At 39.5% G+C, this 241,181-nt stretch overlaps 1 protein-coding gene across 2 annotated transcripts; it reads right to left on the bottom strand.

Moving 5' to 3' along the window:
- Positions 1–35,794: 35,794 nt before the first annotated feature.
- On the bottom strand, positions 35,795–240,898 carry B4GALNT4 (beta-1,4-N-acetyl-galactosaminyltransferase 4). Of its 2 annotated transcripts, XM_014070639.2 has the most exons (20): positions 240,417–240,895; positions 130,710–130,825; positions 108,484–108,594; positions 95,815–95,910; positions 94,764–94,854; positions 94,216–94,316; positions 89,086–89,153; positions 72,245–72,323; positions 69,766–69,832; positions 56,984–57,127; positions 56,308–56,417; positions 55,663–55,763; positions 52,319–52,401; positions 49,346–50,624; positions 48,847–49,160; positions 47,310–47,463; positions 45,317–45,389; positions 45,055–45,208; positions 41,413–41,539; positions 35,795–37,904 (listed from the first exon to the last, which is right to left on the bottom strand). In XM_014070639.2, exons 1-20 carry the CDS (start codon positions 240,565–240,567, stop codon positions 37,790–37,792), a joined length of 3,534 nt encoding a protein of 1,177 aa, XP_013926114.2. In that variant the 5' UTR covers positions 240,568–240,895; the 3' UTR covers positions 35,795–37,789. The 2 variants fall into 2 exon arrangements, with proteins under 2 accessions (XP_013926114.2, XP_013926115.2); XM_014070640.2 differs by lacking the exon at positions 41,413–41,539 and having other exon boundaries at positions 240,417–240,898.
- Between the last annotated feature and the right edge of the window lie 283 nt (positions 240,899–241,181).

The raw sequence follows: 241,181 nt of genomic DNA, 5'->3' as shown, positions 1-241,181 counted from the left end.
AAGTCACTTTCAGAAGAATGGGGTGTCTAAAAAAGCACTGGGTTAAAAATGAGGTTGAATGGTCATATGATTTGAACCATTTCCTTTGTCAATTTGAAACACGGTGGAGTGTCTCTCTGATCACGGTTCCTTCCCTTGCTTTATGCCAGCTTTTCTCAACATCCTCCAGCTATTGTGGACTACAATGTCTATCAGTCTGGGTCAGCTCAGTCAATGACTCTGGCTGTCATGAGGAAAAATGCCCTTAAATGCCCTTAAGACAGGAAAGAATGCTTTCATTTCTGTCCTTTCTCTCTTATCTTAATTTCCCAGATATTTCTTCTCTTTTGTTTCCTTATTTACTTCATTCAGTGACACCATGTCAGGTCTCAGGGGCTGAAAACAATGTGGAAAATGGCAAACTGCAATTGCAAAAAAAAAAAAAGAGAGAGAGAGAGAGCCAGTTTAGCGTGGTGGTTATAGCAACAGACTAGTTCTGCCTTAGGCACAAAGCCAACTGGATGGCCTTGGACCAGCCACTCTCTTGGCCCAAGGAAAAAGAAGGCAAGGGCAAACCACTTCTAAACTCTTACCAAGAAAATTGCTGCCACGAGTCAAGACTCACTTGAAGGCACCAAGCAAAGAGCAGCTGTTTTTAAGAGCATTCTTTATTTTAATTTGTTTTGGTTTTACTTCACTTAATTAGTTTATATATGTTCCTGGTGTATCATAATAATACTTAGAACACCAGAGTACAGAAATGTGAGAAATTAGACCTTAAAAGAAAGCCTACAGTGCTACAGTTCTGCTGGCTCTTTTTGCAGGCTGAGTGAGTGAATTGTAAAAAAAAACATTTTGGGAACAGTAGCTGTGGATTCTTCCTTTGCAAGAGGCAGTCTTCTATCCAAAGGGCTACTAGAGGTTCATTCAATATCTGAAGTTGTCTCGCTTTGAAGAGCTGCCTTATTAATGGTTGCTTCCGGATAGACTTGCCAAAACACAGCCAGCAATGCCTCTTTAGGATTTAATAGAACAGAAGCTGTTGACAACCCTTATTCATTAGTGTGTGTGTGTGTGTGTGTGTGTGTGTGTGTGTGTATGTATGTATGTATGTGTATATATATATAGGCTGAGGTGGCGGATTCCTCACACCTGTGCCTACACTATTTTAATTTTAACTTTTTATAGAAGAATGTTAGGCTTTGAGAATATCAAGGGATTATTTGAAATTAATGTCAAGCCTCTCCTCTGCGTGGTTGTTTTTCACCTTTCATATTCACAGCAGAAAAATTATTTCCCCCTGCACATCCTCAAGGGGAAGATAACTACAAATAAACACACATTATTTTTTAAAAAAATGTTCCTGTAAGTCTGTATGTGCACACAGAGGAACAAGTATGTAGGTATATTTATAAGCATGCATATGATTATGAGGACTGGGAAAAAAGAAATCTTTTGATCTAACCCCTACAGTTTCCAGGGACGTGCAGTCAGGGGAGGCGGGGCCGCACCAGTTTCATGAGGAAAAGAAAAGAATTTTTAAAATAATTAAAAAGGCTAAGGTAGTTGCTGCCAGACTCCAGAGTCACAGTGACTCTGAGTCTGCTTAGTGCTAACTGTAGGGGGAGGTGAGAGAACTATGGGCCTCCTTTGCATAAGGAATTTTTCGCCTTTTAACCCTTGCTCAGAGTTAAGCAAGGGTTAAAAGGCGAAAAATTCCTTATGCAAAGGAGGCACGTGATTCTCCTGCCTCCTGATCTGGGAGCAGCAAATCATGCCTTGCCTAAGTAAATTGCTTTTTTATTTAATTTTTTACATTTTCATCATGGCGGGCGAACAAGAGGAGAGTTGAAATCCACAGCTGGAAAAGGTATGTGGATCGGACGGAGGGAGGGGGGATTCAAAATGATTGTAATTTAATTTGTAATTTTTTATTGTGAGGAATTTGTGTGTGTGTGTGTGTGTGTGTGCGTGCATGTGTTTCTTTTGGGGTGGGCGAGGCGGTGGAGCGCGGCAGTGGCAGGGACGTTCTCGCCGCTGTGTCCAACAAGCCAGGCGTCTCGCGTTTATGTCCACCATAAACGCGAGATGCCTGGCCTGTTGGACATAGCGGTGGTGGGGGGAGGAATGGGCTGGCTGGGCTGGCTGGCTGGGGAGGGAGGAAGCATGGCCGCTCAGGCCCCGGCGGCAGGGCTTTAAAGTGGAGGCAGGGCCCCGGCGGCAGGACTTTAAAGTCCTGGCGCCATGTCCGCCATAGAGAGGGACCGGGTCCCGCTCTATGGCAAATGGCACTGGGACTTTAAAGCCCTGCCTCCGGGGCCCTGCCTCCACTTTAAAGCCCTGCCGCCAGGACCCTGCCGCCATTTTAAAGCCCTGCCGTTGCATCCCGGGCGGCAGGGCTTTAAAGTGGCGGCAGGGCCCTGGTGGCAGGACTTTAAAGTCCCAGTGCCACATCCGCTATAGAGCGGGTCCCGGTCCCGTTCTATAGTGGATGCGGCGCCGGGGCTTCGGCGGGGCTTTCACGCTTGCCTCTCCGGCCATGAAGCTCACCGCACATCACTGACAGTTTCAACCTTCAGCTGTCTACTGTGGACCTCACTCTATTCCTAAGAGGTCTATAAAGGGGGCGTGCATGAGCACACCAGTGTGCCTACCGTCCCTGTCCTACTGTCCCCATTTACTTGTATTCATTTCCTTTGTTCATGTCCATGTTCATACTTATACCTGCTATCCTGTACATATTTCACAAACAAACAAATAAATATAGACTGAACCACAACATTTGAAGAGCAATATTTTACACAGGGAAAAATTGTTTGGGTACCCAGAAAACACAAACACTTATTTGGTTTGTAGATCAACAGGATAAGGAGTAAGGTAAGTCTCATTGCTCTTCCTGTTTTTGTATGTCTGCATTGGTCTGTATTTATTTAAATTATTATTATCACTAGTGGGATGCCGTAAGAGCATCTTGTGATTCTAGAGTACCTGTGTGTGAATGTTTTTAAAATGATTGAGTGCTTGGGGAGAAGGCCAGGTGGATGAATAAAACAAATACTGTAGAAATCCAAATATACCTCACTAAATATCCCAATATAAAGAGCTGGTTTGGTGTAATGGTTGAGGTGCTGGTATAGTAATCAGGAGTTTTAGGCTTCCCGCAGATATGAACACTGGCTGGGTTACTTTAGACCAGACCTCCCCTCTATCTCAGCCCAACCCACATCACAGTGTTATTGTGGGAAAAGAGGAGGCAGGATATTAGGTATGATTGTCACCTTGAGTTATACATAAAAGTGGCAGGAAAAATATGATTATTGTTTATTTGAACAAGATACTGAAGTCTTCTTTATAATATAATGCATTATACAAAGTTGTAATGTGAACTGTAGATACATAATTGGAAAAACAGATATAATGTGAAAGAAGGATGGAGACAGTTCAAGAATGGTGGTGTAAAGAGCAAGAACTGTTAAAAATAAAAGCCTTACCTGACAAAAGGTAGCACTTGGACAGCAGATCAAGTTACAGTTTCCCTCACATTTACATTTCTACTGCAATTATGGTAATTGTTTCTAAATTGGCATCTACACATGTAACTAATAAATACAAAATTTTGCACAATGCCATGTTCTTCTGTTTTTATTCATTTTACTGATTTATTAAACTTTTACATGCTGCATCTCTCCCCTATAAAAGTGACTTGGATAGTTGTTTTTTTCTTCTTCTTCTTCTTCTTCTTCTTCTTCTTCTTCTTCTTCTTCTTCTTCTTCTTCTTCTTCTTCTTCTTCTTCTTCTTCTTCCTCCTCCTCCTCCTCCTCCTCCTCTTCCTCTTCCTCCTCCTCCTCCACCACCACCACCTCCTCCTCCTCCTCCTCCTCCTCCTCCTCCTCCTCCTCCTCCTCCTCCTCCTCCTCCTCTTCTTCTTCTTGTGATGCTTGAAGGCCAGGAGGCAAATTGCTAGGCTGAATCAGTTTGCGGTCCAAGAGGCTGTGGGTGGTGGGAGAGAAGAAGACCGGTACTGTCCAAAATGAACTGTCTCCTGATATAATCTAGCAAATGACCTTGGAGAGCACAACTGATAAAATTAAACTGATTTGGGGGCAGAAGATTGAAAGTCATTGTTGAAATGAATTTCCAATCTATGATGGATCAAGTTCAGGAGTGGGCTACTGGGAGTTCGGAGGGGTTTCAGAGAACCTCTAGCTAAGATTCTGTGCAGCTCGGAGAACCCTCAAATCCCACTCCTGGCTGGCCCCTCCCCTCCCAGGAGTCCCCACATGGCCCATTTTGGATGCAGGTAAGTGTAGGGCATGCATGGAGGCTCAGGGAAGATTAAAAACGGGCCTACCGGCAGTTCAGGAAGGTCAGAGATGGGTTTGTTTCTGGCCTCCAGAGCCTGGGGAGGCCGTTTGCGTCCTCCCAGAGGCTCAAGGAAAGCCTCTGGAGCCCGAGGAGAGCAAAAACATCCCCTCTCCACTGTGGTACAGGAGCCTGACTAGGCCCCGCCCACTGCAGCAACCGGGCAGAGAAACTCTTGCTAAAAGTTTTGAAGCCTACCCCTGATCGAGCTACAATCCTATCTAGTCTAGTTCAGCGCTCCATTACACACAGGGGCTAATTGGGATGCTCACAGATCTGGACAGGATCTTCCATCTCCCTCAGTATTTTAGGGATACTGCCTGTGATGCAGAGGGCAGGAAATCACCATCAGGATTTGTGGCCACTGATAGCTCAACCCTCCATGAACCTGTCCAATTCTCTTTAAAACCACTCAGATTAACTGTGGCCCCAATTTAAATATGTGATGTGAAAAGTTATTACCTCCTCGTGTTCTACCATTGCTTTTGAAGCAGAAACAATTCTTTCTGTCCATACTATTTTATGCCATCCATCTCATGTCTTCCTCTATTTCACTCCAAGTTATTAAGCCCCAATTGCTTGGGCCTTTCATTATAGGAGAGTTTCTCCAGCATCCACATTATTTAGTTATTCTGTAAATGGGGCACTTTTCTTAGTACTAAAAATAATAATGGTAACCAATACTCTGTAATTAGTAAAGGACATTATTATACTAGCAGTTCTATTTTCTGTTCACATTCTACTTTCCAACCTGATTCCCCCCCCCCCAGTAGCTTCATATTTGAATATTTTCCCTGAGCTGTCCACCATGACCCCAGGATCCTTTTTGCAGCACCTCAGATCTCATTAATGAAGCATATAAACATCTGGTTAGATTATCTGGATGGGAAGGTGCAAGCTGACAATCTTGGCATCCTTGTGGTTCTCACTGAGGCATACAATTATCACTTAATTGCACTCAACAAGTCATTTTCTTTCACACAGTAGCTACTGAAGCAGCTGCTGTACTTACTTCACTGTTCTTGTGTAACCTTCCAGTGAACCGGGATGGACTGAACAGGAGTAGTTCTTCTGCACACAGAGCAACTGTTTTAGCAGACAATTCCCATGCTCAATTACTATTCATATTAGCTGTTCCTCTGGTTTGTAGCACTCAGAGATGCAAACCAACATAGCCATCAAGAGGCCCAGCTGTAGAAGGGAGAAAGACACAAAACGAGGATTGGCTAGCTGTTCAGCCAGGGCTATAGAAGTGCTTATTTCAGAAAGGCATTAAACTTAGCATCTTTTGTTTGCAAGAAATATAGCAGATGATGCCCTTGGTTTTGGACTTCCTTTTCATGTTCTTTAGCTTCTCGATAGCTCCTGGTTAATCTTTTCAAGGTGAAGTGTTGTCATTTGGCATCTGGAACTCTTTGTTCTGTGTCTGCAGATTTCTATCTGCCTCCTTCTCATCTAATGTGATACCAGAAATAATGCCCACCAACCCCAAGCTATTCATGACGAAGAAGCTTTCTTCATAAATCATTTGGTCGCTGCATCTTCCCATAAGGCACCACTATCAGAACTTTGCTCGGATTTCAGGATAGTGAGACAGGGTAGAAGAGTTTAAGTATTCGTGATACAGGAAGGGATATTGTAAATAATTGTGTGACGCAGGGAGGGTACAAGTAGCCCTTGATTTAGGACCACAATTGAGCCCAAAATTTATGTTGCTAAATAAGACATTTGTTCAATGAGTTTTGTCCCATTTTACAACCTTTCTTGCCATGGTTGTTAGGTGATCACTGCAATTGTTAAGTTAGCATGGTTGTTAAGGGAATCTGGCTTCCCCACTGACTTTGCTTGTCAGAAGATCACAAAAGGTGATCACATGCCTCCTGGACCCTGGAACGGTCATAAATATGAACCAGTTGCCAAACATATCAGATTTTGATCACATGACCATGGAGATGTTGCAACAGTCGTGTGTGAAAAATAGTCATAAGTCATTTTTTTCAGTACTGTTCTAACTTTGACCGGCCACTAAATAAATGGTTGTAAGTCAAGGATGACTTGTATTGGACTTTCATAGTGAAACAATGTTGGGTTCTGGAAAACCCCAAAGCTAAAGCAATTTAAGTTTCTGGGTTGAGTCCTTGGAGCCACTTCCATTAGACCCTCATGCTGATCAGTTCTTTGGGGCTGAGTGGAGTCAACCAAGAGACAATGATCACTAGGTTGGGTTGCTTAGGAGTGCCAGATGCTGATGCAAGCCAAGTAGAATAAGTAGGTAGAGGTTAGACTACCATATTTTTCGGAGTATAACATGCACCTTTTTCCCTCAAAGAAGAGGCTGAAAATCTGGCTGCGTCTTATACACTAAATACAGCATTTTTTGCCACCTGAAACTCTGCCCCTTCACCAAAATGGTCATGCATAGCTTTTAGAAGGCTTTCAGAGAGGACCCGGGGAAGGGCAGAAATGAGCAAAAAATGGCCCATTTTTTGTCCCCCCCCAACCCCCAGCAACACTCTATAAGCTTCCTAAAGGCTATCCGTGGCCTTTTTTTTTGGCAAAAATGGAAAATGGTCCAGTTTTTGCTTCTTTTTGCCCCCACCCTGGAGCACTCTACAAGCCTCCTAAGGACTATTGATGCCCCTTTTTTTTGAAAAAAATGGGCCCGTTTTTGCAAAAAACGGACTATTTTTGGGAGGTTTGTAGAGTGCAAAAACTTTTTTTTATTTTCCTCTTCAAAACCTTGCTGCGTCTTATACTCCGGTGTGTCTTATACTCCGAAAAATACATTACTTTTTTGTCACCTCTCTTCATTAGAAGACTAGGTTAGTCTCTTTAAAGTGTGAGAACTTGGACTTCCCCACCTCCTCTTTTTCCAAACACTTTTTCTAGCACTGGAGCATATATTGACTAAAAGTTAGCCTGTGCTTTCATGGCTTGGATCTCTGTATGTTAATCTGAAGCTTTCCTGTCACACAGCACTCAGAAGCAGAAAAGATGACACAGCTTTTTGAATACAGAAATCTATCTGCGAATGAAACTATGCTATGCTATGCTATGCCATGCAAGGTCTTTTCAAAATGTCTTGACAAGGAGGAGCCAAGGAGTCACTATTTCTCTTTGCATGGAAACAGCTTGTAAGTAATAGGATTATGAACAATTGCATCAAGCCTGTGAAGCAAGATTTTCCCCTCAGGGAAAGGGGCGGCCTACAAATTCTAATAAAACTATATAAAAAACTATATAAACTATATAAACTAAACAGCTGTAGGGCAATTGCTTCACCTTCAAAAGTAACTCTTGCAGAATTCTTTGTTATTATAAAATACTATAAAAAATCATGAATCTGCTGGTATCCCAGTTTGATTGACGGCCACGTCACATATTGTGACTTGTTCTTATATCTACCTCCCACTCTGTGGACTGTATTCCAATGCTTTTGATTAGAGTTTTTGTAGAATCATAGCATATAGACTCTACCATACTCATTGTTATACACTGTTACTTGTTATAAATTGTTATTTGGATGGCATTTGAGCCTAGTAAAATAAACATTGACTGACTGACTGACTGATTGATTGATTTGGGCTTAACTCTTAATGACCATATAGGCCAAAAGGCCCTCAATTTGACCTTCAGGGCTTCCAATGATTCACCCATCCCTACTGTGATTCCATATACTTTGCTGCTTATCATCCTCTTTTCTTTCCTTCTATACTTCCCAGCATCCCGTAGAGTACCCCAGGCAAAATGGTTGCCTACATGATTCTGATCTTTGTAGATATAGACCCATAATGGCACCTGAATATATTTCCCAAGGCCTTTATTTCTCCCCTATCAAGTGCTAGTCTGTGGTGGATTTCTTGATTGCTAGTTCTTTTACTGTTGATAGCTGATCCAAAAAAGCAGGAACTGTCCATTGCTTCAATGTCTTCATAGTCAAATCTAAGGCAGGTTACTGATGTTTTTCTTCCATTTTTAAAACCATACTTTTCTTCCAATCCAGCCTTCTTTAAAATATATTAAGCATATAAACCTGAACAAATAAGGATACAATGTACAGCCTTGTCTCATTGCTCTGCTGACCTGGAGCCAATTTGTTTTACCATATTCTATCTGTTCTATTTTGAATGATGATACAATATGTTGGGATTCCCATTTTTGTAAGAACATTCCAAGCTTAATCTAGTTGACACAATCAAAGACCTTTTTATTTAGGCTTCTTTTTGTATTTCTTTGATGTATTCAATTATCCAGCATGCATCAGCAATAGCTATTGTTGAGAAAACAGCAGTCTCTTTTCTAAAACCATCTTGAACATCTGGCATTTTCCTTTCTATGTACAGCTCTAATTGTATGCGTCAAAGGATTATTTTGCTAGCATGTGAGATTAAGGATAAGGTGTGATACTATGTACACACTATTGAGCTTCCTTTCTGTCCTCTGTTTGTTCCACAGTTTGTTTTACTTTTGGAAGGAACACTTGTCTTGAAAGAGAAGTTTTCTGAGCCAAGAAACAGAGGAATACTTTGACATTTCGAAGAATTGCAAGCCCCTGGTTAGAGCGCAATTTTATCCTCATCTCATGCCAAATAAAAATTACTTCTTTACTTAGCAATTCCCAAGTACAGAACCCAACCAGACTGTGGGAACCAAACTTCAACACACCGATGGAATAGCCTCCATCAAGCATCTAAGAGCAACAGATTATTCATGAGAAACATTGAGTTTCCACTTCTTGTCTTCTCTGCATCTGCCACTTGTGATGACCTCCTCACTCTGGATTATAAGAGGGACAATCATAGGTATGATATATCATTATGATGATGATGATCATCATCATCATCATCTTTGAGTCAGTCTTGACTCTTGCCAACTGCCTAAAAACTTTCTGCAGTTTTCTTGGCAAGACTTTTCAGAAGTAGTTTGCCATTACCTGCCTCTCAATCAGGAGTGAAATCCAGCACGTTCTAGAAAATTTTGAGTACTTTGGAGAACCAGCAAATACCACCTCTGGCTGACCCCGGAGTGTGGTGGGAATGTGGATTTTACAGTATCCTTCCCCTGCCATGCCCAGCAAGCGATGCCCACAGAACCGGTAGTAAAAAAAAATTGAATTTCACCACTACTCTCAATGCTAGGAAAGAATGACTGGTTAGCTTTGTGCATAACATGGGACTAAAACTCATGGTCTTTCAATTTGAGTCTGGTGCCTGCAAATCTGAGTAAGTCTTCTTTAGCTATCCCAACGTGATTCCTTTCAGAAGTGTTGGATTCCAGTGCCCAGATGTTCATGAATTATGGAAGATGAACTCCAATGTATCTAGAGGGCATCAAGCTAAGTAAAGGCAGCCTGTTGTTAGAAGATGCTCTAATCAAGAAGCGCTGACTCCCCAGAGGATAGATATGTGTCCTTAAATACAGAGGTTGTTTAGTAGGATATTGCAAAGCATAAAGCTCCTCTGTCCATGGATCCCAGGAGTTCTAAACTTGTACACATTTCCTTGCTGATTCCTCCATGTCTGCAAACAAGGGATTAATAAAGAGTATTTTAGAGACCATTAAGTTCTACGATGTTTAAACGAGCCAGAGTCTTTTGGATGCTAAACTAAATAGCCACCTGAATTGCTTGTATTTGGTCAGCATCTTTGCTCAGCAGGCTTCTGAGGTTAACTTTAATGTTAGAAGGGCATGAAATAAACTGAAACATAAAAATAAACTATAAGAGTTATGAATAGCAGTTTAACTTTGTGGGGCCTAGCCTAGAATAGTTTGGGATAATGTGTAATGAAATGAAAAAAAGCAGCCTTAAACAACAGAGCTTACTTAGTCAAGTAAGCGGAAGTATCTGGAGAATCCTACTGCAAGAGAAAGTTCTACAGAAGCCTCCAGCCAAGGACTCTAAAAAGAAAACTCAATGCATGTGCAAATATTTTGTACCTGGTGTAGCCTTTCCTCAGGAAGCATTAGCTAAGCTAGTCCTCCCTCCAGCCCATGTTAGATTTGCAATCAAAAAGTCCAACTTAAACATTCTAGGAGGTCCTAAAGCAGATGTATTTTTTTCACTTCCTGGCATCTCTTCTAAGGCTGAAGATGCTCTTTGACAAGATATAGAACAGTGAACAATTGTTTCCAAGCCTGGCGTGGGAGGGTATAGGGCTGGGCAAAGAATTGTAGCGAAACTGATGAGAAAGGACTGCTCCTAATCAGAATAAGATCTCTTTTCCACAAGGAGTCAGTTATATATGAATGACTGGAGTGAAAACCATTACCTAAATTTGTCCTTTATTTCCTCCACCACCTCTGCTCCCAGTACCATCTCCAGATTTTTTTTTTGTACTCCAGCAGATGTGCAAAATTCTTTATTTTCTCTTCGAAGGAATAGCCGCTAAAGTTCTATTCTACGAAATATTCTTTTTTAAAAGGTAGATCCGGGGAAAGAAAAATAAATTAAGTCACACGTATAACTGGAGCCATTTGTCATTCCCCGGCAGGTATAAATGCTAAATGCTGGAGCAGAGAGCTGTTCTCTGGGAAGCTAATCAAATGCTAATGTGGCAAGCCACTGAGATCTGCTCCATATCTGAAGAATTGCTTATGGCCTCAGGAACAGGGTGAGCGCCAATTTAGGAGCTGCTCTTCAGGAGTAGAAATTCTCTAACCTATATGTTGAATATGCAAATAGGGATTGAAGCCGAGGGAAGGCTTCACTCAGGTCCGGGGTTAAATAGGACATTAGCATAACCGCTGCTCATTGGCCCATTTGAATGGCGGGAGAAAATAAACCAATGTCAGTGGCCAGGCTGCCTGTCAGTGCCCTTTAAAAAGAGAGTGCTGTCAGCAGCTGGCTGAGCTGCTGGCAAAATAAAAAGCTGAAGTCATTTTGAAGTCCTGCCCCTTCATTCACCCCCAATTTAACACTATATACACCATGATTCAAGGGTGGGAGAAATTCTGCAAGGATTCTTTCTCCAGTAAGAAACAACCAGGCAAGAAGCTGCTTATTTGTTGTGCGTCGCTGATCCTGCCGCTCTTTTTATGGCGACCATTTGCACGACAGAAGGGGCGCGGTGGCTAGGGTTGCGGGAGTGACCGTTAGGTAAGAGCATGTGGGGTGCATGGGGCATGTTTTCCCCTCCCTTTCCCCCCTCCGGCCTCACCTTCTCACCTCGTGTTGTTTGTGCGGCAAGCAATCAGAGAAATGGCGGGGGCTGGCTGCCATGCATTTAAATATTTTCAGGGAGGTCTTATTTTCAGGGAAACATGGTATTACTGTTATTTATATATTATTAACTTATTTATAGAGAGTTGCATAATCATATTTTGGATGGCTCAAAAATTGCCATTATAAAATGAATAATTTTTTTAAAGAAAAAAGCTAGTCAGAGTAAATATACTTATTACTAATAGGTTATCTTTTATTTTAATGAACTAAAGGAATTCAAAACAACCATTCTTTTCTGTGGTCAAGAAATTGGTGTATTTCAGGAGTTAGATACCACTAGGAAAAAGTTATCTCCATAGTAACAACTAGGTTCATGTGGTTTGATAGATTATTATTATTTTATTTTACAAGCTTATAATTGCTCTGATTGAAGCCAGCTCTGAGCAGTAGGCAATTTCTATTTATTGTAAATTCAAACAAAAAGATAATTCCATTCACATATTTGATAAAACAATATAAACACATTCATCTAAAAAGATGTGGATACAAGAATCCTGTTAAATTAAAATAACTTAGGAGGACATTTGAAATATTTAAGAAAGGTACATAATCCATGAAATAATCTCATCTCAAGACGTTCTGAACTGTAATGGTTTAACTTCAATCTGAGCCTATAATAGACCAGTGCAGCCAGAAAAGGGGAAAGTATAATGCGGTCAGAAAAATTGATCTTCCCTTCGTACTTCAGATCAAGTTAGTTTAAAGGCAGCTGACATACAACAAGATTCCCATGCTTACAATTGCAGGTGTGCTTTAAACGCTACAAAGCACTCAGTGGTGAATCCCCTTGATGGCAATTTTGCTTCAGAGCAAATGCACGATGGGCCTAACTTCCATCAGAGGCAGTGTTTCCCATTCTTCAGTTATTGGTGTCATATCATGTTTTATGATAATTTTGTAGCTGTTGAGATTTTTTGGCTGTGCCTCGTATCAGTGAAGTGCTCTTTCAGTCCAAATGCAAAAAAAAAAGAAAAAGTGAAATGAATTCCCGGGATTGTAAAACAGAAAGAATGCCTCAGCGGAGAGCTGAAATGGCATCTTGCTTTGTGCAGCGAAGATGCAAGCACATAATTAGTCTCCCTGGCCTGGAGCTGGCCATCTTGAGTGGAAATGGAGAACTCTCTTATTGAAATGAAGAGGGAGAGGGAGGCCTACGCCATCTCAGAAGGTGGAAATATAAGCCCTCACTCAGCTGCTGCTAAATATGGAGAACAGAAGAATCTAATAGAACAAAAGCAAAAGGGTCTTTACTTTCCTGAATAGATGGGAGAATCAGCTTAGATTCATGGTGAATCTAAGCAGCTCCTTGCTTTCTCTTTTGTCTCCTCAGGGAACCATGTTTTAAATTCAAGTTCCTCTTGCTTTGGGGTGAGTGCAATATTTTTTGCAAAGAGATCTGCAAGGAGCATATTTGCAAGACTTTTCATGATATCGTGGTTTATTGGTTGTTTTCTTTTGCTTTATGGTGCTGCAGAAACTTCTAATCAAATGTATTTAATAAAAAAAGTTCTAATCATGTATTTAATAAAAAGCTTGTGGTTTAGACAAGAATATTTCTTTACATAATTGGCTTAAGGCTGATCTTTCTTTTTGCTTTCCTATTTGTAACATTTTCAGCTCATGCATTAAAAAAAGAGCCCGAAGAAACAATCACCCACCCAACCCCTTCTCTTCTGGGTAGTCATTTTGTGGTTTTGTGCTCAGCAGCCTTTTGTGAGTTGAATGGCATGTTGAAGGCTCACAAAAGGAATAGAGGAACATAAGGACTTCGGGAGTGGGATTGGTGAGAGGGATAAATTCAAAGACTAACCCAGGAGTTAGCTCCAACATTCTTGAACAACCAAAAAGAGACACAAGGCTTTATGCTATGGGTGCCTAAAGCTGGATTTTCAGGGGAAGACTATTCTGTAGGACAGGAGTTATCACAAAAAGTCCTTCCCATGCTTCATTGGATGGTGGAGCTTCTGCAAAGAACACCAAGCTTTCCAGTGATTGACAAGATCTGTAACAGTGAAGGTATCTATTAAGGATCCTGGTCCCAATTATAAGATCGTGAGCCCCCAGCTAAATAGTCAGCAGACTACTCAGCGTGGTAGTCAGCAGAGTGACTTGGTCACTCCATTTTTGACGTCTTTAAGCCACATCTTGATGTAAAACCTTTCTATTCTGAAATTTTCCAGCCACAATATCTTTCATGCACTAAAATATGGATTCCTGGAAGGTTTCTTAATTCTACGGCTATCATTGAACATTTTCTAAAACTTACAGATTGGAAACCTTTTTTAACAAAAGCTCTATTAATGTTTTTATTTTATTTTTTATTAACTCTTTAGCTGGAATGATGGAATAGACTAACATCTATACTTATACCTTGAAATAAAGACTTTCTAGTAAACAAAACGTGTTAAACCTCCTCAATTTGCAACTTTGGAAATTCAGTCATATTTCTATAAATGTTTAATATCTTAGCTAATTTGTATATCAACATATTTCTATCACTGGTAATGAAGACATTAGGTAGTTTTGTCACTTGAGAGCCGTTTCAAATGGTTAATTAGAGTTCACATAATATAATTTGATCCAGGAACTAACTAGACTCAAAGCAGTTGAAGCAGGGAGCCTAATGGTAAAGGCTTAGCCAAATTGTTCTCACATTTTCATGTTTTAATTTGAATTATGGGGCTATCAATGAAGATGTCATTATCATTTATTTTAGTTATACAAAAGCTACACCTATTAGAAAGAATGTAATAGATCTTGTTGCCTAGTTTGTACATATTTGTTAACTGATTACTAACAATTTTGTACATGTTTATTATTAATTCAGTCCATCTCAGAGTTCATTAATTCTTATTCTTAGGTGCATAAAACTGCACACTGAATATGCCTGCATAGAATTAATGACATACCTTACTTGTTTTTAATTCTTTTAACTTAATTTACAGCAACATTCTATACATTTTAACAAAAACAGTTCCACTGAATGACATCTCGAAATAATCAGTTTTGATCCCATCTTATTTTTGATGGGTTGGTCCATAAATATTGATACAATTTAATTATAAATTCACCGGATTGTGGGATGAAGCACATCTGGTAAATGGCTACCAGTGTGTTAAGCACATGACTGAATTCCAGCATTTTTGAAATGGTGTCTACTTCAAAAGGAATGGGCTACCTCTGTCAGGTGCTGTCAGGATATCCTTTGAAGATTTCGTGAAGGAAGGACAAGGAAACTACTATATTCACATTGTTTAGGCTCTCCATTGCTGATTGCTAGCAAGAACGCAGGCTTGGTGTCAGTTTGCCTACACATCAAGCAGCTCCTATGCCTCTGCCTTCATTCATTCCACTAATAATAGTGTTGGGTTCCCACTTAACTACCACCCAACAGCCCTGGCAGGCTTAGCTTCAATCAGCAACCACTGAATCCATCAGTGAACAAAAGAATATTCATTTTGCCTTGTAACCAACCTGCACTGAACCCTCTCCACCCCCTGGAACTTAACAATAAAAGATAACATACACTTCATCATAAGGGTCTTTATGCTAAGTTTCTTCTTCAAAGTTTTCAGTCCTCTATCTGGAAACCAGCGCCAAGGTCAAATCTCTGATCTTCCGAAGATTTCTGTTCTTCTAACCCCCAGCACCTTTGCCAAAACGTACAAGCTTTCTCATGCAATAATTGATGGCTTCTCTAGAAGGCACATTTCTTTGCAAATATCTAACAATAAAGGTTGCGGTGCAGCATAAATCTGAACGTAAAAAGACAGACCCCCCACTCTTTCTTTTCCTTCAAGGAAAAAAAAAAACAAATTAAAAATGTAAGAGCCAAGCCGTATGGCATAGTTATCCTCTTAGTAAAGCTAAATGTCTTTTACTGCCTTGATGAATAAATTAAACATGGTTCACAACTCTCTAAGTCAATATTGTGCTATTTGAGACATGCATGAAATTTATACAGCAATTCTACGCATATTTACTTAGAAATATAAAGCTCATTCTTGGTAAGCTTATTCATAGGTAAGTAGAGCTTCCAAATATAAAACAGATATTAAAAGTAAGATAATGTAACGAGAGAGTAATAAAAACACAGCCAGAAAGACTATTAAATTAAAAGGAGCTATCAAAATGCTAAAGCAACCTGAAACCAAAGAAGACTTCAGCAATGCAGTTTTTAAGAAAACCCAGGTAGTCCTCGACTTAAACAGTTCATTTAGTGACCATTCAAAGTTACAACAGCACTAAGAAAAGTGACTTATGACTGTTTTTCACACTTATGACCGCCATAGCATCCCCATGGTCATGTGATCAAAATTCAGACTCTTGACAACTGAGTCATGACAGTCACAGAGTTGTGTGTGACTCATGACAGTCACACACCGCTGAGTGCTGCGATAACTAAGTGGAAAAAATCACAAATTCCACCACTAAGCATCTGCTTTACAAATGATACACATATCTCCTTTTCTAGATGACTTCCTAAACCCTCCCCACTTTTAGAATATAAAAAAATGAATGCACTTTCAGCATGTTTTTGTTTAGATCCCTATTTAAACATGATCAGGAATCAGATTTTGAAAATAAAAACTTGATTATGTACCAGAAAATTCCTAATTTGCATCAATATTAGGAATTGGGATTTACTTATTTATATATTTGTTTGTTTGTTTATCCCACCTTTATTATTTTTATAAATATCTCAAGGCAGTGAACATAACTAATACTCCTTTCTCTTCCTATTTTTCCTCCACAACGACAATCCTGTGAGTTGATATGGGCTGAAAGAGAGTGACCGGCCCAAAATCACCCAGCTGGGAGTGAACTCTCTATTATTTTCTCTCATCCCCTTGAAGTGATTTCCTTCCATGTTTTTTTAATCCTTCTGTGATGTCAATACAGTATAGTCTGGAATCTCCTGGGTACCACTTTTCTTTAACTGTTACCAAACTACTGAGTTAGCATCTCTCCTGAGGGTTTATTGCAGTGTTTCCCAAAGTGTGGTACGCGTACCCCCAGGGGTACGGGAACAGTTTGGTGGAGGTACGCGTTGCACCGGAGTTTGGTGGGGATCACGTGGGAATATCCACTGCACCGTGCTTAGCTGCGCCCACAGAACAAGGAAAGAAATAGGTGTGTATCGCAGTTTTTACATGGGAACTGGGGCCATCGTACATCGTATCACAACTCATTATGGCGTGAACTTCTGCGCATCCTTCGCGCAGCTCGGGTTCGGCCATTTTTAAACTGCGGGAACATTAACAGTTGACGTTGAGCTGCGGAGCTGTTTAAACGCCGGAGAATTGCAGTATTATCTAATGGTTAGACAGTCTTATGAGGCGTGACACGGCGTGAATATACTGCACTTCGTTACAGAGACAACTTACTTCTTTAATAGTTAGTTCCTGTTATCGTGCTTTAGTAAGTTCCACTGATTTTGATTATTTTAATAAAATACAATTTTTATCCCTATTTTATTTTTATGAGGGGTACTCAGCGTTACAAAAATCATAGAAGGGGTACACATATGTCAAAAGTTTGGGAAACACTGGTTTATTGGAAAGGACCAAGCCAAAGCCATTGCAGGACTCTTGCCTCCCATTCTACTTCTCTTCCTTCGAAGGAACCTTTCTTTCCATAGGGAAATTAAACTGGGAAATTAAAAAATAACCACACTAGACAGAGGTAGTGATAAACTGCTTCCATACTATTGCTAAGAAAACTGTACGGATAGATCCATCTAGAGACCAGCAGTGGAGATCTCTTAGTAAAGGAGAATATTTGTAGCTCAGGGTTGAAATGAAGGGTCCTTACTATTCTCTGAGCTTGGTTATTTTCTTGCAGATGTTTCACTACCCAAACTAGGTAACAAAATCAGTGTTGGCAGTGCTGGCACTAGCACTGATGATGTTGGGGAATGAAACATCTGAAAGAAAACAATCAAATTCAGAGAGCACCAAGGACCCCTCATCAAAGCGATTCCATGTACAAAGTTCAGATAACGAAGATCCCTTTCTCCTGTCCTCTCCTTCTGTTCTCGCATGATCCTGTCTATTTCTGGCTCCGAGGCATCAGAAGATACCGGTTCAGACTTTGGAGGACTCGAAGGAATTTCAGTTCCTGCATATTGATGCAAATTAGGAATTTTCTGATACACAGCTGAGTTTTTATTTTCAAAATCTGATTCCTGATAGTGTTTAAATTAGGAATCCAAACAGAAACATGCAGAAAGTGCATTCATTTTTTATTTATTTAAGAAGGGGAAAGGATTTAGGAAGTCATCTATAAAAGGAAATATGTGTCTCTTTTGTAAAACAGATGCTTATTGGTGGCATTTGTGATTAAGAAACCTATTGCTATTGTCAAGCACAAGTACAGAATATTAAGTAGCCTTAATTTCCTTCCAAGGGTTGATGAGCCCTTGGCCAAATGCATATTATTAGAACAAATTTCAAATTTCTTATTACAGCCTAATTTTCTATTGAACATGAATGATAGCTTTAGTAAAGTATAAACTGTTATGTCTCATTATTTAAGGGTATTTCTTGGACTGAGTTTAGGAAAAGATGACTTTCCCAATAGCAAATGTTTCAGTTACGTTTGCTATTGTCTGGCTTGGTGGGAGTTTTTTCTATTTTTGGAAGAGGGTGTGCGAATAGAAACTAGTGTAAATGAATAATAAATAATAAAAAGTACAAATTAATAAAAACAAATAATAAAAACAAGCAAATGGCAATGCATGTACATTTTGATGCATATACATTTTGATGCATATATTGAACAAACAAGATTCCTACTTCGATTTCGGAGGTGGATTGCATTTCTTGAACATAGTAAGTGAGAAATATTGTCCTTGCTTCTCATTCAGAGTTTCTCAGAGATTTCAATAAAAGCAAATAAGTCATAACTTGCATGGAGTACAAAGACATGATTCTGACAAATGAATCATGTATGGTTACTCATCAGGGAGATTATTAGTATCTGGACTTGGGAGCCTCCTAATATGGATTTTGTGCCATTCTTTACCTTGCATCTTTAGATTGATAGAAGGGGATATATGAACTCTTGAACCAAGAAATATAGAATAGAATAGAATAGAATAGAATAGAATAGAATAGAGTAACAGAATTGGAAGGGACCTTGGAGGTATTCTAGTCCAACTCCCTGCCTTGGCAGGAAACCCTACACCATTTCAGACAAATGGTTATCCAACATCTTCTTAAAGACTTCCAGTGTTGGAGCATTCACAACCTCTGGAAGCACGTTGTCCCACTGATTAATTGTTCAAACTGTCAGGAAATTTCTTCCTAATTCTAAGTTGCTTCACTCCTTGATTAGTTTCCACCCATTGCTTCTTGTTCTACTCTCAGGTGCTTTGGAGAATAGTATGATTCCCTCTTCTTTGTGGCAGCCCCTGAGATATTGGAACACTGCTATCATGTCTCCCCTAGTCCTTCTTTTCATTAAACTAGACATACCCAGTTCCTGGAACCGTTCTTCATATGTTTTAGTCTCCAGTCCCCTAATCATCTTTGTTGCTCTTCTCTGCACTCTTTCTAGGGTCTCCACATCTTTTTTACATCTGAATGAGTTTCATCTTAAGTCCGACTATTTTGTCTATCCCTACTGGTGCATCTTCACCCAGCTTCTACTGTCCTTATGAAGTTCCTGCTGAAATAATGACAGTACTGAGCATTGTGCCATTGTTTGTGCATCATGCTTCAAGCGTGCTGTTTGCTTAATGAAAGACCTCTGATCTCTCCCACCATGAATCATGCTGCTTCCCTGAAGATGTTTTGCTCTGTGGATGACTTAGCTTTGATAGTCGTCTTGTCTCCAAACCTGTACTTACGCATTTATTTTATTTATTATCAAATTTATGTAGTTGCCCATCTCTCCCAAGGTGACTCTGGGCAGCACACAATAGTAGATAATAACAGCGGCAATATCTAAATTCACATTGATATTCACTTTATATTTGTAAGCTCTATTTACTGTATCTATGGTTAAGCTTTATGGAAAGCGAGTCTTACTTCTCAGTAAGATTGTATAAGATTGGTCTATAAACTGTAAATGAATCTTATATTATAACAACAGAGATAAAGCAAATTTGTCTCCCCTATCATTATTCTTACTGGCATTAGAGCTACTGACAGGGAAGGTATAATAAAATAATATAGTAGAATATACAACAAAAAAAATTCCAAGGCACTCAGAATCTTAACGAAATTTGAAAGCTTCACAAAGACTCGAATCCCTAGCACCCTGTAACAGAGTTAGCTCCCGTTACTTGTCTCAGCTTCTGCCAACCTAGCAGTTCGAAAGCATGTAAAAATGCAAGTAGAAAAAATAGGATCCACCTTTGGTGGGAAGGTAACAGTGTTCCGTGTGACCACGGGGATGCATTTGGGCAGCCCTGGATCTTTGGCTTTGAAACGGAGATGAGCACCGCCCCCTAGAGTTGGGAATGACTAGCAGATATGTGCGAGAGGAACCTTTACCTTTATGATTCAGAGACTGAGGAATGTGTGCGTTCTAATGAGGATATCACTGAGGAGGCCAAGCCAGAGGACTTTGAAGATGGTATTCCCACAGTGACATGGCCTTCAGCAAACCCTCTTTTTCAGATCTTACTGGGATATTCCACTTGGATGGCAATCTCCAGGCCTTTACCTGGGGTATACAGAGCTTTAAAGGTGACAACTAGGACTGTGAATTGTACCTGGGCTAGCAACCAATGCAACCAAATCAATGGTAGTGGTGTTACATGAGCAAACCTCTCACCTGTAGCATCAGGGTGAAGCATCAGGAGGCCTTCAAATCAGCTCGCTGCAGAATGCCTGGCAATAATCCAGCCACAAAATGATCAGGGCACAAGTGACTGTTAACAAAGCTTCCTGATCTACAACTGAATGACACAACTGATCCACAAAATGGTACAGGTAGTCCTCAACTTACAACAGTTTATTTAATGACCATTCAAAGTTACAACGGCACAGCAAAAAATTGAACTTATGACCGTTTTTCAGTTACGACCTTTGCAGCCTCCCCAAGGTCAAAAATTCAGCTGTTTGGCAACTGGCTCATATTTATGACCGTTGCTATGTCCAGAGTTCATGTGATCATCTTTTGCCACCTTCTGACAAGCAAAGTCAATGGGGAAGCCAGATTGACTTAACAGCTGGGGAACTAACTTAACTGTTGGGAGTATACTCCTAGTGTTGGGTAGGCAATCTATATCTATCTACAATAACAAATGGTCGTTGTTGCTTTAAATGAGTGGATGTACTTAACAGCTGTAATTAACTTTACAATAAGAAGGAGTCAAGAGAGCTCACTCTCTCTCTCTGCTTGTCTTATGCTTGATGACTTGATGACTGGAATTTGAACTGTTTAATAAATTGTTAATGTTTAATAAATTTATATGCGGCCCAATCCCAAAGGACTCCGGGCGGCTTACATAATTTGCCCCCCCTCCATCTACAACCATTTTACATAATACGGACCTTGGACTTTGGCCTTGGATTTCTCTGGAACTGGAGGAAGGGAGGCTGGCTCTTCTGGAACTCATAATTTAAACTCTGTGCTTGCGCAATTTTAATCGGGTATGTTGAGTGTATGGGACTGAATGTGTTAGTATGAAAGACCCACTTTTAGTATTATTACTGCTGTATTCTTTTTGTGTTTTAATTATACTGTGGGCACTGTTTGTGTGAGTGTCTGAGTATGTCTGATTCGGAGGACCTGGCGGGGCATGCGGGGGTCATTGGGGTGGTTGGGGGAATTATACCCACGGGAGAGAGTCGGAGCATTGCGGTCATAACAGGGAGAGGCAGATACGGCGGGGACTTTAGGGCTGGCCATTACCGGGGAAGGAGGGTTCCCTATATCGCAGAGATCCCTCCTTCCGGCCCTATGAGTCCCACTCCAAGGTCAGATGGCGTGAGCAATCAGGACCCTGGTCTCAGGCTGCTGTCGCTAAATGCCAGGTCTGTTATTCATAAGGCTCCCCTCGTCCGGGACTTGATTGTAGACGAGGGGGCAGACCTGGCATGTGTTACTGAGACATGGCTGGGCACGGAGGGAGGAGTCCCCCTCGTAGAGATGTGCCCAGACGGGTTTCAGGTGCTTCATCAGCCGAGAGCCCAGGGAAGGGGTGGCGGTGTGGCTATTGTAGTCCGGGAGTCTTTAGCTCCTCGTAGGATCCCTGCTCCGGAGCTTGCCGGGTGTGAGTCCCTACTAGTGAAGTTGGACCTCAAGGGTCAAGTGGGTTTGCTGCTAACGTACCTGCCTCCCAACTGCGTTGCAGCAGCCCTCCCCTCGCTCCTCGAGTCAGTAGCCGAGCTAGCAATTGAGTTCCCTAGGCTAATGGTTCTGGGGGACTTCAATCTGCCTTCGCTCGGTGAACACTCTGATGGAGCACAGGAGTTCATGGCTTCCATGACAGCCATGGGCTTGACCCAGGTAATCCGAGGCCCTACCCACTCAGCGGGGCACACACTCGACCTCGTATTCCTCTCGGAGCAGTGGAGTTATGATCTTGGTCTGAGGAGAAATGAGATCATTCCCCTGTCGTGGTCAGACCACTACCTACTGAGGCTAGACTTCCGGAGGCCAAACCCCCACCATGGGGAGGAGGAACCGACCAGGTGGTTCCGCCCCAGGCGACTGATGGACCCTGTTAGGTTCCAGACGGAGCTTGGGGTTATTCCAGATGCTCTCGCCCACCGTTCAGGGGAGACTCTTGCTGCGGCCTGGCACTCGGCAGCATCAGGGTCTCTGGACCGGATTGCGCCACTACGGCCCCTCCGGGTCAGCGGCTCGCGGAGGCCTCCTTGGTTCACCGAGGAGCTCCGCGAGATAAAGCGCCGGAGGAGACGCCTAGAGCACCTGTGGAGGTCCGATAGGTCCGTGTCGAACCGAGCACTGTTGACAGCTTGCACCAAGGAGTATATTTGGGCATTGAGAACTGCCAAAAGATCACACATTGCCTCCTTGGTAGCGTCCGCCGAGTCCCACCCAGCCACCCTGTTTAGGATAACCCGCTCCCTCCTAAATAGGAGGGAGACGGGGAATCCCCTGCAGGGTAAGGCTGAGGAGTATGCTCAGTTCTTGGCGGACAAAGTTGCTCGGTTTCGATCGGAACTGGACTCCACTCTTGCAGATCCAGCTGAGACACAAGGGAATGACTTGGCAGACCATCTCTGGGTTGAGTTTCAGGATGTTGCCTCCGGGGATGTGGACAAGGCTATGCGAGCTGTGAGCGCCTCCACCTGTATACTGGACCCGTGTCCCTCTTGGCTGGTTGCCAACAGCAGAGAGGTGACACGAGGCTGGATCCAGGCGGTTGTTACCGCCTCTCTTCGGGAGGGGCACCTCCCCACCGCGCTTAAGGCGGTGGTGGTGAGGCCCCTCCTGAAGAAACCGTCCTTGGATCCAGCAGTTCTTAATAACTATCGTCCAGTCTCCAATCTCCCCTTTGTGGGGAAAGTTGTCGAGAAGGTGGTGGCCTTGCAGCTTCAGCGTACCTTGGAGGAAGCTAACTATCTTGACCCCTTCCAGTCTGGCTTCAGGCCCGGTTGCAGCACAGAAACCGCTTTGGTCGCATTGACCGATGATCTCTGGAGAGCCAGAGATGGAGGCCATGCGTCCATCCTGGTTCTCCTTGACCTCTCAGCGGCTTTCGATACCATCGACCATGGTATCCTTCTGCGACGACTGCGGGAGGTGGGGGTGGGCGGCACTGTTCTACAGTGGTTCTCCTCCTACCTCTCGGACAGGTCGCAGTCGGTGTTGGTGGGGAGGGAGAGATCGTCCCCGAGGCCCCTAACCTATGGGGTGCCGCAGGGCTCGGTCTTATCCCCCCTGCTATTCAACATATACATGAAACCGCTGGGCGAGATCATTCGGAGGCACGGGATTAAGTACCACCAATATGCGGACGATACACAGCTGTATCTGTCCGCCCCGTGCCAACTCAATGAAGCGGTGGACGTGATGAACCGGGGCCTTGAAGCTGTTAAAGACTGGATGAGAGCTAACAAACTGGTGCTCAACCCGGAAAAGACCGAGTGGCTGTTGTGTTTTCCTCCCAAAAATTCGGCTAACGTTCCATCAATCAGGCTGGGGGGGCAAAATTTATACCCCTCAGACAGGGTCCGCAACTTGGGAGTCCTCCTGGACCCACAGTTGAGTTTTGACCATCATTTGTCAGCTGTGACCAGGGGGGCATTTGCCCAGGTTCGCCTGGTGCGCCAGTTGCGGCCCTACCTGAACCGGGAGGCCCTCACAACAGTCACTCGAGCCCTTGTGATCTCTAGGCTGGAATACTGCAATGTGCTCTACATGGGGCTGCCCTTGAAGAGCATCCGGCGACTTCAGCTAGTCCAGAACGCGGCCGCGCGAGTGATCATGGGCGCACCACGGTTCGCCCACATAACACCGATCCTCCGTGAGCTGCGCTGGCTACCTGTTGATCATCGGGTGCACTTCAAGGTCCTACTTACCACCTATAAAGCGCTCCATGGTAGTGGATCTGGCTATCTGAGAGACCGCCTTCTGCCAATTACCTCCCTGCGTCCCATCAGATTGCACAGGGTAGGCCTCCTCCGAATTCCATCTGCCAGTCAGTGCCGGCTGGCGACTATGCGGAGGAGAGCCTTCTCAGTTGCAGCTCCGACGCTATGGAACAACCTCCCCGTGGAGATCCGTACCCTCACCACAGTCCAGGCCTTCCGCACAGCCCTCAAGATCTGGCTATCCCGTCAGGCCTGGGGATAGGATTTACTCTCACCCCGCCCGAATGTTGAGTGAATGTTGTGTTTTATGGTCAATTTTTTTTTACTCACGTTTTTCTTTTACGTCTTGTCTTGCACTCCCTTCCCCCATTGTTGTAAGCCGCCCTGAGTCCCCCCAGGGAAAAGGGCGGCCTATAAATGTTCAATAAATGTACAAATCTACAAATCTACAATTTAAAAGAATACTAAAAGATTTAAAAAATAAAAAATAAAGAGACAAGGCAGTTAAAAAGACACAACATGCACTCAACCTTAGTGGGGCTGGACCTCATTCAGGCCCCAGGCCTGCCGGAACTGCAACTGTAAGCTATTGTTTGTTCTTTGAATTGTGTTTGGACTAATATCTACTATCTACTATCAGTGCTTGTGAAGCAATTATCAGTAGTAAAGCTACTTGTTTTTACTAGCAGTGTCTGAAACTCTATTCGTGTTTTTCTACTAGCATCATTCTTTCTCTCTAGCTGTACATTCCGCTGCACTACTTTCTGTCTCCCAACATTAACAATTGCAATGATTCACTTAAAAACAGTGGTAAGAAAAGTTGTAAAATGGAGCAAAACTCACTTAACAAATGTTTCACTTAACAACAGAAATTTTGGGCTCAATTGTGGTCGTAAGTTGAGTATTGTGCAAAGTTTCTACTGGCCATAGCCTCTATCTGCTGTTCAAGTAGGAGATGAAAATTCAGGAGGATCTCCAAATTACAGGCCAGACCCATTTGGGAGAGCACATCCCTTCCTGATGGACTCTCTCTAGATTGAGGTAGCCCCTGACTCTATAGCCCCTCTGTTTTGGTAGGATTCAGTTTAAGCACGATTCTTCTTCTTCAGATCCTAGCAGCCTCTAAGCCCTGCAGACCCTCTGTCCCCGGAGAGGGACAGAGATCCAGAGATCGCGATAGATCAGCTGCTGGGTAGATTTGCATTTTTTATATTCTACTACAGAAATATTTGATTTTTAGACCTGAACTCAGAACATATTTAAAAACTATTGTGACTGTATAGGTCAGTGAGGGCTAACTTTTTTTGATCGCGTCCCAAAAGCGAGGGAAGCCGCAGGGGGGTTGTGCGCAGGCATGCCACACCCATAATGCTATGCATGCAACCTCAGCATGCATGTGAACATTCCCCCCCTGCGCATATGCACGCACCCCCTGCTTTTGGCACACTTTTTTTGCCCTCTCCAGGCTCCAGAAGCTTTCTAGGAGCCTGGAGAGGGTGAAAACAGCCTCCCCTGCCCCCCCCCAGAGGCCCTCCGGAGGCTTCAGGAGCATCCCTGAAGCCTCTGGAGGGTGAAAAACAGTCATACGAGCAAACTGGAAGTCCGTTCCTGAATGTCTGGTTTGCCCGTAGGGCCAGTTTTTTGCCCTTCCGAGGCTTCAAGGAAGCCTCCGGAGGGTGAAAAACAGCCTCAAAAGAAGACCAAAGTCAGTTGGAGCTAACAGGGCAACATCTCGCATGCCCTAACAAATGGCTCCGTGTGTCACCTGCTAATCATTCAGATTGGAAATGGTGCTGATTGATGGGAGGTTACTTATGACCAATCCTCAGAGTTCTGGCCATCACCGAGACCATGGTCATGTGATCATGATTTCCGGCATTGTTTACTAACTTCCCAACTATCAGAAAATCAGAAGTTGCGGTCAGCTGAGGTCCTTGCTTAATGATGGAAATTGGGATTCTCTTGATAAGTAACATGCAATATCACAGTTTATGACCACATTGCTTAGTGATGGCAATTCTGGTCCCAATGGCTGTCACAACCCAAGGACTAACTATTTATGTAATGAAGAAAAGTATTCATAACATAGGCACACAACTACAGCTATTTAAAACTGCTTCACCTATTCCAGATTGAACCTAGCATCAAAATCAGGTGATCCATGACACGCTGGCTGGAATGAAGTCCATCTAACACTTACGGGAGGTTTCCATGATTTACATGCAAATAATTTACATTATTTACATTTACATCAACTGCACCCCCTTGTGGACAATAGGAACATTGCCTCCATCTTCCTTTGAGCCTGGAATTCCTTTAAAAAATTGCCTGGAAACCTTGGGTGTGCAGAATGCAGTAGTTTTTCTGCATGGTGAATGTTGGATTGGCACAGTGTCAAACCAAATATTTTCTGGCTGCCTGTATTTTTGTTCCCAGAGTGTTTTGGGGAGTGAGTCAACAAGGTGTTTTCCTTTAAAGTCCTAATTACTGAATGAATCTATCCTAAGCTTGGAACACACAGGGGGAGCTTCCCTTACCTCTCTTTTGAGGTAGTCTGATGTAGTATTGGTTCCTATTTCCTGACATCAGGGGTGTCAAACTGGCGGCTGGCGGGCCAGATTAGTCATATGTAGGCCACACCCACTCCAGCTCCATAAATGAGGAAAATGTTGCAAACATCATATGACGGCAACATAACGCAGCAAGTTTGACACCCTGCCTTACATAAAGGAAAATATATGTTATGTTCTGTAGTTATAGGATAATATATAGATTTTATTTACTTTGTGGGTGACCTCTGTTTTGATTTTAAGGCATCAGTGAGGAGTAATATTAAAATATATATTAAAAACCACATGGTTCAATACTAAAATGAATATACATACTAACATAATAGCAATTAAACAGCAGCGTCTAATTGGGTTAGGTTTGTTGCTAGCCAATAGTGGCCTACTATTTAACTTTGTGTTTGCTTACAACTGTGAGATCTTTATGTTTCACTGTCACTGCTCTAATGGAGGCTTCCCCAAACTTTGTACCTCTTAAACACATTGAAGTACTACTCTCAACATTCCCAGTCAGCTTGCCTTAAAAATAGGGATCTTAGGTTCTCCTTAGGTTCCTGAGGCTGAGGAAGCTTCTCCATTGCTCAAGGCCAGCTGCCTATCCACATTCCTGCTGAAGATTGTCCATGTGTTGGTGGTGGCGAGGGTGGCAACAGGGAGGTCTCACTGCCTTGGGAAGGCGTGCTTGAGGGTGTAAGGAAGAGCAAGGAAAGTGCGAGGAAGAGGCAGGGTGTGGCTGATGCTGGGTGGTGCTCATTGCCTCAGGAGGGTGTTGTGAATGCTCTTATCAAGTCAAGACTTGTGTCTGTGTAGCAACAGGTGAACGGAAAGTTATTCCCTCCAAATGCCCCAAGCAGGCAGAGAAGTGTAACTCTTTCCTTGAACACCAAGACAGTCCCCCCCTCCTTTTGTGTTAAAATAAAGAAACTAGATAGTTCTCCCCTGGTTTCTTATCCACTGCATCCTTCATACTTCTCAGTCTAACCTGGTTCTATTTTAGCAATTTCTTTTCTCCCTTGGCACCTGGCATTCTGAATGGGTGGCTCATGCTGTCTTCCTATGCAACTGCCACACCTCATGCAAATGGGAGAACATTTTGTTAAAAACTTTCAGGTAAAGTAGGAGAGAGCAACTGTTAATGAGAAGATGCACGCTTGACCTGAACCATTACAGGAAGCAGAGTAATGGGATTGACACTTTTATGAATGAAACTTTTTAAAAAGTCATCTTACTTGAATATTGACAATGTGAGCAGCAAATGAATATTTTTATTTTTTACTATGAAACAGCTGAATAGAAGGAGCATTGGTTTAGGTTTTTTTGCTTACTTGAATAAAAGTTAAGATCTATCTCCTCCAGATCTCAAGATGTCATTTTTCTAGTGGAATTCTCCAATGCTTCGGATACTGTTTCTCAAATCACTTTACCTGGATTAACATTATAGTACCTATCAGGAGCGAGAAAAGCTTCTAAGCAGATGCCTTTTATACTCTCTGTTTTCAGAGAAAAGGACATATGAAAAACCCAATTTTCTGAGGCCAATGCAATTAAGTTCTACTGAGAATCAAGTTCTCTGTTCAGATTTTAGCGAGACCTGATTGGTTTTAGCAAGACTTGATTGTTGCTCCTATTCATCCTTCATTACCGGTTTCACACTTCAGTTTTAGGTGCCAGATATTTCCACATGTGCTTTATTTCACACAACTCTGCCTAGTACATAGGTTTTAGATGTTTTATAAATTACACTGCTCTGCATCAAAAAGGGCGAGAATGACTTGTAAAATTCTTGCAACACCTTCACCAGGTTCTCATTTTAAAAGGATAGATTTGTAGTATAGAAGACAAAAATTAATTGATGGAAGAAGGGAAAGAGTTGAATAAGTCTGTCTTTTGAGATTTTGCAAGCCAGCAGTGCTTAACACCTTGGAAACATTCTTCACTCTCTAAATTTAATTTTTGTTTTCTTGAAGACTAGGCACAATTAATTGAGAAGCTGGGTATCTTTAAAAATAAAGTCCTCCAAGCTATTGATACTTCTACTTGGCAGACACAAATAGGTATCTACATATAGCACTTAGACTTATATACCGCTTCACAGTGCTTTACAGCCCCCTCTAAGCAGTATATTAAAGAGTCAGCATCTTACCCCCAACAATCTGGGCCCTCACTTTACCAACCTTGGAAAGATGGAACTTTGAGTCTACCTTGAGCTGGTGAGAATTGAACTGCTGGCAGTTGGCAAAATTAGCTTGCAATACTGCATTCTAACCACGGTGCCATCATGGTACATTCAACAGATATCACTTGTTTGGCTAGTCCCTAGGTTTTTTTTCTTTTGATTCATTTCTCAATTTTTCACAAGTTCCTCTAAGCCTTGTAAGCTACAGTTCACAATATGTATGTTAAACATCTTGATTTCAGTGCTATAATTTTACTACAGTACAATGGGCATTGCTAACTAAAGCAGTAGTTGATGCAGTTGATGTGGCCAGATAGCTTTTTCTGTGTAGCAAACCTGCACTTGAAATGGTGTTTGACCATTTGCTTTGTCCTCTTCTGTTTCAGCTCCTTTTTGTACTTTAATAAATAAGTTGCAGGCATGGTGAGCAACCTTCCTCCTGCAGTGGAGAAATCCAGGCTGTTAACTGCTATTGCTTAGTGTTTATATCCTAAGAGATAGCTAGGCACTCCCATCACCAATGGCATACTTTTTGGGAATGATGCAATTTGCAAATCAACATATCTGGCAACACTACTGGGGAAGGCTAATTAAGCTGCAACTGCATCTCAGGCTAGTTTACAAATAATTAAAACACAATTAAAATCAGTCAATCGAAACTATTATAAATATTCAACAAAGTGGCGCAGGAGAAAAGGAAGCAACTCAATGAATAACAAGCCATTCATCACAGGCAGCTTGGGTGAAGAATGAGCTCTTTGATGGGTGCCTAAAACTAAATTTCAGGGGAGAGGTTATTCTATAGGAATATTTCAGGGGACAGATATTCTATAGGACTGGTGTTATCACAAAACGTCCTTCCCACATATCATTGGATGGTGGAGCTTCTGCAAAGATCTCCAAGCTTTCCAGTGATCAACAACATCTGCAACAGTGAAGGTATCTATTAAGGATCTGGTTCCAATATGATTTTGGCTTTTTAAGACCTTGAGCCAGCTAAAAAATCAGCAGACTACCCATTCTGGTATTCAGCAGAGTGACTTGGTCACTCCATTTTTGATGTCTCCTTCTTAGTCTCCCATCTTCAGTGGGTGGGACAGTCAGAGCAGGATGCCTCATGATTGCCTTAAATAAGAAGGGGTTCAGGCTGACTCCATTCCACTGAAATGCAAGTAGGAGAATATATGTATGTTCTTTGCCATTTAACAAACTAAGGTTTGATAGTCCTCAATTGTAGACTTATCTGTGGCTTGCTCATTGAATACTTATCTGAACCACAAGACAATATCAGTTCCCGATTCCTGGGTATTCGGTGGATCCTCAGGACTTTTGATTTGATCATTTAAACAACCGCCATTCTATGGGCTCTAATTGTAATACCTGCAATGGTCCAAATCATGATCCTTTTAAGATACATAATATGTCTAGGTTGACCTTGCTCAGAGAGACTTGAGCAAGTCAACCAGATTTGCAAAAAACATCTGATGAAATAGTGAATGAAGTTCATTTTAGTCAGATGAGTGTGAAAATTTTAGGCAAGGGAGAACTAAACTGTTTTATGCCTTAACTGTAGGCTGGGGTGGGGGGCGATGTCTTTGTTAGACAGGTAGGATTGAAATTTCAGTCTCATTCTTTTCATTTTAGGAATTAGAGAGAGGTAAAAATCAAGCATCATTCCCTAATTCTTGCAGACTCTTAAACAGTTGTTTTTCTTATGACATTAAACCCTATGCCGAAATAGAAAAACCCCTCCCCATACTCTGGGAGGAGTTATGGATCTATAGATGGAGCATTGAGGGACTATAAATGGCCTACAGGCTGATCATCCCTGTTGTAGTAATTCAGATGGAAAGTAGAAAGTGTGTAGTCTATACATTACTATATTAGATCAGCTTTACCGGAGAACTCTAAGGAGACTTAATTTTGACATAAAGCTAAAGGTTCAAAACAGCAACTTAATGGAATTAATGTACATTTTCGCAATCTGCTTAGAGCGGCATTAGATCAAGTCTCCACATGCATGAGATACCACTCATGACTTCTGAAAACGGAGCAACAAACAGGAATGAACAGCTGTGGATACCTGAAGGTGAATTGGAGGAGAAAAGCAGCTTCACTCCCTAGAAACAAAAACCAGACCCCAACCAGCTTTTTGACCTTTTGTGAAACAGAGATGCAGCCAAATGCCTCTGGGCACTGATGAGATTTATTCATTAATATCGTTTCATGTAGCCATTGGGAAGAGGACTCTCTTCTTTGTGATGGAACTTCACTGTGGGACTGTTCAATGCCCGTATTTTGTCTTCAGTGTGGTAGCTTTTCTCTAACAAAATGTAAAATAACCACTAATTAGGGCCAGGATCATGCCTAGGAGAGCTACTCCATCTGTAGTTGTTTAACATCATGCATTTGCCTAAGGCAGTGGTAGTCAACCTGGTCCCTACCGCCCACTAATGGGCGTTCCAGCTTTCATGGTGGGCGGAAGGGGTTTGCTGTAACTATGCTTTATAAATTTTATAAAGTAAAGTTACTTCCCTACTTTATAAATCACTATTACTGTGGAACCGGTGGGCGGTTAGAAAATTTTACTACTAACAGAGATACAAAAGTGAGCGGTAGGTATAAAAAGGTTGACTACCCCTGGCCTAAGGGAACACCAGAACTTTGGGCTGTAGTCATTTGCATCAGATCCACATCTCTGTGTGTGCTTGACACGGGGCTAAGCTTCTGCCTGAAAGCTGCAGCTTTTAGCACAGAAAGAAATACTATGGTCCCTAAATAGATTGTTGTAGTAGTTATTTCAAAGAAAAGAAAATGTTTACTTTCCTAACCCCAGTAAAGAGAGAGACTGTGGGTCTTTCCTTTTCTTAGGAGTGGTTCCCGTCGGTTCCACCACAAAACCGCGTTCGACTAAAGCGCGCTCGACGAAACTGCGTAGCTGACATCATCACAGCACGACAACAGCGCGGAGAAAAAGCACGCTGTAAACGCTAAAGCTAAAATTAACCCCTAAACCTAACCCCCCCTAAACCTAATCCTAAACCTAACCCTAACCCTTAACCTAACGCTAAACCTAATCCTAACCCTTAACCTAACCCTAAACCTAACCCTAACCTTTAACCTAACCCTAAACCTAACCCTTACCTTAACTTGAATTGGCTTGCTTTCAAAGCGCTATTTAAAGCGCCCTTTTTTCTCCGCGGTCGCTGTTGTCGTCCTGCTGATGACATCAGCAACGTGCTTTAATCGGGCGCGCTTTAGTGGAGCGCGGTTTTGTCGTGCCATGGTTCCCGTCCACATTTCCCCACCTCTTTGGTTCTAAACATAGCCCCCCCAAGAGTTATTCAGAATGCCACCGTGTTCTTACCCTGCCCAACCGCACCCCACCCCACCCCACCCCATGAAAACCTGTAGGACGGGGTTGACGTTAATAAAACAGATCCTGAGCACTGCTTAGGAGACATTTTGCTGATGCATCATCATGCTCAACCAGCTGTAAAGAAGAACAGTAAAGTAGTGCTGGGTTTTCCCCAGTTTAATATAGTAGAGAGCAAGTATAAATTCTTTCTTTTGTAGGACACCAACCGGGGTGGTGTCTACATGCTTTAATGTATATATTTCTTTCTCATTTCTTTTATCACTTTGACGACTGATTTGACCTACTTCAAGCTTAGTTGGCAGCAATTTGGTTACTGTGACCAAATTTGATCCTACTTGCCTAGCAGGTATAGTTTGGCTTTATTGTACTTGTGTCCATTTTTTTTAATTGCCTTAGAAAAGAAAGGCAGATTAAAGGACAAAAACACAAGGGATCTGTCTGTCAATCCATCATTGTCTATCTATCCACAGGATAATGTTGATTACTGTTTCGGGTTTGTTGATAAAGAGCCAGTTTATAAGCAAAAAAACAGACACATCTTATCATTTCAAAACTGTAAATCAAGGATGGCACATTGTTTTTCCACTGTAAAATAAAAATCTTCTTTTGCTACATATCACGCTTTGTAAATGTATAATTATTCATATAGTACTACCTTTTTGCACATAATTGAAAATCACATTCAGATGTTTAAACTAAGTTACTCTTCAAAAAGCATATTAATGGATAGAGGTATAAATATAAACCAGAACAGCCTGAGAGCGGAGCAAGCTCATTTCCTCTGCATAAGTGACCTGCAACATTTTATATTTCCAGCATAAAGTGGTTGTCAGCCAACTGGAGAGGTGACAGATTCAAATGCAAAACAGACAAAGGTGCTTCAGATCCAATGCAAGCACCCTGTCTGAACCTGTTGGATATTCCTTAAAGCAGCAGTGAATATTCCAGGATTCTCAAAGTAGCTGCATGAACGTAAAGAGAGTTAAAAATGCAGCAACTGCCTTCTTAACTGTAATAAGCATTTGCCTTAGCCTGCATGGGCCCAAGACCCAAAAAAAGATACTACTTCTTTATGGGAAAGACAATAGGTCTAAAGCGAGTGCCCACATTAGATAGGAAGCATTCTTGCCCACTATGGATCCAAATGCATCTTTAAGGCTAACCTTTTTACACATTCTCAGAGGTAAATCTGAACATTTGCACATGGTGTTGAATTAAACTCATCCTAAGATTTAAAAACCATGCGAAATATTCTCCAAGAGCCTTCACATTGATTAGTAAATGTGAGGCATTCCAATTCTTTATTCCAAAGTTCTTGCAAATAATGCATCTCCACCCACAGGCCTTTGTGTAGGGCAAAGCAAGAGTTCCATTCCCCCCTACATTCATCCACATATTTAGAAAACACACACATACATAGCCCCACCCTGGCTGAAAATAGCTAGGGAGGGAGGGACTTGGCTGATCTGGTTTTCTGCATGTGAGGTACCATATGGGACAGCAGCATTATTGATGCTCTTCTTTTGTTTGCTCAGACTGAGCAACCAGCCACATGAGGCAAATATAATTCTGATAAGCCTCGGTGCCTCTCTACATCCCTGCCTGCTTATTACTGCTAAAACATGCCTCATGTGCATTCAACACCCTTGCCAAAATCTGTAACACAGAAAACCATACTGAAAAACTGAATCAATATCACTGATCAAAGTTGTCTATAAAATAAGGTACTATGCTCATATAAAATGAATTCCCCCCCAACTACACTTACACACTGCGCTCTCTCTCCCCCTCCCTCCCTCTCTCTCTCTCACACACACAGAGCCTTTACATTCATTTTAAAAAAACCAAAAACCAAGAATATACATACCGACCCAGACAATTCTCTCATTCCCAGCCAAAAGGAAGAAGGGGGGGGGGGGAGAACAGAAATTGAGAAGAGGAGAAGGGCAGCAAAGAAAAGAGAAAGGGATTTTTTTGTTAGGTGTTACAAAAATAATTACAGTAACCAAACAGCTCCTTGAAGCAACAAGCTATTTTCATGGTGAGTTTTTAAAAGCTTTTTCGGAAAGATTTGCAGAGAGTTAGCATCTCCTGCTCTTTTCTTGAACAGACTCTCTTTTTAACAGCATTTATTCTTATCAACCAATGGAAAAAAACTCTCATAAATTTAACAGATTGTTCAATAAATCTACCTTCTCCTGATTAAGATTCATCAACTTGGCTTTAGCCCGAATAGTCTACCCGATATATACCAAAGAGCATTGTATCACACTTTTGTGTGCGATGCTATTCTCTGTTTATAGCTTCAGGTGAAAACATATTTCAGGTATATTTGCTTGGGTGTAAACTGCTCTAATAAGTGGCTATATATGCCAAAGATTTCTGAGTCAGTTCCCTCAAGGAAACTCCACTCCTGCCATTGACAGCACATCATTCCAGATGTTCCAGTCATGTGAAGAGCAGTCAGCTCATCTTCTCCTTTCGTGTGTTTATTTCTACCAATGCTTTCCACACAACGTGCCTACAGGATAGGAACAAAATGGAGATATATTTGGAAATCATTCCAGGGTTTTCATCTCTGTTTTAGCAGGAGGAAGAAGGGGGTTAGCCTTAGATCAGCTCTCTTGAGTTTGTTTGAAGGATAATCCCAAAGATGATTTTGATTTAGAAAAAGAAAATTAGTGAAACCTCATTCACTCTCTATATTTGATGCGCTGTATATAAAGAGAGATTGCTCCAAAAACAGTCCTTGAGTGGTGGTGGTGGGAATGGTCAGCCCCTTCCTACCAAGTCAAAGGTGATTTTTCAAAAGGCAACTGGATGTTTTGTTTGTCTTTGGAAATGTTTTGCTTCTCATCCAAGAAGCTTCTTCAGTTCAGTTCTGAGTGGATGAGAAGCAAAACATCTTCAAGGAAAAACAAAGGAAGACCAGTTGCCTTTTGAAAAAGCACCTTTGGGACAGCCATGACCTGGATGACTCAGAATCACCATAGATGTTTGCATGATAGGCTGACTTGGAGGAGGGGTTGGAGCAGTGGTGAAATTCTTTTTTTTTTTACTACCGGTTCTATGGGCGTGGCTTGGTGGGCATGGCAGGGGAAGGATACTGCAAAATCCCCATTCCCACCCCACTTTGGGGCCAGTCAGAGGTGGTATTCACCAGTTCTCCGAACTACTCAAAATTTCTGCTACCGGTTCTCCAGAACCTGCTGAATTTCACCCCTGGATTGTAGCCCCAACCAATTGTGCCTTTATGGGGCAACAATTAATCCCAGGGCTGATTGGGTTTAGCTGAAGGCATGATATGCTCACCTGAGCCAGTTAAGTATGTTATGAAAGAACTAACGAGACTAATTCCCTATTCTGTGAAAACAGAACTGCACCTGGTTGAGTACAAAAGCACCTGGCAGAGAGGATGGGAAATCCTTTTGGTGATCTGGAGGAAGCAACAACTGAGCCTGCAAAGTGTCTTCTATCAATACTGCAGGCCTTGTTTGGGCCTCTGCAGGAAGGAAACTTGGTACCATGACTTCAAACGAATTTACAAAACAGAAACTCGAGAAAAAAAGTCAGAACCAGGACATTTACTTTATTTTTTTTAATAACAATATCCATTAAAAAAAATCAGACATAACTTTCTGAAAACAGCTTTCTACCTCATAATTTCACAGAAATTAGCTTGGAAATATTGTTTTGCCCTTCTCTCTACTCCTGTTTTGATACTCTCACCATAGCAACCCAAAGATGAAGCCAGAAAGTAGGGAAACCTCATTCACTCTCTATTTTTGATACGCTGTATATAAAGAGAGAAGGTTGCTCCAAAAACAGTAATTGAGGGGTGGGGGGGGACATGGTCAGCCCCTTCGTACCAAGTCAATCTTTTCAGTCCCTAGTCTACATTCTTAGGTTCTGTCTCTCCCAAATAAAAAGGATGTTGGTTGTGTTTTTTTTTTAAATGTTGGGTTTTCCGTTAACATGGCACAGAGTAGGGAAGTATGGGCAGTGACTCCTACTGCAAGCCCATCACAACCCAAAAATTCCTTTGTTCCCATAATTTCTATTTAACCTTTGCTTCTCTGCCGACAATTACACCAAACATATTTTGTCTCTTGTATTAGTCCAGTCTTGGTCCGTACCAAGCAACAGATGAAGAAAAATGAGGAGGATATTCAGAAGCAACTATGTTGTGGAAGGAAAGGGAGTTAGTTGCACTTTCTGCTTCCTGTTCCTTTGCCAATTCTACAGTCTCTCTACCTTTCTACTGGAAAGTTATCCTGTTGTTGGGAGCCTATGTGTCTCCCAGGGGAGAAAAGTGGAGGTTTGATTTTAGAGGACCCAAAGAGGTAGGAGAACAGAAAACCTAAAATACTTCCCATTCCTTTGATGAGGAAATCACACCACAAAAATGCTGGAGCCCCAAAGTTCCAATAAACTCTTTCCTGGCTATTCCTTCCTCCTTATAAAGCTAATTTTTCAGGGGAGTGCATTTGTTCCACCATCTCATGTTGGAGATGGTTATTTATAATTCTGTTGAATGCGGAGTTCTGGAGCAATTCCTACCTCAGCAGTGGTGGGTTGCAGGTGGTAAGCCCTGGTACGGACATACCGGAGCCTGCCCGGAGCACAGGGTTCCATTCTGGTACGGTGCTCCGGAGGACCCACCCGCCTGCCTGAGCTCTACCTGTCCTTTAAGTCTTTAGCACTTCCACGCATACGCCTGCCATGTACAGCGCCTGTGCGATGCTCCACTGAGCAGCTGGAGCATTGCAGAGGCTTACGAAGGCATCACAGGCAGGTACGATGCATGCGCGCGCCACACACATCCATGTGGGTGATGCCAGGCCCGTTCCAACCGTACCAGTTGGAACGGGATCCAGAACCCACCACTGTACCTGAGGCACAATATAACTGAGGGACTGGAGCAGCAAAAGCAGCAGAGCTAGCAGGGAACAAAAATCCAAAATTGTATGGAAGGAACTGGAGCACCTCTCACCCAATACAAGTCTTTTTATGCCCCTTTGAGATTTTTTTTTACAGTTCTATTCAGCGTCTCCCACTGGCATGAAAGTGTGCAGTGGCCTAGACACATCAAGAAGGAACCATTTGTGGTTCCATATTGAAGAGTCTCCCCCCTTCCCTGCTCACTTCAGGAGTTAAAGTAGGGCAAATACAGTCATAAACTTTTCCTGACAGTTACATGAGCTTTGAGAAGCTGCACCAGCTCATTCCTGGTTGGCAGTAATACTGGTGGGCTTACCTCACTCTCCTATTAGCAGTACTCCTTGCCTTTCAGCACTACCGAGTTAATAAATGTAATTGCTGACTAAGAAATTAGACCCTTTAAGAAAAAGTCACCAAAAAACCCCAAAATAAACATGGTTTGCTTTAAATAGTAGTTCTGTAGAAAACCTCCACTCCGAGTGCTCTTGGCCTGGCCTCTTGACAGACGCTGCATCCAGAAGGCTACCTGTAGCAGTAGAAAAACTGTGCTGGGTCATGCTGTGGAGTCCAGTGGCTGCTGCTTCCTTGTTCCTGCTTAAAGAAGACCAGGAGGAGGAGGAGTCCAGCTGATGGCCGAGCTGGTGCTTAGTCTTTGGGTGTCTTCTTGCCGTGTGAATTCCACATGCCACGCTTGGAATGGTAGTAATGGTAAAAGTTCCTGAGTCGCAAACGTTCTACCTCTAACCCACTTTGAAGCACCCTAGAAACAATGGGAGCAAATCAGGCGATGGAAGGGAAAAGAGAAAGACAGGAGACAGAAAGATCACGAGTTAGCTTTTCCAAGGAAACATCAGCTACAGAACCCTTTCACGCATAACAGGAATATATCTTCACACGTATGGATTATCTGGTATGATTTGGAGCTAGTTCACAAGCTGCATCTGGTGCAGGGACATCCAGTGCTACCAGACCTGGCCTGAAAAAAATCTGGATGATCCAGCTAGTTGCCATCTAATGATCATCAAATCATTTATACTGATACTAGTATCCCCAGATATTAGGGATACTAACTTGGACTGTGGAGCATCAGGCCTTAAACTATTTCTGTCCATGTCTGACTGGGCCTCATTTATTAAACTTGGTTCCATTTATTTGCTGCTTATCCTGCCATGGGGCTTGAAATGAAGACATTTGTCTCTTAAGACCTAATTGGTTTCGAATCTGAATATTTGAAATAGTGCCTCTTCCAATATAAATGGGCTCATATGCATGAAGATAAATGTGGCCAGCAAGATCCTGTATATGACCTTACATATACAGTAGGTATTTCCCACACAGTATGTGATTCATATCCCCTGGTCTCCTCAATTATAGCATTCTCTCTATAGAGGTAACATACACTTGGCAGCTTGTAATAGATTTAGTCACTTGTGTGGTACATACTGCCCCAGTATTTTTAAACAGTAGTGCCCCACATTTAAATGTTATTAAATAAATTATAAATGTGTTGATGTGTATTGGTATTGATACATCTAGCTGCATAGAAGTTAAAATGTTGTATCTACTGTTTTTCCAGTTCTTATTGTACATTGTCTCTTTCAACAGGAAATTTATCAAGACTATTTCATACTTTAAGAAGACCTCACTAAGGACAGGATTACATTTAGAAGTAAACACAAATGATGGGTACATCAAATCAAACAGCTAAGGCTATAATCCTCTGCCATCTTTATTAAATTCTATAGGATTAATTTCCAAGCAAACATGCATACTCAATCTGAGCAAACCTGTTGCCCTGCATAACATTTTGGGCGGTGCCCTCATTGGTTATTCTGGGATTCTGGAACTCCTTTTCTCAAGATTTGACAAAGTCTCAATTCAAACCATTTCCAGCGGGCAAAACAAGACTGTTTGATCTACCTAGGGACATGCAGGAGTCTGTGGTTAGTTGAGCATCTGACTTACACATTGTTTACATTGTGAATATGCACTGCCTTTACTTCAAAGGGACTAGATTCCTCCCCCCTCTGACCCAATAATTTATTTTCAGAATGGGAGATTGCCTTTGATTTATCGAGAATAGACGAAAGGAAACAGTAACCTTACTGTGGGAAAGAATGTATGTGGTTGGAGAAATACTGTATGTATGAATTGCTTTGGGCACAGACAACAAAAATAAGCCATGCTGTGGAATATTGGGAGTTGAAGTCCATGTGTCTTAAAGTTGCCAAGAATGGGAACCCCTGCTCTAGAGCTTGTATAGTTGAAGGAGAAACCAAGAGAAGTTGAGAAGACAATGCAACCAAGAGGGTATATAGGGTGCCTTTTGTACCTGATTGAAAAGCTGGGTAAAAATAAAACAATGTGCTAGTTTTCTGGGGGGAAAATTGTGCTAGCTGGTGTATTCGATCTTGGAGAAGGATCCCAGAATATGCCAACATTCAAACTAGTTATTGTGGCATAATAATTTTCTCTTCTCTGAAAGGATTCTCTTCTTCTTTTCAGTCTATATACAGGTAGTCCTCGGCTTATGACCACAAGTGAGACCAGAATTTATGTGCCTGTGAGAAATTTGTTAAGTGAGTTTTGTCCCATATTTCAAAATTTTCTTGTCACATTTGTTAACGGAATCACTGCAGTCATTCAATTAGTAATACGGTTCTTAAGTGAATCTGTCTTCCCCATTGATTTTGCTTGTTGGAAGGGTGCAAAATGGGATCATATCACCCCAGGACACTGCAACGGTCGTAAATGTGAGTCAATTCCCAAGTGTCTGAATTTTGGTCACATGACCTCAGGGACGCTGTAATTGTCATGTGAAAGATGGTCATAAGTCACTTTTTTCAGTGCCATTATAACTTCAAAGAGTCACTAAATGAACTGTTGTAAGTCAGGGACTACCTGTATACCACTTTCCTGGGTCAGTTCTACAGGGTAGAAATTCCAGCTCAGAATATAGCAGCTAAAGTAGTCATAAAGTCGAAGAATTTAGAAAAAAATAAATACAAATTCAGAATCTGAATATATTTGCTTGCAAGTCTAATTTAAACTGTTAAAGCCTAAAAATCATGATGAGATGGGCGGCAATAAAAATGACTGACTGACTGACAAAATTGCAATCTTATGACTGCAGGATGCTACAAATGACTGTAAAGGTACCCATGTTGCTGAGCTCCTGAAGTTTGGCCACATGACTATCCCCAGGGTACATCTGTTTTAACTTTGAACAGTTGGTGAGTTGGTCATAAGTTGAGGACTACCTGTATTGTCCTGGATTGCTTTGCTGACCAGCAGCAAGTAAATAAAATGAAAAAGATAAAAGACAAATACTTGGTTCTTTGGCTGAATCAATCAAAGGGAAATGTACCCTATCCCAAGCCCAAGGGAAAACAGAGATAGCCCCCAACTGTTCATTTAATTATGGTTCAAAGTTACAATGGCCTTGCCAAAATGGCTTGTGACCCCTGCTCTTATGACCTTATACACACAGTTACATGATTACAATTTTGTCAGTTTCCAGCAAAACAAACAAGCTGGATTTGCTTCATGATCACAGCAATTCATTTAATGACAGTCATAAAAATTATTGTAAAATTGGGTCCAATTTCTTATGACCATGGTGACGTGACCAAAGCTGCAGTCCCAATTATGGCTGTAGGTTGATGACCATCTGAAAGTAAAGTATAAATTAAAAAGCATTCTTGGAAAAACCTGGGAAGACTGGATTTCCCTCTTTGAAGCAAGGGTTAAAAATAATCAAAGGAGGGTGTAGCACTCTAGTTCTGGTGGGGGGGGGATGGTATCTATGTCACTTGAAAAGGAAATCTTCAATAGGCTAATAGCCTGAAGGCATTTTTGCACAGGCTTCAAACACATTTTAGATTTTGCTTGCAAGCCCAGGTCTTTTTAAAGTTAGGTTTCACAACTTCCAGTCCACATATAATAAAAGCAGACAGCACAGACTTGCTGGGAGAGAGAAGGGTGGTGATAGGGAGGGAGAAGAATGTACTTCAGTTTGCCCTTGCCTATTGGAAATTGTAGCTCATTGTGTCTTAGGACAGTAGAAGTGGAAAGCATTGCTTGCAAATAATTTAATGATCCTGCAGATGTAAAAGCAAATATATAGATAGTCACCAATAGAAACCTCTCTGCCTAATATTCCTAGCTATTTATTCAGGTAAAAAAAAATAGTCTGGTTTTTCTTGTGATCAACAGAATTCCAAAATGGGCCAGAAGAGATCTGGGGAGTTTATAGAGAGTAGCCTCACCTGTCCAACAGCTCCCAGTCTTCCCCGCCCCAGCGGTCCCGAAACTCTTCTGTGTTCATCCCCCCAATACGATCAAAGTCAGACTTATAGATCCCAAAGAGGCCAAAGCCATTTACTTCCCAGTAGCCTGAGAAAAGACAAGCCAAGAATTCTTTGTTCAGGTTTGTTATGGAAAGCATCAAAAGCTTGAATGGTCCTGTTTGGATCATAGCACTATGTCCCGTAATGGTAGCAAATGACATTATCTCATGTACATACGAAAGACATGAGGAGGTAACATTTGCTTGAACCAATTTAGGGTAGGGGAAGGATACACCAATTTAGGGTACACCAGCTTTATATGTCCCTTGTAATTGTACCTTTGCTCAGATCAAATTGGTTTCCAATTAGTAAAGAATTGGCTCCATAATGAATGTTGTCACTCACTTATTAATGAACAAAATGCTGGAAGAGTATGCATGTACCTTCTTATTCAAAATAATTTTCTAATGGGTCTATACACAATAGGTATAATTGCCTGCTATAACGTGAGGATTTATGAAGAACAGTTATGGGAATAGAAAGAAGATAAACACATTCAGGTTGGGTACAATCATTCAATCTTCCTGATACAGTATAAAATGGCTTTCCTATTGCATTCTTCCAGAATGTTTTGTTTGTTTATACAATATTTCATGTGTTTCCCATTCCTAACAGTCCAGTTGGCTCACAATGAGATAAAAGCTATAGACAAATACGTATCATATTTTTTGGAGTATAAGATGCATCGGAGTATAAGATGCATCATGATTTGGAAGAGGTAAATTTAAAAAAAGGTCTTTGCACTCTGCAGGCCTCCCAAAGCTCTGCATTCCCCCCCTTTTTTTGCAAAAAAAGGGGGGGATGCAGAGCTTTGAGAGGCTTGTAGAGTGCTCCTGGGGGTTGGGGGACAAAAATGGTCCATTTTTCCTCATTTTTGCCCTTCTCAGCCCCCAGGAGCACTCTACAAGCCTCCCAAACCCTCTGCACATCCATTTTTGCAAAGGGAGCAGGGTTTTGGTAGGCCAAAAATGCTGTATTCAATGTATAAGACACAGTTATACATTGTACATCGAACAGTTATGGGAATAGAAAGAAGATAAACACATTCAGGTTGGGTACAATCATTCAGTCTTCCTGATACAGTATAAAATGGCTTTCCTATTGCATTCTTCCAGAATGTTTTGTTTGTTTATACAATATTTCATGTGTTTCCCATTCCTAACAGTCCAGTTGGCTCACAATGAGATAAAAGCTATAGACAAATACGTATCATATTTTTTGGAGTATAAGATGCATCGGAGTATAAGATGCATCATGATTTGGAAGAGGTAAATTTAAAAAAAAGGTCTTTGCACTCTGCAGGCCTCCCAAAGCTCTGCATTCCCCCCTTTTTTTTGCAAAAAAAGGGGGGGATACAGAGCTTTGAGAGGCTTGTAGAGTGCTCCTGGGGGTTGGGGGGCAAAAATGGTCCATTTTTCCTCATTTTTGCCCTCCTCAGCCCCCAGGAGCACTTTGCAAGCCTCCCAAACCCTCTGCAGGGTTTTGGTAGGCCAAAAATGCTGTATTCAATGTATAAGACGCACGCAGATTTTCAGCCTCTTTTTTGGGGGGGGAAAGGTGCATCTTATGTTCTGAAAAATACAGCAATAAACAACACCATAAAGTTAAATGATAAAATATTTCCTCTCTGGGTCAGCTAACTTCAACTCAACTCCATCTTCTTATCCAAAGTCTATTGGAAAAACATTGTCTTGATTCCTTTCTGAAGATAACAAGGGAGGAGTCAACTGTTCAAAAGGGAGGGGTTGCCACCAGGGAGGCCTGTTTCCTCCTCGTGAGGGAGAAGTTCTCCGCCTGTTCTCCTGCCTTGTAGAAAGTGAGAAGGTAAACTCTACCTCAGTCACATGATCCCAATGTTATTGAGGGTCTAAGTCACAAAAGATTTTAACAAAACTAACACTTTGAAATTGTATCCAAAAATCTACTAGCAACTGATGCAGCTCCCTACATTTTTTTTCTTTTGCACCTTCAAGTTACTCTTGACTCTTGGCAGTTGCCTGGACAAGTCCATGAAGTTTTCTTGGCAGAATTGTTCAGAAATGCTTGGCTATCGTCATCTTCCTAGGACTTAGAGAGAGTGACTGGCTCACTCATTCCAGAGTGCAAGGCATGGAATAATGGATTTAAGTTACCATGAGGCAGATTCTGACTAAATGCTAGAAAGAAGCCTTGCTAACAATAGGCACAGAGGTCAATTATCCAGTAGGGTGGTGATCTCCCTTCCATGATGGAAAACAGTTGACTCTGTTCAACCAGTGGCTGGACAGACATCTATCTGTGATGTTCTCATTTGGATTCCTGCACTCAGTAGGGGCTAGACTCCAAAGTGGTTTTTATAGATGTCCTTGTCTCTTTCTCCACATCCAGAAGAAGCACAACTAAAGTATGCAAAACAAGTAATTGCATTCTCTTTTTGGGATGCATTTTTATTTCATTCTGCTGGTGCACTTTTGTTTTTGTGTTTTTATGATTAGTTGTAAACAGCTTTGAGCAATTGGAAAAGCATATGTAAATATTTTAGTCAATGGATCAATCTATAAAAATAGCAGAATCTAATTTTATTTAAAATACAATGTTGACCTTCTCCAAGGATAAAATGTCATTAAGTCTAATGTATTCGTGTTATTTATATACCAAAGGTATGCCTATTTTATTTCTCATTAGAATGTACCTGAAAGAGACTTGTAAGCCATTCTTTACAATGTGAAAGGAAAACCTTCCCATTCTGTTTCCCCCACCCTCATCCTCCTGTCGATAGTATCCATATCGAAAATATTAGGAGATATGACTATATTTGTCACCAACATCTATTTTATCTATTTCACTTTTGCAGGCTAGAAATGAATTATCTCTATTCAAATGTCATACAAGACTTCTTCCCCCTGGATGCTTGTCTAAACATCAGGGAAATTCCATTTCTGATCCATTATGGAAAATAATATAGAAAGTGGGGAAAGAAATAGACTTAATGATAATTGTACTCAAACTATATCAGAGACAGGGAATTTGTAACCTTTTAGATTTGCTGAACTACAAGTTCCAGCAGTCCTAGTCAAGAGTGATCTGCCTGGCACAGATTTTGGCCTCTGGTCTAAATCTTTCCTATGTTGCCTTCTCTGCAAAGACAATGCCCCTGGAGAAGAAGTCATCTACTTCATATTTCCAAGAATAGTTACAACTATGAAACAGAATTTTATGAGATGAAAATTAGGCAGAAAGGAATGTCTACTGCACAGAACTCAGATGATCCTGAAGACTTTAGAGAATAAGCATATGGCCCCATTTATACAATAATAAGTCATTAATAGCAACAATATGGTACATATTTTAAAAAGAGTACACTTCCTCTCAGCTCTTTTCACTAAAACAGCCACACATATGCTGACGGCTTTCATTGAGCAGCCACACTTGTCAGTGTTATCATTTAGTGCTTTTTATTTCAAAACCACTTAGTGGGGGACTCTTGAAGGAACGGACTAGCCAGGATTTCCCGTTCTGTGCCTGAAAATGCTACGCCAATTCACAGGCAATAGTTTCCCAGCAGCAGCAGAAGTACCTTACCGTTGGGTTCTCGTGGAGAGCTCCCACAGCCCAGCCTCATGACAATGGGTGCATAGGCCAGCTTTCCCTCCACACAGTGTTTCCGGATGCTGTCCAGAATATTGAGGGGAAAGTGAATGTGCAGGTCACAAAGGAATACAATACTGCTGCCATCCTGAGGGATGAAAGAGCATCATAGGCAGGCCATGAGTGTGGGGACAAAGTAGACATTCAACACCTCCCACTCCTCAGGAAGACCCACTCACTTCTCCTTGGGTCTCACCTCTATGGCGTCCACCCCGGCCTGTAAACCCGCAGAGCGCTCAAAGTTCCCTGTACGTTTCAAATACTGGTACCTGTAAAGGAATGGCAAGAAGTAAAGACACAGAGATGGGGGAAGCCAGCGGGAAGCACAGTCCGTTCAGCAAAATGGCTCTAAGTAGCAGAGGTTTCCCAGGATCAAGGAAGTGGCTACAAATCAAGAAGTGATTATTCTAGGTGGAGGAGAGCACATGACAGTCAAGAAGAGGACATGCAAGAAAGTTGAGCATTTTAACGCTTAACTTTTTAACTTTTCAACCAAATGTAAATAAATTCATATCTTATCAAAAGTTCACCAGTAACTTTTTAATCAGTGAACTCTTCAGTTATTTTAAGAAGGAAAGTTCATCATCGACATTTTCTTGCTCATTGTAGAACGATAATTGAAGCCAAGAGACATAAAAACAAATGGATAATTAGGAGCTGTTCTTTAACTTGCAGGCCCACGAATTCAGAATGAGTTTTCTCAGATGAATTCAGGCGGCATGCTTAACAGGGCATAAATCCTATTTAACTCAGTGGAATTACTTCTATGTTCGTATCCACAGGCTCTTGTTGCAAAGTTTTACGTCAATCACAGGACCACTCCCTCAGCTCTTCTGGCTTTTCATTACAGTTGTTTATTATTACTTTCCTCATCCCTCCCTCCCCCCCCCTTTTGGTTTAGACTGTCAATAGGAGGGCAAGGAGCCTCTTGCTTCTCACTGCAGAGAACAGGCAAGGATGAAGTAAGGGACATTGTCACCCTCTCTGCTTCTTCTCTGCTCTTTTCTTTTTTCTTTTTAGAAAAAACCCTAAAAGTGATTGACCCTTAAGTTGCCATACTCTCAAATGGGCATAGCTGGAAGATCAAACTGGAGAGTGGCTAACTGTTTTGTGCCAGCTAGGGCTTTTGAGCAATAACAATAGCACTTAGACTTATATAGCACTTCACAATGCTTTAAAGCCCTCTCTAAGCAGTTTACGGAGCTAGCCTATTGCCCCCAACAATCTGGGCCCTCATTCTACCCTTGGAAGGATAGAAGGCTGAGTCAACCTTGTCTCTGCATGCTCAAGCTGGGTTATAAAATCACAGTCATAGCTGTCTTTCTTCTTTCCGTAACTCTATATTAATCCTGGGGACAGGCTCCATATAATAGTGGTGACTTCAAGCCGATTGTCCTTTAATTTTTTTATATCTGGTGTCTCTTTTAGGTTCTTAAGTTTCCTTCAGTTATATCTGCCTATTGGCTTTTGGAATGATTATATCAAAAACATTTAGCCAAAGTATAACTAGTTGTTTATTGATACACTGATTATCCTTTTCAATGAATGGGATTTATGGAAGTTGCTTTGGGAGTTCTTTTGGCTGAATAAAAGGTGAGACATGCTCCACTGTTTTCAGTGAGGTTCACTGTTACATTACCTAGTACATATGTTCATGGCATAGCTTTAACCTACAAATAAAACTGATTAAAGCCTGCAGCCCTAGAAATGCTATCTGCTTATTAATTTATCATTTTGATATTTAAAATAGTTAATAGAATTAAGAACTCATTCAGATTTAATAGAGTGAAGGCATTAACTAGAAACACCACATACACACACACAAACACACACACACCTTTGATCTCTGTATAGCTGTGTTGTTATTGTTATTTCTTTTTTATATACACAAGCACTGGTTCATTTGTGCTGTTATCCTTTGCTACTAAAGCCTCATTCCCCTACACACTGAAGAAAACAGGTTATTTGCAATGAAGTGGCAAGTTTAGAGAGGGAATTGAGCAGATTTTATTTAAAAAAACTTTCCATCTCCCTAGTGGTTAACTGAACTTACCATATGTCGCACAGAAAAGTACTGGGCAACGTTTGCAGTCATTAAAAGAGGTTTGGGAGTTTTAAGATTTAGCAGTTGAGGACATAGGGAGAACCGTCGGAAATGGTTCTGAAGCTTTCATCACTGCTTGGGTTACCTGGGCAGGTGAGCCTCCTGAAGTGCTTTCTCCACATTCATGTCGTCACTATCAAAATCCACCAATATGATATTGAAGTTGGCATCCTTGGTGTTCAGAAATAGGCTGGCCATATCTGAGATGAACTGCTGTACCCAGCGTGCTTGGTTTTTCACTGCAAAATATGAACAGGGATTTTTGTCATTTTAACACAAAAACTCAATAGAGTATTCATGGGGAAACATTCCTCTAATTAAAAGCTTCAATTATCTTTATGGACACACAATAGCAAGGGCACATGGACAATTCTCAGCATAGGTTTCAATCATGACTTCAAAAGACTTCAGAAGTTTCTAGCCCATAGAAATTCAGTATTTGAACATTACATTCTTCTAAGAGCAGAAGGAAAGAATTATATAGTGAAGACATGCTAATATAGGTAAGCACCCAGGGGTGGGCTGCTGGGGGTTCGCAGGTGTTCAGGAGGACCTCTAGCTGAGATTCAGTGCAGTTTGGAGAATCCCTAAATCCCACTCCTGGCTGGCTCCACCCACCCTGCCTCTTCCCTCCCAGGAGTCCCCACATGGCCCATTTTGGATGCAGGTGAGTGCAGGGCATGCATGGAGGCTTGGAGAGGGCGAAAAATGGGCCTACTGGAAGTTCGTGAAGGCCAGAAACAGGTCTGTTTCCGGCCTTCAGAGCCTGGGGAGGCTGTTTTCACCTCCCCGGAAGCGCAAGAAAAGCCTCCGGAGCCTGGGGAAGATTAAAATGCCCCCCCCCCCCCCAGTGCCGTGGTACAGGAGGCCGACTAGGCTATGCTCACCCAACAACCGGGCAGAGAACCCATCGTTAAATTTTTTAAGCCCACCTCTGTAAGCACCAATATAATTTCCTTATCACCTATTGATCAGTGCAGCTTTGCTCCTCCTGTAGCCTTGTTGTAGAATATGGGATTTATCAATCCAAGCAAAAACACATAATTTAAGATCTGGGATACAGTAATTCTTTATTTGCTACTCTTCTTTCATGGTGTACAGAGATTAGCTTGGGAGGAATAGATCTTACTCATTTTATCCTTCTCTCATTTCCTTCCCACATAGAGCATAGACAAGAGTTTCCTTTCATAATTTCTCCATTTCTTGTCAAGAGGGTCCCAAAGGAACAACAATGAGGTAGAAGTAAATTCATCTCTGGTCAAAAATCTCAAGCATGGCTCTTTCTTTTGCCTGACTTATTTTTTTAAAAAAAAATACGAAGAAAAAATGAAAAAAGATTGCTAATTATGCCCATGCAAAATATATTCATCCCAAATCTTTTCCTATTAAGCAAATTATTGATTTTTTTAAAAACCCTGAAAATTCCACTTATACAGAAGTAATAGCAGGATAAACAGAATATTTGTGTATTCCAAGACAGATTTCTTTTCCAAACTACTTTCAACCCCAACCCAACTATAGTTGGTCTCCGGTTTTGTTTTGCCCTCTGCCTCATACGTCATGCCATCTCTGCTGGGAAAAGTAGCCTTTCAGCCCTGCGATAAAGGGATTGAATTGCTTACCTGGGACGACAAAATGTACCATAACATCATGCCTCCAGCTGAGCCGCAAAGGTCGGCAGAGGATGGGTTTTCCATACAGAAGACTCCAGGCACTAGGTGGTGGTTGAGATTGAGTGGACACAGTTGCAGGCCCTTCAGGGTTGACTTCAGTGCTGTCCTCTGACTTGCCCTGGTGGAGCAGGACATAGATGTATTCTGAGAGCCGGACTGTTCTCTGGCCCCTCTCCATCAGCTCTAACTCCATCAGATAGCGGTTGCCTCGGGCTGTGTCTCGCCGCTTCTCAACATTAATGATTCGCAAGAGGGTGTAGATGCTGGGGAGTGGAAGGACAGAAAGCTCTCATATGGAATCTTACAAATACACAAATATACAAATGTAACCATTTCCCCTAGAGTAGTACACCTAATTGCTGAATGGAAGGGTGAAGGGGAACCTCACACCGCCCTTATCCATTCTGGTGATCATACCTCCCTTCACATAATTCTCTTCCATTCTTACCCGCCATTCTTCTCATTGAGTTTCTCCATATACTGAGCCACCACATCTACCACCTCGCTCTCACTCAGCTGCAAATTTCCCGAAACGTTGCACCTCAGATCATTCCAGTCTGAACGGAGCAATTCAAAGTCAACAGGGCTGACACTAAACGTCCTTTGCCAATTGATGGAATCCTCTAGCCAGCTCTGCTGTATCTCAGAGTTTTCATAGCTATAATCAGACACCTCCTCTTCCACTTCTTCCTCCTGGGTCTTCTCAGGGCCTTCAAGCCCCTTTTGTTGAGATTCTGTCTTTTCTGACATATGTAGGAAAGATGTCACTTGCACACCTTCAGACAGCACTACCTCTGAAGAATTGAAATCTAACATAGTCCTTGCTGGAGTGGTGACTTCAAAGTTTTCTTTGCTGAACAGCCCTTCTGCGGGCAAGATTGAGGCACTTGGATGCATCTGCCGCTTAATACTGTCTTTGAAAGGTTGCCTACCATAAAACTGTTCCCATTTTCGGTTGACTTGTAGGCCTTTCCTTTTAGAAATATCTGTTTCCTTGGTGGTATTATTACCAACAAGCAAAGATGTTCTATGGGCAGAGAGAGAAGGAAGTTTGGTGGAGGGAGCAGGGCGACCCTGAGGGATCCTGGAGTTCCATCGCACCTTCCTTGGAGATCTAGGATAGAGGAAGACTCCAGGGAAAACATCTTTCTGTGATGGGGTCTTCTTCTTACTGGGTTGCAACCTGGTCACATATACTTTCTCTGGAGGTTTGTTTGTCTCTTTCTTTGATTGCTTCTCCTTCTTAGGAGTCTGCTGCTTGGTCTTCCCAGCAAAGAAGGGCACAGAAAGGTGAGGCTGGAGGTTGAAAGAGCTGGCTTTTTTTGAAGATGACAATAGTCCCTGATCACCTTCCTTCCTTCCCTTCTCCACATCTTGTGCCCAGTTGAGTGACCGGCCATTGATGATGACATGTTCTCCAAAGGGTGCTGCATTCTCATAAGCCTGGAAGCTCTTAGATGGAGTCTGAGGACTCAGGCTAGGTTCACTGCTTGGTCCTACAGAGACAGGCTGCCTTGTGAAGTCTCCTTCTTCATTAAACTTATCTTGCTTCTGAAGAAAGCTATCATAGTCCACATTATTCCCGTAATCTTTTGTGGCTAAGGGCCTATCTTTTCTCTTCATTCCAGTGAACACATGGGCACCCAACTCATTGGGGCTCTTGACATCAGGAAAAGGGTCAGTAGGTTCAGGACTATCAGCACCTTCCTCTTCCTCATCAAGGAAATCTAGGAAATTATTCACAAAGTAGGTCAAACCTTGGAGCGGCATCTGTGATTAGTAGATGACTTATGGGTAGGGAGGTTGTGGCAGACAATGAGACAAAGAACACAGTTTTGAGTCAACAGAGCCTATAAGAGGAGACCGAGAAGAGACTGGGGAGGTAGAAAACAGCAAACATTTAGAATGAGCATAAGCAATTGGAAAACAGCCATAATATTCCTATTTCTTAAGCTCAGCAGCCTCCATTGCTCTGACTGTACGGTAGGGTTGACTTTTTCTTAAATTCAATTTCCATGAATCCTAGACAGTATGGCTAATGGTGAGGGATGATGAATGAGGCAGTATAACAACATCTGGGGGTGTGTAACAGACAAGTTGTCCCTCCCTGTTCTATATAAGATACTTGATGAAATAATGAAAAACAATAGCCTTATGACCTTCATTTACCTGTACTATTGTTCTTCCCTGTTTCTAGTCTATTCTGGCTAACAAACTATTTTGGGTCAAAAAATAAACGTACAAAATTACTGTGCACAAAATAAAAAAAATACATACTATGTAGATTTCCATTATTTGTTTTAAATGCAGAGTTTTTATATTTTGGGGATAGAACTAGGAATTTGAGTGATAGTTTCCTTGGTCTGTTTCCAACCAGAAACATTAAGATATTTTTTCTCCCCATATAATTAACAAAGCCTCTCTCTCTCTCTTTTTTATTTTTAGAAGAATCAAAGTTATATTTTGCAGAGGCTAAAGGTGTAATATTCTTGCTACTACAAACCAGATTTAGGTTAGGAAAAGTACTGATTCCATTTGCTTCCATCAAGCAAAATATTATTCTCAGGATTAACAGTATCTAGATTGCAAAAATTACTTCCTTGATTGGGACAGCTTTTAGAAATCCAATGTCACAAAGATACAGGGAAGAACAGAGATCAGTGAGTTGCTGAAGGTACAGGGAGTTCTTGATTTATGATAAGTAATTGGGACTATAATTTTAATGGCTAAGTGATGTGGTCATTAAGCGTTGTCCTGCTGGACAACAGGGGTTGGACTAGATGGCCTCCAGGTCCCTTCCAGCTCTGGATTGCTGTACTCTTTCAAGGTATCCTCTGAAACTGCATCTAGTGCCAGGTTTGTGGTCCTTTCTCCTTCTCCTTCCCCCCCACCCTCAAACCGGCAGAAAAAAAAATACTTTAAAAAGCAGAAAAAAGCTTCCAACAATCGCATGGCTCACAGCTGAACCCCGCAATCCTCAAAAGCTTTTTTTTTTACTACCAGTTCACAAAACCAAGGACAATCATCCCTAACGGTTTGGCCGAACCGGGCAGATTTCACCCCTGCTTCTGTGCTCAGGCAGTACTGTATGCCTTTAATAAAGCCTCTTGAGAATCTGCTCGTGTATAGCCAGTAGGATGTGCACAAAATCAATATGTTCATTTTATACGTATATATATGAAGAACTGATTTTCAAATTAGCTTTCTGCATTCAGAAATCACCCCAAAACACAACCTGCCACAGATGGAAATTTAAGCTCTGCAAGTGGATAGTTCAAAAAATATCACAAGTCCTGCAAGTGGATGGTATTATTATAATACTGCTGATAGCCCAGGATTCAATAGCTGCTTATAAAATAGGTTAAAAACTAAAAAGGGCTCTCTGATTGGCTGGAAGAAGCTGGATCCTGGGAATACTCACTATCAGGATTCAGGAAGAGGAAGGCTCTCTGGTGTAGATCTTCCTCCTCTTCATCCATTTTCATGTACTTAGAAAAGCCAAATCTGCAGGTAAAAAGAAAAAATGTTTCAGACAGTGTATGTATACATACACAAACCCTCACACAATCTGTCTTGCTCAAATATAGCTAAGGGTCTTGGCCTCCCTTATCCTATTTTTCACAGATTCTAGAAGGGCATTTTAAAGACTTATAAATATTGCAAGGGTAGGTTTTTGTGAGTCACAGTCTGTTTCATCAGATGTCTGGGGTAGTCTGCTACATACATTTACTCACCTGGATGCACCATGGTATTGAAGGACAGAGAGAGTTGTTGAAACTGTGTTTCTGAACACTTAGGTAGAAAAGAACACAATGCACATTGGTGAAATATATTAGTAAGGAGCAAAGCATGGGAAAGGTAAGACCCGATCTCAATGCTGATGTCAGAAAGCACTCATAATAAAATTTAAGTCACAGAAATTTGTACTTGTTGTACATGACTCAGTTGTAATTAAAACTGACTCACATATCAGGAGAGTGTCATGCCGAGGTGTGTCAAGGGACCCCAATCCTCCTCTAAGCCTTCTCCATGGGGTTCACACCTGTCCTGCAAATGGGGCCTTGTAGAAATATAACCATAAATGCAGAAATTTTTTCACAAGCTGGAACCTGAACGGATTAAAATCACAGCTCATGTGTGACTCATGTAAAGGCTCATCCCTGCAATTGTTGATAGTCAAGAAGTGGGACTCGTCAGCATATGTAACGTGTCATGAAGTTGCTTCTCATCCAAAGGTTATTTTAATCAGTTTTTAAAATGACAGAGTAGGGTTGGGGGCATCTTCAACAGGGCATCATGAGTAAGTGGGACAACTTGCTTCCAGAAGTTGTGAATGCTCCAACACTGAAAGTTTTAAAGAAGAGATTAGACAACACATTTGTCTGAAATGGTATAGATTTTCCTGCCTAAGCAAGGGTTTGGACTTGAAGACCTCCAAGGTCCCTTCCAACTCTTCTCTCCCCTCTCTCCTTCTATTCCTATTCCTACCACATTTCTATTTCTATACTACGGATGGCAATGCAAATATGGCTAAGATAAATTGGGATATCTGGGAAGGGAAAGAGAGGCAAATCATAAAAGAATGGGTCAACAGTATTTGACCTCTAGCCTTTCTATCATTATGTGTACCAGAAGCCCAAAGGTCAAATATCTCTTGCATTCTTATTTTTTATTTCAAATATTTCCACAGAGATGTTTTTGCTGTGCTCTCCTCCTGCCCCAGAGCTGGGAGGAAATCATGTCAGCATAAATTGTGCTGCTCCTAAAGACCATCCAACGTGAGGCCATGCTGTGCTGCTTTTTGTGCAACTTCTCCAGTGGCAATATGAGAGCAGGGACTGGCACTGTTCCTTGGTTAAATTCAAATGTCACTAACGATAGGAAAGGCCATTACCAAATGCTGTGAAAAATGTGCACCTGGGTAGTGATATATGGTCTGGATGATCTGTTCAATCGTTTCTTAAATTCTTTTCCAAAAGAGAAGTTGATCTAACAATAACTAGATGGCAATTAAGAGTTTCTTGTTCTAACTGCAATGTGGTGGTTATGTGGATTTGCGCCACTCAGGTGAAGCCACTGAATAAGTGTTCTTGGAGAGTTAAACTGTTTTTAGTATGTCTCAGAGAAGTGTTCAGCTATGAGATGCTCTGCTCAGGCACATCCATATAATTTCTCCAGTTTTATTTCAGATCTATTTTTTAACTACTAGATGGTGGCAACCCCCCTTCCTCAAAAAGAGCCTCTCTTCCTTAGCCACCTAGCGAGCATCCAGATTCTGTAACTGAGATATAGCTACAGTAGTGCATTGTTAAAGAGCTGGATATTCTTTAGCAATTCATTTTTTTATAATTTTATTAAGGATTTTTTTAAAAGTTAAAAGCTAATACAAACTAATGAAAAGTGAAGAAATAAATCAAGGGGAACCCTAAAAATTCAAGAAAGAAAAAGAAGTAAAAAAATAATACAAAGAAGTAGTTTCCAATCTTCTTTAGAGCAGCTATATGTACAATTATAATTTACCCCTTATTCTACAGTTATAACGCAACTCCCTTCTTCCTACAATTTATTCAGTCTACTCATCAAAGCCGTAAATCACAAATTCATTTTTTCCTTGTTTCATGCAAAACGTCTATAAGGCATTGCCATGCAGCAATAAACATAGTCATTGCCTTTTCTTTGATCAAACAATTCAATTTAGCCATCTCAGCAAGTTCCACCACCTTCAACACTTCACTGATTCATGTATCACATCACAGCACACATACACAGTTTTGAACATCCAAAATGATAGAAGAGGAAAAATTTATAACTGTATGTTGAAGTCCTGTCTGTACCAGATTGCAATTTGCAAGTAACCTTTTTTTTTAAAAAAAGAAATTATAATTCTGGGAACAGAGTGACTGAGGGGCATTCCCAGAGAGCACTGGGCACTGGGAAGGGTTTACCTCATCATATGGGTCACAGAAGCATCGTTTTCTGATTCTATTACACTTGTTGAGGCAGAGAAGGCTAGTCATGAAGAAGCTTCATGAACTCTAGGTCTACCAGTCACCAAAACCTAAAGTGAGGATGAGGAGGGAGGATGTCCCTGTGAAAGTGTGACAATTTTAGTCTCCCACAGAGTCAACATAGTACCACAGAAAAAAGTATCAGGCTCAGGGACTGAACAAAAGGGGGTGGTCCCATCACAGGCCTGTTAGACCAATTGCAGCTGAGCAGATTTGCACCTCTGATCATCTCCCCTCAAGCTTCTTCCCCCATATGCCAAGGAGCCACGGTGGTGCAGTGGTTAGAATACAGTACTGTAGGCTAACTCTGCCCACAGCCAGGAGTTCAATCCTGACCGGCTCAATGTTGGCTCAGTCTTTCATCCTTCTGAGGTCAGTAAAATGAGGACCCAGATTATTGGGGGCAATATGATGACTATAAACTGCCCTGAGACTGCTGAAAAGCAATATGTGGCAGTAAATAAGTGCAATTGCTATTGTCCAAAAGAGAGATCTTCTATGAAAAATATTTATTTCATGCCAAAATACCTTGGACCCACAGGCAACATGCCTCAGTAGTAGGCTACCTACTAGATGAGGCTCCATTGCTAAGTCCACAACAAACAGATAATGGGACATATTGTCATTGCTGTGAGCAGGTCATATGAATGAACCTTCAATCTGTTAAAAGATAACATACTTTCTTTCGCCAATAGACTTTCCACACTTCAATCACTTCTTTCAGAGGTGCTTTGTAATGACTCTTCTTCATACTTACTTCTCTAGGTACATTGGAGATTCTCTGTAGAAGCATTTGTTTTCTGATTCCATGTGTGTAAGCCGGGTGAAATCATTAGGATAAACAAAAGAGAGGTAGACCTGTAGAACGGGAAAATTGGTAAGAAAAGTCACAATAAGGTGTCTATCATTCCAGTTTCAACAGAGATGAAGGAAAAAGAAGGTGTGTAGTCTATATCAACAGGAACAAGGAAATCCTAAAACATGATTATTATATAGGACCATAAACCTTTATAACTGGGGTGAGAGAAACTGTTAAGATCTGCATGTCAATATCTGCGTTGTGTTATATTTTAAATCTAGCTTTTATTTTCTTTCATAGAGAAACAAACTTCCACTCCAGAATATTGTGGCTAAAGAAACATAGGGATTTATTCAAAAGACATAAATATGGTTTCGGCATTCAGGCAGCAATTACCTTCCCTGTCTCTGCTCTATCCCTTCGCAATTCTTTCTTCCTAGATTCACCTTCCTATCTTTTCTGGTTTACTAATGTTAATGCAGTTCCCATTAAAACGTTCTGATCACTGTTGATGCTGTTATTTTGCATATTAATAAGAAATAACAAAAAGACTAGAGATGTGCGCAGGGGGAAAAATGGTAACAAAGCCCATCAGACACTTACAAATTGCAGGCCCTGATAGCGGGCAATAGGAAAATCCTTCACCACATATGTGGGGCTGTAGGCACAGGGGACCAGCACATTCTCCACATGGGACGGCTCAATCTGGGGAGCTGATATAAAGGCAATTAAGAAAGAAGAAATAAGATCTTTCTAGACCACATGATGTTCCAGGGTCCACACGAACTCAACATAACTGACTATTCACTCCAAATTGTGATCTTCTTGTCTTGATTCGTCCTCATCTGTGACATTCACACTTAATTTCTTCAGATAAGTGCCAGATATTTATCTTTTTGGCACTTTATGAGGAGGAATTTTGCTTTCTGTGGCGCATTCTTCCTTCCAGCATAAAGTGATCTCCCTACCCTACCATATTATAAACAATACCAGACCAGTTTTCATTATTCCCATGCTGAGGTATCCTAATATTCCTGGTGAACATCAGGTTAGAAACATCTATCTTACCCTTTCCAAAGTTTTCAAGATAGTAAAGGTGGTCAATTTCCCACACATAAACACTTTTTATGAAGGCCTGTTTAACACTTTGCTGCTCACATGGATATTTACTTAGCCTAATCCCCAAGCTTCAGCTTTTATCGTACTTCAGAGCACAATACAGTTTCCTAGTCTCCAACTGTGTTTCTCTTAGTCAAATTGTTTCTTCTCTCCCACTTACTGAGGAAGAAAATATCCCGAGGGTCAGGCTTCAGCATATCAGCTCCATGTTCATCTCTTTGTGCAGCCCAGAGGTAGCTGTCAGCATGGCTAGCAAGAGACTGAGGCACATGGTCCACCTCATTCATTTTCAGGCTGGATTCATCTGAGGGCAGAGGAAGAGAGGGGCAAGAAAAAAGGAGGTATGACTGGTGCAGTTAAAACATACATATCCTTGGATATTCACACAGCAAAGATAGTCCACATCTTACATTTGTTAGAAATAAACATCGAGCAAGAGGCTTCTTGGAACAGATTCCTAGCATTTTCACACAGCCTATTAGCCGCAATCAGCCTACCCCCAACTAGCAATAATTAGTGGTTTTTCTTCCTTATGTAGTTTTCTTGTTCTTATTAATGCCATTTTCAGAGGGGGGGCATTGTAATTCTGAGAAGCTGTGAATTTTCTAGAGCTCAAATAGTTTGCGTGCATGTGCGCTTGCATAAACGCACACACAACATGTTTAACATATCATTAGAAATTCTTAGACCAAAGGCTTGATTTACACTGCAGCATCTTTTTGATGAATGTGTCACTACTTTCTTTGTAAATCTATGCTACTAAATCTGGTGATCTTGTTGCAGAACTTGCTTGGTATTATGGTTCCCATTTTCACCAAAAGGCCCTGCCATTTTTGTTACTGCCTGCATGCCTCCTTTATACCTTATCAGTTCTTGGTTCTCTGTTTTTTGTTATTCATGGTTGGGTCTCTGTCTGTCTGTCAGTCTGTCTGCCTGCCTGCCTGCCTGCCTGCCCCCCCCCCCATCTATTTTTACTCTCCTTGAAGTTTTTTTAATTTAGATTTAGACATATGTCACATTTTTATTTTCTGTTGCTCCTGGGGTTTGGATAGGGCTTGTGACCAAAAGGAAGTTGATGGAAGGAACAGACGAGGGGTTGCAGTTTTTACAAGATATGCAGTGAAAAACAAGTTGCCAAGAGAAGTCCATATAAGATCTATCAAGGAAACAATGAGCACACAAACACTACAAATGGCAAGAGATATAAGATTGCACTACTATTGGAAAGATACAGGATGATGTAATGAAATGCTATAATAAAAACTAATTTAAATTTAGTTAAACTTAGAATATTACGCATAAAATGAAGTAATAATAGTTATAAATAATAGTAATAAATGATTAATGATAATTATATATATATGATTGATAACATGAAATTTTATATAAATTGTAAATGAGGACTATGGAGAGGATGCGCAAAAGTTTTGTAACCAAAGATAAATAATTTTATATAGAATGCAATATGAAGATGTAATATTACTGTATGGTTTTAGGATGATGTAATGAAATGCCATAATATATATTTATTCTAAATTTAGGAAATCTCACATAAAAGGAAGTAATAATACTTATAATCAAATAAATGTTTAATAATGATAATTTTATACATATATATTAGATAGATAATATGAGATTCTATATAAATTGTAAGTGAAGACTATGGTGAGGAGGCACAGGAGTTTTGTGACCAATCGACATACTGTATGTAATTGGAGGATGGTTTTTATGGTTAATATTTACGTTTGATTGTTTAAAAATAAAAAAAAATATTATAAAAAAATATTCCCACAAATGTCCGGTTTATTTGTCTATTTTAATTCCAAATTATTCCAAAGCATATTCACTAAAACAATGGATAAATAATAAAAATAAAAAATGAATTTCAAAATAACTATTCACTTTATCTTTTTTCAACATCCATTTCTTGTTAAGTTATTTGCCAAAAGTCTTTTAAAATATAAAACCTTGCCCCCCTTTTAATCCAGAAAGAATGTTGACTCACCAAGTGGAAGTCTTGCCACTCAGAAAATCTGCCCTTAGTTTTAGTTACATCTAAGAGTGTTTAAGAAATTGATTCATGTGTCCATATATACTGCATTAAGGTTAATGTATGCTTCACTGAAAGAACAAATAATTGTTGATAGATCTAACAAAATCTAACAAAAACCTAATAGAGATACTAAAAAGAAATACAGAAATTCCTTGTTTATTTTGGTTCTTGAAATAGTGAGAAAAGATATAATATTAAATGAGAGAATGAAATCATTGAATAAGGGAATACATGAAATCATTTTGCAGATGACGGGGTTGATTTTTGAAAGCTCCCTTAAAGAGAATTGAAACATTAATGGAAAAACTAAGATAAATTAGTGCATTAGCAGGATTTAAGATCAAAACCAAAGATGAAAATATTAACAAAAACATGAAAAGAGAAATCAAACAGAATTGATGAATAAAATTGTTTTTAACATTGAGAAGAAAATAAAATATTTGCATATCACTATGTCAAATACAAACTGCATTTGATTTCAAAATAATTACGTTGCTAAGATGGGAGAAACTATTGTACAATTGTTATTGCTGGGGAGAGTTTTGGTAATAAAAATGAAAGTCCTGCCTAGAATGATATTTTTATTTTACATAATATCTATTTTGACAACTGATGCATAATTTAAACAGTGGGGAATGTGTGTGGCAGGGGAAAAATCTTTATATTAAACATGAGTTAAATATAAGGTATTACAAGATGCAAAGGAAAGAGAAGGATTGGGTTGATCTGATTTGAAGATGCATTTTGTAGCTTACTGTTTCATTTGGATGAAAGAGTAGATGTTGCTGAGAAACAGAAGGTTTTTGGAGTTAGAAGAATATAGCCAGAGGCTTGGATGGCATGGGTATCTATGGCACAACAAAGTCAAGGTTAATGTGGATTTTAAAAGTCATTATGTTATATGTGACATATTGAGCATATGCAATAGATACAAACCCAGATTGTGCCCAAAACACATTTGTAGCTCTCCACAAGAAGCATTTTATAGATGAAAAATCATTGGCAGAGAAAAATGACTAACTTATCAAGAGATATTATAATTTTGTCAAGGGAAATAAAAATAAAACCAAGAAAAGAACTGGTGGCATAGTTGCCAATGGTTTTATTATTTTGCAGGCATTAGGAAGATTTAAAGTAGACAAAATAATTTGTTTCTGAACATTGGAGAACTCCGTTTGAAATAGAATTGTGTACAAATAAACATGCAATTTCTAAAATGTATAAGTTATTGATATTTGAAACATAAGAACAAATAAAACAATTTATAGGTAGTCCTTGACTTATGAGTGTTCATTTAATGACAGTTTGAAGTTATGATGGCCTGAAACCAGAGTTTAAAAAACACTAATCTAGCAGATCTTGCATTCACCATAATCTCATTCAGGGTTTGCTCAAAATAATGCTCATCAAGTGAGTGCTTCATGTGAATCCTATTTCCACCAACGTCATAAAAAGCAACATTATTTATCATTATTTTCTCTCAAGAGAGCTCAAGGTAATGTCCATAGTGTCATCTTCTCCCATTTTTCACTACCATCATGACAACTCTGAGAAGTAAGATAGGCTGAGATAGTAAGAGGTGCCCAAAGTCACCCAGTGAGCTTTTATAACTGAGGGTGGGTTTGAATTTGAGTCTTAATTTTACATCATGCAATCAGCACAGCTGTCCATCAGGAGAAAAGCTAAAGACATATTTCCATTTGAAGATTTTCACATGAACCAGGATCATATAATACAGCTGAACACATGATATTGATCACATGTGAGAGATATCAGTGCAGGGGAGACTGGATCCTCATGTACACCTGGAGTAACACACAGGAAGGATTGTGTTATATATTATGATTTGTGTTCTGTCATATTCAAAAGGGCTAGCAACTGCTCTGTGCTCCCTGATTGGTTGGGACACAGAGGAGGCCGTTGCTAGCGTACTCGGATTGGCTATTGCTGCCTATAAATACTCTGGTGACCGTTGGAACCGTTGGAATTGCTGTCATCTCTCTTCTGTAACTAATAAAGTACACCTACTGGCTTATCCATGGCTCCTGTGTTCCCTCCCACATCAGTATGCAACAACTGGCGACGAGGGTGGGATAAGCAATTCCCACAGGACCTGGATCAAGAAAAAAGCCAGTCGCAGCCACCTCTGTTACGCAGAGGTCCAGAGGCTACCCGAGGCTACTGTCCAGCAGCAGCAGCTGTGGCCACCGCGGTGTCCATGCCAACTTGCACTGGTGCCAAGGACGAGCAGTGGACAGCGGAAACCGAGGCCAGCATGCGCCCAGCCAAACCAGTTCCTAGCCAACTGTCTGGGCCCGAGGTCATTGGGTGATCTGGCCACTCCGCCTGCTTGCAAAGCCAGTCCGCCTCCCTACACATGAGATCAGCCTGCCAATCTCCAGGAGAGCTGCCTCTACTAGCCATCGCCGAAGCCGAGAGCCGAACTCTGCCTCACCACCGGCCTCCGTTCTTCAAAACCGCACTGCCGGCTCGCCCTCTACGCCCTCGCCCGCTCCTACTGCCTCCGCTCCGTTTCGTGGCTTCAAGAGTGACACACCGGTCGAATTGAAGTCATTTAAGCCTCTGCCGGCTTGCAGAACTGCCTTTACAAGTTGTCAAAGCCTTCCGAGCCAAGCCGCAGCTCAATACACATTCGGCTACATTGTAACAGCCTTCTACCTTCCTGAAACCGTCTTGCTACTTTGTTTCTTACTGCCGGTCTACATCGATACAGTGTTACGAAACATGCTGAAAATGAATGAAAACAAAAGAATGTGAGGGGAAATTATTAAAACAAAAATAAATAAATTAACGAAATAAAATGGTGAATATGCACTGGGGGGTAAGGAGAGTGGGGAAACTAAATTAATTGAAAAAGGCGTTGAAAAAACTACTATGCTTCTGGGCGTGTTCTTTTACTGTATTCATTATTTTTGAATTGCTAAAGTTGATAAAAAACTCCCCCCCCCTTCAACTGAGCTGGGGGGAAGGAGTGTTATATATTATGATTTGTGTTCTGTCATATTCAAAAGGGCTAGCAACTGCTCTGTGCTCCCTGATTGCTTGGGACACAGAGGAGGCCGTTGCTAGCGTACTCGGATTGGCTATTGCTGCCTATAAATACTCTGGTGACCGTTGGAACCGTTGGAATTGCTGTCATCTCTCTTCTGTAACTAATAAAGTACACCTACTGGCTTATCCATGGCTCCTGTGTTCCCTCCCACATCAGTATGCAACAGATTGTGGTGCTACATCAGTGTCTTTCCTCCACAAGAATCCAAGCAGCTCACAGATCTCCAGAAGGGACTCTATCACCTATTTCTTACTTGGCTTCTCATCTGCCCCAAGACAATTTTTTGCTCTTTATATTGGAATTTGCTAACTTCATCTATAGATGGGATATCGACTGTTTATTGTCTGTACTCTTTGCTAGTTTTTAGACTTACAATGTACTATTTACTCTGTCCCTATTTTGTGAATCCCAGAATAGTTATGGGCTGGAGAAGACAGAATGGAAACTTTCTTTTTCTGAACTTCCTTCAAATAGCATATGTTAGAATTTACATTTTGGGAGGGGGGAGGGGAACAATTATTTCTCTCCTACACAATCTCCTAGAAAAGAGCAGTATTTTTTCAGTACTACAAACCTAAACCTTCAATTTTCTGGATTCTGGTCTATTTCAGCCAATAAATAAGCCAAGCATCTTTTAACATAGAAGGGCGGAGTAGTAGGGAGGGAAGAGTGATATAGAATACACTGAGGATGTTAATTGCACCATGCATCACACTGCTGAAAGAGCAATGGCTGCCTCAGTGGAGGGAGAGAAATGTCAATATTAGTTTTCTTTCCTTGGATCAGCATGAGATCCTGGCAAGTCTGCTGGAGGTAAGGCAGATTCACCCATCAAAGAAGAATAGATGGTTCCATTCTTATCTGCTTCTGATTCTCTGGTGCCAAGATAATTAATGCTTAGAATACAGGCTTGGCTAAACTCTCTAAGGAAAGGGCAACTGTGATTGCAGTAAAGAGCTTAACAGAGATCTTGGAGAAACAATTTCTGTAAAATGGTGGTTTATAAAAGCTGCTCTTATTATACTTTATGAAAGAAGAACTAATTAAAGTAATTAAGGGGAGGCAAAAAATATAGATTATTTCAACAAGACTATTATTGTTGTTTTTAATTATTTATATTCACCAGAAGTGGGTTCCTACCAGTTCGGACCAGTTTGGCTGAATAGGTAGTAACTTGGCCTGCCATATCCCCAAATCTTATTTTCTGTTTGGTACTGTGCATGTGCGCATAGCGCGCATCAAGAACGCACACGTAGGGAGCGTGTCCCTGAGCAGGCCGGCAGTAGCAGCAGCCAGAACCTACCCCTGATATTCACCATACAAATCCAGTCTTCTATTACTCATTTATTATTTTTGTAATAAGCAACTCTGTTATTCAAGCCAGTTAACCTGAGAGATACAATCCAGGATTCTTCATAACAACAGATTTTTTTCTCCCCTGCACATTTCTACATGAGAGCAATCAATACCTACCATTGCTATGCAGAGCCTCTTGCTTTAAAGTAGTTTAACCCAAACACAAAATATCAGGTCAAACAAGTTTTGTCGGAAATTGAGGCTTTAAATTATTCAGCATGTCTGCATGTCCATTATTCTCCTGAGACACCTTTTAACAATTTGTCTTTAAAACCATACTAGCTCCATCTGTTAAAACAAACAGAAGATTGATGTTCCTAGAAATATTCTGTCAGAACTGCAAAACATTTGCGGTTGGAGGTCATCTCCTTTCCCCCATCTTGTATTGTGCTTCTGTATAAGGAGAGTTTGTTACTTGTAGAAATTCCATAAAATTAGACACTAAGGAGGCTTTTGCTGTCAAAGTGGCTTATGAAATTGACCTGAGTCTTTAAAATGATGGGCTTTTACGGGTCTATGACAGCTCGCCATGACCAATTCACCACAGCCAACTTGCTATGGCCAACTCATCATAGCCAACTTGCCACAGGACAAGAGTTACACTAATATCGAAGAAATAGTTGAATAGGATAATTAAAGAAAGGATGACAAAGGAGGGGCAAAATAAATTCTGAATGACAAAAATTAATTTAAAAAAATATTTTAAATAATTAAACTGAATTGTTGAATTGTTCCACAGTGAGTTGTCCCATGGTGAATTGGCCCATGGTGAGTTAACCGGGGAGAGTAAGCCATGGTGAGTTGGCTGTTTCAGTTTCAGTTTTTGGTATTTGTATGCCGCCCACTCCCAGAGGACTCTGGGTGGCTTACAGAAACAAGGGAATTAAACATTAAAAATAGAAGTAAATCATTTTAAAATTACGCAACATACATACACTTAAAATGGGCTGGATGCTGATCAACAGCCCCAGGCTTGCCGGAACAGCCAGGTCTTAGTGGCTTTACGGAAGGCCAGAAGAGAAGTGAGGGTCCGGATCTCTACGGGGGGATCGTTCCATAGGGCCGGGGCAGCAACAGAGAAGGCCCTCCCCCAGGGGGTCGCCAGCCGACATTGGCCCGCCGATGGTACCCGGAGGAGGCCCAATCTGTGTGATCTAAGCGGTCTTTGGGAGGTAAATGGCAGGAGGCTGCAGTGAATTGTCCTATTCCGGGCTGGCACTTGGGGTCGAGGGCGAAGAATTAATGTTGGGCATTTTGTTGTGAACAGTCCTGGCCTGTACCTCTTCAGATCCCTTAAATGAGCCAGCACAATATTCAGTTCAAAAGGTGCATCAGAAAATACTTCAAAAATATCGGAGATCATTACTCCAAAGTAATGAATTGGAGAGAAATCAGTTTAAAATACGTATTCTAAGCAAGCCTCAGAATATTTTCAAACTCATAAGAAAGCAGGATAGGATGGGCATTTGTGTTATCATATCCAGGCTGAAAAGAGTCTGATTCATTCATCACTGTTTCAAATACACAAAGAGAAGGTGAGAGGCCTGAGAATTGGTTGCCTGGTTACTGATATATATGAAAGAGTAAAATCCAGTGGATGGCCAGCTCCAAGAGCCAGAGAGTAGAGCCTTCAAGTAATTCTAACCAGGACCACAATTATTTGGCTAATTCAGTTTATTTCTGAAAATATTTTCTCTTTTTTGCTAATTACTGCCAAGGCACTAACTTTGACAGCACAAAGCCATATTAAACAAAACAAAACCAAAAAAATATGCATCATGATACTATGGAAAACAATTCTGAAAGCTTTCAGCACTCACCTTGATTAAAGGTTTCCTAGCTACAGTGAGAAACTACACTTTCAAAACATGAAAATAATCCAATCTAATTTTCTGAATCGGATGTGAAGCTAATGCGAATGCCTAATGTATCTCTCTAGTTTCCATTCCTTCCATCAGGCAACATGGATTAAACAGTGCAGAAATATAAATTTAATTTGCCCCATGGGACAGTGACCTAAATTGCTATACAGTATTCACAAGTTGATAATGACACAAAATAAAGGTCACATTGGGAATTTCAGAGCTATCACCAAAGAGCAAAGTCCATGTATTTTGAAGCCCTGAAAAATAGAGGTCACTTCTCTCTTCCTTATAAAAAGATGCTTCATGAATGTTATGGTCATATCGGTTTAGCAAAGGTTTTCATCCAGATCAACACTAAGAAGCTGCTACAGCTTCAGAAAAATAGGAAACCATCTTCTGGCTAGATTCCTATGTCAACTGAGTTCCATGTGGCGACACCATCTTCAAACAGCAGGATCGGAAGGAACATTGAGAATTCAGAACCAAAGCAATCATCTGCATGTTTGGATCACACTAAAAGCAAGCAGTGGTAATAATATTTCACTTGTTTCCAAGTTTACCTCTAAGACAATACAGCTTGCATTAGCTGACAGCAATCTTTATTATTAGATTTCAGAATAGCCAAAAAAAATGGCCAGAAATGTCAATCATGATGTAAAGATATGAGATATTTGGAATGGGTGTGAGGGTGGGTGCAAAAGAAATATAAAAGTGAGTAGACGTTATCAAAAGATAGAAGTTGAGTTTACTGGTACCTTATTTCATAAATCACAATATAGCCAAGCTGGCATGAATTTTTACAAGTATTTCAAATAACGTAAAGAGATTCTGCCTTAATAAACAGACCACAGATTGAGGCAGGAATTGTCCAACTTTCTGTAGTTACGCTGGACTAGCATTAAAGATACTTTACTGAAATCTGCACAGTTTCTGTTTCCTTGATCTTGCCTAGTTGTGTTGGGTTTGACAAAAGGACACTTTGCTCTGTTTTTGTGCCATGGCAATTAATTTGTCTTAAGAGGATTATATACTTGTTTAGCTGTGTAAAATAGAAATATGAGGATAATACTTTAATGTATTCTAAATAGTATCATTATTACCCATAGATTTTAGGTTTGATATATATAAAAGAGAGCAGTTATTTGGAGACCTTTCTTCCAGTTACACTAAAAATGTAATGACATGTTAGAGGAAGCACGATACCAGAAGGACAAGAGTGCATGTCACTCAGTCTGCACTTCAATTGCTTCACCAACTTTCCCAAGGAAATCCCTCTTGAATAGCTGGTACATATTAACTACAACATAGTTTTGTTGTGTTGTCTTGCATTTTTCAGACATGCTTGCTGGCTGTTTTCTTTCCAAAGTGTTTAGACTCTTTTTGATCAAAGCTTTGCAAATAATAATGGGTGCTACAATTTTTTAAAAAATATTTTAGCAAGCATTATTTTTTTTAAAAAAAATGATCGGGAAAGCAAATATATAGGCTAAGAAGAATAAACAGGTAATGCTGCAAAAGGAAAAGCAGATAGGGATAAATAGCTAGACAGGAGTAGCTTGAGGAGATGGGCAGAGTAAAAGGAAACAACTGCAATCAAAGAGGGTAATTCCAGATGCTAAATAGCAGCAAAATCTGTAATAACATCCACAATATTCATCCACTCATCTATATCTGGCAACCAAATTACATAATTAAATCTAGCTATTGTTATTAAATGCTTCGGGGTTTTCCAAAACAAAGCTTTGCCTTCCTAGAAAGTTACTCTTACCTGTTTTTCAACTAAGATAACCTAAAGGCAGGAAATGATACGGGTCTATCAAGAATTGTATTGTTACTAATCTGGTTTTTAGGTAGCAAGAGTCTTGCCCTTCTTCATACTGTGAGGTAGGCTGGAAAAGTTCATTAGATAGGCACTTCTCTAATAATATAGAGTAATGAGGTACAACCTTCCTTATTATAGTCTGCTTTGGGAAATATAACCTCCCATTTATTCCAACTGCCTTTGAAGTTAGTGACTGATGAGCTGCTTCTTGATTTTAATGTGAGTTGTTGATTCTGTTTTTGCAATTGGGCTTAATTTCTGCATTATTGCTGTTGTTATCCCTAAACTGCTTCATAAAATTTGAAAAACACAATACAAATACAATAAAAACTGCAGTGAGAATTGCATGAATTCCCTGTACGGAATACATCTACAGAAAAGCTTATTTTAGTCATCCCTGGACACAGCTGAATAATGATCAAATGCAAAAATTATGCCGGTGATAATTTGTGTAATGGTTAAAAATATATTAAATATTAAATGGTAGCATTTTACCCTTTTCCTTCCCATCTCTTATAGGTCCATATGCAATTATTCCTGTTCTATTATCCTTTCTTTTCTTTTCTTTTTTTTGGCAAAGGAAGGAATTTCAGGCAAAGAATGAGATACTAAGGAAATCACTTTTCATGGAGTGGTAGATGTAGACCAGAGGACAGAGGTGAAAATTCACAGTGACTGATGTCTCCAGAAGGAAATGTTCCCTCACAGTCCATCTATCTTACAGGCACTTCTGTCAATACCCCAATTGCCCTGATCCCTTGTGCGCCAGTCATGCCCCCGAACTTCTTACACACGCCCTCTGCTTTATCTATACCTTCTGCTGGATACTTAATTACAGGCACCTTGTGTATTGAGTGGCAGGCAGAAATCTATTCATCAAGCGCCTCCTGCTGCCAGACCAAGTTATGAGCAGGAAGTGGAAGATCTATGGATTTAATTAAATCTGGCACTATCTATCCTTGCTTACAAGACAGCTGTTCATAATTCAGTTTAGGAAGCATCATCTGATGGACATTTGCTGGGATGGGGGGGAGGGGCTTTCATGCTAGCCTCTTCTCCTTTTGCCCAGAGACCAAAGAAGCGCCTAGAAGCTTCTGATGCACCTAGAAAGTATTTTATTTATATATACTGCTGCCCAAGAAATATTGCACATATGCACTTTTGCTTTTATGCGAAGCATCAACATTTCATGTTGTTTTACAGTGCCTTTTTTATTTGTGAAATGCCTTTTATAGCTCAAATGCTTGATCCATCTGGTATTATTTTATGGAGCGTACTCACAGCTTCATAAGCATTCGGCCAGATTCATAGACTAAAGACCAGCAGCGATTCTAGACATGAGTTGCACCGCTTAATTTGAATTAAACTCAGCTAAAGAGTCTTAGACACATGACATGACATGGCATGGTTATATATTACTTCCCACTGCATATCAGAAAGACATTATTAAAATAGTTGATTGCTTCAATCAACATGAAGGTGTGGTTCCTTATCATACCCACTGTGGTTAAATTCCAGCCCTTTTCTCCTACTCTTCCTGCAGTTTGTGCATATGTGAATATGTGCATTGAGCTTCTTAGCGTCTGACCTCAGAAATCCTCCATTTAATCCCCACACAGGGAGCTATTTTGTATTAGATTCAGAAGATACTATCAGAGGTATCCAAAGAAATTTAAGACTGATTGAATGCAAAGTTAATTAAATAACTTTAGATAATGTGCATTCTTCAAATTAATATTTCACCTTTGCCTTACAAAAGGAAAAGTGAAATATCTTTCCAACCCATTTTGGTTTATCCAGTTGTAAATGCTCACAAAAAAGTTAGTTCCACCATCTAAAGTTTGTACGAAAAACAACCAACCACTTTTCCCCTTTCTAGAATGAAAGGCTTTCAAAGATGTAGTTTTAGAAGACTGGAAAAAAGGCTAGAGTGCAAGATGATAACTCAGCACAGAAGGGAAGCCAATATTCTACAGTATTAATAAAAGAGCTGGTAAAGTTTTGAGAAAAATGAATATGAAGGAAAAAGTTCAGGGAAAAATTTATTCAATTAATTTATCCAGAAGATTTCTATTTCACCTTGAGGCCTCTCTTGCTATTTACATATTCTATAAACAGCAGCATTATGAAATAGTAATAAAAACACAGCAGTTACACTTTTAAAATGATAAAAGATCGGAGAAAAATAAACTAACAAAATCAAGCAATAATACAAACAGCCAACAACAAAATTAATCAAACTGACTAGCAGTTTCAGAAAGTAACAAAATATAATGTAATTGGGGGGGAACCCCACAATATTTAATCAACAAAGCTTGAGCACATAAACAGGCTTTACGTGATGCATAAAAATAATAAATCCAATAAAGTTGAAATATGATCCTTAGACTGTAAACCAAGTTCAGAATTTTATGCCTTTTTCTCTGATTGTCTGATGGAAGATCGAGAGGCAAAGCTGCCCCTCTGCCTAAGAAAAGGGATCCTTATTCGTATTTCTCTGGGATTTCTTCTATCCTGTGCTGATCAACATTTCTTAACACTAATTATACTGAAAAGATGATCCTCTCACCTATCACAATGATGCTATATGCCACAAAATTGGCATACAAGGGCTCAATACAAGAAAAATATCGGAATAAATGGTCTTTTAGACAGTACATACAGATGGCCCTTTACTTTTTTTGCATACTCTCCTCATTAACCATAAACACTGCAATCCTATTTATTAGTATGCAGGGGGAAATGGTTTTCTAGGGTTTCAGAGAATCTTTACCTGTATAGAGTGAGATATAAGGGGAATCAATGACTTCAAACTTGAAGCTGGGAAGGAAAATTCGCCACTGAAAGAAACAAGAGAAGTCCTTTAATTTGCATGCGTTTATATTCATAAGTAATAAAGTCTACCAGTGAAACTACAGATTATATCACATAAGTATAATACATAAAATATAACGCAAACATGATCAGATGTGAATAAAATTGATTGAATACAATTGTAGCAAATGTAGATATCTATCCTAACTTACAACATTAATGTCATTAAGAGTCACCAATTCTAAAACTGCAGCTTTCCCAGGGATCTTAGACTAATTTATATTTCTTTCAAGCCAACAACAAAATAAGATCGACTACTTAGTAACTAATATAAAGGAACACAGACACACAAATCTATACATTCCACTTCAGAAGCCATTTCAATCATCTGATCCAATGTTTGTCTCCGTGGTACCATATTATAAACGGGACAGCAGATAATATAATGGCTGCAATTCTTCACTAAAAACAGGTGCAAATCCTATTTCACAGGAGCTTTATGGAATTTTCCTTCAAGATGCATTGAGGATATAATTTGAAAACAAAACTTCTTCCTTAATAAAATACTGATAATTTTGAGTAAATACAGTGACTACAATCTATTTTGTTTGCATCGAGAAGACCAAACTTGAGCATTGGCATAAATCTACATCTGCAGAGCCAAACATGGATCTTCTTCCTATCCCCAAATTTAAGGGTGTGGTTTTTTTTAGAGAGAAATGATCCAGGCATTGTAGGAAAAGGTAATACCATTCTCTTGGGTGATGTCTCAGTGCTTTTTGACTTGCAGACAAATCCTTTATCCTTCTGTTGAATGTATTATTATTATTTCCTTTCAAAGAATGTAAGCTAAGTGTTTCTATAAATGTACTAAAAAAGTAATTGCTTCCCATCCTCTGCCTGTCATATGAACTCATCTTTTGTATTTCAAAATGCAAATATTGCATACAGTATTCTAAATAGCAATGCAAATACTAAAATCGAAAAGCAATTGTAGCCCCACCTACAATTTTACGGTTTCAATATTATTCGTTCACTTTTTTAAACAAAGCAAATGATAAACAATCGCAAAACTGCTCTGGATGTGGAAAATGGTTTCAGAATAACACTGTAAAGGCAGTGTCATTTTAACAAAATTTTATCTCCCTCTAGTGAATACCTTAAAATAATATGTGTCAGAAAATCCTCTAAATAAAGATCATATGTGAGAAATAGAACCTGGATTATTCAGAGCACTGATTTTGAAGGTCACTGATAATATCCCTACAGCTGGCCTGAGAGTTATTGTCCTGTTTGTGATGCTTCCATTTGAAATATCTGAACACAAAGCAGTTCCAGTAACTTTGATTTTCCCCTTAAAAAATCTATTTCCCTTTCCTGCTCTTATAGGTTCAATATTTTGTGTTGCTATGTTTAATCCTGGGAGGGCACCTTGAGAATAATTGATAAGCATTTGGACACTGTGGAAAAGTATCAAAAGCATTCATGTGTCTGAGTTTATCTGCTTGTTTTATAGACTTGCATATGCTGTTCATTCGTCAAATTTAACATTGACCCAGGCACATCATCTCACAATAGTTTTACAGGCCCAGGTGCTTTTCAGCAGCCAAAGGATGGTATACATCATGTTAAACCCAAGATAATCCCATGGAGCATCTTGCTCATTGCCTGTTCTCTGGGTGTTACACCTCCCAAGATGATCCAAAATCCTTTGAGAAAGACTTCACAGTAGGTACAGGCAATCCCTGGGAGGGAAGAACATTTACACTGAGTGGCTATTCTTCCTTTTAATTTAGAAACGGGGCCTCTTTTTTAAAAGACTAATATTCCACCTTCAGCAGCCTGCAGTGCAGGGAAGCCTTATACAAAAGGAATACAGCTCGACTAAGAGGCAAGAAAATGAGCCTGGTTTTTTGAGACATTTTATCTTGAGAATAAAAGTGTTTAAGAAATTAGCAGCTAGGAACTCTTTCTCACTCTCTCCATTTTCCCTAAAGAAGACTGCAATTAATTTGAAGCGGGGGGACGGGACCCTCCCCAATCTCCATTACAGGCATGAGAAGATGGGACTTATCTCTTTCTCCCTTATTCTTTGTTTTACTATAGACCCAATTAAGGCACTTCAGGGGGAAAAAATATGCTCGTCTTATCTGATAAACATTGATCTGATAGACATGGGCAGCTTGTTTTTCAACTCATACCCCAGATAGCCTGCGTTAATGAAAGTCCAGTTAATATTCTGCCAGAAATGCTTTTGGGGCTAGGGCACTTTTGTATGATATAAATATGTATTCAATGACAATATTTTGAGTCAATAACCCAAAAGCTGGAAGTCAGCGTTATTGCTTTTTTTTTTTTTTTTTTTTTAAAAAGCTATTTGATTTTCTTAATGGATTGTTGTACCTGATGGGGAAAGTAATCTGTAGGGATTTACTTACACCCACTTCCACATGGTCTGATCCACGGTCATCCTGTTTATGGAGGAGCTCAAAGTAGTAGCGCCTGGAGGAAAGGACACTAGGTGGAAAGAGAGAAAAAAGAGAAAGAGGTTATAGCCGCAGTTTTATAGGACCTGAAGGAATTCTCTTTGGTAGCACAAACTAGAGACTGAAGAGGTGGGGGAAGGAAGTTATGGAGCTGATGAAATAAGTTGCCATTGACCCTGTTTCATATGGACTGTCCAACAAGAGGCCTCGTGTGTTCCCAGGAATAGAGAAAGACTGCAGAATAGGAGTCCTATTGGCTATACATTTCGGTCTCTCTTTACACAGAGGTATTGAACAGACAGTATCATCACAGGAATAATGAATAATACCATAGTTCCCTACAGGCTAATAGGAAAGAGCTCAAAGGGCCATTCCCATTTTCTGCTTTCTATTTTCAGAGAAAAATGCTGCAATTCATCAACTTTCATAAGCTTATCATAACTATTTGTATTTTCATGGGTTTAGGAATAGTGGATGTAACAAAAGATAAAGATAAGAGGTAGGAGTGCAAGGATTAAGTGTATCAGCTGAGATCTAAATGACAATGGTTTTATCTCAGCCCTAAACTTAGCAAACGTCATTTTGAAAAGCCCCGATTTCCAGTCTCAGGTTTTTTTAACCCTATTATTTAAGTTATAAGGCCTGCCTTGAAGGGTTATTGTAGAAATATTGGGATTGCTTGAAATGGGCTGAATAAATGCTAAAGATTGAATAGCAATATTTGCTCACGTGCCTGCTCTCTTTGTGCAGAAACATATTACATGTAAAGATTGCTGAGGCATCCAATACTGGGGATTGAGCAAGCTAAAACAAAACTTTACCTCCCTACCACATATTCCAGCAATGTATTATCATGGAACCTAACATAATCCTTACTAACACTATTATCATCTTTCCTCGAAAATAAGACCGGGCCTTATAATTTGTTTTGACCAAAAGACCCATTAGGTCTTATTTTGGGGGGATATCTTATTTTGTGGCTGGCTGGCCGGCCGCTCCCACCCACCATCAGCTTGCCTGCAGCTGCAACAGCTTACAAGGCTTCCCAGGACAGAGACACTTTTTGCCCAGATAGTAGGGAAGAAGGAGGGTCACGAGAAAGAATGGGACCTTGACATAAATACTTTGCTTAGTCATTGATCATATATATTCAACACTTTGCCTATTTGTGGTTCAATTATTTGTAGGTTGTTAGCTGCCCAGTGCCAACATGCAATGAGATGGGTAGCAAATCAACAAACAAACAAATAATAAAATGCAATCATGACAACTTTGAATGTGTCTTCTGATTTTGCTTGTGCAAATAAAATTGGACTTCAATCATTCATTCAAAAGTGACCCAAACCTTGTATGTATTTACAAATCACATATGCATAACTTTGGACCATAGCTTTTAAATGTCAAATACAATGCAGTACTGAAGCATCTATGGGAAAACTTCAAGCATTCAGAAAGCTATCTTTGCTATGAAGGAGATGAAGCATTGAAGGAATAAAAAGATGAATTAGAACAAAAGCAAAGAGGATGCTGTCAGTAATTCCAGCTATAATAGATGACCGCCTCCAGCTGACACAGGGGAGATAGATGAGCTGCAGCTACAGCAGAGATCCTGCCATGGTATCAGTGCTGCCTGTCAGTTCTGATTGGTGAGAGCAGAAGTCTCCTAAAATCCTCCTTGCTGGCTTGGTGCACTGCATGTTGCTGCTGCTGCCATGGAAACCATATCCATCTTCCATCCAGGGAGCCAAAAGACTGCTTTGAACTAGCTAAGAAACTCAATCAATGCTGTGTGTTATTCATTTTAATAACAATACAAACTCTCCAGAGTTCAATGAAGTTTGATAATTTTGTAAATTAGGGATTTTTAAGCCCTGGGAAGAAAACAAGAAGACTCTCCATGGAAAAACAAGGCCCAGCCTCCCAAAATATAAGCTGGAGAGTTACTAACTTTAGCTGAGGCTTGCTAACTGAGCTGTGGCACTATCTTTGCGGAAATGATGGACGTTTTTCTAATAGCAACAATACTGGGCTACCCAGAACTTGCTAAGGACAGGGGCATTATAGGTAGTTTACTTCAAAGATCACAGGAAGCCACGATATAAATGACTTCAAAGAGCTGCCCAAATGTGCCACAATCAACTTAGAGAAGCCATATTTAATCCCTGGCATCTTCATTCCAAATAACAGAGTTCAGATGCTCAGAAAGTACTTGGTTGATAGCTCTTTACATTCTTAGTTTACACTTCTTCAGAAACATTCCACCCCTGCCAAAAAAAAAAAAAAAAACCCAGAAAAAACAAAATGGCCATTTTGCACCAAAAGTGGTATTCTACCAGTTCAGACCAGTTCGCCCGAACCAGTAGCAGAAATCATGGGTGGCCCTGCCCACCGACTCTATGGCATCCCATTTAGGCCCCTTTTAAGCAAAAAACTCATGTGTGGAAGGCTTAGCATATGTGTGGAGGTGGCGCATATGAACAAAGTGCACGCAATCACGCATGCGCACCCTCCAGTGGTGGGTTCCTAACTGGTTTACTACCAGTTTGCTGAGAGGGCATTTTGCATGCACACTACTTGCTTCACTCGTGCTCCCGTCCACTGCACATTGCTGCACATGTGCAGTTGACTGAAAACTGTTCTGTGCATGCACAGAAAGATGCCGGCAATGGGAGAAGAAACTGGGGAACTGGTTTGAGGGTGTGGCAGGAACCGGTTCCAGAGACCCAGGCTGCCATAGTACTACCGGGTCAGTCGAACCAGTCTGAACCCACCACTGGCGCACTCACATTTGCGAACCGGTAGGGAAGGTAAGTAAATACCACCCCTGCTTTGCACCATTTCTTTACTTCAACAAGTGTTTGTCTGAATTATATCATTTGAAAGACAAGTACTTCTGGAAATCTAGTTCAAATTAGCACTTCTGAAACTTTAGTTGCCTAAGGAAAGTAAATAAGAGTACCAAAAAAACTCTGGTCTTGAAAAGATAAATGAGAAAGAATTGATTAACCACTAGTTTATACAGATGCTTAAATAAATTTAAAGTTCCTTTTCCTTATGGGATCAATTCTACAAAAGGGCCTAATGAATCTTCTTTGAAAAACAGGTTTCCAGTTGAGACTTGAACTCTCTTCTGATATTTTTGTTTTCTAGTCCCTTTATTTCACTTCTCATAGTGATTCATTAGTTTTTAAATTAATTCTCTACCACTCCAAAAGGAATATGAATCCCCTTTCCAAATAATTATCTATGAAGTAGGGGGATCAACTTAGGTGCACTGAATGGAGGCAGATGCCTTTTGACAAGGAGATTCACTGAGAGTGAGAACTGTAGAAAAACACTTAGGGTCCATGGATGAATTGTCTTCTCTATGGATGTGCTCCAATTGTCCATAATTCTTCCTCATTGTTAAATCATACATTCAAGGCCATCTTTCTTTTTATAAATACAGTGCATTATACTGCTTTTTGACTGAAATGCTCTATAGAAAACCTTTTTTTAGTTTGGTTAAGCTCTGATTTTTTTCCCTCTCTTTTAAATGCCCTAAATAGCCTGTCTCTGTTGCCAGGTTATCCTTGGATTTTCTGTTTACATCAAGCTTAGATTCTTTGTTCTTATCCTTTTTCCTTTACATGATCACAGGGCTATTCAAGGAAGAAGTAGGTACAAAGACTTTCCTTTTCAAAGAGCCCCATGCTGTGGTAAGCATGTTGGGCATTAAACGTTAAGAAAAAAGAAGAACAGAGAGACTTCTGGATCTTTTCATAAAGTTTAGAAAGTAAATCTCCATCTGCCCTTGGTCTGAGGTGAAGAATTTTCATACATATTTTTTATTAAAAATTGGAATGACCTGCATCGAATTGTATAACTACATTTACCTCTCCTGGTTCATTAATACCCAGCTGAGATTTTTAGATAGAAGCTCAGACGGGCCATAAAACGTAAAAGAATTAACAGATATAGCATATGTTATCATCTAAGAAGGAGATGGGTCCGAACATAGAATTCAGGATCTAAATATTGGAGATTGTACGATCTCTTCACACCTATGAACCTTATGATCACATAAACATAAAAGGAGTGATAGATAAAAGATACAAAGTTACCTCTTTGCTGGCCCTTAAGTCAAATAAATGTATTTAAGAGACTAGGAAACTTTATGATGCAGTTTAAATTCCAATGAGAATTTCCTTCCCTATGTATATCTTAATACATTTAACTCTTATTTGAAATATTTGTGTCTGTTAGCATTCACTGATAGCTCCATTAGGCCTAATCTCAGCATCCAAGAAAAGTACCGTATGTTATGAACTCTTTTCCTTTTGAATAGGATTCAATGACTTACCGGTATATAGTACTCTTACATATGTTCAGTAGCACATCCTCTAACAAGGATGTTCCTGAAAAATTCAAATCCCTAACATAAACTGCATACCTGCTTGAGTTCAAGAACACAAATGTTGTTTAGAACCTGTATATTTCTGTTCCTTTCTTTCTTCTCTTAGTGAGGGATGAAGGTCTTACAAAGTTTGAAAGCATGTCTATGCATTTTAACCAATAAACAATCTCTTATATTTTACATGATGTATGACGCTAATTAAGATCACAAAAAACAAACAAACCCCCAAACAAACATGGAATTACAAAATAGAATGACTGAAAGGGATCTTAGATATGATCAAATCCAGCTCCCTATTCAGTACAGGAATCCACTAGTGAAGCATCCCTGACAGGTGACCATCCAGTACTCACTTAAACATCTCCAATAGAGACGAGTTCACTCTTTGAGACTCTCTTATTTGAAAAGCTCTTATAACAACATTTACCTTCCTATAATTTAAAACCAACATTGTTTATCCTATCTTCTGGATCAAAAATTGTTCAAACTAAAAGAGAACTTTCTTTATGAAGATATAGTATTTTGGGAAGGAAGGGAATGGAAAGAAAGAAAGAAAGAAAGAAAGAAAGAAAAGAAAAGAGGTGATCCTGGAGTTTTCTCCAAGCCAGAAGTTACTGTTTCTAAGATTACAGATCATAGAATAAGCTGCTAGTAAAAGGCAGTTATCCATTTGGTTTTTTTAAAAAAATAAATAGGAGTAGTGCAATACTTTAGAACAGTTGCATGTTGCAATCTAAGAGGCAAAATTAAGTATATTTCTGGCTAAGACATGAATGAAGGAAGTTTATATGATCCAGCAGATGCACTCAGTGATAGAGCTCAATAAGGCCTGGGAACAAAGCAACAAAAAAGGTGTAGATTAGGAAACTCATGTGATTGTGTTTGTTTCATTTTATTTAATGGGTTTTTAAAAATATTAATCCACACACTGAACCAGTGTGATTTATAACACAATTAAACACACACATACGCAAACACTAAAATATGTCCCAAATCAGACACATAGACACTTTTTATAGCATATATGTGTTGTATGTGCGTATGCTCATACATACAAGCAGGGCATGTAAACTAGCAATGTCAAGTCCTGCTCATCACAGCTGTACTTCAATTGAACAAGGATAAAAAGCTCCTCTAATTTCCCCTGAGAACTCCTGGAGGTAAAAAGACTTCTTGCTATCAAAGCTGGCTAGTCTCCAATCAGCTGTTTCATTGAACAGGGTATGGCAAATAAGTCCCAACAATTGTCACCCCTACTAATGATGCCCACCCTTCCCTTGCTCTTTTTTCCCATTGGCTTTTAATTAGATTACCACAGTACTTTGTCCCAAGCTAATCAACTGCAAGGCAATCTGCAGCAACGTAACAACTCTCTCCCCATCAGTTTGAAAACACTAGCCACAGGAGAAATGTTATACAACTAGTGTATATCCCTTGGCCAAACAATGCCAAATGTTCAAATGTTAGACCCTAAGTTCACTAAGCACTTATTGTATATACAAAGAGAAAAATAAAAATAAATAAAAAGTTAGGCCCTTTCATTTAAAATCAGAGTTTTCAGAAAAATGAAAAAACACTGAACCAAAATATAACGAGCTCTCAATTATGGATTGTATCAAATCATTTCCAGGAACATAAATAAGGAATCATAAATCATTAAGAGTGATGGTGGTTCAGTGGTTAGAATGCAGTATTGCAGGGTAACTTTGCCGATTGCCAAGAGCTTGATCCTGATTGGCTCAAGGTTGACTCAATCTTCTAAGGCCAGTAAAATGAGGACCCAAATTGTTGGGGACAATATGCTGATCTGTAAACAACTTAGAGAGGGCTGTAAAGCACTATTAGGCGCTATATAAGTCTAAATGCTATTGCTAGCTCAGCGTCTCCAAGGAGAAGTTCCTAATGATGGGCTATGAGCATGTACTTAATGCATTTAAACAAAGTATTAAGTATCAGGACATGCCTGCTTTACCCAAGAATGTTTTCTTGAACATACAGTGAGATGGATGAGTAATGATGGTAAGGCTATAAAATACCTTTGCTAGCTTGCTCCTGACTTTGCTTTGTAGTGTTCAGAGAAAATCGAACAAAGGCATTTATTTTTTAGTTGTTTCAAGAAAATTCATGAGCAAATACTTTAGTTCATAGGTTAGGGTTAAGCTCTGTTCATTCCCTTTTTCTCATGGGATTTGAGAACACCAGAGGTTGGTTGCTCCCGATTCAGCCTGGTTCAGCCAAACCGGTAGTGGAATTCAGAACTGACAGTGACCCAGGCTGGCCATGCCCCTGAACCAGTTCCCTTGCCACTACTGGACTGCAGCCATTTTGGTTTTTAGTCACTGCGCATGCGCAGTTCACTGCAAATTGTTCTGCGCATGCGCGAAGAACAATTTGTGCTCTACTTGAGGCTGCCCCTGAAGAGTGTTCGGAGACTACAATTGGTCCAGAATGCAGCCGCGTGAGCGATATCGGGTGTACCTAGGTACACCCATGTTACACCTATCCTCCACGAGCTGCACTGGCTTCCCATCGGTCTCTGAATGCGCTTCAAGGTGCTGGTTGTTACCTTTAAAGCCCTACATGGCTTAGGACCTGGATACCTATGGGACCGCCTCCTGCCACATACCTCTCAACAACCTATAAGATCCCACAGATTGGGCCTCCTTCGGGTACCGTTGACCGGGCAATGCCAGTTGGCGACTATTCAGGGAGGTCTTTCTCTGTAGCTGCTCTGGCCCTGTGGAATGATCTTCCCGCAGAGATCCGGACCCTTCCCACTCTCTCGGCCTTCCGTAAAGCCACTAAAACCTGGCTGTTCCAGCAGGCCTGGGGCTGTTGACCCCAAAATATGGTCCAGCCCCACTTGAAATGGAGTGCATGGTGCATTTTTAAATCTATCTTTTCTTTCCTCTTTTTCTTTTGATTTGTTTGTATTGTTAGCCGCCCAGAGTCCTACGGGATTGGGTGGCATACAAATGTTATTAAACTTCTAAACTTCTAATTTACATTGAACAGTGCATATGCACCCAGGGGTTAAGAAACAGTAGTAAAACTGGCAGCAACCCACCCCTGGAGAACACCCAAGAACACATACCTGAGATGTTTTCAAGAATGGGACACATGGGAACGGAAAAACAAATTCATTTTTTAAAATTCATTTTTGGGCAAGGGGTTCAGGGAACTTTAAATCCATAGCTTTTTGGAGTTGAAATAGTGAATTACTCTCAGTCTCATTACATCTCCAACAGAGAAATTGAGGTAAAATATATATTGGCCTTTGTTTCTTGACCTGCTGAGTGCTTTGATTGTTAATTGATACAAGTACATGCTATATCTTAATATTCCCCCTGCATGAATCAGTGTTAGATCATTGAAAGAATCACATTTTTAAAATTCTGCTGAAATACCAGCATGGTGGCATTGCTGCTGGAAAATTTCCATCATGCCAGGCATCAGTTTCATCTCAGCTCCTCTATTCTTTAGGCATGTGTTTGTCCATTCATATTCTGTTCCTCCATTTAAGAGCCAAGGTGGCGCAGTGGTTAAATGCAGCACTGCAGGCTACTGCTAGATCAGCAGGTCAGCGGTTCAAATCTCACCGGCTCAGGGTTGACTCAGCCTTCCATCCTTCCGAGGTGGGTAAAATGAGGACCCAGATTGTTGGGGGCAATATGCTGACTCTCTGTAAACCGCTTAGAGAGGCCTGAAAGGCCTATGAAGCGGTATATAAGTCTACTGCTATTGCTATTGCTATACTGCTATTGCTATTTGAATGACTGTCCTCATCATTCTCCTCTAGCAACAGAGAAGCAATAAGCATTCAGCACACATCTTCATTATTACTTTGGAATGGTCAGTGTCTTGACCCTAGTGAGAAAACTCTAAAAGACCCACGCTTCACCTCCCGTCTGATGATACAGCATAGGCTGTATATAGAGAAAAAGGAGGGTATGCAAAGAAAAAAGAGAGAGAGAAAGACAAATATAAATTGGGGGTGAGGGGGAAATGAAACTAGTGCATAGGCCGTGACTTCCAGAAAAAAGCTTGTAACCTTCACAGAGATCTATTTAAATATTACTTTTACACCATTACAACTATGTGCGAAACATTTCCTTACTCACTGCATGAAAAGGACAATGGAGTTTATATGTGTTAAAAGAGCACAATGTCCATTCATGACTCACAATGTCATGAATGGACATTAGGAGGACTCTCTCTGCAAAACAAAAAACAAAACAAAACACACCCACCCATTTTATCTCCCCCCCCCAGCAACTTGTGAGATACAATGGGCTGAAAGAAAGTGACTTCCCCAAAGAGAGTAGTGAATTTCCATGGCTGAGGATCAATTTGAATCTTAGGTTCTAACCTCTGCATTACACTGCAGCCATTTTACCATATGTCAAAATAATATATTGACAGGAGGCATAGTAACTCTTCCATGAGAAGAACCAGAAAATAAGTTCTGTATTCAGAAAGAGAACTAGAACTAATGACTGAAGATTCCAAAAAGATGTCGATTTCTAACAGACAGGAAGCAGGCAAAATCACACCAGATTACAATTAGCACAGGAGCTCCCAGGACTGTGTGCTCTCTCCACTTCTCTTCTTTCTCTATACCAATGATTGCACCTCAAATGAACCATCTGTTAAACTACTGAAGTTTGCAGATGATACAACGATTGGTCTCATTCTAGACAATGATGAAACCACATACAGATGGGAGGTTGAACAACTAGCCTCATGGTGCGACTGGAACAATCTGGAACTGAACACACTCAAAACCATAGAAATAGTGGTAGACTTTAGGAGAAACCCTACCATACTATCACGTCTTACAATACTAGACAACACAGTGTCTAGTATCAACAGTAGAGACCTTCAAATTTCTAGGTTCTATCATATCTCAAGACCTAAAATGGACACCTAACATCAAAAACTTCATCAAAAAAGCACAACAAAGAATATTCTTTCTGCACCATCCCAGGAAGCTCAAACTGCCCAAGGAGCTGCTGATAAAGTTCTACAGAGGAATTATTGAGTCTATCATCTGCACCTCTATAACTCTCTGGTTTGGTTCAGCAACCCAAGAAGATAGACATAGACTTCAAAGGATAATCAGAACTACAGAAAAAACAATTACTGCCAACCTGCCTTCCATTGAGGATCTGTGTACTGCACGAGTCAAAAATAGGGCTGTGAAAATATCTACAGACCCCTCACATCCTGGACATAAATTGTTTCAACTTCTACCCTCAAAACAATTAGGGCACTGCACACCAGAACAACTAGACACAAGGACAGATTTTCCCTGAATGCCATCACTCTGCTTAACAAATAATTCCCTCACCACTGTCAAACCATTCACTAAGGCTGCATTACTATTACTATTAGTCTTCTCATCGTTCCTATCACCCATCTCCTCCCACTTATGACTGCAGGACTGTAACTATGTTGCTTGTATCCTTATGGTTTATATTGATATTGATTGTTTCCCGATAGCTTATTTGTACCCTATGACTATCATTAAGTGATAGTCTTATGGTTCTTGACAAATGTACCTTGTCTTTTATGCACACTGAGAGCAAAGACAAATTCCTTGTGTGTCCAATCATACTTGGCCAATAAAGAATTCTATTCTATTCTATTCAACTTTAGGAGAAGCTTCCTAAAAGTAACAGCTGTTGCCTTGGGCAGTTACAGAGTTCCTTCACATGATGCATTGTAGTGAAATAGAGAAAAGGCTCCAGTACTGAAAATTCTGTACGAATTGGAACAGATATCTTCTAAAGATACCCACTTACTCAAATGGCCTGTTTTTCTGTTGACAGGGTACAAAACAAGAGAAGATAATTTTGTACATAAGGGAAATACCTCTTCAGCAAAATGCCAAGAGAGGTCCAGCTTGACAATGAACTAATGGACCAAGAGAAGACGCAGCCATAAGAGAGTTGCCAGCTTCACTGAAAGAAGAATAAAAACAATGGGAATGAAGCTGTCAGACTTCTAATTTGACAGAAAGTAGCTTAACTTCAAAGTGACTGGCCTTAGCGTAAAACAGGGAGAGAAGAGAAGACAGTAAAGGAAACAGAGAAGAGACAGAGCACATAGTAAGAAAAGGAAAAGGGCTAATAGAAAAATAAGTTTAATTGCCATTTTAAGCAGCTTTGAGAGACAAACTGGATTTGCACAGCCTAAAATGAGGATGAGCAGTTTATGGTTCAATGTTTGTTGAAGTTTAGGTATAATCTTAGCACACCATGTAAGCAAGACTATCATGTTAAGTTGTGGTGTGATTTATGTGATTGGAACTACAATGTTATGAGAACACAGCAAATTGCTTTGTGAACTTGGATTAAAACAGGTCTTGGGTCAAGAAAGTTGGGTTTAAGCTAACCATCTACAGCCAGTGAAGTCAACTGACCTAACTCAATTTTCAGAAAATTAAATAATAATAAGTCACAAAATAAAAAGACCTGAAAATAGAATGCAACATAAAGGAAAGATTGTACCAATGATGATAGGTGTCTTGGGTGCAATCCTAAAATATCTGGAGTACCACTTAAACATCATCAGCATTTAAACACCATCAAAAATGCCAAATCCAGTCTAAACATCTGGCTGACTATGTGACTAACAACAACAACAACAATAATAAAAGTCGAAAGATGAATACAAGAAAGAAGTAATTGAGTAATTGAGAAGTGAGCTGAAAATTGGAAAAGCAAAGCTATGCATGGCCAATATTTGAAAAGTATTGAAGGCAAAGCTGACCAAAAGCTAACTTGGAACTGGTTAAGATCAGGAGGACTGAAAAAAGAAACAGAAGGCTTTATTTTGGCAGCTCAAGAACAAGCCTTAGCCACAAACTGCATGAAGGCAAAAATTCAACATGTTACCACCAACAGCAAATGTCGCCTCTGTAATGAGAAAGACGAGACAGTCGACCACTTGATCAGTGGGTGCAGCAAAATTTCACAAACTGACTACCTACAATGCCATGACCGTGTTGCTAAGATCATTCACTGGAAATTGTGCCAAAAGTTTGGATTTGAGTACAGCAAAAACCACTGGGAACATCAGGTTCAGAAGGTTTTAGAGAATGAGAAAGTCAAGATCTTGTGGGACTTCAGAATTCAGACTGACAGGCACTTGGCCCACAACACACCTGACATAAAAATAGTTAAAAGAAAAAAGTATTGCTCATGGACATTGCAATACCTGGAGATGCACGAATTGAAGATAAACAGCAAGAAAAAATCACAAAGTACCAGGACTTGCACATTGAAGTTGAACAACTGTGGAAAAAGAAATCATGTGTTGTCCCAATTGTAATTGGAGCCCTTGGAGCAATACCTAAAGGGCTACCTCGCTATTTGAAAAATTTAAATTTATCAGACTTGAACATTCTGATTCTACAAAAAACCACCCTACTTGGAACAGCTTATATCCTCCGACGTTACCTTAACAGTTCCTAGGTCCTTGGTTAGGACTCGAGCTGTTGAGCTACCAACCAGTCCCAAAGGCTGTGAATCTCACCAAAGATTAACATAATAATAATAATAATAATAATAATAATAATAATAATAACAACAACAACAACAACAACAACAACAACTCCGCCGTTGCCAGTCCCAAGCCCGGATGAGAAAGGAGGAGAGTTGGGGTCAGGTTGGCATCTGGTCCCGTAAAACAAACCCTGCCAACCCATACAATATGGTGAAAAAAACAAATAAGAATTCCATACCGCATTGGTCGTCACGCGGGTTAACAAGGGCCGCGGCGGATGTTGGGGTCCCTGGACATCCGTCGACAAGTGGGCTACAAGTGGACCAGCCAACAAAATGACAAAAATATAGTGCAGATGAAAACCGTGCCATAATGGCCTGTTACTACAACTCAGAGCCAGAAAAAAGAGGCTATTTAAAGCGAATGTATGAATTATGGAAACAACAATATCCAGATTCAAATGTTAGTGAACAACAACTAGCAGATCAAAGGTGATTTATTATACGGAATAAAGTGTTTAGAGAAGTTGAACATGAGGAAATGCAGGCAAATTGCAAAACCCAAAAAACAATATCACAAGCAGAAATAACTGATATTCAAGACACAACTAAAGACATTATAGTAGAACTCCCAAAAGAAGCTCTCGGGGAGGAAATAACATCACCACCACTAGAACCAGTTATCACTGAACCAACTGATGAACTAACTCAAAAACAAAAAGAATTGAAGGATAAGATCATGGAGCATTTTCTGCTTAATGAGGAAAGGCAACGTTTACCATCACTAAAAACTGTGCCTAAGAAAATTTTGGCCCCTATCATGAAAATGGTTAATGCAGTGTTTTCAACAATTGAACCGGGATCCATCTTGGAAACAAACCAGTTAATGTACAGCGCAGCTGTAATAGTCACTAATGAACTAGGCATTAAAATTAAAGTACCTAGTCACACAACAGAAAAAGCATCAAAGCCAAAGTGGAAAATCCGTTTAGAACAAAAAATCAAAAAATTAAGGGCAGATGCTAGTAACTTAAAGAACATGCATGAGCAACGGCTTAAAAACAACAAAATCATAGATCGGCTAATCAGAAGATATAGATTGGATACAAGAAACATCGATGAAGCTGTAGAGATTGTAAAACAGCAGATAACAGCAACAACTAGAAAAATTGAAAGATATGAGGCACGAATCATCCAATATAAACAAAATCAGCAATTTCGATCAGACCAATGGCGTTTTTATCAAAGTCTTAATGTGAATGGTGACACCAAAAGTGAAAAACCAGAAAAGCAGGCCACAGTTGAATTCTGGAAAGAATTGTGGGAAAATGCAAAGGACTACAACAAGGAAGCAAAGTGGATACATGACTTTGAGAAAAGCATTGGCAACAAACAAATGCAAGTATTAGAAATAACAACTGAGATGGTCAAAAATCGAGTTAAAAAGGTAAAGAATTGGACATCACCTGGAAAGGACCAATTACATGGTTTCTGGCTCAAATATCTGACCAGTTTACATGCAATATTGGCCAGGCAACTGAATGAAATTTTACAAAAGGGCCAAATTGATGAATGGTTGACAACGGGAAAAACATACTTGATTCAGAAAGATGCAACTAAAGGAACAACACCTGAAAACTACAGACCAATAACATGCTTGCCAACAACCTTCAAATTACTCACAGGCATTATTGCAGATAACATGATGGATTATTTGGAAACAAACAACATCTTGCCAGTAGAGCAAAAAGGCAACAAAAGAAGGAGCAGGGGCACAAAAGATCAGCTCCTAATTGATAAAATGATATTAGAAAATTGTAAGAACAGAAAAACAAACTTGAATATGGTCTGGATTGATTACAAAAAGGCATTTGACTCACTGCCACATAGTTGGATCATAAAATGCTTAGAAACAACTGGCATTAGCAAAAATATTACATCCTTTACTGAAAAGGCAATGAAACAATGGAGAACTGAGTTGGCAGTAGGGAATGAGATCTACGGAATGGTTAATATCAAGCGAGGAATTTTCCAGGGTGATTCACTTTCACCTCTTCTCTTCATCATCACAATGATCCCACTGTCAGTAATTTTAAAAAAAATGAAATTAGGCTACCAAACAGCCAAAGAAGCTGAAAAAATTTCGCATTTACTATATATGGATGATTTGAAACTCTATGGAAAGTCAGAAATAGAAATCCAATCATTGACAAACACAGTCCGAGTATTCAGCACCGATATTTCAATGCAATTTGGCATGGAAAAATGCGCCACTGTATCCATAAAAAGAGGCAAAATCACTGCATGTGAGGGAATTGAAATGCCCAATGGCCAACTAATTAAATGCAACGAAAATGAAGCCTACAAATACTTAGGCATTCTGCAGTTGGATAACATCAAGCATGGAGAAGTAAAAACTATTGTCAGGCGAGAGTACACCAACAGAGTTAGGAAAATTTTGAAATCTAAATTGAATGGTGGAAATACAATCAAGGCCATAAATACCTGGGCAATAAGATACACAGCTGGTATAGTTAACTGGACACAAGCTGATTTGGACATTTTGGACCGAAAAACCAGGAAACTAATGACAATGCACTACAGTTTACATCCACGTGGTGATACTGATAGACTATATCTGCCCCGAAAATCAGGTGGCAGAGGATTATTACAAGTGAAGCAAACAGTTGAAGAAGAAAAACATGCACTGGCTGATTATTTAAAAGAAAGTCAAGAACATCTATTAATCGAAGTAAAGAACAAAAATCTACTGAAGGCCCAACAGACGAAACAAGAATACAGAAAAGATGTGATAAAACCAAGAATGGAAAGTTGGCAGAACAAAGCACTGCATGGCCAATTTCTGGAAAAAATAAAAGATAAAGTGGACAGTGAACAAACTTGGTTATGGTTAACAACAGGTACATTAAAGAAAGAAACAGAGTCACTAATCCTGGCTGCGCAAGAACAAGCTATCCGCACAAATGCCATTAAGGCCAAAATCGAAAAATCCTCTGATGATGCCAAATGCAGACTTTGCAAAGAAGCTGATGAAACTGTTGATCACATACTCAGCTGCTGTAAAAAAATCGTGCAGACTGATTATAAATTGCGGCACAATTCAGTAGCACAAATGATCCATTGGAATTTGTGCAAAAATTATAATATTTAAACAGCAACAAACTGGTGGAAACATCAGCCTGAAAAAGTCACCGAAAATCAGATGGTCAAGATCTTGTGGGATTTCCGTATACAAACTGACAAAATGAGTCCCCCTTCGGGGGAAAAGGGCGGCATACAAATACAATAAACTGAACTAAACTGAACTGAAAATACTGGCGCATAATACACCAGACATCACACTGGTTGAGAAAAATAAGGTCACGATCATAGACATCGCAATACCAGGTGATAGCAGGGTCGCCGAGAAGGAACATGAAAAAATTGCAAGATACCAGGACTTAAAAATCGAAATTCAATGACTATGGCACAAACCAGCAGTGATAAGTCCAGTGGTAATTGGCACACTGGGTGCTATTCCAAAAGCACTGGAATTACATTTAAAACAGTTAAAAATTGACAAAATCAACATCAGTCAAATGCAAAAAGCCGCACTGCTTGGATCTGCACGCATATTACGAAAATACGTTACGACGTCCTAGGCCCCTGGGTGGGGCCCGACTAGTAACCAATGCCAAATCCGGCGAAACAACTGGCCGCTGTGATACAATTGTATAATAATAATAATACTTTAGCTGTTTGCTGTTAGCAAAACAAACAACAGAAGCCAGGTCAGTTGCAACTCTGCTTTCAGCTGGCAATTGGCAATTACCAGCAAAAAAGCACCCACTAGGCTGATTAACTGGCAAGGAAGGAGAAAGATGTGGTTTCATAGCATTAAGTTAGTCCAGTGCTATTACTGAGCAAGCCCTACTCCATAGTGGGGTCACAACACAGGTATGAAAGGAAAGGGCTTGCCATAAGTAATCCCGCTTTGCTGCAGACTCCCTGCTTGCCTCAATATATTTTCATAGCTGTTATTCTGCAGCCTGTTTCTTCTAAACAGTAAACATCCTTAATACCCAATATGTTACTTCTAAATGTGGAATCACATGGTACATGACCACTTGATAGTTGTGAATTCATAAGTTCTTTGAAAAAAGCAAGTTCACCCCCCACTTCAACCATACCTCCAATGTGGAGGTCATTATTCTACCTAGTCGGGCAAGAAGTTCAGAGCAACACCTTTTGGACAAGGGCCAGTTCTGTCCATCTCATGGATCTAATTCAATACTGAAGCTGAGATTACACTGACTCTGATATAATATACTGAAATGCACATGAAGTCTTTCTGCAATGTGCTCTTTGCATGACTTGTTGGGAAGAGGCCTTTGAACAGACTCCTTTAGAGCCTTTAAGCATCAGTTCCTAGAGGCCTGAGTGGGGGACTGTGAGAAAATTGAGAAATTCAGAAGAGTGTTTGGAGAAAGAGAACAAGACTCTCTGCTGGGTTGAATTTGTTCTGGAGATCCCAAAGCTCCCCATAGAAAATCTTCCCATCCGCAACAGGAACAGAAACACTGCTCTGTGGCTGGCCTGGGATTTACCAATTCCAAAGTTCCATTTACCTGTGTTAAATGATTTCAGATTGAGCCCCGTGGATTATGCACTCTTGAGGCTACAGTAATCTCTATTTCCACAGATTTTAGGGGAGAGAATTAAAGCAAAAACAAACCAGCCCGAAGAAAAATGAAAAGCCATTCTTCCATTTCATGACTTGGCTGCTCTCCTTTGTCAGTTTCGAAAGAAGTGAATTATTCTTCCTTTAATTCTTAGGATCAATCTATCCATCAAAATGAAAAATGGAAGGAAATGGCGGGAGCACTTACCGGATTGGCTTCGAGACTTGAGAGCTAAATTTTGTGAATTCTCCTGGAGCAGTCCACTCAGAGCCCAGCTAAGGAGGTGGGAAAAAGAAGAAGAAATGAAGATATTGTTTCATATTTTTTTTTGCAGAAATAAAATGTATGGATGTTTCCTAATAACCTCATTAGTGACAACTGACATCTGCTTAAAAAAGCAGCTACTCAGAGAAATTTGTTTCTATTGCCTTCCAGTATTTTTTTTTACTTTCTAGTCTCACTTACTGAGATCTCTTGATACTCTCCTATTTAAACACTAATCTAATTCAGCCAGGTTTGGCTTTTGCAAATAGGCAAGATTGAAAAGGACTGATCAAACAAGAGTGGTTTGCAACTGGTTATTTCAGTGATAATGCAAAAATGGTAATCTTGTCCCATGATAGGGCCTCCAATCTCTATAATAGTAAGAGTCAGTTTGGGGTAGTAGTTGAGGAGGTGGAAAGGAAATCAAGAGATTATGAGTTTCTAATCCCACTTTAGGCATGAAAAACAGCTGGATGATTTTAGGCCAGTCACTCTCTCTCAACCCAACTCACCACAGAGGGTTGCTGTTGTGGGAAAAATAGGAGGAGGCAGGAGTATTAGGTATGCTCCCTGACTTGAGATAGATAGATAGATAGATAGATAGATAGATAGATAGATAGATAGATAGATAGATAGATAGATAGATAGATAGATAGATAGATGATAGATAGATAGATAGATATGGCTCTGTGTGTGTGTGTGTGTGTGTGTGTGTGTGTGTGTGTGTGTGTGTTCCAGCATAACTCTGGAATGCCTCAAGCAATTTCAACCAAACATGGTACACAGATGACATTCTCTGGAGAAAAATACTGTGGTGGTCAGACACCCCTAACACCCCTCGGGGGGGGGGGGTGTTCTGCTAAGATGCAGCCTGTTGTGCCTTGAAATGGATTCTACTGTACTGCTGTAAAATGGCTTCTACTGTACAGTGCAGTGGAGATGCCATGGTAACAGTTTCACAGTAGTCCACAAGGGGGCTCCCTCTTGTAAGAGGGAAAATCCAACATTAGAAAGTATGTTTGGTCCAGACATTCCCTCCCCTATAAATAAATATCTGGGCAATGCCGGGTTATCAGCTAGTAAAGTAATAAAATCTGGATTAAAAAACTAAAAAATAACTAATGCTTGAGGTAAAAATACTTGTAACTTTACAACTACTTAAAAGCTACAACTTTTTTCTCTCCTAAAGGCACTGTCTCAATTTCACCCCACAAATTATTTAAAAAAAATTACTTGTGTCTTTGTTAGCATTCCCATCTCTGCTACCTACACCTGGAATCAAAGAAGATGGAATAGTATGGAAATTACAAGAAAATCAATGCTCCAGCCTTCATTTTATCCCTCCCAATCTCATTTCCACCCCCCCTTTGTAATTGCATTTATGGGAAGGGAATAAAAATGGTAGCTTTGTGAAAGTAACATCAAATCTGCTTTTCCAATTACTCTTAAAGAAAATGGGGATGGGGGATGAAAAAGGCACTACAGCATGTTGTCTTCAGGAGAGGAAAAATTCAAGAGGGTGGGAGGCAGAGCAATGGAACCCCCAAAGGAAAAGCTATGAAACTGCTTTTGAAGCATTTGTTATGAGGTTACAACTAAGCTGTAAGTTAGTAAACTCAGCTTCAGAAAATTCCACAGCATTCTTATAGAACAGGGATGTGGCATTGATCCTAGGTCTGGGTATTCCTTATATGTGAAAGGAGGCAAAATGTGCAAGTTTTGACCCTAGCCTTTGTGCATCCATTACAAATATACACATTGAGAGAACTACGGCTGTTCTGGGACTTGGCCATGCAAGTTTAAAATATGAAGATAAAGGAAGATTTAATTTTGTTTTGCTTTAATTTGTTAACAGGATGTCAAAAGCACAGTTTATAAATCTGTGTATCCTGGGGATTTCAAAACTTCCCAGTGTTTGAGAGACAGTCTTTGAAATATAAGTGAGATAAGCAATAAAAACACATGTTCAGAGGAAGGGAAAAGAGATATGAAATCTGATCAATTTCATATGAAAACTTCTCTGTCTTGAAAGAGTGTTCCTAGCAATTGCCTACTTTCTAATGTTGTTAGAACCAAGCTATTAATCATACATACAGTATTTGTATGTGTTTTTCTCCCAAGAGTTCTCTTTCTTCTTTGCTCTTTACTGGCAAGCAAATTCAGAGGCTTTAATTCAGGGCAGAAAAAAACTTTCACGTCTTTTTCTGGCACAAAAACATTTTGCTCACATTGCTATTAAAAAAAACGCAGTCCTTCCTGGCTTCTTGAAACAATTGTGAAAGTAACTAAGAGTTTTTGCAAATTCCTCTGTTCCTCTAATAATCTTGGTTGGAATAAGGAGAGTAACTCCTTATTAGAATTAGAGAAGTAACTCCAAGCACAGGAAACTTTTGCCTAGTTATTTCTTTGCTTGGATCTGCCTAGCTGGTGTTGTCCAGATGTGTCTTTGATCTTTGATCTTGCTGGCTGCAAGTTGGAGAGATGCAATCCCTGAAGGCATTAGACCAGGAGTGGCTAGACTGAAGTAGCTAGATGTAATAGTTCTGATAACTAGGGGATAAAGTAGGAACACTGTTCTCATTGTGTGGGAGAATTCTGCTCAAATAAAAGACAATGTGCATTTCCATCTTTAAACATTATATAGCAGGTATTACCAAATTCTTACTGCTCAAAATATACCCTTTAGGTTTCCGGATTTAAAAAAATAATCCTATTTGTGTGAACCCAGGCTAAGGGCACAGTTAGACAACTCTGGATTTGTTTCACTGATGCAACCTTTTTTTGAAATCTTTTGCTGATTCCATATAAGGTATAACACGCCATTAGTATTTAACGTATAAACACACCAGTAATATTGAATGAGCAGCCCTTGAGGCCTCTATCATAACTTTGCTGCTTCTGTCAAAGATACAGATTTTGCTGAACAGCAAAACAGCGCTACAATTGTAGAAATCAAAATAGCCTAAGGAGTTGCATTAATTCTCTCTCTGTCCATTACATTTGGGTCGGTAAATGCACAGGAATGCACTTTTCCCAGATTCAGAAAAATCTACACAGGAACTATTGACAGCATGGGGGCAGAAGCACTTATTTAGCTGTTTTCAAACATTTTAAAGTTGAACAGCTGAGCTAAAACTCACAAGCATTGAAGATTTCTCCGCTGAAGTTATTTTGTACATTTGCTTAGGCTTCTTATATGCTACATTTTTCCCAACACAGCAAAGTGTTCACAGTAATGACTGGATTTTAATAGAATGCCCAACTGCTTGGGTCACATGAAGAGATAGATTTGACAAAAGGTCAAATGGCTGTTATAGGAAAAAGAGGAAGCACAATTTGGTGCAGATTCCTTGAACCGGAAGGTTAGACTTCTGAGTGTCTTAGTAAATATCAAGTTTATTCATAGCAAGACCTCTTTCATTCATGAACTGGTAGCACGTGAATGGGCAGACTCAGCATGTATCACTAAAACCGATCAGGTGAAGAAGGCAATATAGTTCTGCTAGATACAGTATATGTCCTCCTAGATTTCAGGTCCTTCAACAACCACCTATGATGATACCCAGTTGTATAAAATCATCCTAGGCCAAATCAGAGGTGCTGGAGAAGTCTTTGACTCATGCTGTAAGGGACTCATAGCTCAGATTGAATCCTCCTTTATTTCTGATCCTTTAATAGATCTGAGGAGGTTACACTCCCCTTTGAAGAGAAAGATCTGTGGCTTAGGCAATTTCCTGAAAACCTTCAGATCCTACTAGAACAAGAGATAGACACTAGGACCAGAGGAGCTCTTGCCCATCTTAAATTGGTGTGCAATTTGCAGTCTTCCCTGAGTAAAGAAACTTTACCATATGATCACACCCAACAATTAAATGACTATAATCTGGGAGTTATCTCTATCTGTAAAATTCAATTGGTAAAAATGCAGTTGCCTGGTTAGTAAGAATTGTAATATGATGTTGTGGTTACTATTAGTTTTCCAGAGCCAATCCACACACACCCAATCTGTAATGTCCTTTGTGATTTGGCTTTAAATTATTTGAGGACCTGCCTCTCCTAATTGGATGCTCCCCAACCTATACATGCATGGAGGGAAAGGATGCTAAGGGCCCTGACTCCTGACAAAGTTAAGGGGTCACAGACCCAGAAACTGTCTTCCAGTGGCCATAATGCTATGGAGTAATTTAACCTTGGTCTAATTCAGATTTTCCTCCAATCTGCCAGAATTGTTTTGTTTATCACCTTTTAAAAAACAATGTGTGCTTTAGCAAACTTTTATTTATTTTTTGTGACACTGGACTCCTGCTTTCTTTTTATTTGATTGGTGTTTTGGGTTATGGTGGTTTGGTCTAGCAGTTGGACAGACTAATTGTTTGGAATTTTATAGGATGCTTTTACGATAGTTAATTTGTAAATCATCCAGAATCTGGGAGCTTGGCAGTGCATAAATAAATGTAATAACTAATTAACTAACTCAATAAACCAAAGCATTTTGCCTGAAATCAAACTGCAAATTTCCTACTTTGTATGGGAAAACATGTCTTATTTCCACCATTTCTTTACTCTCTAACATAGAGGTAAATAGACTCTCCATACATAGTATGGAAATGAGAACTCTATTTTCACTCTAAATGAACTGAGAGAAATAAGCATAAACCTTGTGCTATAGCCACAGACAAGAGACCTACAATGCAAGGCAGTGTTAGTGAAGAAACCAAATGGGCTCAAGCTGTGAACCACAGGAGCAGAAGGGGGCTTGCATATAAAATATCACTATTGCAACATGTGAGAATTTCAAACAGACCCTCAAACACACACATTTGAATTTTGTACAATACATCCAGGTTTTAATTATGCAGCCTCCAGATGTAAAACTCACAGCTGAGTTGGTTCAAGGTTTATATGTTTCCCAGTGGCAACACTACGGTTTCATTTACATTTAACTCTCTCAGCAAGGAACCAAAGAGATGGTGCCAAATGGTACTGTTTGTAAGAAGGCTGTAAGAAGCAGATCGACCCATGGAAAGCTGCTGCAACTCTTTTGTCATCATCTAATTATCAGAAGTTGCCCACCTTGCCCACAAATGCCACCAGACGTATATTGGCCGGGGTCTCATCAGAGCTGAGCCAAAATTCAGAATTATCATCCGAAGCTACAGAAAACTGAAAATCTCCTGTAAGGAAAGGAAAGAGAATTTAGCTAGTAAGAGCAGGAAAGTTGAAATTTAAATTTGTTTCCTGTCCTGGCAAGCTACCTACATTGTCATGTGATCTTAAACATTACTGTCTGATCTAAAAAACTTGGAGTGACAGTGCCTTATTGTTTGGTTTATTTTTAAGAAGGAGGTGGGGAGAGAGAAAGAAATACTTTATTCAAAAAAATATCTTAAGCTTTTTGAAGGCATGAAACTTGTGATCTGGGAAGGGCACTGAGGAGCAAAATGTGTTACAATCATTACTTAGATAATCTGACTTCTTCTGGAGCTGCACAATAATGCCCAGGGTGAGCCTGTGGGAGAAAGGCAATAATAGGGGATTTTAAAAATATTCTGGCGTGAAGCTAGGGGAGAGAAACTCCAGAAAGGAAGCTCTGCCCTTGAAGGAAAAGTTATTGTACTCACCATCTTTGAAGGGATGAATGTAGCCAAAAATACGTAGCCCGTAATTTTTCCACTTGGGTGACACAGCCAACTTTTTTACTGTTGTACGAGTCTAGAAGTTAGAAAGGGGGGAAAAAAGAGGCTCTTTGCATGTAACATTCCACTTCACAGTGGGAAACTGGAATGTTGGACAAATGCTATCCAATAGTATTCACTGTGATAGCACACTGGAAAACCGAGCTTATATATATGAGCTTCTCCTATGTATTGGGCAAATTCAAAGCATTACATAAAACATCAGCAGAGTGAGGGAATGCCAATTAAACTTTCTCTTCAGATACAGTAAATAATGTCCTATTACTTTAGTGTTACTGTCGGCTTTATTATGTGTTGCACTATTATCTTGGTGTTTTCCTCTTCTAAGCTCTTTTACATTGCTGGCCTTTGGCTATAAAATTCATTCACTCATCCAGCAAAGTGACTATTGTAAGAATTTAAAGGCACCATTATAAGAATAAATGAAGTCAAGTGGGAATTTCTATTGTACTGCTGATCTTCCCACACTGCTGTATAACTTACTCTATCAGATTCTAATTTTGTGAGAGTTCCCATATTTGGACACAATCATAGGGACAGGAAGTTGCATAGGCTACATTTTTATTCAATTTTCTGTCCTTAGGTTGTACTGAACTTCAATTCCAATAATTTCTGGACAGCACAATTTTTAATTAGGAGAACCTGTAGCTCAGCAAATCATGATGGAACCCAACAGAAAAGACTGGTTGTGATTATTTCACTTTTGTACACTTTGATTTTTCTTTCTTTGTTGTATACAAAGAGTCAGAATGATAGGAACAGTTTACAAATGTCGTAAACGAATGAATGCATGAAAAATACTATTAAATGAAAGATATTACTGGCATTCCCTATCATTCAGATAAAGTTACATTTAACCAAATGTAAATTCACTTCAGAAGTGCTTAAGAATATTTATTGTATAGAAAAAGAGAAGAAGCACTCTCTTGGAAGCTATGAAGAACTGGCATCTTTTTGGAGATTAGATTATACTCACATGAGGATATAGGGGAAAATGCAGATTCTTCCTTAGATGTCCCACAGCTCCTCCACACCAATCTTCAAATACATGCAAGTTTGCTCTCCCTTTGTACTGCAAAATAAAATGGCACCACTTAGGTTATACATAAATTCTCTGGAGGTCTTGTAGTTTATGGTGTATATACAGGCATGTAGGTGTGTATGTAAAAAATAAGAATAAAGAACCTGAGTTCTTTAAAAAATGGATTTTAGCTTGTATCACCCCAAACCAATATTAAATGGATATGGGGTGTGTGTGTGTCTTAAATACAAGTTTAGTACGTACGATATCTTTCTCCTGCCAGGTAGACACCTAAGTTATTGATAATATTCATCAGTTAGCAAAAAAAGAAAGACTATGAATGTTATTAAACAAAATGAAGCATCACTCTATATTTTACATGGTAAATATTACCGAGCACTTACTGATGAAAATAATACTGTACATTATGAGAGGTCCTTTATTTGCTGATCAACAAATTCATTTTTTTTTTAGATATACATTAATATTTATCCTTTAAGGAATCTCACACTTCTCCCGTGTATCTTTATTTAACATATTTATAACTTGCCTACAATGCAGAGGATCTTGTAGTAGATTATACTACGTAATGCATTGTACTGATAAAGGAGAATGTTTGTAGTTCAGGGTTGAAATGAGGGGTCTTTGGTGCTCTCTGAGCTTGGTTGCTTTCTTGCAGATTTTTTTTTTTTTTTTTTTTTTTTTTTTTCTTATTTGGGAAATATATTTTATTCAATTTTCACATTCCATTTGCAATCATTTATATACAGGGTATTTACTATAAGAAAAGAAAAAAGAAAAAAGAAAAAGGGAATAAAACGAACAAGTAAAAAGGAAACACAACTCATCATTCACAACCCCACCTAACCCTTGCGTCCTCCATACACCCCATCTACCCCCTCCAACTTTCCTTTCTCCCTCTAACACTCCCCTCCTACTTCCCTTTCCCCTCAAGCCTTCCTTCTCCCCTTACTCCCCAGACACCCTCCTTACATTCCCCTTACTCCTTACATTCCCCTTACTCCTTCCTTACTCCTCCCTCTTCCTTCCCTCTACCTCCCTCCTTGGTGTATGCCTTTGTTCGAGTGTTGTTTGATCTGATAAAAGTAAAGTAAACCAAGGAAAATAATAATAATAATAATAATAATAATAAAAAAAAAGGAACCACCGTATATAAATACATTCTTGTTCTTATTAAAACTATATTAACACCCCCCCACCCCACCCCCCACAATCCCCATCCCTAATCCTCCCGACTTCCCAGGGTCCACACCTGGCACTACCTTCTATCTAAGATATCTTGTATACATATGGATTAAAAAATAAAAGTAATATATCAAAAAAAAAAAAAAAAAGAAAAGAAAAGCAGAGAAAGAAAAAAAAAGGAAAAAAAGAAAAGAGAAAAGAGAAAAAAGAAAAAAAAAGAAACCACTCTTTGTGTTGATCTCAGCCCCCCATCTTTATCTATGCTTAAATAGTATAAATCATTCTATCTATATTTTATTCTCATCTCTTACTTCTTTGCTATTTACCCCGACCTTCTGTAGACTCTCCCGTTCCCTTCCTAAACCTCATGATCCCTTCCAGTAAGATTTAAGCAGCGTAGTTTATGCCATATATTCAAATATAACTTTACAGACAAATAATCAAACTTTCCCATCTAATAAAATTTAAACAACGTAAATGATCTTTCTTTACCCCTTTTTCAAACAGTAATTCAAAATAATCTAACCCGATTTCCCCTTCTTAGTAAAGTTAAGCAGCGTAGATCAGATATTACTTTGCACAGGAATCAATTTCTGTAATTCCAACCGACTTCCCCTTCTAATAGAATTTAAATAACTTAGTTCATTCCACATGTATTTTACCCTCATCCCCCACTTGTCTGATATTTACCACTATCAAATTTATACTACCATTTGTTTAAAATATAACTCAGAGCGATTTGTAGCATGAATCCTTCCACATATTCCAATAATACTTTCAGCAAAATTCAGTTAACCTTCTATTTTAAGGTAGTCGCTTCTAACAAAATTTAAACAACATAAATCATTCCACATTCTTTTTACAGTTATCTTAAGATAATCCCAAGCGGCTTCCTGTTCTAATAAGCTTTAAACAACGTAAATTTTGCCCTCATCCCTTGCTTGTCTAATATTTATCACAAATAACGTAGTACTACCATTTGTTTAAAATATAGCTCAGAGCGATTTGTAGCATGAATCATTCCACATATTCCAATAATACTTTCAGCAAGATTCAGTTAACCTTCTATTTTAAGGTAGTCGCTTCTAACAAAGTTTAAACAACATAAATCATTCCACATTCTTTTTACAGTTATCTTAAGATAATCCCAAGCGGCTTCCTGTTCTAATAAGCTTTAAACAACGTAAATTTTGCCCTCATCCCTTGCTTGTCTGATATTTACCACAAATAACGTAGTTCATTCCACATGCATTTTACCCTCATCTCTTGCTTGTCTAATATTTACCACTATCAAATTTATACTAGCGTTTATTTGAAAAATAACTCAGAACTATTACAACCAACTTTCCCTTCAAATAAAAGTTAAATAGCATGGATCATATTCAAATAATGCTTTCAGCAAGAGTCAGTTAACCTTCTATTTTAAAATAGTCCCATCTAACAAAGTTTAAACAACATAAATCATTCCGCATTCTTTTAACCACTATCAGATTTATGCTAACGTTACTTTAGAATCTAGCTCAAAGTAGTTTCACCCAGCTTTCCCTTCTGATAAAAATTAGTCCACTTTTTCTACCGGAGAGAGGTCTCAAACCCCCATTCAGTCCTCAACTTTAGGAAGTCTTTTGAAGTATCTAAATTCTCGATCTGCGTTCTTCTGCTTCTCCGAGGGAGGAGGGGCTACCCCCTCCATCTTGCAGCCGCATGGCCAGCCGTTTGCTTTCTCCTTCCGCTTGTCTCTCCTCTCTTCCAAGCGCGTCAGGAAGTCCCGCCTTCAGAATCCTACAATAAAAATCTTGAGCTTCCGAAACAGAGTTAAGACGAAATCTTTGATTCTCAAATGTAACCGTGATGCCGGCAGGGGCCTCCCATCTGTATCGAATCTGTTGACTCCTAAGCTCTTTAGTTAAAAAGGCGTAGTCCCTTCTTGCTCTCAACATTTGGAAAGGTATATCTTTGAAGACAATCACGTCCTGGTCATCAACTCGGAGACTGTTATTATGGAACTTTTGCACAATCGCGTTTCTAGATTCTTTTGTAGAGAAATGTATAATTATGTCCCTCGGGAGCTGTCGCTGTTCCGCTATCAAAGAGTTCTGGCGATAGATTTTCCGAATCTGCCAATCAAAGTTAAGTCCCGGGCTTCCCAGCGCATGGCTGAAGGCTTCAGCAAATGTCTGTTTCAAATTCTCTTGTTCCTTTTCACGGAATCCTCTGACTCTTATTGAAAATGCCCTCCTATCAAAATTTAGCGTCATAAGCTGTTCTTCGTTATTTCTAATTTTTTCTTGTAAAATTTGAATATTGGTAGTCAAATCAAAATTAGCCTTCTCCAGACTTTCCAATCTGTTCTCTATTTCAGCAGAGTAATCTGACAGGGCAGACACGGCTGCAAACGTATTCGCCTTCATTTGATTAACTTTAGATTTTAGATCCTCATAAAGTTGCAATACAAATTCCTTAAGTTCTTGCTTAAGGGCATTAAATATTTTAAAGAGATATTCCTGTGTTAAAACTTCTCCAGTAGAGGGCGTAGGAGACAAAGGCTGAGTTTCCAAAAAAGATTGTTTAAATTCTTTAGACACATTTGTAGCAAGACGTTTCTTTGATCTGGGTGCCATAATAGATAAACAAGTAAGCAGTGCTTCGCTCCCCTCTATTTCCAAAGAAAAAGAGTTTATTTTGTTAAGGAGCGGTCTGCAGGAAGATAAGCCCGGCTAAGTACATCCAGTAATCATCCACGGAGAGAAATCGCCATTTTAAAGTCTATTTAAACAAAGAAGTCTTTAAGACAAATGGTGCTGGTATTTAAGATAGTAATAAAAGCATAAATCTCACAGGGGTGGTACCCTCCCGTATCAACTCTAGCTTGAAAAAAACTTTGTTTTGTCCTGGGGGGGGCTAGCCTGTCTGGGGCTGCCAAAAAAAAAAAAAGGCAGCTGAGAAGAACTGGCCGGAGATAAAGGCTCCGCTTCGGCTGGATCTAATCTCTTCCACAGCCAAAAAAAGAAAAAGGCTGTGGCTTACGAATAGACCCTAACCTACGGAGCTATCCTCCCTGCCCCTCTCTTAGCCAAAAAGGGGTGCTATCTATGATCTTATTTAGATATACAGACCAGATCTCTGAGGAGCTCGGTGGAGCCCTCCTCGGCAACAGGCCACGCCCACCGCAACAGGCCACGCCCACCCCTTGCAGATTTTTCATTACCTAAACTAGGTAACGTCATCAATGCTAGTAAGGAGTGGGGTTTGCTCCCAGTTTATATTCTAGTGGCCTGCCCTGTCAGCATTGGTGGCAATTATTTTGGAGGTTATTTGGTTGGGTTGTTTAGTGCTAGCTTATTTGGCAGTTCCTTGACTGAGGTATTGTTACTTCTTGATTGTTGATCTTGGTGTTAATTTATGCTCATCTGGGTGTTTATTGTTGGTGATGAGGTGCTTGACTCTTTTTGTTCCCTTTTGGATTGTTCATTTTCTCTTCTGCAGCGTATGTGGATATTGTTTATATGTATTGTATCTACTGATGGCCAATTTATCAGAGTGCCAGGCTTCCAGTACTTCTTTAGTGTTGTTGGACTTGGCTTGTTCTTGTGTAAGAACTCTATTCAGATAAACCCTGAGCAGCAAAAAAGGAAACATATAATCTGTGCAACATCTTCCCACAAAATGGATAGACTAAAACCAAGATTAGCATCAGATCAATGATGTGAGCATCAGATTAACATCAGACCAACAATCAAGAACTAAACATCAAGGAACTGCCCAACAAGCAAACAGTAAACAGCTCAACCAAAGAACTGCCAAGACAATTCCCAACAACATTGAACAGGGCAAACCATTAGAATATAAATAGAGAGCCATTTCTTACTAGTACTGATGATGTTACCTAGTTTGGGTAATGAAACGTCTGCATGAAAACAACCAAGCTCAGACCCCTCATTTCAATCCTGAACTACAAATATTCTCCTTTATCAATACAATACGTTATGTAGTATAATCTACTACAAGATCCTCTGCATTATAGGTAAGTTATAAATCTGTTAAATAAAGGCACATGGGAGAAATCTGAGATTCCTTAAAGGATAAATATTAATGTATATCTTAAAAAATTAAATTTGTTTATCAGCAAAGAAACAATTAAATAACTGAAAGTTCTGGCTTTAGATAAAAAAAACCTTAACTATAATAAAAGAATGTTGAATGTGAACAGTTTCAGAATAAACCTTAGAAATCAAGAATGCCTTTTTGAAAACTTAGAAATCTCCAGATCTGAACAAACTAGGGGTGAAAACAAATGTAGGTGCTATATTTTCAGACAGCCAGTTGCAACTTGACGTATTTGATAAAGTATTGGAGAACATTATGGCCTCTCAACTCTAGCCAATAGTGATATTACCATCCTAGATTAATACTATTACCTCAACTCTGGCAACTTTAAGCTGTATCGACTTCAATTCCAATAATTCCCCCAGCCAGCACGCCATAGTCCATTCAGCTTAAAGTTGCCAAGGTTAAGAAACAATGATCTAGGCTCATGCCAGTCAGTCTTGGTTATGGGGAAAACAGATATAATATTCTCTTATTAGACAAAGAAATATAAAATGGAAACTATTGCGCCTGGATTGCCAGAACAATTTATGAAAATCTTTCCTCTTGGTATTGAATTTTTGCCAATTGTCAATTTATATTACGGTCACGGAACAGCACAAAAAATTAAATATTAAAATAAAGCAAAACCGAACAAGGCATAGTAATATATTACAATCGATGATGAAATCATCAGTGGGTGATCAAGGTCTGCCTAATTTTACAGACAATGTAACAAAACTTAGCTACATTCAGAAAAATTGGATCATACAATTGTAGTTGTACATAAAAACAATCAGAATTACCAGAATATTTAATCAGGTAAGGTGTTATGAGTCCCTGAATCCCTATAGGGCGGTTGGGGAGGGGGGCAATACACAGGATATGAGCTGTAATTTCAATGGCCACCGTCTACAGGGGCACAAACTCAGCTCATATGGAACTTTTTAATATCGGTCCTGCAGAACTGCTGTGAGCAGAACATTACGGGGCAAAGTTAATGTCCTCTGAAATTTTAAAGACAGTTATATGATATAAATATCTCACTCTATGTTCAAGAAAACATTCTTGGGTAAAGCAGGCATGTCCTGACCCTTAATACTTTGTTTAAATGCATTAAGTGCATGCTCATAGCCCATCATTAGGAACTCCTCTTTGGAGAGGCTGAGATAGCAATAGCACGTAGACTTGCATACCACTTCATAGTGCTTTACTGCCCTCTCTAAGCGGCTTACAGAGTTAGCACATTGCCCCCAACACTTCGGGTCCTCATTTTATTGACCTCGGAAGGATGGAAGGGTGAGTCAACCTTCAGCCTGGATGTTGCGAGTTTTAATAAAATGGTTCTAATCTATGTTGGTTTCTAGTTGCCCTCCATAAGGAAAGGACTCAGATCTGTAGGGAAGATCACACACCAGTTTCAACCTTGAACAGCTCTGCCTCCCTCCTTAGAACTGCATTAGAAACACTGTGGGATACCTGCATATTACCGTTTTGTAATACAAACCCACTCAGTTGGTCACAGCCACATGAGCAGTAATGGCCTCTTTCTACTGCTGACAGCTACACTTTAACATTAGCCAAGCCAATATTGCTACTAAACATAACTGATAATCAAGCCACATCATTTGTACCATCCAAATATTGTCTTGGCTAAAAAGAGGAAGTCTGTCCAGCTAGAGCAAGATATTTGGCAACTGATGCATATTTCCCAAGCTGTTTTTATCAACACAAGTCCACTGGAAAAAGCAGTTCCAAATCCAACAGATAATTGTGTTAAACGAAAACATTATTATAGTACAGTAATCTCAAAATTGTATGGAGATCACCATTTTATTAAGAAAATTGAGAATTTCTTGTTAGAGAATCTTAACTCACACTGAGCTTCTTATTCCAAAGGTTAAAGTCTATGTTGAACATATGTGCTAGTTCTGTCCTTGCGTATCTCCACCTCTTGTTTCTCTAATTATTTTGTAATTTCTTTCTAATTTCTTTCTGCCCTCTGAGGCTCATTTTGCTAGTTAAGCACTGCCACCAACTTAAGACTTTATTTATTCTTTCATTATTACTACTGGCTTCTCCTGTAGTGATTCTGGTTTATAAAATAGGATAGCATACTGAAGAGACAATAAAATGTACTTTTATTAATGACTTGTATTAGCAAGATTATGACAATTTCTCAATGGAAAAGGAACTTATTTATAATTTAATAAGTTTGGGGCCACCTTGTTAGCCCATGGAATTCCAATACCTGTCTTAATAGGGTTTTTTCTAGTGTTGTGTGCTGCACAGAGTCTATTGGATTTGGTGGCCAATAAACTTAAAATAATAACATCACCAACTACTCATGTGAATTACATAACAAGGAGAAGTTAGCATTATACTTCTTCTCTATCACATCTAGGCACTCTTGAGCATAGGAAACTTCACTTGAAGGCACTTTCAAATACATACTCTTGATGTGTCTTCTAGAGTAATATTAAGCCATGTGAAATAGGGCTCTATCATGGATGAGCATGTATGTTATGCACCTTTAAAATTAGCAGACTTACATGAACGAGAAATTTAGAGAATAGAAAAGTTCCTTTGCTACTCAGAAATACCCTCTGCTATTTTACCCCACTGATAGTAGGAAAAAAGAAGTAGCTATCACCTCTAACTAGCACCATCTAAATGTTATTTGACGTACATTTCTGGAAGTTGCAAGATAGGTACTCTATCATTTGTGCAGTTCCATATAAACTGGATATCCCATTTTTATAGAGGTCCTTTAGGCATGTTGAAAAATTATTAACCCTCATTAGCATATGTTAACACATCTTCTAAGCAGAACATATAACTTATTCCCCACAAAATCATTTAGACTTTGAAAAGATCCTTAAGAGAAATTGTCTATAATATATAAATTTATGTTAAATTTATGTTGGAAATGTGAACAAGAAGAGATATTTTATCATGTTTGATGGATGGGTTTAAAAAAAGCTAGAAAATTTGGGATTCAAATACACACTGATTCAGAGAATTTTAAAGATTAATGTACAACTGAAACCAGAAGTTCCCCCCCCCCCTTTGGGTACTGATGGGACAGTTAAAAAATAAGTCATGGAACTCTGTTTCCATTTATGATAGCTGCAGTGAGATTATTGTGCACACAAAGATGAAAAGATACGGCACCACCCACAATGAGAAATGGTTGATGAAGATGGTAGAACTTGATGAGATGGCTAAATTGATTTTTCGTTTATTCAGAGAAGAGACAGTATCAACATTTATCCCTGACTGGAAAATCCTTTAGATTTTTTAGGTAAAACAGAAAAAAATGAATGTACAACAAGTGGGCAAATTATAGAAAGGAGGGCATGTTGTAACCATAGAGTAAGAAGTAAATTTATAATTGTACATATAACTGCAGTCAGTTCTTTGTATGCCTTTTCTCTCTCTCTCTCTTGCTTGTTTTTCTTTCTTGCACTTTAAGATTTCTGTTGATTTTTTTCTTGCTTTTATCTTCCTTTTGAATTTTTTAAAATATATATAAATAGATTTTGAAAACATCTACAAACCAATATCCAGTATTTCAGATGTAACAGAAACAATGTAAAATTATGTATAAAAGTCTAGGAAAAGATTAAATCAGTTAACTCCTATTCAAAATGTCAGGTAAAATAAAATATTATTCAACAGTTTCTTAAAAATCATAGTGAGGTGATGCCAAACATACTCATAGAAAAGAAGTCCATTTCCTGAGATGATTCTGCTGAGAAAACATTTTTTTCTATTTCCTCCTGACACTAAAAAAGCTACTACACATAATATGGGTAATATTTGATTCCAAGAGTGTTGGCATCTGCAGCTGAAGGTCAAACCAGAGGTCATTGCAGTCATCCCATATCCACCATTCACAATTATCAACTACAAAACAGCAATTCCTGAATTCACAATCTTGCTGAAAATGGGCCTTTCCCTTTCATAACATCTCTGTTGCAATGATAATCCCATCCAGCAGTGATTCATTATGTCCTTCTTTCTTGCATTCAGCTGGCACACCTCAGCTGCTGCTCCCTAGTATCATTGTAATTCTTGAAATAGAGGACTGGCCACAAGCTTCATTAAAGTCAAAGGAGCTGAGGGTATTATGGAAACAAAAAAAATATGGCTGAAATGGAATAATATCAATGTAAATCCCTGATATAACCCAACAGAGTATCTTCTCATAAAAGTCAGTGTTTCAGAACCGATGCTTCAATAAATACAACACATATCATGCTATTGTTATTTTGCATGAAGTTAATGTAAGATGCTGATCAGTCTCCTGTGCACACCTAAGTAATGAATAAAGCAAGTAACTAAATTTATTATCCTTTGTGACATATCCCAGGAGAACAGGATACAAGATTCTCCCTCCCTCCCTCTCTCTATAGATGTATATGTATATGTGTATGTGTATATAATATAGATACCTCCCACCTACCAGGCACCTGGAAAGCAGGCCTAGTCAACAAATGAGCCCTACCCACCACCCAGACAAAACAACGGACACACAGCATATGCATATATGCATATATGCATATATGCATATATACATATATGCATATATGCATATATGCATATATGCATATATGCATATATACATATATACATATATACATATATACATATATACATATATACATATATACATATATACATATATACATATATACATATATACATATATATATATATATATATATATATATATATATATATGTTTGTGTGTGTGTGTGTGTGTGTGTGTGTGTGTGTGTTGTGTTTATGCTGATAAATAAATAAATAAAATATATTGTTTTCTGAGGTTTTGTGGGTTTTCTCCTGCGTAAAATTGGAAGTGTCTTCCGCCCTTATTGACAAATGAGTCCCTAACACGAGGAATGACACCAGACCCACACTCACAAGAGCCACACAGGATGTCACCACCAAACATCCACGCAGAAAGCAGACTCAAACCCACATTGATGTTGAGGCACGACCAAGGACCAGAAGCCAGACCACAACTGCACTATTAGCCACTTTAAATCCCTCCAATCCTTACATGAAGCACAAACCCCCAACCAATCAGAACACACCTCCACCCAATCAGAACACAGCCAAGCTCCCACCCAATCAGCTCAAACCCTCACTGGCAGTTAAAAGGAAGAAACAGCTGAGATCTCACATTGCTCCTGGAAGCACGAAGCCGAGCAAACAAGCCTGAAGATGACGAATGAGACTTCATCGAAACGTCGGCAAGACACTTCCAACTTTACGCAGGAGAAAACCCGAATAACCAAAGACATATATGTATGTATGTATGTATGTATGTATGTATGTACGTACGTATATGTATATAAATGCCAACTACTAAACTCTAAATATGTGGAGTGTAAGTGCAGGTCAGGAGGGTAGGGAGGACCTCACAAAGGGAGGATGGGACAAGATGGTCCAGAGGGCAGGTGCAATGACAGAGAAGGCCTTTCTCCTGGACTCCGCTAGCTGGAATAATCGGATTGATGGGGCTCACAGCATGCCTCTCTGTCGGCACGAGTGGAATGGGCCAATCCCAGTGGGATGCATTTCTAATAGCTTCTCTGCCTATTTTCCTGTCATAATGGCAGCCAAATAGCATCTAAAATGCCCAGATGGAAATATCTGTGTTGCAATGAGGAGTATTATTCCAAATCCTGTAAATAAATCTCAGCTAAAGATTCAGCAGGAGGTGAGCCGGATCAAAGAAGAGGAAACTGAATCAATTAAATCTTATTTATTTGCCTGAACTAATTGTAGAACCTCCCTGGCAGCATTTAAAAACATTGTTTAGCCTCTATGAACATAAACCTTCAGGAAAGGTTCAATTATTGTAAGATCATTTCATAAAACAATGGTCTCCTCAGCCAAGAATTAGTCTATTCACAGGCTGTTACAGCCTTTTGGCAGAGAACGTAAGCTTGACATCAAACGCTGAAATCCATTATGAAACTTCTATGAAGCATCAGAATAGAAATAGAGCAAATATTCTAATTTTTTTTACACTTCCCATTCACTTCAGTGGATTGCATCAGGCTGATACACATAAAAGATCAGATGATTAGGCTGATGTTTTATGTGATTTTGAAGCTATTGTGGCTTAGTGTCATTTACAAACCAGACTGCTCTGGCTGATTTATCAAATCATGATTTGGGTTAGCTCCAACAATTCAATGACCTCAATGTTTCATTTAATAATACTTTCTAAATGTTCCCCCTGCAAAAGCACCAACTCTAAATTACCTTCTCTCCCTCTTGATGGGAATGATAACTTGCATAGCAGGAATCAAACACAGAATGAAAAAAAGGTAGAATTTAAATTTTGGTGTATATATACAGGCTTTGTGTGTTGCATATTGAATAAACATCTATTATACTTAGCCTTATTCTTATCTATAACAAGATATCTACACTAGCCAAGTTGTGCCTGATAGTCGACCAATCAATTCCAGAATAAAGGCTGAGGGCATAGACAAGCTAGATGTACAGAATCTTTATGTATCATTGCATTTGTATGCCACTAATTCCATGTTGGCCTGTTGGTTTACACAGAATCCAATAAAAAGAAATTCCATAACATACAGTAAATCTTATAGCAACAATGACCCCCTTTGTTATCAAGCTTATCTATATGAGCTACCCAGTGGTGGGTTCTGGATCCTGTTGCAACCAGTACAGTTGCAACGGGGCCCTGTGTCCTCCACATGAACGACGCAGCATGCATGTACACACATGCAGCACGTGCATGCGTCTTACCGTCCAGCAACGTCTCAGCGAGCCTCCATGATGCTCCAGCTGCTCGGCAGAGCGTCGCGCAGACGCTGTATGTGCCGTGCACATATGTGGAATCCCCATATGTGGAGTTTAAAGACAGGTAAGAAGCACGGCAGATGGGCCATCTGGAGTACCATACCGGAACAGTACCCGGTGCTTCGGGCAGGCTCCGGTACACCTGTACCGGGGAGTACCACCTACATCCCACCACTGGAGCTACCAAATGTTCTCTAAAAAAATCCATTTTGAACTATGCTTCTAAAAGCCAGATATTCTATCTTTTTGCAATAAAGTATTCCATAAGCATGGAGAACTTGATTGAGGAACATTGTTTCCTTGCTTCCCTCCTCAAACCTTACATGGGAAGGGCTTTTAACTTCATGTTGGGAAGCCGGTGTTGGATGACTGGACTAACCATATTGGATTTTGAAAATAACAACCATCACCTTCAACTATATCAGAAGTGTAATGGAAACCAATGCATTCCCTATAGTTATTCTGGGCCAAAGTATCACTTACCTCCTCATTCCAAGGCAGAACATGGCTTGTTACATTTGGTTTTGAGGATCTTCCAGTTCTGTCGTGACTATACCTTTTAGAAAACCACCCATGAACTCCTTGATCTTCTACCTGTAATTTAAAAAAAGGGAAATGTAAACAAAAGAAATATTGAATAGGATGCATAAAGGACCAAAGAAACATACTTTTGGAATTATGCCTGATAATTCCAAAAGATACCAGTGCCAAATACAAAAGCTTTGAGAAAATTGGTTGATAATAATAGAATGCAAGTGTTGAATGAGATATTCTGGTCCAGTTCTGTCAAACTGGCGGCCCGTGGGATGCGTCACACCCAGGCCACACCCACCCCAGCTCCGCAAAGGCAAAAAATGTCACAATATGTCACATGACACAGTCCAGTTTGACACCCATGCTCTAGACCACCGTCCTGTATACAGGAATCTATCACTACAGCAGATATAGAAAGGGTGCAACAGAGGAGGTAAATCTTCTAGGCCTTTTCAGATACACAGTGCTATCACTCCTGAGACACATCCAGATTAGACACATCAGCAGGAAATGACTCAGACCTGCCCAATCAGCTTATGTCAACCATCCTTCCTTTTAAAGAGACAAATTACTTAGGCAATTAGGGTATTCAAAGAAAGGAACAAAAGTCTTAGCTTGTGATCAATGACACCTTGTCAAATTCCTCTTCTGGCAGAATTAATTCTCAGCCAGCTGCCACTTATGAAGGAAGAAAGGGAAAACATCCCAAGATTAGCTGTGTCACACCTGGCCTTCCCTCCAGTAGCAAAGGTTTTTCTTTTTATTTGAAATGCCCTATCAGCTAAAGATGGGAGGCAGATGGCTGCTTTCTGCAGGATTGGGACTTTTACACCTGGCCTCTAATTCACTAGTTTCTTCCTTATGAAGAAACTGTAGCTGTCACTGAGGCAATCAGTGCAATGGTTAGAAGGATGTAAAGGTGAGCTGTGGCTCTTGGAAGCACTTGCTCCCATCTGTGGTTCTGATCTCATTCATGAGCATCCATCATAAAAAAGGATTGGCTGTCTGAAATGACAACAGATATTCTATCTCTCTGGCAAACACACAGAAAGACGTGGGCCTCTGTTGTTCACAAGAACTGCCACAGAGAAAAGAGCTATTTGCAGAACTGAGCTACATCATAATAGAAACTAGTCTTCTCTAGGTGGTGTTTTCTCCAGCTGGGAATACTGGGAAGGTGGTATCTTCTCCAGGTGGGAATACTACGGAGTAGTCGAACATGTTGAGAAGATACTAGGGCAATGATGGTGAACCTTTTTCGTATGGTGTGCCAAAATTGTGTGTGGATGCGCTATTGTGCGCACATGCATGCCCACACCAATTCAATCTTCCCCACCCACCTGCACATGCGTGCACGACCCAACCTGCACATGAAAGCATGACCCCTTCCCAGGCTCCAGAGCTTTCCTGAAGCCTGGGGGGGGGCAAAAACAGCTTCCCCTAGGCCCCCAGAGGCCCTCTAGAAGCCTGAAATGATTCGTTTCTGAACTGAGTCCTTGGGAGAAGGGCGGCATATAAATCTAATAAACCTAAACCTAAACTTCCGGTTGACCGTTTGGGGCCGTTTTCTGCCCTCCCCAGGCTTCTGGAAAACTCGTGAAGGTTGGGGAGGGCGAAAACAGTGCCAATGAGCCAACTGGAAGTTTGGGAACAAACTTCCGTTTGGCCTGTTGGGTCTGTTTTTCACCCTCCCTAGCCTCCAGAGGCTTTCCTGAAGCCTGGGGAGGGTGAAAATGTCCTCCCCCGGCCCCACAAAGGCCCTCCGGAAGCCTGAAATGATTTATTTCCAAACTTCCAGTTGACCCGTTGGGCCTCTTTTTCGCCCTGCCCACCTCCGGAGGCTTTCCTGAAGCCTGGGGAAGGCGAAAATGGCCTCACTGAGCCCGGACCTGGAACAACAACAATAACCACAACAACAGCAACCCTCAACGGCAACTGTATTTAATGCTATTATTTTTGAGCTGACTTTCACCTAATACAGGTGACTCATGAAAAGAAGCAAGTGAGCTCCTCTTACGTGGAAGCCAAGAATATATTGCCCGAGATTTGAATTCTTATGTCTGTGTTTTAAATGGGTGAAGACTGGCATGAAGATGTTTTATTTCATTATTCTCACTTCAGCTCTGTGTCTTGGTGGAATGTAATAAGGCTTTCTATTCTTAAAAGAGCATTCTAATAGTAGTACACAATGAAACCAAGAAAATATTCTGAGGATGCATTGCAGCAACTAACTTCTTCCAAAACATTTACTTGCTTGGCAAAATTAAAAAGGGCAGACAAAATGGAGAAGCGGACAGTCTATATCGAACCTATGGCATGCATGCCACAGGTAGCACACGGAGCCATTTGTCAGGGCACGCGAGGCGCTGCTCTGTCAGCTGGCCAGTACACATACGCACGCTGGCTAGCTTTCACCCTTTTTTTAAAGCCATTTTTCACCCTCTCCAGGCTCCAGTGGCTTTATAGGAGCCTGGGGAGGGTGAAAAGAGCCTCCCCACCCCTCCCAGAGGCTTCATGAGCTTCCCCGAAGCCTCTGAAGTGCAAAATACTGGCCCTCCGGGCAAACCGGAAGTTTGGGAACAGACTTCCGGTTTGCTCGGACAGTCATTTTGACTGCTCCGAAGGCTTCAGGGAAGCCTCCTGAAGGTCCCTGAAACCTTCGGAGCACTTAAAACAGCCCTGCGAGCAAACCAGTGACTTCCGCTTTTCTCAGAGGGTCATTTTGACTGCTCCTGAGCCTTAAGGAAAGTCTCCTGAAGCCTCCAAAGGGCTTCTGGGGGGCAGGGGAGGCCTCTGGAGCCTGGGGAGTGTGAAAAAAGCATGCAAAAGGTCACGCCTGTAGTGCGTGTATGCACGTGTATGACCCCCCCTGCGCTCCCTCCACTTATGGCACACAAGCCAAAAAAGGTTTGCCATCGCTGGTCTATATAGTACAATCTACAGCCTGAAGTATTACAATCCAACCCCAATCGGCAGACCACATTCATGATCACTAACTGGCAGCCAAAAGAAAAGTTAAAAGTCACTTAAACCTGGACAGACCCAACCAGAGTTTCTGCTGGGAAACTGCTAATATTTTAGATCAAGCCAAATGAAAAAATGCTAGGGCAGGGGTGTCAAACTTGATTTCATTGAGGGCTGCATAAGGCTTGTGTTTGACTTTGGGGGGGCAGAAGTGGGTGAGGCCATGGTGGGTGTGGTCATCTTGATGTCACTCATGTCAGGGGCACCTGTGGTGGTCCAAGCGCTCTGCCAAGCTCTATTTCAACTGTGACGGCCTTCTTCAACACTCTGCCAATGAAAATAGAGTCCGAGAGAGCCATATGCAGCCCTCCTGAGCTCCGTTTTCATTGGCAGAAATACTGCGGGCTGGTCATTTGCTGTTTCCAGGGCAGCCCCGCAGGCCAGATCTAAGCATCCTACAGGCCAGATCCGGCCCCAGGGCTTGGAGTTTGACACCCCTGTGCTGGAGAATTCCTGGAAGCTTGGCTTTCAGACAAATCAGCAATTAATACATCTATAGACATAAATCCCATTTATATATCATTTAAAAAATACAATCAGAACCCTAAGAAAGAACCAAACAGCTGAGAAATATCTCTTCCAGTGGCCAACACTCAAATAAGCATGAAACAACATCAGATAAACATTTTTTGAAAAAACAGTACTGTATTCTAATAATGGGACCATCAAGGAGAAAACCAAATTTGCACTAAGACTGACTGGGCAAAGTACCATGCACACTACAAATAAGCAGCAAACTTCACTGTCCCTCACACTAATGATGCTACCTCGCCTGGTTAAAAAAAAAAAGCCAAGTATCCAAGCTCAGAGACCACAAAGAACCCAACCATGGGCTACATACATTTTCTTCTGCTGGAATCCAGATACAAGTTACTCTTATTTTTGGTTTGTTAAATCTAGATCTGACCTGATTCTAGATTCCTTTTTGTTGTGCAGATACAATTTCAGAGTTCCCGTTACCAGTTTTTGAGTGGTCTGAATTAATATCCTTATTTTTGTTTATTTATTAATATGTTAATATATATGTGCTGCCCATCTCATCATTGAGTGACTTTTATTATGGAAAAGAGGAGGTAAGGGATGTGTATTTGATTACCGTATTTTACTAAATGCTCAGCTATGTACGCAATTTTCCATTATTAATGAATTATGAATAATTATTAATAGAATATCATACTCATGAATCCTTACAAATTATCCTTAAAAAGGCAGTGGAAAATGGTTAAAAAATATATATCAACCCTTATCCCAGCTTATTTTACTGATGGACATGTTCTAGCAAAATGCAACAGTTTGTGTCACATCCCTAAAGATGCATTCATTTCTATGAAATAAATAATATGTGTCTCGTGTATATCAATCACATCTATTCATGTCTATTTTGCCTCATGCTCATGCTGCAGGAACCTAAGGCCAATTAATTTTTCACCACAGACAAACACACGTTGTACACTTCCAGACAGCTATATTAATCTACCAGCCAAATGCCTTGCCTTCGGGCGGTTTTCATGACACCATAGCCTTCCCATCTGTAATAAGATTTCTCTCCTACCACATTTCTCCTGATGAGGGAAAAAAAACATTTTAGCTTTAACCTCTTAACATTATTAGCATTACTATTACGTTCACAGCCACACTTCTGCAAGGTGTGTGTGTGTGTGTGTGTGTGTGTGTGTGTGTGTGTGTGTGTGTGGAAGTGGGGGTTGGTCTGTTTTCCATTGCAGGGAAATCTGGTCCTGCTACTTTAGGTCTTGTCCTGTGTTTAACCCCTGCGTGGACAAACTTGGGCATAGACAGCATCTTCAATCTACTCTCTGGCATTCAGGTATAGATGGTTAAAAATGGATCTTCTTTCAGCCTACTTCCCACTTGAGTAAAATGCCTCCACAATTACAGCTGTTCAGAAAGCTGTTTAAATGGAGTCATGCCCCTATTAGAAAGCCTATCCAGGCTTTTCTATCAAGGCTTTTCTATCCAGGTGTGCTGCTATAGCACCATGGCAAATGATACATTGCAGTTTTTGCAATCATTTTTCCCATTTCCCAACCACTACCACCCACAGCATCCTCTCAGAGAGCTGAATTTTAGAGGGGAGATAAAGACAAATTGCAGATCTTTTTTGTGGTGGAGGTGTGGGTGGAGAGATACACATTTTTCTTCTTATGGAGAGAGGATAAGGGGTTTTTATAAACTCGTGGTCCATTAGAGAATAGAACATGCAGCTGTTGCCCAGTTTGAAAGTAAAAAGGGAAAAACTCTTCCAACCTTTATACTTCCAAAAATAAAATCACGCCCTTGACGATAGTATCTTAGTATCAAAATAGATTTGAAAAACATAAGTACAAGTTGGAAACATTTAAATGTGTATTTTTAAGTTTTAGGAAGCTGAAAAACTGGCAGTCTGGAATAACGTATTGTATGTTTGCCACCTGTGATTCTGTACATTCCATATTCTTCTTTTGGCATTTTGTACATTATTTAAGGATTTGAAGCATGTTAATCACATTTGTTATTTCCACTTCCTACATGAAAGTATCCATGCAATAAAAACAAAGACATGAAAGGTGACAGCGAGGGGTTGTGGAGGAAACTGGCAGCCTCTTTTATTTTGTCAGTTTTAAGTACACCACTTCTTATCAAGAAAGTGCAATTCTTCATTTAAAAAAACAAAAACAAATAGCAGGGCTATAGAAATGATCCAAAAGAGGCAACAGACTTATGCAACTGCTTCAAAAGTTGTCTTTGGCAATCTGGTGTTGTGGATATAGATGCCTTGCAAAAAAAAATTCAAATAGTCATCTAAATGATGTAATTGCTTTAATGCTTTGAGAAGAGATCTTTAGCAAAGCCTTATTTCTGATCCCCCCCTCCCCCAGGATTAAAAGACGAACTGGTTTCTGTTACAGAAGTGAGTCAGAGAAAAAATTCTCCATCAGATTAAAAATACTGGACACTAATATTGATGTGGATATATCTGTTGTTGAATGCATTTATAGCACTAAATGTTTAATATCATAAACACAGATATATCCAAGTCCACAATCTTTGACAGGATCAGGAAGAATTCCTCATATTGTGCCCAATTTACACACCATATTATAAAATGAACGATCTTATTCTCAATATAAATAAATATCACATTTCCCCAAAAATTCTGTTTTTTCCCCTAGCATAGAACCAGAGAGGAGTATAGGGAGATTTCATGAAGGTTATGATTCCTTTTCCCCTGCTGCAATGATTTTGGTGGGCTCCTCACAAATTTAACTTTCATTGCCAAGATAAGAGTCACCATGAAATTACATTCCCTTTCCATTCCACTATACCCCTAAGAAGTGGAAGATTTACCAGAATCCAGGCTGATGTATAACAAATTACTGTTATAGCATTGTCAAAATGATGTCTCTGTTTTTTCCTCTGGTCTTCCCTTCTCCCATTAATTTTTATCTTTTAGTTTCTATTGAAAGTCCGGGCTTCTGGCCACCTCTACCCCAGCACCTATTCTATTCCATTTTATTATTGTAAGCTGCTTTTGGAGAATATTCTGATGAAAAGCAGAATAAATCATAGCAAATTATTTGATATCAATTTGTGTATTAATTACTTATTGTAGGCATTAGGTCTCTACCAGAGTGCATTTAATAAGCCAGCTCCAAAAATGGGGGAAACTACCTTAAACCCAAAGTTAACAGTGATTTCTGTGAAGGATGTTAAAATGAGGGCTGTGACTGCACAAAGATCCACCCTTTTTTTTTTAAAAAAAAAATTTTTTGGCATCCATAAAAAGATATCAGTTCTTTTTACTCAGTCGCAGCTGGCAACTCATTTTTTTAAAAAAAATTATCTATGGATATCACACCCTGATCCTTTTCTTGCCCCACCAAAATGGATTTACTAAATTTCTTTTCTTCTATTCTCTGCAATCTTATACAAGTTTTCCTGGAAACTCCCAGATTTAAATGAACATGGAAAGAATTTGCTGAACTACTGGTTGCTGGCATTACTTCAGCGATGAGAGAGCCAAAGGTATGGTTGTTCCTTTCTGCACTTCTACAGTAATGTCAAAAACTTGGGACCAGACAAATGGAATCCATTCTGTCATTCCTTCTCATGCCAGGATAAACCTGGCATGGGCAGTTGTTGGATCTCAAGGACCCACCAGCTTCTCACTTGGCTGGTCCTCCATGCTGAGCCCTTGGCTTGGTGATCCTTCAGTTTCATTTCCCACAATGCCTTTGGGATGATGTCATGTCTGCTCTTTTGAGGCCCATTTGAGAAAAGGCAATCTCTCAATTACCTTTAAGTTACTGCTGCTGTTGCTGCTATCCCCAAGTAAAAGTGTACCTTTGAAATTTAGAATCGATTCCTTCATAGGGCCCAGTTCTGGTTTGTTTCCTTGCTATAGGCCACAAGGGGGAGAAAGGTAGGATCTAAATCTAATAAATTAATCACCATCACCAAATAATATTAATCACCCCTTCACCAGAGTCCAAAGCTTTAACCTGTTATCTTATTTTCAGCTCTAGCAGAAACAGTGGAATAGACATCCAATGAATAAGCAAATAAATAATCAAACAATGCGGAACGAAGCTATTTCACCTGCTGCTGAGATCACACAAGCATGCAAAATATGTTGCAGCACCAAGCTGCTTTTTTTTTATATACCTGTACATCATTTGAAGATCTTCAGTAGCAAAACTGACAGCGCGACATACTTTTATTCAGCTTTGTTTTGTGTTGTGGATTTTTCTCCTTTCCTTATTATGTCCTCTTCAACTTTGGACTGAAACAGATTTACTCAGGAAGCGGCAAAGAGATGCTTATTGATCGCCTTGGTGATAATTAATAGGAAGTAAATGGCACTTGCAATCATTGCTTCCACTACCTATTCATAAAGCAGCAGCTCTAATCACATATGGGCTTTGTTAAATTCACCTGCCATTAAAAGCATCCTTAACTTGCTGGGAGAGGTGGAGTTGTCTCCAAAGATACATCAATAGCTCTTAGGTATGTCAGTCTCAGGTTTTGGAGCTTTCATTCTATGAATTTTTACCAGGCTGGATGATTTATGTAACAACTTTTGTATCATAATTTAAAAATAAAAACTAAACCACTTTCAGTATGAAATTGCCTGCAAGGTCATACTTGGAATGCTATTATTATTATGCATAATTTTTACTGTGAGACTCTGACACTAAAATGTCTTTCTGTTCTACTTAATCTCAAGATAAGCAATATGCCTGTTACTAGGAAATTTGAAGAGAACTTTTGGCTCATGTTCTGTTCGCCGCTACCGTGAACAATAAAATGTTTCTTATCCTAACCATGTTGTAGCGGAAATGGTGCAACTTAGAAAGACTGTTGGAGTTCTTTCCCTCAACTCTGTGATCAGGACTAGTGTGGCAAAGAAAATATACTATCAATAAACTATCTGCCAATGAATGGAAATAGAATGAACAAAAGTAAATCATTAAGTCTAGTTGAACATAGCAAAAACATCACCAACATCACCATCATCCTTTCTTTAAAAAAAAAAAAATAGGAGGAGGAGGATGGTGGTGGTGATTTTAAACTTGTATGCTTCCCAGCTTTCAATGATTCTGGGCAGCTCACAACAATCAAATTACAATAAAATCAATAGAAGGTAAAGATAAAAAATGGGAAGTACAATGAAGCAAGAGGTCTCACTCTTCCTCATCAAATGCCTGGGTTAAGAGACAAGTCTTTAAGGCCCGCCTAAATAACAGCCAAGTGAGGGCCATTCAGATCTCAGGAGGAACCTCATTCAAGAGGGCAGGCACTGCTACGAAGAAGGTACATTTCTGGAGCCCTCATGGATTGTTGTTGAAGGAACCCAGAGCAGGCCAACTCTGCAAACTAAAATGGCTAGGAAGATCCTATGGGAAATTAATCTGACTTTGTCTCACAATGGAAATAAATTACTCTGAACTTCTCCTTTATGTAATAAATAAGGAGAGAATAATAGGCACATTATTGAAACATGTTTCTTGCAGAGTATACTGAAATAATTTCTCAAATCTCCCCTCAGGATAGAAATACAAATGGCAATAGTATAAGCTTATTAGTAGTGGAGATTAAATTGTGTGTCTGTTGGGCAACACATTGTACTATAAACCTTCTCTAATCCAGTGGTTGTCCAGATATGCTGGATGACAGCCCCTGTCATTCAGTCAGGGTATCTACTGAATACATTTCATGGAGCCAATAGACAGCTATAAACCAAATTACACATTCACCAACATAGTGTTGGGGAAACCCTTCTGTTCTTTAGAAGACTTACACACATACACAAATGCTGTTGGAATGTGCAAATATGCCTGTGTACATGATGTACGGTGTATGTTATTACAAGATGTAGTGTGGGAAGAGAGGGAACATACTCCTGTACTCATCAACACTCCTGTGGCTTTTTGAACTACTTTTGAGGCTGGAGGGAAGCACAAGTCAAGGCATCAATTAGTACTGTGTGTACTCGACAATGTTAGGTAGAAGAACAAATACTTCTCTTTGCTTTGGGAAATAACAAAATTTATACAAAAAGCTCAACTTATGTGTGTCATATTTAGTCATACACACTTAGTCCCATGAGATAAAGCATCTTCCACATATATACTACATATATACTACGGAGGGAACTTTGATCTCCAAAGAATTTCTTTTATTGTGTGCATATTTTTTAATTCTGAAATAAGCTAGTAAATCCTAAGGGTGCAATGTAAATGTCGTTTTAAAGACTTAGCTTGCTGATAAAATAGAATTGAGAAAATAACATTTTTGTTTTTGTAAAGAAATACTTTTTTTAAAAAAAAAGTAAAAGTATAACTTTCTTATGTCTACCATGTGTGCATCACTGCCCTCTTCTGGGCAGTGATACACACAAACAATTAGTACAAACAATTGCAACTCACTGTGCCAATATTACAAGGCAGGTAAGATAGCAGAGACAACAGTCACCAGGAATTTTAGCAAAGTGACATATTAGTATTTGTAAACCATACGTGTATGTGTATGTGTAAATACACACACACACACACACACACACACACACACACACACACACACACACACACAGAGTGATACATATGTACCACCCAAAATATCTAAGCAAAAATCAAAAACATTAAGTTAATTATCTATGGAGATTCTCAATCATCCAGGTTATGGTTGTCCCAAAGGCACTTTTTCAACTGGACAACTGGACTTTCTTGTTTTCTTTGAAGATGTTTCACTTTTCATCCAAGAAGCTTCTTCAGCTGGATGGTGAGGAATAGAAAGATTTATATTCCTTGCAGACAGCAAACAGTCCTCTTTCAAATGGGGAAGAGAGATATGACATCATCTATCTCCAGTCTACAACACAATCCTTTCAGCAATTCCAAGAAGGCTCCAAACCAGTGGTGGGGTTCAATTTTTTTTAGAACCTCTTCTGTAGGTGTGGCCTGCTTTGTGGGAGTGGCTTGCAGGCCACGTGACCGGATGGGAGTGGCTTGCCAGCCATGTGACTGGGTTGGTGTGGCCAACTTGTAAAATGTGGTGAAACTCACTTAACAATGTTCTTGCTTAGCAACCAAACTGTTGGCTTAGAAACTCTGGCATTTGAAGCACGCAAATCTTAAAGCTGTCAAGTTACCTTGCACCCCTAACCCTTTAGAGGAAAAAAACCCCAGGGGTGTTCAAACTTGACAGCTTTAAGACTTGTGGACTTCAACTCCCCAGAATTCCTCCTCTCGCTCTTCATCTTGATGATGTGCGGACAGGTGGGGGGAGGGAGCTGGAACCAGTTCTAAACGGCACTGTAGATTTGTAGAACCTCTTCTATAGAAGTTAGAAGTTGCAGGAACCCAACCCTGCTCCAAACCCATTTGCACTACCCAGGTGACCCTCCCACATTGCCTCAATGACTGTAAAAGAATGCAAATGACCAGCTTGTCTGCAAGGAATATAAATCCTTACTATCCAGTCAAAGTTGAAGAAGCTTCTTGGATGAAAAGAGAAAGTCTTCAAAGAAAAACAAGAAAGTTCCCTTGTCTCTTAAAAAAGCACCCCTGGGACAACCATGACCTGGATGACTGAGAATCTTCATATACCTCTATTCAGTTACTTTTTTAACTAAGTGAGGAAAAAAGAAAGAAAGAATGAATGTGTTTTTCCTGTTTTTATAACAAAAAATATACATTAAAGCCCAGAGAAGAGTAGCTTTCTTAGTGTCCTCTTGCCCTATTTCCCAAAGAGGCACTTGACAGATTAAAAAAATCAAAGATTATTATTTATGATCTTCAGAATAATGCAGGAGGGGGTGCCATTTGTCATATGTAAAATTATGAATAGGAGCTAATAGGTGGACATGATGTTAATGGGAAAAAAATCCATTTCAGACACATTAAACTATACTGGCTAAAGCAGTGTTTCTCAACCTTGGCAACTTGAAGATGTCCGGACTTCAACTCCCAGAATTCCTCAGCCAGCTGGCTGAGGAATTCTGGGAGTGGAAGTCCGGACATCTTCAAGTTGCCATAGTTGAGAAACACTGAGCTAAAGAGAGCAAAAAGGGAAAAAATAAAACCCTTTAGACAATAAATAAAAGATTGCAGTTTCACACGATGCATAGATAAAAGCTAAGAAGCCCGTAAATCTCTAGTAAGAATGGCTAAGGTTGCAAATTATCACTTGGTATCCAGAAACTGGCACCGGTTCAGAGAAAGCTCTGCAATGGCTCAAGCATCCGAGTCAGAATCCAGGCCTTGTTTTTTCCCTTTGCCTCTGTCTCTTCCACAGATGCAATTCCCACATAGGAGTTAGTTGAATCGGAACAACTTAATTCTGAATAATTTCCTCTATACATTCCAGAAGTGGGGGGAAAAATGCTGTTTCAATAATAAACACTTTGAAACATGATCCCGGGATCCAACAGAGAAGCATTAAAGAAAGAAAAAATGGTGCCGGAGAGAAATATTGTAAATATGGAAACTTTTATTTCATTATTATTAAACTCCAAGAAGCATGTGTGGGAAGTTATCATCCAGCCCTCTCCCAGAAAAAATGAAATATCCTAGGAAATATTGAAAAGGCAGAATGTTTCTCTGGATGTGAAAAGAAGCATGTTTTAAAAGACAGAATAGTTGCCTGTAGCTTCTTGCCCACCCCCACTTTGTCAATAGGACATTGAGAAGGCCAGGCTAGCCCACTTTACACAATAAAGACTTTTCCACTGCAGCTGTAGGGGGAAGGGATATTACTCAACTGAGAACTCATACATGGATTCAAAACAGCCTAGAGAGTAGCCCCCTGCATGGCACCATGAGAGTCTGACAACCAATCAGAATACATTTCTTACACAGGAACAGGAAACAGAGAGGTGGGACTAAACAGGGTATAAAAAGCCTAGCAAGCCCCTTCCTCACCCCTTTTCTCTTCTTCTTCACCAACATTGAAGCATGTGATCACCTTTTCTGGTCAGGGCTCAAGCCATGTGGCCCTGTCCAACAATAAACCATCTTTCCAAGCAGCCTCCATGTCTCCAGTGTCTTCTTCCCCACTTGGAGCTGAACCCAGAAGGACATTTCTTTCAACACATGAACGGGGAGGGCCTTTCTCTATTAAAAAAAACCCCAAGATATAATAGCTGTGGTGTGTAGTCTGGGCTTTCTGCAAGCTTACACACTCAGTTTCTCCCAGCAGCTGCAAAGGGGGAGGTTTGGCTTTTATTACTGAGGAACACAGAGGCTTTTTGATCTGCCACTGCTGCATGCACACACAAACACACAGCTGAGAAGGAAAGGGAAGAAGAAAAAAGTCAGTGCATTCAGTTTTCACCACGCTTGTGCTACTCTTCATACACAAATATCCAAGCGCAGAGGGTGCACAAATTAGGTGAAAACAGAGTTTTTTAGAGAGGATTGGACCTTAGAGTTAAATTAAGGCTGTTCCATGAGGAAAGTTTTCAAAGAAAATGACTGTTTGGGAGAGATGCAGAGACACCTTGTCTGTCCGTCCCCATTCTTTCTCTACCCCCACCCCCCACCATTCTTCAGAAGCAGAAATGGCAGCCCACCCTTCCTTCCCCCATCATCAAAGCAGCAGACAAATCTCTTTCATAGCCACTCAGTTACAAATTTCAAGGCACCAGAAGAATTTTTTCTTTGAAAAAAAAAATCACATCACTATTATACCATCCTCTTAATAATGCCTTCAAAGGACATTGTGGCTTAAGGGGGGCTTAAATTAGCTCACTTCAACAAAGTTGGCTAATTATTTCTTTGGCACTATGCATCCTAATGGACTCCCTTTTGTTGACGGTATTTATTATCAGTCACTGCCTCTCTTCTTCCTGGCCTCAATTCTTCATGCTGTGAAACAAACTTTTTTTTTTAAAAAAAACCACTTGTTGGGATACCTGAACTCCTGAATGAAAACCTATGTGAAATGAACTCAGACAATTCAGAGAACATACCTGTGAGTCAAAGGCAAACTGTTTTCAGGGAAAGCCCTTATTCATAGTATGACACTAACTTTGGAAATAGCAGTGAAAGAAAAAATATTTCATAACAAAGGGAGCACTGGGACCTGTAAAGGTAGACACTAAGACAGCCAGTGCTATGAAAAATACCAAACTATTCAGGATGTTGGTACTTCGCAAAAATAGCGCAAGGTTTTTCTAGACAACCATTTCGCAATGGATCCAGTTTGAGGATGGAGCATCCTCAAAACTGCAGTATCCATGGAAGACTCTGGTGCACAGTCTACCACGACTGGCCAAAAAGCAGCATTCCAGTAAGAGGAGTTGGCCAGGGGTGGAGGGTGGGGAGGGATTCAAACCAATCTTGAGGGGAAAAGGAGAATAAGGAAATTGTGTGGCAGCAGATCCCGTAGTGATCAGCAGCCCAGCAATCTTTGCAATAACAAAGTCACCTCCTTCCATAGCCTGCATTGGGGAGAGTGTACATGGTTATCCAGGAACTCTCTAGCACATGGCTCTGATTCTTACATAGCTACAGGAGTTAAGAGTGTGTGGTGTACCTGAAGCATTCCATAGGTGCTGCCTTTTTTCTTCCTGTTAACAAGGATGGCTGAACACTAATGCTTGGAATCAAGAATTAGAAATTATTTAATTAGTGCAAAATTACAAAGCTGGAAAAGAGCAGTACCCAGTAAATAGAAAGAGCTCTTCAATTTTAACTTTTATGCCAAAATACATTAAATGTTTGATAGAAGTATAAATGATCTAAATGAGTGTGATTAAATATCTGTTTTTTTCTTCCTATGCTCCCAATCACCAATGAGAAGCCTGTGTCATAAGATTTATTACATTTTGATTTGCAATAATGAATTTTGGAATAATTTTGTCTAATTTTTGCAAGCTTTTCAATGAGTCCAGGCCATCTTTTGCGTGAAGTCCAGCTAGCAATATTTCTGAATAAATTAGGATAGATTGTGGAAGAAGATCCATTTTATGGTGAGGAGATTCTCTATTTCTTGAAACATTTAACAATGTTTTAATATTTAGTATTTTGTTCCTTGAATGTGTGGTCTTTGAGGGTCACTTCACACATTGCTCTTAGTTTGCATAAACCCCTCACACATATGTGCTGATCATTCTCGACTCTAGGGGGCAGTGCTCATCTCCATTTCAAACCCCAAGAGTCCGAAGATGTCTCCATGGTCATGTGGCCGGCATGACTAAACGGTGAAGGCCCACGGAACACTGTTACCTTCCCACCAAAGGTGGTTCCTATTTTTTTACCTGCATTTTTTGTACATGCTTTCAAACTGCTAGGTTGGCAGGAGCTGGGACAAGTAACAGGAGCTCACTCCATTATGCGGCGCTAGGGATTCGAACCGCCGAACTGCCAACCTTTCTGATAGACAAGCTCAGCGTCTTAGCCACTGAGCCACCACATCCCTTTTTTTGTATAAATAATAGGAGTTTATTTAAGATATTTGCATTTTGTATATAGAATAAATATCCTCCACTTTCATGCAGTTGTGAATCCTTTAAATAAAATCTTCCTTCCTTCCTTCCTTCCTTCCTTCCTTCCTTCCTTCCTTTCCTTTCCTTTCCTTTCCTTTCCTTTGACAAATAATGTTAGAATGCAATGTATTTTTATGCAAGAGTGAAACTAGTCTATTGGCATATACTATGAGAAATATTTAAAAATAATAATTCTTGTTATAAATGTAACAATAGAATGTTAATGGTAAGAAATCTGGATAAAAGGGAATAACAACAATTGCACTCAATGACAAATGAGAAGATTGACAGAAAAACCACGCATTGCTAGCATCGCTACATCCTTGGGTAATCTTTTGGCTACTTTATCTGTTTTATTTGTTTCAAAAACAATGAGACCAGCAAAGTAAAAATACGGTAAGGATAAATATGACAGTTTTCAAAGCATCACAGATGGTAGCACTTCGTAACACTCCTGAACACACAGAGAGGGAGACAAACACGCATCCATATTCCTTTCCTCCTTTTACTACTGCTTCCAATCAGTAGGAACATAAAATCACAGTTCATTCTAAATGGTTGTTAGGGGGTTAGGGGGTGGTCATACAGCAGTAGAGGTTAGAAAAGTCAGACTAGTTTATATTTTCTCTCTTCAGTTTGGGTTGTGGGTATATTTCCTCAAAGCAGAGCTAAAGAGCTTGGGGTGAGTTTCCTTTACCATTCTACTCTGGATAATTTTTTTGCTGCAGAGTCAATATCTGCTGTTTGAACTTCCATCTTGAATAGCTGCACTCCTACAGATGTTGTTCATTTCTAAGGTAAGACCAGACAAAACTTAAGATCTTTCCAAAGCTATTTTATGCCAAGGGAAAATGAATCCATGCCAAGAGATTTGGCAGATATTGGAAACCCCCAGGAGACGAGAAATTAATTTTGTAATGAAGAAAAGCATGAGGCCAGATAAACTAAAACAGAAGGCTGTTATAGTAAGAACCCCGGAAAGGACCAACATAATCAATTTTAAATTATTTCCTGGAATTTTATCCAGCATAATGGTTTTAAAATGAGTCTTAAATGACCCATTTACACCTTTTTTTTTACCAATTACTTCCCCTAGTGCAGCAATATGTAATCTAATTGGAAAATAAAAAGAAGGATGTTTTTATATACATCAAAGCAAGTCAGGAAATGTGTTCAGCGGGATCACAAAATGCAGCCTTCTTGAACATTTATCTATGCCGAATACAGGTAGGAGATTGCCTATTGGAATACTGTCCTGCACAGGAAATTAGCATTTCAGAGGGGAAACAGGCTGGGTGAGACACAGTTGTTTACTTCATGCAGGGAGCTTTAAAAAAAAAAAGTCAAGAATGAATAAAAATTCAACGACAATATAGCTGCAGCCTTCTTTAATAGGAGCTGATAGAACCAATGGCCTTTAGGGGCTGTTTTAAACACTTCTATAGAACAGTGGCTTTTAGATACTGTGACTTGAATAAAAAGTAAAACAGAGAACTTGCTGAAGGATCACAGTGTTTCTCTACTAAAGAAGTCCAGACCTTTTCTGAGACCTCTAGGGCTGCTGCTTAAGCTACCTTAAAGGAAGAAAGGCTGCTGAGATTTAAAAGTCAGTTTGTGCCTAAAACAGGAACACGGTGGCTCATTGGCTAAGACGCTGAGCTTGTCGATCAGAAGGTCGGCAGCTCACTGGTTTCGAATCCCTAGTGCCACGTAACGGAGTGAGCTCCTGTTACTTGTCCCATCTTCTGCCAATCTAGCAGTTCGAAAGCAGGTAAAAAATGCAAGTAGAAAAATAGGTACCACCTTTGTTGGGAAGGTAATAGCATTCCGTGTGCCTTCGGTGTTTAGTCATGTAAGCCACATGACCATGGAGAGGTCTTTGGACAGCGCTGGCTCTTGGGCTTTGAAATGGAGATGAGCACCGCCCCCTAGAGCCGGAAACAACAAGCATGCATGTGCAGGGGGAACCTTTACCTTGTGCCTAAATGTCTGTTTGTGCCTCCTTTTTGTCCCTGATTTCTTCAAAGATGGTTGCTAGGGTCACCAAATAGCTTTATGATTATGATCAAAGTGGAAGGAAGGCAAGCCTAAGAATCAACTTTTCACTGCTTCTTGTTAAGAATTTTGCACACAGTAAAAGTCAGATCCAAAGGGGGAAAATAGAAAAAGGAAAAGGCACAAGAAAAGGAAAAAGGGAAATAAACTAAAGTTAATAATTATACTAATTACTTCCAACCTTCCTCTCAACAGATATTAGCAAATCCTTTGTCTCCCTTCCCTCTTGACTATTATTCCAGAAATACTGTACCTTCAATCCATAATTTAATTCTCATCTTTTCAACCTTCAGATCCATAAATTATCATTTCACTTTGTTTTCTTTTAGTAAAAAGCCCATAAATGGTTTCCAACTCTTTTTAAATGCACTTGTCTTTTTCTCCTTGACAAAGAGGTTAAAATTACAGCATTTTTACAATTCATTCCTCCATTGCGGGAATTTCAGTATGGGATAGGATACTGGGGGTTCCCAGGGGTTCAGGAGAACCTCTAGCTAAGATACTGTGCAGTTTGGAGAACCCCCAAATCCCATTTCTGGCTGGCCCTGCCCACCCTACCTCTCCCCTCCCAGGAGTCCCCACTTGGCCCGTTTTGGATGCAGCTAAGTGCAGGTCACACGTGGAGCCAGGAGAGGGCAAAAACACCCCCTCTGCCATGGTGCAGGAGGTCGACTAGGCCACACCCACCATGGCCACATCCAACCAGCAACCGGGCAGAGAACCCCTTGCTAAAAAATTTGAAGTCCACCCCTGCTCTTGGCGCATATAATAATCTTGTGAGTGACCACCTTTTTACTAATATATTGGCTGCCATGATTCTGAATCCAAGCTGTGTCACAGTGCAAGATAAATCTATGAATGTTGCATTCCTGACTGGAATTGCTTCTCTACACAATATCATCTCTCTTGTTAGTTTCTGTGCTGGGCTGAAGAAAAGCTGCAGTACACAGTGAGGTGCTCCCTTAATTCTAAATAGCATTCGAAGAGGCAGCAAAAAAGATATAAAATTGCTGATTTAAAAAAAAAATGCAATCTCTGTGGAGATTTCACAGCAAGACGCTCCTTCCTCAGAAAAGGTGACAGATTCTGACCTCAGATCAAGAGGATAAACTTATGTATGATGTCTTTGGAATGCCCTTATGTGTCTGTCTTTTTGTGTGTGAATGGGGAGAAAGAGAATTTCTACCGTATATATATATATATATCCTCTTATTGATGAACTCTTACTAAGGTCCTTTTCTCATTAATCCTGAGCATAAATGCCTGCTAGTGAAATACATATATTTAGCGAAACAAAATTCTAGGTTCTTTAAAAAGCCAATGTCATATATAACTTGTCAATTTAATTCAAATATGCATAATTAATTAACAATGAAATATCTGCATATGGAATATTTATTTCAGAAAATTTACTAGTGGAGATAAACTGGCTTTCAAGAGTTCTAATTTCTGTTCACAGCTCTGTGGGCAGTCTAGCCCAATATTGTTTCCAAATGAACAAGTCACAATGCTATCAATCAAAAGATTATGAAGCTAGTCATATGTAGCAGAAAAATGATTGAAAAAGCCCTGGGAAAATGCAGGAACACCATTGGGAGACACGATCTGAACTGGAAACTCCTGCAGGCACTGTTCATATGTCTTTCTCCCATTTGATCAGATGAACCCACGATACCAGATGTAGTACTAGAAAGTCAGAATGTTTAGGAGTACCATGTGTTTAAGCCATGTGCTTCCAGATTCCCGTCCAAATTAGGGCAGTCAAAATTAAAGATTAAATTGGTAGTAAAATGACAGGAAATATACTTTTGGTTTATTTTATTTTTCATGCCAACTGCTGTGAGAGACATGCTTCTGCATAGATTTATACCTTCCCTTTAAGTCATGTTCTACCCTTATCTCTAAAGACACATAATCAACATACTGTTAAATGGGGACTTAATTGGCATTTCTATCCATGGCCAAGTAACATACAACCCTCTCCTTTAGTTTTTGTTAACTATTCTTCATTAACACATCCAACTTTGTCAATATTTTCTCTTCTACAGATAATCCTCAACTTGTGACCAAATAAATCCCAATAAATCCCAAAATTTGTGTTGTTAAGTGAGACATTTTTGAAATGAGTTTTGCCTCATTTTACGAACTTTCTTGCCACAACTGTTAAGTGAATAACTGTAGTCGACAAGCTAGTAACCCGATTGTTAAGAGAATCTGGCTTCCACATTGACTTTGCTTGTCAGAAGGTCGCAAAAGGTGATCACACGACCTTGGGACACAGCAATGGTCATAAATATGAACCCGTTTCCAAGCATCTGAATTTTGATGATATGATCATGGGGATGCTGCAAAGGTCATAACTGTGAAAGACAGTCATAAGTCCCTTTTTTCAGTGCCATTGCAAGTTTGAACAATCACTAAATGAACAGTTGTAACTCGAAGACTACCTCTATTCTGAGATGCTGATGCCTTTCAGATAATCACCACCAGTGGTGGGTTCCGGATCCCGGTGCAACTGGTACGGTGCAACAGGGCTGGGCAGCATGCGTGCACATGTGCACAGTGCACGCATGCGTACTTACCCCCTGCGAGGCCTCCGTGATGCTCCAGCTGCTCAATGAAGCATCGTGCAGGCGCCATACGCTCCATGCACATGCGTGGAATCCCCAAACAGCTCAAATACAGATAAGGAGCGCGGGCGGGCCCTCTGGAGCACCATACTGGAACGGTACCTGGTGCTCCCAGCAGGCACCGGTATGCCCGTAACAGTGTTTACTGGTTGTATCCCACCACTGATCACCACTATCACAAGGGAAGTATCACTGGTAGGCACAAAATCATTCCCCTCCCTTTCAGATCAAGCTCTTTAAGTGTCAATTTGCTTTCTATTTCCAGCCAGGGTAAAGAACAGTTCTGGTAGAGCCAAAGCTTCATCATAAAGCAACGTGCTAACAGGAGCTTTAATGGAGTCCTTGGTGCTCTTTATACTTAGCTATTTGCTTGCAGACATTCCATTAGGTGATGAATGAAACATTCTGCAAAGAAACAACCAAGATCAGAGAGTACCAGGGACTCCACCGTTCAACCCTGAACTATAGATATTCTCTTCTACAGGAGTGTTAATGTCTTCTCTTAACCAGCCTTATGAGACAATTTAATAAGGTAGCTCTGCAACTTCAGCTGACAAAAGCCCAGCTAATTTTTCCTCCAGCTCTCAAGCGCCAGCTGCCAAGTCCAGTAAATTGCTGCTTAAAGAACAATCCCTCCCAGCACCCCTCAAAAAAAAAACTTTTAAAAAAAGTCCAATATGTTATAGCTTGGGTCTCTTTAATTGACACAGATATTTCTTTAGGGACGTTGATGTCACAATTACTTTAATTCCAATTTTAAATTGTCATGGAACTTGACCTCAGCAACCAACCCTCTTCCCCCCACCCTTTGCAAGAGACACAAACCATTATTAGAGAAAATTTCCCAGGGGAAAGGGGGAAAAATAACATGGAAAATGTTAATACTGGAGGTCAGGAACAAATCTGTACAGATTATTAATCATGCTGAAATACATTATGTTAAATGCAACAGGATGAAATATCTTGCTAAACCACCCTTTACTAATAACCAGGGCGAAAATCTAGCCAACAGTCTAAGCCAGGTGTCACTGACTTTCAGACCATATATCAATACCTAAATAAAACCAAGGCATGCTTGTATTTTAGTCTTTACCGTCTGTGTAATATTGCAGGGGTCTGTAATTGCATCTGACAGTTTGACAGTAGTGCTAATAACCCCTGCCCTTCTTAACATCCTGGAAAAGAGAGTCTTCCTTCAACCATTCTGGCTTCACAGAGTACAGTCATACAATTTCTCACTGTTTTCTTGTTATTTTTAAAAACATGGCTAGGCTGTTTGTGGATGCCTTCAAGTCAGTCTTGCCTCCTGAAAACTGCCTGGGCAAGTCCAGGCGTTTTTCTTGACAACATTTTTGGAAATGCTATGCTGCTGCCTCCTTCCTAGAGCTGAGACAGAATGACTGGTCCAAAGTCACCACCAACTACCTTTGCACCAAAGGCAGGACTAGGAACCCCCGTCTCCCAGTTTCTTGGCTGGTACCTTTAGCCATTTCACCAAATTGGCTCTCTTACCGCTGTATTAAGCCATGATGTGAGAACCCAGAAACTGTGGCTTTTAAAAAAACAGTGTATTGCTTAGCATGGCAAGTGGTTTTGGCCACTATATGAACCTAATCAATCTGAGATCAGAAAGTTTCTTTGATTTTCTTTAGTTCTAGACAAAAATCAGAGTCCAAAGCATTGCACCTTCAGAAGGTGAAGAAGAGTTTTGGTCTCCAAGTTTGAGGGAAGGTGCAGATTATTTGCCTATGGAGATTCTTGGTCATCTAGGTCATGGTTGTCCCAAAGGTGCTTTTTCAAGAGGCAACTGGACTTTCTTGTTTTTGCCACAGAAAGTCCAGTTGCCCCTTGAAAAAGCACATTTGGGATGTGCAGATTCTTCTTTGCACCAATAGCTTTTGGAGCATGTAGTGACAGAGGCTGATCTTCTGGCTGTATCTAAGCTCAGAAATGGAGGAGAAATGGAGCACCATCCATCGCCTTATACAGGACTTCAGAGAAACTCTAGATAGGAGAAATGGGGGACCTGTGACCCATCCAGAATGAACTCAAGTTCCTGTTAGCAGCAACCCATCATGTTTGGGGGTGGTGGGAGCAGGAGCATACCATCCTCCTCTTTTGGGGTATTTTGCAATCACAATTGCAAATTTTCATTGACCCAAAGTAGTCTCCTGTGGATCCCAAGTAATTCATCTAGACACCATTAACATATGGTGTTTTCTGCTTAAAATTGATAAAATCTTCCTAGTCCTGGCACTTCTGGCTTTCTGGCTGATGTCTACATCATGCTCAGACTTCAAAGCACTTCTTTATAGGCACACACACACCCCATCCTCAAGCCTACTGGAATCAGGAAAAATCACTTCTTTATTTTCCTATTATTCTAGCAATCTACTCCCCACACAATCATGATTAGAGATCTTTATTTCTCAATAAGTAACAAGGAGAAAAAGCACAAAGCCAGGCACAAATGAAGTTACCATCTGCTCATCTTCCCGGCTCTCACTGGAGTCCTCAGCCTTCCTATGAGGAGAGGGCACATGGGCCCCAGCTGCTCGCTTGCCAGGGTCTGTCTCTTCTCCCAGTCGCTCACCATCTGCAAAAGAAAAAGCAGATGCATTGCAAGCCATGAGAAGACAGCGCACAGAGACAAGGGCTGCACCAACCCTCGCCCTGTCTGATGCTAGTCTTCCACCTCCAGTGAGAGTGAATACAGGAATTAATCCATTATTGAGCAAGCCGCCCATATGATTATTGTCATTTTTATGTATCGTTGTATGTTTTATGTTTTTAATATTGGAATGCTTAGCCACTTGAAGCCTTTGGAATAGCACAGAATACAAATGCCTGCAAATAAATAAATACATACGTTATCCTTTCTGAAATTGATCTGCAAAAACAATAAACTCTGCAAGGGTTCCAGTGACAACAATCACAACCTAATAGTTCTTCAAAAGGCCCCTGGGTGCTTGGGTCATTAACTCTCGGGGGGGGGGGGGCTACTCTGGATCCCTTCCAGATGTTGAGTTTATAATGCAATAAATATGCTACTGTTCATATTGTATTTGAAATCTGAATGCATTGTCCCTCAAAGTAATGCCTTTGTAATGTTGTCCAATACTCCAGCTAGAATATTTTTTCCTCACTGCATTGGGGCTTTTTTTTATGTTACATTTATTTCCCTTTTTTTCCTCCTCTGTCCAGGAACTTAAGGCAGCATATACTAGAATGTCACCTCATTTTATCAACAAAATAAATAATCCTGTGAAATAGGTTTGGATTCAGACAGAATCACTCACCCAAAATCACCCGGTGAGTTTTCGTGGTAAGCATGGTTGGATCTCTGTAGACATTTTCCAACACTTTAAGCACTATGTCAACTATCTCCCTAGTTTCTCCCAGATTGCTTTCTGGCGTTTAGCATTGTAATTTAAAAGCAAACAGAAAATAAGGTTACAGTGTACAGTGTACAGTTCTTCCCAGTAATGCATCATGTTTCTATAAAGTTGATTTTGTTTTCAAGAGTTTTAAAAGTTCTTTGAAGGGAATTTACTTTCTCTCACCCAACCACTGAATTTTGTCTCTTCCAGCTTATAAAAAGAAAAGTGAGACACGATCTCCTGCAACAAAGCTGAAGATTTATAAATTTATTGTGCGGGGGGGGGGGGATATTGGGTGATTAGTACTTGAAACAGGCTAGTGTTTGTGCAGCATTAACAGGAGAAATTTCCTGCAAAGTGATAACCTTAGGACGTGGGGAGAACAGATGGAGAAAACAGGTAGAGAAAAACTTACAGTAATAAAATGTTCATGTCCAAACAAACAAAAATTCACTTGAGCTAGTTAAGAGTGATATAGATATTTCTTTTCAATCAAAATGAGAAATATATTGAATCTACTGAAGTACCATTGGACATTTATGGAATTTGCTAGTATCCACCTCAACATGTATTAGGGAAGAGTGTTTACAAAAAATGTTACAGCAGCAACAATTTGTTTATTGTTACTTTAAATCATTCATGAACAATGATAACATGAAATAATGCTTGAATTTGTGCTCTGCAAACATAGATAGATTTAAATAGCTTCTTGGACTTCTAAGATTAAGAGAGCAGACAAATTTAGAATGAGCCATACAACCCTCCTCTGAGGGCATTGTTTCATCTTAAATTAGGCCAATTAACATTGATATTCTCGACTTCATTCTCTCATGCATTTTCATGCCCCCTTTAATACAGGATACGAAACCCCTAAAACTAGCACAGCTGGTGAGATTACAGACACTGCAATTATCCATGCCAAATCACAATGCCATCATCTGCTTCATGTAAACATCTACTACTTACTGTTCTAAATAGAGGTAGCTCAGTCTTTGGGACCAGACTTCGCCAGTGCAATAACGTATGTGCATGGCAGCATAAGTACTAAAAAAACACCCCTTCCTTTATAAACTGGTTTTACTGATTTATTTTGGCATGTAATGAAGATAGCTGTAAAATCTGATGAGTTCTTCCCTTCTGTGAAGACTTATTACAGAGGTAAGGAACTAGCGTTCCTTGAAATGCTACTGAGTCACAATTCCCAAAAATTTCGTCACAATCACAATTCCCAACAACCTTGCCCACTGTCAGTAGTGAAGAAGGTTGGGAGTTGAGAAACATGGAGTTGAGAAACAGGAACATCTGGAATATTCTAGATTCTCTGGTTTATTGAAATGCAAGTAAAAATTATGGAGTAAATGAAAAGGAAATAGGGCTTATCATTTATTGATCTTATTTATTTGATGTGCCATTTTTTGTGGAAAATGAATATTCAAGTAAGCTTAAAGGTCAGACAAAACACTCAGAGTACAAAAAAGCCAATTAAATTAAAACATGAATAATAAAATAATTGGCCATCAAATAGTCAAGGGAAATAAGAGCTCCATTAAAATCTGCCTTGGCTCTTCTGTATTTGGAGCGCTCTTCAATTCTGAGGCCCAGCCTTGAAAATTACAAGGCTGGAATTGTTTCAGAGGAGAAGTATCAAATAATAAGGGGTTTGGAATCCAAGCTTTGGGAAGGGATAAAGGTGCTGTACATATAGCTTGCAAAAGAAAAGATGAAGGGGAGTTATGATAACAGTGGCCCAACATCTAAAAGCTTGTGAGCTGCAACTCTTATTTTCTGTTCAAGCCAATACAGAATAAGCAGTAACAAGTTGAAATAATAAAAAAAGGCTGGATATTGGGTCGACTTTCCTGGTGGAAAAACTATTAAGTGGTGGAAGAAGCTGCCGAGAACAGGGGTAAACAATTCAACAGTTTGTTGAAAGTATCATGGACAGCAGTAGATTGGGGAGACATCACCATACTGATAGTGAACCAGTTTAAATCACTAAATGAACTTCCCTAATGGTTTAATGTACATGTTGAACAGCATGGAGAGAAGATGGGCTTATATGGGACAACACCATATTGTCCCATATAAGCCCATCAGTCAATAGTTTAAGTATGAAATATCAGTTCCACACATCATCATGGCCTGACAGGAAGAACATGAAAAATCAAGCTCAGGACTGAGAATCTGGAGAAGAAACTTCAGGTATGTCAGCCTCAGGAAAAATCACATGAGGCCAATTAAACACAAGCAACATCTAAGCAGTTCAAAGAGTCAGAGGAGGAGAATGTAAGTAAGACCTTCCAGCCCACACAGACAGTGAATAGAAGGGAGAGCAGAATAGAGGTCTATTAGGCTTCTCACCGAGAAGTAAATCTTTCTATTTTTGACAGCTGGCTGCAGTCTATAAAAGAATCTATTCCGCCTTTGTTCTCTTTGCTGGAGACAATATCTGACATCCAGCTTGTGCATGATATTTGTGTCTGGATTTCTGCTTCTTGGATCTCTAATCTTTGGATTGGCTGACAACTTTGACCTGGCTCTAAACTGACCTTTGCCTTCATTTGGGACCTGGACAATTCTTCAGCATGCTCCCGTTCTCAAAGCAAACCTTGCAGGCAAGAGAGAGGAGAAAGGAGAGAGAGAGAGGAGAAAGGAGAGAGAGAGAGGAGAAAGGAGAGAGAGAGAGGAGAAAGGAGAGAGGAGAAAGGAGAGAGAGAGGAGAAAGGAGAGAGAGTGAGTGCAAATACATTCTTCTCAGGCTTGGTGAGAGCAAATCCCAAAGGGCTGCCCTAGCACTCGTCTCAGTAATCCTCATCTCACAGAGAGTTGGGTTTACCCCAACAAATGGCAGTGGTTCTGCAAACATCTCCTTTCTTACGGTGATGCTGAGCTGCGTGCCTTTTCTCATCCATCCATTGTTTAATTACACATAACACAGAGTAAGAATTAGGAAAGCTTCCAGCCAATGCATTAATAAGTACCCTCTCAAGCACATGGGCAAGTGCTCAGCAACACCATTCAGCTGGTAACACCAAGGAGCTTGGCATCCTTGGGCAACCCTGCCTTCATAACTGCTGCCCGCCAAGACTGCTGCATTCATGCTCTGAATGACTCCTCTTTATGTTTAGGTGTTTCTTTATTCTCCAGAGAATTCAATTCCAGAATGGGCAAGGAGTACAAATGATTGCAAAACATGAGTACCATGGAGGATTAGCTCTTGCTTGGGAAGAAGCCATCTGCCTGCCAAAATCAAATCATTTTTGTAACATCTAAACAAGGTTCCCCTTTCTTTCTTTCCTTCCTTCCCTGTCTAGTTACTTTCTCTCTGCAATGTCCCCTCCATCAATTTTGTTTCCCCCTATTTCCCCCCCAGTTTGCAGCTATTCTTTCCTCCATTCTCTTTTTATCCTTCCTTTGGATGCTTTCTGCTAGAAGGATGGAGAGTAAAATGTGTTTGTACTTTTTCAGTGGAAAATATTTTTTTAAAGGCAAATTTGTTTTAATAAATATTTTTTAAATCTGCCCTTGCTTTTTTCTACAGAATGGCTTCTGGCAGGTGTGTGTGTGTGTGTGTGTGTGTGTGTGTGTGTGTGCTTCTCATATATAGTACAGGTAATCCTTAACTTATGACCACAATTGAGCCCAGAATTTATGTTGCTAAGTGAAAAATTTGTTAAAAGTGAGTTTTAAAAATGCGACTTTTCCTGCCACGTTTGTTAAGTGAATCACTGTAGTTGTTCACCTAATAACACAGTTGTTACATGAATCTGCTTCTCTGTTGACTTTGCTTATCAGAAGGTTGCAAAAGGTCATCACATGATCCCGGGACCCTGCAACCATCATAAATATGAACCAATGTAGAGATGTTATTAATTTCTTTATTTCTTTTTTCTCAATAGATCTTAGACTGTGTTTGTTAAAAATCTATACCGTGGGAAGTCGGGAGAGGGAGGAGGAGGGGGGGAGGGTGGAGGGTGGAGGGAGGGATGGATATACATTAGGCTAGACACGAAGTGTTAGTTCTCAATGCAATGTGACTTCACATGTATACTGTTTTTCTCTAATTTTTCTTTAAAAATAGGATAAGCCAAATACATTAACATATAGTGGAAATACACCGAGGGGAGGAGGAGTAGGAAAGAAGAAAGATGGGTAGAAAGGGATGGGAGAGAGGGTGGGGGGGAAGGCGAAAGGGAAGGGGGGAGCAGATCTGGAGAGAGGAGTGGTAGAGGGCGAGGGGAAGTAGGGTAGACGGGGATGATGGAGGGAAGATAGAAAGGTGGAGGGTGGTGGAAGAAAGAGGTGTATGGAGGATGGAAGAGGTATATTGGGCTTTTATTTTCTGGGGCATTGTCGACAAGAGGAATTGATGCAATTACTGTTTAATACTGTACGGGGTACACATGTGAGTGTATGAAAATGAAAATAAAATATACTAAAGACAAATAATAATAATAATAATAATAATAATAATAATAATAATAATAATAATAGACATGGTTGCTTGGTAAATAAATAAATAAATAAATAAATAGTTGCCAAGCATCCGAATGTAAATCACGTGACCATGGGGATGCTGCAACAGTCATAAGTGTGAAAAATGGTCATAACTCACTTTTTTCAGTATCATCGTAACTTCAAAGGGTTACTAAACGAATTGTAAGTCAAGAACTACCTGTATGTGCAGACACAGGGAGAGAGAGAAAGCAAGATTGGTTTCAGCTACTACAGACAACCTTAAGTTGACACGGTAAGGAAACTGGGTGCACAATTTATGTTCATGCTTATCTTTACCTTTCCTGTTTATGCTTCCACTTTTGGAAGGTCATCTTAGATTCATGCTTTTCCTTTTGCATAAAGATAGCCTAGAACTGAAGGATGTGATATCAATTATGTCCTATACAAGTGCTGTGTTTGAAGCAAAAGGAATTCTGCTCAAATGATTGGGATATACAGGCAATTCTCATATGCTACTGAGAAGGTGAGAATAGCTTTAAAAAAAACATTTTCCCCAGACAGGAAATATATATTTTAAATCCCAAAGTACTATTTAGAATGATAGCTAAGATTAGTATATATTCCATCTCCCCTTGTTTCTATTTAGTCTTTCCAACCTACTCAATAGCCACTCTTCTTCAGGTGATTACTAATGCTCAAATACTGAGGCAAATTTGAAAAATTGTACCAAGCAGCTTAAAGTATTTTACAGATGAGAGACAGAAAATAGCAGCAAACAAGCAATTTGTAGATGCATTCAAAGATGTGTGACTCAGCACTGATAGTAATTCTTCCATCTGTCCCTAAATTGTAGTATAAGACGGCATAAGCTTGGTTTGCTACTGAACAGATTGGCAACTTTTCTGTGTATATGTGATCTAAGATGTGCACAGCAAGTGAAAAAAACACACTTTCATTTCCCACAACAAAAGGTCAGTTCTGTCAATGAAAAGCCAACTAAGGGCAGGGTTTAAAGCTTAGTAACATTTGTGACGACAGGCCCCACCAAATGACAGGAACTTCAAGACTGGCTTTTCCAAATCTCAACAATAAAGACAGCTGGAATGTCTACGAGTTATTTCTTAATTGTTTACATATAAATAGCATGTTACCCACCTAGAAGAAAACTTTTGCAACTACAAACAGAAGGGCTATAAAGAAATATAATAGACAACCTGGCTTTTCTGGAACATAATTAAGACCACACAGTGCTTATGTATCATCCTTCCAGCTGAAGCTTGAAAGGCAGCTCTTAAGTATAAATATATAAATAAAACAAATCAAGTTATCCTTTGTTAAAAGCATACCTAATTTAGGATGGCCTTGTAAAGCTTGACAATTTTACAGATGACTGGAAATGTTTTGTGTTGACCAATAGAATCCTTTGACTAAGTAAGACTCAATGGGAGGACCCATTATTAAATGGCAGTTTTAAGTGGCCTAAGAATTTGCATACAGTAACCACAGCACTGATTGATGAAAGTAATGAAGGGTGCTGCAGGTTACTATCTACCTATTGATGAGCCTTGGTATATAGAGGATTGAGACTGGAGTGTAAAAGGAGAAATGGTAAACTACCACAAACTAATGAATAAAATGAAAGAAAGAACACAGACATGCTGTATGCCTGTCAAACCAAGAGAAAGGCCAACTAGATAATAAATCTGGATGAAGGAGGTCAGATCATGTTCAGTGGAGTTGATGAACACAGGGAAGTGAAGCTGCAGGTTAATTAGTGAGAGCTAGACTATATGCCAGAAAGTGAATTGCAATCATCTGGGTTGTCATGGAAGCATATAAAAACAAAACTTCAGTGCATGTTATTATGCTCCAGTGAAGGGTTAGAATAAAAGAACCAGGGATGTGTTTGGGAACAACTGTGCAATATTCTGAATGAATGTGATCTATTGGGGAAATTATTCTGCTTGGAGACATGAATGGATGGATGAGAAAGCAATGAGAAAGTTCAGAAAAAGATATTGGATCATTCAGAAACCCAAGTACTAATGAGAATTGTGACTTTTTAATGAAATATTTGCTTATTTCACATTACACAGTTCCGCATAAACCTTTTGTACATACACAGAACAAAGGAATTAATGTAACTCTTAAAACATAACTGATTTGATTTCTGTTTATGAAGAAAGACTGAATTTACCAAGATGGTGAAGGTGATGAGAATGCTGAATGTGCGACAGATCATTTTCTAGTACTTCCAAGACATGGAAGAAAATGAAATATATGAAATAAACTAGAGTGAAAGTGGAATTACTGTAGAAATAGAAAGTTCAAGCCCTGAATGAAACAATATTAAAGACAGATTCATCTCCTCACAAGATGAATGGGAAGTGAAGACAAGAAAAAAGAGGAGATGAGGAAACTGCTTGGAGAAGCAAAAAGAATAAAGCACCAAAGATGCCTACGGGGTTACACTAATAGGAAATAGTAAAAAGAATGCTGGGTAGAATAAGGAAGTGAAAGAGGCTGTGGATAAACTGCATAAAAGCTGCAAAATATGAAGGTGTGAGAAAGCTGGGATATCATCTGTATAGCAAGAAAAACATGAGAAAGTTGATTGAATATAACCAAAGATAACAAGGTAGCTAAGATCCAAGGATGCCAATAAAAAATAGTTTTGATTGGAAATAAAGAGCTGTTTTAAAAATATGAGATGGGAACTGTAAAAATGATTTGAGACAAAACTGAAGTGAGGTAATTTTGGAAGTCAGTCTTTGAGAGATTTGAACAGGAATAACAGAATTACATTGAAGGGGGAATCCAAATAAAAACTAAATACATTAACATCTCAGAAAAAAAATTAACTAAAAAAAGTCATAAATGATGTCAAAATAATGATGAATGGTAAGGTGTAAAAAGGCGTAACTAAGGAAAATGTTAAAACATGGGTACAACTTATTTATGAAGGGGCTCTGCAGTGAAATCTAATCCACCTTTGGTGAGATGGCTAGTTACATAAATTTAATTCATTTTTAAAAATTCTGAGTAAACATGTTGAATTAAATAATAAAAATGCACTTTTCAAATGGTTTTTTTCTGTAATCCAGGTGGCTCAATCTGAGAATCCTGCCACTTTGAGGTACCTGAAATTATTCCACCAGCTCCTTCATACTAGCCAAAGACTTGTACAGTAGACTAACATTATCACATAGCAATCTTGCCTCACATAATTAGTTCTGCAACTAGTGCTGCATAAAAACTGCACATCTTTTTTGTTGACCAAAGTTTGGTTTATTGATTCAAAGGCCTGAAAAAATAAAGAATGGCTGCTTGAACAAGACCTCCTCTCCAGACATGGTTATTCAGCAGACAAGCTGGAGCATCTTTTGTCCTTATGATACCTAAATAGTCTTTTTGCTAACGCATATTGAAGGTAGAATGCTGTCTTCTTGGTCATTTGAATTGGCTACAAATGCAGGATTCTTGTTCACCTGTGATCTTTGTCAGCCCCAAGCTTTGCTGGAAACTTCATTTATGTTGAGAACAATCATGCCAACTACTATAGGGCCATCTAAAAGAACAGGAAAAGTGCCTACTACTCCAGCCGTTAAAACTGGAATAGATACAATAGAGAGTATTCTTAGAGCACTAGATGTCAGCTAGGCTGCAACCATCAGAGATGGATCTTAATTGTATATTGGCAGGAAACTGCTCTCCTGTGTAACACAAATCCCATTGCCAAAGAGAGCTTCCATCACTCAAACTCACATTTACCACTCTTGAAGGGGAAAAGTACTCAATAAATGCTTCTGGAATGAAGACACTACAAACATAGCCCTCACTCACTTTAAATGATCTATCCAATCCATCTATTGATCTCAGCCTAAGATTTGGCACAAGCAAGGCAATTCTGGCCTTGGATGAACCAAATACAACACTACCATGCTGATCTGGATAAGTAATATATGGCATTTTCCCCAAATGTGCACACAAAGACAGCCGAGTCACATAAAGAGAAATAAACAAAACTTCAAATCCATCTGATATTAGCACAGATGTAACAATATGTACATTTTTCAATTTAATATTTGTACTTCTTCCAAACAGGACACTGGGAATTCCAGAGGGTAATGCTATATAAGAAACAATGCAAATAATATAATCATTACATCTATAAAGAGAGACATACAAACAAAGCATTCACAGTGGCAAGAGAGTAAAGCATAGCTAGAAAAATCTATCAGGCAGATATAAGACAAATATTAAGGGCAGCTCAAATAACCAGCCAGGGGAAAAAAATGAGACAAAAACAAACACAAGATTTCTCAGTTGATGTATTTTACACCCACAGTAAAGGTGACACTTTTTATTTTCAGAACTGGGGGAAGCATTCTTTGCCTCTGAATGCCGGTTGTAAAATGACACTAATGATATCTGCCACTAACAACTACATTCAATCTGTAGACTGACTCTGAAATACAGATTTCGTGCCTGAACCATCTGGCCTGAGTTTTCAACTTTTCTGTTTCTGTGCTGCTTTTTTTGTTTTTAAAACCACTATTTGGCCTGACAAAAATCTGGCACATTTTCATCCATTGTGGGTTTTCCTATTAAAGAAAACAGTAGAAGTGAAGTTGGTTGACCTTGAAAAAGCTAAGTTGTGTTGGACCTGATTAGCACGTGGATGGGAAACCAACTGGAAGAACCAGCTGCAACAGGTTCAAAATGGAGCAGAATTACTTTGTACATTCATTCACTTTGCATGCATTTAGAAAGGGACAGAGTAGTGGTGGGATTCAAAAATTTTTACTACCGGTTCTGTGGGCATGGCTTGGTGGGCAGTGGCAGAGGAAGGATATTGTAAAATCCTCATTCTCTCCTAATCAGCTGGGACTCGGGAGGCAGAGAATAGATGGGGGTGAGGGCAGTCAGAGGTGGTATTTATCGGTTTTATGAACTACTCAAAACTTTCGCTACCAGTTCTCCAGAACTGGTCAGAACCTGCTGAATACCACCTCTGGGGCAGGGCTTCAATTCACAGTTATATCAAAAACCAATGTGGAAGAAAACAATTGCAAACCATTCATGTACTTCTGCTAAGAAAAGAATACAGACCTGTCTATGAGACGTTTAGCTCAACTCAGCAGCAAGACTATTGAATGCACAAAAATGGAAGGGCACTTTGATTCCTACCATGGAAGAATGGTTGGAGAAGTTGTTGGAGTTGGCTGAAATTGCAAAACTGACTACTTTGATTAAAGAAAAGAACATAAGTACTTTTGTTTCCAAATGGAGACCGCTTCTGAACTTTGTACTTGATGTGGAAAAGAATGAAACTCTGGTTTTGGGTTTTACAGATTAGACTGATAGATCTTTACAGAAATGACTTGTTCATACTATTATGGAAAAGCAAAAAGTTGTGATTTGATGTTAATACTGTTATTTTACTGTAACAGAGGGAGTCAGAAGTCAATGCTTCTTTTTCTTTTCTTTTTCTCCCTATTTTTCCTCACTTCTCTTCCCCCTTTCCCCTCACTGCTCTTCTATTTACTTTTGTATTTTGTATTTTATAGTATTTTATAACTCAATAAAAATGTTTTTTAAAGAAATTTAGCTCAACTTAGGATAGAGGGATCTTTTTCACAAAAGCATTAATCACTTACAGATTTAGTGTCCTCCCACATAGATCACAGAATGTGGTCATTTTAATAAAACTCCTGAAAATTGAAGAATATTTATGCAACCAAGGAGATTTTATATCATTTAAGTAATCTCATTATGCCAACTGTATAAATTGATGCAAATGATGCAATTTGCATCATTAGTGTAATGACCATATCATGCAAATTGAAGTATAATTTGGCTTGCTGCAGATAAAGACCATTGAGCCAGATCTGGTAAATCAAGGTTTCACTATATGTTTAGTTTAATTTTACTAGAATTTCAGTTTTTTCAATCTTCCTTTTCTATTGCTGACAGTAGATGTTTAAGTTATTGGTACTTACATTATTCAGCTGTAAGCCATCCAATTTGTTGTTTATGTGAGTAAGATAGAACTCTCATAAATAAATTAATTAAATAAACATCCTTATTTCTTTGTAAAATAGTAAAAGTTGTTCTGGTTCTATCTTCATAAAAGTTGAATGAAAGTTAACTAGATTGCATATTATTATGGCTGCCTAACACCAATGGAATCCAATATGTGTTATTTTTACTCCCTTACTAGAAATGATGGAGGACATTGACCAGATAATGTCTGGTTTCCTTTCATTTCTGGCTCAGATGATCTTCTTCTGACTAAGATTAGTCTTAGCCATTAAAAAAAGTAACTGAAGAAAAAAGAGATCAGAAAGATGAGGTCAATTAGCAGTTATTGTAAGACTCAATACTGGTATCTGCTGATTGCTGTTCTACCAATGGAATTCTGAGAATCTTCTTCTTAGATATGCCTTAACCCAAGAATTTCTCCTACAACCAAGCATATTTGCGAAAATACAATGTGTTTATTAAATTGATGTGCCACCCATTTCACTGCCAAGAGACTCTAGGCAAGTTAAAACATGATCAAACAACTATATAAATCATAGCATTTAAAACAGAGCATTACAATTCAAAATATTAAAAATTAACCCCCAAAACCCTTTAAAAAGGGACTTAAATGTAAACTGAGTGGAGGGTGGATCTTCTCCTAATCATCTAACCAACTCCAGAGTGAGACGCCCTCAATGGGGCCCCAACCCCGTTGTCAGAACTGTTTTCAGGCCCTTTTGGAAGGCCAAGAGGGAGAGATTAGATCAGTGGTGGGATTCAATTTTTTTTACTACCGGTTATGTGGGCATGGCTTGGTGGGCGTGGCTTGGTGGGCATGGCAGGGGAAGGTTACTGCAAAATCCCCATTCCCTCCCCACTCCAGGGGAAGGTTACAGCAAAATCGCCATTCCCTCCCGATCAGCTGGGACTTGGGAGGGCAGAGAATAGATGGGGGTGGGGCCAGTCAGAAATGGTATTTACCAGTTCTCCAAACTACTCAAAGTTTCTGCTACTGGTTCTCCAGAACTGGTCAGAACCTGCTAAATACCACCTCTGGAGCAGATCTCACCTCAAAAGGCAGGTTGTTCCTGGAGCTATGGCAGAGAAGGCTCCTCTCTTGGACCCCACTAGCTGGAATTCCTTGGCTGGCAGGGTCTGCAGCATGCCCCTTCTGCTGGACCAAGTGAGGCAGTCCAATCCTAATGAGGTACGATGGTTAACCTGGACCTATGCTAGGAATACTCTGTTTCCCTCCCAAAATACAGACTTTACCATTCATTACCCGAACTTTTATACACAGTCTGTCTTCATTGTGAAGTGAACAACTAAAACTCTTTCCTCTGAACAGTGAAGCTATTCTACGTTGAACATCTCAGCACAATGTGGAAGAAACTGCAAGGAATGCAACTGCTGTTATTGACATGTTGCATTTTTCTTGATCATTGGAATGAAGGACCAAAGAGAACAAAGTTAAATTTTGCCCTGGAAGCTCAGAGTCCAACCAATCATTAACGCACATCCAAAGAGAATTACAAGTGGCAACTGTTCATCTAAAAGTGGGGCTTACAAACACACCATACAGCAAAAGCACTAGCACTTTGCACAATGTATATGTCAGCATAATAAACAAAAGTTGGAGGCTGAAAATTCATCATTATAAAGCGATGTTACTTAGGAAGAAATGTTCTCCGGTAAAACTAGGAAAACACACAAACTTAAAAACGATTGCCTTTGCTGATATGAACAGCTCTTTCCCTAACAGCCCATTTTGACTGGTTATTTATTCATGTATTTGATGTTGAAATATACATTTAGTGAGCTGCAGAAGGTATTTCAGATTCCTAAGTGCCACCATTATATGTTTAGGCACCAGACTAAGCAGGACTGCGAATGGAGCATAAGAAATCTTCCGATATCCGGAATTTCAGCTGCCCTGGCTCTCCCTTACACTCTCTAACTTTTTCTGAATAGAAATAACCATTTTTTCTTAGTTACTTTAGAAAAAAAATAGCTCTGAAATAACTTCACCAGAATTGGGCTATGGATGGCAGGACTAAAGGGAACTGTGCCATACCTATTGTGGCGCTTGTTCTATAGCAGAGGTGGGGCACTATGGTCCCTTTATGACTTGTGGACTTCAACTCCCAGAATTCCTGAGCCAGCCAGCCTTTTATAAAAGGGCCATATTCCCCATCTCTGTTCTACAATTTCAGTTGCTCTACCACTTACCTTAGCAGGAAACTACAGGTAGTCCTTGACATACAACCATTCATTTACTAACCAAAGTTACTGAGAAAGTGACTTATGGCTGATTTTCACACTTACAACCGATGCAGTATCCGCATAGTCACATGAACAAATATGGACACTTGTGAACTGGCATGTATTTATGTCAGTTCCCGGGGTTATATGATCTCCATTTGTAACTTCTCCAGTTGGCTTCCAACAAGCAAAGTCAATGGGGGAAGCCAGATTCACTTAACAACATCAGTGATTCGCTTAACAACTTTTGCAAAAAAGATCACAAAATGGGACAAAATTCACTTAACAACTACCTTGCTTAGCAATGGAACTTTTGGACTCAATTGTGTCTCTAAGTTGTATGGTCAGGTTTAGTAATCATTGTCAAAAAACAGGCTCTAAACATCACAAAAAGGAGATTGATATTGTAGATTACCTCTCTTTGCAATATGTGGAGTAAAAAAGACTTACTGCCTTGCAGAAGTTTGAAAGCTCAATTTCTTCCAATTCCAGCCAGCATGGCAGTGATAAAAGACAGAGAGCTTAACTCCAAAATCTCTAGAAGATACCAGATGGTGGCACACTGGGGAAAGGTCCAAGGCTTTGCAGCTTGAGCCCAAGACTGCAGATACCATGATGAACACATACCATTTTTCATCTAGTGCTTAGTTTCAACCAGATAACACAGAAGTGAAGGGAGAAAAATCTCCTTTGTATTTGTTAAATTAGGAATTTTAAGTCTGCTGCCACCTTAATGTCTCACTGTGCAAAACCAAGGATGAATGTTTGCCGAGTCAGGTTATGAGAAAGGAAGTAAAAGGTATTTATTTATTCAATTTCTATAGCTGCCCATCTCAAGCAAATGGCTCTGGGCAGTGAACAATCACAAAACAATTAAAAACAGTTATAATAAAGTGCAAAAATTAAATATATATGGCAGCCAAGAAAAAAACATGTAATCATAGAAACCTTTGGGCTTCCATGCCTGAGAACAAAGCCTGGCGATTAGGGCCTTGTGAAAAGTCAACAGGGTAGGAGTCATCCTCAACTTTGAGGGGAAGGAAGGGACTATGGCAAAGAAGGCACATCTAGTGTCCATCAGCTGACATTTCTTGATTGACAAGACCCAGCATATGATGGAAAGGCCCAAACAGGTTCCAATCCATGATCCCTTAATCTTGTAGAGCCTGCAGTAGTTTGCTATAAAGTATTATTTTATTTAGCACCTTTAGCATTATTCCCCATTTTAGTTTTCTGGTTGATCAGGCTAGCTGCAAGTACAAATCCACCACTGAAAGAAAATAAATTGAACAAACTGTTGAAGCACAGAGGCAGACTGCATGCCTCGTTCCTGGGATTTGCTAAGTAATTTTCACCAAATTGACTTTTTTTTTTAAAGGATACCTTCCACAACTAATATCCCAACCCCAATTCTCACAAAGCAGCAGCACCTAACCCTATACTACCATTAGTATTCCAGAACCAACATGCTCCCTTCCAATTTCCACAGCCCCAACCCATCTCCTAGGCAACAGGAGCAGAAATTTCATCCATGCAAAAGCTGCATGACAGGAACAGGAAATTAAGTCTTCAAGTTCCTGTATACTGTTTCTAGCCATCATTGAGCCTCAACAAACCAAAGTTCTTTTTTCCCCTTTGGGATAATTATGTTACTCATCACATGCCTCACCTTCAAAGCATGCTATGAATCTGTTAAATATGGCATAAATGAAGGAAATTACCAGGATTTTTAAAAGGTAAAGAAAATCAAGAATTTTAAAAGGTAAACTACACACACATACCTCCCCAACTCATCCGCTCAACAGTTAAACAGATTGATAGGATGAAGACAGAGAGCGAGATGGTATAAGAAACTGATACTCTGTATTCGTTTGATTGGTTAACAGTATTTGCAATCTATTCACTTCCAAAACACAGGCAGCTAACAACACAGTACAAAGTAAATGAAAACCATGCAAAACAAGCAATATAAATACTATAAAGAAAAACAAACAAACCTATTTGCAAAACTTACATTTAAGCCTATCACAATATATCCAAATCTATATCACTAGAAGCAGACCCGGCTCAAGATATTTTCCTGCCCCAGATTGAGTAGCGAAGTGCAAATTATTTAAATCCAGTCAAATTGTAATGGTTTCAGTGAAATTCCCATAGTACTCCCAAAAAGTAAAAATACTGTTATGATTTTCAGTCCTTTCAAGATACCAAAGATGAGTTGCCTGAAGCAGAGGCCTCACTGCCTCTTTCCCCTGCTTGGACAGGCCCCAACATAGGCTTACTCCCTGCAATGAGTGGGCTAGCCACTAATGCCCTCTGCCCATTTCTTAAAACAGAGTGAACAAACTGGAGTTGGACATCAGCTAGGCAGGTCCTTTTAAATCAGTGGCCCCCAACCTTTTGGGCACCAGGGAAAGGTTTTTCCATGGACCAGAGGGGATGTGTTTTTGTGAGCTGCCTGCATCCCACAGGTGGGATTTAGCTTGTTTGTGCAGCCTGGTTGCTGGCATGCCATGGACCAGTGGTGGTTCAAGAACCAGGAAACCACCATTTTAAGTGACCAGGGCATGTCTGAGCTTATTTTTTTTTTGTAAGAATTTAAGCTTTGGATCTGATAAAGTCCTCCTGGGAGGTGTCATGCAATTGGATCCAAGTGATGATAAACACCTCATAAGGTCAGGGATGCTGCCTGCCTTGAAGGAAGCAATGGTATGTCCCCTTTCCAAAAGATCATCCTTGGGCTTGACCATGTTAGTCTGTCTGGTCTTCTTTTCTTTCAGAGGAATGTTTTTGAGAGGGTGGTAAACACTCAGTTTTAGAGGACCATGATAAAGCGGATTATCTGGGCCCCTTTTCAGTCAGGATTCAAGCTCGGTTACAGCATTAATCATGTCAGTGGATGACCAGCGGAGGGCTTGGGATGGGTAGGGAGGTTTAGTACATTCATCCTACCTCTCCTGGATCTCTTGATGACTTTCAATACCATCAACATGGTATCCTTCTGGACCAGCTCTGAGTGTTGAGAGTAGGAGGCACTGTTTTGCGGTGGTTCTCCTATCTCTGTGACTAGTTCCAGTAGATAGTGGATTAAATCAAATAGTCCCTGCAGTTTTCTTGGCAAGATTTTTCAGGATTGGTTTCAGCCCTTGCCTCTTCCTAGGACTGAGAGAAAGTACCTGGTCTAAGGTCACCCACCCAACTTTGCGCCAAAGGCAAGATTAGAACTCATGGTCTCCCCGTTTCTAGCCTCTTAATCACTACACCAAACTGGCTCTGGTGTATAATAACTATCAAAAGAAAGAGTAGTTCTACTCCAGTCCAAACCCCAAATCCTTGCTTTTTAGTTTCAATGCCTACCGATTCTGTCTTCATTTTCTTAACAGTGATTAATAATTCCATGGGGAAAGTAATTAGGGTGAAGAAAAGTTTAGATGCTTAAAAACTTCAGTGAAAAGCAGGAAAAAATAACAAAAATTCTTACTGGCAGAGCCCAACACCAATAACTCATAATTTGGAACTACAAACCAAGAAGAAGAAGAGGTATGCAGAAGTGGGTTCCTGCCAGTTCTAACCTCTTCTATAGAAGAGGTTCCACAAATCTACCATGCCGTTTAGAACCGGTTCCAGCTCCCTCCTTCCCCCTGCCCGTCTGCACATCATCAAGATAAAGAGCGAGAGGAGGAATTCTGGGAGTTGAAGCCCACAAGTCTTAAAGCTGTCAAGTTTGAACACTCCTGGGGTTTTTTTCTTAAAGGATTAGGGGTGTAAGGGTCTTGTAACTTGACAGCTTTAAGACTTGCGTGTTTCAAATGCCAGAGTTTCTGAGCCAACATTTTGATTGCTAAGCAAGAGCATTGTTAAGTGAGTTTCACCACATTTTGGCCACACCCACCCAGTCACATGGCCAGCAAGCCACTCCCACCAGGTCACATGGCCAGCAAGCCACTCCCACAAAGCAGGCCACACCTACAGAAGAGGTTCTAAAAATTTTGAAACCCACCACTGAGTATGGTTTTAGATCTGATGAAAAATTAACTTTTGGCTCTCCCGCTCCCCTCAATTGAGGAAATTGACTGGGTGTGGGTTTTGCTGATTAGATAGGTTTGTTGTTATAGAAATGGCTAGTTATATTACAGGTAGTCCTTGACTTACAACAGTTCATTTAGTGACCATTCAAAGTTACAACGGCACTGAAAAAGTGACTTATGACCGCTTTTCACACCTACGACCATTATAGCATCCCCATGATCTCATGATCAAAATTTAAATGCTTGGCAACTGGTTCATATTGATGACCGCTGCTGTGTCTCACGGTCATGCAATCCCCTTTTTCGACCTTCTGCTCAGCAAAGTCAACGAGGAATCTAGATTCACTTAACAACTGGGTTACTAATTTAACAACTGCAATGATTCACAATATCTGTGGTAAGTAAAGTTGTAAAATGAGGCAAACTCACTTAACAATTGTTTCACTTAGCAACATAAATTTTGGAGCCAATTGTGATCGTAACTCGAGTACTACCTGTATTGTATAAAAGCAAAAAGTTGAGGCAGTGTGTTATTACCTTTCTTCTTCTTTTTATGACCCTGAAGTCCCTTAATTTGGTGTCGAGTTGTGGCAACTGGATGGAGCTAAGCTGGCCAGATGCCCTTTCTGACGTGCAGTAGATATTTTTTCTTTGCCCCTTGGGAGAAAAACATCTGCTACTATCTAGGATTGAACTGTCAATCTTCCCAGTAGGTGGTGAGCATCTTCACCACTAGGCCATCATGCCACTTCATGTTATTACTTTATTCTACTGCAGTAAAATAAAGTCAGAAGTCCATGCTTTTCTTTCTTTTTTTCCCTTTTCCCCCTACACTTTTTCCTCTTCCCTTTTTTCCTCCCTTTACTTTCATTTTTCTTTGAATTTTGTATTTTGATAAAACTAATAAAAATTTAAATACAAAATCTCAGCTGAAGAAATGTGGCAGCTCAGATATGAGGAAAACAGCATCCGTAAGAAAGTAAATGTGAAAGGAAGCTTCATATGGCACAGATGATTTTGAAATGTGCAGGTTGCATTCTAGAAACATCTTCCTGTTTTATCTGCTGCTGAAACGCTCAACAATGTGAGAAGAGCTCTGACTTGGTTTCCATCACAGCAATATCTCCCACTTGCAGTTCATTCTTTTGTAAGAGTGAATAGCACAAAGAAATTAACAGCAATTATTCATTGCAAAGTAGAAGGCAAGAGATGACACAGGGGGGCTGTGATTAATTTGATCCTTGTGGAACTAGAAAGATGCAATGATAGGAATCTCTCTGCTCCAAGAGTCACGAGCATACTATAAGGTTTATTACATCCTTGTGTGAATACATGGGAGTCCTTGACCATTATGAGAGAAAAGAAGCAGAAAGTACTTAGGAAAATAATGTGTAAGCAAGTATAGAGCAGCTAATGTCTGGAACAAGGAGGTACTCAATGGAAACAAAGCAAAAAACAATCTTCATATTCTACTGTGACTTCTCTAACAGAAAAATATAGGTTTCTAAATTGCCTCAAGGCCTTTTTTAATAGCCCAGTATTTCACAGACATCAAGGAAATCAGGTGTTTAGGGATTTCTATAGAATCAATGTAGCACAAAACAAGTTTCACCAATTCTCGGCTAAAAGAGTGGCACATGAGTTGGAAACAAGCCCAAAGCATTAATGGTGAAGCATTTATAACCTTCTCACATCCACCACTGCAATGCAAGATGTTTACATGCAATTAGATCTTAGTGTAGCCTCAGGGCCTGAGGCATTGCGGTTACTCTGTATTTCTATTATTAATTAATAATGCCATTCCACTTGTGGGAGTCAGGTTTGAGAAGTTTAACACATGATTCAACCCACTTCCTAGAAGATAAAACGTTTGAAGCAATGGCTGGCCACACCAATGCCTACTATCCACAATTCACCTCCTTATTCTTGAGCAATGGCACTTGAAAGACAGATTTATGTATAAACACCCACACTATTCTATTTGGTCCAGAAATAATGGTCTATCTTATCTAAGGTCTTTTGGACAACAGCCAGCACCAGAAACACTTGAAGACTAGCAAGACAGGAACAGTTACAACTGCAGTATTTTGCATTATATCTAAGTTGCCATATGAATTATAAATTATAAATTTTCACTCCATATCCACTTTGTCTAATCTACTAATATATTTAGTTTTAAATAGCTGTAACCTCAACTGACTTTCAATGAGCATCTATTTGCTTCAGGTTACTAGAAAACTAACCATTGTCTATGCATACCTTATTGGATTTCAAGCTTCCCAATATGTACTAAGGAATCCTTTGCACATCTGCTATGGAATTTTAACCAGCCCAATCATATCTAGGGTAGCACAATAGCTCAGTGGTTAAGATACCAGGTTTGTTAGTTGGAAAGCTGCCAGCCTGGGTTCGAGACCCAAATGTCGCACAATGGGCTGAGCTCCAGTCTTCGGCTAGATCCTGCCAACCTAGCAGTTTGAAAGCATGTAAATATGAGCAAATAAATAGGTATCATTTCACTGGCGAGAAAACAGTGCTTGGTGTTGTCATGCTGGATACATGACCACGGAAATGTCTTTGACAGCACCAACTCATAGCCTCAAATTCACGGAGATGAGCGCTGCCCCCTATAGTCAGCAACAACTAATGGAGTAAAATCTGCAGGGACTCCCTTTCCTTTCCTTTATAATTATGCCTACCTGAAAAATCCAAGGATCCAAAAAATCCAAACTCAAATTTTAATATGCCAGATATAGTAGGCTAATTTTGGCATGCTGAAAAAGACTGTTCTTGCAGGTATCAGTCTTGGCTCTAGTTATTGCTCTAGTCTCTTTGTCAATTACTGATCATATTGGAAGGTGTTGATGCTATCTTTTCAATTTCTAAATGGCTTAGAGCCTCACTATTTTTTAGATTAATTTTCTGGTTATGAAAATATACATTCTAAATGTAGAGAGTCTTGGTATTTCACTTCTGAAGATGTCCCTGCTTTTCGAGGTCCATTTATACAACTCAAGAAAAAGATTGTGTCTCTTGTGTCACCCTACGCTGTAGGACTCCTTCTCTCCACCTCACCCCGCAGGAATTTGACTGCCACTCTCTCTCTCTCTCTCTCTGCTTGCCAAACTTTTAATTTTCAGCTAATTTGAGTAATACATTTACTATGTTTTAATATTTTGATCATTCATTGGGTTTTTGTATTCTGTATTTTTAAATAGTTCCTTTAAATGGTATTTTCATCTAGCACTTTGAATGTTTTAGTAGAAAAGCAAAAACAAAGTTAACATACCTTTTTTGGAAAGCAGACAATATTCCAGAAAGGAACACTTTTCTCAAAAAAAATAAATAACTAAATAAAAAGTTATCTTTTAGGAACCATATCCATGTACTTCCTGGTTATATAAAAGCATTTTCATTTCATGCACCATTTGTCTCTGAGTCTTCAGACCTGTTACCTTTTCATATATCCTATTATGGTCTATAGCTAAAGACTTAAATATAACATGGCTCCATTTTGCCAGCAATAGCTTTAAGATTATTGTCTCTAACCATACAGTAGTTGCTACAACTGACACCAAATATAAAACTCTGGGTTAGGCACTGAGGAAATTTGAAAGAAAAGGAACATAAAGCAATCTTGAAGTGTAAGTTTTCTATTTCATGCAGCTTTTAAAAAACAGAATTCAAGTATTTCCATCTGTACTTCTAAGGCAAGCCGACAGCCAGCAAGGCTGACCGTTGCTCAGAGGCTCTCTTAAATCCTCATATCTTTTAAGAGGATTAAAGGAGAAAAATGGGACCAGTGCCACCAATATGACAGACAGAACAACTCCTTTTTCCTTCCAGCCTGGAAAAAGATGAAAAGCAATCCATAATAGATATCACTGCTCCACCCCAAGACATGGAAGACTTTGGGAGCAACCAAGTGGTGAAATGCTCTGAAGTCTGCTACTGGTTCGCTTTGCTACCAGTTCGCTTTGCAACTGGTTTGCTTTGCATGCGCAGGTGGCCAAACATGTGCTTCGTGCGGGTGCGCACCAGGTTAAGAAGCCTTTTCTGAGTAGAACAGTGAGGGAAGGGGGAACAGCTGTGCTGTACGGTTTAGATTCGCTAGAAAGCAGGATTTCCTGATTTCTGGTGAATATAAATCATGCGGCACAGCTGATTGTCACACAGCTGATCATCAGAACTTTTTTTAAACTTTTTAAAAGCATTTTTTTTGCTACCTGTTCAGGCGAACCGGTAGTATAAGATTGCTAAAAAACATTTTTTAAAATTTTTCGGTTCCGATGATCAGCTGTGCCACGCAATTTCTAGCCAATATAAATCACGCGGCATAGCTGATTGTCACACAGCTGATCGTTGGAACTGTAGGGGGGGAAAGCTAAAAAAAGTTTTTAAAAAGTTCCAACAATCAGCTATGCGACAATCAACTGTGCCGCACGATTTCTACCATTTTTTTAACTACTGGTTCGGGCAAACTGTCCCGAACTGGTAGCATTTCACTCCTGGGGGAACCACTTGGTGCAGATGAAACCAATTAAAAATTGCCCATTTGGTCATGACTGCTGATTCTGAAACAGAGACTGCTCTTTTATTGCTGAATAAATAACAGGTTGTTCTGAGTTGGCTGGTTCTGGTTTGAAATTACAGGTGATCCTCGACTTACAACAGTTTGTTTAGGAGGGACTGTTCAAAGTTACAACAGTGCAGGAAAAAGTGGCTTAATGACCATTTTTCACACTTATGACCATTGCAGTATCCCCATGGTCATGAGATCAAAATTCAGACACTTGGCAATTGACTCATATTTATGACAGTTGGAGTGTGGCGGGGTCCCCTTTGGATACCTGACAAGCAAATTCAATGGTGAAGCCAGAGTCACTAAACAGCAGTTTGATGAATTTAATAACTATGGTGATCCATTTAACAACTGTGGCAAGAAAGGTTATAAAAGGGGGCAAATTCACTTGACAAATGTTTCACTTAGCAACAGACATTTTGGGCTCAATCGTGGTCGTAAGTTGAAGACTACCTCTATAAGTGTGTGCTGATTCATTAATAAGCACATGGCTTATTTGGCTGGTGGCTCAAAAGCATTTTGAAAACAATTGTGATTTCAATATTGGTCACAAATTGAGTAAATATGATGGACCTGGATTTCGAAGATGTGTGGTAAGATTTAGTCATGAATTGGCTGGATGGCTCATGGCAAATTATTCTTAGTTTCAAGTTTAACACAGATGAGAGATAATTGAAGCCTCCTTCACAGGGATATTGTAAAAAGGATTCTCAATAATCTATGTATAGAAGTAAAACCACAAAAGTCAATGATATCATTGACACACTTCCTGGAAATGTTTAAGCTTCTGACTTAAGCTAGAATACACCAAAGCACCTCTTCAAGCAATAGCACTTAGACTGATATCCTGCTTCACAGCCCTCTCTAAGCAGTTTATACAGTCAGCATATTGCTCCCAACAATCTGGTTCCTTGTTTTACCAACCTTGGAAGGATGAGTCAACCTAGAGCTGGTCAGGATTGAACTCCTGGCTGTGGGCAGAGTCAGCCTGCAATACTGCATTCTAACCACTGTGCCATCACAGTTTATGAAAGATGCTGTTCCTTTTTCAAGCCACCACACATTGTAGGTTAACATTTGAGAATGCCCACCATTTCTTCCCTTATCTGAAGTCCGTACATGCTGTATGCAATCAAGGCTGAGAACCGTTTCTCCATTAAACTGAACCAAATTCTCTGATAAAAGCCATGACATCTGTTCCTGTGTTCAAGCAATTTAAATAAGTTTATGTACACCTTTTTACTCTGCATAATTTATTATCTTTCTAAGTTTTGCCTTTTCAAAGAGATTAGACAGCATTGCTACTGCTATGAAGCTTCCTATGATTAAGGCATGGAAGATGTCAGCATAAGGAACTGAATATGGCATCCCGTGTGAAGTGAAGTCATCCAATCCGAGCACTTGAAGTCTGATCCTTCTCCTCTCCTACAGAGATTACTCCATGCAATGCCCACAGCTGCTTTCAATCTTTTATCCATGCCTAGGCATATTCCTCTCCCTCCTTTTTTGGACAGGTACCAGCTGCTTCTTTTTTAAATCAATCTAGGGGAGACAATGTCTTCAGGATGTACCCCAGATGGCTATTGTCTTTTTTTTTCTTTGTCTTAAAAAAAAATCACAAATTTTGCAGAATGCAGAGAAACATAAAACGCTTAGTCTACCAGCTCCCCTCCAGTGTTACACTTTGCTGTTCTGACAATCAAATAAGGAGATGAATGAAATTCTTCCCAGTTAACAAGTACAATTCTATAGTCGGGAGATTGCTACTAGGGAAGTACATGACTTCTCTTCACAGCCATCCAGGTACAAAGACAAAGCTGCCCCTCTTCACCGTTCCCTCCCTCACCTCCCCAAAATGCAGAGCTGTAACAAGAAGCAAGAAATCAGGACATCTTGGAAAGCATTATTTTTGCCACACAAAATCAGAACAGTGCATATGCTGTTTAAATTAAAATCTCATTAGGAAAACGGGAAGCAATGCCTAGTCAAATGCTGATTTTTAAAAAAGAGAAAAAAGTTTACTCCTTTCTCTTTTGCTGCTCAGTGAAAATATTACTTTTTATCCAAGGCACATAAAAAGGGGACAATCAATATTTTGTTTTAAATGGTTGCATTTTAAAATATGGTAGATTTTTTTCTCTCTGGAGCAGTGGACAAAACTAGAATGTTTGATCTTTTCTTCAATTTTTTCAATCACCATATTAAGTGTTGCATGTCGGAATAAAATCTCTTAGACACGGTCGGATGTAAAGTATCAGATCAATTCCTGATTCTTTAAAGCGAGCCCCTCTCCTTCTTTGACATTGTCAGAATTGAGAGTTTGGTTTTTCAGCATGTAGAATATAAAACATAGCCTTCTTTCACTGGAGCTCCATGACTAAAGTGACTACATGGATTTTTTTTAAAGAACAATACAGAAGTCATAGCTTGCCACTGTATTCTTTGGGGATTTGGGGCTTATGTAGCCCATAAGTATTCCAATCAGCCTCAAAAGAAAGTCTCAGCCCTTTGGAGATAAGCTATGTTGGAAATAAACCATGAGGAATACTCGAACATTACTTTGTTGCTGTAGGCAGGGTATGAAAAAAAAAATCCTGAGTGCCTCTATCTATCCCCTATACCAAAGAGAATTAAGATGGGATTGTTTTGCATTTCTTTGCCACCTACACCTTGGGGGCTAAATGGATGCTTATCTAACCATTCTGGGCATTTCTTCCTCAAATTTAGCTCTGTCCTCTTCTATAAGAATAGAAACTTGCTACTGCTGAATGCACCTGACATTTTGCCTCTGCGGAGCAGAGACCGCAATTGTCTTGCATAGCAGCCTGGCTTGGATTTATGCACACACCCGTCCCATTTTCCCTGTGGGGCTCTTTTCCTTAGGATATGCTTCTCAATTAGCAATGAAGCAGACAGAGCATGCATTCTGAAGAAGCAGATTTGCTGTCAACCCCCATTCCTGCAGTATTTTCTGCTCAGCTACTGCTCAAAACGTTAGTTATAGCTCTGTGCCCCAAAGACAAGCTAACCGCTCTAGATCATGTTGCTCTCCTCAGGAATAGGAAACTATCCAGGATAAAATCATTCTGAACTTTATTGGACTTTACAATATCCAATTCCCCAGAAGCTATAATTAGAGCTGTTTGCTTGCTGTGCATTTGCATGCACGTAGTTTCACCCAGGGAACGTTTTTTTGTGCAATAGAAGTAATTTTTTTTCTTCAAGTTAATTTCCACTTCGGGTGATTTCAAGGACAAATCCATGTATTCTATTTAACAGCAATATGGAAGGAGCGAGTCATTTCCTTCTCTTACAAAGGCTTTTCCCCAATCTATTCTAGGGACCTAGTTTTTCCTGGTGCTTTTTCATCTAGACGGGAGATGGGTCCCACATAAATAAAATGATATAATAAAATAATAAAATAAATCCAAGAATTACTCAGAATTACCCAACTGATCCTATTGGCTTCTGAAAATTAGTCAAGGTTTACTAGGATATCTGGCAAATTTTATAATGGATCAACCTTCCATCCATCTACTGTATTTCATGTCATGTTTTATATCTGGGTATGGAACAAATACAGATATATACAGACCAAATCTATAGCAGTAAACATCCACTTGACCCACAGACACTCTCATCAGTATTTCTTTGTCTTTATTTATTAAAACCATACCTGGGATGGCCCGATCAGGTGTTTTCTAGGTGACTCTTGCAAGAAGAACCAGCCTTTAGCAACACCTAGAAGATACCAGCCATCCCAGATATGGTTATTAATAAGTACTCCGTATAACTGAAAATTACTCAGTTGCAATTTGCCCAGTTTAATTGACATGTATAATTCAAATCTGCTTGACTCAGAACTGGGATTCTGAAAGCATGAGACAAAATAAATCAAGAAAATATGCTTCACATATTACATCAAATCCTTTCATTTCAAATTGCTATATGACAAGTCTCTAAAGGCACAAATAAATTCAGACTTTCTCTAGATAAGAAATTACTAGCCATTAAACATAAAGGCCACACATATGCCAAATTGCTGTTAAACCGTCTTGCCATTTTTTAAAATCACAACTATTAATAAGTATAATAATTATAATAACATAACTATAAGTCCTAATAATAACATCAGTTAATTGCAAAAGGCAGCTTTACTTGCAACATCTTTCATCTTGTGGTGATCTTTTTAACACCATCAAACAACATTTTCCTATTCTAGGTCCTTAAGAAGTACCTGGTAGGTGGATAAAAATGCTAAACTAGTCTAAACATCTGGCTGGCTGTGCAACCAACCATAATAATTAATAGTAATAAGTTTATTGAATTTATTTGACACCCAACTCCTAGTGACTCTGGGTAATTTACAATTGTTAAAAGCTTTCTAATAATCTTCATGCCCACCTTCTCTTTTCAATTTTACACTCATCATACTCCTTGGCCACTTTTTTCCCTTAAAGTCTTGGTTATTCTTGTCCCGAGGATAGAATAAATAAAACATCATAGGTATGGGTGTTTCATTTCTTTCAGGACCCAGAATCTGTTGCACAGCTGGATTTCTGCATAAAAATTTGTTTTAGTCCATTCTAATCTAAGCATGCTAGCAAGCTATTTGCAATCCACATTATTTGGTAAAAGCCACATCAATAGCAATATAGCAGTAGACTTATATACCGCTTCATAGGCCTTTCAGGCCTCTCTAAGCGGTTTACAGAGAGTCAGCATATTGCCCCCAACAATCTGGGTCCTCATTTTACCCACCTCGGAAGGATGGAAGGCTGAGTCAACCCTGAGCCGGTGAGATTTGAACCGCTGAACTGCTGATCTAGCAGTAGCCTGCAGTGCTGCATTTAACCACTGCGCCACCTTGGCTCATCAGCCTTCAAGCACCTTTAATGTATCACATCAGCTTTTGGTGAACATCAAAAATTAATTCTTTATTTACATTCAGGGGTTTGCTATGGGTAGCGCTGGGCAACAAATACTCTATCAGACCAAGACTGGATTTTCCCAGAGTTTATAGCAATGAAGGTTACAGCAAGCAAGTACGCATCTTGAAGAATATTACTCTTACTGCAAAATGAAGTTCATCAAATACATGAAGCATGGTTGGTCCTTAGCTGAGAAGACAAATAATTAGTGAGAGCAAAGACTCTTGGGCTTTTACAAGAGATTTTATAGAATTCGTGACGTTTGGCAAAGGCTTTAGTTGAAGATTATAGGTGAACTGTTTATAACCAATGGTATATGAATACACTATTTCCCACATATTTGGAGAGGGCATCAAAAAAGCAGTCCATTACTCTAACTACCTGTTACAAGTCAAAGTGCCACCTTGGACTGCTTCTCTTCCCAGCATCTAATAACATCTGCAGTTAAGGATTTATGTATTGCCTTAGCATTGAACCTGATCTATAGTAAAAGTAGTCCTTGACTTACAATCATTCATTTAGCGACCATTCAAAATTACAGTGGCATTAATAAAAGGTGACTTATGACTGGTCCGTGTACTTTTGACTCCAGCTGCATCCCCACAGTCATGTGATAAAAATTCAGATGCTTGGCAGCCAGGCCTGTGGTTACAGCATCCTGGAGTCACATGACCCCCATTTGTAACCCTCCCAGATGGCTTCCAACAACAATGGGAGAAACTGGGCTTAATGACCATGTGATGCATTTAACAACTTACAACCATTGCAAAAAGGTTGTAAAATTGGTTAGGACTCACCTAACAACCGCTTTGTTTAGTAACAGAAACTCTGATTCCAATTGTGGCCATAAGTCAAAGACTACCTATATTACCCATTGACTATGTCTTCCTTCCTTCCTTCCTTCCTTCCTTCTTTTTTCCCTAGTATGTTTTTTTTGTTTCCTAGTATGATTTTTATAGCTTATTAGCAACCTATGACTATCACTAAGTGTTGTATCTTATAATTCTTGATGAATGTATTCTATTTTATTTTTCTTTATGTACACCACCGTCCAGGCCTTCCGCACAGCCTTGAAGAACTGGCTCGCCCGTCAGGCCTGGGGATAAGGACCATTACCCCGCCCGAATGTTGTATGCATGTTGCGTATTATTTTATTATGTGTTGTCGTCTTAGTACTGTATTGTATTGTATTCCCCTCTCCCTGGTTTCTGTGAGCCGCCCTGAGTCCCCTCAGGGAAAAGGGCGGCCTACAAATAAAATCAATTCCAATTCCAATTCCAATTCCACTGAGAGCATATGCACCAAAGACAAATCACACTTGGCCAATAAAGAATTCTATCCTATCCTATCTTATCCTATCCTATTCTTTCCTTTCTTTATCTCTCTCCCCCTCCCTCCCTCCATTTATGTGTGTGTGTTTGTTTGTTTGTTTGTTTGTTTATGACAAAGTATCTATCTAAGAAGTAAATTAATATGGAGTAGACATTAACAGGCAAATACATTTGGAATCTATTGGGAAAACACAATTTTCTCCCAAGACAATCTGCGTGAAACCATCATTCAGGAGACAGCATTTTTCAAAGAAGAACAGTAATTTGAGCTCTTCGGATTTAACCATCACAATTAATTCTGGTTTTCTTCACAAAGGATCAGATTAACCCAGATTTTTTTTCCTCAAAGCAGATGTACGCAATAACCATGTTAGAGCAGGGGAAAATATAGTTGATTATTGCTGCTATAATATGCAGCAAATCTAGACTGCTATAGAGAGACAGTTGTTTAGAAATGTCACAGGCTGTACCTCTTGCATATCATGGCTCTGTTCTGTAACTGTGTGAGGGTATCTGCAATATGATGGCATTTCATACATCTGATATAATTCCAAACATTTATAAGAAAGACTTTGGGGAAAGGCAAATAAAACATGTATGCATTTATCATGATAGTGGCTCCATGTACAACTTTTTCATTCCCTTTTTATGGTAGAATATAGACTGGATTCCCAGGAGGGAGGGTCTGCATTCCAGAGGACAAAGAGGCAGCAAAGCATGGAAAGTTTGGCTTGGAGAAAGAGAGTTAACAGTGTTCCTCCCTAGAGATTCCCAGAGCATCCAGTTTTGGTCTCCATGATGTAAAAAAGATGTGGAGACTCTAGAAAGATGAAAGAAGAGCAACAAAGATGATTAGGGGACTGGAGACTAAAACATATAAAGAACAGTTGCTGGGATTGGGTATGTCTAGTTTGATGAAAAGAAAGACTAGGATGACATGATAGCAGTGTTCCAATATCTCAGGGGCTGCCACAAAGAAGAGGGAGTCAATCTATTATCCAAAGCACCTCAGGGTAGGTCAAGAAGCAATGGGTGGAAACTAATCAAGGAGAGAAGCAACTTAGAACTAAGGAGAAACAACAGTTAGAACAACTAGCCAGTGGAACAGCTTGTGAATGCTCCAACACTGACATTTTTAAGAAGATGTTGGATATCAATTTGTCTGAAATGGTGTAGGGTTTCCTGCCTAAGCAGGGGGTTGGACTAGAAGATCTTCAAGGTCCCTTCCAACTCTGTTATTCTATTCTATATCTACAGTATAGTGGTGCAAATAGTTGCTTTAGTCTGGCAAGACTGCCGTTTATAGTTGAGGAACAAAAAGGGAAAGTGCTTAGAAATAACTCCACAAGTCTTTTTTGGTTCTCAAGGTCTAACACTTTTTCAGCTTAAAGAATGGTGTGCAGAATTCTACAACATCCTTCCCCCTCTCCATTGTTTCAGGGCATCCTCTGAAGTAGCAGTGCAGCAAAAGTCACATCAGAGTGTCCAGGTATCAGCCCTACCTTCTTCGTACAAGTGTCATGGCTGCATACATGCATGAAAGGGGCAGAGTTTGCCCTGCAACACTCCCTGAATCATTCTGATGAAAGCAGAAGGCTCCTATGGATACTGTTGCCTTATCTGTTATGTTATCTTTTGTTCTGACCACAGGGTCGCATGGCTTCATGGGCAGCTTGTCAGAACATTAAGGGACAGCATAGAAAAGAGAGAAATAAGAGGTATAGATAAGTAGGGGGGGGGTGAATAGGCTACCATATTCTCAAAGGGCATCTGCCAAACTGCACTAATAAAGGGCAACAGGCAAAAAACAGAGGGGGGGGGGAAAAGACCTAATCTGAAAGAAGGGGGCCAAGTCATTCTAGAGGCTGGCAGGACACTAATGACAGTCTGTCCTTTACCAGGCAGAATAGCTATTAAAGCTACTGAACTGGTGATGTTAAAGTAGGTCACAAAAGATGTTTAAACAAGGTCCTTTAGCAATATATCAGTGATGGGCAGGGATATTGAGGCCATTTCTGCTTCAAAGAGTTAATGTACCAGGAGTTTTGACAACTAAGCTTCTAAATGGGGAGAAGGGAAACTTGCTTTGCCCTGTTGTCCTACCCACTAATAGGCTGGAGAAATTCCACCAAGCAATAAGGAGGAATAAGAGTTAATTGCATAAAGTTTTGCAATTAAGACATAGTGACAGTGAGCTTTAAGTAATGCCAAGGCGGTGACACTGATCACATTAAATCAGCATGCAATATGGAATAAAAATTCTCCCAGCTTCTGATGGCAGACAAGGTCATAACCCCAAATTGCATGATTTAGTTACTTTTTCAGACAGACCTGATAGAAAAGAAAACCTATTAACAGACCATGCTTCCAATTTCCAAGGCTGCAACGTGAATATATTTCCTAGCCTATTCTTCCTATTCTTATAGTGATATTCATATTTTACACCAACAAATCTGTAAAGCAAGCCCAACATTGGGTTGGAAAATTTCTATAGGTAATTTAGTTTCTGCTCCCAGTCAATCCCTACAGGGTGTTGACATTTCCGTGAGTATCATGCTTCGTTTGAAAAGCCTATTTACAACTTATGGCTTTCTCGCTATTTGATGGTTCTGTTAAACTATTTTATTTTTGTGGAAGGGTTCCTTTTCATCCCATGCACTTCCTTCCATTTTTCTCTCTCTCAGTTAAAGAACTCTGCTCTTTCTATGAATTGGGATCAGACCCATTCCTTGCTCTAGCTATGAAGCATGTTCTAGCAGGTGGAATTCCTTTACCAGATCTTTGGGATCATCTGATTATGGGGTTGGTTCTGATTCTGAATATGGTGTTATTTCAGATTCTTGACTCATTTTCTGTAACCCCTTCTGACTGTTGAATGTCATTTTCATTACTGTATCTCTGTTATTATGTACTGCTTCTCTTTGAAAGCTTTCTGGGTAAATCCAGGTGCTATTGGTTAAAAACGGTTGGGGTATGCTATTATTTAAATATTACAACTCATCTGGAATCATCTTCCTCCTCCTCCTCCTCCTCCTCCTCCTCCTCCTCTTCTTCTTCTTCTTCTTCTTCTTCTTCTTCTTCTTCTTCTATAAAACACTTCATGAGTTTATCTATTTCAATTTTTAAGTCGCAATGCCTGTAGCCTTTGGTTTTTATTTGATAGGTCAGCACCATTCCTAATCAAGTTCTGTATTTTAATTTATTCCTTCTTCTTTAGGACTATTTAGTCTTCTGTAGAAATAAGAATAAGCATTATGTGTGTGTTGGATCCAGCTTGCTCCAATTCCATAACTCACATGTTGTCGTATCTGCACCTTTTGTTGGTAAATGATCTTGCAAAAGTTAGCTAGATAAAACTTTTCTTCCCAGAAATCATCTGATAGCCTTTCTCCTTGGCAGGCCTTGATTTCCCCCCTTCCTGGCAGCAATTCTGTTAAACCTCTTTTCCCTAATAATTTCAGATTTACAAATTTTCTGAATATTAATGTACAATTGCAATTCCTGATCATGTCTCTCTTAACGTGTCCCAGATTTCATACCCTGAAGCATAGTTTTGAATCAACTTACAGTTGATTGAGTTCAGCTCTAGAATTATTTCAGGCATTAGTAACCTATTCTTTTTTATCACAACTCTCCTCACTGGGGCTTCCTCTGCATCTCCAAGGCCATCAGAAAGGGTCAGTCTTTTCAAATAGTGCTTTCATCGTAATGTTCTAGTTGCTACCCAGTTGCTGTATTCTTTTCCTTAACCATGAGATTCTCCAATTCCGAAGTCACCACCATTTTCAGAAATATTATGCTAGCTTTGAAGGCATGAAAAAATATCCTAATTTATAACAAGACCTTGGTGAATAATCACAAATCATGGCTTCTGAATGCTGTTTCAACTGTATGCTTGGCTAAGATCCTGGAAATAAACTGGGATGTTTTGTAACTGGAATGCTTTGGGTGATCAGATTTTAATTCTGGTTTCCTGCTGGATCCATAATTTTTTTGTTGGAAAACTGTGGGTAGTTTAGTTTGCACACAGCAAAGTTTCAATCAATCCCCATATCCATGTAAAAATAAGCATGCGGGTCATTCAGTTCAAGCAACAACTTACAGCTTAATGTTATGGGACTTCAAGCAGGCAAAAGCAAAGAGAGAGATATGAATAAAAGGAAACAATTTACATTATTGGTGTATCTCTAGCATTATACCAAAAAGTACTTTCAGAACCACTGGAAACAATACTGTGGTAATTTACATACACAGTGCCAGAGTGTTAGTTATTCCAGCCTCAGTCCTTTAAAATCTTCCTTCCCTGCCCCTCTCACACGCACACACATACACACAAACCTCTTTGTTGTCATTACCATTAACTGGGTGGAATAGTGCATCATAGAGCGACAACTTTTGAACAAGATACCTCAAAGCAGCTAACATACAGAAAGCATCAAAGATCTGAGACCCATGACTTCCAAGGGAATTAAATTTGAGGAAATTGCAGCTGTTTCAGCTGCTGCTGTGGTTGAGCTGCTCCTGCAGTCACATCATGATCCTCTTAAACTTTCTGTGACAGTTTCCCAGCCAGTCTCACAATCCCTTACTCCCTCCCCACCCAGCAGCAAGAAATTCATTCATCATGTGGCTCTTAAAGAAGCAACAATTTTAAAGTGACTGAAGAAAGCTCTGGATATTTTAATTACTTTGCCTGTCCCTTCACTGGGACCCAAACATGCACATGTATCTATATCCCACCTTTGTTCAAGGCACATACTTAGTGTTTATTCAAGGCACATACTTAGTGTTCATCCTCCTATATTTCTTCACAACCTTGTCAGATAGTTTAGGCTGAAAGTCACCAACTGTGCTGCTGCGGCTACAGATGGAGTGGAAACTAAATCGTTCTGGTGTCACTCAAATACATTAATCAGTATCCCTTAGCTCTTGCCCATACTGTTTCATTTTTCAACCACTAATCTAAAACTGAGTATAGACTACCCCGCTTCTTCAGTCGCTAGGCATCATGTAGACCAGTCCCACCTTAGCCCTCAGGAGGTCATTGATCATATTTTTAAACTATCCATAACAACTTCCTACACTTCACTAAAGAAGTCGGCAGAGATTTCTGCAGTGAGAGCTGTCATGTGCAATAGTGTGGCAAAAATCAGTAAAAATATCAGCAGCATGCTTATGACACGTTTAAAGAGGGGGGGAATATCATGGTCCAGACATGTTACCAAATGTCAGTGTGTGGCCAGGAGGAGACAGATGAAAAAACAGAGGATGAAAGGCCTGCACATCTCCAGAATCACAAGGAAAAATACAGAATGAGAAGATAAAAGATGAAGGAGGAAGCGGAAGATCGACTTAGGAATATTTGGCAACTACTAATTTCTGCAAGTGTCCTCAACCCAACAATATCCACCTTCAACAACAAGTCCTCAACAGAGAAAGAGCAAATCAAAATGCAGGACTTGCACAATGTAGAATTTCTGCTGATGTTGGTGCCATGGTCAAAGTCTTCCCCCACCGTCATGCGTTCCTGTTCTCTGGAAAAACCAGCAATTTCTGCTGTATGAAGGGAAACATCAGATTAGGCAATATGCCATCTCTACCTAATGAAATCCTCAGTTCATATAGCAATGATGAATCAGTTGGAAACAAAGTCAGGAAGAACATCAGACAATACAACTGCCTTTTTCCCAATGAAATCCTTAAAAAAAAAAAAAGTCCTGCCAAAGAAGTCCTTCCAATGAGGAATGGATGAAATCCTTATGTGATTATTCAAGGACAAATCCATCATTACACCATTCATTTAATGCCAGACCCCAATCAGCAAGCCAAATTTATTCAAATTTGTCTCATGGATCCTCAAGATAGCATAGAATTGAGAATGAATATACTCCACAGTAATAGAATTCAACATGAAATGGTTGGTTGGTTGGTTGGTAGGTAGGTAGGTAAGTAGGATGGATGGATGGATGGATGGATGGATGGATGGAAGGAAGAAAGGTTTCCAGAAGGAAACTCAGTAGATAAACTGGCAAGAAGTCAGAAGTTGTCCTACTCCCACTGATTTTTTGCCCATTCGTGTTCATTCTGTTTTTCTATTTAGATAAGGAAGTATCTCTGAATAACACAATATGGCACTGTAAATAATGACAACAGGGCAGCTCTTCTCTATTCTGCACCATGAAAGATAGAAACTGGTGGGCAAAGATGATATATCTCAGAACTGGACCATCATACATTTCAAAGATACCTATAAAAATCTTTTTAATGCAAATTAAAGTGTAATGTAAATTACACTATGTAACATGCTTACATAGTGTAATTTACATTAGAGTCAGTTTGGTGTAGCAATTAAGGCAACAGTCCAGGAGATGCTGGCTGGCCTTGGACCAGATTCTCTCTCTCTCTCTCAGTGCTAGGAAATAGGCAAGAGCAGACCACTTCTGAAGAACCTTCCCAAGAAAACTATAGGGACTTATCCAGGCAGTCACCTCAAATCAAAGGCCCATACATACATACATACATACACACACACACACACACACACACTACTTTTTCATTTTAAAATCTGAGATATCCTCCTTCCTGCCCCTCTCCTGCCAACAAATGTATATAGTTCCTGAGGACTGGAAACTGGCTGTTCTTCTATCAAACATCACATTAAATATTTTTTTTATCATGCAAGCCTGTCAGAAATTGCCATAAATTCTGTTCATTTCTGGCTGGGAAGAAGAGACTGGTTCTCCAGAAAGACTTCAGACTCTCTAATTATCTTTAACTAAAGAGAGCAAATAGTAAGTCTAACTTGAAAAGTATCACAGTCGGGAAGCCACAATTAGCTGCAAAAATTTGGACCCATTTATCAGCAGGTGCCCCCCAGGTGCCCTCTCTCCTTGTAGGAAAGAGATCCCAAGGATTACTGTGACAAAGGTCTTGCATTTAAAAGGCACAATGCCCTATGAATGATTTTAAATTCATCAAGCCGGAGCAAATGAAGGGAAAAGGGGTAAAATAATAATAAAAAGACAACCCTCAGGCCTGGGTTTTAATTAGCAATGCTTTGTATAGTGGAATTGCAACCTTTGCTGGAAAAGCTTTACAGAAGAGGTGGAAAAAAAACTTAGTTAACTCCATCATTACCAACTTTGGCAAGAATTTGGGGTGCAGAAAATCCAAGAGAAGAATCTAACTCAACTTAACCTGCTGTCTTCCAGAATTGTTGTACTTTAGGCCCCATGCATTTCATTGATATATAAGCAGTGGCTATGCTGCATAAAGATTATTAATTCATTCATCTCATTTGTAGAGCTGCCCATCCTGTGAAAATCCAACACATCTGGAATGCAATGCATACAAATTCATTTTGGCTCAAATCCATTGTTCCAATTTTACATCAGATTCATTTCACTGAGACTGACACAATTTCTCTGGCATGTAGCTAGAAATGAGCCTCAGTTCCTTATATACCAACTTTGGGATGAGATACTAGCCTTCCTAAACCGTATTTTCTTATTACATTTAAAGTCAGTTTGATTCTAGCTCAAGATCCTTATTCAAAAAGATGAGCTTAAGCCATGGTTCCTTCCAATATATCACAGGCAACAGGACTGCTGCAGCAAGACTTTGATTAACTTCCAGAAACTGGCATGCAATAAGAGACGGTGAATGGAAAAGAGGACATGTGTTGGCCCAATGACTATGATCAAAATCTCTGGCATCTGGGCATAGCTGGAATAGAGAAACATAATCCAAGAGACATTTCTGTTTCTCAGACTCAACCCTAAAGATGATATTGTTTTGTTTGCACAGCACACAGAATTCAAATTTATAATTACTCATATAAATCTCATTATTCTTTATGAATGCATTCTTTGTTTGTCCCACCTGGAAAAACCTAGGCGCTGCCTTCTTGCACTGTGCTTGGGAGTTCTTACAAGAAAGCTATCAATACACCATCGAGTGTTTTCCAACCAGCTGGTTGTAGAATCTGATGCTGTTTTGGACTGAAAGAATGTGGCCCAAGGTGACCCAGCTACCTTCTGAACCCAAGGAAAGACTATTTCAGAACGTGGGTCTCCCTACTTCAGTACTGCAAAGTACACCACTACATTAAACTGATTCTCATAACTATTCCTTATTAATTTATGCATTAAAATAGGTAAAGACTTTATCTATTTGAATTCCTGATTTAAGTGCCATTATATGCTTAAGAAATAAAATACTTGATGTTAACATAATTATCAAAAGTTCATACTGGCACAACGGATAATACATATTTATGAGCCCTCCTCATCATAAGAGTTTACAAATAAAGCAGCTCTCTGAACCCCAGTGATATCTATAGGACAAGTGCTACGCTCTTAAAATACCTTACTCTCTTTAATTTGCATTGAATCATAACCAATGACTTTGACCTATAATGTCTTTTACTCCTCCCTCCTCCAAACCATCCAGCCTGTCCTCAAACAACTGTAGTTCCTTGAATGTCCTTCCTAGATCTAGAGCTGCAGAATATAAGCATCTTAACTAATAAATAATGGAACAGGAATAATACAACTGAAGCTAACATGAAAATATTAGTGTCACAATAAATGTACCTCAGAAACTGAGATATAGTGTCTGATCAGCTGTGCTTGGGATAAAACATGGATAGGAAAGCAAGGGTGGAGAAGTTGGATTTTTGTGCGGAAATGCTGCATAGTTAGTGTTAGATAGTTCTCATTTCTGCAGAAGGCAAGGAAGGGTTATGCCTGATATCTGCTTATAAAAGAGAGTTGCAAGGTATTTCTTATTCATAATTTAACATTGTAAGGGTTTTTTTTATTTTTAAGAGCTTTAAGCTATCATAAGGGGAATGTGGAAAACTGAACGTTGAAGAAAATCAGATACCTGAAAGCCAACCCATAATGTAGGCACTTACAAAAGGAGGATAATACAATAGCAGAGTTGGAAGGGACCTTGGAGATCTTCTAGTTCAACCCCCTGCCTGGGCAGGAAACCCTATACAATTTCAGACAAATGGCTATCCGACATCTTTTTAAAGACTTCCAGTGTTGGGGCATTCACAACTTCTGGAGGCAAGCTGTTCCACTGATTAATTGTTCTAACTGTCAGGAAATTTCTCCTCAGTTCTAAGTTGCTTCTCACCTTGATTAGTTTCCACCCATTGCTTCTTGTTCTACCCTCAGGTGCCTTGGAGAATAGTTTAACTCCCTCTTCTTTGTGGCAACCCCTGAGATATTGGAACATTGCTATCATGTCTCCCCGAGTCCTTCTTTTCATTAAACTAGACATACCCAGTTCCTGCAACAGTTCTTCATATGTTTTAGTCTCCAGTCCCCTAATCATCTTTGTTGCTCTTCTCGGCACTCTTTCTAGAGTCTCCACATCTTTTCTACATCGTGGCGACCAAAACTGAATGCAGTATTCCAAGTGTGGCCTTCTATCCCTCTGATTATGTAGCCTAGAACTGTGTTGGCTTTTTTGGCAGGTGCTGCACACTGCTGGCTAATAATTAAATGGTTGTCCACTAAAACTCCAAGATCCCTCTCACAGTTACTACTATTGAGCAAGGTACCATCTATACTGTACCTGTGCATTTCGTTTTTCTTGCCTAAATGTAGAACCTTACTCTTTTTACCATTGAATTTCATTTCATCAGATATTGCCCAATGTTCAAGTGTGTCAAGATCCTTCTATATCTTAAGCCTATCTTCTGGAGTGTTGGCTATTGCTGCCAGCTTGGTGTCATCTGCAAATTTGATGAGTTCCCCATTTATTCTCTCATCCAAATCATTGATGAAGATGTTGAAGAGTACTGGGCCTAAATCAGAGCCTTGAGGTACTCCACTGCGGTTCACCAACAAAAGCGCGCCTGACAAAACCGTGCCGACAAAACCGCGGAGACAAAAGCGTGAGTTCAAAATTGTGCCGTAGAATGAACACAGAAGCACGCCAACAACCGTGCGCCAACAGAAGCGCGCTCTAAACCTAACCCTAAAGGTAACCCTAAAGATAACCCTAAACCTAACGCTGAACCTAACCCTAAATCTAACCCTGAATCTAACCCTAAATCTAACCCTGAATCTAACCCTAAACCTTACCCTGAACCTAACCCTAAACCTAACCCTGAACCTAACCCTAACCCTAACCCTAACCCTTAACTTAACCGATTCACCTATCCTTACCTTAACCGTAATGGCGCTTCTGTCTGCACTCTTTTGTGGGCGTGCCTTTGTGGGCGCGCTATTGACATCGTGGTTTTATCGCCGTGGTTTTGTCGGCGCGCTGTTGTCAGGCGTGCTTTTGTCGGGTCACGCTCCACTGCATACTTCCCTCCATGTAGATGCAGTTCCATTGAGAACTACATGTTAAGTGTGGTTGGTCAGCCAGTTATGAATCCATCTGGTGGTGATGCTGTCTAACCCACATTTTTCTACTTTATCTAGTAGTAGGTTATGGTCTACTTTATCAAATGCCTTACGATGAGTGAATCTATTAGGATTCATCTACATTTTGATTCACTCAGTAAGTAAAGACTGGTTTTCTTTGCTTCTTTGCAATGAAGGAGTCTAAGAAGAAGCTTAAAGTCCTGTTCCTCAGAAGTGGTCTTTTACTATATATTTAGGCCTAGCTACTATTTGACTCCTCCTATTTCTGAACTTCTCCCCTGCACATCCTTTATGTAAGAGCTGGTATTTCAGTTCTTATTTTCTCCTTGCCCTCTTTTCTCTATTTTAAAATCAAGTCTATTAACTCATAATTAATTTGGCTTGCCAATTGCCTTTGAATATTCTGATGCTTGGCAGCATATGAGTATAGCAATCAAAGAAAAAATATATAATTCCACTCAGTGTCCAGAATTGTGAGCCCCACTGTGTAACTAGCTCAAATACAACAGAAACCGAAAGGATTACTCCTGATAAGAGTGACACTCATTGGAAATATTCAGATTTCCCATCTACTGCTTATCCTATTTTCTTTACAAAAAAACCATAAGAACTTTAATTTTCAATAAGTTGCTTGAAATCAGATGTAAGGTTATACTTAGTTGGACACTCTGTCTCTGCCAGCAGAACTGATTCTTATTTCTCTCTCTTTGGCAGAAAACCTAATCTGTTCTTGAAGATTAAGGGTTAGGGTCAGACCAATTTTGGAAGAAGGGAGAGCTACTTTGCAGATACAACTACTTAGAACAGACTCACTGAAACAGGGAGACAGACTAATCACTTCTGGCATAGTTTCACTGATTTCAAGGATTCTCATTTTAAGCATGACTGGATTTGGATCCAACCTGTAAGATTTTCAATCATTGCAACAGTCATCTTGGTAAAAAAAAATAGGGATCAAATAATAATCGGAAGTGTACTGGGTTACTAAAATAAACAATAAAAACAGAAATGGCAAAAAATGTTGCCCTTCCCCTTGAGAATGGCATAGTTCCTTCTAATGCAGCCAATAACTCTTTAAAATGTTGGGACACCCTCCAAGAGGTTTGCCTTGGGACTAAAAGAACTGTCCTTACAATCCTGAGTTCCTTCATATATTTTGTTTCCCAAGTCAATTACTAGATTAATATATAGGTGACAATAAAAGTGATCATTTTACAGTGGCTTTAACAGCAAAAACCATTATAGAAAGGTTCCAAAGAAGTAAGCAAGATGATAGTTCTTAAGGAAAACATACATACTATCTTTAAATCCAATTTTTAGATCTGTATTTAAATTAGGTGGAAACTACCACCCCACCCTGAAAATGTTTCTACCGACCTTTCTGGTTCTGTTTCCCTTTTGTTTGCTGTATACGCTAGGTTTTTATTACAACCTTTTCCTTTGATTGGATTTTTGCAGTTTTGTATCCCCGTGGAGTGTTTCTAGAAGCGTCAATTTACTTTTTTCTGAGACCCCCTGCTAGCAATGTTTTCCATTTTTATTACTTTAAATTCAATTCTGTTCAATAGATGATTACACACAGTCAAGTAACACAATGTGTCATATTCCATAATAAATATTAAAAAAAACTACCAGGCAATTTAGTATGAAATAGATGCCAATTGCCTGTTTTTCTTCTTAAGCATTCCTATATGTTGGCCTTGACATTAAGAAGCAATGGAACCTTTGAAGTTACATGGGTCCAGGATTGAAGGCAAATATATTTGTCTTATGTTGCAGGAACCAATCTGGGTCGGTCACCGGGACCATATTCTGGTGAGGGAGAAGTTCCCCGAGGATGGGCTCTAGCACAAAAGCTCCGAAGACTAAACCTCTAATCCGGGTGACCAACCCAGATTGGATCTTACATGGGTTCCTCAAATGTGATTCACCAGATATTATTAGGCTACAGTTCCTATAATCCACAGTCAGCATGGATTGGATGATAGGGGTTGTAGTTTAAAACAATGGTTCCCCCCTCCCTTTCTAGTTTGGCCGACCAACGGGAGGGACGAGGGGATGGTTCCATGCACCTGTCACTTGTACAACCTGAGCTCATGTGCCTTCACCTGCTGCTCATGCAAGTGGAATGTGTATGGCCCAGTTCTAAATGGGTCACAGACATGGTACTGGGCAGTGGCCCTGGCTTTTAATGATGGGAGAAACTGAGTTAAGGACATCTTTATTTTTTTTTTAAGAAAAAGAATTTTAATAAACCCAATAGAAAGCTAGTGACATCTACAGAATGGGGTGTAGCAAGGAGTATTGCAGCATCCAGATAGAAGGTCCACCCTTGCAGGAATTTTGCTTTGGTCCTTCTGAGGAAAGCAGGAAGCTCCTGAGAAGGCTGCAGAATGGATTTTACAGCCTTGCAGGGATTGCATATGCACAATATATTTTCCTTGTTCTATTCTCTGCCATCATATTGCCTCTAGGCCACTTTGGAGATCCCCCGCCCTTTAAACTAGGCTACTAGGAACAACCGAAACAATATTTTTATGAAAAGTTATTTTTAGAAGAAGCTGAAAAGATCTGAAAAGATAGCCAACTTCCAGTTCACCAAAAAGAGGACAAAAAAGCAGCATGTGCTATGTTATATGCATTGATATAAAATTAGGAAAGAATTGCTATAATTTAATTAGAAAAATATCTGAATCAAATTATTTTTCCCAAGGTTTTGGGGAGAGAGCCAAGATGAATACATTTATACAAGACTCACAGTGAAATTAGAATGTAGCTTTGGCCAAAGTCATATTTACTACCCCCCCCCCCAAATCTAAAAAACCACCAAGTGTCAGCAGTGAGAAGACAAGACACTTCTTGTCCTTACTCTAAATCTTGCAGAAATAGCGCAAGGAAGTAAGTCATCTTCTCTAGGGAGGCATGTTTCAATGAAATATCTGCAATGTATTAATCCTAGTTGACACTTGTTTCTTTCAGGGGAGAACCTGCCCTTAGACAGACATTTTTTAAATTATTATCTCTCGCGGCAAGACGGGCAGCAAACAAATTTAATCAATAAAATGAAAATAAATAAAAGATTATTTGCAAGTAACAAAATCAGGAAACAATTTTTTCCCTGCTGGGGGAAGAAATAGTTAATTTTTGCAAAGTTGCATTGAAAGTTCTTGCAGAACAAAAGCATTTTTCATAGGTTCATAGAGTTTCCCAGGTTCTTGCCATATTAATGATCGCATCAGACTCAATCAAATCAGAATGGAAGAAAAGGGAACAATACAGTCATCCTGAGCAGGACAACTTTATTCGTGTTGTTTGAAACAATAAATGGCCAGGAGAATCGGGCCAAAAGCCAGTTAACAACTGTAAAAAGACAAGTTGCATATTGGCTCTTATTTTGCCTTGAACAGTGTCAGTTCATGACTCTGAAGAAGGGAATGGAAAGGGCTAATCCTTCCAATATCCATAGAAGATGGATGCCAGAAAATCAGATGTTGCAGTTGTGGAATTGGCAAATGTCATCATTAAGGATCCTAAAAAAGATTTCATTGAACAGCTAGCTATCAACAAATGTAAATTTTGTTGTACATTCAGATTTTAATTCCCTGGAAAACCTACAATTACAAATACAGTCTTCTAAGCTCCTCTAAAAATGGTATGTGAAGTGAAGCAATTCTAGCATGAGATGTCCACATGACTTACAAGGCCTCAGTGTTTTTGTATGCATAATAGACCCCCACCCAAGATGTCAGCCCTAACTAAGAAGCAGTTGGATTGAATTTTATGACCTGTCTGTAGTTGTTTTTAGAGGTATACATTTTTACTCTGTTAGTGAAGCCTATATTTGTAGGGTGGGTGATGACCAGAATTGTGCAAAAAGGATAAGGCAAGGTGTGTTGTGATATTGTTCTTCTCCAAATATGCATACACCAGAGATAAACTGTAATGCAAAATTCCACTTCCCATCTAATTTTTTCAGCTATTCTTAAAATTGCTAGACACAACATAAGGTAGAATTTCCTTTCTTTTAACAACACATGATCCTCTCCATAAATAACCAAATTTATTTCTATTCTGCAACTCTTATATCAGACCTGAAAAAATCTTTGATTTCCCCAGATGTTCCAGAAATTGACTTCCAAGCATTTCTTTCCATGAACCACACTAGCCATGGCAGCTGAGACTGATAAATCAGCAGGATCTAGAGGGCCGTAGATTTCCTATTTCTGATTGATACAATTAATCTTTCTCCAAAACTGTAGTTGTAATCATCTGGAGTGCTGACTTCATTTAATGACTTATGTCTTTTTCTTTTTTTTTTTGCTCAACAAATGAAAAAACAAAACAGTGAAACTACAAGAAATCCAGATACAGCTATAGTCTGGTCTATGAATAGGTGAGAGAAAGACACACATATACACACACATCAGTGGTGGGTTTCAATTTATTTTACGACCGGTTCTCTCGTGTGTGTGCGCATGCGCAGAAGCATCCAGGCAGGTGGACGGAGCCTCCTGCCGCCACCACTACCGGTTCGCCCGATCCGGGGCAAACCGGCAGAAACTCACCTCTGACACACATAGAGAAAAAGGGAGAGGGAGAGAGAATGGAGAAAATGAACATAAATGGAACACAAAGGGAATCAAATCTGAAATGGTTGGAACCATTTGTGTTACTTACCATGAAATATTTGTGGGTTAGTTTTTTGTTTTTGTTTTAGTAGTTTCTGCACAAGGCTTCAAAAGCCCAGCAGCAAAAGTTAGTTTTCTTTACCCATCTAGTAGTCATCTGCATTTTTTTCAGACCAGGTACATTAGTTTCTTCCATTTCAGACCATATGCATTACATTCTTTAGATGATAACTGTTTTTAGAAAATGGACTTTAAACATCCCCCAATGGGCATTAAGCACTAGCAGATTTCAGGACTGAAATTAACTAAAATAGAAACAACTGAGAATAGGACTAAGAGTATGCAACCAACCTCTCCTTGCAAGATCACAAAAAAATGACTTTTTTTTTAATTTGCAGAAATTTTGTTTTAACATGTAACCTTGGTTTTCATGAAAATCTTTTCTTTTCGTCTTAAAGTTCTTATCTGCAAGCAAAGAAAAGGAATTCTAACAGATAGCATGTTAGTCTAAGGAACCCACAGTGGGAAGAACGGTCCTGGTTGTGTTTAGCGTAAAATGTAAATAAATAGTCACCACTGCCTCTCATTTCTTGAAGTCCTTGTCTAGCAATCCCCACCTGTCACCAACAAGGAAACTCCTATGGGAATGCACTAGTTCAAAGAGACTTGTATTTCTTAAACAGTCATCTTGCAATCAACACAGTCCTGATTTCATAGCCAGGAATATGGCAAGAATGAAAGCAGCAGAACAAGAAGATTTACAGAGGGACATCCATATCACCGTATGGTAGAGAGTAAAGGGGTCATAAATCTACATTTAATCAAAAAAAGGAGGTGGGGAGAGGAACAAGTAATAAACTCGATTAACAATATAATTAGAGCAATAAAACAGGGCAATCAAATAGTGAGCAACAGGCCAATAAAGGACCATAAAATTACACTCATTAGTGATCTTTCAGTGCTTTATTATGAGATTTTTCACTAAAGCAAATGATAAGCCACAACTCTAAGCCCATAGAAGGATGATTCAAGGATGGTAAATACCATAGACAAGCAATGATCTTTTCCAAGGTTCCTGCATCTAGGAAGGAGATACTAGCTTTTACCACCCTCTGAAAATTCAATGCCACTGGGTACAGTACAGTATCCCCAAATCCCTGTCCAGATTGCTAACATTAAGGAAAATGCCGAGATGATTGGATAGGCTGAAAGTTTCTTTTATAAAGAGGTAACAAATGAGCCAAAGGTGGCTATTTATTACTTATTTTTTATTTATAAGAGCTATGGTGGCGCAGTGGTTAGAATGCAGTACTGCAGGCTACTTCTGCTGACTGTTGGCTGCCAGCCAGCAGTTTGGCAGTTCAAGTCTCACCGGCTCAAGGTTGATTCAGCCTTCCATCCTTCCGAGGTAGGTTAAACGAGGACCCAGATTGTTGAGGCCATTATGCTGACTCTGTAAACCACTTAGAGAAGGCTGTAAAAGCACTATGAAGCGGTATATAAACCTAAGTGTTATTGCTATTGCTCTTATCAGTATTGTACACAGTGTTGGCATAACAGTAGTTTAGTAGGGAACTTACAAAATACTATCAATGTATTTAATAACTTTAAAAAAATGCAACCCCACTTACTTGAAAAGTTAACTTGCTTTGGTGGGCTACTTAACTTTTACTAGCAAAAACATATGTGAATGTGTTTGCTAATGTGAACTATATTGCACAGGGAAGATAAAAACAGAAATGTTGGGCAACAGGACCAACTTTTGGATTTACGTTTCAAACCTCTTGAAACGTGGACATTTTGGGGTCAGGCATCCTGTGGGCCACCTCACTTTGCACAATCTCCTTTTCTCAGAAGTCATCATTCTAGAATGACTGATGAAATTATAGCAATAAAAATACAGCTGCAAAGTCACCAGGGGGCCTTAGGAACCAGTGGCATTTTGCTTGAAAGTTGTTTCCTATGCCCTCATGCTGGATAAACACTGTGAAGTAAGCAGAGGAGATTCTGACTCAGAGCTTCAAAAAAGCGAAACGCAAACACTGCAAGGAACCAGCCACAAAAAAACCCAACCCAACATGTAGTCTGCTTAATTAGCAAGTTCCAAACCATAACATCAGGGGAGACTTCAACGTCTGCTTAATATGGTATGGGAATATATATTTCAGTTTCACAACAAAACCTGCCATACATCACAGTGTTTATGATAGCCTGGACCAACTGCTGCTCTGAATGCCATGTTTGATTATTAATAACTCCTCCAGAAAATCATTTTTAAAGCAGCCTAAATAGAGCTATAAGCAGAACTCAAAGGAAACCAAGGAATGTCTTCACTGCTTTGCTTTATCAGCAAACATGGGCTGTTGTTCCAGAAGAGCAACTCAAAGACAAAAGAGATGTCTAGTGCACATGCAAAAGTCCGCCTGGACATATATTTTTCTTTTCGGCTTCCAAAAGAGAAGGCCAAAGGAATTCGCACTAGCAGTCTTTGAATACTTGGAGGAAGTACTTCCATGCTTGAAACCAGGAGATTGTGAGTTCTAGTCCTGTCTTAGGCACAAAGACAGCTGGATGCCTTTATGCCAGTCACTATAGCCCAGCTTAGGAAGAAGGAAAAGGAAACCACTTCTGAAAAGTACAGGCAATCACCAGGTGCCAATCCTGAAGCCTCTATCAAAATAACACAGATCCCCAGGACTATCTGAAGAATGGGGTGTGGATTTATTCTCCAAACTTGAAATGAGAATGTCCTGATCATTAAAGCTACAAAGCAGTGGGACAGCTTGCTTTATTGAATCCCTGGGGGTTTTCGAGGCAAGGTTGGATAGCCATTAGTATGGTCTCAGGATTCCTGCCCTGGCTGGGGATTGGACTAGAAGACCTCCAAGGTCCTTTGCAACCTCATGATGCTATGATAAGCAATGGCATAAATAGTCCAGGTAGAGGGTGGCAGCCTTGGAGCTTGCAGGCAGTGGGCATCTGCAGTTGGGCACTTTGCAGTTGGACCTTCAGACTTTAACAAATCCTGGTTTTTGACCCAGTGGTGGATTCTGGATCCCATTGCAACTGGTATGGTACAATGGGGCTGGGCATCCAACACATGAACGCACACGCGTGTATGCGTACTTACCACCTGCGATGCTCCGCAATGCCTCTGCTCTAGCTGCTCGAGGGAGTGTCATACAGGCACGTGGGCCCTCTGGAGCATCGTACCAGAACGGTACTTGGTGCTCTCAGCAGGTACTGGTATGCCCGTACCCCACCACTGTTGTGACCTATCTTAGGACTTGCAGACACCAGGTAAGATAATGAGTGGAATCAAGTTAAAGTAAGCATATAGTTTCAGCATGTATGATTCGGGTGATTCCTAGATGGCAACAAAAAGGTACTGAAAATTAAAACTTTTGCAGCAAAGATCTGATTAGCCTACTGACCGAGCCATCCCATAAGAGAGAACCAGGAGATGCAAATGCTGATATCTTCTCTGAAAATACATTGTATTTTCAAATCATTACCACAAAACATGTCTACTCTTCCAAGCTGATTCCCAGCATTTGGATGAAAGCCCCATCTGAGAATGGGTGATTGGGGGGGGGGGGAAGCATATGGTTGTTCCCTGTTCGCTTAAGGAAAACAATAATGCAATACCAACTGCAAAACTGTGCAAAATGTACCATTTCATTATCGATATTTTCATTTGCATAACATTAGTTTATTTAAGAATATTGAATCGAAGAGTTTGAAGCCTCAGGTTAGATTGTCACAAGGTCAATTTTTGCACCTTTCCACTACTTCTTCTCTTCCCAAGTAGCAGCATAGAGCAGTCATTTTTCCCTGGGAGTTCAAGCTGGGTTTCAACCTTGTAATGTGTCATTATGTTCTCAATATGTGTACCAAATTTAATTTGGGAAATTTACATTATAGCATATAGAATTGAGGATGTACACATGCTGAGGATGGGGGTGGGGGAGAAAATTGATTGTATCTCGGGTGTTTTATTTCTTCTCAAGAAATATTGTACATTTTTTCTCTACTAGATAATTTAAAGTTATAAAAGGAAAGAGCTGGCTAATTTCCTGCCAGGTTCAATGACCTACCTGTGCTGAACATTTGTTAATAGCCACTATCAGAAAACAGCAAGCAAAGGAAACAGCATGGCACTGAGAAAGACAAATGAACCCATTTTACAGTTCTGTATCTGTGTTAGGACCCAAGAAAATTGGCAGCATACAATGAAAAAGCACATATAAACAGAAATATAGAAGACTCCCTGCTAATATAATATCATCTCAGGTTACTCTGAATAGTATAGAACAAGAAGGGAGGAAACAATTACCATGCCCTACTTTTCTTTCTCAAGAAAACCTAAAGGTATAGAGAATGGGGAATGGATTGAGAAACATCTATGTTGAAAATGAGACATTCTGGGTGAGGTCAATAGAGAATGATCTTGATAATAATGGTCAATAAGAATCAGATAAGCGAAGAGTATCCAATCATGGCAGTGGGGGAAAAACAAACCCAGCTCTTGCAGAATTGTTGCTTATTATACTGTGGAAGTCCCAGAATTTCATTGGAGTCAGGTAGCGCCTAAATTGAAAGCCATAAATAAATCCCAAAAATGCATTTTGCAAAGGTTGCTGCTTGGTATAAATAAATCAAAATGGTCATATATTCCTACAGAAACATTTAATTTCCGAAAGGTCTACACTGAAAAGAACATGTGTGTAAACGTTTCTAGTCCCAGATATATTAAGGCAGTTTTCCCCACTTGGTGCCCTTCAAAATTCATGCTGGTTGTTAAGTTCTGAAAGGTGCCTGGGGGGCATGAGTTTGGAAAAAAAGCTTGTTTGAAATCTCTATCATCAAAATTTTAATCAGCTCCCTGAACTTCCAATTATCTGCTATAGAAAGGATGATCGTTTTGTCTTCTATTCTTTATCATTATCCATCTGGCTAAAATTGAAAGAACAACATCCTGGTTTTTGTGTATTTCAGCTTCACCTTTCAGCTGCAATAAGAGAGGAGCAGAAGTTAGCAAATGTTTTTCTACCAACCTGATGCCCTCTGGCAGAAGGCTATCCTCAGCATCTAGGTCTGCAAAGGAGGCGAACATCTATTCCCTTGAGCTTCTCTCCTACAACTCAGGCCAATTATTTATGGCCCAGTGAACAACATCCCACCAATGTATCATTGGGGGAAAGTAAATAAATGAAGGTTAATATCCCTGGCAAACTCACTTGATACACTGCATTGGTAGTGATAGCAATGGAAAGAACAGGCTTAATAAAGCATTTTCACACCACATAAACCGTGGTTTAGGCACGCTTGCCTCTTCATACCACCGAGACTAAGAGGCAGCAGCTCTCTAGGGTTTCCTGCAAAATGCCTCCATCGAAAAGGGAGGGAAAGCAAATAACCAAGGCTGTTGTGTTATTTTTTTTCCTCCTGCACTGTCAGATTGTCCAAATAGTTTGGCAGAAGAAAGAAAGAAAAAACTGCAGAAGGAAAGGAAAATACTGCAGAAACCTGCTAAAAATTGATAATTGCAATGCTTCCCCCCAGAAGCTCCCTTGCTTATCAGAAAGGGCATCAGCTATTATAGTGCATTCAGTGTCCTTTCTTTTATATCTGAAGTAGATGGGTCCATTATGTTTCCTTTAAAATGATGGCTTACAGTAGTAAAAATGATAACCAGGCTTCTAAAGCAATGGGGCAGGTTTTCTTAAGGAGAAGTATGTGTTTAAACAATATTAATTTCTCTTCTCCTCTAAACTTAGTTAATCCTTAAAAATGTATGAGCAAACTTTTCCTCATTTAGCAGCTCCGATTATGTGCCAGATGTAGAGCTCTTTCAACACAAATGCTTCTCAGCTCAGCTTAAAAATGTGTGGACTTCAATTCCCAATATTCACTGGGTTGGCTGGGGAATTCTGGGAACTGGAGTCTATACATCTTTAACTTGCTGAGAAACATTGCTCTACACCAGTGATGGCAAATCTTTTAGACACCGAGTGCCCAAACTGTGTGCGCGCACATGGCCAAGCTGAAAGGGCATTGGTGACCATGTGCATGCATGGACATGTGAGGGCATGTGCAGACATGTGTGCATGCACAGCAGAGATCCAAAGACCAGCTGGCCAGTGGGAGGTGGGACATCCCAACACCGGGTAGCGTGGCAAGAGGTACAATCTTTTTCTTTCGTGAGCTTCTATTTTGTTGTTTGCAGGGAAACAGAAAGCTCATGAAAGAAACACCATGGAGATCTGACCTGGGCTGACACGTGCCATAGGTTCGCCATCATGGCTCTACACCATATTTGTTCAGGATTTGGGAATATGGAAGAGATTTTTCTAGAAATTTTAGTGCCCTGCTCTTGTTTTCCCTTTCGGACAAAAGAAAGACTCATTCATATGCACCAGGGGTGGGTTCCTGCCAGTTCTAACCTCTTCTGTAGAAGAGGTTCCACAAATCTACAGTGCCATTTAGAACCGGTTCCAGCTCCCTCCCCCTGCCCATCTGCACATCATCAAGATGAAGAGCGAGAGGAGGAATTCTGGGAGTTGAAGTCCACAAGTCTTAAAGATGTCAAGTTTGAACACCCCTGGGTTTTTTTTTCTAAAGAGTTAGGGGTGCAAGGGTCTTGTAACTTGACAGTTTTAAGACCTGCACACTTCAATGCCAGACTTCCTGAGCCAACATGACTAGAAGAGGAATTCTGGGAGTTGAAGTCCACAAGTCTTAAAGATGTCAAGTTTGAACACCCCTGGGGTTTTTTTCTAAAGAGTTGGGGTGCAAGGGTCTTGTAACCTGACAGCTTTAAGACTTGCACACTTCAATGCCAGAGTTCCTGAGCCAACATTTTGGTTGCTAAGCAAGAGCTTTGTTAAGTGAGTTTCACCACATTTTACAAGTTGGCCACGCCCACCCAATCACATGGCTGGTAAGCCATTCCCAGCCACTCTCACCCAGTCACATGGCCAGCAAGCCACTCCCACAAAGCAGGCCACACCTACAGAAGAGGTTCTAAAAAAATTTGAAACCCACCACTGATATGCACCTTGACTTACACATAGAAAATATTGCACATTGTCCCTATTTGGAGGAACCAATGTTGAAAAACCACAAGGCTTTTTCAAAATAACCCTGAGAGAGATGGGCTGGAGCGCCATTCCCTCTGATACATTTACTATTGACTTTGTAATAGAGCTAGTTATTAAGACTGCATATATTTTAAACATGTCAATAACATGATATAAACAGAAACAACAACAACAGATTGGGCCAAGAGCCTAAATAAAACCACTGTCCCTAATAATAGAAAATTGCCCTAAGCAACTCATCATAGATTCCAAACTAAAACAATGGTCTCTGTGGGGCAGAGGGGTTGCAATAGTTCACTGGGATATTGGGGGGCTGCTACCTAAATTCAACCATGAAGAGAGGCAGAGCAAAATCTAATTGTTCGAAGGAAAAAGATCAACTTACCAGCCTAGTTTAGGCCGCTTTGCAGTTGGCTTCGCCTTGCAGGCCTTAAAAGCAAACATCCTGAAGAAACATTGAAGATCAGAAAAGAATACATCTTTCCCTTTTATTTTCAAAGTAGCCAGAATACTGTATATCCCAGTGTAGGTGTAAATTGTAGCATTTTCCTTATTGGCATTGCAACAAAGAGAGTTGTACTTGATTTCCTCTAACGCTACAAATTACTCAGGATGGGTTATATTAGAAAAATAGTCTAGGCAGAAGGGTTGGTGTTTTGTTTTTTTAATTCCTTGTACCAATCAGTTCAGTATGTCATTTTCATTGCTATTAAAATAATCAGAAATGAGAGAATTTGTAATAAATCTACAGCGTCTCACATAGCTGAGCCCAAAGGAAATTATGAAATTTGGAAAGCGACAGTTTGATCTTTTATTATTGAATAGAATAGAAACAGTTTTCATATTTACCTGTTAAGGTTCTGAACAAGACCAATTATTATTGTGTCTACATTTAAAAAAAGAAGAGCATATTCTCAGTTTTTTTATTGGCAATATTTGAGTAATATTTTATTCAAGGGTTTGCATATTTAATTTATTACTGTAGTTATTACCCATCCATTCTGGTATGTTTGGGAAAGGCAATACGTGTCAGTTGTGTCATTAGCACAGCATGGATAAGAGCAGATGTTTGATGACAAATTCTCTTGGCATTCAGAACAGCAACCTTGTGAGTAATACTTGTAATGTATTTTGCATTGCTCCCATTTTATACCACACTTTTGGTGATTTTGATGATTAAGGAAATTGTTCTTGTGACTTGGGCAACTATTATAAGCTTTCTAAGTATGGGGAGATAGGGAGAACAAACACGGAGTACTCGTGTTCAACATTATTTTTTATTTGATCCATCTGCGCAATTAGCCTTTCACTCTTCATACCATTACAAAAGTATTGAAGGAGCAAGAACTTTTCCTGACAAGCCAGCAAGTACATAGTCAATGCAAACAGGTCCAGATCTAGCACTTCATCTGCATTTAATTATAGCAATAGTTAAGTGATTAAGATTCTCTGTGATCAACAGAGAAAATGCTTGAACTTTCCAGCTCCTGATCCCAAAACACTGAAACTCAAAAGGCTGACAAAACTATATATCCCAAAAACTGAAATCTATTTGCCTCCTTTATCTTCTGCTGTATGCTCGGGTCCTCTTGGCTCATATTTTTAGTGTATGAAAAACAGTCCCACATGTGTTATGACAGCAAAATGATGTATGGCTAATGTAGGCCATAAAGGTTAGAAGGATAATTACCTCCGCATCTTGATGGCTGGCAGACATCAAATACTTTTCCAGACATTTAGCAGAGCTACCAATTAATCTGAGTCCTTGCCACCTCCTGGGACCTCAGCAGCTTCACCCACAAAGAACCGACAGAATGAATGTCAGAAGTCTGGCACTTTCTTTCTAGGGGCAGAAGTCCCTTCTCCCTTCCTCTCTGCTTCACAGGAAGGGAGCCCATTTCTGTCAACATAATAAAAATAATGAAGATGTGTATAAGACCAATTTCTTTTCTGCAACACAGGAACTGCAGAAGCAACTCTGCTGTCAAAATGAAGGAAGAAGATTGCAAAGAGCCATTACAGGTAGTCCCCGGGTTATGAGCATTCCCTTAGCTAATGTTCAAACTCACATGATAAGTGCCCCCTAGAGTTTGCAAACAAGGCCCGAAACTACGAATCTTGCAGCACCATGGCAGTTGTTTGCCCTTAGGAACAACCGCAGAGGATCTGCAACATTTGTCCTGCACATTGAAAGGGAGCTTCTGAGGGGTGGATCTGCCATCCATAGGCATCCCCCGGCCCATTGCAGCCCAAAACGAAGCCTCTGGGGGCTGGATCCAGCTCTCCAATGTTCCATTTGGCCATCCAAGAGGCCAGGCGAGACCCACGAAGGGCCAAACAGAGCGTTGAAGGACTGGATTCGCCTCTCAGAAGCTCCATTTTGGCCGGCAACTTGCCAGGCAAGGTCTGTGGAGGCCCAAATGGAACTGCAGAGGGGTGCACATGGCTGAGAGGCTGGAGAGGAGACTGCTTGCTATACCGTCACAAGGTAAGTGACCTGGCATGGCAGGTTGGGGGGAAAGCAAGTGTGGGGAGCATGAGGCATTTCAGTGGGTTGGGGAGTCCTTGGGTGGTCTTAGGCAGGTGGCCTGTTCCATCAGTAGACCCCCATGGCCTTCCCCACCCTGAAGTACCTCATATCACTGAACAAGCCTCATATTCGATTAGCGAATGAGGGGGGAAGGAGGGAGTGATCCCGTTCAAGGTACGAGATTCACTCCCACGAATCCTCTAGTTATTAATGGAATGAGCAGGCTCCATTACATTCGTAACTCGAGGACTACCTGCATTCTTAGTATTGAGAAGTTCTACAGTGTAGGATTACCTAGTACAGTTGAATGGTGCTCAAAATTGTCCTGCCAGGTTGGAGCAACACTGAAGAAACACCCATGCTAAAGGATGATAGGAATTATATATGGTTCCAAAAATTCCTATTATAATGCCTTGATTTTTGCTCTTCTATATTCGCAATAAGATACTGTCGGACAACATGGTGCAAACATATCAGATTCTCCCATTTTAACTCAAGGACCTCAGTTAATACCCCAGGTTTTGCCTTTATGCACGAATACTCTATCTTTCCAAGCCTAAAGGCCATAATTTTAAGGAACCACAGCATTTGGGTTGACAAAGATGACTCAAAATAAGCAGGAACTTTTTTCCTCTTGAAGGATTACATTTTTTCCTATCCTGTGTTCCATTCAATATGAATGTATGGTGCTGAAATAATATATCTCCTAAATTGGGAGAGTGGGGCTTGTTTGTTTTTTTGTTTGTATTATTTTTATTGAAGAGCCAAGGTGGCGCAGTGGTTAGAGTGCTGTACTGCAGGCCAATTCAGCTGACTGTTATCTGCAGTTCAGCGGTTCTAATCTCACCGGCTCAAGGTTGACTCAGCCTTCCATCCTTCCGAAGTGGGTGAAATGAGGACCCAGACTGTGGGGGCGATATGCTGACTCTGTAAACCGCTTAGAGAGGGCTGAAAGCCCTATGAAGCGGTATATAAGTCGAACTGCTATTACTGCTATTGCTATTATTGATGTCACAAGACAATCAATGCAACCCCTCCAAAAATACTCAATCTTGATTTTGCATTAAAAAATAACAAGATCTAAAATTTAATGCAATTCATGAAACACCTGTAATTCATATATGAGGTTCCTTTTTAGACTGCAGATTGTAGATTTACCACCATACTGCAGATTTTCCATGCTATGCATTCAATCTCAAATTACAATTAAAGCAAATTCTTTACCATGCTGTACTTCTGCTTTCTTTCTGTCCGAAATTCAGAGTAACCTAATACACATCTCTCCCTCTCTTTTTCTCTCCAAAACCACATTCATTAGAAATTTAGGACAATGTGAAAAAATTAAAACTTAATTTAAAGTGAGCAATTAAAAATAATAATCAGAAAAATAAAATGGTTTTGCCCTTATAATCAGAGCGGGTGTCAGGCAAGGCCTTGCAGGAAGGCTAAATGAATATAGATATCAATTGCACTTAGGTTTGATTTTGAACTTCTAATTCTGAGTGTACTTATTTGGTTTTGTATTCTTCGTTACAGAAAAGATCCAGGGTAATGAAATGATTATGTTTTTCAGATGCATATAAAGAGGTTTTTCAGAGATTTATTTTCCTAGTAAACCTGCTGAAGATGGTCAGCTCCTTTAGGCCAGGGATAGGCAACCTTGGCCCTTTTACGACCTGTGGACTTCAACTGCCAGAAATCCTGAACCAACCAGGAACTCTGTTTTCTATCTGCTAATGGTGGCTCAGGAATTCTGGGAATTGAAGTCCACAGATCATCAACAGTCATAATTGCCCAACCCTGCTCTAGGCTCTGCTGGAGCGTGAAGGAAACACACCTTCCCTTCTTTACCCTGTCCAGAGTTACAATTCTATCAACTAATCTGTACAGCATTAAAGAGCTTTAGGGGAGAAAGGAGGCTGCATAATTTATATGCACTTTCTATTCATTGCAATGAAAGAGCGTAGGTGTTCTGACTTGATAATCAGGAGACAAAAAACAGACATCCTCAGATACATAATCCTCCTACCACATAACAAATTGCTTACAGAATATTCTAAGAATCATTGACAATGATTATTATGTCATCAATTCACAAAACAAAGCAACCCGTACTAAGCAAGAAAAAAAATGTAGCATAAAGACCTTAAGAGCTTTCTAAATGATCTGGATGCATAGAACTGCTCTGATATATTAAATGCAATGTCCAGCATAAACCCTATACTCTTCCCCATACCTAGTAGGAACCAAATTAAGGCAAATAGCAACTTCATTTATATTCAGAGTAGAAATCAGCTTCTCCTGGCACCTAACCTTCTCTTTTGTTTAAGTGATTGGGTATATTCACATAATATGCTTAATCCTCAAGAGATGTAAATGTTTGGTTCTCTCATACACCTTCTCACTCATCTAATAATTGCCTGGAGATGTCTGGCTTGTTAACTTAGCAGTGAGGTGTTTGCTGTTTAATACGTGTTCTGTGCCAGCAATTACAAATGCAAGAGGTCACGTGGATATAAAAGGTCTTTATGGCAGCTATAAATCTCACTGCAGTGTAGGAATGCAATTACTACTGCAGAAGGTGAAGTTCTGGGCAGACAAATTCAAAAACCAGGAATCAGAGGTGAGTGTTATCTTGTACCAAGCCAGAGGTCAGACAGAGAATCAGAAGCAGCCCCAATTCAAGAAAATCATGTCCCTGATTGAAAAATGTATTTGCCAACAGATATATGATTACCAAGCCTTTCTTTTACAGCATCAATTCAGACATACCTCCTCCTTTCAAGAAGCCCCATTGTCTGCTGTTGTGCTTTTGCAATAAGGAGCAGATTACCTGAGAGAGCCAATTTGGAGTCTGACTCATTAGATATCATAATATTACTGGAGTTCTGTGCATATTTTGAAAATGTGCTTCTGATTATGTGCAACTACAGAATCTCTCTGCTATAAATTAAAAGAGCACAACTTTTTAGATATTATTCTGTGACCTTGAAAAGGATGCTGCTGGTTTAAGATTCGCCTGAATGAGTAGATTCTTTAAAACAGTGCTATTTTTTCCAGGATTCCTTTTTTAATAAATAGACAAAAGGAGGTGCGCTCAAACTACATCCAACCTTATCATTTAATTATTTTATACTTGTGTTTGGTCAGTACTGCCACTGAGTATTTACGCTATTGTCCTGCTTCTGATTCCAATTAAACACTCGCACAGTTGCTATGGAAATTAGCAGTATACTCAAGGCCAAAAGAAGGAATGCAAGCCAAAACAAAATCTGTGAAAGAAGCTTGCCTGATTGGATTGTCTTTAATGGGCGCACACAAAAGAACAGTCCAAGTCCAGTCTAGAGTTCCAAGATCCAGGTCAGGGTTGTCAGCTAGTGCAGAATTTCACAAGCAGAATCTATATTTGACTATCACTCCGGAGCCAGAGATCAAATGGTTAATTCCAACAAGGAATGGTGTATTAAGGCTATCTCTTAAATCATGCTGCAGCCAGCTGCCCCTAAGATATTTACTTTTTTGGCAAAGAACCTTATAGAAAGTCTTTGCTTTGCTCTCTTCTTTCCTTGGCAGATGTGGGGGCTGGGAAACCTTACACCATCCTCATTTAACTTTTCCAACTGCACAGGTAGTGTCTGTGTTTGATCAGCTCCACGTAATTGAATCTCTTAAGTCTGACATTCCACAGGACATTGGAGCAGCTTCTTCACATTCAGAGTTGTTTTCTCATGACAGCTATGGTAAATAAGTTTTAATACCCCATATTTTATGCAAACACAATTGTAGGGAACTATTATCTCTCTGTCTTAGTTACTGAAGATCCCAGGACTTATGCATTAACACAATGTTCACTTTTTTCTCAGGTCTGCATTTCTGGAATAGTGGTACCTTGGTACTGACTGGTTTACAACTCATTGAATTTGGTGTTCAATGCATTTTGATGTGAAACTATCCTGGTACTTGTAGCTTCTTTAGTATTCGGTGCACTGCAAAAGGAAGAAGAGGACAGCCCCAGGGGGGAAGACAGGAAGTCAGACATGCTGGGAAGATTGCTGAAGTAGGAAAAAAGACAGAGATAAGGTATTTCTTGACCAAAACAAAGGGTCGCATACTAGTAGTAAGTCACTTGGTTTGTTTGGCCTTCGTAGTTTTCAGTATTCAATGTGCCTCCTGAAACCAATTAATGTCAAGTACCAATGTACCACTGTAACAATATATCCAAAGATCAACTCATTGTAGTTTTATGGCTAAAGGCATTCTGGCAGGTACACAGAATGCAATACCCAAGGTGTTATGGCAGAATATCCCACAAGAGTTTTTCCAACCATTTTACCACATATCTGGAGATCACTAGTTGGGTGAAGGGGCAAGTAAACTTTTGATCTACAAATATTAATGGCTTCCAATTAACATCACCTAATTCTTATGAAAATTCCATAGGGAATACTTCTTGCACTATCTATACATCTTTGTGATAATTATCTGGGATGTTGGAAATTCAAACACATTTGAGGGGTGAGAACTAGATGAAATGTATTAACTTCTTCAAACACATTTGATGTATTTAAGTATTAATTTCACATATTTAAATAGCACAGTTCCAACAATAATCTAAAAATAATGAACAATACAATAATGATCTTTTAAAACAATAAATATAATAAAAACAGAGGCAAACTTCCCATAAGCTGACATCATTAAACAAACAAAAAACAGATGAAAAGCACTGCCTCTATTGAAAAAAGATTAAAGAATATTTTTTAAATGCCACAGAAGAAAACTATTTTTAAATTGATTTAGTTAATATGCTTCTCTGAGCCATATTTGTCTCCAATGCTCGGAGCCAAGTCTAATCATAATTAGCAAAATATAATTCACAGTTTCCTGCCATTTTGATGTGAGAAACATATGAATGTTGTATGCAATCATGATCATAAACTTAATGGAATCTTAAAAAGCGGGAAAAAAAACAAAAAACCCTAATAATCCTCCAGTTTCCAATTAAATTCCACCACACTCTGGTCTTATCTACATTAAATCAAAAATTTGCTTAGAGATGTCCCATCTTCCAAAAAATATTAAACATAATCCTGAATTAAAGGATGTCATGGCCTGTTCAGAACTTTCCTTCCAGTCAAAGGAAATTTTCCTAACAGCTAAAATCAGGCCAAAATGCTAAATAGTCTAGCTAATTTGATTGTATATAATAGAGAAGTAAATGGTGGTCTAGTAGTTAAGGCACCAGGCTTAGGAGATGGAGAGTTCAAATCCTGCCATAGCCATGACAGCCAACTGGGTCACTTTGGGCCAGTCATTTTCATCTGACAGGGTTGCTGTTGTGTGAAAAATAGGAGGAGGGGGGGGAGGTTGGATACGTTTGCCACACTGAATTATTTGCGAAAAGAATAAAGGCAGGAAATAAATAAACAAACAAATAAACAAGCAATCCTGAGTGATAGTTACTGCAACAGGCCCATAGGCCAACATAGCACAGCTAAGTTTAGCATAGTTAGAATTCCATTATGTATCACATCTGGAGCTATGCTACTGCCTAACTGGAAAGCAAAGCCAACATTTGAAAAATGGATCTTCCTTCCCAGGCAAAGATACAAGGAATATATTGGTTCTGAAGAATAATATTCACCTTGCTTATTATTGTTAGTGCGATCAAGGAATAAATAAATACATTCTGAAAGGCTAGTTATGTAAGACACAGACCAGTGGTGGGTTTCAAAAAATTTTAGAACCTCTTCTGTGGTGTGGCCTGCTTTGTGGGAGTGGCTTGCTGGCCATGTGACCGGGTGGGAGTGGCCAACTTGTAAAATGTGGTGAAACTCACTTAACAATGCTCTTGCTTAGCAACCAAAATGTTGGCTCAGAAACTCTGGCATTTGAAGCACGCAAGTCTTAAAGCTGTCAAGTTACAAGACCCTTGCACCCCTAACCCTTTAGAAAAAAAAACCCAGGGAGTTCAAATTTGACAGCTTTAAGACTTGTGGACCTCAGCTCCCAGAATTCCTCCTCTAGTCATGTTGGCTCACGAATTCTGGCACTGAAGTGTGCAAGTCTTAAAGCTGTCAAGTTACAAGACCCTTGTACCCCTAACTTTTTAGAAAAAAACACCCCAGGGATGTTTAAACTTTACAGCTTTAAGACTTTAATGTTTAGACAGGACTCTTAGAGGTGGGCGGGATAATTGGTGAGCCAGCCAATCAGTGAGCGGCAGGAGGGGCAAGTGTGGTGCGGACCGGCAGGGGGAGGGAGCTGGAACCGGTTCTAAACAGCACGGTAGATTTGTGGAACCTCTTCTATAGAAGAGGTTAGAACTGGCAGGAACCCACCCCTGGCAGACATTGTTACACAGCACAGTTCCATCTATATTCACAAATGGAAGATGCAATTAAATGCAAGATCAAACAAGCTGTTTATACACAGAGTCTAAAGCTACAATCCAATTCATACTAACATTTCTGCATTCAGTGATCATATTGAGACATTTTAGTCCTATGACACAATTCTTTTTTGGCAGTAGTAGATTCTGTCCCTGAATTTGCTACTACTGATAGATACTTTTGCAGACCCTACCAACATTCTATTTTGTGTGGCTAATCCTGTATCTTAATTCTAATTGCTTGGTTATCCCTTCATGAACTCATTCTTGAACAAGCTATTGGAAATGCCTATTTAATTCTAATCAATCTCAGGAAATCACGTTTCCACTACATTAATGCTCATAGGAACTCATCACAAGAGTTCAGAGTTATTTTTATTTGCTAAATTTTGGTTCATAGAGGTCTAAAGCAGAGATGTTCAGATATTTGCATGTTGTGGAAACCATTAATTAAAAAAAAATCTAGAATCCCTGACCAAGAGGCAAGGCTCTAATAATAGAAATTTGGACGTGTTTGAGCACAAATCTCCCCTTTTAACCTCTCACTGAACCCTATCATGTTTTTGTGGAACCCCAGGTCCCACTGAATACATTTAAAAAAAAACATGATTTGATTCCTTTCAGCTAAAGAATAAAAACTCACCATCTCATCTTAGGAAGACTGCTTTTTATATGAGGGAAAAACACCTCCCTTCCAATGGCTTTCATCTTCACTCTGACATTAGAGAATCTGTCCATATACTTTCAATTTTATAGTTCAACTGAAAAACATGATGTCTGGAAATTTTTAACACCATTGTTCTTCCTTTCCACTCATCCCCGAATAAAGCACTCCATGTGAGGAGTTCTTTCTTTTGATAGTACTTCAGCACTGCATCTTGTCCTTGAGTAAGTGCATACAAAATGAAAAACAATCATTTTATCCAGACACATAAGAACAATGAAACAAAAATGACAGTAATATTTATTTAAATTTCACTGTGCAACGGTGGCACATTAAAAAGCACAATAACAGATTGGCATCTTGTTCAGTACATGATTTCAGCTAGGGGAAATATGACTCCTGGTCCCATCCGAATTCTCAGCCTGCAGTGTCATTAATTGTGGCATTGCAATTAAATATCCTTCTGAACAAGGGGCTGCAGTGGCCTGGGAGTTAAGGTGGTGGCTGCTGACTGAAAGACTGGTTGGTTGAGATCCAAGTACCATGTGATGGGATGATTCTACTCAGTCCAGGGAGGAGAGATTAAACCCTCAAGTGCTCACTGGGGAATGTTGCACTGCTTAGCAATTTCCCTACAATATCTACATGAAGCCACTAGGTAAGATTATCCCTCACCGTAAATTGGTGTATTATCAATATGTCAATGAAATCTGGTTACATTGGCTGGCTGAGCAGGAAAAGCAGCAAAGGTTTTGTCTCTGTAATACCCAATGGCAAACAGGGTCAGGATGGGGAGAAACTATTTTAGGCTGAACCTTAGCAAGATTGAGTGGTGTGGAATCCAACGTCAACTGATTCTTTGCATAGGTTTCTGGCCATCTCTAGGTATGGATGAGGCTATGGGAGGTTCTCCTTTGAGGAGAACTGATTCACAATCTGGGGATCCTAGAAAACTAAGGGGAGGCTATGCGAGAACTTGTACAAAGTGTGTGCACAATTATATTTTGTGCACCAATTATTACTGTTCCCAGGGGAACAGTGTTACTGGGGGACTTTGCATATGTCCCTCTCACCTCACATCTGGACTATTATTCTAATTAGCCTGCTCCTGAAAGACCTTTTGGAGAGTGCAGCTGTTTAAAATGCAACATCCAAATGACATGGGTATGCCTAAGTTTCTCTAGATGACACCTTTACTGCAGAGGTGGTATTCAGCAGGTTCTGACCAGTTCTGGAGAACCGGTAGCGGAAATTTTGCGTAGTTCAGAGAACCAGTAAATACTACCACTAAGTGGCCCTGCCCCCATCTATTCTCTGCCTCCCGAGTCCCAGATGATCGGGAGGAAATGGGGATTTTGCAGTCACCTTCCCCTGGAGTGGAGAGGGAATAGAGATTTTACAGTATCCTTCCCCTACCACGCCCACCAAGCTACACCCACCAAGCCATGCCACACCCACCAAGCCACGCCCACAGAACCGGTAGTAAAAAAAATTAATCCCACCACTGCTTTACTATAAAAACAGCAATGGCTGTTACCAGTGTACTATAATTCAAAAAGCTGAGGTTATCTCTGAAACTCTGTATGCCTCAGTGCTCAGGGGTCTCCAAAGCTAGTTACTCTAGAAGGAATCTGTCTGCCCAGTAAGACTGGGGGAAATCGCCAATGGAATGTGGTTATCAGGTTTCTCATGATTGAACATTCTTGGTGATGGTCCTCCCTCTTCTGGAACAGCCTTTCCCGGGGCATGAAGTCAGACTGTCCTCTTAGAGCATTTAAGATCTGGCTTTTTGGAGGACTTTGAGGGAAGAAACGGAAGGACGGTTTTTCTGCAGAGGGTGTAGATGGAGTAAAGTTAAGATTGGTTCTGCTTATTTTGATTTAAAAAAAAAAACATTTTTAACCTTGTGGAGGTTGCAGAAATTTAAGCCACTCAGTGTCCAGACTGGAGTGGCATAGAAACCCGAGAAAATAAATTAATAAATAAATAATCCATCAAGCAGGTAGTATACACTGGTAGTCCTTGACTTACGATCACAGGTAGTGAGTTCATCAAATTAAGTGGTCTGGAGAAAGGCCACTGACTGGGATAACAAATCAGTTGTGAAGAAAGAAATTGGATAAGATTTCAGAGATAGCATCAAACAAATTAAAGCAGTAGAGCAAGGTGTGTACGGAAAAAAGAAAAGTTTGAATGGGTAGCTGTTGTGGCCCTGCAGGAGCCGTTGGAGCTGCCATCAGACTCCAACAGCAAGGGGGCCTATGAGTCAGCCCTGGAGGAGGTGGAGGACCCTGGACAGGGTTCTGACAGAACAGGGCGCAGAGAGACTGGTTGGCCACCAAGTGGCGCCTGAGCCTTGGATCAGTGGGGAGAAGACAAGAGAGAGTGATCCAGAATCCAACTGTGAGTTGTTCCGGGATGCACGCCATCGAAGGGCAAGAACAACTATGTAATTACAGGAGGTAATTATGCTCAGCTGATGGTCATTAAGCTCCAGACTACAAAAGAGACTGCTTGTGCCACACCCTTCTTACAGAAATCAACGTTTGGGACTAAAGAGAAACAAACTTGGCAGGCTGGATTGCTGCCAGAGTTTGTTTGCATTGCTGCCAAGGTTTGTAGGACTTGCTGCCAAAGTCCTTATCTGTTTGTTTATTTGGCTTTCAGCCACCAAGAGTCTGGTCTTGTTATTAAAAGACATTCCATTTTACGCTTGTCTCGGCTTTCGTTACTGGACGGAGGAGGGGGTCAGAACAGGTAGCTACCATATTATAAAAAAGGGACATCAAGGGGGGGGGAGGACAGAAAAACACTGATACATTGCAAATTAGAACAGAAGCCTGGATATCCACAGATATATAGTAATCTAGTACTTTCATAATAAAATGTGAAGACACGTTATAAAAATATGCAGAAAAGCTAAGTAGGATAATAATGCCTCCACTACATCATTCTTCAATTCCCTAATTTTCTTTTCTACTCTTGGCCCACAAGCCATGTGTTTAGAATTCTTTTTAATGAGCCAGCAGGGATAGGCAGGCTGAAAGCTAAACAGCCTTGAAATATCAAGCAATCCAATGCCTGATTAAAATTCAAAATCGGGAACTTGCAAGAAACCTCTTTCTAAAGCAATTCCTTCTCTCTCTAGATGCTTTCATTCAAGTGTGCCAACAAGGTGCTTTTCGTCACTTTTACTTCAGCTTTCTCTGGGTGATAACCAAGTGCAACAGATAACATTTTGATGGGCACCATAGGAAGCCTTCCAATGAAATAAGCTTAAGAACAAATATACAAGAAAGACAGTGCTTAGTTGCTAAGATATATAGTATACAGAGAGACTCTGTGCACAAAGGAGAGGGGAAATCCTTCAGTAGGTTGCAGGAATCTGAAGATTTGAGCCCACAAAAAGATTTTACTTTCTTGCATGGAAGGGAGCTGAAAGATGGCTGTAGGAATGTTTGATAGTGAAAACTAAACCTGCTGGGAGGATTTCAGCTCTGTGCTAAGCTTAAACCCTCTGGCAAGCAGCTGTTTGCTCTCAAAGGTCTGCCTGCTGGAAAAATTTCAGCTCCAAGCAGAGCTAAAATCCTTCAGAACAGGAATTTCCTCCAGCCATTTAATGACATGGGAAATTGCTTAATGACCTTAACCAGTTATATCAGGTGGGTCTTTTGCTTAACAACTGTTTTGCTCAACAAGTGGGATTGCAGTCTAATTGTGATCTTAAGTCAAGGACTAACTGTGTGTACCATTTGTTGTTTCTCTTCAACCACTGCATGGAAAAGGGAGTGAGAATAATGTTAGTCATTGGACATTTCTTTTTCTGTCTTCCCTGGTTATATTGATAACTTTTAGAAATAAGAAAAAGCAAACTAGAATTTTAAAAAAATGAGCAAATTTAATTATGTATATAATAAAATTAATCATCAAATTAGCAAAAGGTCCATAAACTTATTTCTATTGCAGGTTTGAAAGAAATGGTCTGAAAGAAGACTATATGGTTTATTAATTTAGCCAGGAAACAATGTATGAAATATTTTACCTTCAAGCCAAAATTCCAAATCAGAGTTTGATCCCTCACCTGTAGATCTGATCTTTTAAATCAATTTCCTGGTTTGGTTTTGAACTATAATCTAATAGGAAGGTTGATTTTAGGGAAAATATCACAGGTAAAAGTATGGTAGTACTTGGACTTATGGTTTGTTGGACCACCACTTCTAAGTGTGAAGAAAGCTAGAGTTTTGGATTTTAGTTATCAAATCTAAAACATTTTTCAATTCCTGAGGTGATAGCCTTCCTTTCTCTTTAGAATTAGGTTAAATAAGAATCTAGACTTGGCTAGGGACATTTAGAAAAATTTATGGATAATCTCCAATGCCCCAAACCAGTGTTTTCGATATTTTAACTATCTCCAGGGTACATTTTTTTAAATTGTACTTTACATTTATTTTTGAAAGGTCAATTACTATACAAATATTAATCTAGGTGCCAAGTTCTATTAAAAATAAAGATTTTGAAGCACCCTATTTTATATCTAGCCTACCTATGAAAGAAACACATTATACTAAAGTTGTCTATACTTTGGGATTTTTCTTTGATTTCTCTATTTGCTATTTGATTACAGGAATGTATTACTTTTCCATTTAAACAGTAATGAGAGTGTTCAGAATGAAGGCTCTCAAGGACAAGAGAAGGTCTTTAGTTGGTTTTTATTGCGGGCCACAGAAGCTACAGCCAGTTTAGGCATCTCTTCCATTAGCTTAAAATAATCAGCACTAGTTAGTGTTGGGGGAGAGGGATTGAGTCTAGCACCCTAACATGCCAAGTGCTACAAAGCCTACCCTTTAACAACTACATAAAGCTACTGAGTGAGGTCATCCATTGGTTTGGGGTTAAGTATCATCAGTGGGCTTATAATACCTAGCAATACATCTCAACCTTGTTTGTCTAAGTAATACTGCCAATGACCTTTCCCAGTGTCTTATGGTTGTGAGGATTTAGGTGAAATGGAACAGGATCAATTCAACCCTGGTAAAACTAAATGGCTATGATTATTCCCCCCCTCTGGATCCAGAAGTTATTCATCTTTAGTCCTACTCTGTGTGTGTGTGTGTATACATACATACATATGGGTGGCTATATAAATACATTTATATAGCCACCCATCTCACAAACAAGTGACTCTGGATGGTATACAACAGAGCTAAAGACAATTCATGAAGACTAACGGCATTAAAAATTATATAAACCAAACTAAAACAAAAAGTAATTAATGAAGGGATGTTAAAGATAGCAGATCAACATTATTAGTTCATCTCTCCCCTTCCCTCTCAGGTCGGTTGGCATAACCAGGTGTTGAGGCTCAACAGTCAAGCTCAACGCAAGTTTGTTTGGGGATCTTGATAGACTTGCAGCTGCTGCTTGGATAGCAAGCGAGAGCTATGACCAAGACGAACTTCACACTGCTTCATCTTGTGCATCAGTTGCCCCCTTTGCTGGATCAGAAGAAAACACTCTACATGAGGCTGCCCCTGAAAACCACTTGAAAGCTGCAGATGGTGCAGAATAGCATGGGTAATTATGGACATAGTATCTTTACTATGAGGGCTGCACTGGTTACTGGTAGGTTTCCAGTGCAATTTAAGATGTAATCCGGTTAGCATCCTTAAAGCCCTTTATGGCATGAGGCTGCTTGAGGAAAATAGTTCCCATAGTGCCTGCACATCCTATTTAATCTGACAGAGCCAGCCTGCTCCAGACCTATCACTGAAACAATGATTTTCTTTTAGTTTATTAATCCATTCTTTCAATTCAATCTTAAGGAATTTCTCCATTTCCACCACCGGTGTTAAAGGAGAGATTCGTGGCATTAGCCGCTATTTCCATTTATTCCATAATTCCATCAAGTTTTTAAAAAATAGATTTTGTATCCTAACAATTTTTAATATCCTTTTTAAACCAATATGTTTCTATAGGATCACCTATATCTGTTTTTAATATGGCATGCCATTCAGAGTAATTTTTGATTTGGGTGCCCTTCAAGCCTACTAAAGAAATTTGCTATTTATTTGTTTTGCACTTTTTTTGTTTCTTGCTGGTGTTTAAAAAATCATTGTAAACCACCCAGAATACTTGCTTGGGATGGGCTTGAGATGAGATATAAACTGAACAACCGAATAAATTAAATAATCACTCTTTGTTCATGCATGTTATGACACAAAAAGAACTACAAGGATAAAACTAATCAAGCAGAGCATATTACATAGATGCAGCTGCTAGGTTTTAAAATAATCTGGCTAAGCTTATATGGATTCTGTCTCTAGCCTGCTGTGCAAAGATTCTTTCTGGTAGTTATTTTCCTTCCAATTTTGTGTCATTGAACTGTCCTTCCTGTCTGCTCCCCTAACTCTTCCATCCCACTGAACTGGAATCTACTGAGCTGGGCTTTAAATAACACCTTTTAAATGAGTCATGATTAAAACCCACTGAACACAATTTTCAGACCCATTGCTTTGCAGCTCAGTTCTGCAAACATATGTTTGAATAGACTTATTTAGAGGCAAGCAAACAAACTACCTAAGACTAACTGGCTTGGGGTATATAGTCTCCTGGCATTTTGGGGTACTTTTTAAAAACTATTTCTATTAGGTTTTATGGATAGGCAAATAGCTTATTTTGGCTCTGTTACCAAAGCGGGGGAAAAAACAAAAAAAAACCACAAATCCCAAGTAAAAATTTATGCCAAAAACAATGTTTCCTTATTTCTAAGCCAAGAACATTTCTTCTGATATACTATGGTACATAGAGTTGTTAAATTCTTCCGTGCTGACTTCTTTAGTGGTTCAAACATGAAACCATATCCATCTGCCAACATTCGGCACCCTCTGTCAGTCTACCCAACACAGCCTGTCAAAATCAGTTCTGCCCACAAAGCAAGCTTAGTATAGAGAGAGGCAGGATTTTCAGGCTTCCCAGCTGATCACGATTTCATTACGGGCACAAAAATTCTGACATACACCATTATTGTCATCATTACTGAGCATTTATCTGGGTCTCCGAAATATACACAACGTTTTGTACCACGCTTCCTATCCACTATGCAATTCTCAGGAAAAGGATACAGTAATCATCATTTTCATGATCCAGTTTAGGGCATTAGGAGTAATTGCAGCCTAATGCAGAATTTTCATTGTCAAATCACTAAGGGATGGTGCAGCATAAGGACCACAAAGGAATATTTTCTATGAAACCACTTCCACCTTTATGAAGATTATGCAAAGGTGGCTAATGTCACAGTTGATTACCACAGTACTAAGTTTCCACAATATGCATTGTTCAAAATAGCCTGGGCTGAATAAATGACATTCAAATGTGGAATTGGCAAATGTTGTATCTTCACAAGAAAGTCTTCCTCTTTGGCTGTCACCTAAATCTGGGCTTTAATGTAAAGAATAAGGAGGGGGGAGGTTGTGCAGAGCACTGTATTTTGTATCCCCCCACCCCTTCCCCAAATACTTCCAGATGTACAACATTTAGCTAATGAAAACAGCATTCCTTTTTTTTTCCTAGTTTATCCCTAAAGCTTATTCCATTATTTCATCACATCATATGACAGGGAGGAGAAAACAAAAATACTGGCATGTATAGGCAGACCTTTATCCATCCACAGCTAAGGCAAAGTACTAATCAACTTCTTTCTCTTCTCTTAATCTCCTGTTCTTTTCTCTAATCAAATCAATCCATTGGGATCCAGCTTGAATTCCTACTGCCTAATGAACCTGGAAAGAGTTCCCAAGAGGCATACCTACAGCAGTGCTAGCGCAACCTTACTAATAAGACAGGACTGGGGCTAATGATGATCAGGCTGGTTAAAATTTTAGTGTGTGCCCACCCACAAAGAAGGCAGCATTTCTCAGTCTCAGAAGTAAAAGTGCCTTTAAAAGTATTTGGGGGAAATCCTGACCATTAATAAATGTATCAATTTACTTCAATTTATAAACTGACTTGCAAGTATATTGCAACCAGTGGTGGGATTCAGCCACTTCACAGCTATTTGGGAGAACCGGTAGTTAACTTTCTAAGCAGTTCAGAAAACCGGTTGTTGGAAGAAATCTCATTTTGTTTTTTTCCACTTTACAGCACTAATTTTGTAAGGAAGGCAGGAAGGAAACATTCTGATGTTGTTTTTAGTCTAATCTTTATTGCCCTGCTTATAGAAACTACCTCTCCAGTTAACCCTTATTACATTGTAACAGCCTAAGGCGAAATGCTCATCAACCTGAGTGACGTTGAGTTGGCCACACCCACCCAGTCACATGACCACTGAACCACACCTCCCCAGCTGGTCATTAGGGCAGAGAAGTGATTGTTAAATTATTTGAATCCCACCACTGATTGCAGCTATATATAGGTAGTTGATTTCATTTAGTGAAATCAACAGTTCATTTAGTGACCGTTCCAAGTTATAATGGCACTGAAAAAAGTTACTTATGACCATTTTTCACACTTATGACCTTTATAGCATCTCCATGATCATGTGATCAAAGTTCAGATGCTTGGCAACTGGTTCATACTTATGACCGTTGCTGTGTCCCAAAGTGATGTGATCACCTTTTTTGCAATCTTTTGACAAGCAAAATCCATGGGGAAGCCAGATTCACTTAACAACTGTTACTAACTTAACTACAGAGATTCACTTAACAAGTGCGGCAAGAAAGATCATAAAATGGGGCAAAACTCACTTAACAAATGTCTCACTTAACAACAGAAATTTTGGGCTCAATTGTTGTCTAAGTTGAAGGTAGTTTAAGTTGAAGACTACCTGTAATACTTATTTGACATTCTCAATTATCATAGCCTGCTGTATGTATTTTGATGTTGTTTTATTTTAGTTACAAAAAGTGTCCAATTGCAGCTGGTTGGTGAGGACTTTGCGTTCTTGTGATTACTTCTCTTTAGTAAGTAACTTCAATTATTCAACTTAGAGGATCTGACCTGGGGCACTCACATTGCAGCACTAGTCAAAAGGGCCCAGCAGAGATTATACTACTTAAGACTTCTTGGGAAACAACAACTGAATGAAAAACTGCTGGTGACCTTCTTCCGCTGCACCATAGAGAGTATTTTAACTTACTGTATCTGTATATGATTTGCTAATTGCACAGTGGCAGATAGGACAGCACTTCAAAGGGTCAACCTCATTGCCCATAGGATGATTGGTTGCCCTCTCCCCTCTCTGAAAGAGCTTTACAGCTCCCGCTGCCTGAAGAAAGTTTAAAACATTCTTAAAGATCCCTCTCATCCTGGGCATTCCTTTTTTTTTTGAACTATTATCATCTGGCAAGCGGTACAGGATAATAAAAACAAGGACAAATACTGTATTTTTCAGAGTATAAGATGCACCAAGATTTTGAAGTGGCAAATTTTTTTAAAAAAGTTTTTGCACTCTGCAGACATCCTAAAAACGGCCATTTTTTTGTAAAAACAGGCCCATTTTTTTAAAAAAGGGGGCATGAATAGCCTTTAGGAGGCTTGAAGAGTGCTCCGGGGGAGGGGCAAAAATGAGCAAGAAAGGCCCGTTTTTCATGAAAATGGGCCCAGTTTTTATTTAAAAAATGGCACGCATAGCCTTTAGGAGACTTATACAGTGCTTCTGGGGACTGGGGGTGGGCAAAATTGAGCAAAAAACGGCCTGCTTTTCACTCATTTCTGCCCTCTCCAGCCCCCAGGAGCACTCTGAAAGCCTCCTAAAGGATATACACAGCCATTTTGGTGAAGGGTGTGGGGTTTCTGGAGGCAAAAAATTGTTGTATTCCGTGTATAAGATGCACCCAGAATTTCAGCCTCTTTTTTTTTAAAAAAAATTATTTTTAATTTAAAACAAACATAACATCCTTCTTTACATGCTATAGAAAGTGTATCAGTTGGTTACAAAAAGACTTTCGTGCATCTCTTCCACAATCAACAAACATACTTCATATTAACTCAAGCATTTTAACTCAAATATTTATACATGTCACCATCATCATATCTCCATTTTCATTTGACTATAATTGTTTAAGTGTCCATCATAAAATATACCAAAATTTAATACATAACCACATACTGGCCTTTCAATTACTATTTTTAAAATCCTCCACTAACACTAAATCGTTATGTCCTATTCTAGCTAAACATCCATAATATTTAATAACAAAGTTTTCTAATCCTCCTTTCCAAATCACTATTTAAATTTTCATCCAGTTTCCTTATGTTATACCCATATCTATATATATGTTGTTATTCTTATCCCTCCTTTATTTGACTATATCCTGTATCATAACATTTCCCCCCTAATAATCAAAACTTTAACTGTATCTAACTTGGTTCTTTTTTTATTATTAACCTTTATGTATAATCCAAAGGGATTTCTAATCTTCCTTACATGGGTACCGTTCAATATTCATATCCAATTATACTCATTATAACACTGTACATTGTATACATTAGTAACATTATCAATTATTTATTTAAACTATATCTATTGTCAATAAATTTCACTAGGTTTAACTAGTTTTAAATTATATTCTTCCATCTATCAACCTGTATCTTTCCAATAGCAAAACAGTCTCATATCTTCTGCCATTTGTGCTGCCAGTCCTCTAATCATCTCCTTGATCAACTTTGTATGGACTTCTCTTAGCAACTCCTTGCTTATAATATCTCGTATGTAATCTGGATGCCCTTCTTCTGTTTCCTTAGTCAGCTTATATTTAATTGTCAGTAGTGTTATCAATGCTATTGCTAATAAAATTTCTCTCTTTAAATCCATAGATTCTTTGGTTTTTTTCTTCTTCTGTATCTTGCCCTCTGGGATAAATTTCCCCTCCATTTAATTCCTCTTTCAGTATTCCACTCATTCCATTTTCAGAGACAAACCAATCACAATAAATATCAGCAAATTTAATCTCTTTATATTCATTTTCCCCTTCAATTTTTTGAGTTTTAACTACCACGTTTTGGATTTGATAAACATCCTCAACTTCTTCATCATATTTTGCTGTTATATGCTCTAAGTCTTCCAGCTTCTTCTCTATCCTCTCATGTATTTGATAATTTCTATATTTCTGAAAATATCTTTTGCAAGCTTAAGATGTCTGTTTACTTTTAAAATTGTGCCATTCTCTCCAGCTAACAAACACAGCTGCTCTAGCTTGGAAGGTTAATAAAATTAAACATACAGGGCGGGGCATAACCTTTTCCTAGGGGGTCACAGCAACACTTGTAATAACAACACAAATAATTCATACACCATTCGAAAGCCCATCAAAAACTGAGTTTATTGACACGATTTAATAGTCAGTATGACCACCATTAGCCCTTCGAACAGCATTCAAACGAGGTGGATAAGAACACAACAAATCTTCAAACAGTTCCGTTCGATTTTCCAGATTTTCCAGAGGGCGGGGCATAACCTTTTCCTAGGGGGTCACAGCAAGATCGACAGCAGTTTACAACTTCCGCGACACCTCATTTTAAAGCCCATAAAAAACTGAATTGAATGAGCTATTAAATGTTAAATTTGTTTCGGTTGAAACTTTGAGAATGAATTTGGAAACTGTGTTGAAAAATCTGGAAAATCGAACGGAACTGTTTGAAGATTTGTTGTGTTCTTATCCACCTCGTTTGAATGCTGTTCGAAGGGCTAATGGTGGTCATACTGACTATTAAATCGTGTCAATAAACTCAGTTTTTGATGGGCTTTCGAATGGTGTATGAATTATTTGTGTTGTTATTACAAGTGTTGCTGTGACCCCCTAGGAAAAGGTTATGCCCCGCCCTGTAGATTCACAGAAATGTTTTGTTTTCACTTTTCTCTGGTTAAAGATATACTTCAAAGGGACATCTATATGCTTCCCTTCTTATCACTCTCTATAACCAAGCAGTGAGACCTTGTAGTGCCAAGCCAAAATAATCAGTGAAGAAAGAAAAAAAAGTGTTCCATTTCCAATACACAAACTCCAATACACAAATCTTCCAGTCTCCGAGTAGCAGTGTTATTGTTGCAAATTTCCTTATTTCTTTTGTATCTTTTTTGTATTTCAAGTTAGAAAAAAGAGTCCAGTTTTTAAATGGGTTAGAAAAATACCCACAGTAATGAAAGAGGAAAATTTTAGACCATAGGTTACAGAGAATAATAAAAGAAAAAATAGAAGAAAACTTAATCCATTTGTTTTAAAAAGGCTTGCATAAATTCCATCCATGAAGATAGCATTTAAAAAGTAAGATAACCACTGTCCAAAACCATTCCAAATTTAATTCCGCGGCTTGATTCTTCTGTTCTCCAATTTAAATTAATTGTAAGTTTTTTATAGGCAGTCTCTTTTTAAAACAGTAAAAGTTCCTCACCAGCTGGAAACACTTTCTCTTTCCGTATGCTTCTGTTTTGGAGCCACCTTGACTTCGTCAGCGTTAGCTGGATTTTTTTGTCGCCGGCTTGAAGAACTTCTCTTGCATCAATCAGGGACTTTGTAATGTCCCTGAGGTCAGCAAGATGTATTCTTCCTGTTCACCATCTCTTTGGCAAAAGTATCAGCTGCAATCTCGGAGCATTGAGACTGCACATCTGTATCGTTGCATCATTGGCTCCTCCTCCATTTTCAGCCTCTTTTTTTATACTCCCAAAAATATGGTAGGCTGAAAAACAGCTTCTATCCCAGGGCAGTAACTATATTGAATTCTATGGTATAGTGCAATATTAATGCAATATTAATGCAATACCGGGTTTTCAATTTCAATTATATAGCATATGAAGGATGTGTGTTTCTGTTTTTATTTTTATAGTTATAACGTAGACTGAAGATGGCATTTAATTTCATTGTATGATGTGCTATGACAATAAAGTAAACTAAACTAAATTATATGGCAACTTCAAAGCTGAAATCAGCTGAGATTCCTGGTGGTAAACTAGGTTGGCAAATAACAATATAAATAAAAACTGCAACTTTCCCTTCCCCACTCCAAATTCTTTAAATTACAAAATAAATTTTAGACAAGTTTTTTTTAGAAAGTGGGAAGTCAAAAAGGACAATAGAACATGAGCTAATGCTAAAACACTCAGAGAAGCCATAGTAAAAGCAAACATGTCAATTTAAAGTACCACCAATAAATTCAATATTGAAAGTGATCAACCAAGGTTAAAGGCAGTCCTTATTACAGGAAAAAAAATATTCTGTCTAATTTACATAAAATGCTTCCTTAACTTAAAAAAAATATTAGCATTATTTTCTTGCCTACGTATTCTATGACTATATTGAAAGGCTGTGATAAAACTAGACTTATTTAATCAGAAAGTCAAAATGATAAGTTTAAGAGTTCTCATGTGATATTATATTCTATCAGTTCTTTTTATAAAGCAGAGTATTCTTGAGCAGGGATTGTAGTAGACCAGATTTACACTATCTCTCAGAAAATTCAAGAGATCCCAGTTATTTATAAACATTCAAGACTTAACACTGTATGTAGTACATTGGTCAGGAGTAATATTGATATACTGTAGGTTATAAATTATTTTTGTTTAGAAGCATAGCAACAAAAGGTCATCCTTAATTATGAAATGATAATTTGCTGTTTCACAAACCTATCTACCATTCTTTTTTTTATTATATTTACTGACTCTTTTCCTTTCCCTTCTTTCTTACTTTGCTAACTGCATCACTCCTATTACTTGCTTCTTCTTAGCTTTCTGCATGGACTTCCTTAAGAGGAAGTGCCCAGTTTACTCTTTATTTGCAATGTACAGTATTAATGAAGCAGGCTATACTTTTTCTTCTACCTAACAATGGGGTTTATGTCATGTAAATTCAGTGGTGGGTTTCAAAAAAAATTGGAACCTCTTCTGTAGGTGTGGCCTGCTTTCCGGGTCCACTGGTGGAACCTCTTCTAACCTGTTCGGTAGATTTGATGAACTGGTTCTACCGAATAGGTGCGAACTGGTAGGAATCCACCTCTGTGTAAATTGATCTTTCTCTTCATGCAAACAATTTGGAGCCCACAAATTTTGTAACTTAAGAGAAATATGAAAACATCTAGGACAGGAAAAGTCTGAGCCTAAATATTCAGGGATGTGCTGAATACTCGAGAGATTTTTGAGAAAACAAAAAGGGGGTGGACACTTCATTTTATTACTTCTGAAGATGCTAGAGAAGCTCTTACTAAGAACAGAAAATATAGTTATCCCTTACCAAGCTGAAAAAGTCTTCTCTAACTTATCTGAACGTATATACAAGCTGAACAAAGAAACACATTTTGACTCATGCTGATGCCTGGACAAGAGGTCACTCCCTCTTGATTGGCTTGCAAAGTTAAAATTAAATTATAAGGTTCATTAAAGTTATAGTCAGCTTCTGGTCACCAGACGTAGCAATGGATTTAGCAATAAATGACACACTTCATGGAAGATTTTGTTTTTGAAAAGGTTGTTCACCATCACATCTAATTGATGGGATTCTCAGAGGGATGTAGGTGACTGCTACTATATATATAAAATTAATTTAAATTGGCCTCCACTTATCTGACAGTCTCCAGGTGTCTTGAGCATTTTCCTCCTATAGGTTTTTTTTAATAAAAACCTTCCAATGCTGTAAATCTGAATGAGGAATGGTCAGTGCTTCATAATGATAGAAATCAGTAACACAGTTATCCCCTCACTTAGCTTCTATTTATCAATTTTACTGGCATGTCCTAGAGATTTGTGAAGCATGATAGTGGTGTAATATAGGTGATCCTTGAATTAATGGCCACAATTGAGACCAGAATTTCTGTCGTAAGTTGTGGTTGTATAATAATATTGGCATGATGGCCAAAACCCAAAAGAAATATGGCCATGAGAAGTCACTGCTTCTGGCCAGATTTCCCCACTTCCTGCACATCTTTCTATCTCACTGCTCATTCTCACTGCTAGCTTAGAGATCAAACTGGAAGCCTCTATGGCACAGTGATCTGTGCTTTAGAAATCTAATTTTCAGTTGCCTGCCTGAAAGCATTTCAGGAAGTAGCAGAGACAAGAAATGAGGGCTATTTTGGCTCCCTACTGTGGCAAGTCAGAACAAATAAGCCATAAACTAAAAGACACGTTAAAAGGATGACAAGGGCTTATATATTACTGCAACTTTAGCCCTACAAAATAGGGGTTGGAACTTTTACAAAACTGCAAGGGAGCAGTCTCTATATAAATTGCTAGTCAACATACATAGAAATTGAATGAAGAAAAGCTTGAAGAAATAAGAACAACAGAGAATAAAAGTATACTCAATGCCTAGTATGGAAAGCACAGAATTCTGATTCAGATTTTAAATGTGTTTCTTTTATGATCCACTTAGTTTACTGGGCAAATCTATTCTAAAGGGAGAATTAAAGGGGAAATAACAAACAAAGCACTGTATTCATGCAAGAGATTGAATCAAAATGTATTGGATGAACTAAAACTGATTGGCCTGTAGAACATGCTAAGCTACAAAATAGTTTTAAGTCACAATGATTGGCTTACATACCATGCTAAGCAAATCCCAAAGATCTACATTATAGTTAGTATGATGTCAGGTCAAGGAGCTTTGCCCAAAAGTTCCACTCCATTAAAATGTAAATAGTAAAGATATTGATAATTGGCTGTTCTCTAAAGAGAAAGACTGACCAGGAAGCAGGACAAGAATAATTAAAAACCAAGTGACTACTATAGACTGTAAAATGTAGAAAGCAGAGTTTGCCTACATGTCAAATTGGATTTGGGGTATACCAAAGGCAAAGAGCTACAGACAGTACAATTCTTGTTGCTTCCATCTAAAAGTTGTCATGTCTCAAAAGTTATATTTGTGGGAGGTTCAGAGGAATATTATTTAATCCACCTCTGACCTATTGGTGCAAAGAGTTTTATTTGCTGCAATTCCATCTGGACTACCATTCTACTTCACAAGTTAAAATACTGCCCTACATTTTTCAGGTCACTGCTTTGAATTCCATTCCAGACTCAGCCTAAGAAGCAAACTTCCATCAACTCTAAGATGATCATTGCCCCCAACTCTGTATATTTTCAAGAATAAAAGGAAAGGCACACAGATTACTTTACAAATATTTCTGTGCTTATTTTCATTTCTAAATTATCAGCCATCTACTTCTGAGAAACCTTCTCAGTTGCTCTTCAGACATGGCCTTTCAGGGAGGCTCCTGATTTAACAGTCCCTCTGTAAGGGTATCTTCAGTACTTCATTACGAGAAAAAGGCATCATCTATACATTTGATTGCTACTTTTATTTACTTGCTGCACAGGTTGCTATCTCACTCCATGCTACTAATCCCTCAGCCAAAACATACAAATGGAGAAAAGTACATCATCCAAGAAGAACTGCTGCTGTTTGTGATATGTGTCTACATCAGATAAAGAAGTGCCCTTATTTGCCATCAACAGCACTCCTGCAGAATGTCTCTGGGCTCTTTGCATTCAGGTATCAATATAGAAATTGCAGACAAGACCTCCAGACGTTGACATATTCTTCAACATTCACCATATTAGCTGTTGCTGCCAGGAACTGCAGCTCAAGAATTGCTGGAAAGCCACAAATCCCGGCCTTCCTCCCTCCAAAGAAGAAAAGGACAGGCAGGCAGTCTAGTGACACAAGCTTGTAGATGTGTGGCCTCAGCCTTAAATAAATGTCCTTACTTGTGTTGAATATGTGTGCTTTTAAGCAAGACATATTTTATTACAGTCACAGACCAGCATTACAAATAAATAGCATTCAAAAAACAAAAAGAAAAAAAAGATAATATTTAACAATCAATATTATAATAACTTGATATAAATGCTATTCTGAAGGCATCTAATTTTATTACTTGACTAACATAAACAAACATAGACAAAGACATTATCTTCTACTTCTTAAATTCTCTCAGATGCAATTTCTGGATTAATTGATCAATTAATTCAGTCAAACATAGGTGTTTTGGGGGGAATAGTATTAACTCCGAAGAGCTTCCAGTGTGTATTTACATAGTTTTAAAGCGATATTATTTATCTATAATTAGTATTAACATTTTCTGTCCTAATTTTCTTATGTGAATGTCTGATGCCCGACAAGAGGGTGTTTCTCAGGCATGTAATAATGAAAAAGGACATTGCTTAACAAACTTTTAGTAGCACTAATTAACCTATTAAGCATTATTCCATAATCTCACAATGACTCAGGCACAAAAAATACACAGGACTACTCTTCTCTCATAAAGATCCAGACTCTAATTGTTTTGACAGCAGCTTTTGAGCATGATGAAAGCATAAAGCATATTTGCTACTCATTTTTCATATATGGTTCCTATTTTAGCCAAGCCCCTTCATCATCCAAATCTTTCAACTCTTTTATTCCCTTCAAAATTCAAATCTTGTCTTTCAGCTTTTACCAACTCTTACTGTCAGCTGAGGAGCTAATGGAAGTCAGATATCCAGGAGCAAAAGGGCTAGCTAAGCCATGAACCTGTTGCAAAGCTGACATATTTCTCAAGAGTGCTGATAGAAAAAGATTGACAGGGGAGTGCTTGCAAACCACAGCATACCACAGATAATTTATCCAACAAAGTTATCCAGATATGGTAGAAAATCCAGAAATCAAGTTCCAAGAATTCTCTTTACTATTGACTTTCTAAACACTAGGATTGATATTTGTTTTACTGTAATGTTTGATATTGCAGTAGGGAAGATGTGATTTTCACATTAAGAAAAAAATGCTTCTTCCTTCTGTGTCATTTTTGTTTAGGAATTGCTATTCAACAACTACTTCCATGTAATCTAAAGGACTGAAAGCAGGTTTGATCTTCTCCAAATTCAGGAAATAGACAGATCACTTTTAAGAAAGAAAACTTGACACTGTGCATACAGAATTTTGAAAAAGATATCTCAGATATCATAGCAAATGCACTTCCTATGCGTTGTATTTAAAGCATTGCATGTGATGCAAATTATTATTTTGTTTTTAGACCTATATACCCCTGGAATTCACATATTTAAGAAATCAAATCTTAAATCATGTTGAATTCTCATTAACTCTCTGCAAATAATCATAAAAAGAATTCAGAGCAATTCAACGATTATCAGAAGTAGCTTCTTACTTTAACCAAGCCTTCCTCTCTCTCTCTTTCTTTCTCTCTCCTTCTCTTCCCCTCTCTGTCTTTCTCTCTCCCTTCTAATGGCTTTACATACAACAGACACACAAAACCTAAAGAGAAAAGTCTGATATTTCCAGACAGAAAAGAATCCAAGAGAAGAGCGTGTGTGATATTTAATTCCACTGGACCTGGGATGGCTAGGACGAGAAAACAACTTATCAAAAATATTTTTCTTCTGCTATTGTATCTGCTGTTTCTGAAATTGCTATCATTATGGCACAGCATCACCTCATCATACCACCCAACAGTTTCTCTGGATTATATAAAAATGTCTTCTTTTCTGCAGTTGAAAAACCTCCCACTTAGATAGAATGATGAGATGTCATAGGGAGAATGGGTAAGTGATACAAAATCACTGAGATCCTGTAGCATAATAGGGCTGGTATTTCAGATATGGCGGAGAATGCTTTGATCCACGGCAGAAAAACTAAAATGCTAGGTTCAAGCACCATTGTCAGGGAATACAAATACAGAACTCAGGGCAGAGTTTGATAAAATGCCTATTCCATCCTCCAGCTGTTGGTGAATAGCATGTTGTTATCCCCATGTAACACAGGGGAAGAGGCAGCCGAGTTGAGTAAAACATAGGAATACAAAGTAGCTACGGATTGTCACATTTGCAAGTGGTGAAGGGCTGCGTTTATGTGCTGTCTCCACAGTGCTCTGCTAATATGTGTGAGTAGAAGAAAGCAGGAGACTGTGCTGGGATGCCCCTGAGCAAATGTTAGCAGAGCAGCTGCTCAGGGCATTTCAGGTAATAGTTTGCATTTTGCCTTTCCTTATGCAAAATATTAATAACAAGCCACCAGACAGACAGTTTCATTTAGCTAGCTGTTCAAGCTGGTTGCAGAATTCATAAATCTACAAAAGCGCCTTTACAGATTGTACTTCAATGTTAGCCATATCATTTAGGATTCTAACTTTTGCCTTCCCTGAAATACTACACAAGATTTTTATATTGACAGTGACACTAGCTTTCATAATTATGTAGCCAACGATATATTTTCCCCTAAAATAAGTGTATATGCAAATGACATGTAAATCCTTATTTCTGTTTGAAAATCAGGATGTGCTATAGTGCAATAATGGGAAGCTTACAGATAACTGAGTTCAAACGCAAATCTCAGTCTCGTGTGACCTGTTGCAGATAAGCTATTCCTTCAAACGTTGGTTTTCTTAAAATAAAATTTCTTCTTTTCTCGATTAATCTAGTGTTGGGTTGTAAGCTAGCAAAACACATATACGCACACAACACACACACACACACACACACCATCTGAGCCTAATAACTCTGGAATAATTTCTTTAAAATAGTCATTTTAGAGAAGGATAATTTATTGTTGTGTCCCATCCAGGTTCAGGTAGTGAGGGCTTTTTCCCCATTCAAGAACAGATGATGCTACGCGGTTTATCTGCCCAGATACCCTGGAACTTAGATAGTATCTAGGACGTTGTGGCTATCATTTGAGTGTTTTAAGGCTCTGAATTATTTATTACAGAATTATGAGTGCTTCCTTTGGACTACAATTTCTATCAGATGAACTGCCTTACAGCATCTTCATAGCATCATCCATCCATTGGGGAGGTGATATGAAGTCTTCCCTCATTACTGTTATTTTGATCCAATAAAAGTAGACTCTTTCTAGAAGAGCTGTATGTCACTGGTAGGGTAGTGACCACAAAAGAAGAAAAACTGTAGGAGTTGAAGAAATACCTCCATCATCTACCACCACCCTGCTGTAATGTGGACTGTATAGACTAGAGAGACTTCAACTTACAGCCATCCCTTTAGTGACCATTCAAACATAGGACCACACTGAAAAAAATGACCTCTGACTGGTACTTACAACTATTGCAGCATCCCCATGGTCACTTGAAAAAAATGCAGGTGCCTGGCAACAAACACATATTTACTATGGCTGCAGCATTGTGGGGTCATATTGGCTGTGAGGGCTCTCTTGGGCGCCAGCTCGGATGACAAGGAACAGCTGGCTCCAGGTGCATCTGAGAGGGATTAGGGGGAGCACCAGGGAGACATAGAAGGCTCTGTGGCAGAATCAGATGGTTGAGGCAAAACTCTGCTGGGAACATCAGGGGAATCCAAGAGAGAGCAGTCAGACTAACAGGTAGATGTGCAGGTTGGAGAATAGGCTTAGCTGCAGCCAGTCAGCTCAGAAGAAGAGTTTCTTTCCCCACGCAATCCCAGGTTGGACCGAGCTGAGTGGAGGAAGGCACAACGTAGGTCGATGAGGCTAGTCACAAGGAGCTGTCTTAGCCTTCCTTATGAGGTGCATTGGTCTGAACCTATTTACCTCTTGGTTTGGAACCTAGTGATGGTTGGAGACAACAGTTTGTAATCCATTGATTTGTGGATGCAGTTGTCTTGAACTCGCTAAGACAAGTTGGTGTTGCCATGCCTTGCACTCATTGAAGTCAAGTTGCCTTCATTATATAGCTGCTGGAATTGTGTGGCTTCGTTGTGCAGTCTTCACCGTGCCTTGAAGCCCAGAGCATCATAGCAGCTGCTGTCCTGCTGGTATTGTTCCTGGACTGCTGGCACAGAAACAACTGTGGCACATTTTGTTCCCGTTGCTTTCATTCTGTCCAGGTTGCTTGGATCAGATTTTAAAAGACTGCACACATGGAATTTGGGGAAGGGTTTGTTGCATGAAATAAACACAATTACTCCATTTGTGCTCTGTGCATGTGTATGTGTGTGCGCACATGTGTGTCTCTGTGTGTGTGGACTGGGACAAACCTGGATTTGTTTAACAATGACATGATTCCCTTAACTGTAGTGGATTGCTTAACAACTGTGGTTAAAAAAAAGTCATAAAATCAGATGTGACCTATTTAAACATCACCTTGCTTAGCAAAGGAAATTCTGGATTCAATTGTAAGTTGAGAAATACCTATTCTTTGGTGTTAAGAGTGCAGCCACTTTATATGCTTTCGTTTCATTTTTAACAATCTTGATCTATAATCCCTTTAAATAAAGTCCTAGAACTTGATTTCTTTTCTGTTCTTTGTCTTTTTTTTACAAGATTCTTCAAAACTTGAACAAGCCCACTTTGTGAATCCAATATAGAAAAAGTTATCCAGGCTGCTATTTTTATACATCGTCTTTAATTATTAAACCATCAGCTCTTCATTTGCATAACCAGTAGAACATATTTTTCCATATCATTCTTTTAGTCTGTCATTTTAAAATCCACTTTCAGATTACTCTCACTCTTGTCTGTTAAATCTTGTCCTCTTTCATAACATCTTTTAAATCTTTTTACCTACAATGACAGACACTCTTAAAATTAACTTTTGGGTCCATTGTTTACAAATATCCTTCAGTGTGTCCAATGTTAAATTATTTTGTTCCATTCTGTAATACGTCAAATTTAAGTGTTTGTCTCCTTTAATTGCAATTTTTAGTTTCTTCTAGTTCTCTCTGGAATATGGAATACAGAATATTGAATAAAAGGGAAGGGAAGGGAAGGGAAGGGAAGGGAAGGGAAGGGAAGGGAAGGGAAGGGAAGGGAAGGGAAGGGAAGAGAAGAGAAGAGAAGAGAAGAGAAGAGAAGAGAAGAGAAGAGAAGAGAAGAGAAGAGAAGAGAAGAGAAGACTTTATTTGGCCAAGTACAATTAGACACTCAAGGAATTTGTCTACAGTGCAGAAGCTCTACATGCAAAGTAATAATAATAGCGATATCAATAAGAGGGACAATAGAGAAGATAAAAATGATAATAATAATGCTACAGCCATATTACCTTGGTAAATAATTTTAGACATAAGACAATACTGTGAGAATTAAGTGTTCAGTAGAGTGATGGCATGAGAGGGGAAAAACCTGTCCTTGTTTCTATTTGTTTTGGCACACATCCTAAGGGGAGGAGTTGGTGGGATGTGGTGGCTCAGTGGCTAAGACGCTGAACTTGTCGATCAGAAAGGTCGGCAGTTCAGCAGTTTGAATCCCTAGTGCCGTGTAACGGAGTGAGCTCCCATTACTTGTCCCAGCTTCTGCCAACCTAGCAGTTCGAAAGCATGTAAAAATGCAAGTACAAAAATAGGAACCACGTTTGGTGGGAAGGTAACAGCATTCCGTGCGCCTTCGGCATTTAGTCATGCCGGACACATGACCACATAGATGTCTTTGGACAGCGCTGGCTCTTCAGCTTTGAAACGGAGATGAGCACCACCTCTTAGAGTCAGGAGCGACTAGCACATAAGTGCAAGTGGAACCTTTACTTTACCTGAGGGGAGGAGTTGAAACAGTTTATGTCCAGGATGTGAGAGGTCTGTACATATTTTCTCAGCCCTCCTTTTAACTTATACAATATACAGGTCTTTTATGGAAGGTAGACTGAGTGCAATTGTTTGAGTATATAGTGTCCAACCTTCAAAGTACCACCTTGTGTTTTTTTTAAAGAATTTAAAATAAAATATTTTTCCCATAGGAAGGAATATTTTAATTAATTTCATAGTCCATTTGTAACCTTCCAAAATCAATATTCCAATCAACCTTTTGCTGCTTACCAGTATCAAAAAATATTCCAGTGAGGAATGGTGAACTAATGGCCCACATTTTTTTCCACTCCATGGATCATGGGGTTGGAAAGGAATTGGGGACGAAAGGAAGTTGGATGCTAGATCCAGACTGCCAAAATTCTTTCTAGAACAAAAAGAGATCTTGAGATTACCCATATGTACTTGAGACAGCTTTTTTTTAGTAGATCACAGAAACTGACATTTTTGCAGCTGTTTGTGATCAGTTTGGAGTTGGAGTTCCATCATGCTCTGAGCCATTAATGAAGCTTTTCTTGGAGTCAAGGCTCAATGAAATCTCATCATTTTATCACTGGAGCTTTATTTTTAATTGTTTAAGAAAAAAAAACCTTTCATAACCAAAAGTTTAATAGTGTCTGGGTGAATTTATTTATTTATTTATTTATTTATTTTATTTATTAGATTTATATACCGCTTCATAGGGCTTTCAGCCCTCTCTAAGCGGTTTACACATTTTTTAGCAAATTGAGTCAGCAACTTGCCCCCACAGTCCGGGTCCTCATTTCACCTACCTCGGAAGGATGGAAGGCTGAGTCGACCTTGAGCCGGTGAGATTTGAACCGCTGAACTGCAGATCACAGTCAGCTAAAGTGGCCTGCAGTACTGCACCCTAACCACTGCGCCACCTCAGCTCAATTACTTTTCAATTCATTTAAAAAGAAAAAAAAGTCTTCCCAGTTTTGTAAGATCTTTATTTTTGCAATATACAACAAAAGGACAAAGATAGTGTTATTTTTGGGGGGAAATTAAACACTAAGGGTTTGGGTAAAATTGATTTAAAGGACTTTGAAGTTAATTAGAAAGATCCTTTTGCATGGAAATCTGTCTTATTTACATTTCAAACTGATAACAAGACTTTGAAGGTTGATCACTGAGGCCACCAGATGGCTATTTTAAAAGCAATGTTTGATCTATGGGTTCAAGAAATGCGTGTACTTTTTAATTCCACTGGAACCAAAAGTTGCTATAGAAGAGGAACAAGTCCTTTTGAAGAGAACTGAAATGAACTTAAGGTAAACTTTAAAAGTATAATCTATAAGAGATAGAAATATTGGATATGCAAATAGAGCTGGACGATCAGTTTTTTAAAAATTAAAAATATATAAATAATGTAACAGAGCAATGTGGATGAACCTTTTAAATTGAAATTGAAGGAACTTTTGTAAATTCTGGGAGGAAGAAGAAAAAAATACAAAATTGAGTTATTTGATTATGGTTAAATAATGAGTTGCTACTGTATCCAGGTGTGGGTTCCTGCCGGCATTACTACCAGTTCAGCACCTGAAAAATTATCCGCGAGTGTGCGCATTTGCACATAAAAAGGTCTGTGCATGTGCACATTAAAAAAGGAAAAAAAATATACATTTTTCAATGAAGATTGTTCTGCACATGTGCAGAATGGAAAATCAAGATGGCACTGCCGAGGATAGAACCAGTTCGGGTGCCTGTCCAGTCGAATTACTACCTACTCAGCCAAACCGGTCCAAACTGGTAGAAACCCATCTCTGACTGTATCTCTAATGATGTTTTAACTGGCCAACTATGATGATCAACTAAGTGTAAAGGATTTGTTTGCATTTTCTACATTATTATTTTTGATACATGAATAAGAGTTTACCATTCCTAATAATGTTTAATAGTTTTTAATTTTTTTAATATTTAATTGTTAACTGGAATTAGATTTTGATAATTAAAGGGAGTGATGAAGAGGATTTAGATTACATGGAAAGTGGAATTATATAGGTATTTTACTTTTTATAACATCTTTGCTGATGAATGAGAACTGAAGATTTAGAGATGAGTTTAGAGAAAATGAAATGAGATATGGAAAAAATATATTTGGTTGTATTTTAAGAGACAGTGACAATTCGTTGATGTTGATCATGCTTGCTGGGGATAAAGAGAAAGTTTCTATTTTTATTGTTCTCCCCTTTTCCTATCTTTTTTGGAGGGGATTTTTTTCTGTAATTTTTTAATATTTATTTTTCCTTTTGAACTAATATATTTGTATTAGGTTCTTGTATTAGTTTTATTTGCTTAACCTAATTATTGGTAAACATTTCTTTAAAAACACAAGAAAGGGGTTTTTTTAGTCCTTAAACCTATATTTACTTATTTCCCCCCTCCCCTGAAAGATTGGAGAAGACTCAGCTGGTGCTATAAAAAATTTTCATTCCAAATTTCTTAATAAGGGAAACAGTGATTTCCAAAAGTTATTGGAAAAGGGAGAATGTGAATTCTGTAATCCATATCAGGGGTGAAATGCTCTGAAGTCTGCTACCGATTCGCTTTGCGCACATGTGCACTGCAGGCACTAAGAAGCTCTGCAAAGTAGAAGAGCGAGAGGGGGGAACAGCTGTGCTGCGTGATTTAGATTAGCTAGAATATAAATTGCATGGCACAGCTGATTGTCACACAGCTAATCATCAGAACTTTTTTTTACCTTTTTTAAAGCATTTTTACTACCAGTTCAGGCAAACTAGTAGTTTAAAAATGCTTTAAAAGTTGTTTAAAAAGTTCCAACAATCAGCTGTGTGACAATCAGCTGTTCCACACGATCGTCGGAACTTTTTAAAAAACTTTTTAAAACATTTTTTTAGCATCTGTTTGGGTGAACTGGTAGCATTTCACCCCTGATCCATATGGACACCATCTACACTTTGGGCGAAGATGTGTTTCCTTGTCTCTAAGAATTCTAAACCACTAGAAAACTTTTATCTTTGATCTCCTCATGAGGGGCAACTGTCTGGAGCACTAGTGGGTGATCTCAAGCCCACTTCTTTTCTGAACCAAAATCCCCAAGACCAGACCATTGACCAACCCTTCATTCCACTGCAATTGTTGGCTCTGCTTTTGATGGAGACTTCTTCAGTGCACTATTTCTTCCCCAGAAGTCACTGGTTATCATTTTTTTAACAACAGCAGCAGCAGGGAAATACAAACCCCATAATCCTACACTCCTCTCCTTCAAAAGACTGGTATAAGAAAGACAAAGGGATTGGGAATTCAGTTTCTGAATTATTTAATTCAAATTCTGGTTTTATCTGTGGCCTTGGTTCATGGTTCTTGGATTCTAATGAAAAAATGAATAAATTCCTTAAGTCTAAAATCTGCCTTTTCCTGTCCCAGGGTTGTTATAGGGTACTAGTTCATAGAAGAACACCATCTGAATTAAATACATGCATAATTATCAAAGAGAAAGGCAAACAAACAAAGAGACAGCACCTAAGTAGGTCACAGCAGGAGAAAAGACTGAAATAAAATGAAATGTATTATTTTTGGTTTTGGTGTGTGACTAGACTGAAACTGCCATAACTAAAGAGAACAAAAAGCCAGGAGTCTTGTCTAAAAGATCCTCTCATTGAGGTAGATAAAAGGAAATAAGTCATTAAGGACAAAAGGGGGGAAATGTCAGCTGAATCAAACAAAGGAACACAGGGGTGGGGAAGTGGGGACCCCAATGCCAACTGCTCAAGAAAGCAGGTACTTTGAGGGATAGGAAAAAGGGTCCTGAAGCCCACTCACTCCTTGAATTGTCTTCCATCTCTGTAGCTAGTGCTTCCATCTCTGTAGCTAGTGCCTGGCAGCCTAGTTGAAGAAGAGGTGGGCCAGGGTGACTGAGTCAGTGGTGGGTTTCAAAATTTTTTAGAAGCTCTTCTGTAGGTGTGGCCTGCTTTGTGGGAGTGGCTTGCTGGCCATGTGACCGGGTGGAAGTGGCTTGCCAGCCATGTGACTGAGTGAGAGTGGCTTGGCAGTCAAGTGACTGGGTGGGCGTGGCCAACTTGTAAAATGTGGTGAGACTCATTTAACAATGCTCTTGCTTAGCAACCAAAATGTTGGCTCAGAAACTCTGGCATTTGAAGCACGCAAGTCTTATAGCTGTCAAGTTACAAGGCCCTTGCACCCCTAACCCTTTGGGGGAAAAAACCCAGGGATGTTCAAACTTGACAGCTTAAGACTTTAAGGTTTAGATAGGACTCTTAGAGGTGGGCAGGGCAATTGGCGAGCCAACCAATCAGTGAACGATGGGTGGGGCAAGCGTTGTGCAGACGGGTGGGGGGAGGGAGCTGGAACCAGTTCTAAACAGCACGGTAGATTTGTGGAACCTCTTCTATAGAAAAGGTTAGAACTGGCAGGAGCCCACCCCTGGGTTAAGTGTTATCTAAGTGAACTTTTGCTGTTACTTTAAATCAGTGTTTCTCAACCTTGGCTACTTGAAGAAGTTTGGACTTCAACTCCCAGAATTCTGGGAGTTGAAGTCCAGACATCTTCAAGTTGCCAAGGTTGAGAAACACTGATTTAAATTCACTGGGTCTCCATGTACTCCAAAGAACTTGTGTCTGAATCTTCAGCGGAAAGTGATCTGTGCATGTCCCTAATTACTTCCCAGCTGTTGACCAGGGTGGGGTGCCTTGTCTGCTCTAATTGAACATATATGGAAAACCCAGGAAGATTTGAGGGGGAGGGAGCTTACACAATACATGTCCCTCAACAAGCTGTGAGTGTGAATGAATTAATGGTCATAAACTGAACCTAGGAGCATGTGTAATAGTGGCAAAATGAGTCCAAGAAACGAAAGCGCAAAAAATAAAAGCAGCAATAACAACTCTTTAATATGCCAAAATACATATTGCTAGGATAACTTGCTCCTGAAACTGTTATCACTGTCATTTAACCAAATGAGAATTAGGAGAATATCCTGGTTAATGCATTGGACTGTGATTAAAAGGATGAAGGTGTAACCTTAACACTAAATTCATTGGGTGACTTTGGCGTATCAGTGTTACCTATTTATTGTGTGAATAAGCAGAGAAGCCCATGTTTACTATCTTGAGTTCATAATAAAAAATCAAGTATAACTACAATCATAGATAATATAAAAAGAACTGTTGTTTACCTAAATAGGATAAACTCATTTCTGGAATAATTCCATTTCTGAGAAGGATTCCATTTCTGAAACAATAATCTGAGATTAGTTATATATTTTTTCTCATATAGTCTTTCTTGGCAATCTATATGGACCACACTCTTACTTAGAATACTGAACCCATAAAGGTATGGCTAAGTACCACACACACATTTTGTATTAGATCACAAAAAGAGGCACAGACCTCAAAAGCAATAGGAGCTGCTTGATCCTGCAGTGTGATGTAGCAATAAATCATGTTAATATATAAAAAGTGAAAATGTTTATGTGTACTAACCAACACATATCACCTGTATGTTTGAGAACAACAAATTGCAAGATACTGGGAGAAAATAGAATGCAATAAATCCATTCTTCATGTGTAGAGCTGCTCCAAAAACAAGTTAGACACATACATCGTACCCAGAAGACTCTACAATATCAAACTAAGCTGGGTGTTTAATTTTTTTCTTTAGAGTGACTCCATAAAATCATATTTTAATTCTATGTTTGTAGTTGTCAGTAGGCAATGTGAAAAACTTTTTTTAAATTAAAGCACTGCTACTATCTTGCTTTTGAATATTGGGAGGAAAAAGAAAATTTATCATACACAATCTTCTTTCTGATCGCTCAAATATTTTGTATTGTTAACTGAGGTAGCTACAGAGACAGACAGACACACATAGATTAGTAAGACACAATGGATTTCATAAGCACACCATCAAGAGGCAAGAAGCTGGTCTAAACATAGATACAATAATTTCTGAAGATTTACAAAAGATCCAGGTTTTATTCAAGCAAAGTAGTCTTAGCCACTTCATATACACTCAGTCAGCAAAACATGCAGTTTGCACTTCCTATACATTATTATCACAGTTTAGTCATTGATACTTATTTTTTAAGACAACCAGATTCCATCCAGAGGACAAAACATCTATCGTAAGCCAGGACCATAAATATATATGATTTTAAGGAGATGATCAATAATCAGTTCCACCTCTATTCCTTCTAAAAGATTGGGGAAAAGGTTTTTAGCTTTTGGTAAATTACAGTACACTCTGAAAACATATCCCTCTTCACCCCAAACTGAAAAAAATATGTTCTGGAGAATCCCACTGTAGCAGCACCTTCATCAGTTGAACAACAACACAGGCACAGTCAGTCACAGATACACAGTCAGTCACTTGTCCAGTGAAAGTAGACACCGATTAATAAAACTGACAATCCCCCCTTAGCTCTGGTTAAGGACAGTAGAGTGGGCAGCAGAGGAACTATAAAGAAAATGATGCCAATTTCCACTTCTAAAAGACATTTAGCATAATGCTTTAGCTCCCTTAGCAATTATAAATAAATACAGATACAGAAAATCCTGGGGAGGATCTTATCCCATATCTTTCATTGCTTTATCTTTACCATTGTGGAAATTCTCTCTAATATTGGAGGGCAATTATCCTTTTGTATTGTTATTTGAGCTATCCTCACTTGAGGTACAGATGACCAGTTTCAAACTATCATACATTTTGGAAATATTATGCAAAGACCTAGCTTCTGGAGAGGTCTATAGGGGGAAGATGGAAGGAAAGAGAAGAAGACGACGACTACCAGCAACAAGATGAATGGACTCAATTACAGCACATCATTGGAAGTGAACCATTGGAAGACCAGAAGAACTAAGTGGGGGAAATCTCTCAATGTTCATGCTAAGTGTCAAGATGATTGCATATAATAATAATTGTTATTCGATTATAGCCAATAAAAATCCCACCCAAGTGGTACACAATGATTGCTTGTGGGGTATTCTTACCTTCATAACACCACCCAGAGCACTTGTCTAGGATGAGCAGCTATAGAAATTGAATAAATAAATAAAATAATAATGTAGGATAAAAGAAACTATAGGAAGGAATGCAAGACCTCAGCCTGTTTCCTACTCTGAATCAATCTTACAGCATATTATGTCATTTATAACTTGCAGACCTAACCTCACTCTATTTACCTGCTTTCCAATAAATGCTTCTCAAAACACCTTTCCTTGTACAGTCAGATCTCTCCTCCTAAATCCATATTCCTTTTTCCCACTGTTGATTGTCAGGCCATTAATATTCTGCAAGTGAATCTGTTAAAGCTGCTGTTTACAGCTCAGTGCAAATAAACCCTATCTTCTGTTTGACTCCTCCAATGACCTAAAGTGTTAAATCATTCCCTTCAGTGAGGCACATGCCAGGGAAATCTCCAGCCAGTGAAGTATTGGTAACCTCCATTAAGGATCATTTCATGGGTGGGGGAATTTTTTTACCCGACCCTTACTAGAGTCCCCGATATGGTTTGCAACCTAGAGAGTATGGTAACAGTCTCATTATTTCAGCTGAGGAATCTCTGTGTTAAATTAGGCAGAGAAAAGTAATTATCTACTTGTAAGAGATAAGAAAAAGGTTTATTTTATCAGAAACATAATCCCCTTGTGGTCAGGATTCAGATTTATACATGTTACAATTCAAGAGCCTGGCATATCCTCTTTATGCATTGTATAGTGGAAATGTGCACATCTAGTCATCTTGATGCACAACCAGCCTGCCAAAAGCTTAATCTGGTGACTTTAAAATTAAAAAGTGCTAGAACTCTATTAAATCTCCCAGTCTAGCTTTTCAGGCAGGATCTTATTTACCAGCTATCACAATCATTTCATATGTCAGAATTTCCAAAATAATTCTATTGACAACAGGAAAAACAACATGTGCCAAACACTCTGCACATATAAAGTGCATCTGCTTAGAATTGGCCAATTTAACAAGTAATTAACCTTTCTGTACATTCTCCACTTGGTTGATTTGAGATCAGCAAAGTGAGCCATTACTGTACCAGGGAAGAAATTGGTCTGTGCTTCTTTTGCAACAGAAGCTCATCAGTCATAAAAGGAATGTGAGAATATGCATCCCACACTGTGGAGTCCTTGGTACACAAACATTTTGTTGGCAGATTAGGTAACATCTTCAGTGCTAGAAGGGAGTGGGACTTGTTCTCTATTTATATACAATAACTGGCCCAGTCAGTATTGGTGGGGGTGTTGTTTTCTCCTTGATAGTTCCTTTATTAGGTTGTTGTTTACTGTTTGATTTTTGTTTGAGTTGCTATTTCCTTGATTAGGGCATTGTTTACTGTTTGGCTGGTTGGTATTAATCCTGGTGTTAATCCCTGTTTATCTAAATGCTGATTGCTGACGAGGTGGTGTTCTGGACGTTTTATTCCCTTCTTAGCATTTTAGCTATTTTACTTTTGAATGGTGTTTAAACGTTATTCATCTCTATGTGCCTGTTGATGGTTGATTTGTCTGAGTGCCAGGCTTCTAGGAATGCGCTAGCATTATTGGGCCAGTAGTGGGCATGTAATTTTCCACAGGTTGAATTTGTGCTTTAACAACTCTGATTTAACTAGAATTTGTGCTTCACCTCCTGAGGCTTCCTTCCTTCTGCCAGTTGGGAAGTGTCATTGCCCTTTGCCACCATCCCTTATCCACCACAGCAGTGTTTTTCAACCTTGATAACTTTAAGATGTGTGCACTTCAACTGCTAGACTGGCATGGGAACTCTGGGAGTTGGAGACTATACATCTTAAATCTATCAAGGCTGAAAAACACTACTCCACAATCACATCATCCAGAAGTTTTACTGTTTCCCAGATAGCGGCCAGCCAGAGTTTTTAAGCGAGTCTTCTCTCACTAAAAAAGAAACAATGGCATGGGGGAAACAAGGAAGGTGGTAAGGCACTAAGGCCAACCCGATTGGCCAGATAGAAGAAATTCTGCCTGGCTAGAGATGGGTTTGGTGAGGAGGAGATGGGAGTGGGTGGGATGATGTGGAAGGACTCAAAGACATGACTTGAAGGCAAGAGATCTTTCCTAGACTCTTTTCAAGACTCAAGGACTTATACTGGACAGGCAAAGAATTGTCATTTGAAATGGTAATTGTCAGGCCAAAGTAACTTCCGTTTCTCCTGTTTCATGAGGATTTTTCAATATGAGTTCATAATATCAAAAAAAAAAATTTTTATCTCAGAGAAATAACTTTTAGATGGTATATTATCCAGCTTTAATGCTATAGTTAGAAAAATCAGAAAACCATGAACTAATCAGGATCAATATGTTTCTGGACCTTATGAATATGGTAAAACTCTTGTCTGGTTGATTATACTACTTGTATAGAGTACCCAAATCAAAACAGTGACTTGGAAGCACCCTTTATTTAAGAAATATCTTCAAATAATATAGCCTAATTAATAATGTTCTTTTTGTAGGCATAGTCCACAAATGGCTGATGTATAAAAAGGAAGAATACAGGTGAACCACTGTCTAAGGGTGATTTTGTGGATACTTCATGTAATTCTATTGGCAGCAGTACAAAAATGGTTTGTTGAATGTTGAATGTTGATTTTATTTATATGCTGCTCTTTTCCCCCCGAAGGGGACTCAGGGTGGCTCACAACTCAACCAGGGAAGGGGTTTGTCATGAATTTTCTCCAGGATGTTCAATGAACAAAAAAAGTTTACCCTGTAACCTGTACATGTTTTCACAAGGATAATTTCAATATTTTTAAATCACACCAGACACACAATATATTTCTCTTCTGAAGCTTTACCTTCTACTCTTCAGAGTTAGCACTTCCAATTTATCTCTCATTTTCCCTCCTGCCGCATTCTACCCAACCATCAAATATCCCCCATTTCATCATTTCTCAACTCCCCAAAGAAGAAGAAAATGTCCCAACATCTGTGCTCATGTCTTTTTCAATGAGCGATATGGAAGATTAGATTTGTATTGCCATGCAGATATTTTTCTGGGAAAATGGTTTACAAAGTAAGCTTTTTAGGACCCAGACTTTTGGGAGCACTGTATACTAATTTTCAAAAACAGAAATATGATTCAGTAGTGACACAAGTATGCATAATGGATGGAGAGGGGATATTTAGAAAAAAACTGAATATAACAGTTTATCAGTCAGAGTAGTTATTCTGTAGCCTGGAAAAGCAAGAAAGGTTTTAACATACTATCTTCATATTTTTTTTCTCTGTTCTTCATCACCTCCTTCCAGTCAATTAAACAGATGTCGGATTTAAATATCCCCCTCCCCTGTTACTCCAGTTATCTGATAACTGATTTCCCTTCCAACCACAACTGTGCAACTAAGCTACCCAGTTGCTGCAGCAGATGTCATCAGCATCTTCTTCCACAACTGGAGGTCAGAGGAAGGTTAGCCTTCCATCATTTGGCATCAGCACAAGGACAGCTTGAAACAAACAGGAACAACAATTCAGGGGTATGCTTATGATTTCTTAGCATTTGAAAGACTTCAGCATTAGGAGTTAACTCTCTGGGGAAGGCTCTCATGCTGAGAAAGGTGGAAGAAAAGTAAAGAAGAGGATGAGTAGCATAGTAAATGGACTGAATTACAACAGCAATGGGTGCACTACTGGGACTCCAGGCTGAGGACAGATTGTCCTGGAAAAGATATGTGGGGTCGGTAAGAATTGATACTGACTTGATGACACACAATCAATCAATCAATCAATCAATCTTCCAAAACTGCTTCACTCACACCAAAAGTAGATTTAGATAATCTAGCATAGTTCAGATGCTTTGGACATCAACTCCAAACTTGTTGAGATGGGTGGCTATAGAAATCAAATAAATAATCTTGCATCCACCCCAAGGAGAACTCTAGTAGCAAAAAAATGGAACCCAAAACATCTGGGAGGCATCATATTGTCTAGCAATGACTCAGGAGAAGTTGTTCTCTCTCAGTTCATTTATCTCATCCTGCACCCCTCCTCCCATACCATCTGGCATTACCTGGCAATAGCAGCTCTTGTTCAGCACCACTCCTTGGGGGGACAGAATCATAATGTTGCACCTTAATCTCTCCATCTGGTGACTGGAATGTAATACTGCACCTCCTCTAGCAGGCAAGGCAACACAGCGCTGTGCTAACTACTGTTTAAGTTTACGTCTCATTTTTTTGCCATGAAACAAACTATCTATATAAACAATGTCCAAATGCTGCATTGCAGTACTCCTGCCAGGTAGGACTAGAGTGCCTGCAAACCTCAATGACATTTTTCAGTCAGAAAAAAAAAGATAAATCTAATGAACAAGAAATAAGCACATTTTGTGCAACAGGAGATGGATCTGACTTTAATATACTTGATGGGCTCAGACTATACTGCCCACTAGAGCAGTGTTTCTCAACCTTGGCAACTTGAAGATGTCTGGACTTCAAGTCCCAGAATTCCCCAGCCAGCGAAAGAAAGGATACATCAGGAGTGGACAATTGTGGCCTCTTTATGACCTGTGGACTTCAACTCCCAGAATTCTGTTTGGTTCAGGAATCTAGGAATCGAAGTCCACAGGTTGTAAAGGGGTCATAGTTGCCCACTATATCTTTATGTCTTCATAACCCACTCTTCACTACCTATTACTTAACCCAGGCAATTGAAATATAATCCATAATTAATTATTTTAGTTTAATTTTATCTTAGCATGACAACAGCATGACTGTTATCAAAAGAAAAAGCAATGACTTATAGCAATAGCAATAGCAGTAGACTTATATACCGCTTCATAGGCCTTTCAGGCCTCTCTAAGCGGTTTACAGAGAGTCAGCATATTGCCCCCAACAATCTGGGTCCTCATTTTACCCACCTCGGAAGGATGGAAGGCTGAGTCAACCCTGAGCCGGTGAGATTTGAACCGCTGACCTGCTGATCTAGCAGTAGCCTGTAGTGCTGCATTTAACCACTGCACCACCTTGGCTCTTAACCTCTCTCTTTCTCTTCCGACCAGGCAGAAATATATAACTGTACAGCAGTGTTTTTTGATCTTGTTCTACAATCAAATCCAGCTTCTGTGGTTTGCTAACCATGGTTTTTGACTTGCTATGACATGTAAACCTAGATCATTGTGGCTTGTTCAACAAATCACAGTTAATCAACAAAAAAACCTATCCCTTTATTTATATGCCACCTTTGTTATTTTTATAAATAACTCAAGGAGGCAAAATTATCTAATACTCCATCCGCTTAGCAATAGCAATAGCAGTTAGACTTATATACCGCTTTATAGGGCTTTCAGCCCTCTCTAAGCGGTTTACAGAGTCAGCATATTGCCCCCACAGTCTGGGTCCTCATTTCACCCACCTCGGAAAGATGGAAGGCTGAGTCAACCTTGAGCCGGTGAGATTTGAACCGCTGAACTTCAGATAGCAGTCAGCTGAAGTGGCCTGCAGTACTGCACTCTAACCACTGCGCCACCTCGGCTCCTGCCTATTATCTGCTTACTATTATTCCTACAACAACCCTGCAAGGTGGGTTGGATTGAAAGAGTAGCTGGTCCAAGGTCACCCACCTCGGCTTTCGTGTCTAAGGTGGAACTAGAACTCACCACTCCTTGTTTCTTCCCTGGTGCCTTAACCACAGACAACAATGGAACTTTGTGAGATCCTCAGATTGCCCTCTTCAAACTGTAATTGTGTCAATTTTGGGAGCAGATTTCAAACCTGACTCAATCATAAAATTCAATCTGTTAAGGAACAAGCTTCAGGATGCAAACATTTTTAAATGTTATTCTCCTCCTTTCATTAATTTAATCTTCATCTTGTACAGAACAATTGTTTAGATAGAAGAAGAGCTTAAGCTCTTTGAGTGACAATGCCTCTCCATCCAAGCGAGCTATAACAGATGCTGTGCTGGCTCTGCCTACAGAATAATTTGACAATCATCAGGTATTTTTATTTCTATAAATCACAATTTGAAGAGGGTCCTTTCATTTACATCTCTGACTTTGTTATTGATTTTCTCCTTATCTTTTTTCTTTATTTTAACCCATTTATATACATTTTGTTTTCAGCCTCATCTTTCCTTCTGTCTATGAATGCTTGGTTTCATTGCAACACAGATGAAACAATTTCACTTGAAAAGAATCTTATACAGGCATAATCCTAATTCTACCTGCACTCTTCTTTTTTTTAAAAACTCTGATCTTAGGGAAAAACAGAATTCTTCTGCAATTTGAATTTCAAATCTTGAAGTGTCCATATTTTTTATTGAAGATGCGGTAATTATTTCTGTAAGACACAAACTGAAAAATGGAAGGAAGTAAAATATCTCCAAATATCATTGCCCATTTCAACAGAACTCATTTTCTTACTTTCAGATCTGCTCCATCAATTTAACAAGAGGAAACAAATTGGTTTCTTCTTTGCATACTTATAGGTAGCATACAAAAGCGTGCTTTCTATTGAAATCAAAACTTACACTGAATAAAAAGCACAGATTGATATCTCTATAGTGACAGTAGTAAACATGTGGCTTATGGACAAGTAGACCTCTGCTAGGTCTGAATGTTTTCAGAGATACTGCAGTGTTATCGAGAGAAAGAAACTTTGTCTTTCTTTTCCCATCAGACTAAGGTGACCAGACGTCCTGCTTTCAGCGGGACAGTCCCTCTTTTGAACAATTTGTTCCCCGTCCCGGTTTTTTTTTAAAAAGTTCCGATTTTTTTTAAGTTACGAAAAAGCCACCAGCCGCCTTGAGGCTCTCCTAGCAACTGGGAGCGTATATTCTTCTTAGAGCCGAGCGCATTCCCGCCCGCGCGTCCTTGAGAGCTGTTGCCAATGGCTGAGGGAGGAGAAGACTTTACTCCATGTGGAGACCGCGGGCTTCCCTCATGGATTTTTTCTTCTTCTCTTGCTTTGAGCAGCCCCTCCCTCCCCCCTCTCTCTTTCTCACTTGGAGCTGGCGGGCTGCCTCCAAGGCTGTCCAAGCTCAGCCCCTCCCCCTCCCCCCCGGACTGTTACTTCGCCTCGGCTGCTCGGGGCTTCTAAATTGACATTGCTTGTTGTTTGGGGAGGAGATTACTGTGCCATAGAAACACAGAGTATGTTCACGTGGCTGATAACCTGGTCTCTAAACAGAAGAGGTTATTTTAAAAACTTTGGAGCGAATCCAGAAAGAGGGGAGAAAGAGGCTGATGGAGTGTGTGCACAGGAGGGGGGATATTATATACATCCCAGTGAATCCAGAGGAGGGGAGAGAGAGAGAGAGAGAGGGAGGGAGAGAGAGAGAGAGGCTGAAGGAGTGTGTGCACAGGAGGGGGGATTTTCTAAATGTCCCAGTGAATCCAGAGGAGGAGAGAGAGAGAGAGAGAGAGAGAGAGAGAGAGAGAGAGAGAGAGAGAGAGAGAGAGAGAGAGAGAGAGAGAGAGAGAGAGAGAGAGAGAGAGAGAGAGAGAGAGAGAGAGGCTGAAGGAGTGTGTGCACAGGAGGGGGAATTTTATACATGTCCCAGTGAATCCAGAGAAGGGGAGAGGAGAGGGGTGGGTGGGAAAGAGGCTGAAGGAGTGTGTGCACAGGAGGGGAATTTCATAAACGTCCCAGTGAATCCAGGGGAGGAGTGTGTGTGTGTGTGTATGTTTGTGTGTATGTGTGTGTGTGTGAGAGAGAGAGAGAGAGAGACTATCACTAAGTGTTGTAGCTTATGATTCTTGATGAATGTATTCTATTTTATTTTTCTTTATGTACATTGAGAGCATATTCACCAAAGACAAATTCCTTGTGTGTCCAATCACACTTGGCTAATAAACTATTATATTCTACTCTACTCTACTCTATTCTACTTTTTTTGCTCCTATTAATATAAATGTATAACTACCACCTCTAGGCTACAGAAATGCCTACATTGCCGTACAGCCATTAGATGGCAGTCAAGGGATAGAGACAAAATAACTCCTGCATGCCATCTATGTTTTATTTGAATTTTTGCAGATTTGACAGTCCAACTAACCTATGCTAATTATTGCTAACAATAATTAAACAGCATTCTAGAAGCTGGTTTAGAGTCATTCTTTTTATCATCTGCCTCATTCAGCTTAGGCAAAGTCTGAACTGAAACTGAACTAAACTGAAATATTTAATACACGTCCCAGTGAATCCAGAGGAGAGGGGAGAGAGAGAGAGAGGGAGCGAGGGAGGGAGGCTGAAGGAGTGTGTGCACAGGAGGGGGGATTTTCTAAACATCCCAGTGAATCCAGAGGAGGGGAGAGAGAGAAAGATGCTGAAGGAGTGTGTGCACAGGAGGGGGAATTTTCTAAACCTCCCAGTGAATCCAGAGGAGAGGAGAGGAGAGGAGAGGAGAAAGAGAGAGAGAGAGAGAGAGAGAGAGAGAGAGAGAGAGAGAGAGAGAGAGAGAGAGAGAGAGAGAGAGAGAGAGAAGGAAAGAGACTGAAGGAGTGTGTGCACAGGAGGGGAATTTTATAAACGTCCCAGTGAATCCAGGAGTAGTGTGTGCTTGTGTGTGTGTGAGTGTGTGTGTGTGAGTGTGTGTGTGTGTGAGAGAGAGAGAGAGAGAGAGACTATCACTAAGTGTTGTAGCTTATGATTCTTGATGAATGTATTCTATTTTATTTTTTCTATTTATTCTATTCTACTCTACTCTATTCTACTATATTCATTTCTATTTCAATTCTAATAAGGAATTTAGCTTGTCTCTCTTGAAAATGTAAGCTAGCATAAGACATTATAATGCAAGCTAGCTTTAGCTTTCAAACAGTTCATTTAGTGACCAAAGTTACAATGGCATTGAAAAAAGTGACCATTTTCACACTTAGCAACCAATGTTCCCTCTAATTTTTTTTCAGGGTGAGCGGAAAAGTATAGTGTTTGAGCGGCACAGTTTCATGCCTGAGCACCTAAGAGAGCAACAGTTTGAACTTCTGTCTCGTCTGCTGGACATTTGCGCAACATTCCAAGCGCCAAGCACCAATTGTGAGCGAGGTTTCAGCCTGATGAATGCCAGGCATGAAAATGTGCTACTCAAACACTATACTTTTCCGCTCACCCTGAAAAAAAAAAGACTTCTGCTCAGCTTTTAGATCATTAGACTGGCTAGAGAGAGACATGGCACTAACAGGTCCTGGGTCCTGGCATTTTGCAGGCAACCTGTCCTCTCACATTCCTTTGGAATGCAACCCATCACATGTGAATTAGATTTTGCCAATTATCCTATTAAAAGATAATCCTATTATTCTAAAATATGACTAACTCGATATTAAAAATGTAAATATTTAATGCTGATAAATAATAGCAGTAATTGTTATTTAGTATGATTAAAATCAGTATTGATATATCAATATATCTATCAAAATTGACAATAAACACTAAAATAACAATACAAATATATAATGTGGAATATAAATGTAATAAATATAATATATAAATACAACATAAATGTAATAAAATAATTTATCATGAAACTCTCCCCCTTTAAAGTAATAAGATCAATTAAATAGTCTAGCAAGTTTGGACAATATGCTATATGTTATGTTACTTAAGAATATATATGCCTCAGAATCAGATACAACATCCACATAATTTCCAACTGAGTCAATAAAATGATATGCCATGCCAAAACTATTTTAAATAAAGATATGAAATTAATCAAGTATTGCATTTATTTTTCAAAATGAATGTAGAATTTTTATTATTATTTAAGTTTTGTACCCTATCTTTTCTAACTAACGTTAACTTTAAAAAGATGTTACATCAGACTACAATACAAGTAATTAAATGAAGACTAAAATAAGTGTTTTGGCATATTGAGCTTTTTATATTTCTTTCTAATATTTCTTCCTTAGTTGAGAACTTCCTCCTCAGCTTACTTACGCATTAACTGTTTGTTGCTTTTATGGTTTATTCATTCACTGCTCCATCTTCAGTTTTTTTCACAGGGGGCAGGGCTTCCTTCCTTCCTTCCCTCCACTCCTTTGGCCACCAATTTTGATCCAACTCTCTCTCTCTCTCTCTCTCTCTCACACACACACACACACTCTCTCTCTCTCTCTCACACACACACACAGACAGAGAGAGAGAGAGAGAGAGAGAGAGAGAGAGAGAGAGAGAGAGACGTGTTCTTTGGGGGGGGTTGAATTACTCCGCCTCACTGCGCAAACTCGGCTCAGCATGTGTTCGGCCCCTGCTTACGCTGAATCAAATCTGCAGCCGGCGGGACCATTTCAAAGCTGCCAGTCCTCTTGCTCCTTCTCCTTCACCGGCAAAGCAGCGGGTGGTGCCTCCCCCTTCGCTCGGAGCACCTCAGCTGGGCTCTGGGTTATCCCTGCCATCGCCTCCACCTCCGCCGCTTTCCTACTAGCTCCCGCGGCCTCAAAAGCATGGCAGAGGAGGAAGGGGGAGGGATAACGCGGGGGCCAGCTCAGGTGCTCCGCGTGGAGAGAGAGGCACCACTGCGGGAGCTTTGCTGGTGAAGGAGAAGAAGCAAGAGGACTGGCGGCTCATCAAAACAAGTCTGGGGAGGTCCTTTGCAAGCGGCCAGTTCTAGCTGCCTGCAAAGGACTTCTCCACGTTTGCTTTGGTAGAAAGCTCTGCGCGGCAGTTAGAAAGCTCTGCGCGGAGGTTTCTAGCGACGTGCGCGGCCGCGCACGCGCGCACCTTAGAGGGAACAGTGTTAGCAACCATTTTTCACACTTAGCGACCGTTGCAGCATCCTCATGGTCACGTCATCAAAAATTTTCTGTTTGGCAACAGATTCGTATTTATGATGGTTTCAGTGTCCTGGGGTCATGAAATCGCCTTGTGTGACCTTTTGACAAAATATAAAAATTTTAATCAAGCCCCCCCCCCGCCCCCGGTCAATGGTGACCCTCTTTACCAATCTGAAAATCTGGTCACCTTACATCAGGCAGAAATATTTCAGTTTAGTTCAGTTTCAGTTCAGGCTTTGCCTAAGCTGAATGAGGCAGATGATAAAAAGAACGACTCTAAACCAGCTTCTAGAGTGCTGTTTAATTATTGTTAGCAATAATTAGCATAGGTTAGTTGGACTGTCAAATCTGCAAAAATTAAAATAACACATAGATGGCATGCAGGAGTTGTTTCTTCTCTATCCCTTGACTGCCATTTAATGGTTGTAGGGCAATGTAGGCATTTCTGTAGCCTAGAGGTGGTAGTTATACATTTATATTAATAGGAGCAAAAAAATTCAGTACTGCCTCAAAATACAAATTCCAGAATAGCCATTTCTGTAAAAGTTGCAGCAAACACGAATATTGTAACATTCTAAATGCTTTAAAGTTAATATTGTTTAAGGTTTTGTGCAAATACAGTTCATATCAACAGATACAAGAAGTATGCTGCGCACATGCACACACGTGCGCGCGCACACACACACACACAGTTAAATGGGGGAGAATTAGAAGAGTGAAACGAAATGTAGGGAGGATAGATTTTTGAAAATTGCTATAGAGAATGACCGCTGACAAATCAACTATTGGACCTAACAGATAATAAAAAGTTATGGCAGGCAAAATCTATTATTCAAATCTGGAAATGTTCAATATCACTCCATTTAATTTCCTCACTTTTATCAGTTGTCCTACACAATGCTGCCAATAGGCGTCAATTTTCTTCGACTCTAAAACTTATTGCCCTACAACATGGAAGCCACTTTTTTTTTTTAAAAAAAATAATGTTTGTTCCGCTGTTCTGTCTTTGCTTTTTCTATGTATTTTCTTTCTTTCTTTTTCAAGTCCTTAAGTCTCATACTTCTGTTTCCATACAACTTTGTGTTAACCTTCCTATAGATCTGAGACACCTGAGGAGAAACTCATGCTTTTCCATTACATTGTTCTCAGTTATGTTCCCATTTTCCTTTTAGCCACTGAAACCATATAAATTTCCTAATTCAAATATTCAAACACAAAAATAGCATTCTGCAGTCAAGAGTTTTATTTTAAGAAACAAAGATCCTTTTATATCTTCTTTATTACTCTTTCTTCACAATGCTGTTTCTTACAAGCTCAGGTAAGCATATGTGACACTTTCAGACGATCAAATCTGGGACTAATAAATCAGGACACACCTGTGTTGTATTTACCTACAAGTAACTCCTTTCCTGGCACTTTCTCCCTCCACATAAATGATAAAACAAGCTAGAAAGCCACATTTAATTATAGCTTTCTGTTAACTCCTAACCAGGATCTGTGATTATTTTTGAACAAAGCAGTAACTCATATTTCAACATAAGGACAATCAGCAGATAACAGACTGATCAAGCTAATGATTTCCCTGTTGGGGAAAAAATGTGGCATTGGGCAAAGGTGAGATTAACAGCCACCCCTTCAGTTCTTGATTAGATAATGTTATGAATTCAGCCCTATAATATTATCAGTATTATATCACTGTATACAAATTTACCTTGTTGAATTTACTAGAGAATTTTTTTTCTTCCTTTGACAACCAAAAATCTTAAAATTCTTAAGAGCTTAGCTTTCACACTATGAATGACAATTGTTCTGAAGAGTACAGAGTAATTACTTAAACCAGCAGCCCATTACTATTTTGTTCTTTTCTAAGTAACAAACTTCATTTAACCTGTCTTTTCTTCCGACAGTTTAATCACTCCCAGCACTTACAGCCTCATTTCTGTTTAGTGTAAGACAGTTGGAGAAAATGTGGCATTTATGGTGATTCAGTTCTTCTAAGTTGAGATATTGGAGTTTTTTTTACCTTTCAGTAACATTCTGTATTTGTCTTTTAATATTTTGTTTCAGCTCTAAACTGCTTCTCCATCCCTCATAAAATGTTTACATACTCTCTTGTGTTTTGTAAATTCGATCAGGGAGTACTCGAGATATAACACGGACCTCCAAGGATGAACTTCTGCAAACTGCAATCCAACATTAACTTTGAATCGCAATGATGTTAACTCACCAAGCCTCAGAAGTGGAAGAATCATATTGCAACTATGTACAGTTCTGAAATCATTATTCATTATTTCCATTGTCATTTGGAGGCAGGTATCACCAAGAGTAAAAATAGATGACAGTTGCTGTACTTATTAACACTCTGTTATAAAAACACCATCAGTGGTTTTCTCGGAATACTTGCAGGCAGAAGAAGAGGATATAATGGGGTGTATGTGCAACCAGGAGAATTTGATTATCCACAACATCTTCTTAAAAATCAGCCTATGTAGTTAATAACCAATGACAGTAGTGGTTTCAATAGCTTAAGCCTTCAGAGAACATTCTGATTTATCCTCCGATAGAAATGTGGTTTTTGTGGCATAGGGTTCTGTAAAATTCCTGTAATGCATTTGTATTTCCTCCACCTACTCATTTGTAAAAGCTGACACAGCTTAAAGTAAGTTTGAGGTGGCAAAATCAAAATTTTACTTCCTGATGGGCCATGTTTTAACTATACATTTCTGAATAAAATATTTGAGTTTAGTTAGGCCATGACAATGGCTGCTTGTGCACATTACGGTAAGTGCAAAGTGAGTCAAAGTCTGGGTTCATATGTCTCTCAGTGAGATGTGAACCCAGAGTTCTACTTTCATCAACAACCAAATGCACAGGTATGATTCATGTGACTGAATCATGAAAAGTGATTGAGGAATTTTAAAATAAAAGTTAATGGCTGGGTTTCACATTGTGCTAAGTCATAAGTCATAGTTTAGAAACCTCATACTAAACCACAACTGTATAAGGCACATCATGGCTTGGTCTGAGGTACACACCCAGCCAATGCGTGGAGATATAAAAGCAGTATCTGAATTGCAATGTTTCAAAGGGGAATATGGATGGATATGAAGGAACTTTAGTCACTAGCCTCCCAGCAGCCAAAGTGATACAGCCCAGGCAGGTCCTTCATTTAGGTGAGGATGATGTTTTAATAGCACTAGCAACAATATGAAGAATTATTTCCCAAAAGTATTTGGAGAAGATGGGAAGATGCAGTACAAAAAAAATATCATCTTATGTTGTTCCAAACCAATGTTTATCTTAAGTGCACATCTTCCTTGTGTTTTCAGTTTCATCTTGAAGCTCAACACAACTGTTTTCACACAACTCATGGAGTTCCCAGATATCTGTGGGAAATGGAAAAAGCACCAAATGGGGTAGGCTGCTTTAGACCCTGTTCTTAAATTACTCGTCCTAAGAGAAGAAAACAGATATATAAGGCAACAAGCTGTAATAAAATCTTCAAAATAGATCAAGCTGATATATTTACTCAAGTTGCATGCTATTCTGAGCAGTCATTTACACTTGTTCCAAAAGCCACTAGTAAGAAGATACTTCATCCAGCAAAGTGGAAAAATGTGCCCTTGATGTTTTATAAAAAGGTTTTCTTTCTTTTATTTTCTACTCTCAACCACCTTACACCCTCCTATCTGTTTCCACATACTGAGCAGTAGAAGTAGTTTCATAATGTTGCTATATCCAGTTACCAGGTTTATCAAAGCAGAATATTTTTTTTAAATCAATAGTTCTAACCCTTGGGTATTAGGAAAATAAAATATCCAATTTTACCTTGCTTGTAAACCATCATCTTACTGAACCTCTGAACATGAGCATAAATACTACCAGAATATACAGTTTTAAAAATTATGTGATTTTGATAAAAGTTTCATTGAAGAGTCTACATTCATGGTAGTTTTGTCAAAAGTCATTTTAACAGGCATTTTTCTTTTTTTTGTATGTCCCTTTTTGTATGCCTGTATGGCAGATACTCCTATATATCTGAAGCATTTTAGTCTGCAATAATATGACTAAATTTTCTGTGTGGCTATAGCAGCCCAAGCTTACTTAGAAACAGACTATAAATGCAAATATTACATTTCATAGTATTGGCATGAATGTTGTACTTTATTCAAGTTACTATACTGATGATGCAACAGAAGTCATTGAAATGATACTGCTGCTTAAGGTTTTTCATTTTACACTCCGTTTTAGAAGAATGCCTTCTCAAATTATTTACATACTAGAAAAGACATTGATAAATTATTGACCCAAGTAACAATTTCATCATACAAAACTGATTTGAAGAAGAAGGTCTTCAGGTACCATTTAAATGCCAAAACTAAAGCATCAGCTGATTGGAACAGATTTACAGCCTTTGCTAAGAAGTTCTAGTTCTTTAAAAGTTATCTAGCATATTGATCTGAAGAAAGCCCTTCAGCTAACCTTTAAATTCTTACTAATTTCAGTCCAGCAGTTTGAAGTCTACCACAAGCTTTGCACCAGGTTCTTCTGAACATCCCACCCAGAACTGCTTGTATCATATTATCCAAATCAGCCACATTCCCAACTCACAAAAACTATATTTTTACTTCAGCTGTTCATTCCCATTCTGGAACTGAATTCAGATACCTGTGAGTCAACAGCACCTTAATATCAAAATCCAATTCTTTAGCTGACCAAAAGTTTCATATAAATGAGAAATAGTGGGCCTGTGATTGAGAATGCAGCTCCCAGCATTCCTCATCAATGGTCAAGTTGGTTCAGAATTCTAGTTCAAAAATATGTCTAGATGGTCACAGGTTCCCACTCCTTAATTTTAAAAGTACTAGGAATAAGATAGACCCAAGCAGACCTCAAAAGTCAAAGAAGAATGAATAGAACAAATGTCAATCATTATTACTTTCTTAAACTGATCAGTTAGGAAAGACTGAAACCAATAACTATTGGGCCTTCTAAATCTAAGCTGGGAGCAAAAGCTAATGCTGATTTTACACATCCAAAAAGGTTGTGTCCACTCCAATAAAAGTCATTCTCCAGACTGGGCAAAGCTATTTGCATACCATGTCCAAGTGCAATCCAAGCCTCCACAAAGCTATCCAAGGCACAGTACCATTAAGAAAATTGCATAAATCAAGCAATTATAATAGTATTAATACTGGTGAACTCCAGAGTCATATACATTTGTCCTCTTATTTCCTGGATGTACTGAAGTAGTTCTTTGTGCACTAAAATTGAGACTCGGTTTGAGAGGTATGTTAGTTAAGGTAGTAAGCTAGAAACCAGCAGATAGGAGTTCTAGTCCCACCTTAGGCAGAAAGTCAGTAGAGTGACCTTTGGTCAATCACTTCCTCTCAGCCCTAGGAAGGAGGCAATGGCAAACCACTTCTGAAAAATCTTGGTAAGAAAAGGGAAGCAGGGACTTGTCCAGGCAATCTCTGAGAATCAGACATGATTAAATTGAAGAAAAGAATTGTGACTTTTGATATGCGCATGTAAATGATTAAGATTTTCAAATAATTCCTAATGGTTAATCATTTTTTAAAAAACAATCCAGAATACACATATACTTCAGTAAGGTTTGACCAATAAACAATACAAAATTACTAAAAATTCCAGCAATCTTCCTCCCCATTTTTATATCAAATATAGGCTCGATGTTTAAACCTTTTACCATAAAACACAGGGTTTGTTTACAATGTAGAGAAAAACACTCCTGTGAAATAAACTTGTATCATCAGTTCATCTGAAGATAGAGATTAAAGTTCAGTTCCCAATGTGTAACTTCAGATGTATTTGAATTATTGATTATTATCACCAAGCAGCTTTATGATAACCATAGATTCTGCAAAAGTATTTTTTTTAAAAACAGAAGTATCAGAATTTGACACATTATACACCAGGCAGACTAAAAGTGTTTAAGTCAAAAATAACAAAGCTATACTATGGCTTCCAACTATGTGCCTACAGAACATAGACCAATTAGAAGCCATTCAATCAAATTTCTTAACTGGACATATTTCAGGTGCTACAATGGATCTCAAGTACAATTCTTTAGGGAAAGACTGGATTGGCATTAATAAAACTTGAGTACACATAGCACTTGCACATGTTAGCTCTGACTTAAATTAATTTTCAAATCAGTTTGACCCTGCAAGTCAAATTTCAATCTTCTTGGTGGAAATCACTTTGTTCCCCCTTAAGGTAGTAGGAATTCTTTCCTAATGCAGTGGTCTCTTTGGGTTTTGAACTAGCTAAATCATTCTTTGAGGAATAATCCAGAGATGCTGACCTGCAAAATTATTGCAGTCAAGCTCCATCTTACTTCATCCCAGTGACATACTTGAAGTGTTGATTCTATCCATTACTTGTTTAAGATTGCACCACAAAATACCACAAGAGCATTTACATTGCCCTTCTATCTGCTTTTCGGGAGGGCAGATTTTACAATGCTTCTAAAGAGCACGTTCTCCGCCCATGTGCTGAAAGGAAGAATAAAACCATCCAATATGTATTGCTACACTGCCTCTTATATAGAGACAATTGAGCTGTGTATATTTTCACATTTACAGTATAACACAATACCTAGGCAGGACCAAAGATGACATTTCAACCTTCTATGGGATGGATCAGGCTGCAAGAATGTCAGGTAGCAGAGCAGATGTAGCACATGGCTGTGATGGAAAGTGGGATGAGTCTGATTAAAGTCCTGTTAAAATATTTAGTATACTGTTTAAGGCACATCATGCATTATTTTTTTGATGTGTCTACTTTACAATTATCTTACTTTTTAAAATTGTTCTGGTCTGTGGCCATAATAAACTAAATATGGTTTTTTGGATCATTGTGGTGTAAACCAAGTTACTTCAAACTATACTTCTATTTGATGAAGCAAAACTAAAATAAAAAAGCAATTCGTTGTTTTTAAAAATGCAGCTGAATAGAAGAACAAGAACTTATGCTGAAGTCCCAAATCTTCTTAAATCTATTTCTACCATCTTCTATAGTAGTACAGATTACAGTCAGTTTTGTAACATCTAAGATTTAGATGTCAGAAGAAGGTCCACTAACATGTTCTTTTTTTCTGTTGCAAAAAGGACTCCAAACTAAATTCTAGCTAAGGTATATCAAACGCCCTGTGATTAAGAGAGAGAATGCAGAGCCTTGTAAATTACAGATACAGTAATTTCACACATCACAGTAAAACATGGCTTAATCATAATGTGCCGAATAAATCACAATTGGCTGCAATTGCATTATCTGACAACCACACATTATGGCTTAGCAAATGATCAAAGTCAGTCATTGTAGTTTAAGGCATCTTCCACAGATATTCACAAACTTTCCTTTTCATTTTAAAAATTAAATTGATTATAAGGCCATTCCACATAATTATTCTTCCTCTAGCCAATCAGCAGGCAGAAGTTTTGAAACATTTTTAAAAATTAAACATGTGAAGTAATCAGAAGGGTTTTCCCTAACCCACTTCATTATTTTTTGTCCTCTTGACATTTCTCCAATTTCTCCTTGACCATTAAGGAATGATATGGTTCAGCAAATAACCAGCCCAGGAGGACATGCCCCCATTTTACCTCCTTAATCTGTATGAGATCAAAGCCCTCCTTTGTTACCCCTGAAATTCAAATGGCATAAAGAAGACATTATGGCTATGGCTTCTCTTTTCTCAGCCCCGTGTGTGAGTTCAGCAATTGACTCAAATAGAAAAAGCTAGATTTTTTTCCATGCGCTTAGGAATTCCTTTCCTCCCCAAGATATACAGTAGAGCTCTGTGTGCTGGATTCAGAAATCATTATTCAGTCCAGCTCTAAAGAAATATTGAGCTGCTGTTACAAACATTTCGCCACGAAGACTAAAGACCTGGAGGATTTTAGACAGCCTGTTGGAAATTGTAGCCAAGTGCCTGACCTCAGTTCTGGAACCAGTTAAGTGCACAGAAGCTCTTCTGTAGGCTCCTCCGAACTCAGTTGGGGAAATGAAACCTGCAAACCAAGCTACAGTCGTGTAGGAGAAAATCCAATTTGAATACTTTGGAGGATTCAGAATAACCTGCGTAGGGTTGGGCTGCAGAGTTTGCAAGAGTTTTCCTGTTATTAAAAAAGAGAGATTCCAACAACTGGGAGAATGTCCCCTTAGCAGACCAAGGTTGATAGAAATAAAAATCTGATAGATGCCCTTGAACTGAGATCAATTCAGGTAATTGCAGGTCACTGCTATGAAATACCACCATTTATTGACATATATACAGACATATCTTCAGAAGTTTTTCAAAAAGGGCATCTTACAATCATGCAAGCATTAAAAAATAAAATACCTAGTGGTTTAATAGATCCCAGGCTTCCTCAACAAAACCAACTGACTTCATCATTTCTCAAATTATGTTTCCCACCTATCAGTTTTGGTCTCTCACGTCAACCCGGGGGACCACATGGTTGTCTATGTGGTTTTCCTGGCCATATAAAAGTGGTTTTGCTAGTACCTTCTTCCTAGCATTAAGAGAGAATGACTGGCCCAAAGTGACCCAGCTGGTATTATTGCTTCAGAGAGGATAATAATTCAATCTCACAGCTCTCAATCCAGTGCCTTTAACTATTACACCAAACTGTCTTCTCAAATATGCCAGATGATTCTAAACAGGTGATTCACTGCCTTATCCTGCAAATGAGACTGTAGAAATAATAATGCAGCCTCAGAAATTAGATGCTCAGCATTGCTGGATAACAAGCAGGTGCAAAGCTTTTTTAGGATGCTCTAAATATCCCTTTCTAAGGTATTAAAGATACCAATTTATTGATGGATCAAAGGAAAAAGGGAAGATTAGAAAAATATGCAAAACACAAAGATGAGCCACCTCGAGAAGGTGGCTGATAATTCAGAATGCTTCTTTGCTACCCTTGAATCCATTTGCCACCCTAACATGACAGCACTCCCCTCCTTGCTTTGCAAATATCCCTGCCCTATTGCTTTTAGATGAGAGTTGGTGTTATTCCAGATTAATCACTCTAGACAGGATGAGCACGATTTTGTGCAACTCTTCTACAGATGGCTCAATATTTAAATTCAAAAGAGACGCGGAGAAGGGAAGCAAAAGAGAGCGCGAGGATTGGAGAGTTGGGGAAGAAATTGCAAGCAAGCAAACAAACAAGGTGGGGTGCCGGTTCCCCGACAGCCTTGAAAAGAAAGCAAAGGCATCGAAATTGGGGTGGGGGGGAGAGAAGGGGACCGCCCACTTGCTTACCCCGGCCGTAGGCGAAGTGCAAGCGCAGCGCTTTGCCTTGGCGCACCAGGTTGATGTGCAGGTAGGTGAACCAGACGGCGAAGGTGAGCAGCACCAGCAGCAGCAGCAACTTGAATTGCTTCCGGATCTTCTTCACCGGGAACCACAGCATCCTCCAGGCAGCATGCCCGGGGGGGTCTATCTACCCCCGGGGGGTGAGCTGGGGCGCTCGAGCCGTCCTTCCCGCGGGAGGATGAGTGGGAGAGGAAGGGCGGCGACAGACGCGAGGGGTCAGCCCCTAACCCGGCCTCCGCGTCGCCCCCTCGCAGCTCATCTTGCCCCGAAGGCAAGGACGACGCTTTCTCCCCGCCGGCCGCCGGCTGGGTTGTCGGGTTACCTGCAGCGGCGACGGGAACAGCAACTTTGGCGTCTCCGGACTGGCGCGCAAACTTCGTTTCGGCGCTGTCCAGCCGAAAGGGCTGCCGATCGGAGGAGGAGGAAAAGGAGGAGGAGGATGCTACCGAGAGCTGCCCCCAGAGGATGCGGGAATGGGTGGGGGATCTTAATGCTCTCCCTCCCGAAAAGCTCGGCCGCCTCCAACCAACTCCTGGCGGGAAGGGACAAAGGCATCCAGGCAGCAGGAGACTCCCTCCGACCGCGAGCGATCGAGCGGCGCGGGAATGTAGAGCTCGCTCCCTCGCCGACACCTCCGTTTACCTGAGGCTCCGTGCATGGAAAAGCAGCCCGGAATCCCCGCCCCACAGCCAAAAGGCTAATAGAATTCGT

Source organism: Thamnophis sirtalis, unplaced genomic scaffold, assembly GCF_051295495.1.
Source record: "Thamnophis sirtalis isolate CommonGarterSnake01/CBP01778 unplaced genomic scaffold, rThaSir2_p1.2 scaffold_1, whole genome shotgun sequence".
Classification (NCBI taxonomy): domain Eukaryota; kingdom Metazoa; phylum Chordata; class Lepidosauria; order Squamata; family Natricidae; genus Thamnophis; species Thamnophis sirtalis.
Note: the sequence above shows the minus strand (reverse complement) of the source record. Positions and strands in the feature narration are given on the sequence as shown.

Excerpts from the sequence above, each read along its gene's own strand:
- B4GALNT4 (XM_014070639.2), bottom strand. The coding sequence starts at position 240,567 with ATGCTGTGGTTCCCGGTGAAGAAGATCCGGAAGCAATTCAAGTTGCTG. Across the intron at positions 108,595-130,709 it reads GCCGGGAAGATGAGCAGATG|GTAGAAGATCAAGGAGTTCA; the intron begins GTAACTTCATTT and ends TTTAAATTACAG. Across the intron at positions 94,855-95,814 it reads ATTTTCCCCTATATCCTCAT|ACTCGTACAACAGTAAAAAA; the intron begins GTGAGTATAATC and ends TCTAACTTCTAG.